Source organism: Drosophila innubila, chromosome X, assembly GCF_004354385.1.
Source record: "Drosophila innubila isolate TH190305 chromosome X, UK_Dinn_1.0, whole genome shotgun sequence".
Lineage (NCBI taxonomy): Eukaryota > Metazoa > Arthropoda > Insecta > Diptera > Drosophilidae > Drosophila > Drosophila innubila.
This window is the reverse complement of record NC_047626.1, coordinates 20,925,153-21,162,972: the sequence shown is the minus strand read 5'-3', so window position 1 is coordinate 21,162,972 and position 237,820 is coordinate 20,925,153. Positions and strand designations below refer to the sequence as shown.

Sequence of the window (237,820 nt, the reverse complement as noted above, 5' to 3'; positions counted from 1 at the left end):
TTCAATAATTCATATTTTAAATTGAATACTCTTCATCACAATATTTGGAATATGCTTTCGTCATTAGACTTTTACCTCTTGAAGAGATTGTTTTTAGTGATTATTTACTTAATTATTGAAAGGTGACTAAAAATCGTCGACCGAGAAAGCTCTAATTAGAATCCAAATAAACTTTTAAAATTCCAAATTATATTATAAAGAATTATTTTTCAAAGCCGCAAAGTTGAAAAACACTTTAGTTAAATTTGATGAAATTAAAAATTATGTACATAACTCAAAATTAAGGTGCTCAGTGGAATTGGTTTATACAAAATTGCAGTTTCTTTAAGAGAATCTCTGACTAAATGAATTTATTTTTGTTCTCTTTAGCGATCGCATGAATGCCGCCGGCTGCCTGGAGCATGTCTGGCTGAAGGATGAGTGTGCGTTGGACAGACAAATCTATTTGCAGACACAGCATGATGCTGATTTTGTGCAGGACGAGGATGAAGATGATGAAGATGTTGATGATGATGAGGAGGAGGAGGAGGACGAGGAGGAAGAGGAAGATGTCGAGGAAGAGGCAGAGGCAGAGCAACAGCAAAAGCAGCAGCAGCAGCAACAACAGAGCAGCACAACAGCAACAACAACAATTAAAGCCACACTAACACCCAACAACAGCAACAAAGCCACGCACAATGGCCACAGGGCGCATTCAAGCTCCAAGATACCGATTGCCACTAGCCACAAGCTAAGCCCGAGCACCGAGACAACAACAGCCATACACACACTGCCCCAAACGCTGACCATGTCGCCAGCAACAACACCAACAACAGCAACAACAATGCCAGCAACAACGAAACCAACACAAATTGTGACGCCAACGCGACGTGCTTCAGATTCGGATAAAGAAAATACATATACGGCGACATTTGTTAAGAAACCGGTGGCCAGCACAGCGACCATACAGATTGGCAGCAATGGTCTCGAGGAATCGACAGTGATTGCCACATTAGCCCTGTTCCCGGATGCACCCACAACGCCCAAAGTTATACGCAAAACGCCCGCAACGGAGGCAAGTTCAGCGACATCGGTGAAGGCTCTTGTCAAGAAATTCCAACTGGAGGAGCTTGAGGCGCATAATTCAGCCAGCTGTAGCGCCACTTGTTCCGCCATCTCCATCTCCACCTCCACCTCTTCAAATTCCAGCTCCAGCTCCAATTCTAATTCCAATTCCACCTCCAACTCCAACTCAATATCGTCTCCGCAATTGCAGCTGCAACAGCCACGCAAATGTTCCGTGCCCAGCGTTATGCTGCCAACTGTAAGCAACAGCAACATGCGTCGCAGCATCAGCGGCACCACGAGCAACAACGCCAGCAACGGCAGCAACAGCAGCTGTGGCAACAACACGCGTCGTGCCTCAGAGCCATTGACAGCGGTGCACAAGAAACAGAACAACATGAGTTCAAGCAACAGCAGCTCTGTGTCCATTGGCAGTCCAAGTCCGAGTGCCAGCAGCAATGGCACCGCTGGCAGCAGCAACAACAACAGCAACAACAGCAGCAACAACAGCAACAACAGCAGCAGCAACAACAGCACAGCATTGTTGTTGAATACACGATCAGCGGCGCATCATTTGCATCATCATCATATGCATCATCATCACCATCATCATCATCATCATGTGGTGATTGCCGCCAAGAATGCCGCCGCTGCCGCCACCAACAACCTGACCCTGGATCAGGGCATCATCTGTTAGCTAAGGGCCGATCGTGTGCGCCGCAATGCCAAAAGTTTCTTTCACCGCTTCCTTTGTTGCATGTAACAGTGCCTCAACGTGTAGGCATGGTGGTCGGAGCCCTAGCTGCTGGTCTACTACGGGCTACAGCAGCTGCAGCTGCAACACGCTTGCAACATGCCTGCACGTGCGGAAGTTTTGTTTGATTTGAGTTTCTTAGTTAATGTTATTAGCGCATAGTTGATCTAATTAATTACCACACTGTACTCCAACCTCCCCACAACCCCCTTACATGCTCTATATAAGATTATCGCAAAATATATGTGTATATATAACTATGTATGTATGTTGTCGTTGAAGTATACAAATATTGTCGCACGGCGATTAAGATTTAAAAAACATGATAATAGTTGAAAATGAGCGAGATAAACAGCTTAACAGCATCAGAGAAGAAGAAAGAGAGAGAAAGAGAGAGAGAGAGAGAGAGAGAGAGAGAGATAGCTTAAAGTAAGCAAACATTTGGGAATCATGGGGAAAACAAACAAACGAAACGTTGCAATGTTGCAAATTCTTTGAACAAAACACACAAAATCATTTCAAACATATCAGTCGTTGTGTTGTGCGTGTATGTGTGTGTGAGTGTGTATCATTATAATGAGTGCATGTGTGCGAAATAGTTTTGTTTTTTTTTTGATTTTTTTAATCGATCGATCATTCAAACATGTTTCAACGAATTCGATAACAAATATATATGTCAATTTACACGTCTGCGTAGCATAAATTATTATAAAAAGAACACATAAATAAATAAATAAACATTTTACGTATACCAAAAAAAAAACAAAAAGAAGAAAAGTAATACGGCTGCAGTTAGTATTGAATTGTGGATCACATGTGGATTGTATCTCTTTTCTATTTGCATATTATCATATACAAATAAATATATACACATATATATATAATGTTGAATGCCAATTGGTAATTGTTTGTTAAAAAAAATTAAAATATAAAAGCTGCATATGCATAAAACATACAGTCGAGCTTCACTATGTGCGATCAAAGCAAACATGTTGTCGACCGTACATACTTATTAACCAAATGAATTAATCATACATACATCTACATATACAATTATATAGTATATATATAAATATATATAGTACATACATAGTACATATCCATATGTAGTCGAAGTCGTTCGCATTGATTGTTCAAGAGTTACTCATAGAAAAGAGAAAGAAAAGCTAAATAGAAAGAGATAGAGAATGTTATTAGACGATTGCAAAATTCAATTGTTAAATTTGTGTATCTCTTCGTGCGTGTGTTTGTGTATGTGTTACTGTTGCATAAATGTCGCCTAGAGTACATACAAATATATACATGTATATATTTAAAAACAATCTACCATATTATCATATAAACAACATTTTGTGTTTTTTGCCTCCCCCCAATAAATTTCATTTACTTAAGTTTGACTCTCTCATCTCCCTCCCTCTCACTCCTTTCTCCTCCGCCCTTTACCTTACTTATACTTATTATATTACTTATCTTGTTTTTAGTTACCAATCCCTTTTAAGGCCACAATCGGTTATTTTGTACATATGTATTCTTCAGCTTGCGAGCTATTTTTTTTTTCTTATTAATTATTTCTTCTATTTTTTTTTTTCAACATAAAATAAACAAAAATTTGAATAAAAGTTGTATTTATTAGGTCAAAGTTTTAAGAGAGAGACAGAAGAGAGTGTGTGTGTGGTTAACGACGGTCAGTTAATTGTTAAAGTGAAATAATTAATTTATATGCTAATATTATGTTTAAAAGAAAATAAAGAACGCGCCTTTCTTATTTTTACCATAATAATAATTATGTGAAAGATTCGAGTAGTTTTCTTATTTAAAATAAACTTATACCATAATTATTATTATTATTTTTTTTTTTGCGTCGTCGTTTACTGTATATTAGTAGTTAAATAAAAGTGAGACAGTGGCAGCGAAAGAGAGCGCAGCAAAAATATGATAAAGAGAATATAAAATATAAAATACGAGAATTGTGCGTTTTTATTTCAGAGTAATTTTAATTGATTGAAATTTGATTTGATGAATACAAAAAAAAAATAAGAAGCAACCGATGAGGGAAATTCTATTATATTATTACACATAGTGATTATTTTATAGATAACTAATTTAAAATATATTCAATAAAATTACGAAAAATAAAAGAAATTGTTTTGAATGTTGTCATGGGATAAATTGAAATTGAAATAATGTTCTATCATTAGAAATCGTACATATATTGTGGTATCTCATAGTTGTTAGAGACACCTACGAACTTGACCACCCAACCGATGCCATCGTAGTTGACCGTCTTGTGGAAGTTCAACACCAACTTGCTGCGTTTGCTTAGATAGACCCGGGGTGTATCGCCGCCGCAGAAGCGTCGCACCTCCTGTGCCTCCCCGGCATCGTTTTCCTCTAGGAACTGCAGGTAGTCCGTATGGCAAGTGGCCTTTGAGCCCAGCGAAAATTCTGCAAGGAATTTAATGCGTCGTAACTCAGGCAGGATCAGACGCAGGTGTCTTGACTTACCAATGAAATGAAGCAACACCCGAGTGTTGCTCGGCACTCGGACAGTCCAACGGCATTCGGAATAATTGCGCACATTCATCGGATAGAAGGGATTTGTGAAGAGGCCCTCGGTGTTGTAGATCTCGCCACCGCATCCAGGTCCGGCCTCCACCTTGCTGGCGATATATGTCATATCGAAGGTGCTGTAGATGCTGCCCGTCTTGAAGTGCAACCGCAGCTCGTTGGTCTGGGTGAAGAGGCTCTTGCCAGGCTCCAAATAGCTGCAGAGACGCTGCAGTGATTTGTTTGTCGCCTTGTCAAAGGCTTCCACATACTCCTCATCGCAATTGAGGGATGGCAGCGATACTTCCGCATAATAGAGACTCAGCAAATAATTTGGAGGTGCCACAATATACACATCGCAATCGGCGGTGCCAGAGAACTTCACCCGACCCTGTACTCCGCCATAGTTGTGCTGGCATCCAGAATTGGGCACCACACGCAACCGGAATCCGGTCTTGGTCACAGCTCCATTGCTGCGGAACTTGACGTACATCTTTTCCGAGTTTGGATAGTAATCATCCGGCATTCCTGTGCCACAATAAATGTGCTCCGTCGCATAGTCTGATGAACCAAAACTAGATTCTCGTTTGCCATTGTAGACCACATGGCTGCCGTAGCCCGCTTCCAACTGCACTGCACTCTGTAATCAAGCCAAATCACTAATTCGTTAAACTTTTTGGATAGCTAGAATACCCTAACTTTCAATTTTCAAATGTGTGTTTGCAAAACATTGTTTAACACACACTTTCCGAGAAGATGCACCAATATTGAAGCCAGTCAGATTGATCTATCCATTTAATGCTCAAATTCTCTGTCAAAAACCGAATACCGAAACGTTTGTACCGGTACGGTTGTGGTAAACCTGCTAGGTCAAAGAGTTATCCAACTTCCAACTGTCATAACTTGATCAAAACTGAATATATTTTCAAACGGAATGTTATTATGATCATTATTTGGCCTCTAAATTCATTCTGTATTCAATTTTATTTCATTTAGAAAATTTAATTATTTTCGACCAAGATTCGATTTCGATGCTAAGGGTCCCCCCTTTGAAATTTCGAAAATTCAAAATTTTAAATCTCAAGTTTTCACTTTTAATCAACTCCTTATATCGTAATTAGTATAAAACAACACTTTAAACTTGATTCTGAGAGCTTTAATTTTTTTGTACAAAATCATGTGAAATTTAACAAAATTTTGGACTTGTAAAGTGGCTAAATCCGCAGTCTGACCAACTTCAAACTGTTATAACTTGATCAAAACTGAATAGATTTTCAAGTGGAATGTCATTTTGATCATGGTTTGGCTTCTTAATTTATTCTGCATTTAAATTTTATTAAATTCTTAGAAAAAAATATTTTTCTCTTGATTCTACTAGATATTGATTTCGATGCTAAGGGTCCCCCCTTTGAAATTTCGAAAATTCAAAATTTTAAATCTCAAGTTTTCACGTTTAATCAACTCCTTGTATCGTAATTAGTATAAAACCACACTTTAAACTTGATTTTGAGACCTTTCATTTTTTTATAAAAAATCATTTGAAATTGAACAAAAATTTTGACTTGTAAAGTGGCTAAATCCGCAGTCTGACCAACTTCAAACTGTTATAACTTGATCAAAACTGAACTGATTTTCGAGTGGAATGTCATTTTGATCATGGTTTGGCTTCTTAATTTATTCTGCATTTAAATTTTATTAAATTCTTAGAAAAAAATATTTTCCTCCAGATTCTACTAGATATTGATTTCGATGCTAAGGGTCCCCTCTTTGAAATTTCGAAAATTCAAAATTTTAAATCTCAAGTTTTCACGTTTAATCAACTCCTTATATCGTAATTAGTATAAAGCAACACTTTAAACTTGGTTCTGAGACTTTTCATTTTTTTGTAAAAAATCATGTGAAATTGATCAAAATTTTGGACTTGTAAAGTGGCTAAATCCGAAGTTTGACCAACTTCAAACTGTCATAATTTGATCAAAACTGAACCGATTTTTAAGTGGAATGTCATTTTGATCATGGTTTGGCTTCTTAATTTATTCTGCATTTAAATTTTATTAAATTCTTAGAAAAAAATATTTTCCTCTAGATTCTACTAGATATTGATTTCGATGCTAAGGGTCCCCCCTTTGAAATTTCGAAAATTCAAAATTTTAAATCTCAAGTTTTCACGTTTAATCAACTCCTGATAACGTAATTAGCATAAAACAACACTTTAAACTTGATTCTGAGACCTTTCATTTTTTTGTAAAAAATCATGTGAAATTGAACAAAAATTTGGACTTGTAAAGTGGCTAAATCCGCAGTCTGACCAACTTCAAACTGTCATAACTAGATCAAAACTGAACCGATTTATTAGCGGAATGTCGATTTGATCATTATTTGGCTTTTAAATATATTCTGCATTCAAATATTCATATTCAATATTCAATTCGTTTTTTGCCCTAGATCTGATTATTTCGATGTGATATTTATTATAAAACGACATCTTAAAATTTTAAAATGTTTCAAAATTGATTTGTTGTACCGGTACTGATATCGGAACCGAAAGAAAAACACTGAAACTGAAACGGACGTACAGGAATCGAAACCGTTACCTATATTTGTTTCGGTTTGATTCCCTGGTCTTAATTATTCAGTAACTATTGAACTGCTTTTCGTATTAGAAAAACGGGAATTGTTGAAGAATTTTAAGCTAGCGAACGTACTAAAGATAAATACATAAAGATCCTGATCTAAGATTTCAATTGTGTCCAGAACTTATAAATATTAACAATTTTCGTACCCATTTCTAGTAATTTTAGAGTATGAATTTACGAAAATCCGTGTAAATGTATTAATTCCAGCTCGCACAATAGGTAAATATGTCTTGAAGATAATTGTGAAACTATTTCGATTCATAAATGAGCTCACCTCGCTGTTGTAGAGTTTAAGATAGTCGGCCTGGCAGCTGCCATTGGCATCGGGTCCCTCCAAGTCGAGACTGAGGAACTGCAGATGGAGCTGCACTTCGCTTTCAATCTTCCAGAGACAGAAGACATTGTTGTCGTAGTGGCCCTGATCATTGACCGGCGAATGCAGTTCTAATGGCTGCCTTCCATCGAGCTTGATCAATTGATTGCCACAAGTCATGGGTTTGGCAGTGACCACTAACTCGAATCCGGTGTCTGTGATCCTGTCATTGGTGACGAATCGCATAAAGAACGTGTGCCGAGAGGAGGTTAGCTTCGGTGGTAAATCCTGTCCACAGAATGTGCCAATATCATCGGCAAAGGGACCGGCTCCGTCCCGGAATTCCAAAAAGTCCGCCGAACAATTGCTGGACCCCTCCACATGGAAGCTGCGGAACTCCACGCTCAAATGATAACCGGCCGGGGCGATAAAGACAAAACTGCAGTCCAAGTCATTGGCATACTGTCCGACATACTTGTTGAAGGTATAGCTGGAGTTCTGTTCGCCAAGCACAATGCGCTCATCACAATTGGGAAGAATTCGCACGATTGCCTTGAAGCCATTCGAGGCTTGTGAGTCATCGGAAAAGCTATGGATCAGGGCACGATTGGTGGACACATGCAGGATGGGCAGTTCGCGGCTGAGGCGACCACAGAAACGGGCTAGACGCTGTTTCGTATCCGGCACGGGGCTGGCAAACACCTCGATGCCATCGTATCTGCAATCCTCACTGCCAGCCTCCAGGTCCAACAGCTCAAACTTGATGGTAAACTTGTGACCTTCGGGTGCGGTTAGATTCCAATAGCAGTCAGTGTTGTGGGGCATTTGATCGTCCTGATGCTGTCGCGGCGACTCCACCACCTGTGTGGCATTAACAACGCCTCCACAGAGACGCGTGCTGTACTCCAGTTCGAAGCCTATGCCACTGAAGGTGCTGTCCGTTCTCAGGAGCAGACTAATCGATTGCTGGGCGCGATAGGCGTGACGTCGTTTAATTCCGCACAGCACTGACGTCTGCTCCCTGTCATTGTTATCCCGAGTCGTGATGGTCACGTTGTCGAACATGCAGGAATTGATCGGGGATCGTTCCAGATCGAAGGTGGTGAAGCTAATCAGGACGCCCGTTGAGCGTGTAGCACGTGGCACGAACGTGTAGTTGCAATAAAGATTCTTCTCATAGCTGACGGGATAACCGGGACTACTCAGTGTCTGTGGCTCTGGATCGGCATAGAGGATGCCGCCGCAATTGCGCTCGAAGTGTGCGATGAAGCCATCGCCTGTGATGTTCCCGTCCGAGCGGAAGATCAGCCTCATTGTCGAGCTGGTCGAGTTGATGTGATTGGGAGGCTCTCGACCGCAGATTGTCTGCAGATCAGTCCACGTGGCGGTGGCGGTGGCGGTGCCGTTGCTGGTGTTCTCCATCAGCTGCTGGACACGCAGATAGTCCTTGGTGCAGGCATTGCTGTTCTCAATGTAGAACCGGCCCACGAATGACAAGCCCACATGGAAGCCCGCGCCCGCCTCAATCTCCCAGATGCACTCCACATTGTTCTTGTACTGTTCAGTGAACTCGATTTGTCGATACGGATACGACAGACGTCCGCCACAACCACTGCCGTACTTGACGGTCACATTGAAGGTGGAGTTGTGCTTGGGATCAGCTGTCGTCTCCGCATGGTACTCCACAAACAAACCACGCTCAACGACCTTATTGAGTTCGGTCACCTGGTTGCAGTACCTACCCATCAGGGGGGAGTTCTGGTCAGGTCCATTATAGACCAATAGATAGTGATCCTCACAGTTGCCGGTTAGATTTGCACTCACCGACACCTCCAGCTGAACGTCGTCGGGTGCAAGGTAATCCTCGACCGTGGAGCCGGGTCCCACAGCCCAGGCGCAATCAATGGCCCTATCCGTGTCCAGCGGACCTGGCTGAGTAATGGTCATATTGTCACCCGGCTCCAGTGGCCACACACCACCGCACTTCTGAGTACTGAAGCTGATCTGCAGGAGCTTCATTGCGTTCCGTCGCGTACCCGATACAGTCATATCGACGGCGAATGGCAATAGGACACGACTCTTCGTAGTACCTGGGCACATAAGTCGCGGCAATAGCGGCTCCGATTTGTCCGGTCGTATCAGTTTCAGGGGCGTGAGCACGCTACAGACGTGCACGTTATTCATTAGAGCGGATGTGGTGGTGTAGTTAAGCACCTGGATCAACAGGGTCCTGTTCTGGGGTGGACGCAGCTGGTAGTTGCAGTAGACAAGACTGGAGTTATTGGAGTCATTGGAGTCATTGAGGTCCATTCGATAGGTGGATACGATATATCCGACGGATAACTGATTGGCAAGGCACTCGCTGCTGCCGTAGGCGGTGAATCGCAGCTTGAAGCCACGATGTTGGCTAAAGGGCATGAGGAAAGCATCAATGCCCATTGTGTTATCGGTGGAGATGATCTCAGCGGGCGGATCGCGTAAATAACGACCGATCAACGAGAGCATCTTGTGATCGTTGGCAAACGAAAGACGTCCCTGGAACGATGAAGCTGAGCCGCCAGTATCAAAGTCAAGTATCTCGACCTTCACCCGACTCCCCTTCGGCACTTGGATGCGCCATATGCAGTGTGTCGGCTTGGGCACACCCGCCGGATAGTTCGGTGTTTGTAGCACACCCTGATTGGCAGTGATGGTCTCTCCACACCGGGAGCTGATGGCTGAGTAGCGCAACTGGAAGCTCTCCTGTTCACCCAGCTGACCGCTGGGCATGCGCAGACGCATCACAATCTTGTTCGTCTCGACGAGAAAGTGACGCTCGGTAGTGCCGCAGACGACAAGACGATCGCTGATCCGCTGACTTTGGAGATCCTCCCCAAATGGCTCCATCTCCTCTAGCAGCAGATGTGTGGAGCTGGAGCAATTGTCGTCTTCCATCGGTAAATGCATCGAGTCAAAAGACATGGAGATTGTGCTACCCCTCTCCATTTCAATGGTATAGACGCACTCCTTGATCTTCTGCGGCTGCAGATGCAGCTGCAGATCCTTAAAATATGGAGAATTGATAATGCCACTCGTGCTATAGTAACTGCCACCGCAGTCGGCCAGCTTAACTATTGCCTGGAAGCCGGAACGTGGCTCCAATATGCCCGTAAAGAACTTGATCCTCAGGTTATTGCCGCTTGAGTAGATAACGTCTGGTTTTCTGTTGCCACAGAAGCGTCCCAATGCAGGCATCAATTCAGTGCTACCATCGTTCAGCTGCACAAACTCCTGATCGCAGCCATCGTCCCAATTGTCGGAGGAGTTGCTGTTGCTGCCGTTGGAGCTGCTTGGAGTTAGGTCAAATTTGTTGATGAACTCGACGGCAATGCGATGCTGAGACGGAGCCTTGATCCGCCAGACGCATTCGGAATACGGATTGGGTAGATTGGGAAAGTTCGGGGAGCTGATCACGCGACTACTGAAGTTACCCGATCCCTCCTCGAGCTCTATTTGGCCGGAGCAAGCGTGACCGAGCTCCTCGTACTTAAAGGCGGCACGAAAGCGTGGCATTCCAGATCGCTGGAACTTAATGTACGCCCGATTCGAGCTGGTCTCGAGCACATCGGTAATGTTGTTCTCACAGTACTTGCCGTGTCCCAGGAAAGGTGAATCTTCGGCATAGCCATTGCGCACCACAAAGAAGTTGCGACATTGATCCGTATTCGCAGTGCTAGCGCCTTGTTTCAGCTGCGACTCCAGGAACGTGATCCGTATACGTTTGCCCCGCCGCACATGAATCGTCCAGATGCAATCTTGGGGCGACATGTAACCGTTGCCAATCAGCTCCGTGATGTTGACCACACCCTGGCTGGCCTTCAACTCGGAGCCACAGGCGGTCCGAATGGCGCTCTCGAATCCCGTCTTGTTCACACTGGCATCGGTGAAAAACTCAATCCGCAGATACGGCTGACCATGGAAGGACTTGGTTGAATTCAGCGGACGGCAAGTCTTTTCCAGCTGCGACCAATGCTGCATGTCCGTGCTGCTCGATATAAGCAGGTAGTCCGTAAGGCACTCCTCGCTGAATACTTCCAGATCCACAGTGGTCAGTTGAAGGACCGCATGCATTGCCGGATTAGCAGGCACCAGATCCCAGACACAGTGCAGATTCGTAGCATAGCCGGAGGGGTAACCCGGTGAGCTGAAACTGATCATCCGAGCGACGTTAACCAGCTGATGTCCACATTTGCGCGTCTGCAGCTCGGCGGTGCGATTGGATTCCAATGCCTCCTTGGACAGACGCTCCCAGTTGAGCATGAAGGGACCTCGTGTCGCCGTTATGTACATCACATTCGTATTGGAGATCAATGGCTTGGACAGCTCGGGCACCAGCTCAGTGCCGATGCTGGTGTAGCCATCGTAGAAGTGAATATGCTGGACATCAACATCGATCAGATGCTCCACATTGACCAGCACCACATAGTCCGAGTCCACGGTAATCCTCCAGCTGTAGATCTCGTTGCTCTGCAGCTTAGTCGGATAATGCGGTGACCGGATGATGCCCTCGGTGCCGTTCAGCTCGTTGTGATGATCTGTTGGCAGTTACAAGGGATGAGTCTTCCCCAGAATGGGAATGCAATGAGCGAGAGAGCACTTACCGTAATTGTAGCTGGCCATAAAGCCCGCGCCGACAACATCGTCATTGCTCTTGAATTTCATCCAGATGCTACCCTTGGATTTGATGGCCGGCGGTAACTGAGTGCCACAGTAAACCCCAATGAGTGTGCCCCGGGAGGACTCCTCGCGCACTTCCAGATAATCGTTGTTGCAGCCATCGGAGAGCTCCAGGTCAAACGATTCGATGGTCAACGAGAGCGAGTTACCATCCGATGCGTTGAGCGTCCATTCGCATTCGATGTTCACCGGATAGCTGGCGGGGTAATAGGGTGTGGTGAAACGGCCAGAGAGTGCATTATATGCGCTGCCACACACCGAATCCATGGTCATGAAGTGACCCTCGAACTCGGAGACTAGCAACATGGGCACACTAATGGTCAACGCGTCGCCGTGAGAGATCAGAGACGCTGGATGTGATCGGCAGAATTGTTGGCGAGCTGTTCCCGTCGCCGTAACGCCCTCATAGATCTGAATGCCATGAGGCAGGCAGTCACCTTCAGTGGCATAGCTGGCCGAGAGCTCCGCGTGCAAATGGACATGGGTGGGAGTGAAAATGATGTGCTTTGTGGGATCGGCGGCACGTAGCACCCAAACGCAGGTCTCAGCTCGGGCCACCTGATGCGCTATCGTAATGTACTGCAATTCCGTCTCATCGATGGACAGAGTCTGGCCACAGGACTCATGATAGTGCAGCCGGAAGCCCCTATGCTCGATGGAGTTGTCGGTAACGAAGCGCAACAGAGCTCGGTTCGTTGTTGACTCGTTGCGGGCTATGGACATTCCGGTGCACACCTGAAATATGGTGGCAGCCTCGGTGTCGTCCTGGCTGTCCTCGCCATCGCTATCATAGCTGCTGCTCAGATCATGTGCCGATATTTTGTCAAATGCACAATTGTAACCGGACTCAATTTCGATATCCTCAATTTCGAATAAGATCGTGTGATGCGGCGACACTTCCAGCACCCATTCACAATCGCTGTTCGCTGGATATGACCTGGGATAGCCCGGTGACTGGATGGTGCCGCTCTTCGCCATCAGCTTGCCTCCACATGCTGCACAAGGCACAAGACAAATATTGATGAAAACTGAACTATTCTTGGGTAAATTCAAGAGACTTACTGCTTCTTAGGACACGATAGGTGGCCTCAAAGCCGCGTCCATTCGTCGAGTTGTCGCTAATTAAGCTAACGTACAGCTTGTGACCGGCGCTCGTGATGACCATCTTGTTATTGTGGCCGCAGTGTCGCTCAGTGGGGAAGGACTCTCTCATGGAATTGGAGATCTGTTGGAGGAAGGATTTGAGGGGTTAGTCGGGCAAAGTATCAATCGAGTACTACTCCCTGTAAACGTCACTGACCACTAGAGAGTCCTTGGTACAGTTAACTGATTCCTCGATGTCCATGTTCAGCACGGTCAGCTCAATGACGTTTCCAAGCGGTGCATGGATCTGCCAGTAGCACTCAATGTCATTGGGATACATTTTCGGATAGTTGAGGGAACTAAAGGAACCGCTCGCTCCCCGCAGCTCATAGAGACAACCTTCGACGCGATACTCCAACCGGAAGTTGACACTGCTCGTATTATGCACAACTGTCACGTGATCTCCGCTTATGTTGGGAGCACTTAGACCCACAATGGGTATCACAGATTTGCCATTGATCACGTAGAGGCCACCGTCGGCATCTTGGGGCTGTGCCTCCAGGCGGCGATCAAAGTGCGAGATCTCTAGGAGGATGCGATTGCCGCGTGGAGCACGTATCTGCCAGCTGCAGTTGATGGGTCCCTCGTAGAAGGACTCCTCATAGTTGAGGCTCTCAATGATGCCCTGATTGGCATCCAATTTGACCTGACAGTCGGCGGCATACGACAGTCGGAATCCACGAAATGCAATGTTAATGTCCGATCGAAACATGATTTTCGCCTTGTTGCTATCCAAGATGATCACGTTGTTGGTCCCCTCGGGCATTCGGCAAAGTGAGGAGCTCGATGGGTTGCTTAGTCCACTGTGTGAATCGACAGTCTCAATGCTGAGGTGATCATAACAGTTGTTCAAGTTCTCCATTTCCAAATCCTCAATGGTGATGCGAAGATTGGAGCCGTAATGCACGTCCAGTTTCCATTCACAGTTTATATTGTTGGGATACGTATTGGGATAATTGGGTGAGGTGAGGACTCCCGTTCTGCCCGTCAATTGTCCGCCGCAGCCGTTGGCAAAGATGCGCCAGTTAAGGCGAAATCCGCGGGCACTCCCCACGTCATCCGTGTGGAAGTGCAGGTATAGATTATGGGTGAAACTGGGTATGCGTCGTGGGATGGATGTGCCACAGAAGCGACCAAGCAAGGCGGAATTGTTGTTACCCCCATTTCTCACCTCCAACCAATCGCCAGTGCATGCAGGCGTATTATCCAGCTCGAAGAGCTCAAACTGCACCTCCATTTGAGTGCTGGGTGGTGTACTCAGCTGCCAGATGCAGTCCAAGCTATTGCTATAGTTCAACGGATACAGGGGTGAGTTGAGCATGCCAGTGGTGGCATGGATGTGACCACCGCAAGTTTCGGGCTCGACAAACCGATAGGTCAGCTCGAATCCTGTGCCCGTATCCGCAAAGTCCGATTGAAATTGAATGGTCAGCTGACGGGCATGAGTCACCATATCCGATGGCACTTCATAACCGCAGACTCGAATCAGTGGACTCTTCTCTTCACTGTCTGTGGCAATAAGCTCGTCAAAGACCTGAACATAGTCGTAGCTGCAGTCGCCATCCTCGATATCCATGCTGATCCAGTGCAACAGGATTGCCCTGCCCGGTGGCGCCATGATGATCCAGGTGCATGTCAAATCGTTATGGTAACGACCCACCGATGTCAGTGGCGGTCGTATAGTCTGACCCTCCTTGGTGTAGACGCCACCGCATTGCGAGTCACTTAAGGGCATCGATTGATAATCGAACTTAATGCCTCTACCCGGTCTATTCGTCAAATCCAGATGTAGTATCAGCATATTTGTCTTGCTCACGTACTCCGCTGGCGGCGTTAGGCTATCACAGAAGGGTCCTAGTATGGCCTGGTTGAGGCCATCGTTGATGGTCAGACTGTTGTGTCCAGCGCAGTCACTTGACTGGTTGGGTGTATCTTCATAGTCCTCGTCGTAGCTGTCCTGGGAGACCTGCTCCAACTGGAAGTCAATTCGTTTGAGAGTGATGATTGTATTGGGTGCCGTGATGATCTTGTAGGTGCAGAAACCGTAAGCCGACTGCTCGGGGTAGCCCGCTGAGATAATTGTTCCATTTTGGGCATCGAATGTGTGCTTGCATTCCGCGTGGTAGTTGAGCTCAAATCGATCGATTGTGTCATTGACGGCCCGACTCGTGTAGAACTTGATCCGTACGCGATTGAAGAGCGAGTTGAAGGTGGGTGGAAGTGTGCCACTGTTACCACAATGTTTGGCCGACAAGAAGCCGCTTCTGGCATTCTCACCAATTCCCGGCACATCGTATAGCGCCAAGCACGAGTCCGGACCCAATTCGAATGTCATAAAGTCAATGGATATGACGTCACCCATGGTCAGGCGTATCTCGTAGTCGCAGGCGATGAGACCATCATCCGAGGTGTACATGGGAGAAAGGATGGATCCGATTTGTGTGGTATAGACGCCTCCGCAACCCGGCAGCTTGCCCTCGGCAGAGTAGTGCAATTGGAATCCCAAATCGCTACCCGTCTCATCCGAATGGAACCGTATGATGGCCTCATGGGTGGAGAGAAGCAAAGGTGCCGGCTGCTGACTGCTGCAGTACTTGTAAAGCTCTGTGCCCGAGAGCGCATCACTAATCTGTGGGTAATAGTGGGTTACACCTCACTTCACTAGCCGTATGCCAATCCCATGCCCAGTACTTACCAGTACAAAGTCAAAGTTACAGCTTTCATGCTGCTCCAGCTGCAGACTGAAGAATGTTAGCTTTATCCTTGTGTTGATGGGTGCCACAAGATGCCACTGGCAATCGCGATTCTTCGGATAGCTACCCGGCGAGCCCGGCGAGGCCAAAGTGCCGTGAGTCTCGAATTCAACGAGTCCACCGCACTGCGGCTCCATTGACTGCCACGTTAGATCGAATCCCTCGTGGGCTGTCGAGTTGTCCGAGCGGAACCACAAGTACAGCTGATTGCTGGAGGAGATGATGTTGCCGCCATGTGGCATACGATTACCACAATACCGACCAATGATCTGGGCAGCCGCCGACCGTCCATCGTTGATCTGCAGCCAGTCAAAGCGGCACTCTTGCGAATCCTCCAGGTTAAAGCTCTGGAAAGTCACATTCAACACCTGACTCTCATTCGTGCGAATCACCCAGGCACATTGGGCATTATGCTGATAGCTGCTACCACCCGGTGGATAACGCAGTCGTCCCGTCTGTCCCACGAGCATGCCATTGCAGCTGCTGAACCGCGAATCGCACAAGCGACCTGAGTAGCCCGGACGACATTGACAGACGAAGCCTCCGTCCGAGGGGGTTGGACTGCAGCGTCCATCATTTTGGCAGGGCTGCGATGTGCAGGGATCGGGCAGAGGATCACAGCGTGGTCCACGGAAGCCACGTGGACACATGCACGTGTAGTTCGTTGGTCCAGTGTCCAGACAGACGCCGCCATTCTACGATAAACAGCTCATTAGCCGAGGAGCTCATGGAGATGAGAGACTTACCAGACAGGGCAGATCATTGCAGTTGTTGTTGGTGCCACGAATGCAACCGTGCTCACCGTATCCATTGCCCACCATGCCTTGGGGACAGCTGCAGATGATCGTATTGGAGATTTCCGAACATATCGCCGAGGGATGACAGAGAGCGGCCCTCTGGGAGCAGCTGGTCAAGCCAACGGCCGTCGAATGAGCAGCCGGAGAATCACTGGGGCTGGGGCTGGGGCTGCTGCTGCGCACACAGCTGCGTCCATCTCCCGTCCAGCCGATGGGACAGTCAGCACAGTGGCTAGAACCATAGCTATTGATGCACTCCACCCGTGGGCTCAGACTGCAGCCGCCGTTGTTTGTCTCACACTCGTTGATGTCCCGACAGCTGACCCCGTTGCCAGTCAGACCGGGGGCACAAGGAGCGCAGGTGAAGCTACCGGGCAGATTGATACACTTGGTGGAGCAGGGCGTGTGGGCGGCAGCGCTACATTCGTCAATATCCTCGGTACAGGTAGGAGTTAGAGCATTGCTTTTCCAGCCAGGCTCACAGATGCAACGATAGCCCAGAGCATCGCTGCTGGGCACACAGCTGCCGTGACCACAGAGCTCCCAGGCACTTGCCGCACCACAGTCCGTCTTCCGTTGGCTGCAGTGCATCCCATGCCAGCCCGGCGTGCAAAGGCAACTGAAGGAACCAAGCTGGTTCACGCACTGCCCTCCATTTTGACACCCCAGATCCGTACCCTCAAACAGTGCACACTCGTTCACATCTCTCTCACACTTGGTGCCCTGATAGTAAGCGCGAAAAGCAGAGAGTGAGAGAGAGAGCAATCGGTTATCAACTGACCCAGAGACGCCCCCCAATTCAACCCGTGCCTACCTCGAAAGCGCTGCGACATTGACACCTATACCCATCGTAGGTATTGTAGCACGTTCCTCCATTCTCGCAGGGACTGCTCTGACAGCTGTCCAGCTCCAGCTTCGTCTTCAGTCGGTCCGCCTTGCTCTCCACCTGACGCAGTCGAAACTGTAGACGTCGCAACAGCAATTGACTTGCCCGAGTTCTGCGCACAGTTTCACATTAAGATTACCAGTCAAGATTACCACAATTTGAGGCAAAGAAGGCAGAAAATATATTATATAACATACTGTTAGACTAACTACTCTAGCGCTATTAAAAACTACTGCTTCTAATATATATTAGATAAAGATTCTAGATCATAGGCATACCTTCTAAGTTCTCCTAACTCATTATTTGCAAATTCAGCAAAGTTCATTCAAATTGACAACACTTTTCTAAAACTTTTTTTTATTTTCACTGCGGACGGCAGTTCGCGTTAGTGACGAAAGCATAATAATTTTCTAGTATTCGTAACTTTTACGGGGCCAACTTAAAGTTCAAAAAAATATAAATCTATCAGTTGAATTCGGCGATTCTAATGTTATTCAGCATAATATTGATTTGAGTATTCCTTTAGCTTGTTCCTTTTCCGTATGTTATACCCGTTACTTAAAAAATAAGTAAAAGAGTATATTGTGTTCGTTAAAATGTATGTAACAGGGAGAAGGAGGCATCTCCAACCCTATAAAGTACATTTATTCTTGATCAGCATCAATAGCCGAGTCGATTGAGCCATGTCCGTCTGTCCGTCTGTCTGTCTGTCTGTCTGAACAAAAGAATCTCAGAGACTATAAGAGGTAGAGCAACCAAATTTGGCACACATATTTCTATTTACAACACGCAAATCTAGTTTGTTTTAAATTTCAGCCACGCCCCCCTCCACCCCCGAAAATTACGAAAAACTTTTAGTTCCTCTGTATGAACAAAGGGATCTCAGAGACTATAAGAGATAGAGTAATCAAATTTGGCACACAGATTTCTATATACCCCACGCAGATCAAGTTTCTTTCAATTTTAAGCCTCTTCCCCCTCCGCACCCGAAAATCGCGAAAAATGACTACACCCACAGTTTTTAAGATAATATCTATTATCTATTAATTGTTTCTATAATCTCACTTAACCGCAGCAAGATTGGACAAGTAGAACGGGAGTAATAGCTAACCAAAGTTATTAATAAAGTTATTTTTTCAGTACATTCTCCTAAAAGTATGCAGTAGTTTATGTTAAATAGTAATTTCTTTAAAGTCTTTTATATATATTGAAATAAGTAACGAGTATTCTATGGTCGGGATCTCGACCATAGCCTTTCCCACTTGTTTTTTTTTTAAATCAATTCGTTACCTGTTCTGCAGCTGTCGTAGCATCGAGTTCAGTCCATTGGAGCCGTGTGTCTGTGATTTTAGCTCGGTTAACTGATCGGCGAGATCGCGTAGATCCACAAAGTCCTCGGGACCACTCCATTCGTCCTTCGAAGCGCCAGAGGGGCGCTTCTTGTGGGCATTCATGGGCAACAACAGGTCCAGAACATCGTATTCCTCATTTATGATCAGACGAGAATTCCCCTTCAGTTGAAAAGTGATGTTACGATTGGCGCCAGACTCGAATATCAGATTGCCATCTTTGCTGATGATCTTGGGTCTGTGAGGAGTATTGAGTAAGGGAATGAGCGGATGGACCAGAGTGATTTATATCCTTGTTTCTCACTTACGAGTTCACAAAACACTGCACGGAGTACAGTAAACTCAGCAGGAGCAACTGCAGCAAGTGAAGGCGTCCTTCCATGCCTTACACTTGCATTTGACACACACACACACACACACAAAATACACTTCAAACAGACAAAAAAAAAAATAAAGAATATATGTAAATGTCTAAGCTTTATCCAAATATTACGCCCGTTGATCACACGACGTTCACTTCAATGCGATTTAAACTCGACTCTGTGATTTTCGAGAATCAACGCTGACGACGTCAACTGCGGGGCGTTTCTGCGCCGGCAGCGCTTCTGCTCCGGGTATACGCCCACAAAGTAGACCAGACTTATCGATTAGCCGGTTCATCGAAGACCCAACGTGGCCAACGACTTCACATTTATCAGATTTTACATCTTGTAGACATTATTTCCAGAAATTTACACACGACTTTACACTCAATTTATGTATATTTTAGCTTGTTTTGATTAATATTTACTTCTTAAATGAACAATGTGTAAATATTATAAAGATTTTTCTACAAAATCTCCTGATAAATCTACACACACATATTTAGTTTAAAGTCCGATTGAATTGAAAATAAAACTATATTGCGGAACGTGTCATTGGAAGACTTATTACAAATAAACAAGAAAAGTTTTTTATATTCAATAACTTGGCAAATAAAATTACATTATTCCAAATCATATTCGTCCTAAAAAAGTTTTATTTAAAAATCCTTGCACAATCCGCTGAGATCTGCGTTCTTAGAAGTTCAAGTCAAAACGTAAAACGTAACGATTTTGCCTATATCTTTTAATAATTAATGTATTGACCAATTTTCTCTATTCTATTTATCCACAACGATATTGCTGAATTTTGCTTATATCTTTTATTAATGAATGTATTAAGCTTTTTCCTCTATTTCATCCTATATCCAAACCTGAAAATAAGGTGGGTCGATTAAAGCGGTCATTACTGAAACAAACGCCTGATTTTTTACCAGATAATTATAAGAATAGGTATGGACCATTTAAGTTTTTAAGAATCTCACCAAATTAATAAAAATGTTCGAAACCACCGGAGAAAGATTATAAAATATAATGAGCCCGAATAACAGTGGGCAGCACTTCTAACATAGTAAATAAAAAAAGGTTTTTTGTTTTTGTTGCTTAAAAGGTACACAATTATTTATTTGAGCAGATCTCTCCACCGGCTGTAGTTGTTGTTAACAATAATAATATCTGGTATAAATAATAGCATATACGCGTAAACATACATTGTTGGATTATTTCATGTACACACTAAGGGTATATAATATATATATTTATATATATATATCTTTGTTTTCTTATGCTTAGTTCAAATGTAAATGTTCAACTATTGGAGCTGCGTCACGAGATAAAGTTCCAAAACGTCAGACTAATGAAACAACGCCTGCATCTATGTAAATTCGCTAAGGATCTGACAATTTTATACTTATTTATCAGGGGAAATTCAATTTTCATATAGTTAGAAGTAAATATTTACAAAAATTCATTTCAAAGTACTCAGTAAAAAATATAAATTGCACAATTTTTGAAAAAAGTAATAGCAATAATAATAATGAAGTTCATTTATATAAATTATAATATACAATCTGCATGGTGGAAAAACATAGATGCATTTTCCGTTGTTTTTACAACATTTTCTGCTAAGTAATAAAACATAATGTACCTATGCATGTGTGTGTATGTGTGTGTGTGTGTGTGTGTGTATGTGTGTGAGTGTATTTTACAACTGTTTCATGTTGCTGTTGCTTGTTGCTGCTGCTGTTGCTAATAAGTTTTTGTCTCTAGGCATAAGACTATGGGTTGCTTAAGTACAGCTAGTTTCTAAAATTGATTGCATTCGGGATTACCGAGGGGTGCTCAAGTCGTGCCCGAAAGTCTATGTTTGTGTGTAAGAAATGGACTAACTTACGGCTGAAACTTTTCTAATTTTCGGTTCGGTTGCGAGTGAGTGTATTCATAGGTTCATAGGGGGATCTTTTTGGTATACATAGTTTTGCTAAATGGTTTCTTTTCTATTTACTGGCTGACTATGGTAAGAATAACGGAGGTATGGCTTTGTTAAGAATAGAAAAAGGGTTTCTTGCTGTGGGCATGGAATACAAGTCTTTTGGTGTTTGCTGTTGGCTAAAGATACATACGTAGATAGTTAGATAGATAGTTGCATATGTATATGTATGTATATAAGTAGAATCACAATAATGAAATGACTTGCGTTAAGTGTTAAAGTACAAGTACACATAAGGGTTAATCGTTTTAAAATTATGTGCAGACAGATCGAGTTCGATTTCTTAGCATATCTCCAGCATATTTCTTCTATCTGCCTCAAGCTTAACAAATCTAAATACAGTTGGCAACAAACACGTACACAATAAATAAGTTAAATATTACAAAATATATGTATATGTATATAGTTTACAATTGAACTTTAAGCTTAAGTTGATGTTGACTTTGCTTTCATTTCCAATGTACTACGTTAATCTACCCTCTTGCTTTTGCTTTCTTATTTTTCTCTATATCTCTCTCTCTCTCTCTCTGTGTCTCTCTTACGTTGCCGGTTGCCCCATATGCCGCTTGTTGCCTATGGCACAGCTCTCGTATAACTATAGAACAGCTTAAATGTGTTTGTTGCAGCCTCCAAAAAGCATTTTCTAATTTTAGGCTCAGTTGGATGTGACAGTGGTTGTCTTTGCAGCGTTGGTCTTCGGTCGTCTTATGTGCTCGGACTTGTGATAGAGAAACTTGTAGCTCGTTTGTTTTTCCGTATACTGCGCAAATGCATCTGTAAAGACAAACATAATAATAATAAGTATACTTAAATATGATGTACATATTTGACATACCGAATGAAATGTGGCCAACATTGTCAACGTCCAATGCAAAGAAGAGTGCCTGTGCCTTTTGTTCGTTCAACTTGCCACCAGCGTGTCGCAACAATCGTACAAAATTCTGCCTCTCAATTTGTTGACTGCTTGGACTGTACAGCTGCAATGTAAAGTGGAGCGTGATGTGCCAAGTTTTGATTACAAATAAGATTAAGGTGCACTCACCTTGATTAACGATCGCAGAAATGTAATAATATCGCAATTCTTCAATTTGCAAAATAGCGAACAAAGCAGAAAACTCTTCAGACTCACTGTACCCTTGTGACGCTATAAAAAAAAAACAGATATATTTTAAATTAATCTCTTGTTGATTATCTTTATAACTAGTTACTACTTACATGATTCAATAGCGCAAACAATTTGTGCAGTTCGGGATTCTGGAGATCGACTTGAAGCAGCTCAGCAAATGTAATAATGTCCACTGTGTCTGTGTTGGATAACGAAAGGAAGCTATCGCAAAGTTCCATGTCACGCTTCGAGTCAAAAAGTCCCAGAGAATCGAGCGTATGCTCAATTTCGACAATGTCACCGGGAAATGGGATTTTCATCTCGCGTGCTCGACTCATAACGATAACATCCTCAAATGAATAGTCCGATGTGGGCACATTCAAAGCTCTAAAGAGAAAGAAAGCTGTTATGACTAACTGAAACGGAACTGTATACTGTGTATAGTTACTCACTTGGCCATTACTTCGCGCACATTGTGAGCATAGAGATTGGCATCGGCCACCTCAGCTGGCGAGGGAGTATAAACGGGCAGATATTCAACCTCGCAACGGTTATAGAACTGTGTCATTGTCAGCCAGAGTAGACGCAGGCTGTGTGATACAAGATTCGATTAATTCGAGTAATTGTTTAGATTACACTCACTTACACTCCTGGTCCGTCCCAAGTCCAGGTGAAGGTGTCATACTTGTTGGGATATCGGAGCAGTACCGGCTGCACGGGCACGCCTGGATAGAAGGCGCCGGGCTTGAATTTGATCAATGCGGTGCGATTGGTGCAAGTACCCTCGGCAAAGATAACAACCTGCTGCCAATTGTCATTGGAACGTGTGCGATCAACAATTTGCCGTATGGTAGTCTGCCTCGAATTGGGATCCTCACGCTGCACATAGATGGGCTGAGCATAGTTAATGATGCGTCCCAGCAGAGGAATGTCAGCCGTCTCCCGTTTGGCCACAATCGATGGCGGATGGCCGGATACAACAAATATGGAATCAACGTAGGAAGAGTGCGGTGCCACAACCAAAATGGGTGCCTCCTTTGGAGTAGCGGGAGTGCCTTTGAAATTGATATAGTGAAACGATCCAGATGTGTACACCATGCGCATGGCACGCGCTGTCAAGTACTGAAAACACCTATCAATTGAATACAATTATCATTAATGCATTATTGAAGCACTTTAATAAGTTTGAACTTACCTGCGCCAACCGGTGATGGGCTTTGCCTGTAATTGCTCCAGGGATACACCATATAAACCGATGTAGGCGAACATCCAGGCCGAGAGCAGCGACAGAACACATCCCACAACACGTATCGGCAGCAGTAGCACACTCAACACGTAGATCTATAAAAGATTTACAATCATATTTGTGATTCCAGACGCAATCGTGTTTCACGTTTCCTTATCAATAGACGCGTCAACTGAGTCGAGTAAAACGCATAATGATAAGACGTCAATGTTTCTGAACTTTGAAATCCCAAATCTACAACCGAACTTGTATTCACAAAGAAAATAAATAAATAAACAAAACAAAAATACAAAACCCGCTGATCCGTAGATTCCACGAGCTGCGTCTTGGGAGATTTCTACATAGGTCAAGTGAATCAATCAATTGTCTTGATGCGAAAGGTCTTTTTGGGTCATAGATTTGACCTTGACTCGTAATAATAAATAATGTGATTACATTATGCATTATTGGATCTTGGGAGCTGTCAACTTGTTGCAAAATTTCTGCTTAAAGTTTAATGAAAAGTCTTTCATAACAGAAATACTGAAATATGATTAGAATGTTCCAAAACTTTTCTATTCAACTTTCTAAAAGAGCTCATTTCTGTTCTAAGAAAAAATCTAGTATATACTTGTATGTTTGAATATTCAAAAATAATGAAAGATAAAAATACTGATATAATGAAATATTACAGATGAAATACTGAGTTTATTGATCGCGTTTGATCCCCGGCAAATATAAACATTTCGAGCGATTTGAGTGATCATAATTTAATTTTTTCCCTGTATCAGTATACATCATTTACATCATTTAATAAATAACAAAATTTGCTAACAGCCAGTACATTATTGTAGCTCTGTACGATGAGATTTACTACATATTTTCTTAGTCTATTTTTTATTTACGTCCAAGTACACTCTAATTGGACTTTAAAGTGATATTTCTGCAAAATTGAATTGAATTAAAGACATGTGTCACAAATAACCACAAATAATCCATATTAAGCAAAATACAAATTTTTGTTATTTTAATGGAGCTCTTTGTTGACCCCGCCAAAGGTCAGGGCATTAAAAAGTTTAGAAATCGCTCTTAAAATGAATAAAAAATTAAGAAATTAGCAAATTGCCAAGTCTCAAATGACTTTTTATTTGAAATTATCAGTTTCAAACTTAAAAAAAGAAGTATTCAAAATGAATGTGTTCAGTGTTGTAAAATTGTATGTTCAGTGTATTTCGAATACTTAATAATTTAGCAACTGTAAACTGTAAACTGAACATGGAAATTAGCAAGGCAAATGAAAAATGTAAAAGCTTTGTTTCACTTAAAAGTTGTGTATAAGTGTGTGCATACATTATGTCTGTGTATATTTGTATCTTTGTATAAATAAGCATGTCATTAAATGGCAAAGAGTTGAATAGTGTGAGTGCCTCCTTGACCTTGATTCAGTGAGGAGGGCAAATCAGACGAGTTAAAACTAGTTTAGGTTTTAGCTTAAAATTTGTCCGATTCCATTGAAACAGCTGTCATACCACTATAATTAAAGTCTGTGCCACGTATGAGTCACCTTCTTATAAGCGTACAAGTGCACTAGGTCAATATATTTTGTGATTAATTACCTCAATTTCAGATTGTGCATATTGATAAAGTAATTAATGTGAAATGATAGCGCATTACCACTGTGCAATGGGTATTATCACTTTCTCTCTCTCTATCTCACACTTTCACTCTATAGCTGTAGGCGTGTCTACAGTTAGACAAGTAATTGTTTTCACAAAACAGAAAACCTTTTTACTAATTATTAATAGCTTTTAATGATGTTTAACCATTGTTTAAGACCGCGAACTATTGAACCGCATCATATGTATCTAAATTTAGATTAATTTCATCTCTTGTTCCATAGTCCACCACCCCCTCGATGTGATTCACATTGTTTGTGTTCTGCTTCGCTGCCGAATGGCATGCTACTGTATATCTATCTATCGCCTATTGATAATAGAGCATAGAGCTATTAAGTGCGTGGGAGGGGGACGGTAAGTGTCACATTATGCAGGCCATGGCAATTAGAATAGAGTGGAACGTGTATAAAACGTTTTGCTTGATTATTAGCACAGTTAAAAAAGAGGTGGAGGTGGGGGAAACACTTATGTGCTTTTATGGTGTACTTTGGAATGGGAACACTTCATAGAATAACAGCCAAAGCACAGACGAAAACAACAAACAAAACAAAACTACATAGCTACAGAAGTGGCCAAGTAAAAGCAACTACAACTACAACTACATGGCAACAAAAGCCCCAAAGAGCCGGCAACGAAAAAGCAAGAGCAACAACAACAATAAGACAACAAGAAAATCGTACGATTCTCGCTGCTTTTTTGTTCTTCTTTATTTTCATTCTTTTTGTTTCAACATTGCTCGCTAGTTCGCAGCGACGTTGCCGCTGACGTTAACAGCGACGTAGGCAGCGGCATCGCAAAACTATGACGGAGATAAACCACAGAGGAAAGTCGTTTATCGAGAAATGTAACACGCAGAGTTATCGACATCATTCACTTGCTCAAGCACACACATGCACATGTACATTCATACGTGTGCAGGAGATATATGTATATGCAGAATTGTGTGTATGCTGCACTTGAAATGTTTGTGCGTGTGGGTCAATAGATAACAAAACAACAAAAAACAATAGCAATTCACACGAGTGTTAAGCAGACCCGCCGTAGACACCCTCACACACACCCGCATTCCCATAGACCCCCACCCACCGCTCTTGACACCTGTCATCGGTTCACTTTGGTACATATGTATGTATATTGCTCATACTTCACACACTCACACACACAGATAGCTACAGCTGTGCTTCAACTGTTTTGCATGAATGAACGAAGGCATTGCCTGAATACGGAAGAACGTGAAACAGGAACGGGAACGGGAAACTTACCTTGGCCACATCAATGTGACTGTCGATTTGTATACGATGCACGAACGGATTGATGTAGCTATAGCCTTTGGATGCCCAGCTATCCTCCTCGGAGTCACGCTTGCCCAGATTGGCAGTGATGGTAACGCCATTGACATCGATGGCGTCAGTGGCCAACACTCTCGTGCCATTGCTGTCCGTTTCATAGTCGTTCTCCTCCTGCTGGAGGCCATCGCCATCGTTCGATGCCCGTGCATCGTGTGGCGAACGACGTCGTTTAATCGAAGACGTTGTCATTTCACACTATCACCCGCTTCTTATTAGCACTTTAACAAATTTGATTTCTTTTCGTTTTTTGTGTTGCTTGAACTTATTGTTTCAATTTTCTTTTGCTGGTTGCTTAAGCGTGTGGCGCAAAAAATATAAAAAAAAACAACAAGTACTCCCGCTCTCTTCCGTTTCTGCTTTATGTTGCCAGCAAACTAGAGTGCTGGATAACAAGTCAAATAGTGCTGAGTAAAACGGAATGTTATCGATGACGCTTACAGCGCCGATAGCACGATGATTTTTACTTATTGACGCTGCCACATCCTCAGCATGACACAATTTCAAAATCCAACTATCTGGCAGCACTAGCATGCAGCGCGCACTCAAATTAAGTTTTCAATTTCAATTCACAACGTGATGCCCGTTACATACAAACACAAATGTAATTATGTCAAATGATGTTGAAATTTCCAGGGCTTGAACACGTGCAGCCCATATGGGTGACTGAATTTGAACGTTTCGTTATGGGATCATGTCTGTCTCTCTGTCTGCCTCTCTAATCACAAGTCTGAACCCGTCAGTTCACGGCCCCGCCAAACATGTGCTTGAAACGTGTTGTCGAAATTCAAATGCCTTTCAATGCGAGCTCTTACCTATATTATGATTAGCTCAAATATATACTTATACATATTTATTAATGCATGATTTTTATGTACTAATTGATATACCCGTTTCTCGTAGTAAACAAGGGTATATTCTAATCGGAAGAAGCAACACAAGCGCCTAAATGTATGCTGTATTATTAAGCCATTGGGGCTATAATTTATTTATGTAAGTGTTTTGACAAAAAAAATAATCGTATATGTCTTTAATTTGTACAAATAGTTAAGCCAAATCGATTTTGATTATTTTTTTTTACTTATTTTAAGAACAGTATGCAAAAATTAATATACAATAAAAAAATAAAGCTTATAAAATGTATATTAAGATTTTTTCAAATTATATTTTCGAGCTCGTCAAAACAGTCAATTGACTAACTGTTATTAAATTGATTAACGGGTATCTTATAGTCGGTAACTTGTTTATTTTTACAATTGCTGTGAAAAAATGTAAGCCAACCTGTTTCTGGCGATACATACTCGTATCAAAGATATCGCATGACAAACGAGTTTTGTCTCTATTTGTTTTCACTTCAATAGTGAACATTGCAGAATACTCTTCATCGTCACCTACTCAGATACATACATATGTACATATACATAGGGTGGGAGGAGGAGCAGAGTTGTCGCACATCAAAACTGTTACTGTTATACGCCCATGCATTTGACCTTGCCGAAGTTTAAAGGCTGATGCAATCGAAGTTGGCGCTTACATTAAAGAGATTTATATATTTATTTATTTAACGACAAATAAAAGCAGTCAACAGTTGAAAATAAAATTAAAGAAATAAAAAAGGAAAAATTTTAATTAATCTATACAAGATTTCACATTCACAACTGAAAAGATAAAGAAACGAAATTTATTAAACGTTAACTAGAAACAATCATAAAATTAGTTAGTTACAGTTTAAAATAAAATAAAGATAAATAAATATATATAAAATTGGAAATTTACATCTGGAAAGATAAAGAAAAAGTTGAGGCGACAAACAGATATATCTATATATATAAATTGAAATTAGCACAATAGTCAGCAACTGGTTTTCTATATGATGAGTAATTTATGGCAATATTTGTTAGCAGTTAACTGACGGCCACGCCTCTTTGACGCTATTATTAGCAGCCAGTCAGCGGAAAGAGTATTCAAGGCTGCATAGCAAATGATTTTCAAAAACATCAAAAAATTAATACACTTATATTTAAACACATTTGGATATACATATATGCTTAAGATAAAAATTCGGTGAATTTTTGATAGTTTTAGTTGCTGTTTTTTTTTTCATTTTTTCTAGACATTTGTGGCTGCAAATCTGCGACGGTTTTGAACAATAATATTTTTTTTACGTGGGCGACGCAGCGTCACGTGAAATTATTTAAGCTGCCAAAAATTTGAATTTTATAATTAATGGCTTTTGTTGAGAAAGCGAAGGTCTTTTTGGCTAATGTTTCAACTGGCGTATACGCAACGTTCACGTTCACGTCGCACTGCATTGACCCCTGGACTGCCTCTGCCGACGCGCTGCGGCATCTCTGCTGCCCGCCTCTGCCTCAGCTACTCTTTGTATGCCAGTTTCACAAAACTCGTCGCTGTCGACGTCATCATCATTGACGTCACAGCAGGCTCTGCGCGTGGCCTCACACATTTCTACGAGAAATTTGAAATAAGAGAGAGCGCACGATATCAGGAATGAAAAAATCAATTATTCTGTGTGTATACACTGGCACACACACATCCATACATACATAGGTATTAGCGATGAGCAAGCGCACAGCAACACGACCCACCTTTACACACACACACGTGCACTAAATCGAATGCTTTAGTGTGTGTGTGTGTAAGTACAACGGGGCGAGCCCCCAAATCTGGATTCCCAATGGCGGACATACACACATACATACACATTTACTTATGTTGTAAGCTGACGTCGCAGTATTGAAATTTAATAAGGAAAAAACGTCTCTAATTATAGATGTATGTATGTATGTTGATAAGTGTGGGTGTGTGTTTTTTTTTTAGTGTTTAAGTCGTTTGATCGTAAGTGGTTTTAAGAACGGTTCGTTTTTTGACCCTGTGCTTTAAAATTTTAAAGATGGTATATAATCTCCGATCACAAGGGTTTTTTTTTTCTTTTCTTTTTGAGCATTATTTTGCTGAATTACATAATGTAAAAATAAATATTATTACAAAATTAAGCAATATTTTGAATACATTTATCAAAAACAAAACAGATTAAAAACTGTAAATAGAGTGTTGGAAAAGTTTGTAATTCGGTGTATTTAAATTTTTTTATTTTTAGTCATATTGGCTTGATAGATAGTGATATTTTTACCTACATATGTGTATCTTTTTAATTCCTTTTTTTTTAGAGAATAAGTACAGGGTCGCTCCCAGTTGAATTTGCTTGACTTTAGCGTTCTTCCTTGTTGGGTTTGCTTAACTGGTTCGACAAGACACTCGAATCGCCTCGACTCTCAAGATCTCAATATCTGTCGATCCGGTTTCTGAACACAAAAACAGGATTTCATTATTCGCTTTCCTGTTGCACACCAACAAAAGACAAAACGCTGACTCATCGCACCACAGACAACACTACAGTGATGAGGGGGCGCGGCAGCGATTACTATTATACGTACATACATATGTATGTATGTATATGTATTATAATATTGCACTTGCAAGTGCTGATAAGAAAGTGGCGTAATCGTAAAACAATAGAATTTACAAGCTTACATTACTTTACATTCCCCTCTCGCCAGTACCCTCCCCGCTCAGGTCAGACGCCCACAAAAATATTTTTCCATTATTTCTTCGCAATTTCCGTTGAACTGATAAGAACGAATTAGTTCCTCATGTGTTTGTATTTTAAAAGATAAACATTACTTCGGTTAGTTTGTGGACTGATAAGGATTTGGGCAGCACCAGAAGCAAAGAGCGCAACTCTTTGTGCTCTTTCAGTTACCTCTCTCTCTGTGTCTCTTTGTATAACAGTGATCATATGAAAATGGAAACAGTTGTAAATTGAAACTATGTACATATATACAAGAATATTTAAAAATTGCAATGCACTTAAGTTTTAATAATAAGTTGTGATTTTGTATAGCATTTCATTTATTTAGTAATGAAAATAACAAAGAGCTTCAGTTGTCGAGCGATCACTGTACTCGCTTTATATTTGTACTTTCCGCAATTTTGTTTGTGGTTTGATAAGGAATGAAAACAACACTGGCTCTATTTCATTACGCTGACTAAGCGTAGAAAATTAAATTATCCATGCCCTTTGTACACATACTAAAAAGAATATATACGGATTATAATATATGTACATATGTATGTACATACATATTTGAAATGTTGTTTTGAATTATTTTGTTTACGGCAAAAAGTTCAAAAAAACACGTGCGGCATACAAACATACAGCTAGTCAGGAACATTTTTTGACAAAAAACAATTTAAACATTTTATCTCGACAAAAATACACATACATACATACATATGTACATACATATGTATATCTTTTGTGATTTTTTATTTTATTTCTTAGAACAAGCTAAAAAAATTTAAAAAAAAATAATTTTTATTGTTGATTTGAACTACATATGTATGTACGTATTTAAAAAAAAACTAGGTGAGCTTTTATTTTGTCAAAAGACTTTCTTGACTAACTGTGTGCATGTATGTTTATGTGCAAATCACATATACAAAGGGGCGAGTACCCATACATTTGTATGTGTGTTTCTTCATATGTATGTAGAAACATGTGGGCCCGACTGAATTCCTAAATAACTCAATAAGTTAGCTTATTACCAAGCAAATTGAATTTCCAATTTCACGAGAATATTTCATGCTACAATACATGCATATATTTTACTTGCATATGTATGTTCCTGTGTGGGTGTGTATAGTACAACTTCAGCTCTCTAAGAGAATCACAATTTGACAGACTTGCTCAACTAAGCCACGGAATCTCTTAATCTCTTTATCACATGCACAAAAAATGCGTAAGTAGCACAGAGTCAGCATAAGCAAGATCACAGAGCGCCCTCAGTGCATTGCACTCAGCAGTTGCTGTTATTGAGAGTAAATTGAGCAAGAGAAACAAAATGGCGAAATAATGGCAAATGCAACTGCAAGAGCAACAGACAGACGAGCCTCTTTGGACAAGAACAACAACAATAGTGCAACAGCAAAGCACAACACCAATGCATAAAAGTTTGTGTACAAATGCATGTGTGTCATAGTATGCGTGCATGTTAGCAGATATATATGTATGTATGTACATATGCATTTAATCAAATGCAAAATATAACACATGTGTTTATGAACAAACAAATTCTGAGAAACATTTGTGTAGTAATTATTATAAATATTGAGTACCAGAAATTTTTTTTAAATTCGAGTGAGTGGTGGAGGAGTGTTGGAGCTGCAATACCAACACATAATCGGTCAGGCGATACCTTTGTCTGGATTGTAAGTTGTTGTTGTTATTGTACAGCGCACGTCGCCGACGGCACGTAAAATAAACACACACACATACCTGTACAATGTATGTATGTACTCACACACACACACACACACACACAGAGTGGCAGAGGGAGGCCAAGCAACAGCAGCAGATAAATGCGAGACGAGCCCCACGAACGCCAACGCCAACGTCAAAAGCAGGCAGCGCAGCGCCTCTTAAAATCGACCATCAACAAAAATTGTATGCCAAACTGGTACACTCTCTCACACACACACACACACTCACACAGCGAACAGCTATGCAAACTTGTTCCCGATATGTAAACTGAGAGTAAACTGTTATACGCCAGCAACAGCAATAGCAACAACAACTAATATTACTAGCAAGGGTCGCAGAATGATCCTAAAAGAGAACGTCGATGGTGACATTTGAATGAGCTGCGCTGTGTGGAACTCTGCAAATGCCTCTTTTTTGAGACTAACGTGCATTAATACGAGTAGCAACGACCAAAGCTCGTTGAATAACAGTTCGCATTGTAAACTTGCCATACATTAGTTAAATACACAAAGAGTTCACGCCTTGCATTTGAACATATTAAATGACCACTCCATCATGCCGTCTTTGCAGTGTACACTGTAGAGTGGCTTTGCTGACGATGGCAAAAAGGCAAATGCCTATAACCACACGCACACCTGACCGCTCTTTTCACGCTCTTCTCTCTCTCGCTCTCACTGCCTTGCTCTTAGTGACTGTTCGTTGGTACAACAGTGTGGTGACCAGTGCTGTCAACAAAAGCTTTTTTTAATGAGAACGCGATAAAAAAGATACATTTTCCAACAAAAAATATGAATCTTTTCTATTAGTTTCTAACAACCCAAAAGCTATTCTCAATGCTCTTAAAACTAGCTTGATTTGCTCTCAAATGACAAAATCTTTGAGAAATTTTAGAATTGATCGAATGAATTAAAAAATGCATTTTCAAATTGATTAATAAGATATAAGATACATTTAAAAAAAATTTATGCAATCTATAATTATTAATTTTTTTGAAATTTCAAATAAGTTTATGGACTCTAAAAAAGTTTAAAATAAAAAATATTGAATAAAATACATTGGAATCTCAGGCATTTCAGAACAACCGTCAATTTGTTCACCTGTTTCTCAAAAGTAACTATCACCATAATCTCTAAAGATTTAACTGTGAAAGTGTGGGTGTTAAAAATCCAAAATTCAATTTATCTTATAAGAAACCCAAACTTTACTGAAAAAAAGCTGTTCTGGCAACACTGGTGGTGACGCTGCTCTCTCTGCCGCGTCGCTGCCCGCCTGTACGTACAGAGTCCATTCATGAGGCGCGCAACAAAAAATTATGCTCTCTCATACTCTCTGTTTCGACTGGCGCTTGCTAGCTCTCTGCCACGATATGCACACGCATACAGACATAAGTGTTATATACAAAAATGTATCTTGAACGCAGGCCCAGCAGAAACAGTTGCTCGCTCCAATATGAATTGTCAATTTTGACCTTCAAGGTTCCTTCAAAGTACACGACGCGCGCACACACGGACACACACAGACACACACATGGAAACGACGCACAGACGTCGACGGCGGCAGCGCGCGCTCAACGCTGGCAGCGTCAGAGTAAAGCAACTGACGAAGCTCCACGGAGAATAATTCCGTAACAACGTTTCACAGCAGTGGACGCGTGCAGCGGACAGAAATAAAACGGCCGAAACAAAAGAAGTATAGCAAAAAATACATCAAATCAAATAAAACAGTTTTTTTTGTGACTCGGAAGCAACGCAAAGTCAACTAAAAGCGAAAAACGGCAAATAATAAAACAAAAAGGAAAAAAAGAAAAAAACTACACAGCAAAACTAAATAAAAAGAGACAATAAACGCGCACAAAACTAAAATCGAGGCGGCCAAAAACGCGAGCAAAACGCGTGTGTGAAGGGAATACATAAAATAAAAGAAGAAAAAAACATTGTTTGTATTTTTTGTTTTGTTTGTTTGTTAGTTTTTGGTGCTCGTTGACTGCCAAACAAAAGAGAACTGCAACTGCAACTGCAATAAAAACAGCAACAGTGACTGTAACTGTAAAAGTGCAATTACAACTAGACAACAACTACAAACAACAACATCAACAACAACGAGATATGGACCAAGAGCAGCAGCTAAATGGCGCGATGCGCAACGTGTCTATAAATACCAACGGACTAGCCACAAATCTCAATGGGCACAACAGTGGCAAAGGCAGCGACGAGACGGACAATGTGAGAGTTCAGCCTGCAGTCAGGGCGGGCAGTGGCACTGGCAGCGCAGTCGCCGCCGCGAGTAAAGCGACAAATGCAATGACAGCGACAGCAGCGACTGCGACCGCGACTGCAACTGCAACTGCGACTGCGATAAATGCAAATGCAAATGCATTTCAAATACAAACAGCGAGTGCAGCGGATAAAAAGAAAATGGTGTACGAGTTATGTCAGCAACTGTTGCTAACGGACGAGCAGGTGCAGGAGCTAACGTATCGCATATTGCACGAACTGAGACGCGGACTGGCCAAGGATACGCATCCGAAGGCGAATGTCAAGTGCTTCGTGACCTACGTGCAGGATCTGCCCAATGGCAATGAGCGGGGCAAGTTCCTGGCCCTCGATCTGGGCGGCACCAATTTCCGTGTACTGCTCATCCATCTGCAGGAGAACAATGACTTTCAGATGGAGTCACGCATCTATGCTATTCCACAGCACATTATGATCGGTTCGGGTATTCAGCTCTTCGATCACATTGCCGAATGTCTGTCCAATTTCATGGCCGAGCATAATGTGTACTCGGAACGTCTGCCATTGGGATTCACGTTCTCCTTCCCGCTGCGGCAATTGGGATTGACCAAGGGATTGCTGGCGACCTGGACGAAGGGATTCGATTGTGCGGGCGTGGTCGACGAGGATGTTGTCCAGCTGCTGAAGGATGCAATTGCCAGACGTGGCGATGTCCAGATCGACATCTGTGCCATTCTCAACGACACGACGGGCACACTGATGAGCTGCGCCTGGAAGAATCACAGCTGCAAGATCGGACTGATTGTCGGCACCGGCTCGAATGCCTGCTATGTGGAGAAGGTGGAGGAGGCGCAGCTGTTCGATGGCGCCGACAATCGCAAGCCCCATGTCCTTATCAATACGGAGTGGGGAGCGTTTGGTGATAACGGTGCACTCGATTTTGTGCGCACCGAATTCGACAAGGACATCGATAGTCACAGCATCAATCCGGGCAAACAGACGTTCGAGAAGATGATATCGGGCATGTATATGGGAGAGCTGGTGCGTCTGGTTCTCGCCAAGATGACCCACGACGGCATCCTGTTCAATGGCCAGGGATCCGAGGTCCTCTTCACCCGCGGCCTCTTCTTCACCAAATACGTGAGCGAAATCGAAGCCGACGAGCCCGGCAATTTCACCAACTGCCGCCTGGTGCTGGAGGAACTCGGGCTGTCCAATGCCACCGACGGCGACTGCGCCAATGTCCGTTACATCTGCGAGTGCGTCTCGAAGCGGGCGGCGCATCTGGTGTCGGCGGGAATCGCGACGCTGATCAACAAGATGGACGAGCCACATGTCACCGTCGGCGTCGATGGCAGCGTCTATCGATTCCATCCCAAGTTCCACAATCTGATGGTCGAGAAGATCACGCAGCTGATCAAGCCGGGCATCACTTTCGATCTGATGCTCTCCGAGGATGGATCCGGGCGTGGAGCGGCGCTGGTGGCGGCCGTTGCCTGTCGAGAGGATGTACTCAATAGCAAGTAATCGTTGTCGGTATCGCTATCGGTATCGCTATCGCTATCGTTATCGGCATCAGAATCAGGCGTCGCAGTTGCTAAGTAACATAAACAAACACACACAAAACAATCAATTGACTTCGAAATTCATTCGAACTCGAACGCGAAATTGAGTTAGTTTCCTTTGTAGCCGCTGCGGGGGTCACCCCTACCCACCGCCAGGTGGCGCCAACGCAGCGTGCTTCTCTTATTAGTATTTAAATTAGGCAAGTTTTAGATAAAACCGAAAAAACCGGATAAGAAAGAAAAAAAAAACAAAACATCAACAATTAATGGAATATATGTATGCTTCAGCAATTGTGTTTCTCTCTCTATTCTCCTCTCTTTTTCTGTTCTCATTTTTACTACATCTTCTATAGTTAAATATAAATTATTTGCATGCTTCAGTTAATTGGTTAAATGATCCATTCTCGATTTTCGATTTTCGTTACAAGCAATCAAGAAAAAATATTGTTAATATTTACATATATATATTTTACACAGACACATATATAACATACAAATACATATATGTATATGATATGCGAGTTTGCAATTTGTTATTAAAGCTGAGCATAAAAAATTGAATGAATTTTTCGATTACGAATTGGTATTCCCGAATAAGGGACAGGCAGAGACAGAGACAGAAGAATCAGAAAATACCATCGCCAAAAAGTGTTATACTGTGCTACAAGCATCATCATATCCTAAAACAGGACAAGACAAACACAAAAAACAAAAAACTTGAAACTAGAGAAATTTGCACATTGTTAAATGATATGTAAACAAAACTATAAAAAGTTTAAAGCAAGCGAGCAATGAAAACTAAGATTGTGTGTTTTGTTATAATTGTAAATGTTTATGGTATATACACACATACATACAAAAATTGTAAAGCGATATACATATTAATATTTCATTGATTGTAATTATGATCTATACTTTTCTTTCTCACTCTCTTTCTTATATGAATGCATATATTGTTTCTGTTAATCTTTAGTTTTTTTTTTTTTTTTGTTACTAACTTTTAAGCAGCTAAACAATTGTTTTATATTGTTTCGATATATGTATTGTACATATATATATATATATATGCACATGTGTGAGTTAAATGCCTAGTTTAGTGCTTAATTATTATGTAGTTTTAAATGTTATAAAAGAAGAGAGTCCTAATTATACGAGACAACCTTATACATATATGTTTACGAAAACAAACACAAGAAATGATGATGAAAAAAGAAAACACTGCAAATAAAATATAAAGAAAATTGCATCATTTTTCCTCCTGCTAGCTGCAAGCGTACTTAATTTATTTTTTCCTTTTTAATAGCATATTTTCCGCATTTTTTTCAGTTGGTAATTGGTTTTTTAACACATGTCTTTGGTTTTTTAAGGTACATTTTTAGCAACTGCGCGCAGGCGACGCATTGCATGTTGAACAACAATATAAGAACAAAAATCAAAGAATATAACCAATTTTTTTGTCATGTATTTTTAATAAAAATTAGCCAAGCAAAGCGAAAAAAAAATGTTAAAGAAAAAACATGAAAAACTTATATTATTGTAACAAGAAATGAATTTGAGGAAAACTAAATGGAGCAAAAAGCGTTTCTATTTTGTCATGAAAATGTAAAAAAAATACAAACTTAGCCATGGATTAATTATTTAGTTATCAATACAAGCAAATAAAATTACCATCTAACTTCAAGACGATGATGAAGTCGAAATCAAACCCAAAACTGAAACTGCAGCTGAAAATTCAACTAAAGCCATACTAAACAGCTGAAAGAAATTATCAAAAAAAAAATAAAATAAGGACATTAAAACAAAATATTAAAAATGATTTCGAAATTAAAATTAAAAACTATTCAAAAAAACAGAGGAAACGAAACAATAACAAAAACCAAAACTATTTAAAGTTGTTAAATTTCTTTTGGGTCGGGAATGGGAATTGACTGCGCACTCGTGATGTAACATTGGAATCGCGTGATCGGAATGAACTATTCCCAGAATTGAAATCGGAATTGGAATCGACGCTTTCAATTGACATCTCCAATTGAAAACCTATGACAATAAAGCGTCCGCTTTTCATTATTTTTATTTATTAATCTAGCATATAAACAATTCAACACTCAGACACAAACACAAAATAATAACAATAACAGTAACAGTAACTTTTGCTATTCAATCGAAAAAGTCCGAGTTAATTTTGTGTCACAATTTAATTGAAAATGATTCAATTCGTAGCGTTTGACGCATTTGAAATGCAGTTTACGATCGAGACGAGTAATGTGCTGTGGTGCGGTGGTGGTGCTGTGGTGGTGCGGTGGTGGTGCAGCTGCAGCTCATGCATGATGTACACTGTACAACAAACCCCGCCTCAATGCCCATTACATACATTTTGAGGCAAATAGACTGATTTATTGTTGTTTGATTTGTTGTCCGTTAAGTTGCGTTTTTTACAAGTCTCAGCTTAGAGATTGCGAAAGAGAGGAGAAGCAAACTGTGCTGGGAAGTTTCGCAAGTTCCGCGAAAGTTGTTTTTAGAATTGCCAACCACATGTAAATTCCCCAGACTCGGACAAGAAACTGCATAGCATCTGGATTGAAAATACATACAGTTAGTCAAGTAATTGTGTGAACGAATAAACTGTATTTTTTCTATTATTTTTATAAAATTTTCTTTTGTTTCAAAGATAAAGTTACAAACAAATAATATTATATAATATTCAATATTTATTTTTTAAAATTAAAAACATTTACGATAATTTTTTGTTTTTGTCAAAACAGTTACAGTGTTTGAACAAAATCAAAAATTTACACTGGTAGAAAAAAAATATTTTTTTTTTCTTACTGATTTTTATTTTATTATTCTTGTTTATGGTTCTCATTACAAGTTATTATAAAAAGAAGAAAGGCAATTTTTATCAACTGTAATTATTTTTAAAAACAAAACAAATTTGTGATTTTTCTATTTTTCTGTCAAAACACTTTTTTGGTTAACTGTATGTGTATCTGATAGTATATGCATATAGCATGGCTTACAGAAATGCACGGCTCACGTTTCATTTAAAAATATCAAACGCAATAAAAAACAAATTCAAATGCAAATTACAATATGACTACTTCGACGACGCGATTGCAGTTTCGCTTTGCGGGGGAAAACTTGTGGCTGTTATAATTATAATTCATCCAATATTTCATCTGAACAAACCAATCTGATAAACAGCCAGACACACCGTAAGTAAAAGTCATCATGTGATACGCGGCGTATGATTAATACAACATATTAGAATTGACGCAAATGCAAAAATTACAGAAATTGAAATAGTTTTTTTTTCTACTACATTTCTGATGCAAGCTTTCAGTTTAAGCCTAGCCTAAAATATACACTCAAGCTTCTTTAATTTCTAATAATTTTATTTTATTCCAGAATGAAAAGTTCTTAAGATATAAAGCTGAGAATGGCATAATAAAAACAAAGAACAAGTGTCATAAGTGTCATAAAGTTTTTTCACATTCCTGTTAACAAAAGTCGTCAAAAATACCCCCAATATACTAAATACATAATGTCAGCTAATCTACTTAATTATCTGCATAGTCGTACACCTCATCTTATTTATATTTTATATACATATAATATATGTACATATGTATATAGTGTTCTGTGTATAATCGTATTCTAGAATCTAGACACATGTGTCAGTGGGCGAGAGACGAAGAAACTACAAATATTTATCAGCAAATACTTTGACAATTTGTTATTTTGTTGATTTCTGTGTTTTTTTTTTCTACATTTTTTTCGTTTTTCTTCGTGATCTTGAGTTAATTCAGCGGCAATTTAACAAATATGCTTTGTGTGTTGTTTCGCCTTTTGTTTTTGTTTGGTTGTAAAAAATATATAAAAATAATTATAAATAAATATCTAATTTTAAAGAGCACTATCGTTATTTTTCTCGGACATCTTTCATTTTCTTTTCGTGAGCATTGAATGAAAACAAAATACGCAATTGACAATCTACAAACTAAACGTCGAACGTAGAACACAAAACACAGAACGAAAAGAAAGGCAAGTTGAGAGTTTAATATTGCGATTTTAAGTGGGTTTTGCGAAGAGCGACAACGCGAGAGACACGCCTACTCAGTGTAGAAAGGGTCGCTCTCTAAAATACTCTACAGTCTGACCAAAGATAGTGTATATATTTATCTATGAATGATCATAATCTTGACAGTATGGAATTCACTTTAAAATAAATATTGAATGTGCAGGTTTCTCAGAAAGTTCTCAGACAAGTTTTTCCAATAAACAATAAAAGGAATTTTTATTCGAAATTTGTGTTTACTTTCAGTATTTAGAATTTTATACAAGAAAATAATTTTTTTCAAATGGTTTCCTTTTATTTTAATTCATTATTATTAATATTTAATAAACAAATTTCTAACTTTTTGAAAAGTCCTACTCAAGATAATGCTTTAATTTTTCCAAAATTAAACTTAAAAATAAAAATATTAATAGTAAAATATAATAAAATTTATAATCAAAAAAAAATTTTTTTAAATATTTTTTTAAGAAATTGCCAGCACTTTATGCATTTTTAATAATTTTTTAGTATTTCCACCTAAAATTCTGGCCACCCTGTAGTTGACTGTTTGAAATATCAATTCTCTGCAGTGTCTGCTCTTTGCTCTTGCTCTCGCTCTTTGTTCTCTTTCCTTAGACACTCTCCTGCACTGTTTATCTTTACTTTAGTGCTGGTTATGCAAATGCAAAATGCAATTTTTTGAAAGTGTGAAAACGTAAACGAATCATGTGAGTGCCAACAATAATAACAACAACAACAAGTTTGCAATCAGCTGTAGTTGTTGTTGTAGTTGTTGTTGCTGTTTCTCAACCACGCGACGCGGTGCAGACAACGCAAATTGCAATAACAACAAACCAAAACTATTAGCAATTAGCTTACACGAATATATGTATCACTGCATAAATATTTGTACACACTGTCAAGGGCGTAGGCAGCTTTGAGCGAAGGGGGCGCAAACCTCTAGAGACATTTAAAAGAATTAATTTTGAAACAACTGTTTACAAATTTCCGAGATATATAATTGTTATTTAAGGTATTTTTTATATAATTAATAAATTAATTCAAAATAGATTTCTTTCAGTTTTAAAAAACATTTTCAGTTGCATCAATTAATTTAAAATTTTATTTAATCTTGTAGAACACACATTACTATTTCATTTCGAAACTTTATAAAGGTAACAATTATTTCGGAGACTATCCTTTCTAGCACACTCAGCATACATGATTCTTAAAACAAAAAATAATACAGTAGAGTGAGTCCCTTTTTTTTTGAGTCAAATTGGTTGTCAAAATTGTTATCTTCAACGAATTCTAAGAAGGTTTGTCCATAGTGCCCCTCTATTCCCCCCTGCCTACGCCCTTGCACACAGTAAGCTAGGAAAGTGTTTTGACAAATCAAAAATTTACACATTTTCAATTCCAAAAATAGTATGTATATTTCATGGATTTTTATTTAATTTTTTATATTTCCTGCTTTTGGTTCTTAAAACAAGTAAAAAAAAAATTAAAATTAAAATTCATTTTTTTTTTTTTCAAATAAAAAAACAAGTATTTACATATATAAATTTTTGTTTTGTCAGAACACTTTTATGATTAACTGTATAAATGTATTCTTTTTTTTTGTTTTGATTTATTTTTACAACCAAAGGAGAGTATTAAAAAATTACAAAAAAAAATGAAACAAAAAAACCAAGTAAAGGTCTAAAAATAGTTAATAGTTAGTTTTTAAATAAAATATGCGAATATTGTAATTTGTTAAAATAGTTACTTGACAAACTGTATGTGTCTAAATGTGCACAGCAAGATCGGGAAACTTGTTTATCAATACGACAAAAATGTTTCAAATTGTTTTTCACCTGTTGCAACCAAACAACAATGTCGCAGAAGCGAATAGATAGATAAATAGCTAGGGAGGCAAAAATGAAGAAAAAGGAGGAAACGAATTTCTTGTGCCCAGTGGAGAATTTGCATTGTGACATTGTAAATGTTAATTTTAATGTAAATGTTAATATAAAACTGACGTCAGCTCACGTGAAAGCATTGACTGAATAATCCCTATAAAGAGACCGTATCAGCACTTAATATAACTGCAAACATTACTAATACTCAGGTTGGCCAATTGATATTATCAATAACAAATCTAATCGCAAATTTCCAGAAGCACTTCTTTAGCAATCAGATTGCTGTTATAGTAGATAAAATATATCTAAAGTCTGTCTAAAAATTATTTTAACAAAATAAATAAATATTTTATTTTACAGAAATAAACATTTTCTTGGTTTTTGCTATTTTTCCTATTTTATTAAAGTTGATCATGGTTTTTAGAACAAGTTATAAACCGATATAATGACTTCTATTGGGTGAACTATTTTAAATTTATATTTACATATGCAAGTATATTTTTTTCCGAAACAATTAATTAGATTTTGCAAAATATTTTTTTTAACTGGTAGTACAGTTGTTGTTGTTGTTTTTCGGAGAGAGATCATTAAGACTCCGCTTGGATGGAGCGAAAATTGTTATAATCGGTGCATGACGAAAAAATATCATAAACAGAAACAATTCAAATTGGTCACTGGGTCGCAGCTGCTTGCTGCGATTGATTAAATGCACGACTACAGAATACCACGTAAGCTGGCTTGCATAAATCTTTTTAAGTAAATTTTAAGCTACTTTAAATTGATTACATATTTAGTAAAGTTAGCGTATGGAATATGATTTGACAAACAAATCAACACTTTATATTTTTTTTGGTAAAGTAAAAACATTAATAGCGAAGAAATGAGAAGAAGAAGGAACCTAAAATCGGGATACGGATACAGCAGATTCTCTATAAATCCAAACTGTGAACCGGGTTAGAAAAAAAAAAATAGAATCGAATTATCGATCGAGTTTTACCATATCACTTGTGAAAAAGTGTCAAAGAGAAAGTTGAAGAAAATTGAAAGAATTGACAGTTATAGTAAAATTTGGAATTTCCAATTTTTATGCAGAATCAAATTATGAGGCCAAATAATGATAAAATTGACATTCTGCAGGGAAATCGGTTGAGATTTGACAAAGTTATTACAGTTCGACCATAACATATGTAGATTTCGCCTACCCGTTTTTATCGTCTACAGGGTATTAACAGCAACAACAGATCAAAGTTGCGACGGTCTATACCCATTGTTTTTGTTGTAATTATCGTTGTTGTTTTCTTTGAATGATTGCCGTTATTATTTTATTACACACAACTGCAAATAAATTTGTCTGCTTTTTTTTCCTATGTATATTATGGAAACATTTTTATTGTCAAATTAGATTGTGAGCTGTTTTTAATGTTTAATGGAGGCGCAGCTCTGTCGCTGTCGCTGCCTCTGCCTCGGCTGACTTCGGCGTCAGCGTCAGCGTGCTGTGCTTTATAATTAAAAAATATATATACAAATATTGCACAAATTGTTAACCAGTTTTTTTTATTATCGTATTTTAACCACATTTCAATTATTTTCCGCAATTAGCTGAGAAAAGTGAAAAATCATTAAGTTAAGCGACCAGCGGAAAATGGCACAATTATCTGAAATATTTCGACAATGAAAACTTCATTGAGATGATTTTATAAGCTTTCTGAGAAAAAAATCCACTGCAAATGAAGGAATTTAAAAAAAAGACTTCATCAACAACAATACAAACAATTAATTATTTAAGAACCTGCTATAGAAACTCTATAAACTATGGTTTTGCGATCTGAAAAAAAAAACTTTTCTTAACAGATTTTTTTCTATAAACTAACTATAAACAAGAGAACTTTTCTGACCATTTTTAACTGTTAATATAAAACAAAATCATCAGATGAGTTCTCAATCTACTGTGTTAGGATCGACAAAAATCATTTTATACTTAAGAAACTGCGATATGAGCTGTGTTTAATTTGGAATTTCTAAATAAGTGCTCATTAGCTAATCATTAAGACTTGTTAGAAGGTTATTCATCAGACATTTTATAATTATTTCAAATAATGGGAATTAAGCGATCTTAACGAGGTCGAATAAATAAACGTCGAGACGGTTCAATAGCCGATAACCGATAACCTATAGCGGTAAGTGTAAAGTCGACTACGATGCGGTTGTCTCAAGATCTTACAAGATCATGGCCACAATGAAAACATATGTGTACATAAATGTTGATTATAATGAATGGAGAGTAATGTCATTCACATTTAATCGTTTAACAAGTCAATTGGTTGGCAACCAATACGATACAATTGAATGGAAGGAACAATCGCAGTCTCTATAGCGGAGGGAACCGCCTTGAACTACCCCCGAACGAAGTGTCGACTCAGTTGAAATTTGTTCAATTAATGGCAGCTGTTTCCAAGATCTGGAATAGAGAAATGCATGGCATACAATTTTATTATATCAGTGGAACACTTGAATCAATTTACGCCGCTTGTAAAGCCCCGAAACGTAGAGCTGACCAGTTTTAGAGACATATGCCGCATATAAAACTAAACCGTCTCAGACATAGACATCAGATTTCTTCTGTAATTCCCCCTGGGGGAACCTCCATTTCAATCGTATGAAATGTGATCTTGTGTTATAACTCATAACCATAAAAAAAAAACCGCAAATTGTCTGGTCTAACTTTGTGGCATAAATTATACACCTTTCGCCCATAAATAAAAGAACGCAAATAACCATAATAATAATAATAACAAACAGCCCAAAACAAAACAAAACAAAACAATAATAAACTGTCGCAATAATAACCAAAACAGCAATAACAAACAACAAGCTCATTTGCCCGATAACCACGAAAAGTGACACTGAGATCCACATGGAATAGATCACGTTTCTGCATTTCTTATACGTATGACCAAATGCACCACGTTCAGGCACATTAGTTTTACTAGACTTCGATTACTGCTTTGTACGTTTAAGTTATGTATGAGCTTAAGCCTTAGCTGAAGCCCTACAAAAACCCTAACCTTAAAATTTTCCAAACCTCAAATTAAAACAAAGCTTAAAGATAGATAGGACCTAATTTTATTTAAGCACAAATCTAGCCTACATACGCCTGAACTATAAAATAATTTCATAAAACAATCCTTACCTAACCTAGTTTCAACTGGAATTAATTTACATAGAGTATCATTATCTTAAAACTAAAGATTTTAAGCCAAACGGCAATTTTGCATTTATTTCTAATCTTTTTTTTAATTAATTGCAGCTAACGTTTTTTTTTTTTTTTAACATAATATACTTTTTTTTTAAATTTTTCTTGTCTTAAGTTTAACACAACTTTAAAATCAAGCTTAGCCAGTTTATAACTAATTAATATTTTTTAAAAATCCCAATTTGTATAGCTATAAAAGGAAAAATAAATTTGTATATAAGATAGGAAAACAAATTTTTAAAAATTTCTACAAAAAAAAAAAAAAAACGTAACCATAATCTTGCAGATTAACTAAACTTAGCTTAATTTACAAGAGTACAAATCGAACTTAAATATAAGCCTAAATCTAGCCACAACATGAGACAAATTTATAGTGTTATTCATTTTCTATATTTTTAATGTGTACCTTAACGTAACATTTTTGAATTTAAATCTAAGCTTTAAACAAGCTTACCTAACGTAAAGTGGGCCTAACCTAACCCAAGCTGCCTAAAGTTAACCCTGTTCTACATTTAGACGCTCTCTTCAAAAGTAGCGAGTGAGGTGAAGGTCATTAAATAGTCCAATATGCCCGCATCTTGTACTTTGACTTGACCGAAAGCATGCATTTATGTAAATGTGTGTGTATTTGTGTCATTTGTATTATTGTTTATAGTCAGTCGTCCATCGATTCATTCAGCGAAATTGTTTTGAGTTTGTCATTTCGCAACAATTCATATTGTTATTGTTATTGTTTTTTTTTTTCATTTGTATTTTTATTTATTGTCTACGAATGCAGTGAAAACTGCAAACGAATTGCACTCATTTGAGATGGTTCAAAGAGCAGCGGGTAGAAAGCTGGATTGAGAGGGACAGACAAAAAAAAAAAGAGACGGACAAAGAGAAAACGAGAGGGAGAGACAATAACTACTATAATTGCTTTTAATTTCAAGTTCAGCTTAAGTGCGACAGAGAGATGTCAATGCTAAGATGAATTATGCAACTGCGCTCAAAGAAATACCCAATAGCTATAAATATATATAACAGTATTATCAGGAATTTCTATAAATTCAATGAAGCAAAACAGACAGATTATTAGTAGGCTGGAAAATCCAAGAAAGTTTAAAAGGTTTCAAGACTGTAAGTTATGGAAAAAACGATAATGTTTAATTTTAATAAAATATATACAAAAATGAAATCTTCATAAGATCCAAATTCAAGGAACTTAATTCACAAAACCCGGTGTATTTTCATACTTATCTCTTTAAGAACTCAGTAGTCAGTTGAGACTGATCATTAGTAACCAACTGTTGATACTGATCTTCAAATCTAAAATTGATCTTATTGAAGATCAATGCATTGTTAAAAAACTGGCTTTTCAATATCAAGAATATTGGTCTTAATAATTTTTCATTTGTTAAGTAAAACAACTTTAAGAGAAAATCCCAATATTTTTACAATATTTTCTCTTATTAAAAGATAATTTTTCTAAATAAAATGTCTTTAAATGATTTTTTTTTATTGATTTTAAAAATTGTGTCAAAAACAAATTTTTTTGTTCAGTGTATTGTAGTTTCAGTCAATAAATAAAATTAGTGATCGATAGTACTTAAGTTTTGATCAGGTTGTCAATCTAAAATGTATCAAATCTGATAACGATTGTATCATGTTTTCATCTATAAATAAAATGTGGAATGTAGAAATATTGGATAGCTTTATCTGAATCAAGTAAGAGATCTTAATACTCAGTTGAAATTTTTCAGAAGTTAGATTCTTTAACTATTAAATCTATTACTATAGTTACATCGAATTAATCGTAATTTCATCGAAATTCTATAGCTGGGCAAAGAATTCCAAGTACCTGCATTGGTATGACTAATATGCACTTTGTGGGGTATGGTTACGTCTCGTTGACTCTTGGGGAATGTAATACCCAGTTGAGGTTGAGAATGATCGTAAATACGATTGCTTGAGTGGCAATTTTGCAATGGAACTGCGCAATATATATAGTAAGTACGAGTACGAGTATTACACAAAGGCAAAGTTCATGATCATGACGCGGCCTACTGGAAGCACAACCGCATAAAACTGGTGTGTGTCGATGGCCACAGACAATCCGAGAAAAGCAGCACGCGAGTTTTGAAGCTCAGGGAACTCGGTGCTTTTTTTTTTGTTCTATTCTGTTCTGTTCTGATTGATAAGCTCGGTTCGGTCAAAAGGCACGACGAGTAAGTATACGTTAAGTATACGACACGTCTATCGCCTCAGTCCTACACTTATTCACAATCTCAGTCGCATATTTACACCTACATTTGTGTAAGCACTTTCAAATACATAGACATGCTGCATAAACAGCTCGAGGCGCAATCTTGTTTATGATTATAAACAATAAACATATTTATAGGTGGCCATATAGACAATGCGTTCAAGGAATGCTATGCGAATTTCAATATGAGGGCTGCTGCTGGTGGTGGTGCTGGCAGGGTGGGTCAAGTGGGTCCCTGTCGAGTGCTCTATGTAATTAAAAATATTACCGCGTATATGTGATAGGCGAAAAACATAACAAATCAACACAGTCGTAAGAGGAACTTGTACCAGCTGATATACACTTGAAGATCAAGTTTCTGGATAATGTCTGAATGAAACACACAGTCAGCTAAAAGATAATTATAGTAAAGATTAGTAACGAGTGGTGATTGACGAGTAACGAGTAACTCATATTGAGTGATGCGTAAGTTAAAATTCAATATGTAAGTAAAAAGGAATTTTAGGTGAAACGAGTACAGTTTAATTAAAAATATTGTAACGAGTAGCGAGTAGACAGTAATGCGCAGCGACTTACGAATTACATTAATTTGTGTTCCCCAATTTAAGTATGTAGTCAAAAGAGCCAGTATTACGACTACAGAATAACATTAAGAACGAATAGCGAGTAAACAGTCAACAGGAAAATTTAAAATCCTTTGAATCAACGAGTAATCTCTATTTTCTACTGTAACCAGTTAATAGACTGAGCTGTAAGGATTTTGGGAAGTAAGATTTCCTTGGATTTTTGATAACGAGTAACCAATAGTAACGAGTTACAAGTAAACACTAGCTAATATGAGTAAATAGTAAGAATTGCTGACATTTAAAAAAAAATTGACTCTTATATATGAGAACATTAGTAAAGAGTTACGAGTAATCTCTAGTTTCTACTGCAACCAGTAAATAAAGTCACTAGTTAGTCACTTTCGTCACTAGCGAGGACGGCAGTCCGCAGTAACAAACACTAGTATGTACTCTTATCTAGGTAATGATTAGCATGCGCTGATAAGAATCTTTTGTAGATATTCACATGTCGAATTAATCTTTCACAGAGAGGTCAATGAAAGTAAATTTGAGGCAATCACCAGTCTATTGCCCTGCAGTAACCGAAAGTAAAAGTGCAAATGCCGAGCGATGAAATATTGATAAGGACGGTTACGGTCAGAGATCTTTGGGGTGCACATTAATTCATGTTTTCCATTCATATTGATAATGATGATAATCTCTGGTTGATGTGCGTACTTCTCAATGGGGAAGCAATAAAAAAAAAATAATAATAATACAATCAGATTTCTATCGCGGGACTTTATAGCTATATAATACTTACATATTGTACAATTTTATATACATATGTACGTAGTATGTTGTATAGGTATTTATAGACCACTTGACGAGTTCAATTGTACGATCGATATACCGACAAGTTGACTGATTTCCCAAATTGGCATATGTTCAAGAGTCCCGAACGCGTCGCTTATCATTTATCAGTAAACAAAGTGGACTCTGATAGGGAGGGCGTTGCACGGGATGTCAAAAATCGCTCGGCTTAATTGCACAAATCAAGCACTTTAGGTTATTCAATTTCCAGTGAATTCCATATCAATACTACAAAAACTGGTAGTACAGAGTGCATTCGATAAATGCTGTCAAGGTAATTAAGGATTTTTTAAAAGCCTTCTTTAGACAGCTGAAATTATCGAGTGATCACTGTAATTGTAATGATAGCTAATGATGCCGTGCACAATCAATAGCTACTTGCACCCTGCTAATGAATGTGAACTTAGCCCAGTTTCCACAGCAACAGGAGGAGCGGGGCAACCTCAAATCAGTTGAGGGGGATGACGGAACAGCAGCCTACACCGGCTAGATGTGGTTCCCATTACAGTGCGTGCGCAGTGGAAAATTTTACGAAAAGTCGAAAAAACGCCTTTAGGGAAACAGCTCACAGGCAACACGTACATATGTATGTATAACAAATATGTATGTATATATAAATAATATAGACTTAGAAACAAGTAGAAAAGGCTACAGGCGAGCACACTCAGCTGTGACACACCCTGTACTTATGCTTTTAACAAAATGTAAATTAGAAATAAAAATAAAAAATAATAATGAAAATAACAAAAAAATAAATAAATAAAAATATTTTAACTAAAAAAAAATGCCAATGTCAGGGTTGAAAAGTATCATGGCGAAATTCTTAAACAAACTGTATCAGCTTAGAATAATATAGTATATAGTAATAGGACCAACCTCTAATGCAATGTTTTCAAAAACAAAAATTTGCAACCATTCTAAAAGAACTCATTACAATTTTTTATATGAGATATACAAAACAAAATATATTAAATATATGTAAGTTTTTGGAAAAATCGCATTCCCAACCTTTTGTTTTTCATCTATAAGAAAATGTAGTAATGCAATTGTTTTATTGGTAACTGTATGCACGAGCACCTACATATGCATTTACCCAGTTTAGTGTGTCTAGATCTAATAGTCTCTAAGATCTGAAGTGTTTATTTGGACATACGGATACTTAAAGCTATATCGACTCGGTTGTTAATGCTGATACAAAAAAAAATATGTGTACTTTACATTTTCTTTTTGACAAGCTTAAAAGACCCATTGAACTTTTAAGTACAGGGTCGTAAAATCGAAAACAAACAACAATTACAATTACGACAGACAGATTGACAGTTACACAGGCCTGTCGATTGATAAAACTACTTTTTTCTGTTAATAACTGTGCAATAGATCCCCGTAAATGCAACAGCACTAAATGAGAAAAAAATAAAACAGAGGAATACAAAGGTGATGAATTATTGAGCAGCCCGACTGTAATCACAAAAAAGCAGGAGACAACAACAACAACTGACATGCTGGGTCAAGAGAGAGCAAATGACAACGTGGCGAGAGCAGGGAGAGCGTGTGTTGGCATATGTGTAGGCGGCTTGGCAGCGTGGGCAGAGCGTAAATGTCAAACTCTTCGCTTGTGCTTGAAAGGGACAGAACTGGGTGGGTGGGTGTCGCAATGACGTGTGCATTGACCGTTGGATGTCGATTGTGTAATCACTCTCTAGTAATATCAGCACTTATGTTATGCATATATATGTACTTATGAATGCACTTGTATGTACTTAGCCAACACTGTGTCTTGTGCTATAAAATATTTATAGAAAAATTCGCTTTTAATTTTTTACATTCAGTCATTTGCCGCACTCCTGACGCGCCTTTGCTCAGCCTAAGCAATGGATTGCCCTTGAGTTTGTCCTTTTCGAGCGCCGACGCAGCAATAGCGGTGGCAGCAGCAGCAGCAGAAGCCGCAGCAGCAGTGTCAGCAACTGTTATACGAAAGCGCGTGTAAACTGGTTTGTATAACACTGCCTACTACGAGTGAAATACATAAGTGCAGCTGTGTGCGTGTGTGTAGGAGGCTCGTCACCGGCACTCGCTCTCAATTGCTTTTTTTTCTCTCATTATTAAAAAGAGAGTAATAAACTGAAGCATATGTATGCATGTATGTAATTCGTATGTATGCATAGAAAGCATGTAAATTTACCCTTGCTTATATCGATCAACATGAATTGTACATAGGTCATGTCCTTCTGCCTCCATCTTAAGGGTCATTAGTTCTAGATATTAAAATCTATTATATTTATCAGTTAGTATACTATCCCAATTGTGTTTACCCCTTTTTCATTCTGCTTCTAACACACATTCTCTATATTTGCTTTTATTTGCAGGATGCATTAAGGAATTTCACTTTACCTAATGGTATTAAGTGTACATAGTTCTAGTTCTTAGTGTAGAATTACAAATGCTGATTGACAAGAGTCAATTACTACGTTTATGCGGAGCATTTCATGAATTCTTGAAAATCAACATTAACAGGACGAATTCACAAAATAAAAGAAATTTTATTTATTAAGTGCAGAATTTAGAACTTTCTGAAATAATTTTGCAAAATAATCACCTTCACATTATGTAATTTCTAATTTTTAATTTTCCTTCAAAATGTTTATTTATTACTAAATAATTTCACATTTGAATTATGGCGCCGTTTTTGAACATAGCACTGGTAAACAGAGTTAGCAACGTTCCGAGAGACAACTATCGCCCGTTTACTCACTCACTAGTGCTGCCAAGTTTTGAGGAATAAAATAGCTGTTTCTAGCTGGAAAGCATTTTTGCGTGCACTTTTGCATAGCTTTAAAAATTTTAATAATAGCAAATGATAGCAAACAATAGCTGAGTATACATGGCAATAGTGTAGTAGTAGTAGTAGTTTCGTTGACCAACACAACTATCGACAACCGTAATAATTGTTGTGAGATAAATATGTCGATAGTAGAAAAACATGGATCTGTCGGTCAATAACAATCGGTCAATCGATGTTTCGGCAGCCCTAGTCAGCTGTGCAGTTGATGAAAACGCGAGGCCGCCTTCTTATAAAACACAATGTCTTTTAGCAATTTATTAATGAAAAGCGGTGTAAATGGCGGTTTGCGTAGCACACAAACCGCAGCACTGGGACTACTCAATGTCAGTTCGCGCCAGGGACACACGCTGCGCGGCAAGCCACCCGGTGTGGCACGAACACTGGAGCAACGATTGCGGGGTAAGTTGCGTTGTTGATGTAACCACCGCCGATAATCACAATCAAATAACCGACAATTGACAAATCCAATGTGCAGACGATAATGTTACCGATCCAGAGATTGTGGCACGCGTCAACATTGGATTTCCACAGCTGAAGCCATCGCGTTCGGCACAACTGAAGCTTCGCCTGGAGCATCTGAAGGCGCAACGTGCCAGCAAGGAGTTGGAGAAGCTGGCGCGAAGCAACAAGCGTGAGTAGCTAAAGAAGATATTAAAATTCCGAATTATATCCAGATTGTATCACATACGCTTACAGTGGTCATCGACCTGGACAAGGTGCAGGAGGCTTATGTGCAAACAACAGGCCAACATGATCTGCGTCTGCTGGCGGATCACTATGGCATCTTTGAGCATCTGTTTGGCAGCGCGTATTTTGTGCCACGCGTTCCGCTTAGCATACAGTATGAGCTGGATGCGAATCTTCTAAGTCCCGTCTACAATGGCAATGTAATAAAACCTTCGGAGGCAATCAAGGCGCCATTGGTCAGCTTTGATGGCCAGTTGGATCCCATAACGGGCAAGTCGGCGGAGGGTGACAGCTACTGGACGCTACTACTCACAAATCCCGATGCCCACTACACGAATCCAGCAGCTGAGTGTCTACATTGGTTCATGTAGGTTACCTTAAAGATAATGGACGATTCCCGCTCTCATTCATTATGATATTTGCAATAGTTCCAACATACCCAATGACAAGATCGGCGAGGGCGAAGTTTTGGCTGAGTATTTACCACCATTTCCGCCAAAGGGTGTGGGATACCAGCGCATGGTGTTTGTGCTTTACAAGCAGGTGTCCCGCTTGGATCTGAGCAAACACAAGCTGGATGCCAAGGATCACATCAGTCTGGAGAAACGTACATTTAGCACACTGGACTTTTATCGCCAGCATCAGGATGAGCTGACACCAGCGGGCCTTGCCTTCTACCAGTCCAACTGGGACGAATCCCTGACAAAGTTCTATCACAATGTGTTGCGTAGGTTTCAGGAGACAATTTTTGTAATTTAAACTTGTTTTTTATTAATGGGATGTTTGTAATTTACAGAGATCAAGGAGCCCGTGTATGAATATGATTTCCCCAAGCCATATTTGGCAGATCAAAAGTTCTTCCCGCTCAAGCAGCCCTTCAATCTGTACATGGACAAGCATCGCGACATCAAGCAGGTGAACAAGGAGTATCTGGAGCGCAAGCTTGCAAAAACACATCCCTTCAATGGACCCGAGCCTCCATTGCGTTTCCCCAGTGCACATCCTATTAAAGATGTACCTTCCTGGCTCGCAACGGAAATACGCAAACGGCGATTGGGCACTGGACGTGTCCAGGATTACTAGACCACCCAAAAAACAGATGAACACATTTGATTAATCGTTGTTTAGTTTCCTTTTATATTTGGTTAACAAGTTGCTTTCTTTTTTTGCTGGAAGTACATGAATTGAAACAATGAAGTACATGTTGCGCCTCTATAAGTAATATGTGTATGAATTACATAATAGTCTAAAAATAAATACGTTAACATAAATAATTGAAGAAAGCTAACTCTACGGAATTGTTTCGTTTTGATGCGTTTAATAACAATCATTTCCCTTTCTAAGTACTAACAGACGATACAGTTCTGAGACAATATGTATTTAATAAGTTTTTTTTTATGTTTTGATTAATTTACGTTTGTTTCGTTTCTTTGTTTATTTTTGGCACAGTGTTTTGTTAATAAGTTTCTCATAAGTACTCGTATGTTGCATTTGACTTAGCCTAAAAATGATTTTTAACGATCTTTAACTGGAAGTTCGATTGCGATTCCCATTCCGATTGCGTTTGCAGTTGAGGTTGAACACCTAGGTCTGGGCTTTCCCATAGGCGCCCACTGGTGGCCTATACATGGCCGGAAGCATGATCACCTGTGGCAAATTGAAGGCATACTTGTGCTTGCCAATATTCTTGAATACATTGTCCATTCGTGTGCCCTCGCTGCAAGATAAAACAAGGTTCGTTAAGAGATGCATGTAACTAGCAGGGTTATATGGAAAAGTTCATTATTTTTGTGCACCTCATTTCAAAATACTTGCTTTAAGTTATGAAATCACAAAAATTCAAAATAGGAGCTCCAAAATTATTCTTATATCTGAATTTGGCCGTTTCAAACACTTCAATTCACCGATTTTTATTGTAGTTTTTTAAATATAAATTTGCAATATTGTCTAATTGTGTTTAAAAAAGTTTTTGATGGCAAATAATTTAAAATCACAAGTGTACGAATTAATGTTTGGCTCATTCTATATATAAAATTTAAATTGCAATAGGTTAAGAAAAAAGAAGTGTATTATTTTTTAATTAGCCAACTTGAGCCTCAATATGACAACAAATCATAGAGCTAAACGGAACATATTTTCTATAAATGGAGCAAACAAAATTTGAAATTGGAGCATAAACGAGAATTTCGGTTTCAGTAACCTAATACTAAGTGATCGGATAGATATACAACCTTCTCATGGTGCTGAGCGCATAGGGTACATGTTTAGCCGGCAGCTGAAACTCCCGCACGAGGACACGGCATTGCTCGAGGGTAACCGCCATGCCGGTGCGATCTTTGGCACTTTTGCATGATGTGAAACGCAGTCCGCCCATCAATCGACATGCGTCCTCGGCCAGATGCAGAATCTTTACATTTTTGGTGACATTGGAGCGCAGCTGCTGGTCCATAAAGCCCAGCACCGAGTGTAGGGACTCCAGTTCCGATGAGCTGACATCCGCCGCAGCTGAAGCATTTAATCCCAGCTTGCGATATCGACTAAAATATTGATTAAGCCTTAAATAGTTGTCCAAATTGGAGCGATGCTGTTCCCGTGTCTGACCCAACGTGGCCTTCTCGTTAATGCCAATGTTGAAGAAGACGGGCGTGATCTTAAAGCTGGACACTGAGCAGCTGTTAGTCAGCACATGCTCCGGCACGGGCAACAGCACTTCCAGCGCCTGACGAGAACCCGTTATGCGCGGCATGGGCGTCGCCTCGCCCGGCTGTGCCTGCACCAGCGTAAAGCTAACCGACGACAAATCCTCAATGGCAATACACATGTCACTCCACATATCCGTCTCTGCCCCGTAGAGCGACAGCAATCCCTCAAAGTACGCCAATGGTCCCAGCTCTCGCAGCAGTCTCATATACCCGCTGTCCAGTTCGCTGCCCCACAGCCGAAGCATCAGGCCACTCACCAAGGCAGTTAACTGTAAGAAACAATACAAACATTATCATTTTTATGTAAATTATCCAGCAAACTTAACAGCGGTACTTTAGTCGAATGCTTTAAAATAAAAAATGCTCAGCAATTTTAAATTACTTTAATTCGATGTTTTTTATCAACAGCTAAAAATCATATAATATTTTCAGGGAAACAAAAAGTATCAGATATCGGTTCCAGTACGTCCCCAAAACAACTATTTCGGTAAAAGGTTCCATCATTTCGGTTTTGTCCTCTCGGTTCCGGTCTTAGTACCGGTACAACAAATCAATTTTAAAATATTATAAAATGTTAAAGCAATGTTATATACTAACTAATTAAGACAAAAGAACTTGAAAAAAAGTTGAAACTTAAGATTTAAAATGTAAAATTCTCCAAAAATTGAAACCAATATCTAGCGCCAGCAATTTTTTTAACGTAATTAATTAAATTTGAATACAGAATTAATTAAGAGGCCAAACCTTGATCAAAATGATATTCTGCTTGAAAATCGGTTTAGTTTTGACAAAGTTATGACGTTTTGAATTTGGTCAGACATTGGATCTAGTAACTTTACAAGTCAAAATTGTTGTTCAATTTCCCATGATTTTTTACAAGAAAATGAAACGTCTCAGAATCAAGCTTTTAGTGTCGTTTTATACTTATTACGGTACAAGGAGTTGATTAAAAGTGAAAACTTGAGATTTAAAATTTTTAATTTTAAAAATTTCAAAGGGGGTACCCTTACCATCAAAATCGAATTCTAGCAAAAAATAATTATTTTTTTTTTAATCAATAAAATTGAAATGCAGAATGAATTTAGAAGCCAATCCATGATCAAAATGACATTCCGCTTGAAAATCGGTACAGTTTTGACAAAGTTATGACGTTTTTTAGTTGGTCAGACATTGGATCTAGTACCTTTTACAAGTCAAAATTTTTGTTCAATTTCCCATGATTTTTGACAAGAAAATGAAACGTCTCAGAATCAAGTTTCAAGTGTTGTTTTATACTAATTAGGATATAAGGAGTTGACTAAAAGTGAAAACTTGAGATTTGAAATTATCAATTTTCAAAATTTCAAAGGGGGTACCCTTACCATCAAAATCGAATTCTAGCAAAAAATAGTTTTTGTAAGAAATGAATAAAATTTGAATTTAGAATGAATTAAAAAGCCAAACCATGATCAAAATGACATTCCGCTTGAAAATCGGTTTAGTTTTGATAAAGTTATGACGTTTTGAAGTTGTTCAGACTTGGGATCTAGTTATAAAAGCATGAAAGTCTCAGAATTAAATTTAAAGCGGTGTTTTATGTAGGGAGATATAAGGAGTCGAATAAATGTGGAAACTTGAGACTTAAAATTTTCAGAGTTGGATAGGAGTCTTTGCATTATAATAAAAACAAAGATGCAGAACAATTTTTTTTTGTAATGCATCGCATATTTTGACCTATATCTTTTAATTATAAAAGTCGATTGTTTTCATCATTTTAACTAAAAGTAGTTCAACTAAATTGCTTTTCAGATATAATAAATATTTGATAAAATTAACTTTTTCATGTGTCTATCACAATTGCCCAAATGCTCATATACAGGGTCATAAGTTATTCGCGTTCAGCGTCTTTACTCGAAGCAGCGCATTTGCTGTGTAGTATAGTGTTGTTTTTAGAGGTTATAGTTAGTTTTTAGAGGTATGCACTTGGATAAATTTGAGTGCCTTACCGCCTGGGAGAAGCAGACATCGCGTCGATACATGATGCTCGCCTGGAGTCGATTGCAGCGGACATCCTGCTGTAGACGCTGCACGGAGTGCATCAGTCTCGCGGTTTTCAGCAGACGATCCATGGCATGACGTAGCTTACGCATGCTGGGACGCAGTTCACCAACCCAGTCGGTGGTCAGCGATAGATCCAATCCATCGGTGAATTTGTTACCCTTTTTGGCTGTTGGAGCCGCAGCCAATCCTGGCGCTGGTTGTGGTGTCAAATCAAGTTTCAGCTGCTGTGGCTGCTCCTTGGGGGCAGCTATCACATCCGGTGTCTGCTGTGGCACCACTGTGAATCCCTCGCGTTTAATGGGCGCCTTGGGATGACGCAACCGGATGGCGGGACTGTCACAGCGACCACAAAAGAACTTTAGTTTGCTGACCAGACACATGACGCTTGCCTCGATGTTCAATTGGGTCAGATCAAGGGGCTCCGGCTCCTCTGTGGGCCGATAATAGTTTGCCGATGGCGAGGAGCTCATCAGCTTGGTGTCCAGGAAACCAGCTGGCGGCTGTCTCGCTCTCACTTTCACAGCAACCAGGGGCGGAGCAGCTCCTGGAGCGCCCTGCCAGCTAGGTGGCAGTGATTGATATGTGGCCTCGCCTTCGAGCTCAGTCGGAGTCAGAGACGCCGCCTGATCCTGCTGCTGTTCGAGACTGCGCAGATGCGCATTGTAGCACTTGACCACATGCTGCAGCGAATCGATGGCATTGATGTCCAGCGAACTGGACGGCGATGTGTTGCTTGGATGCCAGCTATTGGAACGCATTAATGGCTGGCCGCGTGGCCAAAGATCTGGTGGTGCCACCACCGGTGTGGCAAAGTCCTCCAACTCTGGTGACTTCAACTCCAGTGCACTAAGTTGCTGTGTGATCTTGCGAAACGGCGACATGGGCTCCATTAGCACATTGTCCGGTTCCTCGATGATACGATGACACTCTATGAATGTCATCGCCTCCTCCACAATACTCGGCTCCCAAATGTTGAGCAACGTTCTCGTCTTGACCACCATCTCATTGCACAACGGCATCATATCTCTGGCACTCCGTCTGCTGGCCAACTGCAGCAGCTGCGACATCAGCTCCACAATCTCCTTGCGCAGCTGCTTCGTGGCCTGAACTGTATCATTTGCCGCCTGCACTTTACAAGCATTGCTCTGCTCCAGCTTCCATGCTTTGCTCTCCTGCAGCAGCCTGAAAAAGCGAAAAACATAAAAATTTAATTATAATTTTAATAAAAACTAGATGGACGGAGCTACAGCCGAGCATTCTCGACTGTCGGAGACCCTGTACTCACTATGGAAAATTCAAAAATATTCTGCTTATTACATTTTCGACTACTTTTTTTAAATGGCATCTATATGATATAGTAAACCGATTTGAACTGGTAAGGCTGTATAAAACAAACTTAAAAGCATATTCTGTCAGTTTGTTTACGATGTCTCATAAAACAAAAAGTTTTTCATACTAAGGCTTGATTTTCGCCAGATCGGTTCTATGACAGTTATATCACATAGGGATCCGATTTAAACCAACTCTGGTCAGGATATATAAAACCAAGTTAGATATATATTGTATCAGTTTGGTTACGATATCTCAAAAAACAAAAAATGTTTTTCATACTAAAACTTGATTTTCGACCGATTGTTCCTATGGGCGCTATATGATATAGTGGGCTGATCCCAAAAAGAAACAAACTTGATCTGCCTGCAATATAGAGGAATCTACATACCAAGTCTGGTGTCACTAGCTTTTAAATTGTTCTTATAAAATGGATGTTAAATTTTCCATGTCGATTTTTAGGCGGTAAAGGGGGCGTGGCCAAATTCTGAATCGACCGATTAATCTGAAATATTATTTAAATTATAATTTCTAAATTACAATATTAATATTTTCATTCTCTTACAAATTTTAAGTAGCAGTGACAATATGATTTCTAATATATGTAATTAACATTTCATTTTCTGTTTTAGTGAATGTATTTTTTGAAGAATTGGTAAAAATTGTATGACGCAAATTCGAGAGCCCGCATTTATAGGCTATAAAAAGTATCGAAGTTATGTTAAAGCGAATTTGCAGATAAGTAAACTGGGACAAACGTGTACTTTAAAAAAATTTGCTCTTTAGATTGTACTTCTCTTAAGCGACTTTTATCAAGAATTACAAATACTCAATTTCATTTTGCGGTTAGTAGGAATTTATTATTTGGATTAGTCAGTTGATTGGATTTAAATTCAGTATAATAAATACCCTAATTTTCTTGTCAAATGCTTTTTATACAAATCAAGTCAAACATTTGTATTTAAAAAAAAATAGGAAAACTACTTATAGAATTATTAGTAATGCGATTTTTTTCCTTTTTTGGTTAGTACTTTTTCATAGTCATAAATAAAATAATATAAAAAATATATACCGTGTCAAGTTATCATAAATATGTTTTTAAGTTTATAAAGAATGAAACGCAAAGTAAACTTCACTGGCAAATTAAAAAAAAAAATTTTAAGTACATTATAAAGAGATAAAATTACCCCATAAGAAAAAAAAATCAATTCATAATGTTAAGCCGTTTTCAAAATATGTAGAGGTTCTGTTGTAACTCTCAGTTTACATTACATTGCACCTACACACGATCCGTTTACACTGTTATACTGTTATACATATGATGGTATTGTTGCAGTTGCAGTTGCCACTTACTTGATGAGACCGCCACACTTGCGGCCCTTGGCATCGTGTCGGGTAAAGGCGCCCACTGTGATGATGTCCAGGACGCCACGACGTTGGAGCGTATCATTCTGGGCCCACATGCGTTGCACGTGCAGATTGACGGGCAGAAATTCGAGAGATTCATCGGTTTTGGTTGCGGAACGTTTGTAGAAGATGCCATCACGCATCAGCTGCTGGATATTTTGTTTGGCCTGGGAGTAGTCCTTGAGCAGGCGAAGATGCTCTTCGAGCAGATTCATTTGACGCCAGCGCCACTCGCCGCTCAACTCTCCCATGCCGGAGATCTCCTGCAGCAGCTCCTTCTCCCGCTGTATCCAAATGGACAGCAACTGCTGTGGCACGGCACAGCACAAACGCGACTCCAGCATCGTCTCCAGCACACTGATATCCGCACCCAGTGACGAATGCAGTCGATATGAATGCAGGCGAGGATTAGCGCAGACTCGTTCCACGCCACACTGTTGTGGCACGAACAGACGGACGCCCAGCTTCGGCGGCAACGATTGAGTGCGTCGATGGCCTGCAGATAAAGAGGCAACAAGTTAAAGATTCGCTCAAGACTATGCTATTTCAATCTCAAGCTATGTGTAGCTACATATGTAAATATTAGATCTGGTGAATTGTCCATGTTATAGAATTTTAATATAACAATGGGCTAAGTTTGTAATAATTTTTATATATAATAAAATCTACTACTTTTCTTTTTTAATGCATTAAGGCCAATTTTCTCAATGACTGGTTAAGCTCTTAGTTGACTAAATAAAAGATATTTGAATGTAAAATCAGTAAATTTCAATAATAAAAATTAAAATATAAAAAGTCTGTCAAAGAATATTTTTAAAAATAAGATTAAAATTTACTGAGAATCTTTCAATAACTAGTCGGAAAGGCTGAACTGGATTATAGGAATACCGGTTGCATACTTTAGGGAGCTTATATTGCTTCAAAAATTTAAACAGCCATTAATGCCGTTCTATTTAACTGATCTAATTGCGATTAAGTAGGATGATAATAGTAGTATTTATAAATTTGTAGAATTTCATTTGTAAGTTTAATTTTTAAATTATATATTAATGTTTCTTTAGTGAAGATCGCTTGGAACTCACCCTTTTGCCTGGTGCCAGAGTTGCCCCTATCCGCTGCCTGGTCGAACATCTGTGTGCTGGAACGTGGCGGCGGTTGCAGCAATCCCGTTGCACCTCGGCCCATCGCATTGCTGGACTGGGAGAGCTCGGAGGCTGCCTCGGGTGCCCAGGAGGCAAGTGTAATGAAGCCACATTCACCATGCGGCGAGCTCAATGGCAAACGAAGTCGCGTCGCATCCTGAATGACACCGAGGGCAACCTCGGCATGCCCCAAAGGCAACGATGTCAACGAAACACGTTCCCGCACATCTTGAACACTAAATCTCAATCTCGTGGATGTTTTAAAGCCGCCACTGCGCAGGAATCGCATGGTGCATAGAAATTGCGGTGTCCTTGTGCGCTCCAGGAGCTCAGTGCGAGCAAACTGCCGCCAAATGCAATCCTCGCCAGGCTGCAGCACCGAGCAGATGACGCGAGGATTTGGCGCACGACCGAAACCGTCCAGCGGCAGATTATCACAGGATATGGCCGTCTCGCATATGGGCAACTCTGAGAGCTCCGAGAGCCCCAAATCTGCAATACCAAGAGGAAATAGTTGTTGTTTTCTCTATTGCAATTAATGAGGGAGATAAACATGCTCAGGACTACAACTATTAAATGACTACAAAAAGAATAATAACAAATCAATTTTTTACATTTTTTGTATAAGCAAAATAAAGTTTATTCTTCGAATAAATTTCATTTCAATTCTTCCTGTATGCAACTATATATCTATATATAGTTAATATCTTTCTTACTCTCACACACCTGTTATAAACCACATCCATATACAAATATATTATATAAAATATATATACACATTTAATTTTTTGTTGGTGGGGGGATTTTCGTTTCTAAATTTATATTGAGTAAATCCAAATCGAGACTATTTTTTTAAACTAAGTAATGCTTACATTCTATAATATCGTAAGATATACTACAATGACACTTGCTTGAAATGGCTCACAACCTTATTGGATTAATAATGAAAGTTGTTTTTTGAAGTTTTTACTCTATATTCTCATTCTCTGTCTCGCTCTAAACTGTAATCAGTGCGTTGCTATAGGATTTATATAATCTTAGTCAGTTTAAGCAGATGTCATCATGGCATTAAAGTGACTTAAGTTCTTTGGTTTAGTTTTCGAGAAACTGGCTGTTGTCCATGAAAGAAACAACTTTGAGGATAAAAGATCACAACTAGGAACTATATAAGTATTAAAGGATGAGAAAACTATATGCCAGTGTTTGTGTGTGTGTTTGAGTGTTTGTGTGGGTGTGTGTGAGTGTTGGTTAAGCGTGGGTGTGCGAGTAATAACATGATTATAAAATTCGTTGATTTACAAACTTAAAGATTTTACATTAGCCATCGCTATTTGATCTCTCTTTTGTGTTATTCATGGTTAGTTGACGGTATCAACAGCCAGAGCATTTACACTTAAATGTGAAAGAGGGGGGCAAGGCAACAAACAAACAATATCCAACTTGGGGGAGAGTTCAGTTCTAGAACTGTATAAGATCACCTTCAAAGGGCGCCTCTGCCGTTGCCAATTCTGCATTCGACACCGACACCGACACCGGCCAGGGTTCTTCTTCAAAGGACAATGGCAACGGCAGACCCTGATCAATGCGATTGCCCATGGATGTGATGTTTGTACTCTTGGTGGTGGTGGATGTGGCGGCAGCTATCTGTTGCTCCAGCTGCCTTATCTGCCGGTTTATCTGTCCGCTCGAACAAGCCTCAATGCTCCGTACCCAATCCAGACGTTCCGACGCACTCTGCGTCACAATCCGTTGCGAGGGACTGTCCTTAAAATCTGAGGAGACAGTCAAATCAGGATTAGTTAACATAAAAGAATGCTTATCTTTGGCACGCCGAAGATCTGATGCCATTGCAGAGTTTCTTTATTCAATTTTCGACCGATCGTTTCTATGACAGCTATAAGATATACTAGTCCGATTTGAGCTATATTTGGTCAGAATGTACAACACACAATCAATGAGATTTGTTGATATAGCTTAAGAAACAGCAAAGTTTTCTTATTTGAGGTAAGTTTTCGTCCGATCGTTCCTATGACAGCTATATTTCAGCGGATTTCATGAAAATTTGGTCAGAATGTATAATGCATTATCATATACGCAATCTGGAAGATTGATTGTAATAACTTAAGAAACCACAAAGTTTTCTATGGTTTCTATGAAAGGTATCAGATATACTAGTCTCATTTTAGCAAAATTTTGTCAAAATTTAAGAGATAAAATCATATACACAAAAATTATAAAATTGGTTGAGACCAGCAGATTGAGTAACTAAAGAAAGAATTTTAACCGGTTCTTTCTTAAGCAGTTAAGTAAGTATATGATATACTAATAAAATCCGGTCTGATTTTAAGATACTCTGCAAGGTAAATAAAATCAAAACATGCTTATAGACTATACTCACTTACCTAAATCGAAGACGTAGCCTTCCAGTTCGGGCTCCTCATGCTGTATACGCGGCTGACAATCCTGCAGGACGAGCACACCGGCAACTGTGGACTTTGGATTCTTGTCCTTCAAATAGAACAGCAAATTTCCACGCAATTTGCACCAGCATTCCAGTTTAACTGCATTGGTGATTGGAATAACGCAGAGGGAGAGACGGCAAAAGTGCGTAAGCAAACGTGGTGAGTGGAGTGGAGCGAGTGGAGTGGTGAGTAAAGTGATTGAGGTGAGTTTGGAGCGTGGTATAGCGAGGATCCAATGATCCACAATATGGTAAGTATGTATGTGTGTTTGTGTGCGTGTGTGCGTGCGTGGGTGATAAGCACGAAATCATAAACACTTTGCAATCAGAAAGAAAAAAGTCAACAAAGAAAGCAACCTTTCTTTGTAGGCATGTTTATGTGATAGCGTAAGTGAAAGTGTTTGTGTATGTATGTGCAATGTGGATAAGAATGTTTGATGATTAAGACGCAATTGCACTCACCATCGGTGCGCCAAAAGATTCCCTCCTGTCGCTCAGTGATTGTCAGCAGACCTTCTTTGTCAAATCTGGTTGCGGGATTGGTTGCCAAGCTAGCTAACTCCAATCTATTGAATCGCATGCTTGGGCCCTACTATTTTTGAAAGCGTTCACAACGTTCACGTTGATAATCGTTAACGTTTCGGGAATGGGAATGGGAATGAAGGCCCAATAGCTGTTGGTAATTGAAATTGAGAAATTATCCGCTTTGTTTACATATATGGGAAGTGCGCACAAATTAATTGATGATAATCACAAAAAGTGCTTTTTGTACTATTAAAGATTACCAGGTTTATGCGCCAGCTAATTCGGATTTAACCGAAATCTGTTTGACATGGCTTGGCTCGTTTTTTATTATGGCAATTGTTTAGGGAAATCAGCTGATTTTGTTGTATATATACTACAACTAAAACCGACTTTAAAATATAACGGGCTCAACTCGATTTTATGTAATCCGACTAGCTGTCGTATAAACTTGGTAATTCTCAAGGTTGGACACACAGACACACACACAATAATGGATCCCAACTGGGCGGACAACACACACCTTAATAATAACTGTAGTTTTGCGTTAAATAATTCAAGAAATTACACATTGAAAACAGACAGCAAAAACGGAAAGACAAGAAAGTTGGTGGAAAACGGAAGGGGCTGTGTGTGTGTGTGGGGAGGGGGCATTGGCCAGCCCAAATGCGGCACATTTTCTTGTGTGTGAGGTGAGTTGTATTACTTACCTTGTCTCTTCTCAACTCCACTGCTGGCTCTCTCGCTCTCTTTCTATCAAAATAGCACAGCTGACGTTGACAACAGCATCGCAAATGGCCAAAGCGGCGCTTATGGACCACAAATTGTTTCTCTCGTCTCGTATTTGTTAAGACTTGCCACAAAAATGTGGCACGCTGACCTGACCTCTCTTCACCGCCCTGCGCCTTCCACAAATCGGCAAATTTAACTGTGTTCTTGGTTGCACAGCTGGCGACGCGTCAATAGAAAATTATCAACAGACAAATCAATTTGTGGCCTTCTTTCCTGTATCGGCTTCTAGTTAATATTGTATCCTTTTTATTTTTTTTTAGAGCGCTGACATTATTGTTTTATTAAAATTTCCAAACTTATTGCTCCTTAAATTTCTAAGTCAGTTGTTCCTCAATTTTGCTCTTTGGGAGTCACTGTTGCCAACTTGGCTATTTTATAGATAGATCTGGCTATCTTCAGAGTTAGTTTGCTAGAAAAATTTCAAAATAGCTATTAGCTGGAAATCTGGCTATTTTAAATATAAATTCAGCTAAGTTTTGTTATTAATATTTTTGGTAAAACCGTGCCAAACTGCCCAAAATAACAAATTTAGATGCTCTCCAGCCAGAAACAGTTGTTCTCCCCAAAACATGCCAGCACTGGTGTGGAAGACTGCCACCCTGCTAAATTTCCCAGTCTGGCAACTTGTACCTTTTTAATTAAATCGCAAATTTGGTTGCACCCAAGAAAATTGTCCTATTTTTGAATATTTCTTAGTATTGAAGATAGAATTTTTAATTTTTGTTGTTCAATAAAAATGTTCCTCAATTTTATCTAATTTCGAATTTTAAATTTTCATATAATTATTAATTTATTGCTAAGTTATTGCATTTTGAAATTAACATTCATTTAAATTTAAATTTTCCAGTGTGGCCACCAGTGACCAATAACGAGTTCTAATTAATACTGATTCAGTATTTATGTATTAAATATCATCTGTGAGTTTGTACTCACAGGGCTGCAGACATTACATTATTTGTGGTTGGTAAACACTGTTGCCAGCTTAGCTATTTTATAGCTATTTATGGCTATTTTCAGAGTACCATTGCTAGAATAATTTTTAAATTGCTTTTAGCCGGAAGTATACAAATTTTCTATATATATTCAGGTAGGTTTTGCTATTAGTATTTTTTCTGAAAATGAATTCCAGGCAGAATCAGCTATTTTTTCAACTTAACTTAGCAGCACTAGCGAGTGCGATAGATTATTCTCGGACGTTGCTGGCACTGCTAACAGTGTATCTGAATATGAACAGTGCACAATTCAAACGTCTGTTTGAACATTGACATATATTTTTCAAAAAATCATTTACTTGTAATATGCAGTATTCGGTATATTTACCTTATTTAGCGACATAGATCACCCACCAGTTCCACGTACTTTAAATTTGTTTAACTCTAATCAAAAGTGATCAAGATAACTGGTTAATGCTTTAACATAATAGCTTATAACTTATTTTAGTCGTGCTTGTGATAATTATCGTTACTGTTTAATCTGTATATTTTTAAACTTGAAAACTTTTCTCATCTGAAGTAGAGGCATTCCTTCGATCGTTTTATCGATAACATTTGCATTGTGCTCACAACTTACTTCACGCCGTTGATTTGTTCATTCGCAGCCAACTTTGCGCGCAAAACAGCTGTTTATGTGGTGAAAACGAATCAGCGATACTGTTTCACATTCGTAAAATGGCGTCGGAGGTAGCGGTTGAACAACAAGACCAAGAATTTGTAAGTGTATAAACAAAGAATTGTTGAACCAATTGGATACATACATATATGCTAACAACAAAATGACATTTGCCCAAATATTCTGCAAAATTAAATGTGTGCAAACGCTTAAGAGTAATAACAACAAAACTACAGGAATTGCGTGCGTGTTTTCTACTGTGTGAATGTGTGTGTGGGTGTGCGTGCACATGTTGTGTGTGTGTGTTTGTGTAAGTGTGTTGTTTGTTTGTGTGAGTGAATTAAGCTTGTGTATGTTGCAATGTGTTTCATCAAAATCTGTTGCGGTATTCGGCACTTGCAAAAAAAAAAAAAAAAATGGTGTGTACATTCTCATAAATACAAGTGCATGTATGTATGCAATGGTGTAAGCACGTGCTACTTGCAAATAAAAAGCATAAGAGCGCCGCCTGTACGATGCAATCTAAATAAATTCCAGTGCTGTCGCTCTCTGTGCTATCGGTGTTATCAGACAATAACAACACAACCAAAAACAACAACTGGCATTTGGGAAGTGGAAGTTTCTCTCTCTGTGCGTGTGTGTGTTGCGTGCGTATTTATGTATTTTTTTTTGTTGCTTTGCGTTGTGTAGCAAGTGGTTGCAACAACAAATGCTTTACGCTCACGCTCATTATTCTTTCTCTCTAACTCGTTGGCTCTCTCAAACTCGCTCTTGTTGTTGTTAGTATTGTTATTAGTGCTGTTCATTTCTTGTGGCTTGCTCTCGCTGCATTTAGTAGGGAAAGTGATTTCCGTTTGCTGCTACTTCTTATTCCTGTTGTTGTTGTCATTGCTGCATTTTACAGTGATTGTCAAACTGTTTGCACACAAAACCAGTTTACAGTTACCAAAGTGCAATTTCATTAAGATCTCTGTCTCTTTTACTCTCTCTCTCCCTTTGCATTTGTGTCTGCTTTGCTCAATTAACTGTGCCAAATTGCCTCATGCACAAAATTCCTCGTCCGAAATTCTCCGACTTCCTCCAGCTGACGCAAAGTTCATTGTTTGCTTAACAGGATCGTGAACGAAGGGATTTTGGGGGGAATGGAGAATGGAGGATGGACAGTGGGGCTGACCTTGCATGAAGCTGCTTGAAATTCCAAAGAGCACACTCGCACACATACTAACACACACCTGGATCAGGTCAGACCAGTGCTGCCAGCATTTAAAGGGCTAAAAAAGCTAATATAATAAAAATAAATATATCTTGAATTGGCTATCAAAAATTATTTTGCCTGCTGAATAAATACGAATTTCTAAAAAAAAAAATTGGTAGTTCAAATCAATGCCTCAAAACACCTTGAGTAGCTTGAACCTTAGAGCTGGACTAAGGTTCAGTTCACGAACTGGTTTATGTACGCTGTCAACCTTGAATTTGAAAGTCAATAAAATTATTACTAAATTTTTTTTTAAAAATTTTTAAATAATTTACATAAATTTTATAAAATGAATACAAGCTTTTCTATGTTTTAAAACCTCATCTCAAAATGTACATTTTCCAAATTGAAATAAAAAAATTGTTCATGAAATTTTTCATTACATCAATGAAAATTATTTAGCTTTTGCAATTAGATTCTAGCTATAAAGTAGCTATAATATTAACATTGGCCCAACACAATCCCGTGTGTATTATTAAAACGCATTTATTTATTTATTTTTTACTTATTTGCTCAAGGTGGCGTTCATTTAAGTTCTATTCCATTGAAGTGCCTTTAAATTGATTATATTTCATTTGAATATCTGTGCTCTGAAGCTAAAGCTTTTCAATTTCCAAGTAAATACTTGCAATTTGCCATACTATTTTCCGCTTATTGCAAATTTGTTTAGAGCTCTTTTCAATTTCATTCATTTGCTCGCAAATTTGTTTATAAACTCATACCAATCAATGCATAAACAGAGATATACACATCCATATAAATACATATGTACATTCTTGATATCCCACACACACTTAACCAATTCTTGTCTCAGATTCTTGTCCATTTACTTAGTTCTTTTTAACGAATACCTTGTTGACTTAATTAGAGTCGCAAATTATTTTCATTTGTTTGATTTTTGATAAAAACTTTGTATGTTAAAAGATCAAAGATAAAACTTAATATTTAAATTGTGCAACAATTTACTATAGCTTTGGCTATATTTTTAATTAAGCTGTTTACCTTTTACCGTAATTTTTCTTGTTATTAATCTGATAATTATAGTCCTTTATTAGCAAGTACATTTAGCTATTATTTCTATAGAATAAAATGTTACAATATGTTTTGAGCAAGTAAAAGTCTAACTGTGCTAATTTCCACTATAAACTGGTTCCAAATAAAAAACAAAATAATGATTGTATATAGACACTTAAGTTAATGTTATTCCCATATAACTGATTCACAACCCTAAGTGTGGCTTCAACAATCACAATATAGTTATTGTGCAGTTACTCACGGCTTAAATGAGTCAATGGTTCGACTTAAGAATGTCTCACTATATTTGGGCTTTGGAAAATTATCAGAACAGAACGTCGATCCGATGACTCGCTTCATATGACATTTTAATAAGAATTCACTACTAAAGCATAGTTATGTCATTAAATTTATAAATATATTTATATAAACAGGTCATGTTGAGCTCAATTTTAAAACATGACCAATCAATCTCATTGATTCGAAAAACTACTTAGCCAATAACCTTTGACCTGACTACTATATTAAAAAGCTTACACAGGAACGTTAAAAAATTGAATTCCGGTTATGTTTTGTTTTTTTTTTTTGTGAGCAATAGATAATTTACTTTATTTTCTAGTTTTTGTTACACAAATGTAAATTAAAAAAAAAAAAATTTTAACAATTTATTTATTTAATCATTCGATTTAATTTGTAATTGAAATCAAACTACAAATACATTTGAGTGCTGGTCATGAAAAGGTTTAAAATGTTTTTAACAATTAGAGTCTATTCATAATGCAGTCAAACATTTCATCGCATAAAACGTTGTTATGTCATTAACATGTTGCTCAATTTGTATATGATGTATGCATTTAATTTTGTATACATAATTGATTTCACTTGAACTGACATTATATTGTACAAGTATCGTATTGCTCTGTGTTGGATTTGTTTATCTGTTTGTTTGTTAAATTTGTTGGCTCGATGCATAAATCAAATTGCTCATAAAATGAGGCAGACAGCAACCCATATGTATGTAGGTGTGTGTGTGTGTGTGTGTGTGTGTAATTTTGTATGTGTGTCTCTTTATAGTTATGAAATATTGGTGTCCCATTGCAGTTGACTTTATGCATTGGTTCGTTGTTCATCCTTGGGCACGGACTCTGAACCCAACGCTCTTCACAATGGGGCAGCCACAAAAAGTACAATAACCTTTTTGTGCCACACAGTTGGGGGTGGTGGTGGGCGCGTTTGGTAAGGGCGTGCAACAATGTTGTTGTTAGGGGTTGCATGTTCTCATTTTTCATTTTTATTCTTTGCTGCAGCCTGTTGCTGTGACCGCTTTTCATTTAGCTTTGCCTTTGACGGACTGACTGACTGATTGACGGACTGGTTGACTGACTGACGGGCTTCCTCATTTGTGTTGATTAAGCCATCAGGCCGCTTTCAGATAACAACAATAACTTTCATTAAAAGCTTAAATAAATATATGTATATATATATATATATAGAAAAAAAAAGTACAACAAAATGCGATGTGCAGCAACTACACACACTCGCATAATACACATGTGTGTGTTTGTAGTTGAAAATAGGTCAGCACGCTGTGGCCGTCGCTATCACCAACAAACACACAACAACAACAACAACATCAATGCATACACAAGCCAACAAAATGGAACAGCAGCCCCTAAACCCTCCCTCGGGCCCCCTCTCAATCCACCATACAGCGCCCCCTGCGCTCAGGTCGTAGCCCCAAAACCCAAACCGAAACGAAGCCGTGTTTCGGGTCCGTCTAGGGGCTTAGACGCTGTGCTCAGCACTCTACGCTCGGCTTCCATCGCCCAGGGCCTTAGTGCTTAGTCACTATCTCTACCCTCTACCTCTCTGTCTCTCTAGCTCTACCTAGCCAAAGTATTCAAAAATAAACAAGCGAAAATAGGCAAAATGATAACAGTACAAGCTACAACGAATAGCGCATACTTTACAACTTTATATCAATAAATAGTATCACTGAAATTTGACCACTCTTAGGCCTTTGATTTATTTTTTTTGTACCTTAGTTTTCGTCATTGCATCTTGTCAAGCCTTTTACATAAAAAAATTGTCCAATTCGATTAATAAAGGGTTAGAAAAATCTGTATGGAAATTTTTAATCTTATTAATATAAATGTATGTAGATACAGTTGAAAATATGTAGGATTAGTAACACAATATTGTGTTTAACTTAACTTTAATGCAAATTAATTTTTATTTTTCGTAAAGATTATAATTTCTTAATAAAAAGTACACATGCAATATTTTATAAGCCCTAAACTATTCAAATCTTTCCATTACATTTTGATATGTAGAAGCAGCAGTTTTTATTATTCGTTGATTTCTGAATAAAGTTTACCACATTTTTCTTTAAAGAAATTATTTAAATTACTGATTCAACTTTTAAATATCAGATTTAGTTTTATCCATGCCAGTTTCTTTGTGAAAACATAATCGGTACACTCGAAAATCAAAACAGATTGAATCTCAATATTACAATTCTAACACATGACGTAGTCGAAGGACTTGTTTCAGATGTGCAGTGCATCGTCAAATGGAACTCACGAAAAATGGCACAAAAATGAACCCTTTTAATATAAAATGTTTCTTCTCTTTCTCTATCGCTGAAGCACATACAATGCATGCTTACTATAGCTCTGTATATTTATAGAACTTTCGAGTAGTCAAATACGTATGTGTATATCTTTACTTTTATATAAGGCATTTCATTATATTTTGTTCATTTGTTGCGTTGTACTTTCCCCTTTGGAAAGTCGAGAAATATTCTTTTGATATTTCGCCTGAAGCTTTATGCATTTTAAAGAATTTTTTTTTTAAATAAATTTAATGTTACTTGTTTGTTCTAGTTTGTGCGTTGCTTACTTTCACTAATTCCAGGTTTACGAGCTGTAAACTTAGAATTTAAATAAAATATGCAAAAACGAAAGTGAGCGTTAAGGAGAGAATATTATAAGAGAATGGTTTGAATCAAAAATTGCAAATTTCCCATCGGGAATATATCCAACGTTATTCTGGTTCCAAAAGGAACAGCTTATTACTGGAACTAGTGCTTCTAGACTTGCAAAAGTTAAGTTTTCTTTTCTTTTCGATTTATATTTATTTATTTATGCATAATTGACATCACCCCGTGAGAGCATAGCGAATTTTTCTATCGCAATGTTTGTTTATTATTATTGTTCTTGTAGTTGTGGTTGCTGTTGTTGCTGTTTACGTATTTATTCCAATCGCAGGTTGTTGAACCCCACATGTGACCGACCGGCCGAGTGGCTCGAGGCTCTCAGACTTCGAGACCCTCGTAGGCTGACGCTCTGCTGCTTCTTCTTCTTCTTCATCTTTTGCTGTTGCTTCCGCAACGCTTTCTTCTTCTATTTAAGGCGCTTTATCGCTGCTTTTCATACCCGTTACACGTAGAGTCCAAGGGTATATTCTATTCGTTGCAATGCGTGTTACAGGGAGAATGATACAGCCTAGTGATGTAAAAATACATCGAAATATCGACAACTCGATTTTCGCGGTAGCGAAATTCAAATAAAAATAGAGCGCGATTTATTAGGAATTCAGCCATCAAAATTAATTTTAAGACTAAACTAGTTTATTAAATAAACTATATTTTTAAAAAAATCTTTGAAGTTTCTGACATTGCAAAATGTTTTTTTTTTTTTTTTGGTAACAACTCGATATAAAACTCGATATATAGTTATTATTTTCCCGATATATCGACAACTCGATGATTTTTTGGGGCGATTTTCTATGTTGATATTCAACTCGATCTAAAATTTGGATTTACATCACTAATACAGCCTATATAGTAAACGTATTCTTGATCAGCACCTGCACCTCAAAGACTAAGAGCTAGGGCTACCAAATTTGGAACACAGTCTGCTCTAAACCCAAATTCCAGTTGGTTTCAAATTTCTTTACCACACCCACAGTTTTTTTTTTTTAACTAGAACTATTTTTTTGAGGGTGAACATTCCTTCTTTTTTTTGTTGTAAACTTTTGAACTGATCAAATCACTAGATTGGATAAAAGTATATAGCTGTAGTTATGGCTGTTTAAAGTTTAATAGCAACACGAGAACGTTTTATAGCAGACCGTTGGAATTAAAATTGAATTATTTTCTAAAATGTAAAAGTAGTCTTTTTTTCCCCCCATTTTTCAAAATATTTAGGCGTTGATTTACAAATTTAGGCATATAAAATTTTTATTAAAATAATATTTAATGTTTGGGATTAATGTAGATGCGTTAGGTACTTATACACATAATTAAGTATACATTTAATTTTTTATTATTTTTTTAAGTGATATTTTTTTGGTTAGCTGAGTAACGGGTATATTATAGTCGTGGAATTCTTGTTCTCTCGCTCAGCTCATTTTCGTTCTTTTTGGGATTGCTGCTGCTGTTGTTATTGTTGTTGTTGCTAAGCTATGTTTCTAGCAGCAGCAACGGCATTGTCTGACGTTTTATTTCCGCTGCCGCTGCTGCTGCTGTCGTCTCATCTCAGCTGAGCTCTTATCCATTGTGGCGTGCTCAAGTCTTTGTTGCAATAATATTCAATTGCATTTTGTTTGGGCATTGCTTTGGGGTCACTCACTGGGCGACAAACGTGTCCACATCTCTCTTGCTCTCTCTTTTTATCTCTTTAGCTGACTCTCGTTCATCTTCAATCATCCAACGCTTTTCAATGCCCCGCGGAGCTCTCTTTCAAAAAAATGGTTGCAAAAAAGATGTTGTTAAAACCGAGTTGAAAGAACTCTAATAGAGCGTTGATAATATCGCCGGACGGGCCTTACTTCTTGTTATTGTTGTTGCTATTGTCATTGCTATTGTTGTTGTTGTTGTCGCTGAGGTTTTTACTCTGCCTTTTTGATTGGTTTGACCGATTTACATTGTGAAAAGAAATGAGTTTTATATGTAGTTTTTTTTATTTTTATATTTTTTTTTTTCATTTTCGGGCTGTCTAACTTCGCATATATAGCAAATCTTTTATTTGCGTCTTCTGCCCTACATTGCTCCACCATAGAGTGGGTCTATTTTTTTCTTCTTTTTTTGTACCATTTTACCATTGATAATTAAAAAGCAACATTTGCTTTTTGCTACTGCTACTGCTGTTGTTGCTGTTGTTGTTAGCATTATTGTTGTTCTGCTTTTGGCTTAGTTTGCTTTGCTCTGCCTCGGCTCGGTTTGCTGGCATTTTGCCCAAAGCTTTGAAATGAACCGTTACACATGATGCTAGTACTGCCAGAGCTTTTTGTTTGCTTCAAGTTAATTAATTCTGTTGAGAAATATGTTTGAAGCAAAAGGGTTTTTTTAACTTAAGATAAGTGAGTACTTTAGCTTTACAGTTATTGTAGCAGGTGCCTCACGATTGCATTATTTTTTAAGTTAATATACGAATTGAAGTCGGTAAAGAACAAAATTGATAAATATTTGACAACAAATTGTACAAATTTTTGAAAATAAAATGTTTGCAGTCACTAATAGAATTTTTGGAGAAACTTTTTGCATCAAAACATGTTTTGTTTAAGCCCAAGGATAGAAGTCAAATAAGGACCCCTTTTCAAAATTTCTAAAATTTCAACGGGTACCTAAAGGGCTAAGAATATTTTTGCATCATTTGAACGAAATTCAAATGACCTTTCCATTAATAGCAATATTTACATGAAGTAAGTTCAAATTATGAGCAAATTTTCCTCATACTTTTGTCAAAATACTTATGCTCACTAGTGTATGTACACGTATAGTGAGCTTCACGTATGCTTGCAAAAAAAAAGCTGCTTCTTCGCTCCAACAAAATTTGCATCGTTGCAAATTGGAGCAATTGAAAGCTTTGTTACTAAGCAAAACTGAGTTCAGGCACTTGCATAACATTTGCTGCTTGATCAGGAGCTGCAGCTAACTATGCTGGTCACGTTTTAACGTCATCATCATCATTATTATTATCAGTATCATCTCAGCTTGGTCAGAAAAATGTCACATCATCATGTGGCGACAATTGGCAACTTTGTAGCCGCTTCATCACTTGCGTAACCGGAGCGGACTCCAAAGTGGACCTCCAATAATCCCATTCGGATCACTTTCTAAGTGGGTTGCCCGGGCGATGGAGATGCTGCAGTTGATGAATGAATCGCATGTGTTGTTCAATTTGTGTGTTGTGAAGATCAAACTTGAAACTTGTTTCGGTTTTAGTTTCAGGGCTGAACGACAAAGTTTTATTTATAAAGGCTGCTGTCTGTATACAAATGATGTGATTTCATCTTGATGCGGATTTACACATATGTATGAACATGCATACATATAAAAATACACATACTTGGGCATGTTAATATTTTTTATTTTATTTGTTTTCTTTTTTTTTTTTTTGAGAAGAAAGTTTTTAACCTGAGACAACGACGCGTGATAGCAAAAGTTTTGTCTAGTCTCAATGTCACGCCCCATGCAAGCTTTAAGCTAGCATTTTGTTTAAATAATCGATGCGGCCATAAGAAAGCGTAATAATAATAACAATAATCATGCGCAAATGGTAGAAAACAAATCAAAAGCACAGCACGAGGCCAGATATTAATAACAACAACAGCAACAACAACAACCAGCAGCAACAGCTGCAAGCGGCGGGTGAAATTTTTCTCCGCTTTGATGGCGACACTCAAAACGGCGGCGAAATTTCTTAACACTTTCATAAGAAGTCATAAAATAAAGCGTCTGGCGAGAAAAGAGAGAAAGAGCAAAGCCAAAGTAAATACAAACATACATCCCAGTGTTGCCAATAAAAAGCTGTTTCAAGTGGAAAGAAGCTCAAATAAAGCTAAATATTCAAAAAATAAAATCTGTAATAAATGTGATGTTTTTTCAGGATCATCAGCAATTTTCGTAGTACTCAAAAGCAACTTTAGTTGCTCTAAAATGTCAAAACATTTTTTGAGCAATTTTAAAATGTTTAAAATTGATCGTGTTAAATTTTAACTTTGATGGCAAAAAAATTTAAACCATGATTATTAATATGTATTTTGAAATTTATTTTTGTGATTTCGAGAATGCGCCCAAAAAATGAATTCTCTGATATTTCTAAGGCATTTGTCATCAGAATCTTAAATAAATTGTGAAAGACACCTGCATTAAAATTATTAATAATATCCTGTATCATCTTAAAGTTAAATTACATAATTTTGGGTTGGCAAAGCACGTTAGAATATCCGCTGTTGAACTTTAAAAATTAGCCAGATTTAACGAAATAAAAGCTGTTTTGGCAGCACTGGTGCGTATACAAATTAAATTAAGCACAAAAGCTGCTCAGCCAGGCGTATGCTTGACTTTTGACTTGCCAAATATGCACTTTATTTCGCGTATTACTTTTGTTTTTCGTTGTTTGTAGTTTCTTTTGACCAATACGACAAACAGACACGCAGTCAATGCGAATAATGTATGCATAACGAAATGCGTTAGAATTTTGATGAATAACAGCGCGCTGTTAGTTTAACATGCATATTGTACATAATTCATCCTTAGCTTAACATTTGTTGAGCTTTGCTTTAATTTTACTCTCTATGTCTCTCTCTCTCTCTCATTGACTGACATTGAACTGTGTCAGTGGCAGCCGCAGTAACAGCAGCAGCAGCAGCAGCAGTAACAAAAGCGTGTAATGGGGCGGGCTGCTGCGTCGCGTCGGCGCATGCTCTTTGGCTGCGCTGCTTTAGCTTAAGCTTGAGCTGTTGCTGTTGCTGCTGCGCCGCGCGCTCTGTTTGCGTTGTGCTTGCGCTGTTGGGGCTCTGCCTGGCAGCCGCCGCCGCGCCGCCTGTCCGTTTTTTTTTATTGTTTGTTGTTTGCTGGCGGACAACTCTGTTGCTGCTGCTGTTGCTGCTTCTGGCCCCATCAGTCGTCGTCGTCGTCGCAGCCGCGTCGCGTTGTTCATCTCTTGTCTCTTTGCTGTTGCTAATCGCGCGCGCGCTCGCTTCTCTGTGTCGATGTCACTTTTTTTTTTTGTTTATGCTGGAAAACTGAAAACCACAAGTATCTGCATATAAAACGGAATTTATTGTGCACTTACGGTTGATCAATAATTTGTTTATGTTTATGGCATACTCATAGTGCTTTCTTTTTTTTCCTGTTTGTTTTGCATACATATGTGAAAAGTGAGTGTGTGTGTGTGTGTTGATAAATGAGAGTGTGGACGACAAAATGCAGCAGCCGCAGCAGAGAAAGGATAAGCAAGGAGGAGACTACGATTATGCAAATGTCAAAACAAGCAGCTGTCATCGACGCCTGTTCCTGTGTATAGCCAAGGTGCTTTCTCTCTCTCTCATTATATTTGGTTTTGGACTAAACAGACTCACTCCCCCTCTTGATTCACATATATAGTTTGTATGTACATTGTTTTCATACTATTTTTTTTTTTACCAGTTTTGTCTCAATTTACTTGCGCACATTTTACTCTGCGGTTTTAGTGCATCAACAGACGATTCTCGCTCGCTCTTTGCCCCCACCCTCTTCTTTACGCTATCCTTCAACTTCAGTGAGTCTCTTTGACTTTGACTTTAGCTTGTCTTTTGCTTTGCTCGCTTCCATCACTTGCAGTTGCAGTCGCCAGGCTCGTTGTTTTTCTTCCTTCTTCTTTCTGTCTTTTTTTTTTTTGGTGTGTTGTGTTTTTGTTGCGCTATTTATAGACGCGCTTCATTAGTTTTTGTTGCTTTTGCCTGTCTACGTTTGCTTTTGTCTACCTTTCTTAGTCTCTGCTCACTTTAAGTTCAGCTCAACTTCGCTCAGCTGTCAGATGCAAACCTGACGCTCTCTTTCTCCACTCTTCTTTAGAATCACATTCGAGTGTGTGTATTGTGTGTGTTTGCTAACTATGAAAGCTGAAAGTTCAAAGCTTGAGAAAGCAGCGTTGATTTGTAGTTGGCAATTTAATTTATTTACATATGCAAACAATTCTGGTTGCTTAAAAGCTTTGATAAGAATTGTTGTTGCAGCCTAAGACAATAAAGCTCTTTGGTACAAAGAAAGTGTTTAAAAATAAATCTGATTGTTGACATTTTGATTTATATCTTTTAAAGAATAAAGAACTTTTATACAAAAGAGACAAAGAATAGAAAGGGTATTACAAATTTGCTTTTAGCTGTAATTAATGTTTCCCCCCTTTGTAGCTTTTTTTATTAACAGCTGTTGGAGCAATCTGTTTTCTAATTGATTCGTTTATCTTAACAACTGTCTGGTTTCGTTATTCAAAGTGCAGATCCGTTTACAAATTCATGCAACCATGTAATACAACTGTATCTAAATATAGCACATATACTCGTAGTTGTAGATACATCTATCTGTATCTGAACTGGCGAACCGACATCATTTGGCACGCAAATTCAATTTTCTTGTACAAATTGTTGTTTATATGCAAATGAGCAATGGAACTGAAGACCGAGGCAAGCGGACAGATACAAATTTCCATCGCCTAGTTCCAGTTCCAGTTTATAGTCTCCCCCCCCTTCCACTCTAATAACAACTCTACTAGTTAATTATTAATCTCCACGCGACTGCGCGCAAAGCGGAAGCACATTAAATGTGCTTTCAAGAGCATTTTTGAAAGCTATGCGAAAGTGTTGCCCCTCCGCCTTTACACCGCCCATTCATACAACAAGCACCCCTTTGGGGCACGCACAATGCAACCGGCGTCCATTTCCGGTTGCTGTTCGTTGATGCCGCAGATTGTGGAAGCAGTGGAAACTCTTGCAAATGGCCGTCAGTTCTTGTGCCACAGCAAAACAACGGATGTGTCGGTGTTGGTGTCAAATGCGGCAATCTGCCAGCAATATCCTGCACGCCACATGCCGCATGGTTGTGATAATGAAGACAGACTAAACAAATTGTTAAAAAAATTACAGCTCATTGCTTGCTGAATGAATTAAAGGGATATCCTTGGTTAAATAGGAACAAATTTGTACAGGATTAAATAACAGGAAAATGCATCGAGGAATCAATTTCGGGGTGATCAATAGAAAGGATTATCCAAATCTTTATTATAAATCATGTAAAGCAACAGAACTTTAGGATCATCGCTAAAAGATATTAAATTAGTAACTACTACTGCCTTCTCTTTTCAACTAATCGTTTCAAGAAGTGATATTCAATATGATTATAAACTATATTTAATTACTGGAATTAAATATATGATATTTCTCACTCAACTGAAGAACTCATAAAATCACTCATAATTTGACATAACTCAGGAGTGATCTTTAGAGAATATTGAATGAGAAGTGAGCGTTTTCAAGTATTACACTTTTTTTTTTATCAGAACTGATCAGTGATCACTAAACCACAAATGATTTAACTGAAGATTAATAATAATAAATGCCTTATGAGTTCTCCCACTCTTCAAGATAACTACTGTGTGATCGCTAGAGAAGATTAGATTAGAAGCTGAACATTAGATGATTGGATTATAGAAGAGACCAATAAATGAGATAAGATAATACATCTTCATAGGATAAATGTACAGTAAAGGTCGAATGTGATCGTCCACGAGTCAGCTTAGCAGCAGAATGATCGCTACAGGAGATTAGATGAAAGTCTGATTACGAAATGATTTCGCATGAATACTTCTCGACATTCAAGCGATCGCTAGAATAGATTATATGAGATTTCTATTAGAACTGATCACAAGAAGAGCTCAAATGAGATAAGTATTCCTCATTTAGTTACCTAACTGAATACAATTACAGGGCAAATGAGTGCACCCACGATTCGACATAACTCCAGTGTGATCGCATTGAGTTGAGATTGAATTTTGATTCCATTCTGAAGCATTTATTGAGGTCTCAGCACATAGTGTCCGTAACAAATGTTTCAACATGAACAGTAGCTGACACTGATGCTGATGCAATCAAATGATCATTTCCTAATCCGTTGCAATAATTCACGATCAAATTCACTCATTGGCCATTTGTAACCGATCACGTTTAGCGTTAAGTTCATACACTGATCATATTCACTGATTAGTCACTATTCAAAACTGAAAATAACGTATGATCATAAATTGTTGTTGTTGATCGATTATTAGCCAACAACGTGAACACGATTGTAGTCAAGGTTTTTGCATGGCCTGAAACGGTTTGTAACCACCCCTCCCCCCCTCTCTCTCTCTCTCTCTCTCTTCTGTACGCCCATGGTTAATGGCGCCTCAATCAAAGAACATTATAGACTACAAACTGTCATGCAAGAGTCTTCTTCGCTCTTCAGCGAACGTTCAACTTTAATCTGTGGCAAGTCTCTTAACTCTTTCTTTTTTATTCGTGCATGCTTCAAAGTCGTTTACAGTTTTAGAATGTTTCTTCTTCTTCGTCTTCTGTCGGTTGCTGTTTCTATTGCTGTTACTTTGCATGCACAGTTATGAGAGCTTTGAAAGCGGTTGCCGCAAAAACGTTTCACTTGTTGCTCTATTAACTCGCTTCAGAGCTAATGGCCAATAATTTAAGGCATCGCACGTTCCGCGTTGAACGTGTTGGAACCGGAAATGCTCTTCACTTTACACACACATACACACACACGCTTGTATGTATGGTTAATTGACGGTACAATCTTTGTTAAACAACAATTCTTACAAATTTGTTTACAAATACATATTGTTTAACAATTTTGCCTCTCAGTATTGCAACATGCCTAGCAACAAATTTGTGGCTGTGATTCTAGAGACAAGGGTAGGCTAGTGGCAGGGGAGGGAATACTATTTGCTTTTGCGCCGGCGTCTTTTCATTTCCTTTATTTACTTAAAAAATAGCAAAATAGAAAATCGGAACAATCACAGAACACTTATCTTTAAACGAGCATGCTAGACTGGCAGATACTCTCAGTTTGCGATTTTCTACTACTCTGATAGTGCCTTTTTTAGTTAGTATATTAGCCATATATAGCAAAATTCAGCCTCAAAAGCTGATTAAAATAAATTTGCCGGATATCATGTTGTAGACAAATATTGTTGCTTTCCATTTACAAGCACTATCAAGCGCTTATAAACTACAGCTTAATATTTGTAGGGTATCGTACTAGATTGAACTAGTTATTGCTCGGCGATAAGATACCCTGTATGACTTTAAACCTGTTAATTACATTTGTAAAAGCTATTATTAGCACTTAAAATCTTATAATTTTAAAGTAAAGTAGTAAGCGCTTAAAATCTTATAATTTTAAAGTAAAGTAGTAAGCGCTTGACTTGTAGACACCCTGTAATAAATAGATCTTTGTTTTTTATAAAAGTTTTTTGCGTCATAGATAGTTTACAAATGGATACACTCGTACCATAAACTACAAAACGCTTATAGGGTATAAGGAGGTACTATGCTTTTAGCCCGAGTTTGTCTTAGTCACATGCTGCTCACTGATAAGCCTATTAGCTGAAGGCGTTAAAAAGTGAAAGCCGCCAACACACCCACAAACAGATGGCTAAAATTAGATACAGTCATCCATTAAAGCTGACCTGCTCTGAGTACAGGCTTTCACACATACACACACACAAAAAGAGAGACAGCTGCACATGGATGAGACATAGCAGTGACGTCATTAACCTGATCTTGATCATCACAATATTTTAAATACAATTTACATAAAATTGATTAATTCCAATATGATCTTAATCAGCTGTAGAATCTTCTCAGAACAATTGAGGAATGTCTGTCACCTCCAATTTCAGACAAGGGGGAAATACCCATTTATCCCCTTATTTATTCCTTTTTTGAAAATCGTTTGGCTTTCTAGTATTTCATGAGTGACGATGTTCATTTGAGGCTGTATCGATAATGATGATTCGTGGAAACAGTGGGCTATCAGACCACAATACAAAAAGGTGACGCATTCTCCCAACTTGGCCCGCTGAAGTTATCATCATCTCTGTACACTCAGGGAAAGAGTGTAAATACTATTACAAACATATTATACTGAATCAGCATCTCACTTTTATATTATTGTTTTATTCCCCTTAAAGGTTACGTAACATAATATTGTCAAAGGTCAGATATTTTATTTTAAGTGCTTTTTATCATACTCGTAATACGTGGAAAGATGTTTCATCAGTCAGTATGCACGCTTGCTTCTTTGCTGGTTCTTCATTCTCTTCAGACATCAGATCCGTGTCTCTGCTGTTCTTAATCAATCTGCCACATACAAAAATCGCACGTACACTGCTTGAAAAAAAGAAGAGTTATCTCCATTGTGTGTCTTATGACAGAAATTTAACTTTTATACATTTTTAGTGATAGAAAGTTAAAGGCAAAATGTATTTCGCAATCTATTGCTATTAATTTTATTTCGGACCCAGTTAAGAAACTTTATTGTCTTGTAATAGACTAGAGTCAAATCGTATCTAAAAGTATTTAATTCCAACAAAACAATCCGTTATAAGATTTAATATAAAAGTAATATTTAAGCTATAACTTTTTGCTGTAGGCAATACAGGTTGGTTCGGATCAATATTGTGGTATATTTTTTATATGAACAATCGGTCAAAATTCAATTTCTAGTATGAACAATTGTTTTTTTTTTTTCAAAAAAATAAATTAATAACTTTGTTCTCATAAAAAAATTTCATAAAAAAAAAAAGTTAAGTGCTTTATTTTTGGCCAATACTGTATTTAGTCACCATAGAAAAGGTCAGTCCAAAATTAAGGTTAAGAGTTAAAATGTATGCTAAACAAATTTGGCTTAAATCGAACTGTAATATTATAAAGTAGTTAAAGAAACGATAAGTCAAAAATTAAAATGTACACATCTTATTTTAATCGTATTACAAGCGAATTCTTCTTAGTGCATGAATGCAGTTATAATTGTGTTCGATGACGGCACAAATGCTATAAAACTCCTGTGCGCCGACTGCGGCAGCAACAGCAGCAGCAGCAGCAGCATCGGTGACATATGGGCAAGCCAAAGCGATGACTCAAATTGTCGGCATGTTAGTAGAGACAGAGATAGAGATAGAGACAGCGACAGCGACGCCAACAACTACAACGGTGACGAGGAGTGTGTAGCTAACGCCTTTTTAAGCAGCGCATGCGTTGTTGGTTTTGTTGTTTCTTAGAATTCTTCCTGTCCATCCATCGATCCATACGAATGTCTGTCTCTCTGTCTGTGTGTTCGCTCTGTCGTTCATTCGTTCAATTCGTTCGTTCGCTCGTTCGTTCGTTCGTTCGTTCGTTGAGTTGTTCGTGTCAGCGTCGTTTGACGCTGTCGGGGGCTGCCCCAATGCAAATGCAGTTCAATAAAGTTCGTTAACATGCTTCGGCTCGGCAGAAGCAGAAGCTAGTCATCAGGGCAGCGACGCGGCAGAGCTTGCTATCAGCCTTTGTGTGTTCTTGTTGTTGTTTTTATGGTTTTTTTGTCGTTGTTGTTGCGCTTCGTTGTTTAATTCGCTGGTAGATCGAGGCGCGCGCTGCGCTTTTTCTGTTTCAGTAATGAAAGAAACATTGAAAGCGTCGCGTCGCGAATTTCAATGTCGCCGAACTGAACCGATAAACATACAGAATATAAATACATATATATATATATATATATACCCTACAGTACATAGTACACATATAGTACGTCTGTGTTTTATTTTTGTTTTTGTGTTTGCTGCGAAAAATCAACGAAAATGGTGCATCTATATCAACGTCGACGCAGCCGAGAACAGGTGGGTGGGGTTAGCTTACGCCCCCTTGTGCCACGCCTCATCTATTATTATTATTATGATTATCCATAAGTAATTCTTTCAAGAAACGAATCGATTTCGTTACCCGCATGCCAAGTATCTAATTAACAAGTGTAAAACGCATGAATGAATGAATGAATACAACGAAATAGAAATAAAGAATACGAATAGGAAGTGTTGGCTGTGAAGAGTGCGATAACGAGTAAATTCTCTGCAACTCTCTCCCACTCACTTACTCTCTCTCTCTCGCGCGCTCACCTCCTGCACTTTGGCCCAATTGAATTTCAAGAAATTTTCGCCATATAACGGAAGCAAAAGCCAAATGCTAATTGGACTCATATTCGAGTACTCACACTCATACTCGAGACAGTCAATCTACGGAGGTAATTCCATTCACAATTGCGCTTTCAAGCGATTCTCAGAAAAACTGTAATTTTTGTGGGTTTTGTGTTGCTGGAAAAGCTAATAAGACAAATATTAAAATTAATATGAATGTATATATTTCATATACACTTATGTATATTTGTTCAGTTTTTATGCAGAAAAGCCAAGATGAACGTGTGTTAAAGTTTGAGTACTTGTAACGCTTATCGCTTGGCATGGTTAGTGGAGAGGGGAGGAACTACCGTGCCTGATAAGTGACGAGTCATCCAACGGAACGTGTTGAGATTTTGATATGCGGTTTCCCAAATAATCATTTATGAAGAACTCGCTAAAGATATCAGTTGCCCCCTTTACTACGAAACAGAATCGAGTCGAACAAAAACAGAAACTGAAATGAACAGATGTATGTATCTACATAAAGATGTCGATCAATGTTTTGAAATTGTTAAATTTATGTGGAACTCTTGTTTCTCGGTAAATCATTCATTATTGACATTTTCAGCTACCATTTTTTTCAATAGTTAATTAAATTTCTGAGGAACTAAAGTTCCGTTTTCCTTTAATATGGAAGTAGTATAAAAGCTTTAAAGTGCTTTCAACTTAATTGTGTACTTTTAAATTGTATTAATTAAGTTATTGTTGCATTAGGAAATTGAAAAAAATATGAACTATTTGATCCAAGCATATTGTAAGTTAAACGCAATTCTACCCTGCTGTTGACTTTTCTGTAGGGTATAAAATACACTTATGCTAATGCGTATACTTAATACGAGTTTATTCCCTCTTTGAAGAGCCGCCTTCTTGGATTTTCGCAAATTCTTTCACCATGTTCAAGTGGCTTGTCAAAAAAAATGATGAGGAACGTATTTGAACTCGTTATATGGCAAATACATACAATATATATACATTGTACATATGTGTGTATGTATATGCATGCATATCGTACTTTTGTTAGCGACTGTAAATATGAAAATCATTTTATTGCTTTTTATACCCTGAGCGCATTGAAAATGGCAAAAAAGTGTATAATGTGTTTGGCAGAATCTATGTAACAGACAGCAGGGGGCGTGGCAGACCCCCCAAAGTATATATATTCTTGATCAGGATCAACGACCGAGTCGATTGAGCCATGTCCGTCTGTCTGTCTGTTCCAGAGACCATAAGAGCTAGAGACTTCAAACTTGGTATGTAGGTTCCTGGATACCGTACGCAGATCAAGTTCGTTTTTTTTTTTTTTTTTTGGATCGGACCACTATATCATACAGCTGCCATAGAAACGATATATCGAAAATAAAGTTTTAGTATGAAAAAGTTTTTTGTTTTTTGAGATATCTTAACCAAACTGTTAAAATATGCAATTAAGTTTGTTTTGTACATTCTAACCAAATTTGGGTTAATTCGGTTCCATACATCATATAGCTGCCATAGAAAAATTGGTCGAAATTCAACCTCAGTACAGAGTACCTGGGCACGGGTTATCCTACTGTCGAGCGTGCTCGACTCTAACCGTCCACTTGTTATGCTTGCTTCTCGCAGTAACTTTGTTGGATTTTTCTTTTTGTCTTTGCATTTGAAATGAGCTTAAGATTTAACGACTTTGGGTGGGTTAATGTGGTGGAGTGGAAAAGTGGTTATGTTATCCATACACAGAATTCTTAGGAGTTTCCGTTTGCTTGACACTGTTTTATTGACCTGATTTCATAGTTTTATTGCTCCAAGGTTAATGCTACATTTGCCTCCATATGCTTATCGCTTTTCTATTGAAATCTATCAATCTATTAAACACCATTAAAGCAATTATTTTTATTTTTTCATTATTAATAGCCTTTAATTGCGTATTTAACAGTGCGTGCATTCATCATACGGACAGTCATTGCTTTTTTATTATACTGTGAAAGTTTATGCATAAACCATTTAAAATGCATTTCATCAATTACTCTGGCCTATAAATTATGGCTCAGATAGTTAACAGAATTATAGATCAACTCGAAAAATGTCAGCAAATGCTATTAAAGAACTCTTAAAATGTATTAATGGCTTGACATTGTTTTTTTTTTTTTTATATGTAGAGAACTACAATTTTGATTGATAAGAGCTTCCAGATTAATCTTAATCACATTGTAAAAGATATATAGTGATTTTACGTATTATAAAATGCATTTAAATAATAAATAAAAGATTAACTAGCTATTTTATTTGCGTAAAATCACTTTGTCAGAAATATCTTACAGAGCTTTGGGATTTTTTTTAGCGTGATTTCCTCATCTTTCCAAGTAAATATTATACGATACCACTTAGTTAAATTAGAGGGTGGCTAATGCATTAAAATCACAAATTTATTTTTAGATGTTTCATCTATCTATATGTATAAGCTGACGTTTCCCTTTGTGATTAAACGAAATGGGTAAAAAACTCTTGTATTATATAAATAAATTATTTCATTCGATGAGTCGTTAGTGAAATTACATCAACTTTTGTCGATAATAAATATACACTAGTTTAATCGATAATGTAAAATAAATCTCAGAATTCCAAAATGCAGACATATTTAACTACTAAGACAATAGTTTTTTTTGTGTTAAAATGTTGCAAAATGAACTTTGAAATAGACATGAAGATAACAATAAATATTACTTTGTTATTAAATGCAAAAGACAGTATAAACCGAGTGTGTTTGACTATTGCATGCCCTTTACTTTTACTTAATATAGGTTCTTTTTAAAGAATACATATACAACTATTTCAAAATTTCCGTTATGCTTATCTTGATGCAATACATCTGTTAATATAATTTTGTTTTAAACTACTTTACCATTTTTCAAAATACAGATTGGAGAAAAATTTGTACTTGTAAAGTTGCTTGGTCAAAGGTTTGATTAACTTTAAGCTTTCTTAACTTTGACAAATCTGGATAGATTTTCAAGCTGAATGTCACTTTGATCATGGCCTCAAAATTTATTCTGTATTCAAATTTAATTAATTTCGTTAGAAAAATGTTGCCCTCTTGATTGGTATAGATTCTTTCATAATTTCTAAATCGAAACTGAAACTATAAATTGATCACTCAAATTGTATAAATATCCAGTTTCATTAAACTGTTTTTTAACGTATCTCTTACAACATTTTAAAATTTTTCACAGGCTGTCAAACAATTCATTGATCTCTGCAACAATTTAGGCGCAAACTGCAGCACAACAACAGCAACAACAACAACGGCAGCCGCCGCCTCCTCATCGAGCAACTCCTCGAACGCCAGCACATCAAACTTCCACATCACCATAAATACCAACAACAGCAATAACACACAACAGCAACAGCAACAAACAACAACAGTTGTCCCAGATCCACAAATACAAACAATAACAACAACAACAACTACTGCAGGTGCAACATCATTGTCATCATCGTCATCATTGCCCATCAGGCGTCACATCTCGCACACGACAGCCGTCAAGTTTCTGTACGCCCGTAAGTTTGATATACCACGAGCCGTATCTCTCTATGAGCAACATGAGCAGATACGCCAGAGGGAATACTTGTACAATATTGATCCGGATGTGGAGCCATTACGCTCCGAGCTGCAAACGGGCAAATTTACAATACTGGTACGTAACATTTCTCCACAAAGATTGTTCAAGCATTGAAGTACATATGCACATATATACGTTTTTTGTCTCGCTTTTGAAGACTGTACTTAAAAAGTATAAAAAGTCTATTATTTTTATTTATTTATTTAACGTCAACTTAGCGCAGTCGACAACAGTTTAATTTTAAACTAATTTAGAAAATATGAAAGTAAATTATATCAAATTTAAGTTTAACCGAATAAAATCAGGCCCGATGACCCTACAAAATATATATATATATAATATAATCAGCTGGATATAAGAAATTATGAAAGCTAGAAACACCAGTATTTATATTTTAAGCCTATCAAGTATTTTTTATTTTAATTTTGGAATAATAAATGAATTGCATAAGAAATGTATATCATGGCTTAAAATTGTTAAATTTATGTGTAACTCGTGTTTCTCGGTAAATTATTCATTATTGACATTTTAAGCTGACTTTTTTTTTAAATAGTAAATTAAATTTCTGAGGAACTAGTGTTCCGTTTTCGTTTGAAATGCAAGTTTCTTTTAAATGTCTTTGATTAAGAAACTTAATAAAATATTCAGGGACGTTCCAGAAATACAAACCAACCGAAAACTAACCAAAAACCCTCACATTTTTGAATAAAACAGTTTGTAGAAATTCATTTCCTTTCTACTATTTTTTTTTTATTATTTATTATTGTTTATCCATTTTCTTTTCAGCCGGCGCGCACTTCGAGCGGAGCTGCGATTGCGCTCTTCACTGCCAATCGACATAGTCCGTTGAGTGCCTCGCATACGACAACATTACAGGGTATTGTCTATCAGCTGGACTGTGCGTTACAGGATACGGAGACGCAACGTGCAGGACTTGTTTTCATCTACGATATGAGTGGCTCGAAATATTCCAATTTTGATTACGATCTATCGCAAAAGATACTCACGCTGCTCAAGGTGAGTTGGATTTCTGTTTGTTTTTCTTTTGTGTTTACTCCATTTATGCACTGTTTTTCATTGCATACTTTTGGGCTGTCTTTGAAATTACACATGCATCAAAGTTTGACACACTTTTTTTGGGCTCTCTCTGGGGGGTTCTTATGTATATGTGTATATGTGTGTTTGTGTGTGCATAAAGCGTAGCCAACAAATTAAGAAAACATGCCCAGAGTCTTTTAATTCCACATGCATCATTGCTGGAATTTTGTGTCTTCATGCTGAAAATTTGGTTTCATTTTGCCGCAAATTGTGCAAGCCTAATGCATAAAAAAGCTTAATCGTAGGCGTGGTTAGCGCCAAATCCGATGTCGATGCCGATGCATATCGCGCTGCCGACGCCGATGCCAAGACTCTCTTTAACCTCCATTTGAAGAGCTAACAAAAGAGCGAGTCGGAAATCCTTTAGAGTAGCAGTCTCAACGGAAGTAGTTGAGCTTAACAATCAGCGCAAAAACAACAACAAATGCGAACCCTTCTCACACTCATACATTTACACACACACACACACACAAACAAACAAAGCAAATAAAAGACGCCCACGCACAAACACACTGTAAGACTCACTGTGGGACACTGGGCGTAGAATCGTGTCAAAAATCATTTTTTTGTGCGTGCACAAATGTTCAAATTTTACAAATATTACAAATTTTAAAACTGAATTATAGACAAGTTGTGCTACCGATCTTTATATTTTTGGTTTCATCTGAAAAGTATGTTCATTTCTAATGAAATATTAGTTTCTTCACTTTTCATACCAGCAATGTTTAAAAAATGCACCAAAATGAGGCTATTTTTTAACATTGATGGAAGATAAGTAAAAATGGACTTCATCCCTTTACTACAGTAGTCTTTGGTAATCAGTTCTCTAACTAAATTATTTGTTTTTTTACTGGGGCAACTGAACTTTATAATATATGAAACAATGAAATAAGATTAAAATGTAAAAAAATGTTTATGTATTTTTTTATTTTGCACGTAAAATATGCGCTGAAAATATTTGTCAACCTTTTTAAAATATCTTAAGTGGCTCAAAAGATTTGATTTTTGCAACGCAAAATGAGAAATGGCCCACTGTGCATCGGTCAAATCGCTGCTTTTTATATACGCTTACGCCAACGCCAAGTACTGAGAGCAGAGCAGCGAGTAAGTCGTCATCTTTTTTTATTTTTGTTGTCTTTCTTTTTGTTTTTTTTTTTTATTTGGCGGAAAAAGGGGAGCAAAGCAACAGCAAGAACAACAACGACAACAACAACAGGTAGCTAATGTTGTTCCTCTTTTGTTGCTCGTTTTTCATTTCATTCAGTTTTATTTGCTGTTTGCATTGAAGCTAGCTCAACAATGGTAAATATGGTAAATACAGAGGTACATATGTACATATGTATGTCTGTAGGTATGTGTGTGTGTGTGTGCGTACGTATATTTGTATGAATTTGCGCGCATTACGTTTAAGTTGTTAACTTTGGAGGATTCCGTAATAAAGATGACAATACCATGAGCAAAATATACCCATATATAATGAAAATACATATGTATTCATAGCTGCAATTTGTACATACAAATACCACACAGTGCTATTCACACACAGAAAAAATTCAATTTCAATTTAAAAATTCTTGATTTTAGCCAGGGAATAACACCGGAACCGTTAACCGAAACTAACCGTTTCATTTTTAGTACCTGAGCTGAAACCGTAACCGCTTGAAAATCCTCTGCCAAGAACCGAATACCGAAACGTTTGTACCGGCACGGTTGTGGTAAAGTTCAAAGAGTTGTCCAACTTCCAACTGTCATAACTTGATCAAAACTGAATAGATTTTCAAACGGAATGTCATTTGGATCATGATTTGGCCTCTAAATTCATTCTGTATTCAATTTTTGTTCATTTAGAAAATATAATTATTTTCGACCAAGATCCGATTTCGATGCTAAGGGTCCCCCCTTTGAAATTTTGAAAATTCAAAATTTTAAATCTCGAGTTGTCACTTTTAATCAACTTCTTATATCGTAATTAGTATAAAACAACACTTTAAACTTGATTCTGAGACCTTTCATTTTTTTGTAAAAAATCATGTGAAATTGAACAAAAATTTGGACTTGTAAAGTGGCTAAATCCGCAGTCTGACCAACTTCAAACTGTCATAACTTGATCAAAACTGAATAGATTTTCAAGCGGAATGTCATTTTGATCATGATTTGGCCTCTAAATACATTCTGCATTCAAATATTTTTAAATTAAATATTAAAAAAAAATAACCTATTTAATTTTGCAATTTCGCTCATCAATTTATAGTTGCTTTTGCCTATGAAAAGTTGATAAAAATCGATATAATAAGATCACTTGGGCTTAACTATTTAATAACTATTAAATTAATGTTTAGACAACATAAAAATGTTACATATGTATATGTTTTTTTTTATTTATTTTAAATAATTGATAATTTCAATGAAAAGAAGAACACAAAATCAGAAATAAAATACTTAAATTTTTTTTTTTTTTTTTGCTAGAGAAAATGTTTTAATTTTTCATTTTGTGAAACCATTTTCTTGATATACTGTATTTGATTTTTAATATATTTTTTTTTTCAAATACTATATGAATTATTATCTCTTGACAACTGTATTTACTATATACGCACACAATATACACACTTTTGGTATATTCATGCGTTTGACAACAACTGCTCTAAAATCAAAACGCAAAAAATAAAAAGCTCAGCAATAAAATAATTTGCGTGGGCATTAGGCAGCGACAGCGACGGTGGCAGCGGCGACGGCGACGGCAGCGCAAGCACATCGTTAAAGCAGCTGAGAGCTTAAGAAATTGAGAGCAACATGCGCTCTTATGCGTGTGTGTGGGATAGAGATGTCAAGAGTGCGAGAGTGGATGCAAAGTGGAATAATGTAAGGTAAAGTGCGACGGAATGAAATGAACTAAACGACGAACGTTTGTTGTTTTTGTTTGACGCGCAAACGAACACTAAAGCAAAAGCTAAAGATCAATTAAAAAGTGTGTACATTAAGTAAGGTGCATCGACTTGTATGGGCACAAAAAAAAATAAAAAATGGTAACCCCAATTCGTAGTCTACGGTCAATGTTTTCACCAAAAAACCATACAGGTGTGTTCTGCAAATCTATAACAGCGCTAAAGCAACCCAAAAGCAACTGTTGATGTTCCTGAAAACAAAAAACCATTGCTTTTAAATGTTTAAAAAATTTTAAGAGACTAAATTAAATTAAAATATCTTTAAATTGAAAAAAAAATGCAAAAAAAAAGTATGCTTGAAAATATAAAATCTCTAACATTTCAGGAACACCAACATTTCGAACGGTTGTTTTCAAAAACATTTCACTTCAAAATCTCTAGAGATTTCTGGAACACACCTAATAGTTCTAGAATCAATTCCTAGTCCCCGCTTTTTTGAGTTGAAATTTCTAGCATGTTGTTATTAGCATATTTTTAGTGTTTTTAGTCCGATCCTGACAAGATAGGTATCAAAACTCTTGTTTTCCTGATGAACTAATGCATAACAGATTACTTCGATTCGATTCTTTAGAAAATTGCAATGAAAGAACACCAACAATTCTGTTAAAATTCTTTTTATAACTATAAAGAAGTTGGATGAATACAAGTTTTTCAGCGTATACTCGTAGAGCCAAACTGTTTTCATGGGAACCTAATGCACAAACCATTATTACTTATTTTTAAATTTGCTATACAATCAAAGAATTTACAATTCAGCTAGTAACTCATTTTTACAAGGCTTAACTTTTTCTAAATCTTTTCATATTTTAATTTTTTTATTTTTTTTGTCGTTTTACGATGAGTACCTTTTTTGTCCGCACAATTTCGAGAAACTGTAGGTTTTTAATGAATGAAGAGTGTAAAAACAGAGAAAAATAAAAATAGACTTTGAAGTGATTTTCCTTAGAACTAATCTAAATATATGTATAAAGGAAAATCGCCTTTTAATGAGGCTTAAGCTTATAGACACTCCCTCTCGCTCTTGCTCTTTTGCTCTCTCTCTCTCTCTCGAACAGGGTGTTTCGCGGGCGTATGCGTAACATTTGGCACATTACGCATACGCAGCGTAACAGTTTGTTAAAGGCCAAGTATAAACACTTGAATGTGCGCGTACATTCATAAATAAAAGTATATTGTGGGTAATGCACATATGTATGTACATGCATATATATTTATGTATGAGTATGTGTACTTTTTATGGAGAGATTACATTCATATTGGAAAGCGAATTTAAAGTGTATTGCGTGGCACATTGGAACAGCTGCTCACACGGCACACACACACACACACACACACACACACACACACACACACACTTATACACCCACACAAATACGTACAATTAAGTATATGTACACACATACATATGTATTAAGTCGGCCTGACACATTTTCACTCTCGTTTTCTAGTACGCGCTCACTCTCAGCTCACGGCAATGTCACTCTCTCGCTCTTTCTCTCTGTCTTCTGCTCTCTCGAGTTGCTCTCGTGGTATACGCGCGCCGTCGCTTGTGGCTATCTTTCGCCTGATTAACTAATTCAGTTGACGAGTTCTAGTCGAACGTAATAGATTGATTATAAGCAACTGAACCGAAAGAAAAAAAAATTAAAAAATAAGAAACGAAAGAAACAAATCAAATAAAACGTGCGACGTCGTGCGTTTCTCGTTCTTCGTTCTTCATTCTTCATTCTCAATTCTTCTTGTTTTGCTGCTTAGTATCGTGCCGGCTCGTTAACCGTTTCCGTTACGCCCCCGCCCCGGCTTCCCTGTCCCCGCCCCATTATCAACCCTCCCCCTTCGTTGGAACGCGCGTAGCTCGGAAGCACAAGTTGTTCGTGTTAAACTTTAATTTCTTTATAAAAAAAAAGCAACAATAACAAAAGGTAGCTGCAGTCGACTCAACTCAATTATCTATTATATAGAATTTATATTGTTATTTTTAGTGCTCAGATACACACATATGTACATATTTATATACAATCATACTTACTATATAGAGAGCAAACTGTTTGTGTTCATTCATTGCTCAGTTGGCTTAAATAAGTATACTGCGTCGATATTTCGTGTTATTTTTACAACGTGCGCTTGTTGCTGTTGTTGTTTGTTTGTTGTTGCTGTTGTTGTTGTTGCTGTTGTTTGTTTGTTGTTGTTACTGTCTGACATTGACGCAAATGTTGACGTTGTGTGCATGTGTATGTGTGTATTGAGTTGTTTGTGAACTTAAAATGCAAATTCAAAGTCAACGAAATAAAGTTATGCGCCATTATTTACCTTATTTTGTTGTACTATTACTTCTTACATATAAACATGCATATATGTACATATTTGTGTGTATGTTTGTAAATGCTTACTTACATGCATGCACGTATTTCATTCAGTTTAATTGAATTTCAACATTTTTCTTCTTATTATCCGTTTCCGCATTGAAGTACTGAACATTTAAGTCGTTTCGACAACCATGTGGGCGTTTGGGTTTATGTCAAGGCTAAGCGCAAGTAATTTGTAATTGTCATGGCAACCCTTTTTTTCATAAGATCATAGAAGTATTGTATACTGTTGCTAAGATATTAACTGTTGAAAATAGATAGATTTGAAGAGAAAAATAAAATAAAAAGAAATAGAGTTAAAGCAATAAATATGCTTAAAAAAAAACTGACTGAACTTAACTGCACCTATAAAATCCTATTTTTTGTGTTTTTGATTATTTTAAAAACTTTTAAATTTCATTTTAAAAAATTTTAAATATTGTAATTTTAGTGTTTTCTTTAATTAAAAAAACTTTTCATCAGAGGTGCCACAGAAAACGAAACCAACCGAAAATCTCCCAAACCTCCATACATTTTTATTAGTTAGCTAAAATGACAACAGTTAAAGTATTGTGTTTGGCAACCCTATTGTTGCGTTTCTTGTTCTTCTTCAGTTTTGAATGTCCTGTGGAGTTTGCTGTACTTGTTTCGTTGGGTGGTTGGCCACACTGGCATTTTGCCACCCACCAGCAACTTGAATCGACAGCTGCAAAAATGCAACCATGCAACAATGCAAAAAACTAAAACAACCCTCCGCTGGCAATACGCTCGCACTCGCTCTCTCACTCTCAATCTCTCTTACTCTGTCTGTGTGGCGTATGCAACCCTAAAAAGCAGTTAGCGGTTTATTTTTGTGCAGGGTGGCGAGCGAAAACAGAGCAGCAGGCCAGTAGGTTGCGCTCTCTTACAATCTCTCCGTCTGTCTCTCTCTCAGTTGTTGGCGGTGGTGGGAGAGAGCGCGCCTGCGTCAAGAACACAGAGTCGCGACGCGTCGACAGAGACTGTGGCAGTGGCAGCGGCAGAGGTAGCGGCAGCGGCAGAGATAGCGACAGCGTCAAAGTCAGACAAACAGACGTAGTTCAGCTTTCAGCTTTCCACGACGACGCGCAGCAAACAAAGTTAACCGTTAAACCGTGAAACTTAACAACTTACAAAAAATCGCACACAAAATCTAAAAGAAAAGAATAATAAACAAGACGAAAACAATTAATCAAATTATAAAATTGTTTATCGTAATTGAAAATCGATCAAATCGGCAACAGCCTTCTTTCAAATATGTATAATTTTTTGGTCAATTTTTTTTTCGTATGACACAGCGAAAAGTGACAAGTGTAAATTTTGCCAGCCAAAGAAAATTGTGAGCAAAAAACCGAATAAACGCATTTGTATTGCACTGAGTGTGCGTGTATGTGTGTGTGTATCCACATGTGTATTGTGCTTGTTGTTGTCACGCTGCTGTTGTGTGTTGCAAGTGCCACAATTTGTTGCTTTCAAACATATGAAATAGATTTGTAAATTCCAATTAGATGCTTAACTTTTAATCGACAGCGAGAAAAGTATATCTACAAGTACAAAAAGACGCTGACCATCGTCCGCTGTCCGCTGCCCTCTGCTCTCTGCTGGCGTCGCGACGCCGCTGACGTCTCGTCAACTGTGCAACTGAGCGGAGAGGAGAGGAGAGGAGAGGAGCGGAGAGCAGAGCGTGTCTGTCAACTGTCCTTCGTTGTCAGTTGTTTTGTTTTTGTTTTTACCCACATTTATTTAATCTATTCTTTTTTTTTTTTGAGTTGTTGCTGCATTTCTTGTACAATTTGTAAATTTTTTTTAATGCATTATTTGTGCAATTGTGTAACGAAAAGCAACAACAACAAAACCAGCATCAGCAACAACAATAAAAACAAGCAACATTGAAAAAGCGCATTATATAAACAACAAAAAGTACCACAGTAATAAACAACAACAAAAACAACAACAACAATAAAAAAAGAATCTCAAAACTAACAAATAAAATTGCCAATTGAAAATGTACAAAAATTAGCGCCCTCATCGTGTGTCGCAGCTGCACCCTCCGCACACCCCGCCCGTCGACCGTCTACCCCGCCCCCCCTCCTCCCTTGTGGTGCCTCGCGTATCACCGTGAGCTTTGCATTTAGCATTTAATTGTGCGAATATATCCACATACATGTATATATTCCAAAAGCCAATAACAACAATTGCCAAAAACAAAAACAACAACAACAACAAGAAGAACACAACTTATTTTCATACATCTATTTAAATAATTAACCTGACAGTGAGCAACAATAATAACAATAACTATAGCTACAGCGACAGTTTCAGCTTCTTGCAACAGACAACGCCTACACAGGTATTAAATAGAATACACACACACACACACATACAGATAGATATAACTATGGATATGATTAATCCCCACACAAATTTTTAGTGCAATTATATTGTTCATAATAATCGTTTCTTGATTGCATTTGCAATTTTTAAAGCAATTTTGTGTGTTATTTATATATATATTTATATTTCCTTTTTTTTTTGTATTTATTTATTATGAAAAAATGTCAATTATTTGCTGTCTATCTAGTAATTTTAAATAGAAATGTCATTCGTGCATATTTACAATTATTTGCCTTATTCAAAGGTATTATATCTAGTAATTTAAGATAGAAATGTCATTCCTGCATATTCACTTTATGCCAATTATTTGCTGTTCTTTGTAGGTATTGTTTAGTAATTTTTATTGAAAAAATCAATTCTGAATATTCACTGAGTGATGTTCATAAATTCTTTATTAAAATCTATTCTACATTCAATATAATAAGAAGCGATGAACAAAGCTTTTAAAAGCAAGCTGTCGCTTTTCAGATAATACATTACTTTTGGCAATTGGTATAAATGATCACATAAGATATTTTTCTGGAAACGAGTTGATAAATTGAAATAACTAAAATCGTATGTCCCCAAAATAAAATGACATTGTTCGCTTGAATGAAGATTTTGAAATCGGTTCACAATGAACTTAAAATAAAGTTCTTTGAACCCCTCCTATACTGGCATGAGAACAGATCAATAATGACCTAGAAAAAACTGGGTCAAATCCTATTTAAAAATATTTAACAAAACTAGCTAAAAGTTGGTTTATTTTAAAAACGTTAAATTAGTATATAAATTATCATATGCATAAATATAGTTATAGTATGTAAGGAATATGAGAACAAGCCAGAATAGTAAAAGTACTCAGTACGCGGTATCGATGCTTAGCACTAACTGACGCCAGGTGATACGGGACTTGTGATTTTACGCTTTTTTTATCGTTATTGTTGTTTATGGCGAGAATCCAAGCAGCAAACCAGCTGCCAGTTGCAAAAGAATGACATAACCAAAAATAAAAAAATAACAACAACAACAAGTAGAAAGAGGCATAGTAAGAATGAGAAGTAGAAGCAAAAGAAAAAAAAGAGGAAAAGAAGAGTCAATGAAATCACAGCTGTTTGAACATTGGGCGCGTACATTTTGACTCTGGATGATTTATGTATGTCCACACATTGCTTTTTAGCTCTTCGTTTCACTTCACAAACACACGCACACACATATATGCACACACACACACATGCACATGTGTGTGGCAACTACGAAGAAGAAAGAGGAAATAAATAAAGAGCTTAAATAGAAAGCCAAAATATAAAAATTTGTCATATTTATTGTTATTATAGTATAATTAAGTATTTTTACTTTTATATTTTAATTTAGTTTTCTATTTATTCTATTTGTTGCTTACTTGATTGATCAACCAATCGCTGATGTACAGCAAATTGTTACACAGCAAAATTAGCATATTGCAAGTAAATACTAAACGTAAGACTTTCCCCAGAAAATAAGCTCTATAAATTTCCAGAAAAAGTCAAAAATATACACAATTGAGTTGTATAAAATATTAAGAAAAAAAATATACATACGTGTGTATACAATATGAATATAATAGTAAATGGAATAGTTGGCTCTTCTTCTTTCTTTTTGTTATTGTGTATAATTATGATTGGATTGTTTCTTATTGGCAATTGACATCGATTTATCAATATCCGGCGCGCTGATTAGACATTCCCAAATATTTTGTTTCGAGTGTGTTTTTTTTTTCGCTACGCTTCTTCCCTTCCATTTATCCATGTCTATCTGTCATAACTATCTTTCCATCTGCCTATCGCTTTGTCTATCTGTCTGTCTGTCTGTCTGACTATCTGGATGTCTGTCTGGTGCGTGTAGCGTTTGCCTTTAAAGGCCAAACGCCGACGACGACAAATTCGTTTCATGCCCAAAGCCGGCGACAAGCTTCAAACGCATTACCAATTTTGGCCATGGCTAATTTTACATACACATTGATTTCTATATATATATATACTATACACAAATACATATCTATTGTTTTTGTTGTTGTTGCCATGCGCTTGGCCTGACATTTTGGACAGCTTGTTGTTTGGCCAGCGTTTTAAGAGTTTTCGGCTTTTCACTTTTGTTTTTGGACAAACGAATATTGACGACAATATGCAAAGCGATAGCAGCGTTAACTTGGCAAACATCTTAGACATACAAACCCATGTGGCGTATACTTAATGTCCATTCAAAGCGCCGTGATCATCGCATCTAAATATATGTGCTTGACTAGTCTATCTGTATCTGTATCTATATATACATATATGTAGGTATCTGTTGCCGCAATGGGGCAAACAATTTATTTGTGATAACAATTGCAAACGCCAAAAAAAACAGTTCTGCATTGTTTCTTTTTTTTCAATTCCAACATAATTAATACGGCACTGAAGCTAATCAATGTTTTGTTATCAGTATATTGTTAATATAAAATTTTTTTAAATTTTATTTTAAATAATTAGTTTTTAAGTTTAATTTTTTTTTCAAACTCATTGCAAAAGCAATAAATAAATTGAAATATAATTATTACTTAACAATTTTCATTTAATACAACATTAACATTGTTGTTGATATTGATCAATGTTTATCATTTCTTTCTTTGGCTCGCATTTATATTTTAAAACAATAGTTCCTTTTAAGACTCGTTCCACAAAATTAGTTGCAGCTTCAGATTCGAACTGAATCATTTTATAAGAGTTATAACCCAGCCACTTTTCGTTTGGTGGATCGTATTTGATTTAGCTTTAAAGCTGATCACATTTTGAGTTTCTTTCTCAGCTACCTCTTAAAGTTTGCAACTCCGGAACACTTTCTTCTTTCCTCTTGCCAATGCCAGAAACAAAGAACAAAAAAACAACAACAATTAGCAACAACTGAATCGCATGCCGAAGCACGTAATGAGCGTGGAACGTGGAACTTGGCCACTTGACGCATAACTCCTTCAGTTGCCTCCTCCACTCCACGTGTCTCCTCATCCTGCTCGAAAGTCTCCACTTGTCGATGCTGTAAGTCTCCGCCTGCTTGCACTCAAGCTTGGAGGCGCAGTTGATGAAGATGATGATGTGAAGACGGAGACGGAGGCGGAGGCGGTGTGGGCGTACAGGGTAGCTTTGACTTTCTTTTGGACTCAATTGCAGACCAACAACAATAATAATGTGTGTGTGCACGTTTTCTGCTTATTATTTCTGCTTAATTTTGCTGCTTTTTTATTGTTGCTGTTTCTCTCTCTCTCTCTTATTGTTGTTGTGTAGGCTGTGCTGTCAATTGCCTGAATGATGATTATGTCAATGTTGTTGTTGCTTATTGTCATTGTTGTTGGCGATTATTAGGGACAGGTGCGTCGTCATAATGCTGATTAATGCGTTGCTAATATTCCTCTTTATTTTTCTCCCACATTTTTATCTCCTTATTTCGCCCACACACATGAAATGCCAATTTGTGTATTGTGATAGTATGTGTGTGAGTGTGTGTGTGTATGACCCCCAATTAACTGAAGAGTGTTTGTCAGTTATTGACAATCGATATAATACAACTTGTATACATATTATAGCACTTATAAGCTATGTGATGCAGTGGAACCTCTAAATAAAGAGATTTGTTTAAAATGGAACATAAGTGATGCATCCTTTTTTTTTAATAAGAAAAGAAGTTAATATAAAAGAGTTGACTTGTAGAAAAGCATTTCGCTGATAATAAATTGGTTAATACAAGAACATTTTTTTTGTATACCAAATAAAAACAAGAAATTCTCACAACTTTTTTTAACAAAAAAAAAATAAATTTTCTTGATTTTATTTACTTATATTAGCTTAGGGTTCTTAAAAGAATTAAAAGCGAAAAATAACAATAATATCTTTTTTGGCTTTTATTATTTTTTAAAATAAAGAAAACAATTGTGTGATTTTGTTCCTTTGGGATAAGAATTACTCGACTTACTGTACGTATTTAAAGCATATGTAATTAAATATTGATTTGTATAGCTCTACAATGTAGTTCTCGGAAATCCAAAATCAAGTATTATTTATCTTGATATATCAGGCAATTTGTTGCTATACATATGCGTGTATAATAAACTACAGCAATTTTTATGCATAACTATTTATTTTTTGGGTTTATTTATGGTAGACGACACGCAACGGCAGCAACAAGGACGAAATAAAAACAACGTACAATAAAATCTAGGACTCCAAGAAATATGTACTATATACATAATTGTTGTTGTTTTTATTTGCAATTTGACTTTGATTTAATTTAGTTTTTTCAATTTTCCGTTTGGTTCAAGCATCTGCAACAGTTTGTACATTAAATAATGAGTAAATTGAACGCGTTCCACACTCCAAGAGCTTTTCAAGCTGATCTCCATGTGAACGCAGTCTGAATTTTAGTTGCCTACTTTTCTGCGCCGCAGCCTTGCAACAAAACAACAACAGCTTTAAGCACCGTAACAAACAGACCTATGAGAATGAGCATGTGAAGAGGAACCAATAATGCAATGCAATGCAGTTATGCTGATGATGCAATCTCAAAAAAGCCATTAAGTCAAAAATGAAACATAGAGAGTAGAGAAAAAGAAGAAGATGAAGAAGCAGATGAGAAAACCAAAAAAAATATCTAGTTGGAAAGGCTATAGTGAAGACACCGACTATAGGAATACCCGTTACATATTTTTAGGAGCTTGTATTGCTTTAAAAATTAATAGAGCCATTACTGCGGTTAAGTTAGACAATAAATAACAATAATATAATAAAGAATATTTATAGTTTATAGGATCGTAGATGCCAAACACAATATACCCTTTTTACTTATGTTTAAATTAACGGATATAAAAACACTGAAACTGCAAGTAACGCTGTGTGTGGAAATGTTGCCTGAAACTTCTTCTGGCTGGAAACTGCCAATTATGGCCAATTATAATCATTGAATTGGAAAATTAATTTTCATTTTGCAAAAGGTATCATTATTATGCACAAATGGCAAACGTGTAAATATCAACTGAATAGTGTTCTAAAATTATTTCATGCCAAAATATGTACAGTTAGTTAAGGAATTATTTCGACAACATAATAATATAATGTTCATTAAATTTTTAAATTTTATATAAAAAAATTCGCATAGGTATTTATTTTTAAAATATTATTTTAATTGATGTCATTATTTTTATATGACAAAAAAAAGAAATGAAAAGTTTTATAATAAAAAAAATATTTATTAAACTTTTTATTTTTATGTAATAATTTTGGGAAACTATTTAATTATTTTCTAATAGCTAACCCCAATTGATTTCATAATTTCTTATTAAAAATGAACTAAACGTATAAAACCAAAAAAGGTTTATTTTTGCAAAATTACATGCGAATTGTAAATGTTGTCAAAGCAATTACTTGACTGAGTGTATGTGTGTGTGAATTTGTGTGTGTGTATGTATTTGTGTGTGTTACACCTGATTGCGCTTGTTGCGTGGGCGTTGCAAAGCTTTTTAGCCTTAAATCTACTAAAGAGATATTGCTGCTGTTATTGCCAACTGCATTTGTTGTTGTAGCTGTTTGCTTTGTTGCCGTTGACCTTAATCTCCTGCGTGCTCGTGTCTTACCTACATACAGAGAAAGAGAGAGAGAGAGCGATAGTAAGTGAGAGAGAGGAGGTTGGAGGAAAGGAAGAACGTCCAAGAGAAGATTGGCCAATAAACTACATATAAATAGCGATGACACGGACACAAACAAAATACAGGCCAAAGTGGTTAGTAGAGGGAGAGGAAAAAGTAGCGGGGTGGAGGGGGATTGCGGCTTATACCATTTGCAGTTGGAAATGTCCGCAATGAAAATTTCAACATTTTCAACTGGGTGAAGGTTGTGTCGCAGCAGCACCAACAACAACAACAACAAACAAACAAACAAACAAACAAGAAGACGAAGCAACAACAACAAGAAGAAGAAAAAATTTCATTTAAATTTCGAATTGCACGTTTTGATTTTGTTGTTGTTTGCATTTCACCTAATTTAACACACACACACACATCTATACAGAAAATAAAAATTATTCTAAAATTAAAATTTAAAATTTCTTGATTTTATCATGTATTTTTCAAGTATGTTTTGAGAATACTACAGTTAAATTATGACAATATGCAGATAAAATGTCCAAAAAGCCTAAAATACTTAAATAAAATTTTTTTTTTAATAGAAAATCGAAAATTAAAAAAATTGGCAGTGTGTTATCAATAATAATTTAATAATACAGTCTAATGAAATTTGTTCAAATTCCAATGCAATTGCTTATTAATGCTTAATAGCGATGAGTATCGAAATTTATTTGATTTTTATGTATTTTACGTTGACAAAAAAATATTTAAATTTATCAATTATTATTATTTTATAAATTTCAAAGAATTTGTGTTTCTTAGTCTCTTAGGTAAATTGGTTTACTTCTATCTACTGTCGTTAAATGAGAACATTACTCAACTTTTGAATATAGAATTATTTACATGCGCAGAAAACGAAAAAATTCTGACACAACTCATTTGAATTATAAACTAGCAGTTGCGTCATAAAGTGAAGGATTTAAAAATTTTAAATATTAACAAGTACTTTTACTTTTCTGACTCATTAAAATTTAATGATTGGTTGAACAAGCATAATCCTTTGAAAAAGAAAAAAATTCATTAAAAAGGATTTAGCACTTCAGTTGGAAAGCACTTTCTACAAGTCGCGGAAATTATAAACTTTTATAAAATAAATCCTTTTCACGTGTGCTGAATGATGAGTTCCAACGAAGAGAATAAACGCAAATGAACAGCAAATTAGGAAAATAATTCCACTTGAGTATCAGAGCTAGTGTGGAACTATTTTCCTTGTTAAGCGCAAATGCAGAATGCATAACTAAGCTCCACTCGAACGTAGCAGCAAATGAGGAATAAAGTTTCACTCGAACGTAAGGGCAAATGAGTACTTCAGTTTCACTCAAATGTGGAACTCACTTCCCCGTTGAAACTAAGTTCCCTTTAAACATGAACACAATCGTGGAACTTAGTTCTCTTTAACTTATGCTTAATGAGTAACTCAATTCTAACCAAACACAAAATCAAATGAGCAACTTCGGATCACAAATGATCCGAAGATCAGCAACTTAATATTTACTCTCAAATAAGCAAACAGCTTAAATCTAAACGTGAAACGAATGAACAAAAAATTCCGGAACTTAGTTCCACACAAACTAATTGCAAGCTAATTTAATAACTATTTGCACATATGCATGTACATATGTATGTAAACGTGTATATGAAAGTATATAGACATATGTAACTTAATATGTATTTAAATATTCATAGTTGAAAATTGTGGGTACGTGGGACGATGACGACCAGGTGACCTTAGCGTGTGTGCCAGTGTTGTTATGCTGGGCAATAAAAAGTTCGTTATAACCACACACACACACACACACAAGCAGAGTTACAGCTAGAGATAGATAGAGAAAGAGAGAGAAAGAGACACGCAAACCCACACATACAACTGATTAATATTTATTGGTTGAAATGTGTTTTTGTAATAAGTAGGCTACTGATAATTATCATTCAATAATCGATTGTCGAATGACAAAAATAATTGAAAAATAAAAACAGTTATAATTAATAATAATAACAATAATAATAAGAAGGAAAGGTTATCTGCGGCATGCACGAATATATGATACACTGTAATCAATTTCAAAGATAGTTTGGTTATGATGTATAAGACATAATCATATTACAAAGTCTATTATATTGGTTGAGATGTCTCAAGCAAGAAAATACGAATACAAAATAATAAGAATAAAAACAATTTTGTTATAAAAATAACACTTTTTAAACAAAAGTTGTTTGCTTAATAAATTTGAACAAAGAAAGGAAGAATCAGAACATAGATTTCCACAGCAGCTTTAACATTTTATGGGTAAAGTTAATATACAATAATATAAAATGAACATATTATTTTGTATAATTTTGACATATCTAAACTTAATGAAAGCTGTAGATACGCAGTATCTGGAAAGCAATATATTCTTCATGTTTTCTCTTCTTACTTATCATGCGAAGATTATCAGCAAGTCGCTCATTGTAATAAAGTGTGCTTTTAAAATAAAAAATAAAAAACCCTGTGGAACAGCTGGCTGTGAAAAATAAATTGATAATATTTATCACATCAAATATTTTTGCTTGCAAGAAAAATAGGCATTGGCACATACCCTTACGTATACGGTCAATTTTTGGCATAACTAGAGGAATATAAGACTAAATAGGTAATACAGCGAAAACTCAATATCAAAAAAAAGAAACTGGCAGAGCAGGAGTATTATTTTGGGAAATATTACACATTAATATGGTGGAAAGTTTTTTTTTGATTATTTCGCACACGTCTTTATATACTAACATTATAATAATTTCTTTGATAGGGTATACACATAAAAATATTTGTAATGAATAATACAAATAATTACAATTAATTGATAATAATTGTTTATTTATTTTAATCTTTTTCAGGGCGGCTATCCGGCACGTTTGAAGAAAGTGCTGATCGTAACGGCGCCGTTGTGGTTCAAGGCGCCATTCAAGATCCTTCGCCTGTTTGTGCGCGAGAAGCTGCGCGAGCGAGTGTTCACCGTATCGGTGCCGCAGCTGAGCCTGCACGTGCCGCGCAAGGCGCTGCCAGTGCATCTTGGCGGCACGCTGGAAATCGATCACGCCACATGGTTGCTAAATTGCCGCAAATCGATGACGAATCGTGAAGACGAACTGCTTGCCAATATTGTGGGTGTAGGTGTTGGTGTTGGTGGTGTTGTCACAGCTCTTGCACCCGCAACAGCAACAGCAGCAACTGCAACAGCAGCGACGCCGCTGACCAACGGCAGCAGCGCTGCTGACGCCGCTGTGGCAACAATAATCAGCGCTGTCCATCAGTTGGCCGAAAGCAACACAACCGTTGTCACAGTCAGCGGTGAGCACAACACAGCAGCAGCAGCGTTAACAGGAGCTGCAATCACAGCTGGCACATCAACAACATCAACAACAGCAACAACAACAAACAACGTCGAAACATCGACGGAGCCCAACGAGAACATCACAATTAACGGACTGAGTCCAAGTCATCGGACTGTCAACACGTTGCTCAAGCTCAACACAAGTGGCATACAACAGCAGCCACAACAACAACAACAACAACAGAGTAACGGTGCTGGTGACAACATTGCCATTGCGCCAGTGTCAACAACAACGGCGTCTGTGGCATCAGCTGGTGGCGCCACCGCTGCTGCTGCTGTTGCTGCAAGTGGCATCGCTAGCAACGGCAGCAACAACGCTCCTGGCGAATTCTGGTCCGAGAATCCGCCAAGCAGTGCCTCATCCGGTTTCAGTGATGACGACAGTCTGGCCGGCCAAGAGGGTGACCCCAAAGCGATTGAACAAATCGTTCAAATGGTCAAGGAACGCCGTCGACAGGGATTAATCAAGGAGTATGCGGACATCAGGAATCGGGCGCCCGAAGGCACCTTTCTTCATGCGCGGTAAGATCAATCTCTCCCTCTTTATAATAATCGAATGAATTGTTAGGGCCAATTTTTTGTCAGATACAGTCTGGTTTAGTGCTGCCAGCTTAGTTATTTTATTTTATAGCTAGAGTTTATTTTTTAACCGAAACAGTCGACAAAGAGCTTAAAATAAGTACTTAAAATAATATTTAAAAAAATATATACATATATACAATTACAATTACAATTATTAAACTCATTTGTCCATTTTAATGTTTTGCCACCTCTTCAAGATAGTCAGTTAAATTGAGAAAATCAATGAATATAAAATACTGCTATAAATATAAGATTTGCCGTAGAATAACTCATTATAAACAGCATTTTTTTTAATTCAGAGATGTCAGAGATAATTCATTTGTAGAGTTCATTTAAAAAAATTAGGTAGTTCTTTGAGAAATAGTTTGCATTTAAAACCGATAAGGTTGGTTAAAATCGATGTTGCTTGAAAAAAATAATATTTAAATATCAAAACTATTCAAAACTTATAATATTTTTTTTTTTTAAATAAATTAGAAATTTATATATACATATTAGATTGAATGTTCAGTACCCTAATTACGTAAAAAAAGAGGCACCCCCAATACATTTTGATTCATTCAGGGAATTAAACCGAAATAAATACAGGTTACGGTTTCGGTTCCGGTACGTCCCGAAATAACTATTTTGGTAAAATATTTTAAAATTTTAAGATGTTTTATAATAAATATGACATCGAAATAAACAGACCTAGGGCAAAAAAAATTTGAAAATATTTGAATGGAGAATGTATTTAAAGCCCAAATAATGATCAAAATGACATTCCGTTTGAAAATCTATTCAGTTTTGATCAAGGTATGACAGTTTGAATTCTTCATGATTTTTTACAAAAAAATGAAAGGTCTCAGAATCAAGTTTAAAGTGTTGTTTTATACTAATTACGACATAAGGAGTTGATTAAAAGTGAAAACTCGAGATTTAAAATTTTGAATTTTCGAAATTTCAAAGGGGGGACCCTTAGCATCGAAATCGAATCTTGATCGAAAGTAATTAAATTTTCTAAATGAAACAAAAATAAATACAGAATGAATTTAGAGGCCAAATCATGATCAAAATGACATTCCGCTTGAAAATCGGTTCAGTTTTGATCAAGTTATGTCAGTTGGAAGTTGGACAACTCTTTGACCTAGCAACTTTACCACAACCGTACCGGTACAAACGTTTCGGTTTTCTTGACAGAGAATTTTCATTCGGTTACAGGTTCAGTTCCGGTACTAAAAATGAAACGGTTAGTTCCGGTACCGGTTCCGGTGTTATTCCCTGAATTCATTTAAATAATTTTAAAAACACCATAGAAAATAGGTGTACATAGTTTGCCCACCCCTTGATTCGCTCAGTGTAATCCAATATGGCACAAACTGAATTTAACTGAAATCTTTTATCTCTAATTTACACAGCATGCGCAACAATCTGACCAAAAATCGTTACACAGATGTCCTTTGCTATGATCACAGTCGTGTGGTCCTGGCACGCGAAGAGGAAGACGAGCTGTCCGATTACATAAATGCGAATTTTGTCGATGGCTATAAACAGAAGAATGCATATATTTCAACTCAAGGTGAGCTCAACAACGAATCGATGCCAGGCACTTTTTTCTAGGGCTTCCTATTGGAAATAACGATAATGAGAACAACAACTGAATGGAAATTTCTAGTTATTATTAATATTATTTTATTTTTTTTTATTGCAGGTCCATTACCAAAGACATCCCAGGACTTTTGGCGCATGATCTGGGAACAACATTGCTTAGTTATAGTTATGACAACGCGCGTCATGGAGCGCGGACGTGTTAAATGCGGCCAATACTGGGAGCCGACTGAAGATAGTTCCTTAGAGTTTGGAAATTACCATGTGCGAACACTTAGCGTCGAGTGCAGCGAGGATTACACAGTTGCCTCACTAGAATTGAGAAACCTAAAGGTCAGTTTATCTTAATACTTAATTTTGTACATATAAGCTGGACTACCTCTATAAATGTTGACTTAGTATGCCAAAATTGGCAACACAAAACCAGTAAACTTGTAAAAAGAAATTAGGAATTAGAAAAAAAAAAAAAAAATTAGGAAGCAAAACTAAGTAGTATATCAAGGCTGCCGACCGGCTCTGAACCGAACCTCGTAGAACCGGTTCGGCTCGGGTTTTTAAGCAGACTGAACCGGATCATGAGCCGAACCTTGGAAATTATTTACTTTGCGAAACCGAACCTTAACCGAACCGCTTTCTAAAATAAAATGTTCGGTACGAAAAAAAAATAATTTCATAAATTTTATGGTTTTCTAATATTACGCAATTATTTGAGACTTCGGATTAAAATAAGTCGTATTTAAATCTTTAAAAATTTTAATTATCATTAAGATTTGATTTCTTTTTGAAAAAAAAAAAAATTAATAAGTTCAAAATGTAGAGAAAAAATGTATAACAATACAAAAATTTTGCTGTATGAAATTGAACCAAGGCTCGAAACCAAACCTTGGGTTCATGGGGTATATAAACCAATTCGCGCACCGAACCGATGTCTTGCTCTATGGTTCGAGCCGCCGAGCCGAACCTTTTACAATATTTTTGGAGATTTGCAGCCTTGCAATATATTAATTTCACGCATAATAATATATCTTTATTTGCAGACTGACGAAATTCGCAATGTGTCACATTGGCAGTTTACCAGCTGGCCGGATTACGGTGTGCCCAGCTCGGCCATGGCCATGTTGAACTTCTTGCAGAAGGTGCGGGATAAGCAGGCACAGCTGGTGCGCTCCCTTGGTGATACATGGGCTGGTCATGTGCGTGGTCCACCTATTGTGGTGCATTGCAGCGCAGGAATTGGACGCACTGGTAAGTGTCGCTTTAATGATAACAATATATGTGCACAAATTGACAAATTTAATTGAATTATCATATAGGCACCTTTATCACGCTGGACATTTGCATATCGCGTCTGGAGGATGTCGGCACGGCGGATATACGTGGCACGGTTGAGAAGATACGCTCCCAGCGCGCCTACTCCATACAAATGCCGGATCAATATGTGTTTTGCCATTTGGCGCTCATCGAGTATGCACACTCGCGTGGCATGCTGCAGACTGTCGACTTGGCGGGCTTCGATGAGCGGGAACAGGACTCTGAGTAGGCAACAGGATCAGCCATCAGCAGGAGAAACAGGAGCAACATCCACCAATCCATAAATCTAACAGCAGCCACACAAAAAATACAAATTGTATACATATTAATTTCTACATTTTTTTTTCTGTTCCCTGAACATTATCATTATTATTTCGAATTTTATAAAGGAGTAAATTGGAAATTTGTAATTTTGTATTAGATGTTCGATTCGTTCATGCAGAGAAATGTTTATGCTAATGATAATAATATAATTTTTTTTTTTTCAATTTTTAAACATACCAACAACAAACATTTATATAAATAAATATATAGATATATACTAGAGATATCTGAATTGAAAGAGAACGAGATCGAGAGAGAATGATGAAAGTTTAGCAATGTTTTATGTAAGCGGCTGGTAATTGTAAATTTGACTATTTTCTGTATGTTTATTATTAATATTATTATTATCTATATTATATAATTATTATTATTATTTATGTGAAATGAATTGAATGTGTAGCTGCAACTATGCAACTGTTAAATTGCTTAACGATTTTCTATATATGCGTGTGTATGTGTGCGCACATACACTGATAATATTGCATAAGCATTACACACACACACACACATACATGCATACTATGTAGTATGTACATGTATATGTATTTGTATTTATACCAAGTTTTTTTGTAATGTACGTAATTAATATTTAAAATGAATTATTTTATATACTACGATCATTTCATGATTGCAACAATCTTTATTTTTTGATTGCCCAAAATTGTCCCCTCCTCCACACACACCCCTTCTTAACAAATCAAATCCCCCCTTCCCCTTCCCTGCTCTAAATAACAAGAATTGTAATTGTAATGTAAATTTATTTAAATTAAATTAATAATGAAAAGAAACAAGCAAACAACAAAAAACTAGATAAAAAAAAAATAAAAGATCAGCATTATGCGAAAATGCGAACAAAACGAGAAAAAATCAAATAAATAACAACATGCTAAAACAAACAATGTTTAATTAACAGACCGACGAAAGTTAACTACAACAAAACAAAGTAAACTTTCAAAAAAAAAATATAGAAACAAAAGAAAAAAATTAAAGTTAAATGACGCTTAGAGAGAAACGCGACAAAGTACAACGAACCAAAATGCAAGGCATGGCCTCCCAAAGTATAACAATTGCAAAGAGAATAAGAATTAGAAGAGAACCAGAACCAGAACCAGCACAGTCAGAGAAATTCCAATAAATAGAAGAAACCAAAAACAAGTTGATACCGTCCGGTGTAGCGGTAACGGAGTAGGCGATGGAGAAAGAGAGGAAGAATCAAAGTCAATAATTGAAAAATAAAAGAAATTATTAATTAGACAGACCGAGGAAAGACAAATAGCGGTAGTTAATGGATGGACAATAGTTTCCATTGAATTTCAATAATTTTATTACAAATTTGTTTATCTTTTTGGACATGTTGATGAATGCCATAAAGTTGACAAAGTATTAAAATAATCTTAATAATATTTATGCAAATTGCTGCAAATTTCCTACAATCAACTACAAAACAGACAAAAACTACTTAGTTACATAGCATTATACATACATAAAACCATTATATATTATATGGCAGACATACATACGTACATACATAGTAGATACATAGTATACATAGATAAAGTATCTAAGAATACAATTTTAAGCATTGTTCAACTGTTGACAAATAGCCCAAAGCAAAGTGCAAATAGTTTTCTCTCCCAGGAGCAATTCCCCACTATTTTCCCAATATTTCCCCATAAATAATAGAGAAAAGTTAAGAAAAGTGGCCGCATTCTCGTAATCTAAGAAGTAACCCCACCAGGCTCCATCTAGAAGAAGTCTAGAACCAAACTTGATCTTCGAGTCGAAATGCTCATATTGCTTTCAAAAGGAACAACGTAAAACGTAAGAAACAAAAAGAATTAATACCGTCGTACTAGCTGTTGAATGTTATTAAATATAATGGTTTTTTTTCTGTTATTATTTAAAATTTCTGTTTTTTTTTTTAGACGTAGAAGAAAATTAAAATGTAAATGTAGTGGAATTTAACTAAACATTTTACTAAGTAATTAATGAGATGCATAAAAAAAAAGATAAATAAAAAGACGAGACCCTTCGTGCATATGGAAATATACATACATAAATACGTACATACATACAAACAGATAATGACATGCCTTCTTTTCATGATTTTCATATGCCAGGCGAAACTAAAACTGAAATCAACATATTTTGTATTCCCTTTTTAAAAACTATAAAAATATAATAATAATAAAAATATAAACAAAAGAATAAGAACCGATGGGAAATAAACAAATAAACATTTAGTTGTTGTTCGTAGCGAGGAAAATACATTAACTAGCAGCTTTCTAAACAACAAATAATCATAAACATTCTAGCCTGTTCCATATTTCATATTCGCATCGCATTTCGAACTAATGCGAAAGTGAAACTGGGAACACGCTTTGATCAATTTTGTGCATATTTGTAAAAGTATATAAAAAAAAGTATTATAAATATAAGTATGTAATAACTATGCTATATGGTGGAGACTTCTCATCACATAAATGGGGATCTTAAGTATGCATATACATATATACACACACATACATCTACACACGTATAACAGTATTTTTGGTGCAAGTTTAGTAAAAAAAAAAAAAAGCAAACAAAATTTGTTGGCCAAACACAAACACACACATACATTTACATACATACATTTGTATATCATTAGAATTGTAAAAGCTGTGATCAACATATTGAGAAAATAAAGAAAGAAGGAATAGAAATGATAGACCTACACTAAAAAAAAGTGAAATAAAAGAGATAGAAGAAAACATTCTCCCGCTTGCACATTAGTCTCACAACAAATTTATCAAGTTTAAATTAAATCGCATAAAATAATTAATGACAGTCGAAATATGAAGCTTATGAACATTCTTCAAAGCATTTTCAATTCTTCTTATGGCCTTTTCGAGATGTGAACGATAGAGAAGATGAAGAAGAGATCTATGTATGTAATAAACCAGATGCAAAGTATTAATCTATTCCAAATTTTAAATGATGCTCTATTTTTGTAATGCTTGAAATTAAAAAAACATACGCAAATACGGGAAATTAAATGAAATTAAATCAAAGAATGTACTATATGCATTAGCTACATACATATACAGTCAGTCGAGAAATTGTTTTGTCAAAATTCACATATTTAAAAACATAAATAATGAAATCCATTGAGTTTAGATTTTTTTTATTATTAACAAAAATGTGAATTTTTTTTAATTTGTCAAAATAGATTCTTGACTAACTGTATATTACTACATAAATATATGTATCTGAATTGTATTGCATTGTATGTATATAATGGTCAATCTCAATATTATTGAGCAAAACAAAGAGAATTTATTTAAACTATCATCATATGTACAGAGACATATGTATATGTATACTTATTATAACTTTAGCAAAATTTCTTCAAGTGTAATGTACATTTAGCTAGAGTTACAAACATACAAACACTGGTACAACAAACAACATTCAGGCAACATGCATTTTATTTCTTGCTCTACCTCATAGCAAGGCTCACTATGAGGTGGAAAAAAGCATTTAAGATTTCCTGAAAGCTTTTGCTGCGCTTGCAGAAGACACAGGCATACACATACACATACAAACACACACACACACACACACTCTGTTAAAGAATAGCCCACCCAACTCTGCGCACCTCACTCAATAACATGAATGGGTTACGTTAAAGCCTATGTTAATATACATATATAACTTATCATAGCAGTGCATTAACATAGGCTGCTGTTATGCCTAGTATAATTAACATGCACGCTCTCTCTCTCTCTCTCTTTCTCTCACTCTTCTATCCTATTCTATAATCCAGCAGCATACATACATACAAATATAAGGTTAACACCTACATAAATACATATAACTTGCACTTCCATTGCCCAGCTCAAAACTCTGTACATACTTACATACATAGGAAGCAGAAGAAGAAGATGAATGCCCAAGTCCAAGTCGATTTACATAGATACTTAACATGCAGAAGCAAACAATGAAATCTAACGGTCACATAAATAATAAATAATGAGGTGTAATATGTTATCATTTCATTACAAAAAAAAAAAATGAAAAAAAAGCAACAATAAAGAATAAAAAGTAAAGATAAATCTATTAATGTATGAAAAGTGAATTTCACTTGCTGAAAGAAAACAAAATTATAAGAAAACCATAAAACAAAACAGAAATTGTGGACAAAATATATAGAAAACAAAAAAAAAACTGTTGTTTGATTTAACACAAAAAGGATGATAGAGGAAGCTTCAAACCACAGAACACACGTGGTTAAGTTTAAAGAAAGCAGGGCGCTCAAATTGAAACACAGTATTTAGCTTTTGAAGTAAAAGGCTCACATTTATTAATTATTTAATTATAGTTAATTTATTCAATAAATACACGCACATTAATAATTCAGTAAAACATTCTCATTTTTCAATATACATAGTTCAAAAAAGCGTTTCTCTATATATCTTTCTTTCTCAATCTTCCATCGTATCTTTCTCTCTCTATCTATCTCTCTCTCTCTTTAAGTCATTTGCTATCTTTCCATTTTATTTGTGTTTAACTTATGCCAAAATACATGTAAACAAATCACCATTTAGTAGTTGTTGTTGTTCGCGGTACTCGATCATAAAAATGTTCTGGTTATTTTCAAATATTATTAGCTAATATATTTTATGAATTCGTTTGTATATATATTAATTTAAATATGCGCCGAAAAAACCAATAAAGCCAAAGCAACGCACTGGACCAATTTATGTGATTGCGATCAATCAATTCTAATATTTTTGCCGATCACTACAACAAGATTTTTCAGTCTCTCCATCATTATCCAAACCATCGTTTATAAATTGAATAATTCTACTTCCTTATCAATAAGCTTACACTTAAGCTTATAGAGAACAGATCATCTTTTTTTTAAAACTTTTTTTCAATACATAGATCAATACTTCACCAGATATATAAAGATAAAATGAAAATTTTTAAGTAATATTTTTCTGCATATTGCTAACAATTATTTATCTATTTCGCTCTCAGCTAATGTTATATAAGATTAAGTTTTGAAGAAAGCAGAATTATCTTAACTTCAAATAAGGCATGATGGGTTGAATGATGATGCAGAGATTGAAAAATTTTAGTTTCTAAAGATCAGCAATATTAGAGATGTTCGATTTAATAGCTTCTTCTTTTATTTACGATTGTAGACAGAGCTGTTAGTTCTTTATGGCGTAAATCATCGTTACAAGAGCTTATGTTTTAAAACAATTAACTTAATTTAGTATTAGTTTAAGTTTATAGTTTTCAAATACAACTAATATTACGTATTTTCCATATATTCTATAACCAAAAATGGAATGCATCTAAAGAGGTTTTAAGGCTAAAGAATTACAAGCTATTTAAGTATTGGCGTAGAATTTTTCAAAGGTTTATTCCTCTTATATTCACGTTTCTTTTTCTCTAAATTTCATTTAAGTTTCAATTCTTGTTTTTGTTTGTTTTTTTTTTTTTTTGGTTTTGGAATGCTAAGAAAACGTTTTAATGTTTCTAAGATTTCGAGTCGAGTTTTAAGTTTAGTTTGCAAAGTTCCTTTAGGCAGTTAAAAAAAAAAATAATAATAATAATAATAATAATAAAATTTAATTCAAAGCGTTAAAGCTTTTTCTAGGTTATGAACCTGAACTTTAAAAAAATAAATTCAAAATGGTTCAAGTCAGAGTCTTATGTCCTTAAGTTCTAGGGACTGCAGTTTTTCATTGGTTTAGTGAAAGGGGGGTGTGGGTAAAGAATCTTAGGTCTAATGACTTGTAAAAAAAAAATTGAAACGTTTTGAGGTAACTGTAAAAGTAGCAGTAAAGTTAACGGTAGTGATTATGGTAATGGTAATTGTAAAAGCAAAGCAAATTCAAGTTGCCAACAAATCAGGCTAAAACAGTCGAGTTGAGCTGGCCAGAAGCTACAAATACATGTGTAAGTAGTACAATAAATACGTCCATAATCATAATATTAATAATAATATTAAAAGTAAATGTTAACGCGCTGGCAACAATGAACAACATCACAACATCACATTCAAGTCTCTATTCAATGCCAAAAGTGTTTGTCTCCTCGACGGCAAGCAAGAGTTTCTCGTAGAGCAGCTCCGGTGTCGGATACGGCGGCAGATCGAGGCGATTGAAGCAGGTGTGTGCCCGAGGCAGAGAGTTCGGTTTGCCCCACTTCTCGATGCAGAATCGTCGAGGACCTGTGGAGCCTCGCAGGGCGGAGAATCCCTCGTAGGGTATGCTGCTGGTGCCCGTGACGAACTGTAGCAGACGCAGTCGCTGCTCGTTGCTGAAACGCTCGATCACCTGCCAAAACCAAATGATCACCTGATGGTTATCATGATAGCCCGAACGATATTCCGTGTTCAGGCGCCAATCGTTGGTGTCGATCTCCGCGGTGCCGGCTATGACCAGCTCCAGTTCGCGGGCATCGAAGACGGAGACGAGTCGAGCATCGACCACCTCGTAGAAGCCGCGCACCAACGATTCCGTTTGCTCCTGAACACCACGCTCCAAACGCCACTTGATCATCCGCTCCAGATACTCCTTTTTGTTCTTCTCATTCACAATGATATTCTTGCCGCCGGCTTTCAGCTCACGCTCGACAACTCGACCCAACAGCTCCTCGGTGACACAGAAGGTGAGACCGAGATCGATGCCGGTGCCAATGTCATTGTCTCGTATCCATTGCAGCGACTGATGGAACTCATTGTCCAGCGACTCCAGATCGCTGAGGGCAACGGGCAGACGTAGGAGTGCCTTGTAAAAGGGTCGCGTGAAGAATGCATCCAACAGATACTGATGCACCAAAGCCAGACCCAACACACGGCCACTAAACCGAAACCAATCATGACAGTTGTCCACAAATGCGGACAATGGCGACACTTGCACCGTGTACGTATCATTGGCCGAGTACTCGAAGAGTCCATAATACGGATTGAATAGCTCGCGGGACAGCAAAAAGAAGAATTCACGCGACGGTCCGCCATAGTCCAAGCCCTCCTCCGTGTCCCACAGCACGGCCAGACGACCACGCTGCAAATCCTTCTTGTTCGCCGACATTATTCGACGGAATGCATCCTCCAGCAGATGACTGCGACGTATGTGCAATCTGCAAGGCAAGAGGACAAATCATTATAATTTCAATTGCAATTTCAAGTTGTGAAATGCAGTTACTTGAGCTTGTGCGGCCCTTGGCCATAACCCTTGGACTCCAGCTTGCGATAGAAGCTGCGCAATTTGGCTTCAAAGTCACGACGGAATGGCGGCGGCGCCCTTTGAGGCATCCTCGAGCTGAGCACCGGCGAACCTTGTGGACTGCGCTCTTCAATAGGAACATAGCTCATGATCTCCTGCTCGAACAAGCTGCACAGAACGAAAGAAAGGAAGAGCAAGAATTAGAGATACTGAGAAATATTCGGTGACATTGAATTTATTACAAGGCTGCAAACGTCGGTTCGAACCATAGAGCAAGACATCGGTTCGGTTCGCGAATTGGTTTATAAACCGCCTGAACCCAAGGTTTGGGTTCAAACCTTGATTCAATTTCAAAAAAAAAAATATTTGTATTTTACATTTTTCTCTACATTTTGAACTAATTAAATGAAAAAAAAAAAATCAAATTTTGATGATTACTTAAATTTATTTGAACATTTGAATATGACTTATTTTAATCCAAAGTCTTAAATAATTGCGTAATCCAAAGTCTTAAATTATTTCGTAATACTAGAAAACCATAAAATTTATGAAATTATTTTTTTTTTTCGAACCAAACCTTTTATTTGAGAATGCTGTTTGGTTAAGGTTCGGGTTCGCGAAATAAATAATTTCAAAGGTTCGGTTCATGATCCGGTTCAGGCTGCTTAAAAACCCGAGCCGAACCGGTTCTACAAGGTTCGGTTTAGAACCGGTTTGCAGCCTCGATTTTTTATACCCGCTATTTGAAGAAACCGATCTTAAGAGCAGAAAATAACTTTCTGGAGATTCGAATAAATCTTATTAATATGTACAGAAGTGCGAAACGAATCTATATATAACCAACAAATTACAAATATTATATTTATAATAGCAATTTTATATGTTACCCAAAGTACGAAACAAATAAAAAAAAAAAAAAAGAATGGAATTTAAAATGAGTCTTTATATTAGTGATGATGTTAAATCCAAGTTTTGGATCAAGTTTTATATTAAAATAGAAAATCGCCAATAAAAAAAAGCATCGAGTTCCCGATATATGGGAAAATAATAGACAATGTTGCAAATATCGAGTTTTCTAAAAAAAAAATCTTTTTTTTTAATCACAAAATATACGAGTAGCTTTATAACAAATCTTATTTTTCTTGGCATTTCTTGTAGGTTATTTTTTTCAGTCGTTTCTCACGTATTTAAATAATTATATGAATTTTTAATAAAAAAAAATGGTTGAACAGAAAAAAGGGGTAATAATTGGGAAAAGCTTATGAATTTTTTGACTTGGTTTTTTTCTTACAAGGTGTATGTAACATATGTATATAAAGTATGTATAAGGCGACGTCTGCGTTGACAGCTAAGGTAGTTATAATGTCAAAAGTGCTCTCTTGGCTCTCAAAGAGAGACACGCAACGTTAGGTAACGTTTGCTTTCGAGCTGTCAAAATACGAGAGCAACTGTGTCGAAGACGTCACCTTATAGAAATACACCTTGATTGAGAGTGTGTTTAGTGTGATCTTTTTTATTCCTGCCAACTAATTAGTTGGCAAACCAATATGCATTTGGTAGGATTATATTATGGCCGGTATTGATTACACTCGTGTCAAACTGAGCGAAACTCATATACGACTATTGGCCTGGATCGTAACTCATTTAGCTGATGTCAGGCATATTATTCATTAGCCAATATTCAATGGCTCCAATGGCTGCAATTGATTGGTTTTTTGTCTCTCTCACTCACTAAGCTGACAATTTAGTAATGAGGCATATTAACAACTACAACTATAACTGCAACTGCAACAACAACAACAACATAAGTGACAGCTGTTCAGCAGGTGCAACAGGCCGTAGTTGAAATCAGAAAGGGATCGGCATAGCATACTATGAAATTCCCTGTAATTTTATATTTATTTAATTATGTAAATATTAAATTATTTTTAATATCATTTGTACTTTAGTTTTTATTGGTTGAAGTAGACTGTGAGTCTACTCTTTTATTAAATAAAGATTCTTTATTTTCTTAGCATATATTTATATTTTATTTTATTGCATTTTATTTCTAAAAGTGGTTAACCTTTTTATTTTTTAAATATTATTGATAGTGACTCCACTTGATAATTTAATACCAATTCTTTTTTTTTGTAAATTAAGGAATAAATACGTTAGTCACACTTAAGCGTAGGTTATACATTTTTCCCATTTTCTTTTTTAAATACAGTAAAATAGTTAACGATTATATCAACTGATCGTATATATTTTCTAGCATGATAAGAAGCTGATAATGATAACGATGTAGATCAAGGTGTATATTACCCAAAACAAATCATAAACATATAATGGTTTCCCTGGTTCTTTTTTATCAAAATATTAGGCTTTTATTTAAGACGGATCAAAGATTAATGATTGGTAAGTTTTATGACTTTTACGTGTATGTGTGTCTTACAATGTCCAACAGGATTGAAAGACTAAAGAATGTAATGTGTCAATTCAATTTTTAACATATATGTTAAAAATTGTAATATTAATGTATGTTTTTATTCTGAGCTAGTCAGAACTTAAAAAAAAGTGTTATCTACTCGTTTTATGCAGATAAGAGACAATATTAATCATCAATTGCATTTTGGTTCATACTGAGTCGACAAATCAATATGCTCTGCATTGGTGTAGTGCGCCTAATGAATTGCAGTTAGCATAAAGATTAGCCTTGATTTTCTATTTGAAAACCAAAAAAATAAATAAAAACAACAGAAAGACAGACAGAAAAAAAAACGTCAGCCGGAAATATTTTAAAGTCACCGCAGACCTTGGTGGACTTTTCCCTATGGTTCGATGTCGATGATCGTTTAGATATTGTAAGCTCCCAACTACCGATATCTGGCAATACGAGTTTTCTAATTGCCGATTCATAATTTGTTATTAGCTCTTTTTATTCTGTATTTTGCGCTTACTTTTTGACCTTCAACTTGACTTTGAAAATTGGTCAGTTAATAACGCAAATTATGGCGATCGGCAACTGACTGTGGTCATGAGGGTCAACTAGGGGGCGTGGGGGCATCGGGGCGTGTCCGTGCACTAGTGACAACAGTTTTGAGTGCAATTAACGCCTCTTTCGCACCGCACGGAAATGACTAATTTACAGAATTTGAAAAATTGCTGAGCCCAACGATTAATAAATAAGTTTGGCAATTTTATTAAGCAAAAGTATAGAAAAATAGACATAGTGTTCAAAATGGAAACTGATCGGCAAAAGCAATAAATGGGAATTTATAATATGAGCCGTGTCAAATTACTTTCAAATTGAACAAATTATTAGCGCAAACCACACAGGAAATTGCAATTAACTTAAATTAAAAGCAGCGAAAAACACGCGTGCGATTTTAAACGCGCGCATAGAAAACGCGCCCACAATGGTGCAAAGTGGTGCAAAGTGGTGCGTGTGGTGCTTGTGGTATGGGTTTTGTTTTGGTGGTGTCATCATCACACAACGCACTCTGCTCTTCTTTACTGGATCAAAGCAGTTTCAAGTGCAATAGTTCATGATATTTTGGGTGCGGTTAATTTTAATTAAAAACTCTACAGAACGCGATAAATTGCAATTTACAATAAAAAGAGCACGAATAACGTTTGACTATGAAAATAAAAATACACAATGTATTAGAGCAGTGCCAAAATAAATTTAGATTCAATTTAATTTAAGCTTTTTTTACTTCAGGACTTTGTTTCGTCGTGTAAACGCTTTAATCACAATTCTGGGGTCTGCTCGTCTTATCGAGAAGGGCTATTGAACCCCTAGTTAAATGTAAGTTTTGTAACTTTTGTTTATCAGAAATTAACTACAAGCCGGATGCATATTCATAAATGTAATCAAATACAAGAGACTTCACAATGAGTATAATACACATGTCATGAAAAGACAACAAAGGGCTTCAAAAACCACACACAACTCACAATTAATTTATCGCAAATATAAATAATTTAAACTGATAAGAGTTCTGAGCATACACTTGTGTACAAAATCCAAATGTTAGCTTGTCCTAGTTAATTGCTTATCGTGAGTTTTGCAACTTGGTTTACAGCACAAACTAAGATGTACTTGTTTAAAAGATGCAAGTTTATGATTTACTTTAACTTTGTTTATGTCATGCATTTTCAAAATAATCTACACAAAATGATTTTTTGTAATTTAAATCAATACTGTTACTTTACTGCGTTTATACCATGAAGTTCATGAATGCCACAAAAAGTGCAAAGTATGGTTATTTAGAAATGCACATTAAATAATGCAGAAATGTGCTATAAAGAGTAATATACACATTCTAGTCCATTACAAAAGCAAAACGTTAACATAATTTATAATTTGATTTGTAGAAATAAATCATAAATCACTGTTATACTCTCAAGAAATTCACTCTTATGTATTTTTACTACTTAAACAAAACAAATGACAAACTTTGTAAGCAGAAACTTAAAAACTGATCTGAAAACTGAAGTAGAAATATTTGAAATGTAGCGAGAGATTGACAACAAATTGTGTTTACTTTTTTATCCCATAAATTGCAAACATTGTTGGGCAACCTAAGATGATTCCAATTTCAATTTCCAGTTCTAGTTTCCGACGCGGCGACGCGACGTCACTTAAATGCCATAAATTGTCGAAGAGAAAAATGTTCCCAAGCTGGTGTAATAGCAACACCTGAGGATGGTAGTGCTAGGCTATGATATTATGATATTATACACAAAATAACAAAACAAAATTCCATAACATTCATAACGATGATGATGATGACGATGATGATGATGATCATGAAAATATGATCCACTTTATGCTGACTTTTCACACTGACTCAGAAACTCACTTGGCCCACATGGTGTTGTAGGTGTAACTGAACTTTGAAAACAGTCCCATTTCATTAGTGTGTTGTCGATGGAGGTGGCAACTCTGGCGGCCCTCCAGTACGTAAAGCCCTAATGGATTCTCAATTAGCACACTATAAACTCAATTTAACAAAATGTTCAGCTTGTCGAATGAAACATAAAATAACCAAGTAGAAACAAAACCAAACAAAAAAAAATAATTTATATATAACCTTATAACGAAGGCAGCGAAGCGACTGATTTGGTTTCTGGTCTACTTTGGGTGTACGGGCTCTCTAAAAGCGTAGGTGTTGCAGTAACCCTCAGTCAAGGAAGGGGCACAAGTGGGAGGGGGGAAGAGGAGCGAAGCCCGATAGCGTTGATAAGCAGCATGATAAAACCAACCATTGTTAGGTATTACGAATTTAATAACAAACCCATGTCGCAAGTACCAAATGACAGCGGGGGTGAGGAGATTGGGGTTGCTTTTCGGCTGTTCGGGTGTTTGGCTGTTCGGGGGTTGGGGGGGTAATCCAGCAACAGTTGCAACAGTTGATCGATTGTCATCAATTTAGAATGTGGCAAGTTTTTTGAGTGGCTCGCATTGATAAGAGCTCAACATATTTAATATTGTTGCAGTAATTTGAGTGAAAGACACTTGAGTTGATCTTTGATCCTTGAGGCTTTGCAAGTGGACATCCAAGTGTGGAACCCGAGTCAACAACATAAAATAAAAGATCTTGGGTTTTAAAATCTACATTCTTTTCAGTTTCTCAGGGCATTAGATGTACAATGTTGGCGATTTGTTTGCGTAGCATTCCTTCAACCAGAAACCCTGGGATACTTGAAAGTATTTAAATATATGTCTATATAACTGTCCGTCCGTCTGTCCATACATTCCACTCAAGTTTATTAAGATGCAGCTGAGTGATGAGAACTGCTTGAGGGGCAAGGGAAACTGATCTTTGGATCATGAATGACGCAGTGTCTGCATCAAATGATAAATGATATATGCTTTCAAAGCACAAATGTGTCCTATTGAATGGGAAATGATTCATACGATGATTATATACATAGTACGAGTACGAATATAGTAAACAAATGCAGTGTTAGCGTGTAATTTGATAACTCAGGATGTTGATGTGCGAAGTCCACAGCGTAGAATTGACACACACACACACATACAAACATAAAAGTGGATGAGATGAGAAGATTAGAACATGCCAAAGTCAAACAACTTCAAAAGCTTGCTTATAAAAATAAGAAAGAAAAAAAATGGATACTCATAATTTACAGAATTTTGGGCATTCGAAAAGCTTATTTGGTTCCTATAATATTATATTTTGTCAGAAAGTAAAGAGCTTCACATTGCTGATGAGCTTTAAAAGCTTTCACAGACTTACTTTCAAACATTTAATAAACATAATTAGAGGATATTGCCGTAGAAAGCTTTTAGATACATAGCTACAGTATTAAAGTGAGCTTTCAAAATTTTAATTCCTTGTTCTTTCTTTACTAGATTAGTGTTCCTTTTAACTGTTGGTGCACAAAAGCTCTCACTTTTCTAGCCTGTTGTGCCACAGTAAATGTAGGAAGAGCCTTGTTTATTTATCTGTATCTGTATCTGTAAGAAAGATTTATCGTGCACATTTGGAAAGCACGTTACCAGATAAATATATAAAAAAAAAAAGATGAAGTTTGATGAAATCCTTTGAAAGTTTAACAACTTACAAATCTTACGCTGTCTTTAAAAATACACAAACAGACCATTTCAAGAAATCTCGAAAAAAAAGAAATCCTTAGTAGACTGTAATTTAAAAAAAAAAAAAAAAATATCCCTGAGCAGGTTGGGACTAAAAAAATGCCAAAAAGCAAGCAAATTAATTAAACTTAAAATGTGGATTTCGCAAAATTAAATGCTTACATAGCTTTCATTAGTTTTTATGAAAATTCACCCACTGTAGAGTAAGAAATATAAAATATTTGGTTTTAAATAAAAACTTCAGGTGAAATTATTTAATAACATAGTCATGTCAGACTTAAACTTTCAAAATTTGAGATATGACAGAACATTTCAAACAATTTATGGCAATTTAACACAATGTTTAAAGTTTATGTAATATTTGAGTTATCGCTATGAAATATTCAAATAGCACTTGATTTGCTAATAGATTGCTTAATTGCTGGTTATAATCTCTCAATCTATGGGGTGCGAGTATTTCACAAATGCCAGTAATTTATACAGTATTTAGTCATGATTCGATCGCCAGCTCGTTAAATATTCGCGCATATTTGTTGATTGACACACAACTTCAAAAGAGGGGAGTTTTTCTTCTTCATTTGTTTTTTATTTTGTTGTCACTTACACGGCCCAAACGATGTAGGCTGCCTTCGAAAGGAAGCCCATGTTGTAGTTGTAGTTGTAGTTGTAGTTGTTGTTGTTGTTCTATTTGTAAATGTTGTTGTTCTTTATGCGGTTGTTGTTGTTGTGCGCCCAAAGCCTTGAGCACTGAATAGTTAACCATGCCGTTGATAATTTTCAAATTCTTTATCAAACTCACTGCACAAATGATCACAAGAACAATTATAACAACAACAATAATAAAAATGGCAGTTTACTCCAAATTGAATTTAATATTGATTAGTAACTTTTTTTTTGAAATTTATTTCATTATTTATTTAGGTTTTGTCTTGGCTTTTGTTATTGTTTTTGGCACTGCGACTTGCACACGCGCTGACAGTTCAAATGCTTCTGTTTTTTATTTTTGTTAATTTTTTCTACTTATTTCAGTTCAAACAGGCGCGCGAAATCGAACGAGAACAACAATAACAATAACAACAACGGCGACGGGACGATCGGCCTCGGAGTCAGAGAGTCATAGATAATAAATAGTTAATACTGGCCGATCGAATGGCAACAAACAGAATGGACGCGTTTGTCTAGCGTCCAACCGATAAATATGAAATTGGAATTGGAAATGAAAACAAAACAACAACAACAAGAATAACAAAAACAGAAAAAGAAAAAAACACAAACACCAAAGAAAATTATTTAATTGTAATTTTGTTTCATTTCGTTCTTTTTTGTTTTTTTTTTGCTGCTACTAATGCTACCGAAGTGCAGCCGAAGCATTGCACGAACTCTTGCCGAACTTCAAATTCTGCTGCGTCGCACAGTGGTTCAAAAGTCGTTGCAAAACTCCAAAATAAAATTGGACACTTTGGCTAACACAGCCAACAGATTCATATGTGTATATACATTTTTTTGGAGACCTTCGATTGGTTGCATTTCTTTGGCACTGCTGATAAAGAGTCCAAATTATTTTTGGAAAACTTGAAAATTTATTGTTCATTTTTTTTTTTAATTTCTACTAAAATAAAAAAATTAGGATAGCTGGCAAAAAAAATATTTAGGGGTGTTCTAGAAATACAAACCAACCGAAAACCAGCCTGAGCCGATATATTTTTTGTTGGTTTACATTTTTGAAACATCGCTAAATCGTGTCAATTTTTGGCAGTGAATAAAAATAGTTTTAACACGCTTTAAATGCTACAAATTGATCAATTTTTTTTTAATAAATAGTAAGCAGCTGTTTCTAACGCATTGAGAGTTACAAACCAATTTTTTTTTATATTTTATTGCTTTTGAATTTTTTAGATATCATAATTATTTCAGAATTTATAATTTGTATAAATTATAATAATACTTCTCTAATTGATCTGTTTGGCTTTTATCAATTATAAAATGTTTGAATACACCAGTTTTACTTTTAAATTAAATTTTATTTAGCTAAAAATTGTTTAACCTTTCAGATTTAAATTAAAATTGTGTATAATATAATTATATTTTATATTCTTATTTTATAGCTCTATTTAAATTCTTATTAACTTTTCTTCGGTCGACGTTAAATAAATTAATGAGCAATGAGCAATATGAACCACTGTGCGACGGCCTGAAGAACCAAACGGACGACGCCGACGCCGACGCTGGCGCTGACGTTGACGTCAGCTGTGCAGCGCGTCGTTGAAGGGGTGGTGTGAGTTGGAGGTGGGGCAGCCGTTGCTGAAACTGAGTCATTTGCTGGACTGCATTTTGATTACGATAACGATTGCGCGCCAAAGGGCTGCGACTGCGAAGTCGACGGCGACAGCGACAGCGACGGCGACTGCGACTGCAACTGCGACTGCGACAACTGTGGCGTTGGTCATGGTTCTAGTTGTGGCTCATCAGTCGACAGCCGGCTGATGGGCTGATTGACTGTTAGTTAGGCAGGGGTGGATTTTTTTTGGGGCAGGGCGGAATTGGGCGCGCCATGCGCTTAGCACGCCCAAATGTTGCAACAACAACAACAAGAACAACAACGACAACAACAGTAGCGTCCACTGTTTTAAAGGCACGCATGCGCAGCCCAAAACTCAATGAACTGTAAACCAAGCGAGACGAGAACAACTAACGGGGCAAAATTCGCCTTCAATGGGTCAAATAACAAACACAAATAGCCCCAACAACAACAACAACAACAACAGTAGCATAAAAACTCGACGCTTGTCAACGCTTCAGTTGTGTCAAAAATGCTAGGAAATAATCAGCATGATCATCATCACGATCATCATCACGATCATCATCATGTGTGTGTTGGCCAATAATGAAGATGACGTAGCTGCCACACCCCCAACCAAAAGCTTAGAGCCTGAAGTGAACGCTTAAACCCTGCCTAGCCAATAAATTATGGTTTATTGGCAATGTATCGAGATTCGAAAATTTGAAATTTAGGTTAAATTGCGTCCCCATCAGCGTCGGCATCTCCAACAGGGATTAGCTAGAGAATTTTTAGTGGAGACAACAACGCATTTGCCTGCGAATCTTTCTCAATGTTCATTATTGTCTCTCGCTTGTGGGCGTGGCTTTCAAATGCTGCTAACACATTCATTAATTAATGGAATACCGCTAATTATTGCTAACCATCTGCGACAAGGGTATTCCCTAGTCGGATTAGTAAAGTGAAACAGTTTAAGTTTGAGAAACAGTTATTCGTTTATCATAATCAGTCGAAAAGGGTTTTTTTTAGTTTATAATGATCGACTTGCAAATACCCTGTAAAAATTTAAAATAACTGTTATTACTGTTATTTTTAGCCTAATACTTTCATTCCCCTACAAAGTTAATGTGAATAATTCTCCATTATGATACAATATGTGCACGTATTACGAATTTATCGTCGTCGAAATCGTTGATATTTATTTATTGATGAAGATGCCCTATAACTAATAACCAGTACTATTGAAAATAGTTTTCAGACTAATTTTTGAGCTTATACAAAACTTCAAGTTTGATTTAAAAGAAAAATTGTATCTATATATTTATTATTAAAATTCCAATCTGTAACTTGGTATATTGTTTAAGAATATATAAAAATTTTAAAATAAATTTGGCTTAAAAAATTTAATATTTAGTGTTTCTAGCTCCGACAGATGGACAGGAATAAATTTGACTCGTTGGATAATGTTCATCAAGAAAAAAAAAACAATTATAATTAAAATTTTTTTTTGGCAATAAGTTACCAATATCGAATAATTTCTATGTTTACGAAAGTACTTAGTTCAAAAACTTTAATAATTCATAATCAGTATAAATAATATGCAATCGATTCGTTTTAAACTTTAGAATCCAAATGCATGGAGGAACCTGCTAAATGATCTTTCCACTTGCTATAGCAATTTTGATTGAGGAATTTGATTGAGAAATATCTTGTTTGATTTGGTTTGTCAACTGAAATAAATTTATCCGAAATTGCAGTTGTCAAATTTGGCAATAGAAATTAGTCATGCACTTGAACTGTCAATTAACTGGGCTAGCATTTACTTCCACTATTTTCAAGTGGACTGTCCACTCCCACAGTGCTGCCAACTTGGATTTGGCGGAATGCTTTTTGGGGTGCAATGAAGCGAGATAATTTGTCTAATTGAATGCAATTAAATCACTCGATCTCAGTCTCTCAGTGAATTGAAGTTTGGTCGGAGCTCGGCTTAATCTTTGGCTTAATCTTTCAACAAGTTGTTTTAAATTAAGGTCACCAAATGCATGTGATTATTTCCTCAATATTTGTGGTTGAATCAACACTTTAAAGAACGTATTATTCTTATTACTATTATTGGCAATTAAACAATAAATACAACTAAAGTTAAGTGCCAGCACTTGTCTGTAAACGCGAAGAGAAGGCGGTTTTAACCAATTTGTTGTTATTTTTGAAGCAAGTTGATTAACCTTGTGTGTGTGTTGGAAAATGAATCAACAGCCTTCAAAGCGATTTTCAACTGCAATTAACACACATGCAGTCCAAATCAACGACGTCAACGAAGGCACTGAAGCAGGACGAGCACCTCAACCACCCAACCAACCAGCCAACCAAACACCTTAACAAACCATCGAGCCACAATCAAACCACCTCAGTTATGCAATTCGGGCCAAAGCCTTTGCCAAGTGCATCCAATGGCTATGACTATGACTCTGACTCTGACTCTGACTATGACGACTATAACATTTTATTGTATTGATTCACCCACCTGAGCAATATGGTCAATTGTAGGTCATGACCCAGACGCTCCAACGCTGGCACGCCCTCCACCCTCAGTATGTTTATTTTCTCACGCAGCGAACGGGACACCGTGTGTTGACCATGTCGTTCTCGCAGAATCTCCAGTATATTTGGTTGCCGCAGAAATGCAATAACCTATCGAAAGAATAGAAAAAAAGCATTATACAAGGTAATAAAAAAATCATTAAGCTTTGATACATTAATTAACCAATTCATTAACAAGAACTAGCTATATTTTAATTAACTAATGCGTTTAAATCCAAATTAAACCCGTTAAAAAGGACCTACATGAATAAAAAAATCTATATTAAAAAAAAATGATAAAATTATAATTAAATTTCAATTTAAAAATATAAAAATCACTGCATAACTATAGTTTTCAATTCTTAAAGTTCATAAAATTAATAATAAATATTTAGTAACGGGTATGCAAATTTTAAATCAAAATCAAACCCGTTAAAAGGGACCTACATGAATGAGAAAAATCTATATTTAAAAAAAAATGATAAAATTATAATTAAATTTCAATTTAAAAATATAAAAATCACTGCATAACTTTAGATTTCAATTATTTAAGCTCATAAAATTAATAATAAATATTAAGTAACGGGTATAAAATTTAAATATGAATTGTAATGTCTTCTTAACGGAAAGCAGTATTTGAACACACATAAATATATGATCTATGTATCAACAGCATTTGGTTAGTTATATAAATTTAATCGGTCTTAAAATCGAAATGTAAAAATCGAGAAAATAAATAAACGTGTTGTCGATCAATAGGCAAATTAATCATCGAGCTAAAAATGTCGAGTTTTTCAAATCCCTTTTTTTTTGGAATAAGTGTCAATTTTTTTTCCAATTTTGATGTAGAATATAGGACAAATAATGATAAAGTTGACATTACGCAAGAAAATCGTTTAAGATTGTGCAAAGTTATGTTAGTTTGACGTTTTCGAAAAAACGTCAAGCGAAAAGTATGGAAAAAATTTAAAATCAATCATGATGTAAAATTTTTAACTGATAGCAGATAGCAACCGTTCCTTTAAAATATTTAACTGGAAGATTGACAATTTTGATAGCAAGGCAGGAAAGGTTAATACTTGCTAATAAAGGTTTTCGATAAGTTGTTACTACTGTAATGTGGCAACACTGTCAATTAATCTGCATGTCAAATATTTAACTGGTAGATAGCGGATCTTGTGCTAAAAATCTAAAAATTCAACTTGCCGATAATCATTACTTGGCAAGGCAAAACTGATTGTTAGTTTGATAAATCAATCTAAAACTACATCTTTAATATTGAACTAGCAAACTTCCTGTTAAATATTTAACTGGTAGATGCAAGGCTTTGACTAACAGTCAGATAAATTTAAGAGTTCTACAGCAGCTTAAATTGTAGACTTATCAGCTGGACGACAAGCTCTATTGAATCTATCTCTCTTTATCTATCTCTCACCTTTTCGTTGTAGGCAATCGGAACATCCTCGTAGCCGGAGGCAGTGGCTCCACTGGCATTGGAGACGCTGGAGCCGCCGGCAGCGCCGCTCAAGCTCAAGGCACAAGCGATAGCCGCCGCCGTGGTGCAATTGTGGGTGGCGGCCGACGGATGGACATTGCCACGGCAGGGGCGTGGCGGGGGCAGCGGAGGCACACCGGAGACGGATACGGAGGCGGAGGCGGATGCAGTGGAGGAGCAACTGGAGCTGGCATTGATGTGACCACTGGTGGCCGACAGACAATTGCCATCGACGAGATCCGGATGCGGATGCGGTTGTGTTTGTGTTTGTGGTTGCAAGTATTGCTGTTGCTGCTGGCGATGACGCACGACACGTGGACACTCGACGGGCAGTCGGGGATCCATAAACGAGGTCTTCCTGTGCTGATGGTCGATAAAGAACTGTTTGCCCGTCTGATCCATTTTGGTCTCCCAGCACGAGGGCAAATCCCTGGTCAGCTGGGCGAATGTGTTGACCAAGGCGACCAGATCCTTGTTGTACTGATACCGCTGGAAACACTGCGGATCCCGTCGAATCCGCATCACCATGTGCTTCAATGCCGCATTCCGATTGTAAATGGCCAATGCTGCCTCATTCGTATGCAACAGGGAATAGAAATCCGGGCGGCACAGCATCATCACCGCCGGATGTATGGCCAGATTAAGTGCTGCAGGAGGTGCTCCACCAGCTGCTCCAGTTGCTTCAGCTGCTGTTGCTGCTGCCGCTCCCGCTCCCGCCACAGCTCCAGATCCGGATCCAGATGCGGCAGCAACAGCTGACTGTGCCCCGCCTCGTGGCAGATTGTAAAGCTGGGACGGCTCTGGAGCAGCTGGCAGGGACAAGCGATTCTCATTGGTAATCGTGCGTCTGATGGACTGATAGCGTCTGTCCAGCTGCTGGCGATGATGCTGCTCGCGTCCGCCAGGTCCCGTGCTGGGACCAGGTCGTTGCCAGGATGTGGTGCGTGTGGTGTGATCAATGTAGAATATGCGCCCATGACTGTCCATGCGTGCCTCCCAAGCTGGCGGCAATGGCTCCGCAACACCGCCCCCTGCTCCCACTCCCCCCACTCCTCCAAATCCTCCGCTGCTTTCCATAATGCCTGCGCCCGCTGCGGCTGCTGCTGCTGCCGCCGCCGCTGCAGCGGCTGCACTGCGTTCTGGGATGGACGGCAGTCGTGTGCTGCTCAAGTGCACCATATCGTTGTTGTCATCCACATCCTGGACGGATCGGGCAACGAGCTGAGATGGCGAGCCGGGTGGCGTCTGCAATTGACTAGAGTTGGCATCCGCTGCACCAATGGCAACGGAATTGGCAGTGACGGCTTGAAGACGCGCATGACGCCGTGCATGATGTGTGGGCGTGGGCGGACAGACGAGACCAGCACCAGCACCACCACCAGTGCATCCTCCTCCTCCTCCTCCTCCGCCGCCAACACGCTTGAGCAGTCGCTGCTGCGGCCGCTGGGCGTGGAATGTGGACGTGCCCGGAGGCGGCGGCTGAGCCAAAGGCAAAGGCAACATTGACTCAAGGCCACCAACTCCACGTCCACGCGTCGGCGAATGCTGCTCCGGACTCAGGCTGAGATCCAGCGGCGAGGCACTGCGTGTGGAGCAACCGGAAGGTGGACTACGTTGTAGCTTCGGTGACAGCAGCAAACGTGGTGAATTACTGCTACCACCGGTGAGATGATGTTGCTCATCCGTTCCGCATGATGCCTTGCCATTGGACAGAGCACGTGTCAGGGGACGATGCTGTCGCAAATAGGGAAACTGATGAACACCGATTCCATTGGACGTGGCGACACTTGTGCTGGGAATACTATTGTGCTGCTCCTGCAGCGGGAACGTGGGAAACTCATAGGTCAAGTGAGCTGGCACCTTTTGTGTGCTGATCGTATTGATGTAACTATCGGGTCCAATCTTCTTCTGGATCAAGGGCTTGAAGCGCATGGGCGGTGGACTCGCTTCCGGCTGTCCTGGGAAACGGAGTGGAGAACTGTTGCTGCTGCTGGCGCCACTATAGCTGGCCACATCCTCGCATCCATGCAGACGCTCGTCCGTGTCGAGTATGTCGAACTTGAAGACATCGCCCTGTAGCTTGTAATCCCTGCCAATGGCACGCGGTGGCCAGGAGCGTTCCAGTGGACGGTGCTGAGCAGGCTGTCGCAGATGATGCTTCTGTCGACTCTGGATGCCGCCGCTGATGCAGGCACTCGCTTGCAGAGCAGCCGCTGCGCCCAGCAGACTCTCAACGGCAGCGGCATCTTCATCCAAATCCACATCCACGTCCACATCCTCAACGTCCTGCTCCGCCTGCTCCTCCTGCTGTTGATGCTGCTGCTGCTGCTGGTCCTGCAGCTCGGCAACGCTTAGTGTATCCACCATTTCAGCAGGCACTGTTTCAAAGCATTCACGTGCCACCCACAAATTGAAACTGTCGCCATTGGACATGGTTGCATTGGACATGGTTCCACTGGCAACTGCTGCTGCTGCTGCTGCTCCCGTTGCTTTAGTTTTCTTCTTGGAAATGACATTCTGTGGCGACAATGTCCAGGATTTGCGACGTGCTCCGCCGCCAACGCTGCAGCTGCCATCGCTGCCAATGCTGCCGTTACAGGAACTCGTCGGCGACAGCGTTGTGGCAGTTGCGGATGCGGGAGTCTCACAGGACTTGGTCGAGAGCAGCGCCTGATGCTGGTGCCGCTGTCGTGGCAGCTCATTGACATTGGAGGCTAAAGTTGCAGTTGCAGTGGCTGGTGCTGTTTCGTTGTTTGTTTCAGTTTGCAAGTCTCTTGGAGCTGCAAATTGTAAATGTACTGATTAAATATAAATTAAATTTGATTTATTCAAAGACTTACTTGGATTCGTTTCCACTGGCAGTTGCTGCTCTGCGCGCGCATCTTCAGTCAGCGTCTCATCATCAGCAACATTGACAGCATCATTATGAACATCATTATCATCATCATCATCATCTGCCTTTGCTTCAGCTTCTGCATCACAAATATTTACTCTGACGTCACTGGCCAAAGTCAACGAACTTTGGAATACCGTTTCAAGCTCATCGCTTTCATTGCCATTGCGCGCCTCGTAATAAGCATCCTTGGTATCGTCATCCTCATCATCCCCATCTTCATCATCATCATTATTTGCTTCCTGCTCGTTCAGATGCGTTGTTGTCACTTGGTTGTCATGCTCAGCATGCGTTGGATTCTCACCCAAGTAGCCAGTTATGACAGTCGTTACAGGAACATTCGCTGGAGACTCCATACTGCTGCTCCTACTGCTGCTGCTCCTGATGCTCCTGCTGCTCCTGCTTACCCCGCCCCAACTGCTGCTGCTGCTGCTGCTCTACTTTTTTATAGATTTTCTGTTTCGCATAATATTGGCTGCTACTGTCCTTTGGCTGCGCTGCTGCGTCGTCACTGTTGACAACTTAGCTTATTTATAGCTAGTTCTGGCTATTTTCAAAGTTCGTTTGCTAGAACAATTTTGAGATTGCTATTAACCGGAAACCTAGGTATTTTAACAATTTCACCACTGTTTTTTTTATGTGGAGCTGACATTAAGCAAACAGAATTTTTTCGATGTGAGTTCCTAGCTTAATATTTTTTCTAAAACTATGCAAATATGCTCAAAAAGCCTATTTTTATGAAACAGCTTTTTTCCCTTCCAAAAAGTTGGCAGTACTGGTGTTAAAGCAGTATTTTGACTCAAAAAGCTGCCACCCATCAAAACTTTCCGATCTGGCAAGTCCTAACATTTAAGGTAAAATGAAACTACTTGCAAAGAAAAGTATTATTTTATTCTTCGTAATTTTTAAGCTAGAATTTTTGTAATTTATACAGAATTTTTGTTAGAATTTTATCAATATTTGTATATATTTTTTTTTTTTTTTTTTTTTTTTTAAATTATATTTGTATCTTCTTTCCCCTTGGGGTGATGAACTTCAAACCTTCATTGAAATGTTTAGCTTTATTTTATCTTATTTCAAATTTGCAAAGAAATTGCATTTAAATTCAGCAACAATATCGATAAATTTGAACGCTACAAACAGCTGTTCAGAGCAAAAGAAAACAAAACAAAATGTAAACAAAAGTATGACCAGCGCAACGATAGCAGTATGGTCACTATACAGTTTAGTATTTTATTTTCTTATGCTAATTGTAAAAATGTAAGTAATGTGGCAGGTATTTTAAAATTTTTGCGCCAAAGAAAAAAAAATAGATTAATTGTAGCTAATTAATTAATATACTGAAAGCACAATATTGCGCTTTTCAATTATTTAAAAAAAAAAATACACTTTCTTCACCCATATGGGACTCCAAAAGCGCAATTGACAAATTATATTCAATTTTAGAAATTAAGATAAGATAAAACTATATATTTTAAATGTACTCTTTAGGTAATTATGCCAGGCATCTAATGTGAATTTACCAAGCAACTCTTTTTTGTGCGATCAGCGAACATGGCTAAAAAGTAACAGCAAAAATTGCGGTAAATTATTTTTATCGTTTTGTCGTTTCAGCATTCGTATGAACTTGTAATTTACGTTTTTCTTTTTTAATGTTAAATTTTCGTTTAAAAAGATGTTTATGCGCGGCAAGAGCTACGATGTGGACACAACGATATCCGTTGTAGATTCCGACATGGAGAGCAACAATATCGGCATAGATTTGACATCGAAGAAAAAAGCCCGCCAATCGCCGGTGACTTCAACAGTTTTCAAGGGATTCGTTAGCACCTATCAGGATTATTGCCAGCACACCTCCATACACGGTGTTCAGTATCTGGGCGAGAACAATCGACCGATAAAGGAGCGAATTTTCTGGCTATCTGTATTTGTGGTGTCAATTTATTGCTGCACCAAGCTGATCCACAGTGCCTACACCAAGTGGGATGCAACGCCGGTGATTGTGAGCTTTGCTGAGAGATCGACACCGGTATGGAATATACCCTTCCCGGCCGTCACCATCTGCTCGGAAACGAAGCGTGTGCTAAAGGGATCTGGCAAGAATTCCTATGCGCACCTCTACAATCAGTTCACGGCCGACATGCATGCCTCACGCATTTTCAAGCCACAAAACATCAGTGCCCGGGAAATGGAGGAGTTTCGCACTCTGCTGCATGTGTGCAATACACAAATCGTTGAGCAGGATATGCCTCTGATACCTGGTGAGGATGTCGACTACTTTGATGTGCTGGATCGGATGTTGCCGCCTTTCGAGCGCTATTTCTTCTATTGCCGTTGGCTGAGTCGCTTCAACGAGTGCGACAAATACTTTCGCAAGATCCTGACGGAGGAGGGCATCTGCTATACGTTCAATGGATTGCGTCCCACGGAAATTTACAGGGAGGATACATATCAGTATCAGCACAGCTCCGTGGAGAATTTCACACACTCGTCCTGGAGCTTGGAAACTGGCTATGATGCCACCAGTGACGTTGAAACGTATCCAGCACGTGTGCTCAGCGCCGGAGCACGTTCCGGCATCTTTATGACACTGCAGAGTTTCAAGCAGGAGGTGGACTATGCGTGCCGTGGTCCCGTCCAGGGATTCAAAGTCATTTTGCATGCACCGGACGATGTGCCTCAGGTGTCCAAGCAGTTTGTGCGCATTCCCATGGGCCGGGAGGTACTGATTGCTGTTAAACCCAACATGATAACCACATCCGCGGGCATTGCCGAGTATCATCCGCAGCGACGTCAGTGCTTCCTCAGTAACGAGCGATTGTTGCGCTTCTTTAAGGTCTACTCGGAGTCCAATTGCCAACTGGAGTGTCTGGCCAACTTTACGCTTACCAAATGCGGCTGTGTCAAGTTCTCCATGCCGCGCAGCCTGGATATGCCCGTCTGTGGTGAGGAGAAGATCTACTGCTACGATCGGGCAGAACGGGAGTTGCTCGTCCGCGAGTTTCAACGTGTGCGCAGCCTAAATGTGGCCGGAGAGGCGCCAAAGGGGGCGGAATCCGCCTGCAATTGTATGCCCGCCTGCACATCGTTGATTTACAACACGGAAATCTCGCAGGCCAACTTCGATTTGGATGAAATGCTCGCTGCCGAGGGAGATACGGAATTTATGCGCGAATATCCTGGCTCTCAAATGTCCAGGCTATCAATCTATTTTAAGCAGAGCCAATTTATAACATCCAAACGTTCCGAGTTATATGGCGTCACCGATTTTTTGGCCAATTGTGGCGGCATCTTTGGCCTTTTCATGGGCTTCTCAATACTCAGCATGGTTGAGGTCATCTATCACTTTACTTTGCGTTTCGGGGTCAATCTGAAACATTTGTTTAAAGTGGATCTATAAGTATAGGGACGACAACTTTGAGCTGTTCCTCCGCGATTTAAATGTTGCGCTAGCATGCAGCTCAAATAGTCCGTTATATAGTTTTAAAATTATTTTGTATTCGTAATATTTAAAGAGTTCAAGTTTTATAAAGTTCAAATTTACTTTAATTTTTTTATGTTAATTGTTAAGTTTCGTTTTGTATTTATACTATTTAGTAATATATTTGTCCAAAATGGATTAAGCATACCGCAGAAGAAACTAAAGCCGTTTAAAAAATTTTCGAATTGGTTTATCGAGTAGCGCTCTGCCTTCACATTTTGATTGCCATGGAACTATCGATAGCTTGACCAGTGCTGCCAATTTGGTGCACAAAGATTTACATAGTTTCATTACGTTTTGCCGCTACTTAACTTTGGCTAACCATGGCGCGCAATTTTAATTAAATTGAAACTATTTAATTTTATGCAATACGATTAATTTATTTGTTACATGATTTCAATAGTAATGTAGCTGAAAGTGATCATTTTCATGAAGATTATTGCAAGCTGAAACCGAAGGAGTGATTTAATGATGAATTCATTTAAGTTTAAGTTTTAAAATATGAAAAAAAAAAAAATACTCTACCTTTGTTTTTACGATAAAAAATATCGCATTGTGTATTTTGGCCGTTTTTTTTATGGCAATGCTTTGTACACAAAATTTTAATGGGAACATTTTGGGAGAAAGTATAATTTAATTGAAACATAGTATGCAAAAGTTTATAAAATTATTGAACTAACTGGCCAGTCAGTGTTTTCTTTTTTTTAAGTTTTTTATTATTTTGCTTACACAGAAAGCAATTTTTATTTTACAAATTTATGAAATGCTCCGTATAAAGTTAATAATACTCACAATAAATTTGATGTAAAGAAAAAGCGGATAAAATAATCGAAATAAATCGTTTTTTATTTGTTTTGTTTTTAAAATGGCTTTAAATTAATAATTCGAATCAATGATCGCTTAAGAACAATTCATTTTATAAACATTATCGCGATTTGCTCTTAAGCGATTTATATTATATATGGTTTATAGCACCGCATCAGGTTTATAGAATAATTTTAAGTATGTTTGGTTGCTTGCCCGATTTACGTTACATTTTGTTAGTTTTGTTTGTTTTAAGCGTTCCGGGTACAGATTAAGTAGCTTCAACATTTTCATGGTTATCCGTATATTGTACTGTATATGTATGCACTGTTTTGTATATGTATGTGTATATGTGTGGGTGTGTCTGTATGTAAATATGAATATTGATAAAAATAAAAAAGCAAAAGTATTTACATTGTTGCACACAGCAAATAGAACTCGTAATCGAAATGTAAATCAATTGCGATTAGCGTCTTTAGTAACTAAACCGCTGCTCCAAAAAAAGTGAAACACAAGTAATTAAAATAATTGTAATCATAATAATAAAAATAGAATATAATTAAAATAATAATGTACAAAGCACAAGCACAGATAACAGAACTCAAAACAAAAACAATGGATGTAATCTAATCGAATATTACAAATCTATTTAAATCGATTAACCAGATTATAAAATAGACTTACAATACATACATACGTATATCTTTACATATTATAATTTGTTTTTGTTTTAATGTGTAGATTTAAATCTTTCAAATTTAAATCGTCTGCTTTGTTTTAGTTTTTCTCATATGGCATGTCTTTGTCTGTCTGTGTGTGTGTGTGTGTGTGTGTGTGTATCTGTGTTTTTGGATTGATCTCTACATGCGTATGCATTGTATATTTATGTGTACATATATATATATATATATATATATATTTAAGATAATAGTTGGTAATACGCTCCAAACAAAAGTAGTTTACTTAAAGTCATCCGTTTCGAGTATCTCAAAGTCGCTCTCATCGGAAGAGTCCAGGGCGGTCACTTGGCGTCTCTGGCGATTGGCTGGCGCTTGATTATCCGTGCTGACCAGCTCATTGTTTGCGCCCCACTGCACCAAATTGGACATGAGGCTGGGCAGAAGCGCTTGCGCTTGAGTTTTTACGGCCAGCGCCAATAACTGCGAGCTGCTGGTGGCGGCATCGTTGCTGGGCGCGGCCGTTAGCTGACGGAGTGCGGAGGAGCCTCCACCATCGACGCTGGTGTGATCGGGAAACTGTAAGCCCTTGGAGAGGCTCTCTTCCGACGATGATGAGGTGGTGGACAGCGAGGAGTCGCGTTTAAAGTGCCCTCTGCGAAAATCCATCGACTTGGACACTGTTGTCTCATTCACATCGGCTGGCCTGTTCTTCTCATACTCATGTGCAGCGGGATTCGTTTGAGCACTTGACTTGGACTGCGACAGCGGCACCAGCTCATCATCCTCATCTGTGGAGTGTTCATCGATTTCGGGTATAGCATCGGGTATAAGCAGCTCGGAGGGTATATCATCGCTCTTATCGTCATCGCCAACACCCTCGACATCGGCATCGGTGGGTGAGCTAATGGTGTTCACATCGCTGGCGCGTTCCAGCACGAATAGATTTGATTCATTCACATCCGGCATAAACTCATCGTCGAGCTCAGCATCCGCATTGTTGTAGTTAATCTTCTCCGACCATTGAAAGTCTGCAAATAACAACACAATTCGATTAAATAATAACATCATATCATTCAAGATCATTCAAGACAAAAAAATAAACTAACGAATTCAAAATAAAAAACAAATTTTGAGAACATCAAAAAAGTTCATTAATATTAGGAAAGAGCAGAGCTGAGAATTGTATTTAGAATAAATTTATAAGTATTTCAAATTCGCTAAAATTTTGTTGATTTTTTTTTACTTAACTTTTGAAATACTTAGTTGAAAAATATAGTTGCAAATATAGTTGCAAATTAAGTATCAACAAGTTTTCCAGTTTTTGTTGAAATTCCTGACTAATAAACTCCAGTAAGTAAACAGATTTTTTTTTAATTAAGAGGTGGTAGGGAACTATGTCAATATATTAAACAGCAGTAGTGAAATTGGATGTGTGTACAAAAATCGCGGGTTATTTAAAACAATTTTTATTTCCTTGCAACATTTTACAAATATGATTTTCTAATTAAAAGTTTTTCTAGTGCTTCAAACTTTTTAATTCTATTTTCTATTTCATTTTTTTACTCTGAGTACTATCATAATAATCATAATTTTTATAGACCAAAATCATATTTAAATCAATTGCATTATGTTTACCTTTGCGTTCAATTTGGAGTAGTTTGAAGTTGTATTTGGTGGAGACGAGCGCAGACAGAACGAGGAGTGTCAGCACTAACGTGGAGCCCGATATCAGATGCCCCAATATGGCCAGGGAGGCAAGGCAGGCGCTGCTCACCAGGCAGAACATGCTGGGAGAATCTCGACGCCAATCCTCAGCGCTTTGCAACCAGGATTCAAACTTGACTCGCAACTCTGGTGTGAGGACAACTCGAAAACTGCAGCGTGTCCAATACAGCCAGTAACTGAATAGGCCCAGGAACAGGACACCCAAAGGACGTACACTGAAATGAATTGAAAATTTGTAAACAATTAACACCCACACACAATAACAATAACAATCATTAGATAAATTACAATAAATGAACTGGAGACGACAACGAGCCAAGCGCAAATGCGACTTGATAAATAAACTTGACTCACTAATTACCAACTAAATAACATACATATACATGTTAATAGTATGCAATATATAAATATATTATAGATAATAGGTAGATGGCCAAAAACATGTTCTTTCAGGAAGCATTGGCCTGTCAGCTGACTGACAAGTTCATGAGCTTCCAAGCAGGTCAAACCTGGTTTGAAATTCGCTTTTTTCTTTGTTTTTATTATGAGAACATCAGCTAAGCCATAAATGTTGTTTTAGTCCCGTAGCTGGAATCAAACCCTATGATTTTTGTCTATATCTCATTGTGTGTGTGACGTCACGCAGTTTTAAATAATTATAATGCGAAAATTGCGATGAAAATACATGACATACTAAACATCGAATTGCGTATATTTCTTTCAGTCTCTATAACTATTTGGTCGATTCCCCGACTGTCAGATAACATAAGAAGTTGATTTAAAGTTGTAACTTAAAATTTAAAAATTTCGAAATACACATCAATTTGAACGCACAATGTATTAAGAGGTCAAACCAAGATCCAATTTGACATGATTATAGCATTTATTTTATCGAGATAAACTAAACTGGAAAAAAAAACAACAGAAAATTAAAAAAAAAAAAATGTTTGAAAATATGTACCGAAATTATACCGCTACAAGAGTTTCGGTTTTCGGGTCTTTCAAAAACAATTTCTTTTGGATACGGTTCTGGTTTCGGTTTTAAAAATGAAACATGTAAGTTTCGTTAGCGGTTTCTTAACTTAAATTTCTGCATACTTTTAGGCGATTGACACAGCCATGACTGTTTATATTTATCCGATCTTGATGAGATTATGTAGTATAATTGATAATAATAATAATAATAATAAAAAAACGTGCCAGGCGACAAAAATTTAAAAGAATAAACTCGATCTACGCGGTATAATAATAATAAAATGATTTTGTATTCAATATTAAGTTGTTGGCTTCAAGGAACAATATTTTTATTTTACAACACGATTTAAGAGCTGTTGCTCGATCTTTAACTTTTACTATATATATACGTTGAAGTCATTAACCCGACTGTTGTTATTGACATGTTAAACGTACATACGTTTAAGTGAAAAAAAAGTAATATAGAAAAATGAGCCATAAATCAATAAAAATCAGTAAAAAGTCCAATAAAGCTGATATTTATTTTCCAAGCTTTCACATAGTATGTTCATATGTACTATATTCATTAGTCAGCACTTTTACATAATAATACTACGTATTGTATTATTAAGATTAGATAGATTAAAAGTGGGACAAATTGCGAAATTTGTTATTTCCTCAAAGTGCGTCTTACTTATCGAGAATAGCAATAACAAAGGAAAGCATAAACAATACTGACTAATCGTTAGATCAATCATTTCACATTTATTACAGGGTATTTACAAGAACATACGGACATACATACGACACATTTCTACATATATACGTATAAGTATCACAATCAAATATCAACTGTTTTGGCTTGTTTAGCTTTTTTTAACGCTGACGACTTGTTTTGTTGATTAAGAACTGTCTAATTATCATTATCGCTCTGCTTTTCACACATCGCTTATCATCTCGCTCTTTTGTCTACAAAGTAACAACAAACCTTATTGGCTGTGAGACAAATCGAATTAATTGCACAAAGACTAATTGATGATTGCTCTTACGAAATATTTATACTGTTCGATAACAATTGGGATAGTAAAAAGTCTTCGCATAGTTTTCCGGCAAATGGGAAATGTCTCTTTTTGGTCAGGTTTACTTTGCTTTGAATTATTGAACAGGACTTTTTATGATTTACAAAACTCCCATTAAAGTGGTCACACTTGTTATCGATTGTCAAAAATACGTGCATTATCAAGATTTACAACTGATAGAGATCTGTAACGGATGGATCACAGTATTATTTGTCGGCTGTTGTTTTGATGTTGTTGTTATTTTTTTTATTTTGTGCACTGTTGCCTGACAAACAACCTTTAGCTGTAGAACAATTGCAATTGTTATTGTTATTTTTTTAAACTGATAGTCGAATGGTAAACAAACTAATACAGTGAGTAACAAGTGCATTGATGTGCTCGTTATATTCTTCAGATACAATAACACATACACATGTGCAGTGTATATATGTATGTTACATTCTATATACATATGTATCTTGCAAGCTTTGCCTGAGGCTGCGTGCGAATCATTTTTGCTGCATTTTTCTTTGGTTAATTACGCCACACAGAGAATTGTGATAGCACATGCACAGATTCATATACATATGTACACATATAGACACACATACACGTAGGTGCATATGGCTTTGTGGGCACATATCCAAGGCGTGGAGCATTTAAGTTCTGGGGGGCATGGAAAGGAAATGACATTTTTATATGTATATGTACGTATATATGTATGAGTACATAAAAAGCTGACAACAAAAACAACGCAAGCAAACTACCAACCACAGAGTCATAAATGTATGTATGTATGTATGTATATATGTATGTAAAGGGAGAGGTGTAGAAGGGAACGCTGAGCAGCCAGCCAAAACGAAGGTGTAAGCACGTACATATGTATATATATCTACATGTGTACATATGTACTTATTCCTAAAATAAAACATTGCAACTTTTAAAAATTGGCCACGCGACGATTCATCAGGCGCTTTGCTTTGGTGTTCTGTACTCTCTCTCTCTCTCTTACTCTTTCTACGACGCGTCGCTCTTCCTGCCAAGCAAGTGCTTTGAGTTGGTTCATGGTAAAATAATTAACAAGGTGTCGTATTTACTCAACTTCGCTTATTTATTCTTTCAACACAATGAAGGAAATAGAGTGCTAGAGTTTTACAGTGTTATTTATTTACATAATTTTGTTTAGCTTGTTCTAAGAACCTTTTGCAAAGCATTTTTTCCAAATAAAATACACACATAGTATGTATTCAAATTTTGTAATTTGTCAAAACAGTTTCTTGACTAAGGGCAGAGACCGTGTTGGATGAGTACGTCACCTTATTAATAATTTCACCATGAGTTGTTGCTCACTGCAATGCTCTCACTCAGCCGCTTGTCGCCGGCTGAAGAATTTATTTTTGGTTTGCTTCCTTTTGGAGTGGGGGGAACGGACAATGTGAATGGACGGCATGAGTGCGTTTCGTTTGTGACCCAAATTGAAAGGCGTGAGCTCACTTAAAAGTTTAATTATTTATGTACATATGTGAATGAGTGCAATTTCTTTTAATGGCATACTTACTTACTTTATATATGTACATATAAATATGTCTACTTACCAGGACATTAACAGCACTGTAACGAGTGCAATGGCAGCGCCTTGCAGCGTTAGCCGCGAGGGTCGCGGAATTTGAAACATTTCTTTTCGTTTGTTGTTCTTTTCTTATGAAGTCTTTTATCGCAGCCTGCTGCTTAAGCGTTTCAATTAATGTATGTATGTATGTATGAATATTCGATATTGTTATTATTTTTAATTGCAATCTGTAAATTACCGTTAGGTTAGGTTAGTTTCAATTACTTGATCGATAGATTGATCGACCGATCGATCGATCGATGTATCAGCTGTTCGCGCATGGGCGTCGTTGCAACTCGCGCACTTGCACTTTCTCACTAAATGTCAGAGACGAGAATGTCAATTCACCATGAGGCACGGCGCCAACTTGTTTTTCCGGCTGCTGTTGCTGCTGCGTAGAAATGAAATATTGCTGCACGAAAACAAAAACAAAACATGGCATTTTACCAAAAATAACGCAAAAGAAAAGTCCAAAAATGAAAAACAATCTTGTGTTGTTGTTGTAGCTGCTGCTGCTGCTGTTGTTGTTGTTGTTGTTGTTGTTGTTGTTGTTTTTGTTATTATTATTATTATTATTGCACATTTAAATGAGACACAAACAGAAAAGTCCAATTTTTAGGGCAATTGCCATGGACTTAAAATAACAACAAATTTCAATTATAAGAACAAGAACAAAGAAACTGAAACTGCGTTGCAACTGCCAGCCAAAGTTTAATGATATGTAAGTACATATTAATATGACTTTTTGCGACTTTCTTGAAGGATTTCCGTATGTATTCACATATACATAAACCATATGTGAAACTCTTACGCAGTTTACACTGATATTTATACAGCACTACAGGTGTACCAAGCCCCCAAGTTTATACGTCAGCTTACATCGCTTTAAATGAAATCTAAATTTTCAAAAAAAAAAAAACAACAAAAACTTTTTAATGCTTGCTTTTAAAGCCATCGTTATTGTTTTAAGCCACTTGAAATTGTAGTAAAACAAAAACCACAACAAAAAATCAGCTGATTCCACTATACGATTCAAATATTAAATATATTTAAGTGACAACTATAAGAACTTAAATTTAATCTGAATTTGATAAAAATCAAGTCTAACGGCCTTATAAACTTAATATGAGAGACTAACTGCGTTGGTGTTTGGCATTGACAGCGACAGCGACGCCGGCGTGCGAAAAAGAACGAGAGGGAAAGGGAGAGGGAGAGTGCGCGCGGGAGCATTAAGCTGCCCATCAAAAATAGTTTGAGTGGTGTGAGTGAAGTTGTGATAATAACAAAAACAAAACCAACTAACAAACGAAACGAAAAAGAAGACAGAAACACGAAAACGGCAAAGTTGTTTGGCCTTCGATGTCTTTTCAATTGCGTCGCAGAATATACAAATGTATGTATGTACAATGTTCATACCTATGTACATAAATGGAAGTATATGTACGTATGTATGCGTTGTAGTACGTACATATCTGTAATATGTATCCATGTATGAATGTACATATATACTTCATTTGTGTGACTTTCTTATTCATTCTACACTTTATTTTGTTCTAGTATGTATGTACATATGTATCAAGTAATTAAATATGTACATACATATGTACACACAAAGTAAGCAACGCAAATAGTTCAAACGACCAACGAGAGTTTGCTGGCAGTCAAGTGACTTGAAATGACTTAACACACGGGCATTTTTCCTCTCTTGTAAAGCCCCTATGACAAAGCAAACATTGCAAAAAAAAAAAAAAAACTAAAAACAAATAGAAAAATAAAATGAAGAGAAAATGATGACACTGTGAAACCGCCTTCACTTTTAGAACAAACTAAAACGCAGTTACCCGTTACAGCTCAATAATACTCCCAACCGCACAAAGGGCAGTTGCTCTGGATAACAACACCCACACACAAACAACAAACACAAGCATGCTACACAGCTACAGATACAGAACATGTACAAGGCTACATATTTTCCGCACACATGTGATTTATTTATTTTTTGTATTCAACAAATTTGGAAATTTAAAGGCGAGCGCATGTTTTCATGCATACATATGTATGTATATGTATGTGTTTGGTATGTAAGGATATTAAATTATTTGGTTTTGTAATTCGCACACACACACATGTAGAATTTGCATGGAACAGCGCAACAGCACAAACAAAAACAACGAATTCTGTTAGACGCGTCGCGGGAGAGAGTGAGATTATTCTAAGGGGCTCGTACGTCCTTCACTGACATATTAACACCTACGAGCAATTAAATATACTTTTGATTTACTCTCGCTGATTACGTGCTACTGATTAGTGTCAGCCTGGTGGCTCCGTTTAAACGGCACGATAAACAAAAAACAAAAACAAATTGATAATAACAACCGAGAGCAGCCCGCTCGCGATGCATGAAACGCGCAACACTAGAGTTGTGTCGAATCGTTTGGAATAAGTTCTATTGAACTACTGCATGAAACGCGCAACACTAGCTATTTTATAGCTAGATCTGGCTATTTTCAATCAATTCCCACTAAAAACTTGCCAGCACTGGTGTGGAAGATTGCTACCCGATGCAACAACAACCCGATAACAAAGACTAGTTCGTTCACCAAAAATTAAACTACTGAACTAAATCTTTCAATGGAACTACGATGAACAACTTGAGCTAAGTGAGCGCGCAACTCGGGAGAGCTGTCAACTTGTCACAATGCAAATTGAATTTAAAAATTTCAACAAGTTGGCAGTCTCATACAAAAAGTTGGCAGAAAAGCGATCGACAAAATACATCGTTTTTTTTTTGTTTTAAGTTTTTATACGTTTATTATTTGGTATATATTTGATAATTTAGTATTGTTGGATGTGGCAGCAGAGGCTGCTTCAGGTGCGCAGTTGCCCTTTGAAATTGTCATAGCAACGGACACACAACAAATGTAAAGTTAAGCATTTTTTAAGTTGTACGTTTTGGGTCGCGTTTCTCGCGTTTGCCAATTTTCGAAAAGAAACATTCCAAATTCGAAGTGCACAGACATAAAATGGATATGGATAACGCAAGGTGGGTCAAATAAACACAATTTTATTGTATACGAATTGTATTTTTGTATTGTCATTGGGCAGCTGGGCGATGGATCAGCTGCGTGCCGCCACAGAAGAGAATGACGGAATGTTTACATCGCCATCGGATACACACACAGATGTCAGCAGCAGCAGTAGAAGCGCCAATCCCAATTCAGTAACAGTAACGACTCCATACGTCTCCCAGTTCCGCATCGATGGGCAGCCCATTTTGCCGCCGCTGGTAAGTAGATTGTTGATTGTTAATGGGAGCACCATCACTGAACCATAACACATAACCGTCAAACAGATGACGGCGGAAAGGCGGCGCCAGATGCAGCTGCTAAGACAGCGAGCACTAGAACTAGAGGCCAAGTACAAGCAGTCGAATGCCGTCAGATCAACAACAATCTTGGACGAGACCAGAGTTATAGATTCGGACAGCAGCAGTGGCTCCAACAGCAACAGCAGCAGCAACGACGCCAACAGTAGTACCATGAGCACTATACAAAGATTCCCACAGCTGCAGCAAACGCAGACGTTCATCTATGACAGCACACGTCAGCAGTCGCCTCACAGCTCGCCACGAAATCGTCCCCAGACCCTGAATGTGGCCAATAATGTTATACCTACCATCTGTGTGAATCCACCAACGCCGCTGCGTGGTGATAATCAACCGCCAAAGCCTCCTCCATCACCATCTCCGCCGAAAGTGCAATACAGTCGAATGCTAGGCACACCACGTCGCAAGCTTAACAACATCACCAGCCGCATAATGCAGTTTGAGCTGACTGGGAAGGGAGAGCAGCTGCAACTGGAGCCGCAGCCCATGCAATTGCTCTGGCAGAACAAGGAGCTGTCTGCTGTTGACAAGCGAATGTTGCGTTCAAGTACGAGTCCATCGTTAAATGCTGGTCAAACGAATGGCATGCAAATGCAGCGTTCCCGCTCGTTTACGCTGGAGGAGCCATCGCCGGCTCTGGTGGAGCACATGAAGCGAGAAGGCAGTAAAGCGCCCATACCCCCGCCACTGTTCCCGCCGGCAGTGGGAACCGCAGCAATTACTTCTGGTGTGGCACAAACTTCGCCGCGATGCCGTTTTGTGTTGCCAGCTGGCAGCGTGTCGTGCTGCTCCTCGGCGCAGAGTCTGGCGCACTTACGACGCGACACAGTCGAGTCTAAGGCCAAACAAGTGCAGCGGAGTGTCAGCAGCAGCTGTGTGGACTTGGGCAACAGGTCAACATCATCGGCTGGTAGACGATGTGGTGGCCACACTAGAAACCTACAGAATCAACAGCAGCAGCTTAAGCAACTGTTGCAGCGTGCCCTGCATGAAGCAGATGATGTGCTGGACGAACAGGATCAAGAAGAGAGGAAACAATTGACGTTGGCCAAGCGACAGATGTTGAAAGATATCAAGTCGGCGCATCGCGATCGCTTCCAGCAACTGATGCAGTATCAACACGAGGAGCAGCGACGCATGCAGGCGGAATTTGATCGCCAGCAGAAGTTTCTCATCGAACAGATCTGTGCGGATATCAATGTGTCCGCCTATGCGCCGCTCTCCACCGAGCTCAGTCCGAGCGGCATCTCGGAATACACGAGCACCGATGATTTGCCAACACCGTCACGTTCCTCACAAAACGATACCTTAACATTATCGAGCAAAGACTCTGCTTTGTGCACGGCACGCAAGCGTCTCTTCGATGTGGACAATGAATCTGATGCGCCTTCAGAGCTGCTGCCCATTGATAGCGCCACCAGTTCACCCAAGTCAATAACAAATAACAGCAGCAACAGCAACAACAACAGCAGCAACAACAACACAAATGCCAAAGCTAAAATTAAAAAGCCTATACAACGCAGTCATTCCAAGGCGCCCGCAGCCAGAAAGGTGACCAGTCCCGTGTTGCCGTCTAAAACGCCGCCAGCAAGAAGAGCCACCAATAAGACAACAACGACAATCACTAAAGGTAAACCACAGCAGCCATCTCTGTCCAAGACACGTCGATCTGCCTCGCCCAGTCGTCAGTCAGTAAGTAAACAACTGCGCCCCAAATTGGGCAACAACTAACCAACTTTCTACTCCTCTCTCTCTCTACATCCATCTATCTATCTGTATATCTATCTATCTGCCTATTTGTATCTCTAACTGGCTTCTGCTGCTCCGTGAACAGCGCAAGAAGTAATTGTTAAGCAAATCGAAGCCAAACAAGTGCCTTAAAGCCCATTAGATTGGGCAATTCTTGGGATAATCAATATAAATGAAGCATTTGTAACAAGCTTCCGTTGCAATTGAATATTTTCAATAACTTGTACTAACCCAAGTCCAGTTTCCCCGGTTGACAATGCTAATATTAACTTGCATCTTGATCATCGCCAGCTGTTAGCGTTGGAGTCGCAGTCGGAGCTTGAGACACATCGTCGTCACGAAGCCGCAACGCTTATTAATGCCGTCACCCGTGGCTTCCTGGTGCGTCGCCTGTTTCGGACAGAGCAAGTGCAGCGTATTGTCCAAACCATACGCGATACGCTCATCTTTGTGCTCAATCTACATCTGGAGACGTATGGCAACAAACTAGATCAGGAGGAGCCGGCCAACATACGCCTTAAGGCACGCCTTTTGCAGCAGGTAAATTCGATGCGTTTTGATTCCAATATTATTTACTTACTTTGGGAGTCTTTACAGCTCTGCTCTGCTAGCCGCACTCTGCATCTGATCTTCTTTCAAACGAGCATTAAGGAACGCATGGAGATAATCGCGCGGGATCGCAAACGGATTAACACGAAACTCATTGCAGGGCATCTCAAGCAACGCCAATAATAATTCCTATGAATCGAATCATTCTTAACACGCATTGCCAATCCCTTCCAAGTTAACTCTACTCATTCAACTACAAATAAAAGACTATATATTTTATAATTCTTCATAGACATTGAAACATTCATTTTCGTAATTTCTTGCCAAAGATTCCCAAGTTAATAGATTATAATATGATTCAATCGAATATTTCACACAGACAGCACTGCACCATTACGACTTGGAATTGGAATAAACTTTATATATTTTTTCGAAATCTTTTTTTTTGTTAATATTTTAAAACTTCTTAAACTATATATAACTGTATTTATAATAATATGACCTTTGAATACACATTTAAACGATTTAAAATGTATTCCAAATATATTTAATAGAGTAATGTATAGGCGAAAGTTTTTAAAACCTTTGAAATTTGAATAAATGAATTGTTTAAAGAAAGTTAAATTTACTTAATTTGATAAACATTTATAGAAAGCGAATTCTATCTGAATATACTAAAAAAAAAACATTTATCCGATAAGCCTTACAGTATGTCAAGTAACTGTTTTGACAAAAAACAACTAATTGGATGTAATCTTAACTAAATAAAATAAGCAACAAATAATTAAAAATCAAAAAAGAATTTTATTTAAAAAAAAAACAATTATTTTACTTTGTCAACAAAGTTATTGGTCTAACTATAAAAGTTATAAAAGAAATTCAATTAAAATGTCAATCACATTTGGTATAATACTTTTTATTAATCCCATAAAATTGGCGAGGGTTGCCTCTTGAGTATTCGGCAGTTTTGGAGTCACCTGCACAGTTGTGAAACTAACAGCGATTCGTTATATATATAGTTCATACATAATACATACAAATACATCGCATTTGGAGCAGATACAAATGACAAAAGCTAAAGCTGAAGCTGAAGAGATGATGAGCACACAAATCCAAAGGAGATAAGACACAGATTGCGAACACACACACATACATAAGTATATATTATATATAGTATAGTATTATATATTATAATTGTATTGGTAGCATTTATAATTACATATGTATGTATAACATTATCTGTACCATGCAAACAAACAAATTGAACGTGCATATCCTTGAGTTGCGGTACATTCGTACATCACACACATATATGTACATACGTAAATAAACGTGTGTATGTATACATACATATATGGATGCATGTTTATACATAGATATATTTTAAATATATAAAATTAATTATTTTAAAAAAGCATACAAATTCTAAGCCATTGCCGCGATCTCTAGCAGTTTTCTTGCTGCGTTTCTACATCATCTTGTTGTTGTTTGTTGTTATACGTTGCTTGTTGGTGTTGTTGTTGTAGTAGTTGTTGTTTCATGGTGTTTAACGTTTCCCGTTTGCTGACCTTGCACCCTGGCTTAGGTGAAGTTGCAACATGAATTTGTCTTTTTCGCTGTCTTGTAGAAGGCCTTGCTCTGCATTGAAAGCTGCTCGGATTTGTAGACCATATCTTCCAAATTCTCTCCACGCTTCAGCACCGCTTCAATTGTGCTCTTCAATATGATTTTAGTTTCATCCAAATCCGTTTGCATTTTCAACAGCGGATCAGCCTCTTTGGGATCCTGGTATTTGGCCAAAAATACGGGCAATGCATCAAACGGAATTTCCGCGTCCGAGCCATTGGGCCACAATCCTGCCGCCACTTTGGCTGTGAAGTCGTCCAGTATCTTTGTGATTAACGTGTGTGCCACACGATGTGGATATTCGTGATCCGCAATCAGAACTCCAGCCAAATTATCGGCTCGCACATAAACATGGCACATGTAGGCATCCTGTTTAACCGACTGTCGCAGCGCCGGCTGAGTGCGTTCCACAATTGTCCTTGACGCGAAACTACAAATAATACAAATAATTTACACACATATGTGAGTCAAGTTGGTTACAATCAAAAAGATGGGCAGCAAATTGCGCCGTCGCCGTTCTTACTCACGTCATGAACTCACTGACAGTGCTACGTTGGAAAAATGGAAAGGACTGCAAGTCCGATGTGGACTTCAACAGTCGCGCTTCGCTGGCACCCTTGTAGAAGACGCTCAAGTTAAATAGCCTGACCATATTTCACGACTTTTTTTTTGTGCAGGTGGCGAAACTTACGTCTGCTGCTTACAGTTTTACTTGTGATTTAAAAGAATGCTATTGATATTGTTCTAATGTATTTTGTATTTATTTGCAAGGTGGGTTCAAGTTAAGGCGCACACTTGTTGTTTTTGCTATTAATGTCAAATGTGGAAAAAAAAAATATATATATGATTTGTTTAATTCGTTTCGTGTATGAGTGTGCGATAGAGTTGTTTGTTATCGGATCGTTGATATCGCTCAAAACAATCGACTAACTTCCCACCAAAGTGAACCAGACGGTGTGGCAGCCTTGGTTCCCTAAAAACGTGTGGCAGCCTTGGCTCCCAGAAAAAGGCTTATCAATTTTTAGCTATTTTCTAAAAATGGTTTTTTAATTTTAGTAATTAAAACTAGAATTAATACAAATTTACACCCAAATGCCAAATTTATTATGAGCTTTTGTCGAAAATAACAATTTTGCATTTTTATTATTCTCTTTCATAATAAACGTTGATCAAGTAAGAACCTAATTGTCGGCGAGAAATTATACAACGGTCAAACTATTGTTTAAACTTTAAAGTCGTATATTATACAAACGAACTTATAATTGTATCTCTACTAAAGATATTAATTTAATCATAAAAACAATTATAACAAGACTAATTTGGGGTGCCACCGATGCTAACAGGAGGTTCTTGTTCCTTGGGTTGTTCCTTTTGTTTCAAACTTTTTTCGAAACGCTCAAATTCCTTGTTTGCCACTTTGTCCGCATCGTCAAGAACCTGTTCAACGGACTCGACCTCCGGTATATAGAATTGTAGCATATTTTGTACACCATTTTTAAGAGTAACAATAGAGCTGGGGCAAGATGAGCATGATCCTTGCATTTTCAACTTGACGATGCCATTTTCAAAGCCCATGAAAACGATATCGCCGCCATCCTCTTGCACCGTGGGCCGAATACGCGTATCCAAAAGTTCTTTAATCATCATGACAGTTTCATCATCATCCTCAAGAATTTCAGTATCTGCGTTAGGTCGCGCCTCATGTAAAATGGGCAAACCGCTGGCGAAGAAGTCCATGATGATGGCAAAAACTTCTGGTTTTATAATGCCCCATGCACTGCTTTCCTCCTTGGATATTGTTATAAAGTCCGAACCAAAGAAGACAGCACGTACTCCTTCCACACGAAACAATAATTTAGCTGCAACGAAAAATTATTTGATCATTTTCATGGTCAATTTCATAGTAGCAATGTCAAATTTGGTTGCTCAAACTCTTATTCTGATTAAAAAAAATATCTATCTTTATTATACCCTCGGTACAACGTATAAGAAACTCACCTAATGGACTACAATGGGCTGTTGTGCCACTGGGAAAATCATACGTATTTCCCTTGCCCAGCACTTCGACACCAGGCAGGAACTTCAAACTGTCCGGATTTGGTGTGTCCTGTGTCTGGATGAACATGCTGCGTTTTGTGATCTGTCCCAATCCTTGAACTGATGCCAAAGGCTGCTGGAGCACAGTTTGTTGTGTAAGTGGCGTTGAATATGTTTTGCGTGCCGACAATGCCGAAACCGATGCAGACATGTGCATGAAGTCTCTGGCCGCATACTGAGAACTGATAACGTAAAGAGATCGAGAATTTTCCAAATTGCATTCGAATTAAAATGATTGTTTTTCACTTACATTTGATTTGCATTGAGGCGTGTATTACGCAAAGTATTTTTTGCAGCGTAGGAAATTAATTTCGACATTGTCTATGTAATATGTTGTTATAATCGATGAATACATAAACATATGAACTACGTACTAACAAAAAAACAGCTGTTCTCTTCAATATTGCCAGACTGTTGAAAATAAAAATATATCGGCGCGCAATATTTCGATATGTGATAGAAAGCTGAAGCACAGTGCTGATACTCGTTGCAAAAATCAGCTGCAATTTTAAAAGCACCAAAGCTTAGAAATACTATGGCTTTTGTTAAAAATGCAATGTAATGTAATGTAATAATTCGGATTGTTCAGCTACCAGATATACGATTGGAACACTTTTTTTTCAAAGATCGAAAACTTACCTTTTTTGCGACGTATAATTTATTGAAAAATGTTAATGAAGATAATTAAGAATATATTATTACCAATTAAGAATATATTTATTTAATTAAAAGATAAGTGATTATAATGGAACGACATGCTGATGCCTATGCTCGTTTGTATATTAGGATTAGCGCATTAATGATTGTGTTAAATCGTCTAAGGGAGTTGTAACAATTGAGAAATGTGACATAGCAGATCTTATAAGGGATTCCTGTTAGCGCTGTTTACGCTCATTTAATATTCTTCATATGTGAAGTTTGTATTGAACAAACTGTTGCAAACATTGACAGCCACATTTCGGCGTGCGATTTTCTTGGAACGTCCATTGGCGGTAAACTCCTGATTATCCACAATAACTCCAAGACGTTGCATAATATTTGGCTTCTCGCCAATGCAGCCATGATCCACATACGAAAGACCTGGACGCATCTGTAAGCAAATAAGTCAAGAAAAATAAAATAGATTCATATGAATTTTTATAGAAATGTCTCGTCTACTTACCACGCATAGCAATGTGGCTGGATGCATTGTCTCCCAGTTGGCTGGTAGCTCTGTGCGCACTGGCGGTTTCTTTGGCTCCTTTGTGACAACTGCAGCAGCCGCTGCTGGAACATTCTGATCTCCCGTCTGGGCTGAGGAACTGCCAGCCGATGGATGCATTTCGGGGACAATATAACCCTCGCGTTCCCATTCAGCAAATAGCTTGTAAATGGCAAATGAGGCCAGATTTAACATGGGTACATCATCTTCTGGCGCTTCACCAGCTTCACCATCGTTAATCTCCATTGGTTCGGGCTCGCCATCATTAGCTGCCTTTTGCATTTTTTTGGTCCTTGGCGTCATTTTGGCAATAATATAATCGCGCAAAGCCTTCTCGCATGCCAGATTCTTAGCAGCCATCTTCGAATGTCCCTTGCCCTCGTACTGCTTGGAGTTGACGGTGACAATGGCCGTAAAGCCGCCATCGGGATTGCTATTAATCGTAAAGTCACTGATATTAATGCCCTTCACCTCGTTCAATGCCATTAAAGCGTTCTTGGGTAACATTGATTTGCGCAATTGACGATTCTGACGCAGCTTCTTATCCCGTGTCCTTTCTAAGGAGCATAAAATAAATATTATAGCATACTGCTTGGGATAATTCATTGGATATGGGCATTTCCACAGCGACAAAATATGACAACAATTAAGAAAAAGTCAAATTTTCAAAAAGTTTACTTTATATCTCATTGGCAATCGAATTTTATGAATATAAGGTATGAGCAACAAATGCTTGGAAGAAAATTCCACAAGATCTGAGTTTTTAATTAATTTTCATGGAAATGCCTTTATATGCATGTTATGGATATATGTATAGTATGTATACGCACCCGACGACTTCTTGCGCTTTTGAAATATTTTTTTGAATGGGATTTTACCGCCATTCTCCATATCATCGTCGTTGTTGTAGGCCATCTCGGCATTGGTGTCATCCGACCCATTGCCGCCATCGCTTAATGGAACAATCACCTCATCCTTAATCAAAATTGGCATCGGCAACGTCTCTGATTTTTGCAATGGCTGCGCAGCAACCACAGGAGGTGCAACCACCTGTGGTGCAGCCACAGGTGGTGCTTGTTGAACCGGAATCACACTGGGGTTCTAAATAGGAAAATCAAGCATTAGTAATATGCATATAACTTGAACAACAAATTACTTTAACTTTTTAATTCTGTATATTCAAAACTACAAAGTTTATATTATTAACGGTATTCGACTTATTTGTAGTATCCCAATTATTTATTTTTGTTTTCATGATTTTTATTTCTTGACTTTTAAATTTATTCATAAATAATAATAAAAAATTTTAAATGTTTTTTCTGAAACTCAAATTTAAAGTATTATTTAAAGTAAAAACTGAAGAGAATAGCTACATTCGATATACTGTAGATGTTATGCCCTTTCAGATTGAATTTTCGTTTTGAAATATCAAACAAAAGTGATTTTTTCTCACTACTCAATTTATAGGCAAACAGATAGTCGAATATTACATTTTATATATATATATATGAATATTTCAGTTACATCAAGACTGTCATTTATAATTTGATAAATTTTCCAAGTGAGAATCGAAACATATATCATTTTTACCGCAAGGGGATATTGAATCCTGATTTTTGAGTAACGCCAGTCTTAAAGTAAATAAAACGACAAAATTCAAACGTCTTCTGCGAGGGTATGAAAAAAAGTTTTAATATTGTTTCGATTTTCAAAAATTTTAACTTAGATTTTTATAAAAATGCGAAAACCAAAAGAGATACAAATTAATAAAATTCAGATAAAAATAATAAGAATTTCATAATTAAAAAAAAAAATATTAGAAAATAGTGTTATGTTACGAACTGCTTGGTTTTGGCTTCAACTAGAAAATAACCCGTTGGCCAATAGCATATATATGTATGTACCAATGTACCAATCTCGAAATGTCTTACATGCCAAGATGTCAAGGGATCTACTACCGGCGTGGGCGTGGGCATATATCGCAGCACATGTGCCGGCGGTTCTACTAAAAACTATAGTTCAGGAATAGCCATGACCACTCCTACAACCCAAAGTGCCCAAACGAATCATGCGGACGCACTGCTCCAACGAAAACCATGAGCCAACCATTCGATGGTTTACGCTAATGTCACATCATATTAACCAAATTGCATGGGGATCACCAACCACAACAAAAGCAACATCACACCTGGCCGCCCACTGATGGACGATGAATGATCTCTTGATGTGAACTGGCCAAGAACACAGGTGATCAGTTATGCTGCCGCCTTGATTGGCAGATGTGGTATCGCCCAAGCGTTTGATCATTTCGAATTGGCGCTTTCGTGTCTCGTTTGGGAACTCAAGTGAAGTAAATGAGCATTGCTATCTAACGCAAAACTAATAATTTTAGTTACAATTTTGGATAAATCGATTTCCAGTAGCCATAAAAGTAACCAAAATCGCAAGTCCTGCTTTTTTCATATATAAATAAGTGCTGGCCCTCCTCATGTAAATTGACCAAATGCTTCAAACTTCCAAACGCCGTCAACCGAGTGTGTGTGTGTGTGACTTATGTTTTTGTATGTATATTCGTTTATACGTCAGCTCAAGTCCGTTTAAATAAAATCAAGTTGACTTACATATGTACATCGCATTTATAACCATTTTATTTTATTGAGTTCTAATGCGAAAAATTATTGTGCGATTTTATTTATTTTTGGTTTGGATTTTGGTTAAAATGCTTAAGCTGCCTTATAAACTTGGTAAGTTGTGTATGTGTGTGTATAGGAGACGGCGAAAAGGAGTGAAGAGTGGACAACGCTAGGCACTTGCGATTAAAGCACTTTTAGTGGCTATTGCAAATAAATTCACAATTGGTTTGAGACACACATTTTCAATTTGTGCTCTGTAAATTATATAAATAAAAATAGAATTACTGTTATTGCAAAATAGTTGTAATATGAAGTGAAATTATAAATGAATATGTATGTACATATGTATGCATATGCTTGCATGCACACGAACATTACGATATATGCATATGTATGTATGTATGTATGTATGCGGTAAGCAATTCATTGTGTATTTGTATGTGTGTATGTCTGTTTGTATGTATACCGGTATTGATCGAAACTACATTGCATACAAACATGTGTACATAAGCTGTATGTACAAGTATGCATATAAATGTTTAATATGCTAGAATATAAACTTAATGACATACATACTTTTATTTACGTGTTAACATAATTTATTCACACCAACATATTCGTATGCATACAAAAAATTTATTGCTATCATACTTATCGTATTGCCGAACATTACGCATACATATATTATATATATACATATGTGTACATATACATACATATGCAAATATATACAGACAATTGTTTTAATGAAAATATTGAATGGACGTTGATATAGAGCAATGAGTAATGCAAATTCAAGTTCTTGAAAACTTCAATAGCAATAGAAAAAAAACTTACATAGACTCCTCCAGAAACAAATGGTTTATTGCCAACGTTCCTTCGTGTGCGATTCATCTTTTAACTTAATTCGATTATATTTATATTAAGAACTGTAGCTCCTTTCTTGTACTACTGCTTTACGAATTTCATATATTTTGGAAATTGAGATACTTTTTTTATGTAGAGTTGTTATCGAATGTATCGTTGCTATTGCCCAAAACAGTCGATTAACTATTCACCAAAGTGAACTAAACGGTGTGGCAACCTTGATTCGCGGAAAAAGTTCAATTTTCACGCTCAGACCAAATTGCCAACTCCTTACAGGAACAATAGCTGTTTCTGTCTGGAAAGCATCTAATATTGTTATTGTTAGTTTTTGCACAGTTTTATTAAAAATGTTAATAGAAAAACTTAGCTGAATATATCGAGCCCTATTTGCATAAAAAACGCAAGCGACAAAAATAATATTTTACAGGAGAGAGTTTTTTGAATTATTTTAATTTCGTGTGCCGTCTGTCGCTTACTTTATAAGTGACAGGCCAATATCTCCGTAAATATATAAAATTAAAATTTAATATTTTGGTTACTGATGCTGTTGGTATTTATGAACACATTTGCATGAAAAAACAAATTTCGGAATAATGTCGCATGTGTCATTTAGGCAAATAGGGCTCATATATTTAAAGTAGCCAAGTTTCCAGCTAATAGCAATTTTGAAATTTTTCTACCAAACGAACTGTAAAAATAGCCAGATCTAGCTATAAATTAGCTAAGCTGGCAACAGTGATCCTCGCTTTAGTATTATTAAATAATTATTATCCATTTTGTATATTTTTTGCTTCATATGGAAAATCAAATTAATGCTAAAAATGGATCAGGCCAAGACGTCAAAAGGGAGCCAGAGCCTTCGTCAATAAAGGACAACGAGAATACTCCTTTGCGTGACGAAAAAATGAGCTCGCCCGACCCCAAAATTGTGAATCTCTCTGACTCTGAATGGGATAGCGATGATAAGAACCCGGCATCAGCTCCAGATCCATTCTCATCCCGATCAGCTAATTTTATGCGGATCAAAGAAAGCCCAACGTTTGATGATCAACAAGCAACACCTCCGAGATTTTCAAACACGGCTGACGAGGAGGACAATCTAGACAATATGTTAGGTGCGCCAGAGAATCTGTAAGTAATAAGCTTTTATTCTCATTTTAATCATGATTTTTTAACAGATTCGTTGATGCCGGAGCTTGATGCAGTTCCAGAACGACCCATAACTCCATCATTTAATCTTAAAAGAATGGAAAGAAGCCCAAGATTTGATGATCCATCAACACCTCAGAGAACTTCAAACGCTGCTGACAATGAGGAGGACAATCTTCAATCTTTGTCAAATGTTGACAATATGTTAGGTGGGTCAGAGAATTATTATTTTACCCTTGCAGAGGGTCGATCGGTCGAAACTTTTATTCTTGATTTAATTATGAACTTTTAACAGAATCGTTGCCTCCGGAGCTTGATGCAGCTCCAGAACCACCCTCACCCCCATCAATTAATCTTAACAGTATCAAAAGAAGCCCAAGATTTGATGATCCATCAACACAACAGACTTCAAACGCTCTTGACGATAAGGAGAAAATTCATGAATCTCAGTCAAATGTTGACAATATCTTAGGTGCGTCAGAGAATAATTATTTTACCCCTGCAGGGTATCAAATCTTCAGAGTTCCGAGGATAAACTTTAATTTTTGATCTAAACATGAATTTTTAACAGAGTCGTTGCCGCCGGAGCTTGATGCAGCTCCAGAACCACCCTCACCTCCATCAATTAATCTTAACAGGATCAAGAGAAGCCCAAGATTTGATGATCCATCAACACCACAAACGACTTCAAACGCTTCTGACGATAAGGAGGATAATCTTGAATCTCAGTTAAATGTTGACAATATCTTAGGTGCGTTAAAGAATCTTTATGCTCTTGCAGGGAAGATAAACTTATATTTTTGATTTAAACCTGCAATATTTACAGAGTCGTTGCCGCCGAAGCTTGATGCTGCTCCAGAACCACCCTCACCCCCTTCAATTAGTCTTAACAGGATCAAAAGAAGCCCAAGATTCGATGATCCATCATCACATTCTGGAATTTCGATCACTCACCATGAGCATAACCATTTTGAATCTCACCCAAATGATAACATGATGTCGGACGCGCCAGAAAATCATTTAAATGATGAGCTTGAAGTGAAATTAAAAAAAGAGGAACTAGAGGATTTACACTTGGATTTCCTTGATTCACTTTCGGAAGCGGACCTCGGAAATGTCGACACAGTGAAGCAAGAACCGTCGACAAATGAAATTGATGAAGAGTTGCGAACACTTATGGAAGCGCATAACCAACTAAAGGAAAAATTGGAACGTAAACAACATGAGAAATCAAAGAAAAAGAAACACAAGAAGGAGAAAAAACGGAAGCGGGAACGCAGTCAAAGCGGAAGTCCTTCTCGTAGTCAGAGTACAGAACGTAGCCATAAGCAAAGGCGCAGTAATGAAATTTCCAGCATTTCTGCTTCAAGGATCACAGTGAAAGCAGAAGCCGGTGTCCTCGACTATTTGCCAGTTCAAGATTGTGAGAAAAGCATTAAGATTATCAATTTAAACAAATTAATGCCAAGTGCAACTGGCGCAGGAGCTTCTCCTCCACCAACATTGACTATCATGGAAAAGCGCAAGTTGGCTGTTGAACGCGTGAAAGCTGTACTTCATTCAATTCGTCTCAAGTCATCAAATGCACCGGAGTCTGAGTTCCTTGTGGTTGACACTGTTCGAAAGTTGCCCAGCTCGGAATTATTGATGAGCAGTGCCATCTATGAGAACCCGTCACCGTTGAGCAACAACTTCAATGTCACTTATAAGTTTAACTCAACTACAAAATCAAACATAGATCTATCCAAATGGGGATTGGAGGCCATGCCAGCTGTAACAGCTAAATTGTTGCGCATCACCGGCATTGATGTAACACGTTTGATGGAACTGAAGGAGAATTCACAGATGTCCTTACACAAAATAAGACTGCAGCAAGAGGCGGAGAAGGCGGCCATCAAGACAGAGGATGAATGCATCTCCACAGGACTATTTAGAAGTCTGTCGACTCAAACAGACGGACGTTTAGTCAACTGTACAAAGGATGTTGCTGTCCAAACAAAGCCGACATCTCAGCAAGGCATCTTCTGGTTGGACTCTCAATTCTCCGAATCCGACTTGTCGCAACAACATGCCAATGTTATGTATGCATTGAAGGAACTCTGCGCAACAAAGCCCAGCTCTGTATACTGGGCCGATGCTATATTTAATGCTCTTCATAATGCTCTAAAAATCAAGCGCGAAGAAGTTAAGCAACTAACAAAGAAAAAAACATATTATTAAATTAAGTAACTTGCAAAAAATTTATAATTGACGAAATAAGTTTAAAAGCATATCTCAAACTTATCTGCAAACAATTGCAAACGTGCCAAAAATGAATTTATTAACCAAAACATTATATTTTTCTTATCCTACCTAAGCTTTAAGCATTGAAATAAAATAAAATATGTTAATTTTAAAATTTTTCTTCTTTTTTTGTTGGATTAATCTTGGTTTGTTTCTACTGTTTTTAAAGAAAATGTTAAAAGTAAGAAATTGAAAGCCCGCCAGCCGTTTTTTGCGTTACGACTATTAAAACAAGTTGGAGGCACTGCCGCTAGGGTTCCAGGGCTGTCAAAGTTTAAAAAAAAAGTGCATATTCAAATTTTTGTCAGAACGGACGAAAATTAAAAATTTAAAAATGCAAAAAACTCAATAAAAATTAAAAAATTTTATCAAAAAATTCAACAAAATTAATTCTAAAACAAATATTCTGCAAAAATGTAAGAACTTTTAGCTTCTAAAATGTACCTGTTTTTTTTTTAGTTTAGAAATCGAACCAGATCGAAAATTTTTACTGGGTGGCAACTTATGATTTTTACTCTAAAAAGTTGGCAACCCACTGCAAACGGGCGACATTGTCGACGTGCAACATCTATTTAATATTTAAACACAACGAGATGCAATAAAGCAAGTGAAAAAAGTACGACCAGCTGACTGGCAGGCGCACAGGGCAACAAACTGGGGCGCTACACATTCTGAGTAAAACAACAAATAACAGCAACAACAACCACAACAACAACAGAAAATGTTGGGTGGCAAGCGCACAGGATCGCGCCATGTTGCGGTCGTAGTATTGATGTGCCTCTTCTGGTACGTCATCTCGTCCAGCAACAATGTCATTGGCAAAATGGTGCTCAATGAATTCCCATTCCCCCTAACCGTCACCCTCGTCCAGCTATGCAGCATTACATTATACAGTGGGCCATTCTTCAATTTGTGGCGTATTCGGAAATATCAGGAAATACCACGATCCTATTACATGCGATTAATTGTGCCACTGGCCATTGGCAAGCTGCTCGCCTCGGTCACATCGCATATATCGCTATGGAAGGTGCCCGTATCTTATGCGCACACTGGTGAGCTTACAACATAATTACATACATATATCTCACACGTCAGCAAATTGTAATGACATTCATATATATCATAATTTTATGCATGTTCTTCGCTTGCCATTTCAAAGTCAAAGCGACTATGCCGCTTTTTACCGTTGTTCTGACGCGCCTCTTCTTTGGCGAGAAACAGCCGACACTTGTTTACCTGAGTCTCCTGCCCATCATCACCGGCGTGGCGATAGCGACCGTAACGGAAATCTCATTTGATATGCTTGGATTAATCAGCGCTCTTATTTCCACCATGGGTTTTTCCATGCAAAACATCTTCTCTAAGAAGGTAAGCATTTTTGGAAATACCATAATCATGTTCGAGACAGCTATATTATATAGTATGTAATCAAAGTTGATCAGAGTATAGGAAAAAAAAAAAAAACAAACACACAATCTGTAAATTTGGTTGAGAAAACTCGAAAAAACTAAAAATCTTTTCATACTGAATGTTGATTATTAACCGATTATTCCTATGACAACTATATGATATAGTGATTCGATCTAACCATTTCCGACATATCTACTGTTTGCAGCAAAAAGGCGGAGATATTCCATGTTTCATTAAGATAGCTTCAAAACTCAGAGAATAGTTTGCATAGAAACAAATAGACGGATAGATCGGAGTCCTGATATAAAATATATATACTCTATGGGGTCTGTCACGCTTTCTTTAATGAGCTAGAAATTCCAGAATAAGAGTATAATAAATATGTTTGTACATTGTGCGTATTTCGAATTTATAATTTCATAAAACATTAATTTAAATCTTGAGTTAAGGTCTTTAAAGTATTGAAAAATTCTTATATCAATAATTTTAAAAGCTTAAAATATCTAGGAGTAATGTTTAACAATTTAGAAAGTAAATTTACTTCTCGGTTCGATATACCAAACCGAAACTTTAAAATTTTTCTCAAAGCTTTGCATCGATCTAAAGTCAGTTGTCTTTTTCGTTGAATCCAGGTGCTCAAGGATACGGGAATACATCACTTGCGACTGCTGCATCTGTTGGGCAAGCTGTCCCTGTTTATTTTCCTGCCTCTCTGGCTGTACATGGACAGCTTAGCTGTGCTCCGGCATACGGCCATTGTAAGTATATTTATAGTGTATATAGATGACTCTGAATTGATAATAATTTCATTTCATAATTACTTATGATTTTTGTGTGTTTTAGAAAAATCTTGACTATCGAGTGATTGCATTGCTATTCACCGACGGCGTTCTCAATTGGATGCAAAATATAATTGCCTTTAGTGTGCTGTCGCTAGTGACGCCCCTCACATATGCTGTGGCGAGCGCCTCGAAGCGCATTTTTGTGATTGCCGTGTCGCTGTTAATCTTGGGCAATCCGGTTACGTGGGTCAACTGTCTGGGCATGTCGCTGGCCATTATCGGTGTGCTCTGCTACAATCGTGCCAAGCAAATCTCAAAGAGCAGAGAACTACCGACTACGATATCGCATAGTAATCATGTTAAGTACACGCCGCTCCAGCACAATGATTCCTATTATCGCAGTCCCATGAATGCCATGAATGGCAATTTGCCAAATGGTCTGCACAAGATGCACACAACGACGGGGACGGGGACAGGAACGGGGACGGCAACTGTCAATATGCCAATGTCTTCCAAGAGCAACAGTCTGCTGGCGAATGGAAGCGGGATGCCAAGTGGGAGCTCAACGCGCTTACTTTTTGTTTAGTTTTGTATTTAGAGAAATTGTATTACCAACCCTCGCCCCTTCTCCCCCCCGCAACCACTCTTCGTTGCGGACACGCATTCATTGGCAAAGATAACATCTTATCAGAGATATCAGAGTTATCTCTATCAGTAGTAAAAACTATAAATAGTGTTCAAACATTCAAACAGCTATCACATATTACTGCATATATGTTTTACTTGTTCCTTCCTTGCTCTCTGCTCCCAATGTTCCTCCACTTTGTGCTTGTCAAATTAATATGATTAACATTATTATTGACTGTTTTCTTTCCATTTCTGTTTTGTATCGAATTCCCGCTACCTCCCCCTGTCCTAAATTCTAATGTAAATTATTGTATGATATATGTATGTGTGCGAAAGCGGTATGTAAATATGTGTAAGATCGAGACCAAATCTGACCCGAACTTAAGACCGGGATTTGCCTCAGTTGCCGCTAGATTTGAATTTTGTTTTCATTTTGATTCAATTCATTTTGTTTAAGCATTAAAAGTGTATTTACAAGACCGAAACGCGTTGTAAAGCGTAATAAAAATTGTTGACCGTGTACATAGGCATATTATGTATGTTTGTACTTACGTACTATGCAAATGATTTGACTTTTATTTTACCCCGTCCAAGTGCCCATTCATGCAACCACAAACCAACACCTTAGGATCAACAATACAAGTGTATATATATGTATAGAACAATATATATTTTAGGCGGGCAACAGTTTAATCCACTCGTTGACGATACCTTTGCGGTAGCCAATCCGAGAGAGCAGCGCCTCCGAACGCCAATTGCTGGTCACAATCCATGCGGTGAGCGTCACCTGTTCCCCCTTGGCAATCCGCTTGGTCATCGCGGCAGCCAGGAGTCCGCCTAGACCACGACGTTCCACCTTGGGCAGCACCTGCAGCATTCTGTAACAAATTAAAATGGGCTTAGACGAGAGTGCATGACTACAAGATACCCTTCCTGCATACAGTATATATTTTTATGAGTTTTATCTTTTAAGGAAAAGGAGATTTTAATAAAATGTAGACTCAGTTTTGTTACTTATATTCATCTTAATTGGTGATATCGACAAACTCGATTTTTGCGGTACAGATTTTCAATTAATTTAACTCGTTTAATAAGGACAGATTTATAAATACATATATAAAGAAAAAATATAGAAAAAAATTTATGATTTTATTGTTTTTTTTTTCCTTAAAAAGGAGACAAGAAATAAAATTTTCAGAAGACGGTTTTTTTTTTGGTAAGTTACGGATTTCAGAACAGTTTTGTTCTGAACAGGAATGCATAAACAATTAGTCAAAAAATTGTGTCGGCAAAATCCAAAATTTACAGAATTTCTTTTGTAAAAAAATACATATTTTTTATGAATTTTTATATTATTTCCTATTTTATTATTCTTGTCTATGGGGCTTAGAACAAGTAATAAAAAAATATTTTTAAAAATATATAAAAAAACAAATCTGTGAATTTAAATTTTGTCAAAACACTCCAAGGCTTTTACAAACCAAATATTTATACATACATACTATCAGAACTTACCCTAATCCTGAGAAATCGTTTTGAAGTATCCAGGCGATCAGTTCGCCAGTGTCGCTCCGACAGGCGCCGAGTGTCCTATTGAATCTGATTAGCGCACGTAGATACTCAAGAGATCCTTCGCCTTTGTTAGGCCAAATCGTATGCACAGTTTGCGCATCGTTATCGTTAAGCGCTCGCAGTTCAAAGTCCGATAACAAATCGGGCACGTTAACGGATCGCGCCTCGTCGTGTGGCAACACCATGCCAAAACATTCGCGTGCCTGGATGCCCCCCGCTCCCTTTCGCATGGCCAGATCCTTGACACGTGCGCAAAAGTTCAAATCAACATTGGTGAGCAATGCACCCGATGCCCATTCAATGCGTTCGGTTTGCTTCAGGCATTCGAACAACTCCTGCGACTCCTCCGATTGCCAGCTGAAGAATGAGACACTCTGCACGATATCCTTGTGTAGACTCACATAAGTGCCAAATTTTCGGAAATCCCCTTTCCGATGCGTATAGAATCGTTTGCGCATCGATATGTAAGCTTTGTCATCCTTGGAAATCCCTGCCGCCTCCAACTGCCGATCCCATTTACGTTGGTTGTACAACAACAAATAGTGGAAGTTAAGTGGACCGTATTTGTTGTCATACAACTGCATCAACTCATCAACTTCATTATCGTTAAGCTCGCGCAATATATCGATATCCTTACCGCTCATTTTGATTTAAAACGCTGATTACACTCACAATGCCGAAATCCGTCTGTCTTCGGTTGGTCATGTTTGCGTTTAACTAGTCCGGCTTATCGCTGCGCGTAGCGAACAGGAGCGGATTCAATATGAATTATCATTAAATCATATTCGCAAAAATTTGGTTTACATTTAATTGGAAATACATATATTCACATAGTTACTTGTAAATGTGGTCCTTTACCTTATCTTATAATAGTTAAGGACCGTAGTGTTAACCGTTGAGCATAAAAACCTTCATTCTAATACAAATATAGCAAATATTTTCTGTTAAGTCCGCTCCTGGATTTGTTCAATTTATTCGGTAGCTAGCGCGTGCAGTCTGATTAGATTTCCACATTATCAGACGTCCAATCAGAAGCAGGGTGACCGTTTCGATCCGATGACGTTGCCGCCATGCAGACCGCTATGTTAATTTCGATAAGTTCAATCGGCCGCCCGCCGATGACACAAGCTTTGAATTTCTATTAGGTGGCAAAAACAATAGCAACAAGAGCGTTTTCCTAGCAACGTAGTAAACTGGTTGTTGTTTGTTATAGTTTTTGCTATAGTCAGACAAAATTACATAATTAGTTGGTGCTTCGAACAATCATGGTGCGCAGTAAGTTTAAAAATACTCTAGAAATTTTTCGCATTATAAAAACTTGGTCAACATTTTAAAAAGTCACCGAGGAACTGGTGCGTAAGAAATCGGAGCATAATGAAAGATTGATTAGCACGCTTGAGGAGCTGTCGCTGCACCAGGAGGACATAACGTGCATTGAGAATCTGCAGAATTGGTGCCGTGATCTCAAGATACTTTTGTTGCAATCCAATCTCGTGGCACGCTTGGAAAATCTCCACAAGCTGAAGCGTCTGGAGTATTTAAATGTGGCGATCAACAACATTGAACGCATTGAGAATCTCGAAGGACTCGAGTCCCTCAATAAACTGGACTTGACGCTCAACTTTGTGGGTGAACTGACCAGTGTGGAGTCCTTGAAAGGCAACTACAATCTACGGGAGCTGCTGCTGACCGGTAATCCCTGCACGGATTATCCACACTATCGCGATTTTGTGATTGGCACTTTGCCGCAATTGCACAGCCTCGACTGCATGGAGATTGTGCCCTCCGAGCGTCTGCAGGCACAGCGTCTGCTCTCCCAACATCGTGCTGTCATTGTTCAATGCCAGGTAGGTAGGGTTATGGATTAGATATTGACATATCCATATTTGGGCAATGTTGAGCATTAGGGTGCATCTATTTTTTTTTTTTCACAAAAAATGGTTATCAAATTCGTAATCTACGGATAATTCTAAGATGTATTCACCAAGAAACAATAGTTCTAAAATCAATTCCTAGTCTCCGCTTTCTGAGTTGGAAAATTCGGTGTTTTAAGTCCTCGCATGGACGAATATTATGTTTTAAGGACAATTGATTCTGTGAAATTTTAAAGGTTTTGGTCTTAACAAGAGTTTTATATCAATCTTGACTGGATCGGACTAAAAACACTAAAGATATGCTAATAATAACATGCTAAAAATTTAAAAAAAAAAATAAATTTTTTAACTCAAAAAGCGGGGACTAGGAATTTAATTTAGAACTATGTTTTGTTGGTTTTTATAATTGACCGTAGACAAAAAACGCAATGTCTGTGCACATTTTTGTTGTATGAAATGAAAACTCTATAGGTTATTTGCTTAGTGCCTATGAACTTGGGTTACCTATTTTATATTTTTTTGGGCTTTGCTAACAGCTAAAAATCCAACCGAAAATCCCCCAAAAATGTATGGATTTCTGGGAGATTTTCGGTAAGTTTCATTTTCAGTGCCACCCCTGAATATGTACACGTACTTAAAACACAATAAATTTTAAAACGCACATAGATGAAATCATCGATCATAAATTGTAAATATCGAAATATTATCGATATTGATGTTTTTTAAAAACAGGCCGACCAGGCCATGGAACGGGATGAACAACGTATACGTGTTGCCGAGCAGCAAGCAGCTCTGGCCGAACAGTGTGCCGGCCTGGAGGATGAAGAGGAGCGTACTCGTGCCTTCTGGAATGCGAAGAGTGAGCACTGTCCCGAGATACGCACGGAGATTGCGCGACAGCACAAGCTGGGCAGGGAGCGGGGCGAGTCCAAGCCGAATCCATTGACCGAAAAGCCCAAAAGGACACCGCATTTATTTGCACCTTGTGGTAGACCCTACAATGTGAACCAGGCCAAGTTGCCATTCAATTTCCAGGATGAGTCGGATCACTACAGCCTGGTGCTGGAAGTATACAAGTTTGTATTGAAAAAGTTCAATGAAATTAAGTCCCAAAAAAAAATTATCTGGATAAATGAGAAAAATGCAGATATACTTGGATTGCGTATCCTGTGAATTGATGCATTTTTATTACATAAATTATTTTAAACTCTTAATCATTTCTTATCACAAAACAGTAGAAATAATAATTAAACTAAAATAAAAAATAATTAGGTATTTTAAGATTTTTACATGATTAAATTTAAATTTTATAAAATAACCTTTTATTAAAGTTTTAATATACAAATTGGAATTAAAAATTAAATTATAATTTTAAAAAAAGTATATACATTTTTTATTTTTATTTTTAAAAAACTAAAAATTGAAATTTAACCAACATATCTAATTTCTATGATAAAAATTAAAAATTTAGAGTTAAGATCACTTTATATGGTAAAACAATCCATTAATTTACCCTTTTTATAATATTTATAATCGTTACGGTCCCTAATTTTACTTGATTTTTAAAATACATTTTTCCAGACATCTAGACACATCGCTCATCAATGTGGACATAGAGACAACCTATGTGCGAGTCACGGTCAAGGGAAAGATTTTTCAAATAGTTTACAATGAGGAGGTCAAACCGGATGAGTCTGTGGTGCAGCGTTCCCAAATCACTGGACATCTGCAGATCATACTCAAGAAAGTCAAGGCCAATGAGATGCTCCGCATCAAGTCCTATGCTCCGGCCAAGCGATCAGCCGATTCCGGCAAAAGGTGATAAGAATTCTACCTGATTTATATATATCAACTTGATGTTCATCCATTTAATCCAATCTTTTGCAGCGTTGCTGAAAAGGAACCACAAGGCGTTGTGGACATTAGTAATATATGTGCGCCGCCCGATCTGCCCGATTTGATATAAATTGGTAAGTCTGGAATCTCAATTGATGTTCATTTAAAAATGGTTTATTTAAATAATTTTTTGTTTTTTTTTGGTGTTTTTTTTTAAATGTTTTTTTCGTCTCTCTATGCTGCTCTTACAATCCTGCTGCTGCCTTCTAGTTAATCACTCCGCGCTGACCCAGATGTCTATACTATATATATACACAGATACATATATATATATATAGTGATATTTGTTACATCTGTATATTACTAACTTATGATGTTTTAATTGAATAAAAACGATGCAAACAATTGGGCAAAACAAAAATCAATCGTTTCACTTAATTATACAATACAATATATAATATATAGATATATATATATAAGGTTGTATGTGATTGTGTGTGTGTGTGTAAGTATAAAGAATATGTTGTTGTCTTTTGGCTAATTATGAATCTGAATGCTACGAGTTACGGAAACCGTTAGCCAAATAATGTCTGCTTAATTAATGTATCTGATTTGGATTGGGATTGATTTTCATGATCTTTTGTTTATTTGGCGTTTACAATGCACTAAGTCTTGTCAAGTTTACAGAGTTTGAGTTTGTTTCCAACTAAAAACAAAAGCAAAACACATTAAACAATTGCATATTTCTGTTTGTATATAATTGGATTTGTAATGGAGTTTGAATACGATATATATTTATATATAATTGATGAGCAGTTGCAAGTTGAAGTTACCAAATAAATGTCTTTCTCTCATTCTGAGCAAACAGCAAAAGGGATTTAAGATACATATTCTGTCTCTTTCTCATTTGTTCTCCTTGTCTTTTTCGTTTTCACTTTGTCTCAGTCTCAGAGCAGCGCTTTGTAGTTTCGACCGTATAAAATTGTTGTATTTTGTTGGATAGTTCTATTTATCTGTTCTCAGTGCTTACGAGTGAGGATTGATCGATCTTTCGGGCTTGCTGTATTTTCATGAAATTAATTGTTATCATTATTGTTATTATTATTATAATTATTATGGTAATCGTATGCAGTCATTACATTTTTGTGTTTTTCTTTTGTTTGTTTTTTTTTTTAAATGGATAGCAACAATCTTGTATTCTCTCTCGCTCATATAATATTTCGGTTTTTTTTTTTTTTCTTTGTTTTAGTTGTATTTTAAATAGTATTGTATTGTTTTTTTTTTTTAGCTGTGGTTGTGCAGTTGTTTTTGTTTTCATTTTGGTTTTATTCTTAATACAAGTATTTTCGCTTATTTATGTTTGCTTTGCGTTTATCGTTTTGCTTAAGTCCTTTGTGATTTTTGTTTTATTTATTTTTACTTTTTTGGTTCTCATAGAAAACGTATAATAAAACGTTGAACAAAGAATTAAAAAACATTTCGAAAAAAGCGTTTTGCATTCTTTTTGGTTTCTCTCTGTTGTTGTTGTTGTTTGCATGTAGTTGTTGTTGTTGTTGTTGTGGTTACTGCGGCTAGACACAAATTCTTAACATTTATTTGTTGGAAAACGAGGTAGGACATTGTTTTTGTTGTTCTTCTTTTTGTTGTTATATTTATGTTTCATTTGTCATTAAAAAGGAAAAAAAAAAAAACAAAGGAATAATTATAAACAAAAGAAGCCCGAATCAAGCGGCTAATTGGTTAACTTTTCAGCATGAAAAGTGAAAAAAGTCAAATTGTCAAATAAATTACAAATAGCAATACATATTTTGGTTATACCTTGAGACTTATATCATAATTGTATGTTCAACTAATCTAAGATAAACTAAAAACTCTAAACGAATCGAAATAGATTCGAATCGAATCAATCGGATTGCCCCGCCTTTTTCACTTCAAACGTCTCCAAAATCATTCTCACTGGTTTCTTGGATAGAACACGAGACGGAATGGCGTTCGGAATACACAGATCGTTATCCGAATACAAAATTATACTTATATACATATATACTATATGTGTGTATATATATTTTATAATAATTAAAACGCGTTTCTTCCGCTGTGTGTCTACAAAACCTACAACTACATTGCGTTTCTATGTGTGTGTGTTGTTTGTGTGTATGTGTATGTGTGTGTGTGTGAATGTTGTCTGTTTATATTTTGATGTGTTGTGTGAGCTGCTGCTGTTGTTTTTGTTCTTGTTGCTCGACAACTGAGCGTTGCTCAACAGCATTTTATCCACAGTCCGCTGTCCACATCCACAACCGCAGACAGAGCAGTGATGGGTAGGGGCATATATGTGTGTGTTTGTGTGTATGTGTGTGTGTGTGTGTGGGAGGCTTAAGGGAGGCAAGAAAAATTGACTCTTAGACCCGCAGGATCTCGCACGCTTTGTTATAGCAAATGGCTATCCAATCGGGTTGCGTGGCACCCCATTGTATTTGATTGACTTCGCCTTCAGCAGCTGTATAGGCTAAAATTGGATCCTCGATTGCGCGTGGCATTTGTTGTATATCCCAGATCAGTGCTTGGTGATCATCACCGGCAGTGCAAATGTGACAGGAACTGCAAAATAAAATTCAACATTAATCAATACATTACGAGATAAATTTATATAAGTCATTGACCTAAGCAGATAATTGCAACTATTTTGCATGGAATTTAATTTAATTCTCAACATAATCGTCTTTAGAGAAATGCACTTTATCCAACTGTCTTTCAATTTCAATTTGTTGCACAATTTACATTAATTTGCCATTATAACTATGCTTTTTTCCAACTGATGAAAACTACCTATTGTTTTTGTTTTTAAATGCGGTATTTGTTTCCATAGTTGAACTTAATTTCGACAGTGCAGAATTCCTATTGAATCAGTGTCGAATTAACCTTCTATTTGTGTTTTTTGATAATTAAAATTACAGATTTTTGCAAGGTTTTCAAAGTTGTTGACTCTAAAATGTTGTCACAATTAAACAGTTGAAATAAACTTAACCAGTCATCAGATGATGAATTAGACTTTCCAACAAAATAGGAATTTAAATCAAAAAGTATCATTTTTTCTACTTAGGTCAATGACTTATACGTCGACCCTCGTCGTCTCCAGATGGGTTAATGTCTTACCTATGCGGCGCCCACGCAATACCGTTGACGCACGCTCTGTGATTGCTCAGTCTTGCAACAGGTGTACAAGGAACACGAACATCTAAAATAATAACTTCGCATGAATCCATGGCAACTGTGGCTAAGTAATTCGGATCCTGTTTGTTCCAGGCCAAGCGCAGCAGCGCCGTGTGCGCAGGATCCTATTGAAGGCAATGATAAACAATAAACCATTAGTGATTACACCCAATCAAATTAACCCATATTTCCTATCCACCTCATAGATAATGGTCGAGTGCTCCAAATGACGCAAATCGAACATACGCACAGAGCCATCAGCACCCACAGAGGCGAACATATCCCGGCCGCCGCCGGCGCGTGAAAATGCAATATCATAAACCTCCTTGTCGTGTGCTATCAGCTGCGTCTTCACATGACCGGCCACATATACGCGTGCGTGCGGTTGTCCCGTTTCCAGACCCCATATTGTGCATGTTGTGTCTATCGATGATGTGCCAACCAGATTGGGATCCACCTCATTCCAATCGAACGATGTGAGCGGCGCACAAAAGTCACTGTTCTTATTGTTATTCAGCACACATTCCAGACGTGTATCCGGCTCACCAGCGCGCCAAACACGTAAATAATCACCGCTGGTGGCCAACAGATCGGGATAGATGCCTTTGGAGTCTGGTATCCACATGATTTTCGTTGTTGGATATGGATGGTCAAAGGTGCTAAAGATGCAACAGGAAAAAATAAGAGAAATTAAAGTAAATGGTAATAACAATAAGGCTATTTGTTTATCCTTTACAGATTTCTCTCTAATTATGTACGACTTGGAGAAGATTTGTGTACCTTTTAGCACTAAATTCGCTGGTATCCTCGTCCAGACTAATGATTTGCACTTTGTTGTTGTATTCCTCAATGAAACTGCCCAGCGCAAGGCGGAAACGTTTGTCCGGCCGCACGCTCCAGTTCATGGAGTACAAGGGCCATGGCGCCAGGTATTTGTAGATTTCTTTGCGTTTGCCGGCGGTCGATGACATAACTGCAAAGCCAGAGATCAGATAAATAAACAATAATAAAAAATATACCACGAGATGAACTCTCCAAGGTGCTCACCTAAATATGAATATCTGTGTGTGTGTTGGGGGAATGAAGAAGACGACAAGACGATGCTCCTAGTTGCAAACACAAATTATTATCCAGAAACCGAACTTCTACTCAAGGTTTATCCCCCAAAAGCTAGCTAGGCGGGGTGGGGGAGGAAGCGATGGTTGGTTTAAGACAGAGCTGCTAAAAAATGACGATGCCAATGCAGTTATGATGCGAATAATGATGACAATGACGACGAGACGACTTAAAATCCGAAAATTAACAAAAAAACGCTGTACTCTTTGGTTTACTGCAACAAAAGAATATTATTTTTATCAGAATTATTGTGCAAATTGGTGTGTTATTTGGATTTATTCATTTATTTATTTATTTTTTTTAATTTTCTTTGTTGCTCACTTCATTTTGTATGACGACGTTGGCGGCGGCGGCGGCGCAGGCTCAAGTGTTGCCCACTCAGCCTTTTCCGGTAAGATTTAGCTATTTAATGTCCAGAGTCCTTCAAATGTATATTAGTAGCTAGAACGGCGGTTATTCGTAGCCCTTCTGAAATTGTTTTATTTCATACTGTTAATTTGTTGTTCCTATATAAATACATGTTGTGCAGTGAGCGCAGGTCTGCTTCTTAAGACCAGGACTGAATATTAGTACTTAAAGCTATACGCTTTAAGAGATTTAGCAGAGATTGGTTTTTTGCAAATACAAATGTTGGCAACACTGAATTGTAATGCGACGCGACAATTTGCGGTTGTAAGATTTTGTTTATAAATAAGTATATACGGCTTAACGCACTATACGAGCTATGTTAATGGCAACAGCAATAATTCATTTAATCAGTAAGCCATTTATACTTAAATATAATTTTATAATAATAGAGTTAAAGTTGTAAAAAATTTTCACACCTGAACAGAATTTTCTCTCAAAATGTATATACACGGCGGAGTTGCCACTTTTTCTGGTATTGGCGATGGCGACAATATTCGATATTTTATGATTTTGTACCATCTGCGGCACGATGAAAAATTCATACATAATTTTCATGTATCGATTCTAGGTCGATGCAGCCCTAGAGCTATTCAGCTCTTTTGGAAACAAGTTCAGCTCACATAATTTAACTTTTTCTGAAATGCAATTGAACCGTTTTCTGGAAGTCCAAGGCTGCCCCAGGAGCTCACTAGGTAATTTTTGAGACGTGAACAAAATAGGTCATTTAGCTCATTATTCAACTATGAACTTTCAATTCAGTTGGAATATGAACGATAAACGATTCTATTCAGTTGGTCATGAGCAATAAAAGATGAATAGATCATTCTGACCAACTGATCAGTTGCTTATGAACGATGTGATAGTGAAATGTATTTTAAGTTCTTAATTAGAATTAATGACAAATGTTTTTTGGGTTGTATCACTAAACAAATAACCTATAAAGAACTCGTTTCATACAACGAAAGTGTCCACAAAAAAGGCCAGATATTGCGTCCACTCGTGCAATTTACTATGGACCTGAGAAATATTGAAGATATTAAATTGTGGAATTTAAGCTGACCAACTGAAATATTAACGATATAGTTCATGAGTAATTGAATAAGTTCACTGGCTCATTTTAATGAATCGTTCATTTGAACTTTTTCAGAACGAAACGAAACGGCACAACTCTACTTCTTCTTAAGTGAGTCTGCGGCTGTGGGCTGAAAAATTGCATATAAAAAAAATAGCCAATAATATAAATTATTACCATGTAAAGCAGCTCTTGTAGTGTAATTCATAAATAGTATAGTTTGTGCGTGCGAGTTGGTGATACAATTAAGTGTTACGGATATTTTTTTTCTAGCGTCGTGAGTGGGTTGTGTCGGATGATAAATTTTATAAATAAATTGCTGATACTGGCTGCCATTGATACAATGGCACTGAACTCCTTTTAAATGCATACATTAAAATGTGCGCGTTCTGAAATAAAATTCACAATCGTAGTCGTCACTTTTCCACTTTCCATTTTTGAGGAGAAAGATATTTCACTTTGCGTAATTTGTACGTTGCCTGCTTGGCCGCGTATATGTACATAAAGTTGAATGTATGTGTGTGTGTTTATCGTCTGTTGGTGTGTGTTAGTGTGTCGCTGTCGCCAATATCAATATTGCTATCTCATTTGCGCGCATGCAGCTTATAGGCCAGGCAAAGCAGCGCAGTTTTACTACAGCCGCCACCGCCGCACCACCCAACGAACGGGAACGTGGCGACCGCCAGCGCCAGCCAGCTGTGTGTGTGCTTTTAAGCGCTTTTATAAATAGATTCGCCTTTTTTCTTTTTCTTTCTTTTTTAATTTTTTTTTTTTGTTTTTTGCTTTTATTATAATTATTTCGATTTTGACGCGATTTTCGGCATCGTTGCTTCGCATAGGCGTATTGGAATGTGTGAATCTGAATGAGTTGTAGTGCTCTGTTTATGGTTGTAGTTGTAGTTGTAGTTTCAGTTGTATTCGTATTTATGAACGAGAGATCGATATGATAGTGACCATGTGTCTGTCTGTTTGTTTTCGTGCATGTGTGTGCGAGAGAGTGTGTGGCGCCCTACCCCACACACATATATATATATATACACACACACACACACACACTATGTACGAAGCGTACGCACACTAGCGTAACACGAGCAACGGTTTCCTCGGTTACAATGACATTGCGCGCCGTATAGGGCCGTAGACAGCCTGGCGGCGTCTTATACGCATACATATACAACTTCACTGTTACCGCATAGCTACCCCCAAACACACACACATACACCGGTAGCGAGTCCATGTGTGATGTGCTGCTTCTTCTTCTTGTAGTTGTTGTTGTTGCTGTTAAAACAAGCTGCAGCGCCAGCTCAGTGACGATGTGAAACTTTACGAGTATTGTGTGATATGTGTGTATGTATGTATGCGCATTTCTTGTTGTTGTTGGCTTTGTTATTTTGTAAACAAGTGTCGACGTCGCTGTTAAGTCCGTGATAAATTTATCGTATTAGTAATAAACTGCAACTGTTTGTTGATAAACATACATATGTACATCCTCCAAGCATATGCACATGCAAAACAAACAGTTAGTCAAGAAAGTGTTTTAAAACTGAAAACTTCACATATTTGTTTTTCTGTTTTTAAAAATAGTTAAATTCAATGAATAATAGAAAAAGAAAATGAAAATCCATAAGCAACAAATATATCTTACAAGAGAAATTGAGCAAGATTTGGAAGCTGTCAAAACACTAATTTGATTAACTGTATGTCTGTATGTATTTGAATGCATATTGACTATCGAAGGTCGCTCACGATGAATATTCTCTTTACAGTTTGCCTATTCTCTACTGCAACAATAACGGGTCTTACAAGTAGCATAAGTAACAAACAAATAAACAAAACAAAAAAAAAAACAACAAGCAACAACAATTATTAACTATGTAAATAAGCAGAAATTAGCAACAAGAGAGACAGAGAAAGAGAGAGAGCAACTGCAAGCCAAGGTGAGTATGTGTGTGTTTGTGTATTTGTGTGCATCTCACATGGCCATTTTAAAAGCTGTTCTCTTACTCATCTCATTTACTTTCACTCTCACTATTACAGCAATAATATCGAGTGCAACAATAACAACAAAAACAACAAGAGTAGCAGCAAAAAGAGAGACAGAGTGTGAGAGAGAGAGAACTGGACATTGTGGCAATCAGCAAAAGCAACAACAACAACAACAACTACAATCACAATATCAAGTCAATTCACAACGGCAACAGCAACAGCAAAACGGCAAACTGGTCCGATTGAAGCGGTAGAACGCTGCTGCCACTAATATGCGTGTGATTTCGCCGCGTAGATCGTCAACGTCAGCAGCGGGCAGTGGCAGTCTCTACGGCACAACGTCGGCCAGCGGCGCTGGCAGCTCGAACAGCAGCACCGGCATCAGCAGCAGCAGCAGCGGCAGCACCGGGGGAGGCGCCACAAGTAACGGCTATACGCGCTACTCAACGTACTACGATCGCGGCAGCAGCCTATCCAAATTGCTGCCCTCATCAGCTGGCACGGGCTCATCATCAACGGCATCATCATCATCAACATCCGCCTATAATCATTACAGCAGCAGCGGCAGCGGCAGCAGCCATTATCCCAGCTCCTATTCAACATACTCCTCGTCGTATACGCCGCGTGTGAGCACACAGCGGAATAGCATTGGAGCCACATCGTATCTGAGCGGCGGTTCTGGTTCCCTTGGCAACTCTGGATATCGAAACAGTTCATCGTCGTACTTTACCAGTTCCAACTATGATACAAATTCGTATGGCCGATTCGGAGTGAGTGTTAATTGATTTATGTTAAATCGCTTTAGCCACACACCCCCTTACCCCCGTTACCACCCTTACCCTTATCTTAATTAATTTTTGATGTACATGCATACATACTTATACATACATATTAGGACATTCACATTGGTGGCTCAAGAAAGTATATGTATTATGCCGGGCATACTATATTTAGTGTAGAACTCTATTTCACCTTGAAACTTCAACTTTGGTCTCGAAATCGGAACATATTCGGGTTAAAAAAAAAAAACAAACAACACAAACACAATCAAACATACACACACACACACACACATACTTGCACACACACACACACACACATGAACGTCGTTTGGCTTAAAAATCAGCTAGATCAACCCACCATCATAATAGACATTCAAGAATTGTTGTCCATTGTATGCATATCGTTTGTATAGCTATAATATATACACAAATATCGGGGCTGTTTGAAAATTTCCAAATTTTACACATAATATGTGTTTAAGCAAAGTTACATGTACATCAACTTTGTTATGGAAGGAGAATATAAAATATATTTTTAATACAAATTTTTAAGGATATAAGAGAGTGTGAAAATGATTTCGGAACAGCCCCTGTCGTTGTATGCAATATATGTGTGTCAATAGCTGTGTGTGTGAATACATATGTATGTCAGTGTGTGTGTGTGTTAAATATATAAAACTATTTTTAATCAGCTTTGGCTGCGCGTTTTCATGTTGTGCATTGTCCAAAAGTCACAAGTCGCCCCATGACATACACTTACCTGGTCGTAATCCACCGCCAACCTGCCACTTGCCACCTGCCACCTTCCCTCCACGAGCATAGTAGATGGACATATGACATATGTATATGTATGTTTCGATAGCCACCTCATTTACCTAGGCACGCCCCAGTTGGCTATATGTTTATTAGCATGCCAACCCAGAGCCACGCCCCCTCGCCCACTCTTGCGTCAACACTTTCCAAGCAGAGCCCAGCCCTACCTATATGTATTTACGAGGGTCAACTGAAAAGTCATTGGCCTAAGTGTGAAGCGTAAATTTGTTAAACAAATTATACATTTGTAAGAACACGCAACCACTTCAATTGAATTATTATATTATTAAAGAGTGTAATCCCTAAACAGATGGCCATATAAGTTTCGTGAAGTATTGTCACACTGTTTGGTAATTTGGAAAAAATGTTTTATTTCAAATATAATGCGGTCATTAGTTTTCTGTTTTTTAATTCGAATTTGGCTCAAAGAACAGGTTATTTATGAAAATATTGCATACTTTGAGGTTAGCTTGATCAATCTTAAAGTTTAAAAAGAATAAAAATGTTGGCATAATTTAAATAGCTTCAAAAAGAGATTTTTTTAAAATTAAATTTATTTTTATTCAATAGAATTGTGTTTGCTTACTTAGACCAAAGACTTGTCAGCCCACCCTCGTATGTACATATGTGTTTACTGTTGTTCTTGACACACGTTTGACAGTTGGCGGCATTTTGAAGTTGCATTTTCACTTTGCTAACTTGTCATTCCTCTTTCTTGTTGTTGTGTTGTTCTGTTTACGCTGTTACACACACAAACACGCACATACCTATGTATATGTACATATATGTTGCACAAATCTGCGATAAGGCGGCGGATGCGTCATGACCACAAACATAGATCCACCCGCCGCGGCACGGCAATGGAATGTTTTGGCCAAGCCGAACCACTTGTTGGCACTGCTCCAACAACGGCAACACCAACAGCACAGCAACTGCAGCAACAACTACAACAACAATATGTGTCTCACCGCCCTTGTGCTATCTCTACATATAAATAAATATATATATATATACATAATTATTTGTTGTTGGCATCGGCGGCATTAAAATTCAAATTCGCAATAAGTTCCCAGCAGAACTGGACCTCAAAGAAATATTGAGGAAAAGTTGAGGAGCATTCCCTGGTCATTGAGGAAACATCGATCCGTTCGTATGAAAATGATTGAGGAATTTAACATTGGGAGTTCCTAGGAACGAGGAATGAGGAAGCTTTCCTATACACTTCTCAACGTTTCCCTAACAAGAAACGTTGGTAACTCCTCGTGGAACTCTGCCAAAAAATCCCTAGGCACTAAACTAAAAAAATTATTATAATTTTTACTTTGTTTTTTTTTCTTCTTTTAATTTATATTGTATTAAATTTTTGTTGTATTTATGGCTGTTCTAGTGGTGTTCTTGTCTGCAACTCGGCGACTCTAACCATTAAGCCATTGAGGAATTGAAATTTTTTGCTTAACTATAATGTACCAATTGACCTATTTTATGTTTCGAAAAAGCAGCGGCCAGTTGACGCCGGCAGAATTATTACAACACTAACAATGAAACGTCAAAAAAATGACAACATCAAGTAAACGCAAGGGAAAATCAAGAACAGGGAATTTCAGTTCTGCTGGGTTAAATGTGATGATGCATTGTTGTATGCGTGCATACATACACGTATATACATACAAACATACATACTTACTAATATATATTATTATATGTATAAATTATATATTTCTCATATGTATGTATTGCATTTGTCATAAAACACGCAAAATATTTAAAAGCTGTTTCATCAACATCAACGCATGACTTATCGTTATCGATAACAAATAAGCTGTTTCTCACGTTCCCAATTCTGATATCGCATCAATTTGTGCAAGTCATTGGCAGCACTTTTGCGGATCGAATAAATATAATAAAGAATACATGTGAATGAGCACATCAAATATTTGGGCCATTTGTTTACACTATTTGTGGTGCAGAGTTGCCATTTGATGGCGCAAATTGTGATTATAGAAAATTTTTTAATATAAAATTAAATAAAAATCATTTAAGCGTATACTAAAAGATCATTCAATTTTTTCGAACGGTTTCTAACTCTTTTTTTTGGGCAATGCAAATAGCAGGAACTGTTATGATATATTATGATATATAAAAAAAAAAAATCATTTTGTGGTTTTTAATAAATTTATTTTAACTCTTATTTGGAATCTAAACAAATAATATGAAATAATAATTCATTTTTAATTTTGATTTAGAAGTTATATTAATGAACAAATTGGGCATTCAAGTTTTTTATACCATTTTTATACAACATATTTAAATTACAAATTGAGAAAAAAATTAACTTTTATTTTTCATATTTGTAAAAAAAAAATTAATGCAAATAGCTTTTGAGCCGATAGGTTTATTTCGGCAAGTTACAAAATATTTGCATTCATATTTTATTAAAGAGCTGGAAAATAACTTTAATATACAATTTTTGTTATTTACATTATCAGAAATAATTGAAATGCTCTTGTAATTACATTTTTTTTTTTATTTATATACAAAATTAAAGTGAAAAGAAATGAATTTAAAAAGGAATTGCAAATAAAAATGTATGATGTTTACACAAGTTAATCAAGCTTGTTCAATTGTTATTTTGTCTAAAGCTAGAAGCGCGTGCGTTTTAAGTCGCACTTGAAACGCGTCCTTTTTCTTACTGCATACTTTTAGGCGGGCTCTGCAAATCGATTTGTGTGTGCGTGTGTATGCGTGTGTTTTTATTTAAGAATTGTTTTGTGTGTATCAAATTATTTATTTGATTTTTTTTTGCTGTTTATTATAATTCTTCTTTTATTTCGTTTTGTTTTTGTTGCAATTGAATATGTTTTGTTGGTTTGTGTTGCTGCCCCATCATGAAAACAAACAAACAAACATATGTTATAATCGTTATCGTTGACCGTTAATCGTTATCGCTATTTCACAACCAAAAACTAAAAAAACGTCAATTGTCAATCGTTCGTCACACATCTGTATAAATGTTTCAACAACAACAAAAACCACAACACGAAACATTTCCGACACTCTCAGTTGTCGCGTCGGTCAAAGGGCACAACATCAAATGGCGATGTGACCGCATCATCATCATCATCATCAGCAACAACAACAACAGCAGCAGCAGCCAAGAGCTCAACAGGTGCAACAAAGAAAGACGATTATGTGACAAAGAAGTTGCCACCAAGCGGTGCTGGCAATGATGCCACAAATGGCAGCAACTCCTCCTCCACATCGAAACGTTTGTCCAGCTCATGCTCATCATCATCCCTAGCACGTTTAGTTGCCACATCCGGCCTGGATATATATGAAAAGTATAGTCCGGCTAACTATAAACCCAATCGTGAACTGTCACGTTCCAGATCGGCGGTCAATGAGGCCGACACTGATAACAGCAACAGCAACAGCAACAACAAAAGCAATGATAACAATCACAACAACAACAACAACACCACCTGCACCGTTACACTGGACAGACCAAGGAGCAGCCGTTACAGTCGCCTATACAGCAGCAGCAGCGATGCGGGCAACGGTGAGGCAAGTGCAACAAGTGAATCAACAGCAACAGCAACATCAAATCTTAGACAGCAACGCAGTGGATCTGGCAGATACACACTGAACAGCAGCAATAGCAGCGGAGATGTGCCCACGGCAACATTCACGTTGCGCAGCAATCGAACCCGACAACAACGCAACAACAACAGCAGCAACAACAACACACAGGACACACAGCCCACAAGCAATGGACATGCCACTGAGATGCAGTGCAGCAATGGACTCGATGCCAAGCTTAATGGACTCTCGTTGTTGTCAACGTCTCCCAAACGTAATGCCATCTATGATAGCTCCAGTTTAACAGCAGCTGCAACTGCAACAGCAACAACAACAACGGACACCACAGACGATGCAACAGTGACTTGTACAGAAAATGTCACAGCTAATGGCAATGGAAATGGCAACATCAATGGGGAAATTGATGGCGATGTTTGTGCCACAGCAACATTGACTTTGGCAGACAAGGTAAACCGAAAACCGTTAACTGTTAACCGATAACCGTTAAGCGTTAACCGATAACTGCTAATTGAATATGCTGATCGATAAATGAGCAACTGACAAATTTGCAACATGTACTAATCGCATGACCAGGGTTGCCACCCGTCAAGGAGTTAGCCCAGCCGATAATTCTGTTTAACTTAAACGTTCAATCTAAGCATTTTGTATAAAGTTTACGAAATTTTCTCTGTGTGCGTTTCATTTATTTCTATGGATGTGTGTGTGTGTGTATGTTTGCGAATTATCAAACAATGTTGCTTTTGCTTTGCTCTCCAGCCTCCCCCTCCAAGCCCCTGACCCTGACCCTACAACGGCCCTGTATTGTGATAGGAATACAAACAGTTCGATTAATCATCGTTTTTTATTATATATGGGTATATAAGTGTATACATACATACATATATATTATATATAAATCAAACGCATTGTCATTCTCATTTCTTTCTCTCTGGCTCGTTTTCGCTCTTTTTCTCTTGTTCTCTCTCTCTTCCTATTTCTTTTTATCGATCTGGCTTTGCTCTTTGTTTTTTATTTATATTTTGGTTTTTTTTTTTTTTTGTGGCTAAACCGTTAAACGCAATTTCCATTAATCGATTTACATGATATATGTATTTCTATATATTTTTAGCTAAACTCTTGCAGATCGCATCCCTTTTAAACTAAACTAACCAACTAACTAACTCACTTGATTAACTTGTACTCGAAAACCATAACAAAGGCAAATCGTTAAGCTATATAAGTACTATATTCCCTAGAGCAATCGATACCGCAACCAAAAAATAAAAAATAAAACGAAATCGAAACCAAAAACAAATAATCGTTAATCGATAACGCAACTGTAAATGTAAATTTAACTGCAACTGAAATCGATCATGATTTAGGCAGGCGCTCCAAACAAAGTTCAAAGCATCTAAATATTTATATATATACATATAATAGAGATATATATTTGTATATATATAGAGATATTTCCAAAATATTTTAGTTTAACTTAGTAGTTTGTAATTGCAAACAAGTCCAAAATGTGTGTGTTTTGAGCAGTTTTGAGAGTATGTATTTTTGGTAAGCACAACACGCCTTTTCAAATTCGATAAAAATTGAGGAAAAACACAACAAGAAACAAGTATCACAACAACAACAATGACAAGAGAGAACTATCAATTCTAATAAATCCAAGCGCAATAATACAAAGACAGAGAGACCGACAAAAACAACAAGAGGTGTCGTGTGGACGCAACAGCAACAGTTAGCGGACGAGCAGCTGTTGAATGATGTTAGACATTAAGAAAACCAGAGGATTCCATAAGATTCCAGCGTCCAAAGTGCAGCGTGAGGCAGCGACAGCAGACAACAATCAACAACAGCAGCAGCAACAAAGAGGCAACAACATCAGTCAACAGCAACAACAACAACAATCACAGACGATCACACGTCACGTCAAAGGAAACAAATCCAGCTCAGGAGGAGGCGGAGGAGCGGCAGCAGCTGCTGTTCCAAAGCAATCGATTGTCAATAGAAGTACCGCTGCTTGCAGCAACGCACGTGCAACAGCAACAACTGCCACAGCTGCCACAACTGGCAACAGCAGCAACAATCCGGTGCGTGCGGCAAATCAACGTTATTTTCTGGTGTCCAGCTACAAGGATCCCAGCTTTCTTAAGGCCGAGTGCGAGTTGGCCCATGCACAGGTGACACTAAACACCAAGTCACAACGCAAGCGCAACAACAACAGCAACAACGATCACAAAAACAACAATCAAAGCAACAACAAACAAACAGCAGCTGGAATTGGATTGAATGACATGCGTCGACCGACGACGCTTAATGGCAATCAAACGGCCGGCAACAGCAGCAGCAGTAGCAACAGCAACATCAACAGTAGCAGCAGAACAGCAGCAGCAGCAACAACCACAACTACAACAACAGCAATAGCTAATAACACAACCGTCCACAGGATTGATATCAGATATAGTCATAACCATAGTCATAGCCATAATAATAGCAAGACAAAGGCAACAGTTGCTGCCGCAGCAACCGCAGCAACAACAACAGCAGCAACTGCTGGACGTGGCGTTGTGGCTGGTGGTAAGCTAAAGCCGCTGATGCTGCAGTGCAACAACAATCACAACGCTATGAATAGTCACAGTAGCTACAACAATAATAACAATAACAACAGCAGCAGTAACAACAGCAACAGCAATAATATCAGCAGCATCAGCAACAACAACAGCAACAGCATGCAACGGCAGCAGCAAGCACAACAACAACAGCAACAACAGCAACAACAACAACAACACGATGACATTAGCTATATTGATAGCGACGATACGCCGCCGGCAACAGCTGCTGGCACAACAGCAGCAGCAACAGCAACATCAAGCCAAAAGGTGACCAACATCTGTTACTTTAAGCCCATAACGCCGCCATTGCAGCTGCGCAATCAGCAACAATTGGCCAACAACGGCAGCAATAATGATAAGCCAATTGGACAACGTTCGGTGCGTCCCAAATCCACAATCATCTCCTCGACAAATTCCAACTTTGCCGCTAGCTACGAGAAGTTCAATAGCTATAAGCACACGAATGGCGAGCAGCGGCCCAAGGAAAGAGATCGGGAGCGGGAAAGGGAACGTGAAAGAGAACGGGATCGAGATCGAGATCGGGATCGGGAGAGCAGCAATGCACGTCGCTATGGCATCGATTCGTTAAGCATTAAGGCGTCCATTGAAAAATTTAATAATCTCAGCGAGCAGAAGCGACTGCCGACGCCAATGCGCAGCAGCAATGCAACAGCAACAACCGGCACGACAGCAACAACAGCAGCAGCAACATCAGCAGTAGCAGCAGCAGCAGCCGCAGGAGCAACATCAGCTGGCAGCAGCAGCAATCTGCAGCAACGTTACTGCAGCAGCGATTTGGATAATGCAAGGATTGCTGCCGGATATAGCAGCTCATTGACACGGGCCGGATATCGTACATGCGCTAGCAACAACACCACCACCACCAACAACACCAACTCGACAACAGTGACAGCGATGACAACGATGACAGCTCTGGCGCCCATCGGCAAATCGGCCAATCGCATTGGCCATGGTCTTTTGGCCAAGGCAACGAACAGCAGCGGGACAACAGCAACAACAACAACAACAGCAAATGCAGATTGTACGATTGGCAGTGTGTCGTCGTCAACATCGTCGTCATCCAGCAACCATAAGGTAAATCATCATCATCAGCACAATGACAACGGTGCCAGCGGCAGCACGGGCGTCTCCGTCACCGGCTCCGTCTCCGTCTCCTGCTCCTCCTCCTCCTCCACCACTACCACCACCACCACCACCTACTCTAGTACTAGTACTTGCGACTCTGCCGCGGTCAATGCAACAGCTAGCGACAGCGTAAGTGGCGCCCAACTATCTTGGGGCGCTCTTTGCGCTCTCTCTCTGTCTCTCTCTTCATATACTTTTACTCTCTTTCTCTCTCTCACACACACACATTGTCTGTTTCCGTTTCCTTTTTATATCTAAGTAGCTACAATAGACAACTGCTCATGTTTAACATTATTATTATGTCATCATTAGCACCGTAACTGTAAAACCCGTATTTGTTTTTTTTTTTTTTTCTTTGTGTACTTTGTTGTGTTGTTCTTTTTATTATAATAATTATTATTTTCTCTAGGACTTTTTAGCTAAGGGCATTTCTCTTATCTGTTATCGATATCGATCAACCGATTCACAATGTCTGTTGCGTTTTTTTCATTCTCTTGGTTTCACTCCTTCCACCTCGTTTAGCCTCCCCTCTCGCTCGCTTCTTAGCTCTCTCGATCTACTCTCTGCAGCATTTGCATTTCTTTTATGTTAACAGTTGTGTGTTTGTTTCGTTTTGTTATTTTTATTGCGTTTGTTATTGTATTTGTTTTGTGCGTCTGCTTTAACGCATGCATGTTTGTTACACTCACTCATACACTAACACCAAGCCAACAGACAGACATACATACATACATATATGCATCCTTTTCTAACGCTCGATTGCCTGCTGCTTTGAAATACTAATTGTAAATTAATTGGCATCGTTTTTTTCTTTGGCCAACATAACATTTTTCACGTAAATATACATACATATGTACATATGTGTTGTATATATGTATAATTCGATCTTTCGTTACTTATCGACTATCCTATTTCGTCCAGGCGTCACGCAACGCCACAAGCAGCTCACGCTCAGTGCTGCCACCTGTCTCGCCGACATCCAACCGCTACTGGGATCGGGACAGCATCCGGAGCAACAGCAATGCCACAACTTCTTCTTCCATTGGCTCATCGTCGCTTAGCAATAAGCACAATAGCGTCGACGAAGGCTACAAGAGCTCCCGTGACGAGAAGTTCGAGGGTGAGTAAAGCAGCAATCAAATGAAAAATATTTATGTATATCCCAAGACTAATTCACCTATAACAATTGTTGATAATTACACCATCTTAAGTCAATTCTAATATGTTTTGACCAAGAAATCATAGTTCTAAAATCAATTCCTATACATACAGATGTGGGGAATAGGACACCTTAGTATATTCACCACGGTTCATCCGTTTATTCTTCATAATTCACAATAGATTATTTATTCGCGCCGCCAGCTTTTCGATAATTATCGAGTTTATATTTGAATTCAAACTTAAATAAAAATTGTAAATCGTTATGGAACTAAACGAATCCTAGAAATATTGAATTGTATTCTATGATATAGGCAAATCGGTGTTATTAATAATTTCGAGAGATCAGTAGGCTGTGCTCGTCCTGTACGTTAATTATATTAGCCAGTAATTCAGTATGTCAGTTAATATACTGAGCTATATTAACACATAGAAACTTTCGCATAAATTAGATTAGATCTTGTAGACGTTCACAATGCCGGGCGTAAATCGAACGCGACGAGCACAAATGCATGATTTGCCATCCGAATTGGGTAGTGCCTTTTGGGCAACGCCCAGTTAGCTACATATAATTAATTGCATCTTAATTGAATCTTAATAATAAAACAATTGAAATATATGCTTTCAACCCACAGGTCTATGCGGTCTGAGGAATATCGGAAACACTTGCTTCATGAACTCGGTCATTCAATGTCTGAGTCACACGACTGAGCTGACGCGCTTCCTGCGCACACATCACACCAGCACACGCTCGACAACCTCCAAGGATCAACAGATATTACACGGTACGTTAATATCCCAAACTCTAAATATCAATAAATTTATTTATTTGTTGCTATATTGCAGAATTTGCCAAGCTCATACAGGAAATGTGGACGACAAATGTGCACAGCGTTACTCCCATGGAACTGAAGCGAGCCTTCTCGACGAAACATCGAATGTACAGTGATTACAATCAACAGGATGCGCAGGAGTTTCTGCGCTTCTTCCTAGACTCGCTGCACTCGGCGCTCAATTCGGGCGTCAAAGGCGAGACTCTGAACATTGATGATAACCTCAGGTGAGTCGTTAAGTAATCAAGCAATTTATTGTGTTTAGATATATAAAAGGCTAGCTTCAATTGGCTTACACTTAACAGAAACTCTTGGTATTGCTTTTAACAAAACATTCAAGTTGAATAATCCTTTTGCTACGATTACTTAGACAGCTTTCAATGACTCTGAAAATGTGACCTACTGATATTAAAAATAAAATTGCGAAAACTAAATGTAGTGTAGGTATAACAAAAATTACAATAATTAAATAAAAAGCATAAAATAAAAACAATTGTAAATACAAAAGGCTAAATAGTTAGCCTAAATAACAGAAATAAAGTTTATTATAAACAATGTGAATAATAGCTTTATTATATTTATAGTATAGTGTGACCAGTGCATAAATATACAAAAATTTCTTTCATAACTAAGATATAATATAGTAGAGATTAAAATATAAAATCATTACAATTATTGTGATTGCAGTGACAACAAGAAGGCGGATCTGACCTGGGAGTGGTATGCGCGGCACGAAAATTCCCTCATCCGTGATCTATTTGTCGGCCAGTTAAAGAGCACACTAAAGTGCACGAATTGCGGCAATACGAGTGTAACCTTTGACCCCTTTTGGGATCTGAGTGTGCCGCTGCCGTCGTCATCACGCTGTAAACTGGAGGCTTGCTTGGACTTATTTATACGCGAGGAAGTGCTGGATGGCGATGAGATGCCCACATGCTCCAAGTGCAAGACGCGACGAAAATGCACGAAAAGTTTCACGATTCAGCGTTTCCCCAAATATTTGGTTATACGTAAGCGCATCAAAAATTGCATGTTAAAACATTGTTTTTTATAAATATATTTCCTTTACTTAGATCTGAAACGGTTCTCAGAAACACGCTGGAGCAAACTGTCGAATATTGTTGAGTTTCCCACATCGGATCGAGAGCTTAACATGGCCTCATATGGCGCCAATTCAAACTCGAATGTGCATTATTCGCTTTATGCGATCTCCAATCATATGGGTAAGTTTACTAAAAGGTATTTGGAAAATACAAAACTTTTTTTTACCATTTGATTTATTTTATATTTCATATTCAGGCTCAACGGCTGGTGGACATTATGTGGCTCTTTGTAAGCATCCGGTCTCACACAAGTGGCACGAATTCAATGATAATAGGTAAGATAAATATGTTTTCTGTTATTATGAGTTATGAGTTTACAAAAATCAAATCTGAAATAATTATAGGGATGCATGGGAAATTTGAACTTTTGTTTACTTTAATGAAAAAAGCTTCTGAAAAAAAATTACACTTTAATTTATATTTAAAAATTATAGAATAACTTTTAGTTTTCAATTTTATGATAATTTGTTCAAATTGAAAATTAAATTCAATAAAATAGATATTGAATGCACCTAAAAAATATATAAATAGAAAAAAGTTCAACAAAATGTTGAAATAATGCTAAAATATTTGTAATATTTGTTTGTACATCGTTTTCAACTGTATTTTTTATATTGCTATTATGTTCATTTATTTTAAAATATTTATCTCTTTAATTGTTGCAGCGTCAGCGATGCTATACCTGAAAACTGTCTCGTTTCATCCAGTGCCTATATATTATTCTACGAACGAGCGTAAAACTAACTCCAAACAAATGCAAAAAGAGAATCGGGCTGTAGCTGAACAAGTCAAAGGAACATATTAACAACGACAACAACAGAAACAACAGCAACATTAAACACCACCAACAAATCGCAACCACAACTGGAATAAAGTGCAAAAGTGCAAACAACAACAACAACAAAAATAACACCAATAACATCAAGAAAGTCGTACACCTTAGAAAATGTTTTTGTAAAATTACTGCAATTGTGCAATATGTGCGTAAATTTATGATCAACTATTTACTAACTCTTAACTCAACTCGAAACCAAATAGAATGACTACAACAAATGGATAATTGGACGACGGTGGAAGCTAATGATGTATATAAACGATGTCTAACCATTAACTGAAACCGACAACAGGAGCATGCGAGATGCATAAAAGTATACATTAAAGAAAAATAAAAATAATTGTAACAATTTGTGCAACATAGCTTTCGGCAAGCCAAGAACATAACCGAGGGAAAGAGCAGCACAACAACAATAAGAACAACAATTCAACACTATAAAACGAAATTGAGCAAAATTGTTACTTGCACTTCTCTTGCATATATATTTTAGTATGTTGTATAAGCGTCATGAACCCAATTTCGATCCATCTTTAGAACAAACACACAAAACACATTGGATCACGTATATACTTATACTTAAAACGAGAAAAAAAAGATGTATCTATATGATTGACAATGATATATGTATATGTATGTCTGAATTTTAAATCACAGTCAATACAAACTAAAATGAAAAAGAATAAATCAATAGTTTTCCACAGTTTGGTTTGCCGAAAGCCGTGTCAAGTGGTTGTGGATAAAGAAACTAAATTAAAAGCAAAAAAAAAGCAACAAATCGATAACGTAAGCAAACAATGTATTGAACAAAAGCTAATTTAAAACTAACGATAACTTGTGCAATGTATATCAGTATATATTTCATAAAGAGGACAAATGATAAATCAACAATAATGCAAAAGAGAACAAAAAGGGGGAATAACATTAAAAGAAAAAACATACACATAGATACCCAAAAACAAAAACACACCCTCACACATTCTAAATGAGATAAAATGTGAAAAAATCGCAAGAAACATTATTACATTAAAAAAGAAAAACAAAACAAAAACAATGACTAGCAAAAGAAAAAGCTTTTAGCAAATGATTAGTTTATAAAGAAAACAAAAACAAATACTAATACTAATGCAAATAAGAGAGAGAAAGAGAGAACATTTGGCGTGAAGTGCAACAAACAAAAATGATAAGAAAAGAAAAGAAAAAGAAATAAACTGAAGCTGCATTGTGAAACGTACTTATGATAAATGCTAGCAGTTATTTATAAAGAGAAAAAAAAAAACACAATTATAATGGATGAGAATAGCACGAAAACACCAAAAAGAAGAAAAAAGAACACACATCAAGGAATACCTTATAAAATTACGTTAAAAATTGAATTCGTTTTTGTTGAACACTAAGCAATCCAATCCAATCCAAACTAGTCTCAAATTTACATGTCGTATCAACGTACGAAATACTTAATGTCCGCCGCATATGTCACGGAGAACCTTGTTCAATATATATATATATATATATATAAATATATATATATGTATATATCTTTTTGTTTGTTTAATTTTTTTGTAACTTATTTTAGACTATATACATTTTTAGTTAAAATATTTCCGTGTAACCAATCCTTTCCCCTTTTACCCGATACATAATTGCTATTTGCCAACAACCTACCTACATAAATAATTTGTTGCCTATTTTATTTATATAATTTATTTATTTATTTATTGTATTGTATTTATGTAAATGATGATATATTTAAAATGAACACCAGTACAGAAATCGAAGTAAATATGTGTACATAATGTAGCTTGTTTCCAAGAGCAAGCAACAAATAATACACCTACCTACCTACATACTACTTACTACTATTACTAAATACACACACACACACAAAACAGACAACTACACACACAACTACACAGAGCATAAAAACTAAAAAACAAGACACATTATTTATTTATTTGTAAAAGAAACAACAACAACAACAACTACTATATATATTTTTTCTGGCTTAACTATTAGTTACAATTATAATTGTTGGATATTTTACTAACGTTACAAACAAAACAAAAAATAAATAAAAAACAACAAAAAAAAAACAACAAAAAACTGATAACGAAATATAAAATGCAAAAACAAAATCGAAAGAAAGTGTGTTTTAATAACAAAATATTAATGATTTAATATCCTCGTCAATTTATCCAAATCAAAATTTGGTTTCATATTTCCATGCTATATAAACCAAATAGAAGACAAACGGATGAATGTAAGGAGTATATTTTCTATTCTATTTCCGTTTTCAATGGAACATAAAACTACCAATTCCAATCTGCTTTAAATGTAGACGAAACCTTGTTGATTTACAGTATTCGAAAAGTCTCTTCTCAAAATTCTTCCTTTTTGTATCCCTTATTGGGGGAAAGCCAATTATCTCTCCAATAAGAATATACAGTATTTGGCACAAAAAAATATCTTCATGGTTAATTTTTACTATATTGTTCCTTTATTTTCTTATACATAATGCTATGGTTTTTAGCACATAAAAAAGGTTTAATAAAAAAAAAGAGCTGAAAAATCATAGAAATTCAAAAGTCAGCTTTTGACAAAATAAAAACTGCATACTTTATTTTGTAAAATAAAACCATTTTTTACTTTTTATTACTTACTACATTGTATTTAATTTCCAGTGGATTAATAATAAGATTCACTGTGTTCAAGTTTGTTTATTAAAAATATAGTGTCATTTGTATTATTTTGTCAAAACAAATACTTGACTGTCGCATACAGTTATGGTAGTCGCCGCGTATGATTTATAATTCATCGATATTCGATATTGATATCCCTTATCGTTTTTGGGCGGCGCGCCACTATAATCGAATTATAGTGTGGAACTATCGAAATGTATGTTTGCCAGCTGGCGATTGAAGTGGTGACCTCTGATTGGTCAGCTGTAATTGTCTTTCGATTTATCGCCAATAAGAATAATAAATAGGTTGATTTCTAAGCAGAAAGAAGAGAAATGTTTTCGTTTTATACCAGTCAGGTTCAGGTTTTTTCATTTAAATGACATTTACAAAATATATACTACACTTCTTGTCTGTATCGGAGGCTGCTACTCTGGTTATATGTGTGCGCAAATGTTTAGATGTATGAAGGCATATACATGTATGAGTGAGTACGATGCTCCATTGCATGCTGCTTGCGGGATGCGTCGACAGCAACAGCAACGATTTCGTAACTAACAAAAACCATGCAAATATGTTATTACAAAATATATATATATATGTATATGTATATGAAGTATGCAATTATGTGTATGCCTCTCACGGATAGCAGCAGCGGCCTTTTGAATGATTGATCCAATTGGCGCCTGGGCAAAAGATTAATTCCATGGATGAACACTTGCAGAGCAATGTGCAACAGCTTAACAAAAAATATACAACTAGCCAACTGAACGCCGCATGGCAAGCGACAACGACAACGACAACAGGTGGTAACGACTATGCCCAGTAAATGGTTGGGCCGGCTGGCTATCATTTGTGATTCTCATCCTTGTGGGTCTTGGCACTGGCACGTGTTGCCTTCGTGTCCTCATACATTTTAATCAATTGGCTTTTAGTTGGCATAGGCTTGATATGACCCCATTGTACCAGATATTTGATAGACACCGTGGTGCCGCCTGGAATTTGAATTGTATTATTATTATTACTATTTGGGTCTTATTTTAACTTAAATGCCCACTTACCGAGCGTTACTGCGTAGCGGATTGGCGTTGCCACTTTGTAGCACAGATATGCAATGGCATAGTGGCCCATATCAGAGCCTTGCACCTTTTCAATAATGGTCTCACTCAGGTGCAAATACTGCAGCAGGGCAGGTACATCGACGCCGCTGTATGACAAGTAAATAAGCATGATGATTAGCTATGGTCAGATCAGGAACAGATCAGAGCTTTACCTCTTTGATAGATAATAGAAACCACCGAACCAGCCAATCGATGTTAGGACATGAACCGGTATGAGCACGTACCAATACTGCTTATACATGTGCTTGAACTTTGCAAACAGACCCATGTTTGCCGCCTCGCCAAACAGTTCCGTCGTACTGGACACGGGCGCCGTCGTCGACGATGACTTGGTGTCCGTTTTGTTGGCGCTGGAGCAGTGCGTCGTGGACTTGGTACTGAGACGTGCATAGCTCCGATATTTTGTGACAATCAGCGGCGACAGTATTGAAGTCGTTGATGTTGCCAAAGGCAATGTTGGCGTTGTTGTTGTACATTTACCGTTTCCCTTGCTGTTGTTGTTGAAGTTGCCCAGGACGCTAAGGCATCGTTGATTAAGATTAAGGTTTACTCTCGGGCTGCTTACTCGCATTCGCGTAAGTAACCGAAGGCAGACAATGCCGCTGCTGCTGGTGCTGCTGCTACCAATACCAAGCAGGCGCATTGCAGGCGTTAGCAGTCCAACCGTTACCATGCCTTGTCTTTTGCTCAGCCGTTAACAATAATTTATTATAATTTTTTTTTATTTTTGACGAATTGAGTAATTCGTCTATTATTTCGTCTGATAATTATTCAAATAAGTGATTACTTGTGTAAATTTATTAAATTTCTGTTCTACTTTCACACTCTGTTTTTTATACAACCCGGCACTAGGGCTGCAAAAACGTCGAGAGCTACTTCGATACTATCGATGGTTTCGTAATTGTACGACTGATTAATGTTTCTCGACCAAACTTGTATCATAATTATAATATTTTTGTTATTATTTTTATTTTTTGTATCAAGTTTTGTATTTTTATCATTTATTTTAATTATTTTTCAAGTTTTTTAATATTTTGATATATCGATAGTTTAAATAATTATTTTTCCAGCCCTAACCGGCACAATTTCACCTGCTGTTTAGAGAGGTGCACGTGACAGCAAGTGATTTTGCACCATACGACAATCGTGAAACGACAGACGACAATAAGAAATACAGCTTGCGAATTAATGATAAATCTGTGTTTTTTATTCCTTTGTTCAAACTAAATATTTGAAGTAAACGGTTGCCAAAAGTTGCGTATAAAAGCTCCAACTGACAATATTAAATACAGGCATTTGCAGATTGGAATAAATAGATATGAATAGAAAACATTTGTAATGCTCATGAAAAGTAACGAAATTCTTTGTTTTAGCACGACGAGCCACTCACGATCCCAAATCTATAATTGACAGAGTTGCCAGACTACGACAAAAAGCTTTTAAAGTGCGTACACATGTGTGTCAACTCCAGTGGCAACGTAGCCGTTTTACAGTGCTTTAAAATATAAATTATCGATATTATTGTGTACTTCCATCGTTTCAATTCGCTTCCTGTGTGGCGCATTCGAAATCTTTATTCGTATTGCACTTCAAACCCTATCTCAAAGCCGCAAATTAATTAGACGCCAACCGGCATGGCTGCTGCAACGGGTGAACTGTCCAAAAAGTAAGTAGTACATGCAACAAATGCATTGATTGCGATTTGTATGCCAACTGTGAGGTTAAGTTGAACTGCTTCGTTGGTCATCATCGTCGGTAGAACAAATAATTGAATAAAAGCTATGCTTTTCGGCTGCAAAATGTTTGCACGCTGCGCACTAAGGCACACGTTGCTGTTGTCGCCACGCCGGCAAACGATGGCGACAGTGAGATGTCACCACATGAGCGCCATTCAACTGGCGCCAAGCAAAGGCACAAAACTGTTGGTATCCACAACAATTCGCATTCATTCCGACTGTTTGACTGTATGACTTTCTTTGCATTTTGTAGTGAGCTGAAGCGCCGTCTGAAAGCTGAGCAAAAGGCCAAGGAAAAGGCCGAGAAGGAGGCAACACGCGCAGCTGAAGCTCCAGAAGCAGGACAAAAGAAGAAATCTGCTGCAGAGCAGGAGGAGGAGATCTCACCCAATGAGTATTTCAAGCTGAGATCGACGGCAGTTGCTGAATTGAAGCAGACGCCCGATAATCATCCCTATCCACACAAATTCCATGTGAGCATCTCGCTGGAAAACTTCATTGCCCAATACAGCGAGCTCAAGGATGGCGAGACACTGGAACAGGTCAATCTGAGCGTAGCTGGACGCGTGCATGCCATACGCGAGTCCGGCGCCAAGCTCATCTTCTACGATCTGCGCGGTGAAGGTGTCAAGCTCCAGGTGATGGCCAGTGCCAAGTCATACAAAAGTGAGGCGGCATTTGAGCAGGACACAGCCAAGCTGCGACGTGGCGACATTATTGGCGTCACCGGTCATCCGGGCAAGACCAAGAAGGGCGAACTGTCCATTATGCCCACAGAGTTGAAGCTACTGTCGCCCTGTCTGCATATGCTGCCCCATCTGCACTTTGGGCTCAAGGACAAGGAGACACGCTATCGCCAGCGCTATCTGGACTTGATACTTAACAACAAAGTGCGCGAAACCTTCCAGATACGCGCCAAGGTAAGCAGACAGCTTCCCGTTCAATAAAACAAATCTTAAATCTATATTGTAACCTTCCCAAACAGATTATATCGTTTGTGCGTCAGTTTCTGGATGGCTTGGGTTTCCTAGAGATCGAGACACCCATGATGAACATGATTGCTGGCGGAGCAACGGCCAAGCCGTTCGTCACACATCACAATGAACTCAAAATGGATCTGTTTATGCGCATTGCGCCGGAGCTGTATCATAAAATGCTTGTTGTGGGCGGCTTGGATCGTGTCTATGAAATTGGTCGTCAGTTCCGGAACGAGGGCATCGATTTGACACATAATCCGGAGTTTACCACATGCGAGTTTTACATCGCGTATGCTGACTATTCTGATCTGATTGAGATTACTGAGCAAATGGTTTCTGGCATGGTCAAAGCCATACACGGAACCTACAAAATCAAATACCATCCCGATGGACCAGACGGCATCGAACAAGAATTGGACTTTACGCCGCCTTTTAAGCGCGTCTCGATGATAAAGACGCTAGAGGAGAAGTTGCAGGTTAAGTTCCCCTCGGCGGATACGTTCAACAGTCGCGAGACGAATGAGTTTCTGTCCCAGCTTTGCACCAAACATCAGGTGGAATGCCCGGCGCCACGGACCACAGCCCGTCTGCTCGATAAACTGGTTGGTGAATACATCGAGGAGGAATGCATCAATCCGACATTCATTTGCGAGCATCCACAAATCATGTCGCCCCTCGCCAAGTATCATCGCAGCGTGCCCGGACTCACTGAGCGCTTTGAGCTCTTTGTTGCCAAAAAGGAGATATGCAATGCATACACGGAGTTGAACGATCCGGTTGTGCAGCGCGAGCGTTTCGAGCAGCAGGCTAGCGACAAAGCCGCTGGCGATGACGAGGCCCAAATGGTGGATGAGAGCTACTGCACAGCGCTTGAATACGGTTTGCCACCCACTGGCGGATTTGGCATGGGCATTGATCGACTCACCATGTTCCTAACCGACTCCAATAACATTAAGGTTTGTCTTCAACTCACAACTCGAATCGGGTTCAATTTAATTGATTAATTGCTTCATATTCGTTCACTTGCAGGAGGTGCTGCTGTTCCCTGCCATGAAACCCGAGGAAGCCAATCGCACACCAGCCGCCAACTCAGCCGAGGCACAGCAAACCGCTCAGCAGTAGACAGATGGGAATCCTTACTCGAGAATGCCGCACACAGTAGTCATGTGTGTTGTCCCAGTTCTGTGCGATGCCTTAAATTATTAATTAAATAAAATGAAAAACGCATTATTTTTTGATCAGTTATCCCCCCAAACTTAAAATTCGATATATGTATTTTTTCCATTTCTTCATGTGTTTCCCAGCAACTATTTCTTGTGCTGGATTGGTAATGATTAAAAAATAAATTAACTTAAAGTCATTGCTTTACCCAAAACATCGGGTAGAAGCTTACATAAACAAACTACAATCTATACATACAAAATTATAATACCAAATCAATGTGATTTGATTTCTTTGCTTCAAAATTGGGTTTGATTCAAATATGAAAATATATATATATATATATATATATATATGTCCGCTGGCATCTTGGTCATCTTAAAAACTAAACTTTAAATTTAAAAATGAATGGGATTTGATTTCATTGCTAAGGAATCGTATGAATTGCTTGTGAGTTTTTAAACTAAACTAATGCTTATTAGTGGTCCGGTTCATCATCTGGCTTTTTGTACACGCGTCCCTTCTTCTGCATATATTGTTTAATAAACTCGTAGGACTTTTTCTTTACGGACTCCGTGCACGCCAATGGATTTCCAGTCACGTCGCAGTAGCGCATCTCTTTGGTTGTTATGTGGTGGCTCAGCTAAAAAGGATTTAAATTAAATTATATACACATTTAAAAAACGGTTATTTATACGTATTAAACGAGAAATATAGTATGTATTATTATTATTATAACAGATTTCTTGCGCGCTCGTCAGTGAAATATACTTAGTATCCTTCCTTAGTATTAGAAATTGAACAAAAATTTGGACTTGTAAAGTGGATAGATCCGCAGTATGACCAACTTCAAACTTTCATAACTTGTTTAAAACTGAACCGATTTTCAAGCGGAATGTCATTTTGATCAAGGTTTGGGCTCTAAATTTATTCTGCATTTAAATTTTATTCATTTCTTAAAAAAAAAAAATTTCTTCTAGATTCTACTAATTATTGATTTCGATGCTAAGGGTCCCCCCTTTGAAATTTCGAAAATTCAAAATTTTATATCTCAAGTTTTCACTTTTAATCAACTCCTTATATCGTAATTAGTATTAAACAACACTTTAAACTTGATTCTGAAAGCTTTCATTTTTTTGTAAAAAATCATGTGAAATTGAACAAAAATTTGGACTTGTAAAGTCGATAGATCCGCAGTATGACCAACTTCAAACTTTCATAACTTGATCAAAACTGAACTGATTTTTAAGCGGAATGTCATTTTAATCAATATTTGGCATTTTAATTCATTCTGCATTTAAATTTTATTAAATTCTTAAAAAAAAATATTTTCCTCTAGATTCTACTAATTATTGATTTCGATGCTAAGGGTCCCCCCTTTGAAATTTCGAAAATTCAAAATTTTATATCTCAAGTTTTCACTTTTAATCAACTCCTTATATCGTAATTAGTATAAAACAACACTGAAAACTTGATTCTGAGACGTTTCATTTTCTTGTCAAAAATCATGGGAAATTGAAGAAAAATTTTGACTTGTAAAGTTACTAGGTCCAATGTCTGACCAACTTCAAAACATCATAGCTTTGTCAAAACTAAACCGATTTTAAAGCGGAATGCCATTTTTATCATGGTTTGGCATCTTAATTTATTCTGCATTTAAATTTTATTAAATTCGTTAAAAAAAAATCTGTTCGAAAATATTTACTTTGATGTCATTATTATTATAAAACGACACCTTATAATTTTGAAATGTTTCAAAATTAATTTGGTGTACCGTTACGTACCGGTACTGGTACTTTCGAAACCGAAAGAAGAAAACTGAAATAGAACCTTTTACCGAAATAGTTGTTTCGGAACGTACCGGAACCGAGACTGTAACCTTTATTGGTTTCTTTGCTTTTAAAATTCAGAAGCTGGGTACACCAGGTTCTTCCTAAGGCATTAGTTTCTATCCTTAAATTTAGATTGTTTCGAAGTTTCCCATTTCAACTAGATTTGGATTTTTTCCTATCCAATCGTATCAGACAGCAGAGAAATCAACGTATACTTTAAATGAAAATATTTGAAGCTAGTTAACAACTCACTCGTTTGATAAGGAACTTGTAGTCTTCGTCGCTGGTGATGCGGCCTATTTTGCAGGTATCCTTGCGATAGGGACTCAGATACTCCGCCACTGGGCCGGTTATATCCAAGCGAAACTTCTCGCATGCCTCACGTCCGCTTGCCGTGCTGCTGAGTGGCCTTAAAGGATAATTTGACCTTAAGTGAAATTTCAAATTTACTTAATTTTGTATAGCTACTCACGGTTTGCGTTTCTTCTCACGATCGGCACGTTTCTTCTTTTGGCTTTCTGGCGTATGCGGTGGCAATGGCAACTTGCGTTTCATGCTGAGCAAGGCTTCCACCTCAGCAACGCTGGATGTGGTCAACGGTGGCATCGGTAGCGACAACAGCGGTGACATTGGCTTCAGTTGTTGTTGTTGTTGTTTGCTGAGAGCAGCGAGTGCAGATTTGCTAGTGCTTGGCTCCATGTTGAGGGGCATTGCATTGGCTTTGTCGTAGCGACTATGATTCAGTGCCTCCAGCTCATCCACATGTCTAACCCTGACGCCATCAACAATGGCATCGTTTAGCGGAAAATTGGAGCATTCATCAGCATCGTCATTCTCGTCCGAGGAGTACAAATAACGTGGAATGGGCAGCGTATCGCCGGACTGCAGAGATCGGGATTCAGGCACATGGATGGCCTCGTAGTGCCTGCGACGATAGATCTCCTTGCGTCGTCGTATTTTCTCCTTGTTCTCCTTGTACTTGCGTGACTCCAGCTGACTGGCAAAACGATCCTCGTCACGTCGTGGACTAATCTCACGGACGGAGACCAAACGATTGCGCCGCAATTCTCGACGTTCACGCACCTTGTCTTCCACATACTTTGCCAGGGATCTCGGACTGAGAGTGCACACGTAGGCCGAGTCAATCTGAACCAATCCTTCAGAATCGGGATTTACACTTGCCAGCTCCTCATCATCATCAACATCATCATAATCATCTGTATCGCACAACTTCTCCAATCGCTGCTGGGCATTTGGTGGCTCCCACTGTGTGACTCGAGTCTTCAAATTGAAATAATAGATGCTGCCATCCTCGCTGAGCGCCCAGTGCCACGAAGGTGGCAACGGTTCCACTGACGGCGGCAACTGATACTCCAATCTCAAATCATCCACTTCCGTGGCATCATTCTCCGTTCCACAACGCAGTGGAGCTGGCACATGCATATCGCATTTATTGTACCACTCATTGGTATCCTCGTTCTGATAGAATGGCAACTGCTTCGGATCCGTGCTCAAATCAGCGCCAAAGTATTCGCAGCGCACCACATGCTCTCGCCAATCCTCGCTGGACATACGCTTCTCCGCCTCGTTCTTTGCCACCTGGAAGTATTAATTTCACAGATTGCAGTACAACAAAAATCACACTCTAAAATATATTTATATTCACATATATATATATACTACCTTTGTACTTTTTCGAATTTCTTAAAAAATTATTTACAAAATGGAGAGTATTTATTATAGCTAGTGATTTAAATCCAGACTTTGAATCAAGTTTAAAACGAAAAAGGAAAAGAATTGAGTTGTCGATTAATCGGCAAATAATACATCGAATTGCAAATATCAAGTTTTTCCCAAACACTTTTTCTTGAAAGCAGTGTCAAGGGAAAAGTATAGAAAAAATGGAGAGTGATAGAAAAAAATTAAAGTTTTCAAATTTGAATGCAAAATAGAGAATAGAAATAAAGGCCTAATACTAATAAAATAGATATTCCGCAAGCAAATCGGTTAAGATTTAATAAAGTTATGGCAGTTGGAAGTTTTTGAAATAGTGTCAAGTGGAAAAAATTTATAGTGATGGGAAAAAATTTAAATTTTCAATTTTAATGTTAAAAAAAACTCCAGTTGAGTTGTCGATTTTTCATGAACATCGATTCAATTAACTCGATTGGTCTTCATAAAAATAATCGGGTTAATGTAGTTGAAAATCTCATTTGCGAATCGAGTTTTTGACTTCAAAATATATACAGGTAACAAAGAGGTTGCTAAATAAAAAAAAAACTGCAAAATTGACTAATATTATTTGAAATCATATTAAAAAAGTAAAAACCAACTTAAATTTTTGCTTATATCTTTTAAACATAATCAATTGTACCAAATATAGTTCAACTACTAATGTATTTGATTTTTTTTTTGTTCGTAATTTTTGTTACATTTTGTCCATATTTACTGTATGTTATGGGCTGTGCCACGCCTCTTTTAAGGGGGTACACATAGCCAAAGGATACAAGAGTGCTAAGAGGAATCCTGTTTTGAATTTACCTTTTGTTCAAAGAGTGATCGTCGCAGTTCCTTGGAAATGATCTTGTTGGCTGGATTGGTCTGCTCCGAGCGCCTGCGAGGATCTGTCTTGCCGTCTTCCATGGAGCCAGTGCGTTCCCGATGCTGTGTGGTGGTAATGCTGCAGATGGTGTTGTTGCCACTCATCCGTGCCAGGGTCTTTGGTTTCTCGTAGCGATTGATGGTGTCGCGTCTGAAGCGATCCTGACGATAGGGATCGCTGCGCAGCGTGCTGGAGGCACTGTTGCTGTTGCTATCCTCGAGAGCCGTCACCGCATGATGCATCTGGTGTTGGCCATCCGCCTCGCGTTCGTGCTCCTTCATCTGTTCGATGCGTTCACGTTTCGGGATGCGAAAGATTTCGGGCAATGAATCCCATTTGTGCAACAGGGCGAGCATACGTTGATGCACTGCATCCTCGGTCTCAGATGTGCTCCACAGCTGGACGCTCTGGTAGACGCGACTGTCATTCAGTATGGTCTTTGTTGGTATGGGCAACGATTCCAACGCATCCAGCATTGCCAGACGCAATTGATGATCGCTGCCGCTCTCGCTAATCCATGCGTGCAGCAGCCGCAGGCCATGATAGTCCAGGAAGAGGCGACGACAGGGCAGCTCGCCACGTGTGAGCACGCCCAGCAGCTGGAGGCGTGTCTGCAACAGCTTGGCCCGCACCATGCAACGCGAGAAACGCAACGTGTCCGCCTGATTCTTCAGTCCACTGCGATTGAGCAGCTTGAGCTGCTCCATCACATCTCGGTCCTCCAGCTTGACGGATTTACGCGCAACGGACTTGTCGTCAGATGGACGCAGCCAACGTCCGGCTTTGTACTCGCGATCCTTGCTCTTGGGCTGATCCTTGCGCTGTTTGCGTGCCGTTTGTAGCTTCAATTGCTTGTTATTGCTGGACTTGGATTTCTGGCTCTTGATTGATTTTGTCTTGTGTCGTTGCTCCTGCTCCACCTCCGGTTCCATCTCCTGTTCCGGCTCCGGCTCCAGTTCCAGCTCCTCCGTCTCACTGTCTGTCTCCTCGACACGCTGCTCGCCCTCATCCGAGTCCGGCTCACCGCCAATCCAGCCACGACAATTGCTGGCCTCACAGTAACAACGCTGAGCATCGCGTCCATAGCGTTGATACTGATAATCAAAGGTGATCTCCTCGCCGGCATTGATTGTCTTGAGGCTGAAGAAACCAATGCGCAGCTCTCCATTAACCGTCCACTTTTGTGTCTCCGCATTCGGATCACAGCTGTGATTGATATACCGCGAGATGTTCCCCTTGGCGGTGGCATCGATGATCGCCTCGCCGCGCAGAGCCATGAAATAATAATGGCGATTGCGGTCACGGGAATACAAATGCTGGCGACGCTCAAACTCATCGCTGTCAATCACCTCGCCGACATATTCCATGATGAATTCACCGGGCGGTATCTCCAGCTGTGCCGTAATGCCGCATCCCTTTTTGTCGGTGCGAAAGACGCGACATGGCCAGCACTGATGCTGCTGGAAGCGTTTGTTCGTGCAGCGTGCCCCATTGGTGCACAGTGGTCCGCATTCGATCATGAGCATCCGATTGATGCAGCCGGCACCGCAGCACAGATGACCCAACGCCTCCTCGTCGCCGGTTCCAAAGCAATCGCATTGCATTTCCGCATTCTCTTGGCTCACCTGGCGGGCACAGCGATAATAATTGTCGCGCAGCGGCTGGAAGGTGTTGAGACCCTCCTGACGGAGGAACTGCTCATTGATTGCCTCAATCTGGGCCAGTTCGGCCAATTGCTGCTCCATGCTGATGGATGTGCTTGCCAGACTGTTGCCATTGCCGTTCCCGTTGCCGTTGCCAAGTCCGACACTTGCTTTGGGCAATTGCGGCTTCTTCTTGATCCGATGCGAGCGTCTAACGCCACCGGACAGCGAGTTCTCATCCGTGGAAAAGCCGTTGAGCAGCTGTGGCGATGTTGATGGAGTCGTTGCTGGCGTTTCCATGTTGGCCACACGCTGGGCAAACTCATCCTCCGGTTGCTTCTTCTTCTGCTCTTCCTCCTCCTCCTTCTCTTCCCCCTTCTCCTTCTTCTCCGTCTCCTTCTCCCGTTTGAACAGTTTAACGCCATCTTTTATAAACTTGGCTATAACCTGAATATCCAACTCTGACGTTGGCGTCGGCAGACCACAATTGGCCACCTTGCTGCCGGAACTAGTTGACTCGGAGGATTCAGTCTCGATTAAAGCCAATTGCAATGCATCGCTGCCTTTGCCAGATTTGCGCTTAAGCGATCCACTTGAGCTGGACTCAATGGAGTTTTCTCGGCTTGCTTGGCGCTGTAGTTGCTTTTTCTGTTTCTTTTTGGATTTGCTGGGCTTTGGCGGAGGTTCCTCCTTTGCTGGAGCTTCCTGGGATGCCTTAAGAGCACTTTCTTCGACATTGCCTAGTGACTTCTCCTTGAGTTTACACTGTTTCTTCTGCTGTTCCAATTGCTTATCCGATTTGGCTGCCTGCTTTTTGCTCTTTGCTTTTTTGTTCGTTTTCTCCTTGTCCGTCATCTTTTCCGACTTGGTAGTGGAAACGGATTTGGAAACGGAAGTGGCACTTGAACTCTGACAGGGACTAGTTTGCTGCTTCTCCTCTGCCGGCGAGTCAGCTTTGCTGGCCAGCTCCAAAGCGGCTTTCGCATCAGGCTGAGCAACTGACTCATCAATAGGTACATTAATGGGCTCCTTCACTTCCTTTGGCTGCAGCTCTTCAGGTATTCTGTAATTCTCCTTCAGCTCCTGCTCCGGTTTCGACTCCTGCTCTGACTTCGGCTCATGCTCTGGCTTCTGCTTCGGCTCATCAATAGGTACATTAATGGGCTCCTTCACTTCCTTTGGCTGCAGCTCTTCAGGTATTCTGTGATTCTCCTCTAGCTGCTGCTCCGGTTTCGACTCCTGCTCTGACTTCGGCTCATGCTCTGGCTTCTGCTTCGGCTCATCAATAGGTACATCAATGGGCTCCTTCACTTCCTTTGGCTGCAGCTCTTCAGGTATTCTGTGATTCTCCTCCAGCTCCTGCTCTGGCTTTGGCTTCTGCTTCGACTCCTGCTCCGCCTTCGACTTCTGCTCCGCCTTTGACTCCTGCTCCGCCTTCGACTCCTGCTCCGCCTTTGACTCCTGCTCCGCCTTCGCCTCGACTTCAACTTTCTGTGGAACTCTAGACTTTGGTAATTCTGCTGCGGTTTCCTCCTCATCAGCCTCCTTCTTCTCTTTGCTGATTATCGCTGCTTCCGGAGGCTTGTCATCCTCGATATGCTCTTCCAATTGGACACTGTTTGGTGTCTCCAATTGGGTTTCAATGGCAGGCACTTGCTTCTCGGATTCCAACTGAATATCTATTTCCAAATTGGCCTCCACGTTGTACTTATTGCTATGATTATTACTACAGTCAATGAGATCAATGGGTGCATTCACCTGCACATCCACTTGGGATGCTTCGGTCATCAGAATACTTTTTGTGCTTTTGGCCGCAATTTGGGCGAAGGTCTCCTCCAGCGTTAGTTTGCTGTTGCTATTGCTGTTGTTGGAGCTGCCACGCAAACTGGAGCGCATGCTACGCCGTTTTTCTGAAGTCACTGGAGATGCCGTCTTGGCTTCCAGAGTCATCTTCTTCACAGTCAGCTCTTCTTCATACGCAAGCTCCTTCTGACACTCGCTGTTGTGCTGTCCAGCTGAGCTATCTCCATCTTTAAGATCAGCTTCACTGATTGTCTCAACAATCAGCTCCGGCTCAGCTATTGTTTCCCGTGTCTGCTGCAGTTCCTCCTCTTTTTTGGCAACTATATGGTTTACATTGGTGCTAGCCTCTTTTGATTTTCCCTCTTCTGTTTCCGGCTGTGTTGTGTTGACTTTCTTGAATATTATGGGCGTATCGGAGTCCTCATCAGCAGCCGGCAATAATGTTATTGGTTCAGTCTTAAGATCAGCCTTAGCTTCAGTCTCTGTCTGTGCTTTGGTTTCTTCCTCACTCAATTCAACACTTGCATTCAATGGGAACGCCGTGAACGAATTGGATGCATTCAACAACGGAATGCTCTGTAATAAATCCGGAGATTCTGATTTTGAGGTTTCCCCGCTTATTGGCATTGTCATGCGCTTTATATTGATGCGCAGCTTTGATCTGGGTTTTATTTTGGAAATGCAGCTGACGTCGCTCTCTCCGCTGCCGATTGAGATTGTTGCGGAGGTAGAGTTGGTGGCATTGGTATCGCATTCGGATATACTAAAGTTGCGTGGTACTTCACTGGATGCTCCAATGCCGCACTTCACCACATCCCTTAGCATCACCCTTGGCAGCTTAGGTGGACGTCCTCGTCTGCGAGGTAGCTGTAAACACGTAGCTGGCGCTTCCTGACCAACTAGACGCGACTCGTTGTCGCTCACCTGAACAGGAATCACACTCTGAGTTGGTATCTCAGCATGCGATTTCGACTGCGGGCTTTCGAGAATACAAGTTGATTGATTGTTTGTCGCTGGCGCCGTAACCGCAAGCTCCTTCGTTCCTTCTGCCAGTACTGTCGATGCATCGGAATCAAGGAGAGCTTCGATATGAGTTTTGTTCGGCTTTCGGTTCTTTTTAAGCAAATCACGAACATCAAATTTTGTGATTTTCTTACGCGAGCTGCGCCGACATTCACATGAGATTGGCAACTCTGTCGGCGCAGGCTCTGACGCCTGCTTCTCCGTCTCTAAATCCAAATCCTTTGCCAACACATTTGGCTGCGCCTTGGTCTTGGGTGGCCTTCCCCGGCGTTTGCGCGGCTTCGGCGATGGAGCCGGTGAAATTGTTGTTTCCTCCTCCATTGACTTGAGTTGCCGCCAAAATCAACGTGTCTCGACCGGAATCTGGTCGGCACGCAAATTCTACGGCAGTCTGAAATCAGGATATATATATGTATAATTGAATGAAACAACGCGCTGTTTCAGCTACAATACGATGGGCAGTAAACTTACTTATTAGCTAGATTTTGTCGACCAGCAGTGCTGCTGCGGATTTTTAACATTTGTTTATAAACTTGCATTCATTTAAACTGTTTAATTCAAGTTCAATTACAAACCACTGATGCCAGCTTAGCTATTTTATAGCTAGATCTGGCTATATTCAAATTTCGTTCGCTAGAATATTTCAAAATTGCCATTAGTTGCAAATCTGGCTATTTTAAAAATATTTTCAGCTAAGTTTTGCTATTCAAATTTTTGGTAAAACTGTGCAAGAGTGCCCAAAATAACAAATTTAGATGTTTTCCAGCCAGTAACAGGTATTGTTCCCCCCAAAACTTGCCAGCACTGGTGAGGAAGACTGTCCAAAGGCTGCCACCCTGCTGAAATTACCGAGATGGCAATGTGAACCAACTTTTTCCACCCAGTTTTGGCAAATTTCGTATTTTTTAAGCTAGAATTTTTTAAATTTTTGCAGAATTTTTGTTGGAGCACTGTTTATTATTTTCATGTTCAAGCAGCGTTGCCAGAAAGTGCAAAGTAGATATTATAAGTGCAGTTGATCAGCTGATACGTTATCGATAAATTGGTACATTTGTAATAAATGTGGTACAATTGTTTATATGATGGTACATCGGATGGATTTTTTTAAATGTTACAATTTTTGAGACAGCTAGCATTTATTAAATTTATTTTTTGTAGTATAAAATATAATTTTAATTCAGATGTATAAGTTAGTAAGGGACTCCAATAGTTTTTTAATGAATTTTTAAATTGCAAAAGGAACTTTTGGATTGTAGCTTAATGGCCCGTTTACCAGCACTTCTTTTCTCTCTGATGTGCAATTTGTTTTTGCGTGTTTACCAATACTATTCTTTATATTCGCGCATTTTCTTAAAAAATTTAGCTTCTACCTATTTGTAGTCGTGTTTTAAGTTCAAAATGCCACCCAAGCGAGCTAAAAAAGCTGTGCGCAAACCTGTAAGTAAGAACAATTATGTAATACATAATATTACCAACAGGCATATCTTTCATCTGCAGGCACCGCCAAAAAGCGAGGAGTCCAATGATTTGGATCCTGATAATCCGGTACTCTACGTCGAGCATTGCCGCTCTTGACGAGTCTTTCGTCGCCGAGCCGAGGAGTTGCATGCTGCCTTGCAAACTAGTCTCCAGAATGCAGGCCAGCAGTTCAAACTTCAATTGCAGCTTAACGCCCTGGGAGCTCCCAGGCGTGGCGCATTTGAGTTATCCTTTTCTCCCCAACCCACAACAGTTGCCACTGAGCTGCATCCGATTTGGTCCGGTTTAAAGCGTACACCTCGCGCCCAAAAGTTTCCCAATGTCGATGAAATGAGCGAACAAATAATAAAAGCGTACAACGAGCTGTCAAACAAGAAAAACAAACGCAAGCGTACATCCGAAACGTCGCCATCACCATCCTCATCCTCACCCTCATCCGCCAAACGCAGCAAGGATGAAAAGTAACATGAATGTCATCGATTAAATTTTGTAGCTAATAGCGCCATATGATCATTAAACGGTAAATCCTAAACGGGAAGCGTTCAATGTGAAACTTTTGCCTTGGCTTAAAATTTTTATGATGTCATTCAACATAAGAAATCAGTGTTCTTCACATTCCGCGAAGATTTCACTAGCATTTAAGCGAGATGAATATTATTTGTTGTTATTAATGTAAAATAAAACGAACATAAGGAATATTCCTGGAACAGATGTAGAGTCGATTTCGTTTCATTCATATAAGCTGAGATAAAAAGGGGTATTCCCGAATCAGATTTGATTTAGTTTCTTGGACAGCTGATTGACTTAAATTATTTAAAATCTTTTAGTGTGACTAGACTTTTTAAAGCAGCATTAAACACCTGATTTCAAACTCTGAACTAAATCACATCTAAAACAGTTTCAGGAATCCCCCCACTGTATTCCGTACGCCTTAATCTGAGTCCAAACAAATTTCGAGATCGATTGAAAAAATGTTTTATAATTACGATTTTTATATATACAAAAAATAGCTCCTTATCATAAAATTGGGGGTTTTTTTTATTCTTCAGCCAAGTTTGGTGGTTAGTGTACACATACATACACAAAATATGTATAGTCCAGATCAAAGTATTTTTGTAAAATTTGTATAAAATCTTTCCAAAAGTGTTTGTATTTTTGCTTTTTTCGTTTTGCTTTCATTTTTATTAGAATTTTTGTCGTTGATTTTCAAAATGTACACAGTTTTTGTTTATTTTGTATTTCAGCTCGCTCTCTTCCTTAAGAAACTTACTATTCCTAGAGAAAAATTTTGGTTTACGAAATCGTTTGTTTTTTGTTTGTTGGTTTTTTTTTGTTTTTGTTTTGTATTTTACGCTGGACTGAACTGGACTGGAACCCTAAACCCTACCACACTGCCTAATAATACATTTCGCCAATGCATTTTCAAATTTCCACTAAATATAAATTAAACTGAAAAAAAGATACATTTAAAAAAAAAATAATAATAAAATCAAATAATAATAAGGTAAAAAAAATCATGTTTCAAAAAATTGTGGCGGCAATAAAAACCGTTAAGAGTTTGCGATTAAATTGACCGCGTTTAAGTAAAGTCGCTTCATATAAATATATATATATTAGATATATATATATATGTATATTGGTATGTGCATATTTAGGCTATATACTACATATGTATAAACCTTAGATCAGTATTAACAATCAATTGGCTATGGGAACGTACAATTAGATAGGCGACAGAGTTACCAGTAGAATTATAATTTAGCTACGACTGCTTGGATGTGGTTTTGGTGCTTCTGTCTCTTGGTTTGTCTAGTCTGGTCTGGTTGGGTCTGGACTCGCATAAGGAACTAATAAACTAAGCCTTAAACTAACTTTAAATTACATATGTTTGAAAAAATAGTAATCACCGTTAAATAAACGAATGCAATAAACAAGATACGTAGATTGGTTGATAGATTGATAGATAGATAGATAGATAGATAGATAGATAGTAGTAGGTAGGTAGGTAGGTAGGTCGGTAGGTGGTTGGTTGCTTGGGTGAACGTGGTCCGTACACAATGCCACCTACATGGTCCGATCCTTGCGTTACAGATACTTGCGATAATTGCGCAGATGTGCATTGCCATCCTCGGCGCCGACACCAACGCCAACAGCAGCCGCGGCACTCTCAAACGATGGCGGCTCATTAACCAGGCCCGGACTTGGGGGATCACATGTATTGCTGGGCATGCCACTGCTGCCACTGGCTGTTGTGCTGGTCGAGGTGCCGCCTTTGGCACGTCGACGGCCGCGTGTGCCGGCAACGCGAGATCTGCGGCCGCTGCTCGTTGTCGGCGTGCCGCCAATATCGCCGCCCGCCTCGATGGCCTCCAGTGAGGCATCCAGCGCCGCATCTGTGGTCGTGACACGCGTCCGTGTCGCCGCACTGCGTCGTCGTGCGCTGCTGCTGATGCTTATGCTGGTGGTTTCCCCGCCAGCGTGTGTCGTTGCACGCTTCCCGGGCCGACGCTTGCGTCGCTTCTTATTGCCATAACGTGGATCATAGTCGTACTCATCATCGGCTGGTGATTTCGGTTCCTCAAGCGAATCCACATCGTTCATATCCATTTCATCGTAGAACCACTCTTTGGGCAGTTCATCTTTCGCGTGTTGTTGTTGTTGTTGCTGCTGCTGTTGTGTTGGCAGTTGACTGTCTTTGCTGTCGGATGTGTCGCCGCCGGCGGCGCCCAGCGAGCACGACTCCTCCATGCTGAACGCACCATTGAAGTCGTGCGTGGTGTCGCTGTGGAGCGTGCTCAGAACCGTTGGCGTCGTCGATGCGCCGCCGCCCGTTAGCATATTGAGACTCAACGTGGAGCTGCTGCTATTTGCACTGCCTATGCTGCCGCCGGTGCCACTGATGCCAGTGATGCCTCCGATGCCAGTGATGCCTCCGATGCCAGAGATGCCTCCGATGCCAGTGATGCCCCCGAGGCCAGTGACGCTGCCAATATTAATGCCGCTGGCCACCAGTGCCTCGTGCTCCTTACGCAACGCCTGAAAGGGGCGCTCGGGAAACCTGTTGTTGTGTGTGGAACTAGATTTAAGATTTCAATTTGAATGATTAATGATTAGTCTCACTCTCACTCTATGGCTCTCGCTCACCTGTACATTTTGGTTAAATACTGGCGCCGACTTTTGCGCCAACGTGTCGCGGGATACGTGTAGATTTGGCCCTGTCGAAATCCCGGCATTCGTTGTCTCTTATCCATGAACAGCTGGGAGTGATTTTGTGCGACGCCCGTTTGCGGATCGAGGAACGGCAGCCGCAGTCGCCGTTCAATGCAGAGGCGTGTGTTGAAATTGGCGCTGTACTCGATCGTCTCACGATAGCTGACATCCTTGAAAAAGTTCTCGATCTTGGCCAGATTCGGCATCGATACGATTTGTATGTTGACGGCCGAAGACATGACTCCGTTCCGTTCCGTTCCGCGCTCTCGCTTCCGTTTAACCGCCTCCCCCCCTTAGTTTATTGTTATCTCTGCTTGATATGGCGAGCAACGCTTAATCCATTTAAAACCAGCTCCAGCGGCTAGCGCTGTCGACACGGCGCGCCGCTGCTGCTTGCGTTGACTTTTGTATTTTGTTTCTTATCTCTATTCGCCTGCTTTTTCACACCGCTTTCACTGTTTTCGTCTTTTGCAAATCCTCCTACAGCGCTACGGTTTAGAGTTGTATCGAATAGAGTTTCGCTCCAGTGTTGCCAACTTTTTAGACACAAAATATAGCTGATTCTGTCTGGAAAGCATCTGAAAACTAGCTAAAATTGTGATGCAAAATGGCTAGACATTTTTACTATCAGTTTTTTTCATTTATATATTAATATATCAGTAATTTTTTCTAATTCGACAAAATCCTTATCGATAAGCTTAAGAAAAAATATTAAAAGCAAAACATAGCTGAATATATCTTTAAAGTAGCCAGATTCCCGGCCAATAGTAATTTTCAAATATTTCTACCTATCGAACTCTGAAAATATCCAGAACTAGCTATAAAATAGACAGTTTGGCAACAGTGGATGTCAAATATAGTAGTAGTGCTGCCAACTTTTTTCAATAGTCATGTCACAAAAAAAAACGAGTTGCAGGCTTGGTTCGCGGTTATAAGAACACTGTTGCCAATTTTTGGATTTAAATGAATTAAACTTAGTTGCACAACTTCTTCCCCTGAGGCACAACGAACTCAAAGCATTCATAAAAGAATCAAATTTATGTTATCCAATTTTGAATTAAAAATTTTCATTATATGCCACTTAAACTGCGGCTTCTAAATTTTGAAACCAGAATTTTATAAATTGTCTTAGAATTTTTGTTAGAATTTTGTCGAATTTTGGATTTTTCATTTAGAATTAAATTTTACAACTTCTTCACCCGAGGGGTGACGAGCTTCAAACCTTCATAAAAATATTAAACCTTATATTACTTAATTTCAAATTAGAACTTAATTAAACTATAAATTTAGTGAGGAATTAGCTAAAAATAAATTCACATTTAAATTGCCCGCTCTTGCCATTCATTTAACGATCTGGAACCAGCGGTGTACTAACAGAAATAAATGTACCAGTTTGGTTACAAATGTACCAAATATGGCAGCCGTAGCCCTGGATCAGACCGGTATGGCAACATATAATAGTGCATTGTTTTTGTTTACTGGTGACGTTGCCACTTTTGACGTTGACAGTTCATCGCGAGTGCGTGCGCGAATGCCTGTGTGTGCGTGTGTGTATGTGTAAGCGTGCGGGGGTCTGGCGTATTTCGGTTTCATTAAATTTTTAGAACTTTAGATGCAGCTGCACGCCGGAACGATGGTGCCAGCAATTGTGCTTGGCCTCCTGCTGCTATGTGGCTCGACCAGTGCCTGGCACTCGGAGGAGTTGGAGATATTCGATCTGATCGAAGAGGTCAATAAAAACTTCTACGAGTTTATGGGCATTAATCAGACTGCCACGAATAATGAAATCAAGCGAGCGTTTCGCACCCTCTCCATTGTGCTGCATCCGGACAAGAATGCGGCCGAGGATGCCAACATTCAGTTTCGCAATCTCGTCTCCATCTACGAGGTTCTCAAGGATGCGTCCAAGCGCGAAAAATACGACAAAGTGTTGCGCGATGGAATGCCCAACTGGAAGTCTGCCCTGTATTATTATCGTCGCATGCGCAAGATTGGCCTCTACGAGGGTGCATTCATCCTATTCCTGATCATTACCGTCGGCCAGTATTTGTTCGCCTGGGCCGCCTATCTTGAGAAGAAGTACACGGCGGAACAGGTGTTTGGAACGAAGCTAAAGAAGCTGCAGAAACGTAATAAGAACATCGATATGGATGTCATTTTCAGTGAGATTCCCATACCATCGCTTCTCAATACGCTGCCCATTCAAATACCAGTGGCTATCTGGAATCTGCCCAAGACCATTCAAAATGCATTTAGCAAGGCCAACGAGCTCAAGGAACTGGCGCTGGAGAAGCGCAGACAGTGAGTATTGAAATGTGTTAGTCTCCAAGTGGCAACCACTCAAAGTGTATTCTATATTTTAGAGAGCTGGAAGCGGCACGTCGCCAGGAAGAACTGGAGCGTGAGGCTGAGGAGCAAGTGCGTCTGCGTAAGGAGCACAAAGAGAATCTACGCAAGCGCAAACAGAACACAAAGGCGCCGGAGAAGACCGCCGAAGAGTTGCGCGGCTACTCGCAAATCCAAGAGCGCGAACTCACCGAGGATGACGCCATCCGACCTGCTTCGCAAAAGGTAAGTAGCTCTATTTAACCTCTCCGATCCGTAGTACAACTTTTTACTTATTGCGTTTATAGAGTACAGTCAGTGGCGGCTTTTGGACAGACGAGGATCTGACAGAGCTTATACGGTTGGTTAAAAAGTATCCAGGGGGTGCGGGCAGTCGCTGGAATACAATAGCCGAGTCCATGAACCGCACCGTGCAAGAGGTTACCTTTATGGCGGCCAAGATGAAGGAGAATGGCTATCGCATACCTGGACAATCCGAAAGCGTGGCCGAGAACATTGTGCAGGAGTCGCAGCAGGCGGTGCGCAAGGAGAAGGTCAAGAAGAGCGCTGGAACCGCCAATGAGAAGAGCATGCTTATTCCAGAAACGAACTGGACACAGGAACAGCAGCGCGCCTTGGAGGCGGCCATTGTTAAATATCGCAAGACGGCTGGTGGAGGCGATCGTTGGCAAAAGATTGCCAACAGTGTGCCGGAAAAGACCAAGGAGGAGTGTCTGGTGCGCTACAAATACTTGTGTGAGCTAGTCAAGACACAGAAGAAAGCTGAAGAGGAGGAGGCGGAGGCGGATGAGGCGGCTGTGCTTGCTGAAGCGGAGGAGCAGGAGGAGGAGGAGGTGGAGATGGAAGATGAGGCAACAGCACCTGCATCAGCTACTGCTCCAGCTACGGCGCCAGCAAAAAAGCTAAGCAAACGCGAACAGCGACGACGTAAACGCGATCTGTCCAGCGACGAGGACTCCGATGATGCATATCAGTATGAGATCAGTTAGTTCAGTTGTCAGTCCCACCGACAATCCTCGCAATGCCCCCGACACTTGGCCAACAAGATTTATGCTCAAAAAACCAGAAATAGCACAATTTGTGTAAGCGAAATGGGATCATCATCGTGCGAGCGAGACAACAAAACTGAATTATACGTCAGCCAAAAAGTTGAATCAACTTAAACTATCAACTAAACTACTTACATACATGCATACATATACATATATATAATCTCGGATTAAAGTCCGGATTCCCTATATAATTGTACAAATTTATCACAACTTTTCTCTCGCTCGTTTCGGTTTTCCCCCAATGCTGTTAATAGTTGTTTTAATTATCAATTTCCATCTAAATTTAGTCGGAGTGTCCAAGGAGCTTTAGAGATTAGATTATATTTGATATACATTTTTGTGGCTCAAAATTGAATGTACCAACATTTAGTTGCATAAAATTTAATTTGGATTTCACGTTAACGTGTTACGTCAAATCGCAATCGCTTGTTTTATGTTTTGTACATAAATGTATTTTATAATTATAATATATAATATTTCTTTGCTAAGTAAAGAGTAGTAAAAACAAGAAATTGAAACACTTGAATTTTTTTTTTTGGACTGGGATTCATTTTAAATGTGTGTATATACACATGTGAAAAATAGGTGTAACAATATTGTTTCCCTTTTAAATGCGTAGAATTTTGGATTCTTATTAAAAACAATGCAATTATATACAATTATTAAAAAATTGCTGAAAGAGCATAAGTTATATTTTGAACATTTAGAATTTATAATACATTTTCTATATATTTTAATTATATTTGGACATTGTCCAACTTTAAATTCAGATAATAAATGTGTGCATTGATTTTATACATACATTTAGAAAAAAACCATAAGAATACAAAGTTCTATGCATTTAAAAAATACGGAATATTTACGCTAATTTCAATGCGAATATTATACATATAAGTCTGTACATTATTAAGAGTTTTATTGATTTAACGACTAAATATTTTAGGGGAAATACTCGTCGCGTAACAAATGTGTAATTGATGGAATTAACTACGCATCGGATTTGTCGGCTAGCACGGATTCTTTGCTGATCTCCAAGAACGAAGCTTGCGACATTTCAGTGTCATCCTCCTCCTCTTCGATTTCCATTTCGAATATGGTCATCTTGCGGCGTCGGTCAGAGAGCACGGTGGCAACTTTGCGACTGCCGGATACGGCCAGCATTTCGCAGACGCCATCTAATGCCTTAAATGTGGCCGCATCCGGTATATCGTGTATGCTGTGCGTGACCGTCGCCTCCGGCAGCTTCATGAGTGGCGCCAACTGATGCTGGGTGCATTGATTGCGTGCCGCACTCAAGGAGAACTGCACAAAGTAACTGTGCGGCCGTACACCGGGTGTGGGTGTTGTTGTCTGTGCCAGCATTGAGATTGCGGATTCGTTATAGAACTGTAGATCGACAAAGCGTAGATTGTAGTAATCATCGTGCAGTTGCGGCGTAAATGGACCAGGGAACAGTTGAACCCGCGTGCAACGCAAGAGGCAATCCTCGCCGCGACTAAACTCCAGTATCATGGCCTCCTGCCAGCTGATTGTCACCGCCAACATATCACATTTGCTTGCCTCATGCACATGGTAGCTGCAGTTGATGAAATCATAGTTGGACAACTGATCCTCCTGTTCGAGCGATGGCTCACAGGCAAACTGCGGCAGATCGCCACATATCACAGCCGTGGTCAGCTTAAAGCTGGCACTAATGCTCTCTGTCGGCTTGTGGAACACTGCATCAATGGCATTGAACATTTTCTCCCGCTGCTGTATCAGCGAGAGCTTCTTGTCATGGGGCACAAACAGATTGCACTCGGCCAGGCATTCGTTCTCGGCGAGCATTCGCGACCAGAGCTCCGATGAATTTAATGGCTGTGGCTGCGTCAAATATGTATTCTCCAGATATTGTCCCACACGCTCCAGATTGAATTTACTGCGTGTAAGCATGGGATTTGGACTTGCGTCGGATGATGAGTCTTCTGTGTCGGCAGATGTCGTTGCATCTCGCTCATCGCCACCTTCACATTGACCCTGAAGATCCGGTTCCATGTTGCAGAAGAATTCGACCAATGCAACGTTCTCCTTGCCGGTAAAGATCATGTCATCGGGTATCTCCTGATTGGACAGACGCAGTATGGTGAATATAATCCAAGAATGAAACAGCTTCATGTCATTCACCAGCGTATCAATTGTCCGCTGCAGTTCGTGAACCTTCAGCAAGAAGGCGCCACAAGCACGCATTGCCTCGCTGGCCACATCTGGAGAGATGAGTGCCTACAATATTTTAAATTGGAATTACAATCATTGCTAACTTTCGTTTTCAACAAATCTCACATCAAAGAAATGCGTCATGCGACCAAAGCCAGCGATTGTATTGAGAAAGTAAAACATGTTGATGGCAGCTCCATTCAATTGCTTAAAGACCAATCCCTGTAGATTATTAAGGCTCAAGTCCACCGAATTGGCGATCTTCTTAAATACCTTCTCCGTCAGCGTTCTGCAGTGAGAAGAACAGAGCGCCAAGGCACATGAGTACTGTATAGTGAGTGTAGCCAAGTAACTCACTCGAACAAAAACTCCTCGACCTCCAAGGTTGCATAACCGAATACGAGCAGCTCCAGAAAGTTGGCAGATATCATGCCATAAGCCTGTGAATTGGCATACTTGGTCAGTTTATTGTCCATCTCCAGTTGAACCGTCTCCCAAGCCTCCGTCAGGCACTGTTGTGTATCGTTGATGTAACTGATTATACAGAGAAAGATGAAAGATGAAAGATCATAAAAGAGATGATATGAAAGTGATTGCTGAAAGAGTTGCTTACTTTTTGGTTTCCAGTATATTGGCGCAGTGGGAAGCCAGCTCCAGCATGGGCGATATGCTGTCCTGTAGCACTTGGTTGTGAAAGTGCAGCAGCTTCAACTGTTGGCCATCGCGGAGCAGCGCGTAAATGGCATTAAAGTCACCATTTAAGCGCACATCATACACATCAAAGTTCTCCGGATGCAGAATGTGCTGGGTGAGATCGATGCTGCCCGCTTGTAGGGCGCCCAGTAGCAGCAAATGGACTTTGCCGCTGCGCATGATAACCACCAGGAAACAGGGTGATCCTTTGGGAAACGACTTCTGGTCAAGTGTCTTCAGGCAGGGATCAATATTGGTAAGCGGTGGCAGTTTTGGCAAATAACGCTTGTGCTTGTCCTTGGCAGTGCATGTGTAACTGTCGAGGCTTTCTCTGCAGTTGATTGCCTTGCTAAAGTACACCTTCTTGATGTCGTCCTCGTAAATCAAGCCCGATATTATGGTTTCACTCTCCGCATCCAACAGCGCCACTTTCCCATTGCTGTAACCGACCGCCAGCAGCGTCTCATCCATTTGCCAGCTGAGCGAACGGACGCGTACATCCTCTCCGGGCGTCGGAAATGTCACAATCTTTTGCCAGTTTAGCCGCTGTATAATTACTTCGCCTGCAATCAAATTCAAATCAAACGAATGCATAAAGAGGGAATCGTTGCTGCCGCCTTTTACGCACCTTTCTCAGTGCCGTAGGCTATTAAATCCATTTTGTTGTTCCACTCCATGCGCTCCACAATGCAACTCATGTTGCGTGCGCCAAGCAGCTTCATGGAGCTTGATTGAGCCATTCTTTAACAATTTATAAAAAAAAATTCTTTAATTTGTTTCTGTTTTTAGTTTGCCGGCTTGGCTTCGGCGCCTATCGAACAAATCGAAATAATATCGTTTTTTCTACTAAAATATCGCCAATTAATATATCGACCCATCACTGATAAAAATTGCAAATTTAAAAATGCAAAAAACTTAATAAATTTGATAAAAATTTAAAATTACATAAAACTAAGGTAAACATTTTAATGCAGGTTTGAGTCTTTTCCTCCCAAGGGGAGAGAAGTTACAAATTTAATTCTGAAAAAAATTTTAAAAATGCAGAAAATTCCAACAAATTAAAAATTCTAGCTTCAAAATCATGAAATTTTCAAAAAAAAAAAAAAAAAGGTAGAGTAATTTAAAGTACCAATTTTGACAACTGACCGAAATTGGTACATACTGCCAGATCCGCGAATTTCACAGGGTGGCAACATTTGGGAGAAATAATAGTTCTTTTCGTTGACTTAATAATATTAAAAATCAGAAACATGTTTATTTGAGTTACATATTAATATGTATATATACTATTTTAGAAAGTTGTCCAACATTTTCAATCTGTTGGGCGTTGTAATTAACATGCAATAATGCTTATGATTAGTATGTATGTATTGTATTGTATAAATGATCCGACAGTTGTAGCAAATTTTCCTTTCTGCCTTCGTACATACATATGTATGTATGTATGTATATTGCTAGTCGCATCCTTCTTGATGCTTTTGTTCCACAGTGATTATAGACATAATTAATTTGTAAAACGTAGGAGCGAGCATATGTATGTATGTATGTATGGTCGCGTATTGCGATGCAAGTGTTTTTATGGTTTAAATGGTGTCAGCATTCCCCGATTCCACGCCAGCATCCGGCTTAATGTTCTCATCGTTGATGCTGCCACTAGGACTTGCGCCTGCTGCACTGCCAGGTGTTCCATCGCTTCCGCCGCCGTTGCCATTGCCGTTGCCCGTGTGCCATGTGAGACGCTCCTCATAGAATTGAATAACAATTTGAGGACATTTGACATTCGCCTGTTTGGCGGGCACTAAATCGGCGTGATCGCTGCCTTTCCATTTCATTAGAAACATTAGGTATCCGGCATAGTCGGTGGCACCCAGAATTTTCGATGGCTCCAAGCCGCGATCAAAGCCAATCAACTTTTTCTGTTCATCGGTTTCTTCCTCCATGAATGATTTCCTTTTACTACGTATCGATTCTGGTGTGGATGATGTGGAGAGTCGTTTTTTTGTCTCCTTTTTGTTATTCTTTAATGATTCCTCGAACGTTGCTATTAAATCGGGACAATCGAGATTTTCGACCGGCTCCCAAGTGTTTTCGCTGCGTGGATATCCCTTCCACTTTAAATAATATTCTGTACGACCATTCACCGTTCGCTTATCTTCCACACGTTCCACTGAGAATTCGGCCATTGCAATTTGCTTTTGTGTTTTCTCTCAACTTTTATTTATTTACTGTTAACTAAAAAAAATTGTTTTTGAAAAAAGTGACCAGTCTTAAGGTATTTTGGTATTTAGGGTGACCGCACACCTAAAAAATCTGCCAAAACTGGTTTGGAATGCAATTTCCACGCAACAAATCGATAACAAAATTTCCCCTCAGCTAATCCAAACAAATTGCCTCTGACGGCGAACAATTCAAAAGTGAACTCTTTTATAATCATTTACCAAAAAATTTTGCAATGATTGAACAATTTGATAAAAATTTTTAATTAGAAATTATATAAAATAAAAGTGATAAATTTTTGTAAAAGGTTGTAAGGATTTTTTCGAATTAGACAAAATGATGAATATTTATTATGAATAAATGAATAAAATTGAAGTTAAAAATCGCTGTTTTAGCTATTTTTCGGATGGTTTTCAGTCAGAAACAGCTATTTTTGCTCTAAAAAGTTGGCAGCAATGTACCCTTCATAGCCGATGATTGCAATAAACTATCGATGACAAAATTTCCCTACAGCTGATCCCAAACGGCATGTGGACAACGTGCGCGGCACTTGATAAAATAAATATTTAATTTATTTAGATGCACTCTGAGTGAATACAATAAGTTACAATGGGTGAATTTATTGCCGAGCTGCAGGAGCGCCTGCTGCCCGAGTATGAGCAAATGAAGCATTACCAGGTCTTCACAGCAGATCAAATCAGGTAAATAATCCAAAGACGCCAAAGTAAAAATTTACAGTATTATACATTTCCTTGTTAATGTTTTTGCCTTAACTTTTAGAGAATGTGTACGAAAGCGCGAACGTTTGCTGTTAAATATAACAAAAAGTAAAAAGAGCATTGCCGATTATTTGGACTTTATTGTATACGAGACTCAAATGCATATGACAATAACCGAAAAGGAGAAAATCGCGGGAATGAAATTACGCGGTCTGAAATCCTCCATAGCCACCCGGATTATACGTATGTACAGGGAAATGCTGGTGAAGTTTGCACATGAGAAGCGTCTGTGGAATAATTTCATCAAGTTCAGCAAGAAATCCGCACCACAGGAGGTGGCTGGCATCTATGAGAAGATGCTGTCGGTAAGATTAAAATGAGATCCCAATGCTCAATAGTATGTTGGTAATAATGTATCCCTCTCACAGTATCATGGTGACGATCCAGAGTCCTGGACAAGTGCCGCATTGTGGCTCTACGAATACAATCGCCTTAACATCACACGGGTGGAGAATTTACTGCTGCGTGGATTACAACGACATCCAGCCTCCGAGGTGATTAATAAGGTTTTCTTCGATATACTTCTCAAGGAGGCTGCCCAGGCAGACAGCAAACGCAATCTAGATGAGAATACAGTCTCCGAGCAGGAGATTAAACTGGAGCGGGTTGTGTCCGTCTATCGGAATAGCTTGACGAATATAACACATTTGGAATACTTTTTAAAACTGCTCGAAGCCTGTGAGGATTACCCGGAGATGACGGTCAATCTTCAGCATTATATTATTGAGGACATACAGACAAAGTTCTCGCGTGAACCAGCCCTGTGGGATGCACTGGCAAAGCGCGAGCTGCGTGGCTTCCATTTGGGTGATTTACAAAAACATATGGAGAAGATCGAAGCCAGCGGAGAGCCGTCTGAGAAGAAGATGCGATCAGACGAGAACTCTGTGTGGCAGGCACGTTCGAAGAAGCGTCGCATTGAGCTGTGTGTGCTTGTTTACAAGACGGCTGTGCAGCATGTGCAGACGCAGGAGATGTGGAATTTATATCTGGAAGCCATGTTGGCGCTTAGCCGGAATCACAAAACAGAGCGCGCCTACACACAACAGTGTTTGGGCACAGCTCTACAGGATGGCCATAAGTCCAAGCTGATGCATTCAAAACATTATGCCACACTTAGTATGATACTTGGTAGCAATGAGAATGGCGGCGATGCTTGTGTTCGCATTCTCACCGAGGCACTGGAGCACGATCCATCGATGCGCATGCACGAGCTGCTCTTGGCCGCTCTCATTCGCAACGACGACGAGCCGACCATCCACAAGTTGTTCAGTCAGGTGCGCCGGACAATGGGCGCTGCCGGCTTACCTCTCTGGGAGAGTGTCATTAGCTATTATCGGGCACGTGGTGATTCTCAGTCCAGGCGGCAACTGAACGACATTTTTATGCAGGCCTGCAAGGAGACTTGGCCGGAGTTTGCTGCTCTGCGTTGCAGCTACCTGCGATATTTGTGGCACGAGCATTCGCCGACCAAATCACGCGATGAATATAAAAAATTAGCAATACAACCGCCCATGTCCGTACAGCTACATCGGGAGATGATTAAGCTGATAGAGAGCTCCAAACTGAAGGTAAAACAATTGTCAATCTCTTTTGTATGACTCACTGTTAATAAATTACCCCATTACAGGATAAGCCAACAATTAAATTCTGGCGCAATTGCTACGAATTTATGGCTACTTATTTCGGGAAGCAAGATCCAACTGTTTGGATTGATTTTATCGCCTTCGAGCGGGATCATGGCGACATCAAGAACATCGCTCTGCTCAGCCAACGTGCTAGTTCCAAACTCGATCCAGAGTTTGTGGCCATCTTTGAGGAAAAGCGAGCGTTAGCGCACATTGCCGCCGCTCCAACTAGTTAAATAAATTGGCTTATGATCGTAATTTGAGTTTTGTTTCAATTTTTTTTTTATTTTTATCTCTATTTTTGTTGATAATCTTTTATCAAATAGAAATGTCATTCAATTCTCCTCCTTTATCTATTCATTATAAACAACTTTGTAATATACTTTATAATTTCTCATATTATGTGTATATTTCAATGTATAACGCACATGGGTTAAATAAGTACTATGTATTAAAACAAGGGAATCTAACCGATACAAATATCGGTTCCAGTACGTCCCAAAACATATATTTTGATAAAATATCTTATTTCGGTTTCGGATTTTCGGTTCCGGTATCAGTACTGGTACATACCGGTAAAAAATTTTAAATTGGTCATTGTTTTATGAGATATCGTTATTAAACTGATAGAATATGCTTTTAAGTTAGTCTTATACATCCTGATCAAAAATGGTTAAAATCGGACCACTATATCATATAGCTGCCATAGGACCGATCGGGCGAAAATTAAGTCTTAGTATGAAAAACTTTTTTGTTTTATGAGATATCGTAACCAAACTGATAGAATATGCAATCGATCGATATATCCTGATCGAAGTTGGCTCAAATCGGACCACCTTTTTTATGAGATAATATGCATTAAAGTTAGTCTTATACATCTTTTCCGTAGTTCGTTCAAATCGGGCGAAAATCAAGTCTTAGTATGAAAAACTTTTTTTTTCCATAGTAAGTACGGGGTCTCCGACAGTTGGGTATGCTCGACTGTAGCACCGCGAGCGAGTTTGGTCTATTTTTATTAATTTGCAATGATTACAGGGTATATAAATGTGTTCCTAGTTAAATATGCAAATGCATATGAGATGTATTTACTTATTTATATTAAAACATGTACACATTTATTAGTATTTGGTTATTGGCATTGATAAGAGTAAGAGCACATACATATACATATATACATACATACATATATTCAATGCATGCGTATGTACTTATTCACACACAAGAACACACACCAGTTGCCACCATAATCGACGGGAATTTCGCCGTCATTAACGCAGTCACAGTCGCAGTCACAGTCGACGTCGACGTCGCTGCTTAACGCAATTGCTGCCTGAGCTTTAGACGCGCACGCTGGCATCGCATTGGGTCAGTCAGTTTTCGCACAACGTGAAGGCAATACGTCGATAGGTCGTGAGTGGATAAGGAGAACCAAAAGCCGAAGCTAAAACGATTTGAAAAGCGAAAGTCGAACGTCGAACGTCAGAAAGAAAACGCGATGGAGTTTAACAATCGTTTGCTATTGAAGATCATTGAGCTGGTGAGTACAGTGTCTGTCAATTGTATATGTACACCTTTGATGTCTGTCTGCATGTAGCTCTATCTCTTTCTATATCCCTTTTCTAATCTGAACTATTGCTCCTGTCAACTTAAATGTCTTGCCGGCTGCTGTGAGAGCTGTTGCTCTTTTTTTTTTTTTGGTTTTTCTTTTTTGTCTCGTTTTCTACCCTCTAAACAGTTGCCTTGCAGCAACCGGTTTTCGTTGGCCAGACTCGTTTTCAATGGTCATGACGTTATTTGGGATTTTATTTTTTTGGAGTTTATTTATATACCCTGGTCGAGGGTATATTAAGTTTGTGCATAGACTTCTTAGAGATTGAGTTTATTTTAAAATTTGGCTCGTTGAAAATCAAATTACAAGAGCAATTTTAAAACTAAAGACTCAAGATACGAAACATATGATGTGCTATAATATGATAGGTATCTCGTAGTCGAGCACACTCCAATTAAGTTTTCTTACTTGAATTTTTTGTTTTTGGTTTGATTCCTTATTTTGATGGCATACTTCACAACTGCGTAGTTCTCTAAAGCGTGTCAGCAACATTCTTTTATGATCTCAGCTCCCATGATGTCATTAATTTTGTAAGTCTCTGAGATACAAACAAACCAGATACTGGGATTCTCATTACATTCACGGTTAGTCAGTCGACATGACCGCCTTAATGTTTCATAAACAAAGATTTATAATTCAACGTGATTTTGACTTCCGTTTGATTTGTGAAGATGCTTCTATAGTATGATGTCAGCCAAACACAGATTAAATTTTTATTATTTATTTATTTGATTTACATATTGGCATAGAAAGCGCTATGAGTCAGATTTTCTTTATAATTATATTTTCTCACTTATTTTGTGGAATTTTCACTCGTAGCAAATCGGAACTCTTAAACATTTAAATATATTGTTTAACGACAAATTGCACTTTGTTTTCAATTCAGTTTATCAGCTGTTTTTGTTATTGTTTTGCTTTTTGTTATTCAATAATTGATAGCCTCACTTTGTATCAGTGCAACATGGCGTATGAGCAATAATTACACAAATTTTATTGTGCATGCAACATTTGTGTCTTCTGGCTTGACATGAGCTCATTGACTCCTGAGTTTTATTGTCATGTGCGGATTATCATAGTTAAAAATAACATACATACAATGTGACTCGAAATTTCAAGGCGAAATTACTTAAGTTTTATGTGTCGGCAACAATGTTACACTTTTCACTTGCCAATCTAACTGGAAATATACTAGACTTTTTCTTTGTTTAATAAATCATATAAGTATAATATGCACTCCGATGTAGTATAATTCTTGATATCGCAAACTTAAATTTAGCTAGTTTGGAAACTTGATACAGTTGAGGTTACTACATCTTATAAATACGTAATTCGTACATTATTTTTGTTAAGGGTTAGTTTATTTTTCAGTCTTTCACAATATATCTTAATTGATTTAATGTGGGTTTCATTGGGTTTCAATACTGCTTATTAGATTTGTAAAACCATCACCATTAAATCTGTTAAGTTATATTGTGAAGGACTTAAAAATAAACATAGGATTAATAGGATAAACTGTATCAATTCTTGAATGAAAATAATTGTGAAATGTTTGCAGGGCGACATCATAAAATAAAGGCGTGTCCGATTTTTAATGTCATCTAATTTTTTTGACCAAAATATATTCTCTTATTTGTTTATTATATTTTTGTTTTTTTAAAGTATAATTAAACTATACAAATTTGGTTCTCTGACCAACTTTCTGTTGACCTTAAAATGACATGTAAAAATAAGAAAAGATTCGAATATTTTTTGTTTTAAGGGATTTAATTAAATTTATTTAATTATTTCATTTCATTTAATTGTATTTAATTAAATTTATTTAATTATATAAATTCATTTATTTGTATTTTATTTAATTTCTTTTTTAACGGAAATTTATTTATTTATTTTATATGATATACTTTTTAATTCAGGCTCTAGTCACAACTGAAAATAGATTTTGCGACTTACCTTAAGAAAACTAAAAGTATCGTATAAAATACAGCTGCCTTAAAAATTATCAGTCGATAATTGGAAGTTGAATCGAAGTTGGTGTTTTTCTAAAATAATGCAAAGACAAAAATAATGAAGGACTAAACGATATAGGAATAATCTGTAAGGGTATTAAATTTTTGTCATGCTAAGAATATCAAATCCGCCTTGTTCTATTTTTTCTTTCTTTATGTTGACTGAAACATGAAATTGATCATGTTTAATTGCATTCACTTGAATCATTTTTTAAGTTGTAATTAGAGTGACTGACGAATACTCTTAGATCATCGAATCGTTGTGGACCCTGTTCATTTAACGAGTACACGTTCAAATAATATTGGTGGGCGTGGCACACCTAAAAGGTATTCCGCTCAATTCAGTGACACATTTTCACAGCTTTAGGTTTGCAGTTGGGTTTCAGTAATTAAATGGGAATACGAGTGTAAACAAACCGAGACGCGCCTTGAATTATTTAGGCACGTATGTATTTAGCTGGCGACAGTCGATCATGGTGATGATAATGATGATGATGATGATGTCATAATAGCAAGTGTGAGCGCATATTACGCATACGCCATGTGCGCCAATGGATCGGGCAGCTGGCAAAGGTCGAAGCTTCTGGCGCTGCATTAAATAAACAACAAATCAAAATGTGTGTACGTTCGTGTGTGTGTGTGTGTGTGTATATATGTGAGCGGCATAGCTAATTTTTTAGCTAGTCGGACGCTTAATGAGCTGACCAGCAGCAGCAACAGCGTGCAGCAGCGTTACTCATCGGAAAATCAAATAAATAATAACAATAACAATAACAATTAAAATTACAACAAATATAGCAGCGACTTGGCTCGCAGCTTTAGTGTAAATATATGATATTATTTTGGTCATGGGAAATGACTTAGGGTATTGCAGATAAGGTGCCATAATAACTTATTGTTTGTATTAGATATTTAGTCGTGCCTCCTTAAACTCTCACTATTAACATGTGTCTGCTACGCCTTTTCAAAATTCTTGCAACACGCTCGCAAATCTGTTTACGAGCTAATAAATGTTTTAACTGCAAATTTTTGTTTTTTATATTTTTGTTATGGTTATTTGCAACGCATTTGTTATTGTTCATTTGGTTGTTATTTAGTTATTTATTTAGTGTGTGTGTGTGTGTGTTTTGTGGGGTGTTGGGTTGTCAGTGGAGCATTGGCCAAAGTCAATGGCATGTCAGCGTCATATAATTAATTGCTACATACCGTAACACACACACACACATGCACACACACACACACACACACACACACACACACACCTAACCTGGCTGTTTTCAAATAATTTTGATATATGGGCACTGTTTGAAGCGACTGAGCTTGATTTGGCCAAGTCGCTTGACTACTTTTGGGCCAATAGCTGCAGGGCTTTGCTTTTGACCAGCAATAAATGGGGCGGTTTTCATAATCCATGGAAATCCCATTTTATGAGAATTTTAAGCGAACGTTATATCTATGCTGGTTTTGGTACAGTAAGGCCAGCCTAAGACAGTTCATCATCTTTTAGATTTATCATTTCGAAGGTCATTTCCAGTCCAAACTCGTAAGCAATTTATTTTTCTTTTAATGCATTTACTCAAAGTATTACTATAAACTTTATAGTATAAAGTATTTATATGATTTCTTGATAAACATAATACGCAAAAAAACCCAAAACTAGTACAGTCAAGTAGCTAAAACAATATAGCCGAATTTTATTGGCATTTTTATCGGTCAAACAATTTGGTGTGACAATTAGTAAGCGTTATTAATTGACAGGAAGTCAATATTTTTATATATAAATAATACAAACAATAGTAACAATTGAAACAAATGAAGAATTGTACTTTTAGGGAAATATTCGATATAATGACAGCTATAATAATGGATTTAAATATAAAATTTAATTTGATTTAATTAAATAAATTAAATATAGCAATGCTTATAATTAAATTTATTTAAAAAAAATTATGCGTTCTTTTAAATATTTTCAAGTGGAAAGATCATAAGATATTAAAATATCTCTAAAATCACTTTTATCTATTTCCATTCAATCGAGCTAATAATGCTCATCACTGCGGACGGCAGTTCGCGTTAGTGACGAAAGCAGCTGGGGCAGTTAAGTACATTATTCTTTAAATATTTATTATCTTAAGCTAGATAAAGCTTAATATTGAGAAAACATTGTATATTTTTCGTTTCCTTATAATTTATTCATTAATTACTTTCGAGCATTGGTTTTACTTATCGGAAAGAAGTTTGACCTGTATATTTGATCGATAATAAGTATTTTTATGGGTTGCTCTTATCAAATTGTGGTTCCATTAATTTTTATACTTAACTTTTCGGCGAATATTCAAACATTTCATATTAAACATCTGTACTGATTGAGAATTGAGCATTTACATAAATGCAGAAAATGCTAAAAACTATTACATATTCCCTATTGAGTGTAGATTCTGCGGCTTGCTTGGGCAGCCAAGTGTGGGCATATAATTCAAAATCAATTGTAGCCCTTTGGGGCCCACAACAGCGTCCAGACATTAGGCAGAAAACCATTAAGAAAACACGCACAACACTCTGCTGTAGCTGGAGTTATAGCTTGGGTTGGAGCTGAAATTGAAATTGGGACCTCAGCTGGGAATGGGTTAAGTGAGGGGTAAAGTGCTTGTGATAAATGCCAAAAAGCCTCCAAGCGCAACGTCGATAAAGCTGCATTGGACCATCTTCATCAAGGCTGACTTAGGACTGAAGTCTTGACTGTGGTCTTAGGAACCGACATCGGTGCAGAGCTCGGAGCTGTAAGCTTATCAAAATACGCGACGAATGAGCAAGGAATTTTATTCATGAAATATTTTCCATAGCACGCAGTCGGACGTAGAAACAGGTTCAAGTTCTAAAGCACTCAGGTAACATTTTACAGGTGAAATAAAGTTTTTTAGCTTACATTTTGGCGATTTCTGACAAAACGGCTCTAACAATATGCATTTAACTTGGTTTTATATATCCTGACAAAAGTTGGCTTAAATCAGACCACTATATCATATAGCTGTCATAGAACTGATCGGGTCAAAATTAGGTTTTAATACGAAAAAACTTTATTGTTTTATGAGAAATCTTAACCAAACTAATACAATATGCATTTAACTTGGTTTTATATATCCGGACCAAAGTTGGTTCAAATCGGACCACTATATCATATAGCTGTCATAGGACCGATCGGTCCAATATTAAGTCTTAGTATGAAAAACTTTTTTGTTTTACGAGATATCGTAACCAAACTAATAGAATATGCATTTAAGTTAGACCTGTATATCCTGATTAAAGTTGGTTCTAATCGAACCACTATATCATATAGCTGTCATAGGACCGATCGGGCGAAAGTTAAAAAAAAAAGCGAAAATTGGCATTCGGCACTGCGCAAAAAGTAATTTTTATGTACAAAGAAGCTCACCCTTTTTGCTCACAGTGCACAATGCCAACATTCGACTTTTTTTTATTAATTTATATTTTTATTTAAAATTTTTAGACTAAACTGAATTTTGTTCGTCACAAAATTGGATATCAGCAATTTTGGGGCTAGAAATTGCTTTCGTCACTAGACTTTTACCTCGTGTAGAGGTTTTTTTTGTGGGATTGATTATACACGTGCCGACATATACTCGAATTATGATTACCTATGCATATTATAAATGGATTGCTCATATCTCACTCAACCCTCAAATACTTCCCATTGATTCATTTTAATTTTGTTTATTACATTTAGCTACTATTCTTATTTGCCTATAACTACATATGTGTATTATACAGACACACACGTGTCCATCCAATATACACTGTACATATAACATCAATTGTTGTTGTGATTAGACAATAAAACTAAGAATGATAGATATGATAAGGTCTTTGGCGATCGATGCATTGTTATATTCAATCGATCGTTACCAAGGGAGACATATATATTTTTTTAAATTTACTCAACTGTCAACTCCATAAAATTATCAAAGTAACTGCAAAATGCTAAAATAAAAGCTAAATAATAGCATTTTAATTTTCATTTTAATGCAAACTTTTAAATTAAAAACTTAAAAGTTAGTAGTTTAGGGGTATTTAAAATTTTTAATTGATCCGTCATTAATTGTAAAAGCCCAAATAAAGATGTACAGTAAGATTTATAGCAGAGAAATAGAGTGTTAGTAAGAAAAGCCCGTCAAAAGCGTTATAAGAACCATAATGATATCATGATATAAATGATATAATTTATAAAATGTATGTGGCAAATGCAAATGATTGATCCAATATTTAGCAATTATTGACATACGTAATTGTGTTCGATTCCAGCTAATTTTAGTTGTTGCTAATGGGCGCGTGGTAAAAAGTAATCCATATATATGCATATGTATGTATGTAAAAATATCAAGTATATAACTGTGCCTGCTGTATCTATAGTAAAGAGTCTAATATGATATCTATAAGCTGCTAACACGCTCTCCTAATGACATTTTGTTGTTGTCGTGTGGCAAGTATCTCGCATTATGTTACAAGTTAAATAATAGTCGATATGGTGTTGGGGATATATTTGCAAGGATACGCAACTGCGTGGCATCCTTTTAGCTGGCAATTAGCGGGCACTAATGGCGTTTCTAATTGATTGATTGATTGCCCCAACTATGATGTAGCACAGTTGGGGCGCACCCATTTATAATACTCGCATTTAGATATATGATTCCATTTTGTTGACACTAAAAGTGCCAAATGGCCCGTCGATATAGCGAACATTTAGTGATATCAATACGAGTATCTAAATAATATTCATATTTTGATAAGCAAATTGGCTTAAACACTCGCAACGGAAGGGAATTCCTACTGGGAGTTACCCATGCCGACTTTAATGGAATTTAACAACAATTGGTAGTCTGTCTGGCCTATACTGATACCTATATAGATAATAACAATCGAATTTAAGTAGGCCTAAAGTTTTAAGAGTTGACTTTGGCTAGGAATTTTTGGAAGTTGATTTTTAGTCACTATTAAATTTAAAATCTTAAATAGTCTAAATTATGTTTAAAAGTATTTTCCAAGCTACAGTAAAACAGCTTTATTTATAAATTATTATATTTCTAATAATTTAGCAATTAAGAAAAGAAGTTTTTGTTCTGGCTTTTAGGCCTCAAAAGCTCAAATTATATTGCAAATAGCGATCATTTTGATTGTCATTATATAATCAATTTCTTTGCTAAATGTTTTCATCTTAATATCCTATTTTGATTGATGAATGATGGATGAAATGTGGCACTCAATTTTCTTATCCAACATTTTTAAAATTCAATTTCTTGTTTCAACTGTTTGTCAGCGCACATCTTTCGAAATTTGCGTTCCGTTCTGATTGATGACTGATTGAAGACTGTTGAGACTTATCTTTGTTTATATTCAATTCCTTTTTTACTTTCAACTGTTTGTCACTACTTTCGACTTGTAAATTCAATTCCTTTTTCAACTGTTTGTCAGCGCACATCTTTCGAAATTTGCGTTCCGTTTTGATTGATGACTGATTGAAGACGGTTTAGACTTTTCTTTGTAATCCTTATTCAATTCCTTTACTACTTTCAACTGTTTGTCACTACCTTCGACTTGTCCGTTCCGTAAATGTGTCAGTCTGTTGCCTTCTTGTCCAATGTCTGTCCACGTCTGATCCAAGTTTCGAGCGCTCATCGCAGGTCTTCACCGCCAGCATTATCATATTGATTGAGAGCGTTGCGGATCATGGCTATAGCAGCGAGGCAATGCTAGTTTGTGGCACATTAGCCGGCTATTTGATCATTTGCAGTTCCCTTACCATAGGTAATATTGTCACTTTGGACTCTTCTTCTCTTTGTTTTTGCAAGTTGAATATCAATCCACTTTACAGGCCACCTGCTGGGCGCCAAAATGGACAAGCGAATCGACATACTCTTCGCAGTGGCGGGCTGTATACTATTCATTTCAACTGGGGCTATCATACTCGATCGCTGGATAAACAATTATGAGACTGCCATCGATAAGAACACCATTCTGTCTTCTGGCGTTCTAGCTTTTGCCAATGGAATTATTTTTATCGCCGACACATTTGTCATATTTCATGCCAAATAAATATTGCCAACAAAAATAGAAAACCAAAACCTACTACTAGTATATCTAAAATAATTCCCTATGCTGATTAATTACTTATTTCGAGTAATTTTTGGGGGAATGGTTTATACCAAAACATATGCTAGATACGTTCAAACCTTTGTGAATTTTCACGGAATTTGCAAATCACATCTTTTTATTACAACTCGATTGTCTTTGATATACTTTTACAAAAAATAATAATCTCTTTATAAAAAGTTCAAATAAAATACTCATTTGGTTAAAAAAAAACAATTTTTACTAATATAATTATTTTTTATTGACGATTAAAATTATCTAAGGTCCCAAAAAGTATGCTACATAAAAATTAAATTTTAATCAATATCTTATTTTTAAAAAAGTATTAAAAGGAGACAAATAGTACAAATTTTAAATTCAATCTAAGAAGGGTTTGATAAAAGATGTCTCTAAGCTGATTTTCATCATTGATTGTTGAAATTTTATGATTTTTATCTATAATAAGAATAAGGAAATAGTATAATACCCAATTTAAATGTCACGTTTTGTATTTTGTTATTTCTTCGGGGTGATTTTTTTTATTTTTTGTTATTTTTTAACAATTTTCCTATTTTTTACACAAAGATGAATTATCTAAATATTAAATTATTGTTTTTCTTGATTTCACCAGGCCATTGCCATTGCTTGCTGTGTGCTTAGTGAGATGGTGGATACTATGAGCAAACATGATCTGATTGTCTACGGAACCATTGGTGGTTTCACTATCATCTGTGCTGTGCTTTTTATCGGTAAGTAGTATACCTTGAATGATTAACCATTAATATGGATTTAACTCAACTTAAATGTGAATCTTTCTAGGACACGTGATCGGTTCAGTTGTGGAGAAACGTCTGAATGCGCTTATCTCGCTGTTGGGTTGTATCTTGTTTGTGGCATCGGGTGCATTGGTGATCGATTATTGGCATGATACCTACGACTACCTGAAGGATCGCAAGCGTAAAGCTATCGCTGCTGGCTCCCTGATGATTATCAACGGCGCCGTCTTTTTACTGGATACACTCTCCATTTGCAGAACGTAAGCCCCAAATAGAATGGGCTATCTTCATATTTATGATGCGCTTTTTTTTTTAAAACATACCAATTGAAATTCTCATGGCTTCTGTGTGTGGTCATAATGCGGAATATGAATCTTGTGTAAACTCTTCGAATTTCATGTACACAATATACTTATATTTATATGTAATTTTTTTTCGAATATACCTATCTATGTAGCACTTAAGTAAAATTCGATTGTGCACGAGAAAGCGTTTGCTAAACAAATATTAAATTGTTCACAGGAATCCATTAAGAAATATATACTGCTATTGTATCTGTATCTGTATCTGCATCTGTTTCTGTAAGTGTATGTGCTTGTTTGTATCTAATATCTAGCATCCGGTTAACTACTTTAATCTGGAACTGGTCATGTCTTATATAATAATTGCGCCGCTATTTTGCGATTTCCCCTCACCATGCATCATGCTAAGAAAATTGCGCATAATTGCTTGAAGCGCATTTTCAGACTCTTTCTGGGAAAATTGCTCCGACACACGCCGCGTGACGTCACGTGCCAACCACTGTTAGCGAAACCTGCCCTAAAGGTTGTCAACTTTTCACATTTACTTTCAATTTTCGAGACCTGCTCGAACCGATCTCTTGAGTTTTTTGCGACACACCTGCAAAAGGAAAAAAAATATCACAATCTACATAATTTGTGTATCCAAAGAAAAAACATTTTCTACAGATTTTATTGAAATTTAAAAATATTTATATTTTTTCGGTATTTACAAGAATGTTAGTCTTGCGGGTTATAGTGTAAGTCCCTTGGAAAAAAAGTAATGTTAGATATTCAGCGTACTTCAGAAAAGTTACTTCCTATATTTTAAATACTTATGAAAAAATCACTTAGCACAAGGTTAGTTGTTTTATGTTTTTAAATTGTACCTTGTTTTATTACCATGTTTTAAATTTTTATCTTAAATTATATATCTTGTTAGTCAATTTTAAATTAAATTTAAAAGTAATTATTTTTATTTTATTAGGTTTTCTTTTCTTTCTTGCAATCAAAACTATAACTGTAATGTGCAAATATTTTTTGTTAGGGTATTTTCGCTTCCGCATATCACCGTAAACTGTGCATCTGTTGTTTTTCTGTTAGTTAATTTATTTTATTACATTGTCTTTTGTCTGTTGCCCTGCGTGTGACTTTGTGATTTAGTTTTTGCTGTCGTTGTCTTCGCTAAATAATTAAGCAATTTATTTAATTTATAATTATTTTTTTATGTACAACCCTCACATGGCTCTCTAGACGCACAGCAGTGCCCGTGTTAACGGATGAGTCGACGAAGAAAAACAAAGTTGAGATAAATCGCTTTTAGCCTAAGATTGAGATACATTCTAAATGAAGTGGCTTTAAATCGGGTTGTGATTTATATTAAATTTTTTTTTTTTTAACTTTTGTTTTATAATTATAGTTAAATATTTATTAAATTAATTCTAATTAATATATATGTACACATGAGTGTTACATTTTTAATTATATTTTCTCTTCTTGTGCAAGTTTGCAATTAGAAACTGTCAGTATTATGTTCGTGTTTATGGTTCGTGTTGAATGCTTATAATCATCGTTTATTACTTACAGCAGGCAGTTGAAATTGCTTCATAGAACTTTTTAGAACATCTATTATACTTAAATTACCTTACCAAGCTAAGATGGCAACTACCAAACCAGATAATAAAGATAATCCCACAATTATGGCCTGTGACTTCGAAATCGCTGGAAAATTTCCCAAGGAGGCGTTCGAAATGTTTGCCGCTGCCCAGGCTAAGATCTTGGGTATCCGCGGTTATATTATACAGGTCGCTGACGATTTATATAAGGGTCAGCTGCAGGGTGAGGGCAAAGTGATAGAAGCATTTAAGCAACTTATTGCCACAGCAGCTGAATACGTGGCTGCCGTCAAGGAGTTTATCATAAAGAACCTGAAAATCATTGTGGAATATACGTATGACACTTTCGAGGTGAGGAAGAAAAATTAATACATCAGCAGTCATCTAAAATTCGATCGGTAATAAAGCAAACTCAAATATAAAATTGCGTTATCTTGATCATCTATGTTTATTGATGTTTTGGAACTGTTGGGTAGGCACAATGATCTTCAAACAAGTTTCTGTGTTGTGCCTATTATATTACTTATGAGTATTATACTCAATCACTGATCTTATCTAGTAATATTTAATGCGAATCTCATTCGCCTCTGCTCAAAGGTGCCACCATTTTTGCATACAAATGGACTAGACATGCCGATAACAAAATCGTGACTTTGTTTTGGAATCAATATGATCAGTCCATATTTCAAGTACCTACCTGTCGAGAAGCCAAGTAAATGATGTATATATATATATATATTATATATATAAGGAAGTTCTTGGCAAAAGAAAAAGAGTGTAAAAACTTAAAAAATCTAGAGATTTCTGGAACACACATGTATAACGCTGTTTCTCCATAGAATTAAATGATTCATACCTTACACGACGTCTATTTAATGCAGTTATTTAAATAATGTAATGTTATTATTTTCTTCTAGTTTTCGTAGTATTTAAAAGTAAAAAAAATCGTAAAAAGCCAAAAAAAAACATCATAATTTTCTTAATTCAAAAATTGATGGCTCTAAAACTACTGGTTTAAATCTTAAGCTGAGTATTAACTAGTTACATAAATATTCATTAGCTTTCTGGATTGATGACAAATGTGGTAGCACCTCTAAAAACCGCTAAGAAAAAAATGCGAAATTTTAAAATTATTTTAAAACAAAACTACACCAAAGCTAAGAAATGAATGTTTTTCGTCATTTGGTCTAAAAATTAAAATATTTCTCATAAAGCTAAGAAGTTTCGCCTATGAAATGCACCAACTTTATTATCTGTTATTAAATTTAAGCTGCAAAGAAACAGTTGAACGAATAGATAGTTTAATTAGCTGCAGGGTATACGAATTTGTTGGGAGTTAAACGATAGGCAGCTAACAATTCGATATGGATAGCTCATTGCTTAGTGCTCGATGCGGCAATCTCTGTTATGAGTCGCCAGTGCGCAGTAGAAGCAAAGGCGACGTTATAACTTTATGGGTCAATTTGCGGACGCCCATTACGAGTGTACAGTTGTATTGGTAAGTAATGATAGGTATATCAATGTAACCTATGAATAAATGTATGAGTGTATGTGTTCAAGTATTAACCCATATGCGAAAAAGCCGCAAAATTGAAGGAAATTAACCGTGGCAAGGCGGCAGCAGCTAATCAGCATCGCTAAGTGCGTCGCCGACGCATCGTTGATAGGCAACAACGAACAGGCAGCGATTGCGGTCGCCGCGAATTAGGTGCATAATTGCAACGCAGTGGCAACGCCGACATAGTGAACAGAACGTTCGCAACAGTGATGTCCGCTTTGGCAGCGTAAAAGAAATGCTATAATTCTGTAAATGCATATATATATATATATATAAATATTAAGTGGTGAAGAGTAGTTATACAACAAATTTGTTCACCAAGGCTGCAAGCCACCAAGATTTGGGTAAGTGTTTGGCTCAGTGGCTCGAGCCATAGAGCAAGATTTCGGTTCAGTTCGTGAGCCTAGTCACATACCCCCCGAACCCATGGCTTGGGCTCGGTTCAATTTAATCAAAATATTTTTGTTTTTTTTAGCCTGAAGGCCTCAGTTGCTCTGGCTATACAATTGTACTTTAAAATTAATTCTGCCATACAATAAAATAAATAATGTCCGTTTTGTTCGATTCTTTGATCTTTTAAACCAATTGAATATTTTATTAAATATAATTAAAATTTGTAAATAACCTACATACATTTTTTTTATTTTATTAATGTTTTTATTTTAGTCTTAAATAGTTACTTATCTTTTTTTTTATTTTAATGAATCTTTTATTTAGGAAAGTGGTTCGGTTCGGGCTCGGTTCAGTTCAACACTGATTTGCAGCCTTGTTTGTCACACGCCGCTTTATATTATGCTTTATAGTTAGCTTGCAATGTAATTTTTAGCCATAAAACGGCTAAATTGCCACTGCTGCGCGTAGCGTCGGCAGCGGTGATTGGCGCAGTCGCAATCGAATCAGAGGAGCTGTCGACGCCGTCGCCGTCGACGTCTCTGTCGCTGTCGCTGTCATTGTTGCCGTCGCTGTCGACGACGCCGTCGTCAGTTTGCTTTGAACACTCGTACGTGAAAGTTGACGCTGCGTCTGCGACGGTGTCTTGAAAAAAGCTTTGCCAAAACAATTTTGAAAGCGCAAGCGTGCAACGGTTTTTTGTCTATCGTTTCGTACCAGCTACGATTTGTTTTTGTTATCATTTTTTGTTGTTGTTCGAAGTGAAGTGAAAAGCATATAAATTTTGTGAATATTTTATAAAGTTGTTGGCGAGTTTATTTATTTTTTTTTTCATATTTACACATATTTTGTTTTGGTGTTTTTTTGTAAACTTTTTCGATTTGTGCAATTTTGCTGAAAGCTAACAAAAATATGCAGCAACATTAATAAAGGCAACCGCAAGACAACAAAAGTCAACAACAATTACGAGTACGAGTACGAGTACTCGTTGCAGGCAATACGATCAGAGGAAGAGGTAAGTGAGCAAATATACATTGCATTTTGTTGTTGTTTTCTGCTTTGTTTATGCTTGCTTTTGGGATTGCATTTGAGCAAAAAACAATAACAAAAACAATAAAAAAAAGGAAATACCAATAAGTATGTATAAACCTGGCTGACTGGCTGCCTATCCCAGCTGACATACATACAGTTAGTCAAGTAATTGTTTTGACAAAGAAAAAAATTCAGATGATTAAATTTGCGCAAAAGTCTTCTTTTGGTTTTCATACATTTGTTTTTTGTTATATTGTTCCAAAAAAAAAAAAGATGGGCTTAACTATATACATAAAAAAAAAAATTAATATGTATATTTTTAATTTTGTTAAAACAATTACTCGACTAACAGTACACAGGCGATGGATTCGAACTTTATATACAGATACAAATGCACAGGTACAGATACAGATACAGATTCACAGATACACAGATACAAACAAGCTAGACATAACCTCATTAAAGTTGTCGCTGTTGTTGTCCTCATTTTATCCGGCTGCCTGGCGATGGAGTTGGAACCGTCTTCGATTATTGAGCCGTTTGACTTTTTCTCAACATCAACGAACCTGTTGCCAAAGCAGCATAAAAGAAAAATAATAAAAATATTATATATCTTTTATATATATTTATGTATATATATATATATATATAAATAATAAAAACATCTTGCTGCTGCTGGTAGCCTCTAGAAATATGCGAGCCAATCTTAAAGCTTATTTTTTTTCGATACACTTTAATCGGTTTAGGGTAGAACAACATGCACATTACTTTTGCGGTTTTATGCACGATTGGATGATCGCTCGACCTTTAACTAATCTTTTCGAACCTGTAGTTACCTGTAGTTATAAAAACGAAATTTTAAAAATATTTTGTATTGAGCTAGTATTGTTATAAAATTTATGAATGTTAGTTAACTGTAAATTAAAAATAATTTCATATTCCTATAGTGTTGAGTGTGATATAAAGTGAATTATTTTTAATTTTCCTTGATTTTTTAACAAGAGATTTTAAAGTTTTCAAGGGATCTAAATCACTATATTATATTATGTATAAATAGATAGTCAAAAATATAAATATGTTTGATTTTTAAAGATTCGGATCATGATAGTAAATATTAAACAATTTTTTAAGTAGGTATGTTTATGAAATAGATCCAATTGAGTTTAGAGCTTCTAAATTTTTGATGCAGTGAGAATAGAGTATGTACACGTCGTTTTTTGTGATTAAAGCTCAATCTTCTTGTATTTTTTTTTTTATTTGGTTTGCCGCTTGGTGTTGCCATGAACTTGCTTGTTGGCCAGACCAGACCAGGCCAGGCAAGGCAAGGCAAGGCAGGCAGCTGAATTAAGCCAGGCCTGGCTAAGTTCGCACTCGGGCTTATAGCAATTTTCGTTTGGATTCGCCCGCCTCAATTCCTTGTGCGCTTCGCTCCGTTTCGGTTCCCCTTCTTGCCCCTGCTTAGACTCCGTACAAGTTGAAAATAATTACATTGTAGAGTCGCATCATTATCGCCAAGCTTGAAATCTATTTGTGGTCCAGCTTCAATTTGCCACACATTTTGCGTCACCATGCCTGCCTCCCCCTGCCCCTGCCCCGTTCCTAATCAGCCGAGAAACATCGTCAACATCCAAAGGAATTGAAAGTGCGCGCGCGCGCATGCGCAATTAAGGCCAAGTGCGCAAAAAACAAAAAACACAGCGCAACAAAAAAATAAATGTTAAAAAAAAAATCACAGAGACAATAAACAGCAAAGTGTATAAAAGTCATCTGAAAAACACACACAAAACAAACAAAAGCGACCAAGTCGAAGGCTAAAATAGAGCGAGTGCCGCAAAAAAAAAA

At 37.8% G+C, this 237,820-nt stretch overlaps 33 protein-coding genes and 3 long non-coding RNA genes across 55 annotated transcripts in view; 20 read left to right on the top strand and 16 right to left on the bottom strand.

Annotated features, from left to right (window-relative positions):
- The first annotated feature begins 350 nt into the window (after positions 1 to 350).
- On the top strand, positions 351 to 2,210 carry LOC117793505 (death-associated protein kinase related). The gene is made up of 2 exons (XM_034633825.1): positions 351 to 1,548; positions 1,871 to 2,210. The coding sequence occupies exons 1-2, from the start codon at positions 377 to 379 to the stop codon at positions 1,929 to 1,931; spliced, it is 1,233 nt and encodes a 410-aa protein (XP_034489716.1). The 5' UTR covers positions 351 to 376; the 3' UTR covers positions 1,932 to 2,210.
- Positions 2,211 to 3,930: 1,720 nt separating this feature from the next.
- Positions 3,931 to 19,379, bottom strand: LOC117793504 (cubilin homolog). Its single transcript, XM_034633824.1, has 11 exons — positions 19,247 to 19,379; positions 18,880 to 19,176; positions 17,518 to 17,701; positions 16,653 to 17,426; positions 15,849 to 16,601; positions 13,311 to 15,782; positions 13,073 to 13,235; positions 11,935 to 13,005; positions 7,256 to 11,868; positions 4,304 to 4,985; positions 3,931 to 4,243 (listed from the first exon to the last, which is right to left on the bottom strand). The coding sequence occupies exons 1-11, from the start codon at positions 19,318 to 19,320 to the stop codon at positions 3,993 to 3,995; spliced, it is 11,334 nt and encodes a 3,777-aa protein (XP_034489715.1). The 5' UTR covers positions 19,321 to 19,379; the 3' UTR covers positions 3,931 to 3,992.
- A 1,916-nt stretch (positions 19,380 to 21,295) lies between these two features.
- LOC117794044 (lysophosphatidylcholine acyltransferase) lies at positions 21,296 to 27,193 on the bottom strand. The gene is made up of 8 exons (XM_034634500.1): positions 26,556 to 27,193; positions 23,588 to 23,733; positions 23,039 to 23,524; positions 22,845 to 22,982; positions 22,503 to 22,779; positions 22,330 to 22,431; positions 22,123 to 22,264; positions 21,296 to 22,061 (listed from the first exon to the last, which is right to left on the bottom strand). Exons 1-8 carry the CDS (start codon positions 26,829 to 26,831, stop codon positions 21,943 to 21,945), a joined length of 1,686 nt encoding a protein of 561 aa, XP_034490391.1. The 5' UTR covers positions 26,832 to 27,193; the 3' UTR covers positions 21,296 to 21,942.
- A 6,346-nt stretch (positions 27,194 to 33,539) lies between these two features.
- On the top strand, positions 33,540 to 36,485 carry LOC117794045 (hexokinase type 2). The gene has a single exon (XM_034634501.1). It carries the CDS (start codon positions 34,086 to 34,088, stop codon positions 35,736 to 35,738), a length of 1,653 nt encoding a protein of 550 aa, XP_034490392.1. The 5' UTR covers positions 33,540 to 34,085; the 3' UTR covers positions 35,739 to 36,485.
- An 11,827-nt stretch (positions 36,486 to 48,312) lies between these two features.
- Positions 48,313 to 50,446, top strand: LOC117794047. 3 transcript variants are annotated; one of them, XR_004618348.1, is made up of 3 exons: positions 48,327 to 48,921; positions 48,996 to 49,233; positions 50,025 to 50,446. It is a non-coding gene; the product is annotated as an uncharacterized LOC117794047 (long non-coding RNA). The 3 variants fall into 3 exon arrangements; XR_004618349.1 differs by lacking the exon at positions 50,025 to 50,446 and having other exon boundaries at positions 48,313 to 48,921; positions 49,022 to 49,382; XR_004618347.1 differs by lacking the exon at positions 50,025 to 50,446 and having other exon boundaries at positions 48,313 to 48,921; positions 48,996 to 49,382.
- Positions 50,447 to 51,663: 1,217 nt separating this feature from the next.
- Positions 51,664 to 53,447, top strand: LOC117782142 (39S ribosomal protein L38, mitochondrial). Its single transcript, XM_034619121.1, has 5 exons — positions 51,664 to 51,888; positions 51,965 to 52,120; positions 52,186 to 52,543; positions 52,605 to 52,903; positions 52,973 to 53,447. Exons 1-5 carry the CDS (start codon positions 51,729 to 51,731, stop codon positions 53,257 to 53,259), a joined length of 1,260 nt encoding a protein of 419 aa, XP_034475012.1. The 5' UTR covers positions 51,664 to 51,728; the 3' UTR covers positions 53,260 to 53,447.
- LOC117782152 (inositol polyphosphate-4-phosphatase type I A) lies at positions 53,292 to 64,626 on the bottom strand. Its single transcript, XM_034619134.1, has 11 exons — positions 64,490 to 64,626; positions 63,900 to 63,930; positions 63,720 to 63,867; positions 63,199 to 63,357; positions 62,318 to 62,568; positions 62,275 to 62,287; positions 60,737 to 61,288; positions 59,601 to 60,150; positions 56,864 to 58,100; positions 54,408 to 55,147; positions 53,292 to 53,893 (listed from the first exon to the last, which is right to left on the bottom strand). The coding sequence occupies exons 3-11, from the start codon at positions 63,835 to 63,837 to the stop codon at positions 53,761 to 53,763; spliced, it is 3,753 nt and encodes a 1,250-aa protein (XP_034475025.1). The 5' UTR covers positions 63,838 to 63,867; positions 63,900 to 63,930; positions 64,490 to 64,626; the 3' UTR covers positions 53,292 to 53,760.
- A 1,543-nt stretch (positions 64,627 to 66,169) lies between these two features.
- LOC117791753 (tyrosine-protein phosphatase non-receptor type 9) lies at positions 66,170 to 111,429 on the top strand. Of its 2 annotated transcripts, none has more exons than XM_034631630.1 (8): positions 66,170 to 66,280; positions 86,678 to 87,142; positions 87,854 to 88,084; positions 104,407 to 105,425; positions 106,883 to 107,043; positions 107,176 to 107,405; positions 108,110 to 108,317; positions 108,386 to 111,429. In XM_034631630.1, the coding sequence occupies exons 1-8, from the start codon at positions 66,239 to 66,241 to the stop codon at positions 108,610 to 108,612; spliced, it is 2,583 nt and encodes an 860-aa protein (XP_034487521.1). In that variant the 5' UTR covers positions 66,170 to 66,238; the 3' UTR covers positions 108,613 to 111,429. The 2 variants fall into 2 exon arrangements, with proteins under 2 accessions (XP_034487521.1, XP_034487528.1); XM_034631637.1 differs by lacking the exon at positions 66,170 to 66,280 and adding an exon at positions 82,992 to 83,135.
- LOC117791916 lies at positions 92,436 to 111,382 on the bottom strand. Its single transcript, XR_004618114.1, has 3 exons — positions 111,324 to 111,382; positions 97,703 to 97,705; positions 92,436 to 92,464 (listed from the first exon to the last, which is right to left on the bottom strand). It is a non-coding gene; the product is annotated as an uncharacterized LOC117791916 (long non-coding RNA).
- Positions 111,430 to 113,211: 1,782 nt separating the features above from the next.
- LOC117791730 (E3 ubiquitin-protein ligase HECW2) lies at positions 113,212 to 132,314 on the bottom strand. 3 transcript variants are annotated; one of them, XM_034631602.1, is made up of 5 exons: positions 131,734 to 132,314; positions 128,834 to 131,673; positions 127,343 to 127,509; positions 115,913 to 116,101; positions 113,212 to 115,847 (listed from the first exon to the last, which is right to left on the bottom strand). In XM_034631602.1, exons 1-5 carry the CDS (start codon positions 132,140 to 132,142, stop codon positions 114,773 to 114,775), a joined length of 4,680 nt encoding a protein of 1,559 aa, XP_034487493.1. In that variant the 5' UTR covers positions 132,143 to 132,314; the 3' UTR covers positions 113,212 to 114,772. The 3 variants fall into 3 exon arrangements, with proteins under 3 accessions (XP_034487493.1, XP_034487509.1, XP_034487501.1); XM_034631618.1 differs by lacking the exons at positions 127,343 to 127,509; positions 128,834 to 131,673; positions 131,734 to 132,314 and adding an exon at positions 123,145 to 123,763; XM_034631610.1 differs by lacking the exons at positions 127,343 to 127,509; positions 128,834 to 131,673; positions 131,734 to 132,314 and adding an exon at positions 120,781 to 120,907.
- Positions 132,315 to 133,336: 1,022 nt separating this feature from the next.
- On the top strand, positions 133,337 to 135,431 carry LOC117791815 (pickpocket protein 28). The gene is made up of 2 exons (XM_034631708.1): positions 133,337 to 133,369; positions 133,462 to 135,431. Exon 2 carries the CDS (start codon positions 133,462 to 133,464, stop codon positions 135,184 to 135,186), a length of 1,725 nt encoding a protein of 574 aa, XP_034487599.1. The 5' UTR covers positions 133,337 to 133,369; the 3' UTR covers positions 135,187 to 135,431.
- Positions 135,432 to 136,092: 661 nt separating this feature from the next.
- On the bottom strand, positions 136,093 to 144,544 carry LOC117791842. 2 transcript variants are annotated; one of them, XM_034631744.1, is made up of 4 exons: positions 144,368 to 144,544; positions 142,084 to 142,509; positions 138,387 to 138,691; positions 136,093 to 137,779 (listed from the first exon to the last, which is right to left on the bottom strand). In XM_034631744.1, the coding sequence occupies exons 2-4, from the start codon at positions 142,161 to 142,163 to the stop codon at positions 137,031 to 137,033; spliced, it is 1,134 nt and encodes a 377-aa protein (XP_034487635.1). In that variant the 5' UTR covers positions 142,164 to 142,509; positions 144,368 to 144,544; the 3' UTR covers positions 136,093 to 137,030. The 2 variants fall into 2 exon arrangements, with proteins under 2 accessions (XP_034487635.1, XP_034487643.1); XM_034631752.1 differs by having other exon boundaries at positions 142,084 to 142,285.
- Positions 144,545 to 144,937: 393 nt separating this feature from the next.
- LOC117791767 (putative uncharacterized protein DDB_G0277255) lies at positions 144,938 to 148,073 on the top strand. Of its 2 annotated transcripts, XM_034631647.1 has the most exons (5): positions 144,938 to 145,140; positions 145,203 to 145,383; positions 145,450 to 147,174; positions 147,523 to 147,771; positions 147,829 to 148,073. In XM_034631647.1, the coding sequence occupies exons 1-5, from the start codon at positions 145,121 to 145,123 to the stop codon at positions 147,961 to 147,963; spliced, it is 2,310 nt and encodes a 769-aa protein (XP_034487538.1). In that variant the 5' UTR covers positions 144,938 to 145,120; the 3' UTR covers positions 147,964 to 148,073. The 2 variants fall into 2 exon arrangements, with proteins under 2 accessions (XP_034487538.1, XP_034487547.1); XM_034631656.1 differs by lacking the exon at positions 147,829 to 148,073 and having other exon boundaries at positions 147,317 to 147,656.
- Positions 148,074 to 148,665: 592 nt separating this feature from the next.
- On the bottom strand, positions 148,666 to 150,313 carry LOC117791899 (synaptobrevin homolog YKT6). The gene is made up of 2 exons (XM_034631833.1): positions 149,934 to 150,313; positions 148,666 to 149,836 (listed from the first exon to the last, which is right to left on the bottom strand). Exons 1-2 carry the CDS (start codon positions 150,056 to 150,058, stop codon positions 149,362 to 149,364), a joined length of 600 nt encoding a protein of 199 aa, XP_034487724.1. The 5' UTR covers positions 150,059 to 150,313; the 3' UTR covers positions 148,666 to 149,361.
- A 219-nt stretch (positions 150,314 to 150,532) lies between these two features.
- On the bottom strand, positions 150,533 to 151,906 carry LOC117791894 (NFU1 iron-sulfur cluster scaffold homolog, mitochondrial). The gene is made up of 3 exons (XM_034631819.1): positions 151,754 to 151,906; positions 151,405 to 151,685; positions 150,533 to 151,265 (listed from the first exon to the last, which is right to left on the bottom strand). Exons 1-3 carry the CDS (start codon positions 151,819 to 151,821, stop codon positions 150,721 to 150,723), a joined length of 894 nt encoding a protein of 297 aa, XP_034487710.1. The 5' UTR covers positions 151,822 to 151,906; the 3' UTR covers positions 150,533 to 150,720.
- A 300-nt stretch (positions 151,907 to 152,206) lies between these two features.
- On the bottom strand, positions 152,207 to 156,373 carry LOC117791857 (double-stranded RNA-specific editase 1). 2 transcript variants are annotated; one of them, XM_034631764.1, is made up of 4 exons: positions 156,175 to 156,373; positions 153,535 to 153,805; positions 152,666 to 153,261; positions 152,207 to 152,593 (listed from the first exon to the last, which is right to left on the bottom strand). In XM_034631764.1, exons 1-4 carry the CDS (start codon positions 156,229 to 156,231, stop codon positions 152,399 to 152,401), a joined length of 1,119 nt encoding a protein of 372 aa, XP_034487655.1. In that variant the 5' UTR covers positions 156,232 to 156,373; the 3' UTR covers positions 152,207 to 152,398. The 2 variants fall into 2 exon arrangements, with proteins under 2 accessions (XP_034487655.1, XP_034487664.1); XM_034631773.1 differs by lacking the exon at positions 156,175 to 156,373 and adding an exon at positions 154,636 to 155,323.
- Positions 156,374 to 156,985: 612 nt separating this feature from the next.
- Positions 156,986 to 159,593, top strand: LOC117791782 (protein panoramix). Of its 5 annotated transcripts, XM_034631681.1 has the most exons (6): positions 156,986 to 157,319; positions 157,383 to 157,562; positions 157,637 to 157,825; positions 157,925 to 158,012; positions 158,058 to 158,104; positions 158,180 to 159,593. In XM_034631681.1, the coding sequence occupies exons 1-6, from the start codon at positions 157,001 to 157,003 to the stop codon at positions 159,571 to 159,573; spliced, it is 2,217 nt and encodes a 738-aa protein (XP_034487572.1). In that variant the 5' UTR covers positions 156,986 to 157,000; the 3' UTR covers positions 159,574 to 159,593. The 5 variants fall into 5 exon arrangements, with proteins under 5 accessions (XP_034487572.1, XP_034487564.1, XP_034487557.1 ...); XM_034631673.1 differs by having other exon boundaries at positions 157,649 to 157,825; positions 157,925 to 158,104; XM_034631666.1 differs by having other exon boundaries at positions 157,925 to 158,104.
- Positions 159,594 to 160,159: 566 nt separating this feature from the next.
- LOC117791824 (solute carrier family 35 member E1 homolog) lies at positions 160,160 to 162,975 on the top strand. Its single transcript, XM_034631721.1, has 4 exons — positions 160,160 to 160,688; positions 160,796 to 161,004; positions 161,679 to 161,804; positions 161,890 to 162,975. The coding sequence occupies exons 1-4, from the start codon at positions 160,358 to 160,360 to the stop codon at positions 162,412 to 162,414; spliced, it is 1,191 nt and encodes a 396-aa protein (XP_034487612.1). The 5' UTR covers positions 160,160 to 160,357; the 3' UTR covers positions 162,415 to 162,975.
- Positions 162,976 to 162,992: 17 nt separating this feature from the next.
- LOC117791886 lies at positions 162,993 to 164,732 on the bottom strand. The gene is made up of 2 exons (XM_034631804.1): positions 163,971 to 164,732; positions 162,993 to 163,333 (listed from the first exon to the last, which is right to left on the bottom strand). Exons 1-2 carry the CDS (start codon positions 164,669 to 164,671, stop codon positions 163,129 to 163,131), a joined length of 906 nt encoding a protein of 301 aa, XP_034487695.1. The 5' UTR covers positions 164,672 to 164,732; the 3' UTR covers positions 162,993 to 163,128.
- Positions 164,733 to 165,070: 338 nt separating this feature from the next.
- LOC117791832 (protein tilB) lies at positions 165,071 to 168,158 on the top strand. Its single transcript, XM_034631734.1, has 6 exons — positions 165,071 to 165,302; positions 165,366 to 165,874; positions 166,634 to 166,977; positions 167,483 to 167,719; positions 167,789 to 167,871; positions 168,008 to 168,158. The coding sequence occupies exons 1-5, from the start codon at positions 165,293 to 165,295 to the stop codon at positions 167,865 to 167,867; spliced, it is 1,179 nt and encodes a 392-aa protein (XP_034487625.1). The 5' UTR covers positions 165,071 to 165,292; the 3' UTR covers positions 167,868 to 167,871; positions 168,008 to 168,158.
- On the bottom strand, positions 167,956 to 172,952 carry LOC117791871 (DDB1- and CUL4-associated factor 7). Of its 2 annotated transcripts, none has more exons than XM_034631785.1 (7): positions 172,891 to 172,952; positions 172,388 to 172,534; positions 171,998 to 172,280; positions 171,731 to 171,923; positions 171,150 to 171,609; positions 170,894 to 171,075; positions 167,956 to 170,338 (listed from the first exon to the last, which is right to left on the bottom strand). In XM_034631785.1, exons 4-7 carry the CDS (start codon positions 171,919 to 171,921, stop codon positions 170,140 to 170,142), a joined length of 1,032 nt encoding a protein of 343 aa, XP_034487676.1. In that variant the 5' UTR covers positions 171,922 to 171,923; positions 171,998 to 172,280; positions 172,388 to 172,534; positions 172,891 to 172,952; the 3' UTR covers positions 167,956 to 170,139. The 2 variants fall into 2 exon arrangements, with proteins under 2 accessions (XP_034487676.1, XP_034487684.1); XM_034631793.1 differs by having other exon boundaries at positions 172,388 to 172,531; positions 172,891 to 172,911.
- Positions 172,953 to 173,604: 652 nt separating this feature from the next.
- On the top strand, positions 173,605 to 175,602 carry LOC117791906. Of its 2 annotated transcripts, none has more exons than XR_004618113.1 (3): positions 173,605 to 173,657; positions 175,313 to 175,483; positions 175,584 to 175,602. It is a non-coding gene; the product is annotated as an uncharacterized LOC117791906 (long non-coding RNA). The 2 variants fall into 2 exon arrangements; XR_004618112.1 differs by lacking the exon at positions 173,605 to 173,657 and adding an exon at positions 173,667 to 173,823.
- A 76-nt stretch (positions 175,603 to 175,678) lies between these two features.
- LOC117791721 (ubiquitin carboxyl-terminal hydrolase Usp2) lies at positions 175,679 to 189,423 on the top strand. 3 transcript variants are annotated; one of them, XM_034631571.1, is made up of 9 exons: positions 175,679 to 176,302; positions 180,188 to 181,171; positions 185,392 to 185,590; positions 186,264 to 186,413; positions 186,475 to 186,688; positions 187,149 to 187,471; positions 187,535 to 187,684; positions 187,761 to 187,839; positions 188,230 to 189,423. In XM_034631571.1, exons 1-9 carry the CDS (start codon positions 175,805 to 175,807, stop codon positions 188,300 to 188,302), a joined length of 2,670 nt encoding a protein of 889 aa, XP_034487462.1. In that variant the 5' UTR covers positions 175,679 to 175,804; the 3' UTR covers positions 188,303 to 189,423. The 3 variants fall into 3 exon arrangements, with proteins under 3 accessions (XP_034487462.1, XP_034487473.1, XP_034487483.1); XM_034631582.1 differs by lacking the exon at positions 180,188 to 181,171 and having other exon boundaries at positions 175,686 to 176,302; XM_034631592.1 differs by lacking the exons at positions 175,679 to 176,302; positions 180,188 to 181,171 and adding an exon at positions 181,880 to 184,419.
- Positions 189,424 to 191,412: 1,989 nt separating this feature from the next.
- Positions 191,413 to 193,073, bottom strand: LOC117793613 (uncharacterized protein C18orf19 homolog A). Its single transcript, XM_034633982.1, has 3 exons — positions 192,348 to 193,073; positions 192,136 to 192,281; positions 191,413 to 192,069 (listed from the first exon to the last, which is right to left on the bottom strand). Exons 1-3 carry the CDS (start codon positions 192,866 to 192,868, stop codon positions 191,924 to 191,926), a joined length of 813 nt encoding a protein of 270 aa, XP_034489873.1. The 5' UTR covers positions 192,869 to 193,073; the 3' UTR covers positions 191,413 to 191,923.
- A 608-nt stretch (positions 193,074 to 193,681) lies between these two features.
- On the top strand, positions 193,682 to 196,163 carry LOC117780545 (lysine--tRNA ligase). 2 transcript variants are annotated; one of them, XM_034617122.1, is made up of 4 exons: positions 193,682 to 193,861; positions 194,185 to 194,851; positions 194,917 to 195,864; positions 195,938 to 196,163. In XM_034617122.1, the coding sequence occupies exons 1-4, from the start codon at positions 193,830 to 193,832 to the stop codon at positions 196,028 to 196,030; spliced, it is 1,740 nt and encodes a 579-aa protein (XP_034473013.1). In that variant the 5' UTR covers positions 193,682 to 193,829; the 3' UTR covers positions 196,031 to 196,163. The 2 variants fall into 2 exon arrangements, with proteins under 2 accessions (XP_034473013.1, XP_034473005.1); XM_034617114.1 differs by lacking the exon at positions 193,682 to 193,861 and adding an exon at positions 193,939 to 194,116.
- On the bottom strand, positions 196,139 to 205,518 carry LOC117780537 (probable histone-lysine N-methyltransferase CG1716). Its single transcript, XM_034617102.1, has 5 exons — positions 205,444 to 205,518; positions 200,443 to 205,363; positions 198,374 to 199,500; positions 198,154 to 198,310; positions 196,139 to 196,712 (listed from the first exon to the last, which is right to left on the bottom strand). Exons 2-5 carry the CDS (start codon positions 205,291 to 205,293, stop codon positions 196,548 to 196,550), a joined length of 6,300 nt encoding a protein of 2,099 aa, XP_034472993.1. The 5' UTR covers positions 205,294 to 205,363; positions 205,444 to 205,518; the 3' UTR covers positions 196,139 to 196,547.
- Positions 205,519 to 206,261: 743 nt separating this feature from the next.
- On the top strand, positions 206,262 to 207,166 carry LOC117787318 (selenoprotein BthD). Its single transcript, XM_034625814.1, has 2 exons — positions 206,262 to 206,409; positions 206,470 to 207,166. Exons 1-2 carry the CDS (start codon positions 206,371 to 206,373, stop codon positions 206,914 to 206,916), a joined length of 486 nt encoding a protein of 161 aa, XP_034481705.1. The 5' UTR covers positions 206,262 to 206,370; the 3' UTR covers positions 206,917 to 207,166.
- Positions 207,167 to 207,766: 600 nt separating this feature from the next.
- On the bottom strand, positions 207,767 to 210,226 carry LOC117793442. The gene is made up of 2 exons (XM_034633756.1): positions 209,596 to 210,226; positions 207,767 to 209,527 (listed from the first exon to the last, which is right to left on the bottom strand). Exons 1-2 carry the CDS (start codon positions 209,898 to 209,900, stop codon positions 208,537 to 208,539), a joined length of 1,296 nt encoding a protein of 431 aa, XP_034489647.1. The 5' UTR covers positions 209,901 to 210,226; the 3' UTR covers positions 207,767 to 208,536.
- A 949-nt stretch (positions 210,227 to 211,175) lies between these two features.
- Positions 211,176 to 213,478, top strand: LOC117786831 (uncharacterized protein F54F2.9). 2 transcript variants are annotated; one of them, XM_034625252.1, is made up of 4 exons: positions 211,179 to 211,218; positions 211,274 to 211,962; positions 212,025 to 212,232; positions 212,295 to 213,478. In XM_034625252.1, the coding sequence occupies exons 2-4, from the start codon at positions 211,274 to 211,276 to the stop codon at positions 212,994 to 212,996; spliced, it is 1,599 nt and encodes a 532-aa protein (XP_034481143.1). In that variant the 5' UTR covers positions 211,179 to 211,218; the 3' UTR covers positions 212,997 to 213,478. The 2 variants fall into 2 exon arrangements, with proteins under 2 accessions (XP_034481135.1, XP_034481143.1); XM_034625244.1 differs by having other exon boundaries at positions 211,176 to 211,962.
- Positions 213,479 to 213,950: 472 nt separating this feature from the next.
- Positions 213,951 to 216,799, bottom strand: LOC117786817 (anaphase-promoting complex subunit 4). 2 transcript variants are annotated; one of them, XM_034625224.1, is made up of 5 exons: positions 216,574 to 216,799; positions 215,866 to 216,508; positions 215,610 to 215,786; positions 215,379 to 215,541; positions 213,951 to 215,318 (listed from the first exon to the last, which is right to left on the bottom strand). In XM_034625224.1, the coding sequence occupies exons 1-5, from the start codon at positions 216,683 to 216,685 to the stop codon at positions 214,047 to 214,049; spliced, it is 2,367 nt and encodes a 788-aa protein (XP_034481115.1). In that variant the 5' UTR covers positions 216,686 to 216,799; the 3' UTR covers positions 213,951 to 214,046. The 2 variants fall into 2 exon arrangements, with proteins under 2 accessions (XP_034481115.1, XP_034481123.1); XM_034625232.1 differs by having other exon boundaries at positions 215,616 to 215,786.
- Positions 216,800 to 217,206: 407 nt separating this feature from the next.
- Positions 217,207 to 218,193, bottom strand: LOC117793632 (chromobox protein homolog 3). The gene has a single exon (XM_034633999.1). The coding sequence runs from the start codon at positions 218,126 to 218,128 to the stop codon at positions 217,529 to 217,531; it is 600 nt and encodes a 199-aa protein (XP_034489890.1). The 5' UTR covers positions 218,129 to 218,193; the 3' UTR covers positions 217,207 to 217,528.
- Positions 218,194 to 218,677: 484 nt separating this feature from the next.
- On the top strand, positions 218,678 to 221,079 carry LOC117793726 (U3 small nucleolar RNA-associated protein 6 homolog). Its single transcript, XM_034634106.1, has 4 exons — positions 218,678 to 218,863; positions 218,943 to 219,246; positions 219,310 to 220,512; positions 220,572 to 221,079. The coding sequence occupies exons 1-4, from the start codon at positions 218,772 to 218,774 to the stop codon at positions 220,803 to 220,805; spliced, it is 1,833 nt and encodes a 610-aa protein (XP_034489997.1). The 5' UTR covers positions 218,678 to 218,771; the 3' UTR covers positions 220,806 to 221,079.
- Positions 221,080 to 221,929: 850 nt separating this feature from the next.
- LOC117791277 (protein snakeskin-like) lies at positions 221,930 to 231,658 on the top strand. The gene is made up of 3 exons (XM_034630988.1): positions 221,930 to 222,106; positions 230,960 to 231,077; positions 231,148 to 231,658. Exons 1-3 carry the CDS (start codon positions 222,065 to 222,067, stop codon positions 231,366 to 231,368), a joined length of 381 nt encoding a protein of 126 aa, XP_034486879.1. The 5' UTR covers positions 221,930 to 222,064; the 3' UTR covers positions 231,369 to 231,658.
- Positions 229,671 to 230,321, top strand: LOC117791287. Its single transcript, XM_034631000.1, has 2 exons — positions 229,671 to 230,004; positions 230,072 to 230,321. Exons 1-2 carry the CDS (start codon positions 229,947 to 229,949, stop codon positions 230,290 to 230,292), a joined length of 279 nt encoding a protein of 92 aa, XP_034486891.1. The 5' UTR covers positions 229,671 to 229,946; the 3' UTR covers positions 230,293 to 230,321.
- A 1,300-nt stretch (positions 231,659 to 232,958) lies between the features above and the next one.
- On the top strand, positions 232,959 to 233,436 carry LOC117792536 (acylphosphatase-1). Its single transcript, XM_034632719.1, has one exon. The coding sequence runs from the start codon at positions 233,041 to 233,043 to the stop codon at positions 233,365 to 233,367; it is 327 nt and encodes a 108-aa protein (XP_034488610.1). The 5' UTR covers positions 232,959 to 233,040; the 3' UTR covers positions 233,368 to 233,436.
- Positions 233,437 to 235,333: 1,897 nt separating this feature from the next.
- Positions 235,334 to 237,820, top strand: part of LOC117793837 (GATA zinc finger domain-containing protein 10) — a 21,363-nt gene continuing 18,876 nt past the window's right edge. Inside the window, exon 1 of the mRNA XM_034634259.1 lies at positions 235,334 to 235,961. The gene's annotated coding sequence lies outside the window, so the exon portion shown is untranslated. The remainder of the gene's footprint in view (positions 235,962 to 237,820) is intronic.

Excerpts from the sequence above, each read along its gene's own strand:
- LOC117793505 (XM_034633825.1), top strand. The coding sequence starts at position 377 with ATGAATGCCGCCGGCTGCCTGGAGCATGTCTGGCTGAAGGATGAGTGT. Across the intron at positions 1,549-1,870 it reads AACAGCAACAACAGCAGCAA|CAGCTGCAGCTGCAACACGC; the intron begins CAACAGCAACAA and ends TACGGGCTACAG.
- LOC117793504 (XM_034633824.1), bottom strand. The coding sequence starts at position 19,320 with ATGGAAGGACGCCTTCACTTGCTGCAGTTGCTCCTGCTGAGTTTACTG. Across the intron at positions 13,006-13,072 it reads CTATCGTGTCCTAAGAAGCA|CATGTGGAGGCAAGCTGATG; the intron begins GTAAGTCTCTTG and ends TGCCTTGTGCAG. Across the intron at positions 4,986-7,255 it reads TTAAACTCTACAACAGCGAG|AGTGCAGTGCAGTTGGAAGC; the intron begins GTGAGCTCATTT and ends GCTTGATTACAG.
- LOC117794044 (XM_034634500.1), bottom strand. The coding sequence starts at position 26,831 with ATGACAACGTCTTCGATTAAACGACGTCGTTCGCCACACGATGCACGG. Across the intron at positions 22,983-23,038 it reads ACTTGGGACGGACCAGGAGT|CCTGCGTCTACTCTGGCTGA; the intron begins GTAAGTGAGTGT and ends TGTATCACACAG. Across the intron at positions 22,265-22,329 it reads TTCTGCGATCGTTAATCAAG|CTGTACAGTCCAAGCAGTCA; the intron begins GTGAGTGCACCT and ends TTTACATTGCAG.
- LOC117794045 (XM_034634501.1), top strand. The coding sequence starts at position 34,086 with ATGGACCAAGAGCAGCAGCTAAATGGCGCGATGCGCAACGTGTCTATA.
- LOC117782142 (XM_034619121.1), top strand. The coding sequence starts at position 51,729 with ATGTCTTTTAGCAATTTATTAATGAAAAGCGGTGTAAATGGCGGTTTG. Across the intron at positions 51,889-51,964 it reads ACTGGAGCAACGATTGCGGG|ACGATAATGTTACCGATCCA; the intron begins GTAAGTTGCGTT and ends TCCAATGTGCAG. Across the intron at positions 52,121-52,185 it reads GCTGGCGCGAAGCAACAAGC|TGGTCATCGACCTGGACAAG; the intron begins GTGAGTAGCTAA and ends ATACGCTTACAG.
- LOC117782152 (XM_034619134.1), bottom strand. The coding sequence starts at position 63,837 with ATGCGATTCAATAGATTGGAGTTAGCTAGCTTGGCAACCAATCCCGCA. Across the intron at positions 63,358-63,719 it reads AATCTTTTGGCGCACCGATG|TTAAACTGGAATGCTGGTGC; the intron begins GTGAGTGCAATT and ends TCACCAATGCAG. Across the intron at positions 62,569-63,198 it reads AGGCTACGTCTTCGATTTAG|ATTTTAAGGACAGTCCCTCG; the intron begins GTAAGTGAGTAT and ends CTGTCTCCTCAG.
- LOC117791753 (XM_034631630.1), top strand. The coding sequence starts at position 66,239 with ATGGCGTCGGAGGTAGCGGTTGAACAACAAGACCAAGAATTT. Across the intron at positions 87,143-87,853 it reads CGGGCAAATTTACAATACTG|CCGGCGCGCACTTCGAGCGG; the intron begins GTACGTAACATT and ends TTTTCTTTTCAG. Across the intron at positions 107,406-108,109 it reads TAGAATTGAGAAACCTAAAG|ACTGACGAAATTCGCAATGT; the intron begins GTCAGTTTATCT and ends CTTTATTTGCAG.
- LOC117791730 (XM_034631602.1), bottom strand. The coding sequence starts at position 132,142 with ATGGAGTCTCCAGCGAATGTTCCTGTAACGACTGTCATAACTGGCTAC. Across the intron at positions 131,674-131,733 it reads GCCAGTGGAAACGAATCCAA|CTCCAAGAGACTTGCAAACT; the intron begins GTAAGTCTTTGA and ends TACAATTTGCAG. Across the intron at positions 115,848-115,912 it reads CAAGGGCCGCACAAGCTCAA|ATTGCACATACGTCGCAGTC; the intron begins GTAACTGCATTT and ends CTTGCCTTGCAG.
- LOC117791815 (XM_034631708.1), top strand. The coding sequence starts at position 133,462 with ATGTTTATGCGCGGCAAGAGCTACGATGTGGACACAACGATATCCGTT.
- LOC117791842 (XM_034631744.1), bottom strand. The coding sequence starts at position 142,163 with ATGTTTCAAATTCCGCGACCCTCGCGGCTAACGCTGCAAGGCGCTGCC. Across the intron at positions 138,692-142,083 it reads ACAGTGCTGTTAATGTCCTG|TGTACGTCCTTTGGGTGTCC; the intron begins GTAAGTAGACAT and ends AATTCATTTCAG. Across the intron at positions 137,780-138,386 it reads ACTCCAAATTGAACGCAAAG|ACTTTCAATGGTCGGAGAAG; the intron begins GTAAACATAATG and ends TGTTATTTGCAG.
- LOC117791767 (XM_034631647.1), top strand. The coding sequence starts at position 145,121 with ATGGATATGGATAACGCAAG. Across the intron at positions 147,175-147,522 it reads CCTCGCCCAGTCGTCAGTCA|CTGTTAGCGTTGGAGTCGCA; the intron begins GTAAGTAAACAA and ends GATCATCGCCAG. Across the intron at positions 147,772-147,828 it reads AGGCACGCCTTTTGCAGCAG|CTCTGCTCTGCTAGCCGCAC; the intron begins GTAAATTCGATG and ends GAGTCTTTACAG.
- LOC117791899 (XM_034631833.1), bottom strand. The coding sequence starts at position 150,058 with ATGGTCAGGCTATTTAACTTGAGCGTCTTCTACAAGGGTGCCAGCGAA. Across the intron at positions 149,837-149,933 it reads ACTGTCAGTGAGTTCATGAC|TTTCGCGTCAAGGACAATTG; the intron begins GTGAGTAAGAAC and ends TATTATTTGTAG.
- LOC117791894 (XM_034631819.1), bottom strand. The coding sequence starts at position 151,821 with ATGTCGAAATTAATTTCCTACGCTGCAAAAAATACTTTGCGTAATACA. Across the intron at positions 151,686-151,753 it reads CGCCTCAATGCAAATCAAAT|TTCTCAGTATGCGGCCAGAG; the intron begins GTAAGTGAAAAA and ends TTACGTTATCAG. Across the intron at positions 151,266-151,404 it reads AGCCCATTGTAGTCCATTAG|CTAAATTATTGTTTCGTGTG; the intron begins GTGAGTTTCTTA and ends TTTTCGTTGCAG.
- LOC117791857 (XM_034631764.1), bottom strand. The coding sequence starts at position 156,231 with ATGAATCGCACACGAAGGAACGTTGGCAATAAACCATTTGTTTCTGGA. Across the intron at positions 153,806-156,174 it reads TTGTTTCTGGAGGAGTCTAT|AACCCCAGTGTGATTCCGGT; the intron begins GTAAGTTTTTTT and ends TTTCCTATTTAG. Across the intron at positions 152,594-152,665 it reads CAGCCACATTGCTATGCGTG|ATGCGTCCAGGTCTTTCGTA; the intron begins GTAAGTAGACGA and ends ATTTGCTTACAG.
- LOC117791782 (XM_034631666.1), top strand. The coding sequence starts at position 157,001 with ATGGAAAATCAAATTAATGCTAAAAATGGATCAGGCCAAGACGTCAAA. Across the intron at positions 157,320-157,382 it reads CAATCTAGACAATATGTTAG|ATTCGTTGATGCCGGAGCTT; the intron begins GTGCGCCAGAGA and ends ATTTTTTAACAG. Across the intron at positions 157,563-157,636 it reads AAATGTTGACAATATGTTAG|AACTTTTAACAGAATCGTTG; the intron begins GTGGGTCAGAGA and ends GATTTAATTATG.
- LOC117791824 (XM_034631721.1), top strand. The coding sequence starts at position 160,358 with ATGTTGGGTGGCAAGCGCACAGGATCGCGCCATGTTGCGGTCGTAGTA. Across the intron at positions 160,689-160,795 it reads CGTATCTTATGCGCACACTG|TCAAAGCGACTATGCCGCTT; the intron begins GTGAGCTTACAA and ends GCCATTTCAAAG. Across the intron at positions 161,005-161,678 it reads AAAACATCTTCTCTAAGAAG|GTGCTCAAGGATACGGGAAT; the intron begins GTAAGCATTTTT and ends CGTTGAATCCAG.
- LOC117791886 (XM_034631804.1), bottom strand. The coding sequence starts at position 164,671 with ATGAGCGGTAAGGATATCGATATATTGCGCGAGCTTAACGATAATGAA. Across the intron at positions 163,334-163,970 it reads AACGATTTCTCAGGATTAGG|AATGCTGCAGGTGCTGCCCA; the intron begins GTAAGTTCTGAT and ends AATTTGTTACAG.
- LOC117791832 (XM_034631734.1), top strand. Across the intron at positions 165,875-166,633 it reads CTGTCATTGTTCAATGCCAG|GCCGACCAGGCCATGGAACG; the intron begins GTAGGTAGGGTT and ends TTTTAAAAACAG. Across the intron at positions 167,720-167,788 it reads TCAGCCGATTCCGGCAAAAG|CGTTGCTGAAAAGGAACCAC; the intron begins GTGATAAGAATT and ends AATCTTTTGCAG.
- LOC117791871 (XM_034631785.1), bottom strand. The coding sequence starts at position 171,921 with ATGTCATCGACCGCCGGCAAACGCAAAGAAATCTACAAATACCTGGCG. Across the intron at positions 171,610-171,730 it reads AGCGAATTTAGTGCTAAAAG|CACCTTTGACCATCCATATC; the intron begins GTACACAAATCT and ends TTGCATCTTTAG. Across the intron at positions 171,076-171,149 it reads ACTCGACCATTATCTATGAG|GATCCTGCGCACACGGCGCT; the intron begins GTGGATAGGAAA and ends TGCCTTCAATAG.
- LOC117791721 (XM_034631592.1), top strand. The coding sequence starts at position 182,473 with ATGATGTTAGACATTAAGAAAACCAGAGGATTCCATAAGATTCCAGCG. Across the intron at positions 185,591-186,263 it reads CCGTGACGAGAAGTTCGAGG|GTCTATGCGGTCTGAGGAAT; the intron begins GTGAGTAAAGCA and ends TTCAACCCACAG. Across the intron at positions 186,414-186,474 it reads GGATCAACAGATATTACACG|AATTTGCCAAGCTCATACAG; the intron begins GTACGTTAATAT and ends GCTATATTGCAG.
- LOC117793613 (XM_034633982.1), bottom strand. The coding sequence starts at position 192,868 with ATGGTAACGGTTGGACTGCTAACGCCTGCAATGCGCCTGCTTGGTATT. Across the intron at positions 192,282-192,347 it reads TTCTATTATCTATCAAAGAG|CGGCGTCGATGTACCTGCCC; the intron begins GTAAAGCTCTGA and ends CTTGTCATACAG. Across the intron at positions 192,070-192,135 it reads CCGCTACGCAGTAACGCTCG|GCGGCACCACGGTGTCTATC; the intron begins GTAAGTGGGCAT and ends TTCAAATTCCAG.
- LOC117780545 (XM_034617114.1), top strand. The coding sequence starts at position 193,977 with ATGCTTTTCGGCTGCAAAATGTTTGCACGCTGCGCACTAAGGCACACG. Across the intron at positions 194,117-194,184 it reads CCAAGCAAAGGCACAAAACT|TGAGCTGAAGCGCCGTCTGA; the intron begins GTTGGTATCCAC and ends TGCATTTTGTAG. Across the intron at positions 194,852-194,916 it reads CCTTCCAGATACGCGCCAAG|ATTATATCGTTTGTGCGTCA; the intron begins GTAAGCAGACAG and ends CTTCCCAAACAG.
- LOC117780537 (XM_034617102.1), bottom strand. The coding sequence starts at position 205,293 with ATGGAGGAGGAAACAACAATTTCACCGGCTCCATCGCCGAAGCCGCGC. Across the intron at positions 199,501-200,442 it reads GATCACTCTTTGAACAAAAG|GTGGCAAAGAACGAGGCGGA; the intron begins GTAAATTCAAAA and ends TAATACTTCCAG. Across the intron at positions 196,713-198,153 it reads ACAAGTTCCTTATCAAACGA|CTGAGCCACCACATAACAAC; the intron begins GTGAGTTGTTAA and ends AATCCTTTTTAG.
- LOC117793442 (XM_034633756.1), bottom strand. The coding sequence starts at position 209,900 with ATGTCTTCGGCCGTCAACATACAAATCGTATCGATGCCGAATCTGGCC. Across the intron at positions 209,528-209,595 it reads TATTTAACCAAAATGTACAG|TTCCACACACAACAACAGGT; the intron begins GTGAGCGAGAGC and ends TCTTAAATCTAG.
- LOC117786831 (XM_034625244.1), top strand. The coding sequence starts at position 211,274 with ATGCAGCTGCACGCCGGAACGATGGTGCCAGCAATTGTGCTTGGCCTC. Across the intron at positions 211,963-212,024 it reads GCGCTGGAGAAGCGCAGACA|AGAGCTGGAAGCGGCACGTC; the intron begins GTGAGTATTGAA and ends TCTATATTTTAG. Across the intron at positions 212,233-212,294 it reads TCCGACCTGCTTCGCAAAAG|AGTACAGTCAGTGGCGGCTT; the intron begins GTAAGTAGCTCT and ends TTGCGTTTATAG.
- LOC117786817 (XM_034625224.1), bottom strand. The coding sequence starts at position 216,685 with ATGGCTCAATCAAGCTCCATGAAGCTGCTTGGCGCACGCAACATGAGT. Across the intron at positions 215,787-215,865 it reads AATATACTGGAAACCAAAAA|TTACATCAACGATACACAAC; the intron begins GTAAGCAACTCT and ends CTGTATAATCAG. Across the intron at positions 215,542-215,609 it reads GTCGAGGAGTTTTTGTTCGA|AACGCTGACGGAGAAGGTAT; the intron begins GTGAGTTACTTG and ends TTCTCACTGCAG.
- LOC117793632 (XM_034633999.1), bottom strand. The coding sequence starts at position 218,128 with ATGGCCGAATTCTCAGTGGAACGTGTGGAAGATAAGCGAACGGTGAAT.
- LOC117793726 (XM_034634106.1), top strand. The coding sequence starts at position 218,772 with ATGGGTGAATTTATTGCCGAGCTGCAGGAGCGCCTGCTGCCCGAGTAT. Across the intron at positions 218,864-218,942 it reads TTCACAGCAGATCAAATCAG|AGAATGTGTACGAAAGCGCG; the intron begins GTAAATAATCCA and ends CTTAACTTTTAG. Across the intron at positions 219,247-219,309 it reads TCTATGAGAAGATGCTGTCG|TATCATGGTGACGATCCAGA; the intron begins GTAAGATTAAAA and ends TCCCTCTCACAG.
- LOC117791277 (XM_034630988.1), top strand. The coding sequence starts at position 222,065 with ATGGAGTTTAACAATCGTTTGCTATTGAAGATCATTGAGCTG. Across the intron at positions 222,107-230,959 it reads TATTGAAGATCATTGAGCTG|GCCATTGCCATTGCTTGCTG; the intron begins GTGAGTACAGTG and ends TGATTTCACCAG. Across the intron at positions 231,078-231,147 it reads CTGTGCTGTGCTTTTTATCG|GACACGTGATCGGTTCAGTT; the intron begins GTAAGTAGTATA and ends GAATCTTTCTAG.
- LOC117791287 (XM_034631000.1), top strand. The coding sequence starts at position 229,947 with ATGCTAGTTTGTGGCACATTAGCCGGCTATTTGATCATTTGCAGTTCC. Across the intron at positions 230,005-230,071 it reads TTGCAGTTCCCTTACCATAG|GCCACCTGCTGGGCGCCAAA; the intron begins GTAATATTGTCA and ends TCCACTTTACAG.
- LOC117792536 (XM_034632719.1), top strand. The coding sequence starts at position 233,041 with ATGGCAACTACCAAACCAGATAATAAAGATAATCCCACAATTATGGCC.